The sequence below is a fragment of the Adiantum capillus-veneris genome, chromosome 20 (genome assembly GCF_014529385.1).
Source record: "Adiantum capillus-veneris isolate H3 chromosome 20, ASM1452938v2, whole genome shotgun sequence".
In the NCBI taxonomy this organism is placed as follows: Eukaryota; Viridiplantae; Streptophyta; class Polypodiopsida; order Polypodiales; family Pteridaceae; genus Adiantum; species Adiantum capillus-veneris.
In genome coordinates this window covers 142,073,548-142,361,905 of record NC_140950.1, presented here as the reverse complement: position 1 = coordinate 142,361,905, position 288,358 = coordinate 142,073,548, and the positions used below count along the sequence as shown (strand labels likewise).

The 288,358-nt window shown below is 45.0% G+C and overlaps 2 protein-coding genes and 1 pseudogene across 2 annotated transcripts; all 3 read right to left on the bottom strand.

Moving 5' to 3' along the window:
• Positions 1–70,662: 70,662 nt before the first annotated feature.
• LOC147433329 (tricalbin-1-like) lies at positions 70,663–265,435 on the bottom strand. The gene is made up of 14 exons (XM_086492930.1): positions 264,970–265,435; positions 212,827–212,901; positions 212,580–212,687; positions 212,399–212,431; positions 212,238–212,327; positions 211,965–212,090; positions 211,712–211,852; positions 211,206–211,619; positions 210,963–211,097; positions 130,969–131,172; positions 113,433–113,702; positions 113,184–113,315; positions 71,235–71,537; positions 70,663–71,154 (listed from the first exon to the last, which is right to left on the bottom strand). The coding sequence occupies exons 1-14, from the start codon at positions 265,156–265,158 to the stop codon at positions 70,963–70,965; spliced, it is 2,412 nt and encodes an 803-aa protein (XP_086349056.1). The 5' UTR covers positions 265,159–265,435; the 3' UTR covers positions 70,663–70,962.
• On the bottom strand, positions 84,695–85,599 carry LOC147433331 (uncharacterized; annotated as a pseudogene).
• Positions 188,756–196,136, bottom strand: LOC147433330 (uncharacterized). Its single transcript, XM_086491501.1, has 3 exons — positions 195,406–196,136; positions 189,013–189,326; positions 188,756–188,968 (listed from the first exon to the last, which is right to left on the bottom strand). Exons 1-3 carry the CDS (start codon positions 195,548–195,550, stop codon positions 188,756–188,758), a joined length of 672 nt encoding a protein of 223 aa, XP_086347627.1. The 5' UTR covers positions 195,551–196,136.
• Positions 265,436–288,358: the final 22,923 nt, after the last annotated feature.

Genomic DNA, 288,358 nt, shown 5'->3' with positions numbered 1-288,358 from the left:
TTTTTTTACACAATATGTTTTTCAAAACGGTATTTAAGTCTCTCAGTATATGATTCTAAATGATGGGATTTTGAATTCAAACATTGGGTTGAATGAAGCCTTGTTCAAGAAGTTGAGTAAGTTTCTCTTTGAGTTCCTTAGACTCAAGCACCAACATTTTGTATGGTCCATGAGCAACTAGTTGAGCTCCTAGAATAAGGTCTATTGCATGATCAAAGTCCATGCTTGGGTGGTAACTCCAAAAGTTCTTAGGAAATACATCATCAGATTTTGTTACACTTTAGTTCAAGTGTTTCTAACTTTTTCTCTGTAGGGTCAATCTTGACTGCATAAATTATGTCAGTCTTTCTATAGCTCTTCATTAGTTTGATGAAGTTGACTAGTTGAAGTTTAGGTTGTCCCTAATTCTCATTGACTATAACCTTAGAGTCATGCTCATTTACAAACGTCAATGAAGCATTTTTGCAATGTATGTGAGAAATATTGGCCTTAATCCAATTCATTCTTAGAATTCAAATCCATTCCTAGAATTCCGTTATAGACTCTTATGGATAAGACTCTAAAATGATTTGAAGTATTGTGGACATCCAAAACAAAATTCAATTTACCCACTGAAGTAGAAGATTTAACCTTCTTACTCGTAGCTAATTCCACTGTGAGGTCTGTATCCGGATGTTCAAGTAGAATGAGATTTCTAATGAATCTAGGAGAGATGAAAGAATGTATACTCCTAGAATAAACCAATAAGGTAAAATGATTACCATGATACTCTATTGGGGTCTGAATTACTAAAAATATTTCATTCCCTCCTCGATGTTCGATCGCGACATGAACATCTGCATTTTCTTGGTTCCCTTCCCACCTAGCACCTTGAGCCTTGCTGGCTTGATCTCTTCCTTGAGGTCGTTGATTTTCTCCTCCTCCTGGATGAGGTTGATGGTTGAAGTTACCTCCATCATTGTTATTATTATTTTTGTTGTTAGGTGGTCCATTCTGCATAAAGAATGGGTTTCTTGGTCTAAAGTTCCCTTGATTTTGAGGAGGTCTCTTATTTTGATTGAAGTTTTGTTGAGCTACAAGTGGTCTAGGTCAAAAATTTCAAAATTTTTGGTTTGGGTTCATATTTCTTGGTTCATAATTATCTACCAACCTTGTAAATCTTGAGTTATTGAATGGGAAATCTTTGGGCTGATGGCCAGGGTCAAGGAAAGTATAGCATAGATGATCTTGCATGGACTTCATGTGCAATAAATTATCCCCTCTTTGTTGCGAGTTTCTAGGCCTTTGCTCATCTTTAGATTGAGGTCTTTTGATTTCACGGATAGAAACAAGTTCTTGCTTCTTCTTCCCACTATAGGTAGCTAGTTCAATAGGTTTACCTGCATCAAGGACATCTGTAAAGTTTATAAGTTGAAGACTATGAAGTCTAGTCGTCATGGGATTATGCAAACCTGTCACAAATCATACCACTTTGACTTCCTTAGACATTCTCGCTGGACCATACTTGACAAGGGTCAAGGAATGTTGATAATATGACTCCAGTTCTCTGGTGCCTTGAGTACAATCAAGAAACTCATTCATGCGGTCCAAATGATATATCTTGTTTTAATTGAGTCTTTAGATAATCATAAGTTTTTGCATCAAGGTCGACATGATTCTCAGTAAAATGATCTCTCCACGATTGGCCGTCTTTCTCAATTTGAACTTAGCAACAATAGCCTTGTTCTCTATAGATGAATGAACCAAATCAAAGTAGTCATCCATACACTCAATCCAATCTTCAAGAAGTTTTCCCACATCTTTGCCTTCTCTGCTAAAGTTTCTAGGTCGAGACTTGCAGAGCATAGCATCGATGTTTCGATCAATGATTGTTGGTTGAGGCACAATTGGTACATTGGCATTTGCAGCCGCTATATTTTCTCTTGGAGGCATGGTAACCTACTACACCATATCAACCAAGATCGCTCTTAGTACAATACATTCTATCCGTCTTAAGTATCTCTTAGTAAAATAAAGCTGATAATTGAGAATACAACAAGAGAGAGAAAGAAAGAATAATGAATGAATTAAATAAACTCTACACATCAAAATTTTTCGTGGTTCAAAATTTATACTGCCTTTCAAAGGTCATAAATAATCTCTAATGGTCCTAACATAGTGTATGATAATCGTTATGACATCCTTCAACTACTGGATCATAGTGGTCCCATTCTGGAAGTATGTATGATAGGTCACTTCACTAGTCTCTCAAGATTTTAGGCGCAAACATTGCTTTGATTGTGTGCGAATTTTGGAAAACTCATCAAGTGTCTCCCTTCCATCAATACTTTGTATACTTGCACAATTTGCTAATCAGCGGGTTCTATTGTAGGAATTGTACAAGATCTTTATGTTGTGTGGGTTGTGGATCATGGAATTTTCAAAAAGGTCAAAAATCATGTTCGAGGATACTAGGGTAAAGGAATGTGTGTCATTGTGTAAACATTCCATATGTTAAACATAACAATGTCAAAGCATCCAAACGCCATTATTAAAGAAAGTATAGTCCTAGCTAGCCACATATCCTTCATTGGTCTTAGGATAACCTCATGAGCATTGATGTATAACATTCAATTAGTGGCAATGATATCCTTCCTTACCTTGGTTGTACCCATTTGATACTTCCCATAGGTGTAGCTTTGTGTCTTGGTGGTCTGAACTAGGTTTCTTGCAACGTAATGGTACCATGCTTGAAATGTATTCAATACAACACAATCTATAGATAATAATCTTTTCTTCTCCATCCCATCGCGTCTAGTCGTAACAAGCCATTGCACCTCCACTCCTAGCTGAAGATTCTCTTTGACTATCAATTGTGAGAGTATATTTATACATATTTCATGAGGTAAAATGTCAACTATCTACACACACACCCCATTGCTCAAGTTAGTTAAGAAGTGATAAAACATAGGTTACAACTCAAAGATTGCTACCTTAAAACAATTCAAATCAACTCAAAATTGAACTTTTCCAATTGTAAATGATACAAGATTACATGCTACTTTGGAGAAGGTGCATAAATGTGTAAAGGTCCAATAAACTAATTATTGGTCTTTATGATTGAGATTCTACCTTGTATTTACTCACATCTCAGGTTTCAAATTTCAAAACTTCTACTTGAGTCCTTAAATCTACATCTTCTTCCTTATACCACTCTTTCGAACGAGAGATATCTATCGGCATTAATGCATGAATACAATTTACATGAGCATGTCATTCATTGACATCCTGTCTATAGAAATATTTGCTTGGGTTTATTACCACAGGATGTTAAGTAAAGTCCCAAACACATCTTGGCCTAAAGCATGTATTGGTGGTCCAAAATGTGATGCCTTGGACACTACTTTGATAGAAAGCTAAGGATCCCAATTTCATGAGTCCCATACAAACATACCAACCATGCTGTATATCATTGAAATCTTGTGACAAAAAGGAGAATCCAAAATTGCAATGTCCACTAAACTTTGACAAGATTTGCAAAAATTATACCGTGTCCTACTTTTTGTTAAGCCAACCACAAAAAAGTGAAATAGTGGTACCACCAATGCATGCTTTTATGCTCTTGGCTTCTCATAGTCATCAAAAGTGATGGTGACATTGTGAGGATTGTATTTAATAATAGGGCCATGGACTTTAGTAAACCAATCTTGAGGTACATAATAGAACCGATTTCCGCTAGTTGACTTCTTCAAAACCCTAAATATGAAATTTTCACAGAATCCCTATCTTTAGTCGCCTTGTAAGAAACACCCCACTCGCTCCCAGAAAGGTAAGAAAATGTTTTGTTAGATTCCTAAAAGACTATCGAAAGCCCAAGGCTACTATGAAGGGAATGATCAAATCTGGGTGCCAAAACATAAATTGTGTTCTTACCTATCACATGACCCATGTGAGTCAAATCCTATGATGATAAAGCCGATTGAAGATTGTGGGAAAGGAAAGATCACAGAACACTATACACCTGATCTGGAGCTAGTTTGGTACCCAAGCAAGAAAGGCTTGTTTTTCTCAGCTCAACCATAGAAAAAACAAACGAACCTTCTTGCTCTTCATGTAGTTCATATACGAAAATAGAAGCTTTGACACAACCTCCACCTACCATTGTACATATCCATACAAACAAGAAAGAGTTTGCACCTCTCGTTGTAAGTTCACGACCTATAACAACCTTGCAAATAAAATCATGGGAGAGTACCTTACCACCCTTGCAACTAGATGAAATTCCTAAAGTGGTCAAAAACTAATGGTCAAAGTCTTCACCATAACAACTTGGAACAATTGGGTCAAAAGGTGACAACATCATTGCAAAAGGTATAATCTACCCAAGGAAGGGGAGAGTGTTTGCTGACATCCATCATTCACTTGCTCCCCTCTTAACCTTCCTCTCTGACCTCTCAATCTCCCAATCTTAGGGAATGTATATATAAAACCTTAAACTCACAAAAACAAAAATAAAAAAGTAAAAGAGTAAGAGACACTAATTTTTTTTTGGAAACCTACAAGTTCTATATATGACACAAAATCATAAAAACACATTATACACAAGGACACGACCTTTTGACACGATCCTTATAATATTTGCACTCTAACCATCATCTATATGTGTGTACAAATATGGCTAGTACGCTAGAGTCATCCACTCATACCTTGGGTGAGAGATACCCTCTTTACTTTTCACAAGTGTTTCACATAGTCTACCCGATGCTTGCATGTAAATGGGATTTGGTAGATACACTAGCGTGTGAGAGGAATTTTCAGGAGTTAGAATGGCTGATACGTCTCTTGACCACAACCGATCCATACTTAGTAGAGGATATTTCTCCGATTGCACAAGATTACCCGACCAAGATGACTATAGACGCATAGTGACGTTCTTAGTGAACATTTGTGTTTCTAATGATGAGAAAAAGTTACATGATTACACGGATGACACATATGGTCTCACGGATGATGAATTTGTTTTTCTCAACGATGACAAGGATAGAGGTTTAGCCTTAGGGTTACCTCCCCATCTCTATAATATCCTATTTCCTTGACTCTCTAGGAGGGGGTGCAAATAATTAGGTTAGGGTTCCTTACGTTGTTTGATTGTGTTTGATAAAGGTTGGTGCCTCTTCCTAGTGTGCCTCCTAGAGGTATTCCTTGTATTTTCTAATGTGTATAGGAACGCGTTTCCATTGTTAGGATTTTGAACTTCATGAAATCTTTCTCTTGTTCACTCTTCAAATCAAGCACATCATCAATACCAACAAGTGTTTCTTGCCCATTAGCATTGATCTTGTCTTCTTTTTAGCATCAATGTTTGTCTGGTTTAAATGTGATTGGTAGCACAATATTCATTACATTTTCTTAGATTTAACATTAGATTCTATATAGATTTCTCTCATAATCCCTTGTCTAGGTTTTAAAATCAAGCAGTCTGACTAAGCTAAGTTTGACCAAGTTAGTCGTTAGAGATCTTCTCTTAATACCATGGGAAATGCCTTCCTAATAATCAATGGTTACTTTAGGCTCTTAATCCAATTTAGGCATCATTTTGTGCAGTGTACTAGGGATTTCTAGTGGTCTTAGTCCCTATTGACCTTTAGCTTAAGTATTATAAAGGAAGTTTACTAGTGTGATGAGACTGAGGAGGGTAACAGTGTCATATAACCCCCCAAGGTTACAAAACTGAAATGCTAAAAACGAAAAAAAAAATCAAAAGTGCCACAATGTAAAATCTTAAGTTGGAAGAGAAATCCCAGCTTGATTTGGTACTTCACTCACATATATTTCCTATGGTACTAGAGCTGTTGAGGTTCCCAATGCGGGCACTTTTCCTTGAAAAGCAAATACCCAAGGCATACAAAATAAGCACACACATCAAAATTGAATCAATGTGAAAAGATTGTGGGGGGTCAAAGAAAAGGGAATATTCAGGCGATGATTTCATGAGAAATTCCTTTTATCATAGCTTAACTACAAGGTCTTCTAGGTATAGCCTCTAGTCAGCCCTCGGACATGAAATACTTGGCTCTTCCGATTAAATAGCTCAATTGACAAGAGAGAATTGAGAAGCTTGCCCATGGTATTAATAGTTGATCTCTAGTGTCTTTCGATTGTTAAATTAGCGACCCTGGACTTGTTTAGTTTTTGACATTTACAAATTTTTATGCGTTTGATTATATTACAGCTTAATGTTTTACTGCTGACAAATTGTTTAGTATTGTGTTACCAATCAATTTGTGTGCCTACAACTGCATATGCTTTTTAATCGTATATGAGAATGTAATTATTGTGCCAATTTGGGTTGATTTTGTAGTGATTGAAGAAGGATAAGGGCATTCAATCTTGGATGTTTCTTCCACCTCGACAAACGGGCTTCATCCCAATAGCTTCCGAGGATGGAATCTACATCAGGAAGGGGGACATGTTAACCCTCACGGGGACACCCTATCACCTTTGACGGATGCCACATTATTTATTTGATTAAGTCATGGATCGGGCTTGTCAGTCCAATAGGTGTGTAGGTGATCATCGATGAGAGGTGAACCACTTATCTTATTTTTACAATAGTTTTGAATGACCAGCCACAATGTGGGTGCCCATGTGTGAGTGGGTCAAAGTCTTATAAAAGGTCCATTTGACCTAAAAATCCTCGTTCTCTGAGGTGTAAGCTAAGAAGTGCTCTTGCTCCATCTCTATCTCCTTCTCCTTCGTGTGCTCACGTATGTGTGTGTGGGTGTGTGTGTGGGTGTATGCTTGAGAGAGAGAGAGAGAGAGAGAGAGAGAGAGAGAGAGAGAGAGAGAGAGAGAGAGAGAGGGTGTGTGTGATTGAGCATTGCAGTGGCATCGGCGGTGGCGAGGCGATTGAGCGCGGTGGCAACTGCAACTTCTTCTTCTTCTTAGCACATGATTCTTCACGACAGAAGCATTGAGTGGTGAGTGACACACCATTGTTTCTTTGAGCTTGCTAAGCCTGTCTAGTTGTGTGCTTGCATCCTTTGAGGCTCGGACACAGTGCACATGCAAGTTCCCATCCTTCGACATGTGCGGCAAAGTGCACACTCAAGCAACTAATACTTTTGAAATGCTTGATGCACAACAGAACCACTATGTGCCTATTGACCACCAATTGATGTTGCACTATATTCTTTTAAATGAGAAGTGGCAGGTGTGGAGATTGATCCACTAGACACTTGATTGTATGAAGTAGTAGTGGGGGAGCATTGTTCATCCCCTTGTGCACATGTGGGCTAGCTTACTTCATCTTCAAAAGTCATCTCTACATCCCTCTCAGTCAATGAACTATTTACTTTTAGACTGATCTTCTTTTTTTCTTTGGCAAGTATTCTCTTTGCCTTGAGCGCCCATTTAGGAAAAGAAATTGGAATACCTTTGGGAGGGTTTGTTGCAAGATATAAACTTTGAACACATGTTCTTTTATCTTCTGTGCATTCCCACTAAATTTATGGCCACAACCTCGATGAGGTCTCTCCTGCTATCAATTCATCTATGTAGCTCCACTCATATCCTTTCACTATATTGTAAAGGGGTGTGTGAAAATCAACAAAAGTATCTATCAACATTATATCACAAATTATTTTAAGTCTATACAAATTATTGCTACCTAATTTAAAAATCAAATTATCACCACCATTACTATCTTATTTAAAAATCAACAACCATTTACAATGTCCACAAACATAGGCATAAACATTTTGTAATATATTGTTATTTAAATCTTAAAAAATCATTTTTAGTGTGAGCTTTCACTCTACACATGACCATGGATCACCTAATTTATCTCTTTATAGCCTTCAAGTGTGTGTGAGCTCTACACATGGTAAGCAATCTCTTAAATCTACTTAATTGACCTTTAGTTGTAAGTCAATCTCTACATGGGATATGTAATTTCTATTTATCCTACCTAAATCACTTCCAAATGTGAGTCACAACCCTACACAAGGCAAGCAATTACTATTCTACTACTTAACTCACCTATAATGTGAGTCAAGCTCTACATGTGACATGTAGTTTGTACTTACTCTATATAAAACACTTCCAAATGTGAGTCAAACTCTACACAAAGCAAGCGATTAATATTCTACCTACCTAAATCACCTCCAATGCGAGCATTTCTCTACACTTGGTAGGCAACTACAAACTAGGTCTACCTTAGTTACTTTAAAGTGTGAGCATGGTTCTACACAAAAAAATAACTACTAATTTAAGTTAGACTAAATTTCTTCCAAGTGTGTATTTATTCTACACATAATAAGCAATCGCTAACTTTACTCTAATTAACTTTTGTAATTGCTACACTATTTCTAAATATCACACTTTAAATTGAATTTAACACTTCTAGTTTTTTTGTAAAATAGATTTTATTTCTAAATAATAGCTCAATGAATAAAAATATATACTTATTTGTGTTTTTGGGGTTTTAGATTTCAACTCAAGGCAAACCTTTCACTAGAGATGACCACAATGGTAAAAAGGCTTGCAGATGACTTAGATATAGAATATTTTTTTTAATGGATTTATTGTCGATTGAAACATAGTTTGATCAAACTATAGGTGATTTGGCTGATGTGGAACCAAATAATATGGCTGTTTAATTGGGAGGGTTTTATAATACGCCCAATTAAAGTGTGTAATACATACTCTGTATAACATTTAATGCAACTTAGGTTTTGTTTCTATAACAACTTCTTTTTATAAAATCTTGCTCATTGTAACAACCAAAGCAATGAAATTTTGTGTGGCCAATAACTGTGTGAGAGAGAGAGAGAGAGAGAGAGAGAGAGAGAGAGATTTTTGACACCAAAATAATTGCAATATTGAATATATGTTGTATTTCTGACCCACGTATGGCTCTACAATCATTACAAAAATAGAACGTGTCTCTGAACCATCAAACACAAAATTGTTAGTCATTACAAAAATGGAGTGCATCTTTGAACCATCACATACAAAAGTGTTATAGTAATTACAAAAGTGGAGTGTGTCTCTAAACCATCATATACAAAAGTGTCACATAAGTGTAGTTGAAAGCACATAATAATCGTTACAAAATTATAGTTCTTTGTCACAATATAAAATTTCTCATACATCATCTAGAGCGTCAATCATATCATCCACTTCCTCCACATTTGAACATTGTGGATCCACATCTTCCAAATCCAATTCAACTTCATCATTAGAGACGTCTTCACCTCCAATTGCTTTGTCGGTCTAAAAACATCCAAAGCTTTTCTTTGTAGCTCATGTGGCTATCCTTGCAAGCTTGTGCATTGGTTGCATATTGCAAAAGATGTACAATACGTATGCACCTCATTTGGGAATCAATTTATTTTCTTTGTGTGCACAAAAGAAAAAGACATCCAAGTTTTCTCATTACTTCCATTGGAGGCAGCCAATGACAAGACCTTGATAGCCACGTATTGTAGCTCCACTTTGTCCCTCCCATACTCCTTCCACCAAACACAATGTAGCACATGAAACCCATGTATTCTCATGATAGTTTCCTTTGATGCATGCCCTATAGCTTTATAGTTAGATGCATTGTCTATGACCGTAGTCGTGACATTTTTGGGCCCATCAAATTTTCCAATTACACGCTCATGTATGCCTGCTAAAAAACCACTTTCAAAAAACTCGGATCCTCTCAAAAAAATCAATCACATTTATCAAGGGTTTTTTTGAGCAATTTGTCCATCCATCAAGAGCAATTGTACATCCAAATTGTGGCATGTACTCAAGAATTTTATGTGGAATGAGTTGGTAGCTATATCTTGCTAGATACTTGGAGCTAGTTAGATCAAATCATACATTGATGGAGAATTAGACACCGTGCGCACACTCACACACCCAGACACCTCAACACAACACAAGGTACTCACTTAATTTCCTCACCTCACTCACTACCACTCAAGAGCTCAATGAACATTCTACCCACAAGCTCAATTCAATCTCCAAACCTGTAGACCTACAAGCCCTTGCCTACCTGTAGACACTACAAGATGAGCCAAGTTGATCAATGCTTGAAATCACACTTGATGGTGATCAAAATATACAAGGAAACCCACCAAAAACTCAAAAACCATAGGCACAAAAGACCCCTCTCAAACCATTGCAAAAGCTTCACCAAGCTCCACTCTGTTATACTCTTTGGAGTAGTCTCAACCCTAATGGCACCAATATAGGGTCACATAGTCTTGCAAAAAGATACACCTTCTCAAACCATTGCAAAAACTTCACCAAACTCCACTCTATTGGACTCTTTGGAGTAGTCTCAACCCTAAAAGAACCGATACAGGGTCACATAGTTTTGCAAAAAGCTGCACCTTCCTCCATTCCTCACACACACACATCCATGGAAACCTTAAAACTTTCATAGACTCTCCCAAGTGAAAAATTGAAGTGAAGAAACTCTCATTCACTCCTCCACACACTCGAAAATAGGACGCGAACAAGACGGAACTAGATAAGACCACCTGTGAAAACCCTGCTTCTTACCACATATAGAGATGAAAGTGCTAATGTTGGGCTTCAAAATTTATCCCTTAGTCTAAAAACTCACACCACCTGAGTGATGTGGAAATGTGAAGCCTTTTCACACCATTTTTTGACCTTTTTAAGCCCAGTTTTGGACAATTTTGACCCCTGACGGGCATTGTTTGTGGGAAAAATACCAAACGGACTCCAAAATCCACCAAAATTTTTTACTCTTGGTCCTTGATACACAAAATTAATTTCCACATGCCCACATTCCACTTTTGACTACTTCTAAGGCGGTTTGCACACCGTTACATATCAGGCGCTGCAAATAGATAGTTACCACATGTGTCAATCTCTCCGGATGGGATAAGAGTGCCCACACTTGTTGCTTGATTTATTTACATTCTAAAAAGCTCAAACATATTCACTAGAGACAAAAGAAACCACTTGGAACCACATACAAGCCTTTGATACCCTATCCAGGCATGTATGTGTGCTCGACTGCCGGCATGCAAGCATGATTATTTACAATGTGTACACGTCGCATCATTTTTGAAACTTGAAACCACTTTGCAAAGCTCCCAAATGCATGCATTTACATATTTTTACATATATACCCATGCATACACATGCTACTTTGTACAAGTCAAAAGCGGTCTATCATCATTGCCCACCCTCTAGGTTGAGCATTCATGCTCAACCAAGAGACTATTTGCATCTGGAACCACAACCCTTTCAAAGTATTTCTTCAATCTATAACATTTATTCTATAGCGCAAACATCCACCAAAGAGCCTTTCCAACTCGTATGTGCCATTCAAAAATACATACCATTTGTCCCTCAACTTCTTCTGAAAAGTGAAATCCAAGCGAGAATCGTATTTCATTACAAGGTCTCACTCTTTAATCTCTTTCTTTGGTAATCTCTTATTAAATTTCTCCATCCTTGTCTCTGCTTGTTGAAGATAATAATTACTAGCTTTCTCTCTACTCATTTACAACAAGTCCACAACAAGAATTCTTTCCTGTAGCTTGTCATTATGCTCACCTTGCATTCTACACAACAACTTCAATGCATCTTGTTGCACCTGTATGGATATGAGAGCTTCCTTTCTATAAACAAGCTCATATGGTGTAAGCTATGTAGACACCCTATATGAAGTTCTATAAGCCCACAAACACTATTCCAGGTCCAAGTCCCACTCTTTGGGACGCTCTCTAGCATACTTTGATAGCATCTTCACAATTTGACCATTGTGCAATTGTGGGTAGTAAGGAGAAGAATGCCTATGCTAAATTTTCAAATTCTCCATGAGAGCACCAACAACGTTTCCTCTAAACACTAGTCCATGATAAAAAATGATAACCATAGGATCTCCAGACCTACAACACACCTGTTCATACAAAAAAGAGGCCACTCTTCCTGCTGTTACATCTTTTACTGCACTTGCTTCCACCTATTTTGTCAAATATTCCACAACCACAAGGATATGATTTTTGCCATTATTGGTCCTTGGCATTGGGCCTACCACATCCACTCCCCATTTTGCAAAAGCATCAAAAGACATTATAGCTTTTTGAGGCTCAGCCAAAATCTTTTGATTTGCAAACATTTGGCATTCATGGCATGACTTGCACTAGGAATAAGCATCTCTCATCATAGAGGGCTAACATTAACCTTGTCTCAAAATAAAAAAGACAACCCGATCCTTACCTTGATGGAATGCTTCTTCATGGCAATACTTCAAAATCAAACCTAATTCTTCTGTGTGTGGCACTTTCCTTAAAATGCTATCTCTACCATAAAATATGAGATTTTTACTTACTAATGTGTAGTTTCTTGCTTTTGCAACTATTCTCTTACACTGAACCTGTGACATGCCCTTTGGACATTGCTAGTTACCAAGAAATACCTCTACATCTTGCAGTGATTCCCTTCCTACATACAAGGCTTCGTTGACCTTTAAAGGAGCTACCAAGGAATCCAACTTGTTGTGAGTGCGCGAATGCGGTGCGTGCACGGAGAGAGAGAGAGAGAGAGAGAGAGAGAGAGAGAGAGAGAGAGAGAGAGAGAGAGAGAGAGAGAGAGAGAGAGAGAGAGAGAGAGAACACAGGAAGGGGGGTGGAGCTATCAAATCTCACTGTATGAGCACAATGTGAGAATGAGTGAGAGGTCCTTATTCTTTGTATGTAGAAGAATAAGGAGATAAATATGGGCGATCGAACATTGGACAGTGGACACGGGCCAGTGGACACGGGCAAAGATGAAGAACACCACCTTTACCTAACATTCTCCCACTAAAGGTTGTGTGCCAATAAGTGGCGAGAAGACTATCCTACAACTACTATATACTAGCTTTGATACCAATTGTGAGAGCGCGAATGCAATGCGTGTTCGGAGAGAGAGAGAGAGAGAGAGAGAGAGAGAGAGAGAGAGAGAGAGAGAGAGAGAGAGAGAGAGAGAGAGAGAGAGAGAGAGAGAGAGAGAGAGTGTGTACACAGGATGTGGGGTGGAGCTCCCAAATATCATTGTATGAGCACAATGTGAGAATGAGTGAGAGCTCCTTATTCTTTGTATGTATAAAGAATAAGGAGATAAATATGGGTGGTCGAACCCTGGCCAACGGACACGGGCAAAGCACGGTGAGGCACACCGTCTTTACGTAACATTTGTCCCTAGCCAACTCATCGGCTTCTTTATTCTGTTCACAAGGAACATCCTTAAACCATATCTTCTCAAACTTGCAAAATATTCTTGATGCCAGAGAACTACTTCTTCAAATTGTCTTTCTTAATATTCCACAAACCAAGCAACTCTTTCATGACTAGCAACGCATCCCCTTTCACAATGATTCTCCTCAATCCAAACTCAACACACTGCTTCAATAGAAGGAAAAGCGTGAGATACTTGGCCTCATTGCTACTTTGAGCTTCATTAAGATCATAAGCTCTAGAAAAGATTGCATTGCCTTTTGGGTTCTTAATGATCACCCCACCACTTGCCTTTTGAAGAACTTTCTTGTATGCACCATCAAACATCATTGTATACGCATCTGTAAAATCCACTTCCTTTTCACGGTCATCTTTGTCAATTCTTGGGTAAGATGGAATCTCCCCTCCCTTGTGTACCACTATGTCTGCCAAGTGAGCTTTAATGGAATGATCCACATTAAACTCAAACACATACTCTTGAAGCTCCATAGTCCACTTTAAGATGCGCTTGCTAGGCTTCAAATGTTATACTACATTTGGAAAAAGGTATGATGTGGTGAGCACGTAGAACTTATGGGGCAACAAATATGTCATGAATCCGTGACAAGCAAGAACCAATGCAAATACCCACTTTTAAATTTCTATGTAGGAGAACTCACTTACATTCTTCATCTTGCCCTCAAAATATATGGTCTTGAAGTTTCTTCCCTGATTTTGTAAGAGCACCAACCCAAAAGCTAATACTGACCCCACACTAATAGATACATAGAAAATTGGTCGCAAGTCAGGAGGACTCACTATTGGGAAAGCACACAATACCTCCTTGATACCATCAAAATCTTGTTGCATGTCTTTGTTCCACTCAAACCCTTGAACTCTTTGACTCAATTTTGGGAGAAAATACACATAATGACATAGCATCCAAAAAAAAAGTGACAGCATTCTAAGCTTATGCACAAATGATGCCCAATCCTTTGTGTTGTTGGGTAGATCCATAAGAAAAAAATCCTTAACTTTCTTTGGGTCGGTTTATATTCCATTTTGGGAAACCACATGTCCTAGCAGATGGACTCTAACATGAGCAAACTTACACTTCTTTGGGTTGAGTTGCCCACCCTCTTGTTGAAGCCTTTCAAAACTCAACCTCATCTTCTCCAAATGTGTGACCCTGGAGCTGTAGCATCCAATGTCATCCATGAAAACTCGAATGAACTTACCCAAGTAGAGACCAAACACTTTATTCATCCACCCTTGGGAGATAACTTATGCATTAACTAGCCCAAAAGACATTCTTTTGTAAGAAAAACAACCCCAAGGAGTAATGAAGTCATGTTCAATCAATATTCACTCGCTATCAAGATCTGAAAGTAGCCAAGAAAATCCATCCATGATTTAGTAGCGTTCTCATGACCTACAACCTGATTGAGGATTTCATCCAGGAAGGGTAGTGGATAATGATTCCTTTTTGTGGCAACATTCAAGGGTTTGAAATCAGAACATATCCTTAACCTTCTAATCTTCTTGGGCACAATAATCACTGGAGAGAGCCCATTCAAAATCCTCCACTTGAAAGATAAATCTACTTCCAAAAGCTTTGTCACCTCTTCATGAAGTGCCCTCTCATGAATGACCCCCAACCTCCTAAGCTTTTGAACCTTTGGCTTGGCACCATAGTTTGGATGGATTTTATGCTTGACCCCTTTTGCTCCTTGCGACTCTGTATATTACATGATGAATAGCTTTGGAAACCATATTTTGGATGGATTTTAGGCTTGACCCCTTTTGCTCCTTGCAACTCTGTATATTACATGTCCTCATACTACTTCTTTTCTTTCTCCGTCAAGTCCTCTCGTAACATGCTCCTTATGTTCACTTGAAAGGATCTACAATTGGTTTTGAATTCTCTTTCTCCTCCTTGACCTTCACATCATGCATGGATGCTTCCTTTTTGACCCTTCTCCCAAATAGATAAGGACACAATTGCATCAAGCCTTGTTCCACACTCTCTTTCGATGACGTAGATGAAGCATCACTATCATATGAGGTAGTCTCCATTGAGAATTTGCATCTTGCATCTCCAATAGAGGCTGTGTATGGCTCTGGTGTGTTTTCATGTTGTAGACAATGGTCCTTTCTTTCTCTTGGTCGGGGATGGTGATCAAGCATGAGCCCCAATCCTGCTTAACACCAAGGGTTATAAGAATTGTATGTGGAATGAGTTGGTAGCTATTCCTTGCAAGATACTTGGAGCTAGTTAGATCAAATCATATATTGATGGAAAAGAAGATACTGTGTGCACACTCACACACCCAAACACCTCAACACAACATAAGGTATTCATTTAATTTCCTCACCTCACTCAATACCACTCAAGAGCTCAATGAATTTTCTTCCCACAAGCTCAATTCAATCTCCAAACCTCTCGACCTACAAGCCCTTGCCTGCCTGCAGACACTACAAGATGAGTCAATGTGCTCAATCTTGAAATCAAACTTGATGGGCGATCAAAATATACAAGAAAACCCACCAAAAACTCAAAAACCACATCCACAAAAGACCCCTCTCAAACCATTGCAAAAGCTTCAGCAAGCTCCACTCTATTAGACTCTTTGGAGTAGTCTCAATCCTAATGGCACCAATATAGGGTCACATAGTCTTGAAAAAAGTTGAACCTTCTCAAACCATTACAAAAGCTTCACCAAACTCCACTATGTTGGAAGCTTTGGAGTAGCCCCAACCCTAATGGCACCGATATAGGGTCACATAGTCTTGCAGAAAGCCAGTGTAGAAGGCAAAGATACTCCCAATAGGTGGGAACTGTCTCCTGGAAAGCCGACCAGTGGATCAGTCACACGTCAATAATTACCACAAAAATTACTACAGTAACTTCTAGAAGGCTATAAATAGGACCCATTACATTGTAATCACGCTTCTTGCTTCTTAGTGCTCTTGGCTTAGCTTTCAAGTATTTTCAAGCTACAATCTCTTTGCCTTTAACTTCACCTTGTAATCATTACTGCTATAATCATTTGAGCTTCAACCTGTTACACCTTGTACTGGTTGTCCCTGAACTATTAATCAAACACTTTTCCAGTTTCCCAGTATGTCTCCAATTTCGGTATGCTATTTCAGCTTAGCTAACTATTTCAGTCAGTCTCCATTCTCTATTCCAATTTTACTAACTGAATCGATGACTTACCAGTAGTCTTAAATTCTAACACTAAAATTAACTATCTGAAGAGATCAACACCAATTCCATTTTGGTGATCACGGTGGTTAGAGCTGATTGCTCATTGACCAGAAAACTCTTATCTCCCAGTTAGAATTTTCTGTTGTATTGATTGCACCAAAAACCAGTCGTGGTCGTAAACCGCTACACCATGTTGACCCTGTTCCTAAGGAGTCAGACAAAGACTCTGATTCTAAGAAGGACCTGGTGACTGAGATTGAGGCTCAGGAGGAGCATAGTCATGTTGATGAGGCCAAGGGCTCTCAGCACTCTAGTCAGTCCAGAAGGAGAAGGGCTGAGCGCGAAGAATGCAAGGCCATGAGTTCTTGGACCACACATAGGGATGTTGGGGACAAAGGCAGCAGGATAGTCGTCACAGCTCTAGTAGAAAATCCAGAGAAGAGACAGAACTTGATACTGCCAAAGAAATTGATTGGGATGCTGATACAGACCATTACAAGAAGTCTTCTAAACGGAGTTAGGTTCCTAAGGTCAGAAGAGGCATTGAAAATTTCTTTCCCAGTTTTCAAAGGTGGGAAGAAAGATGATCTAGATGTTCATATCCAAGCTTTTGAACCATATGCTAAGTTTACTAATATTGATGAAGATGACTGGGGGGAATACTTTCCTTAGACACTAAAGGATGCAGCAAGGAAATGGTACTACCATTACCTAGCTTGCCAACTCAGATCATACAATTAATTGTTGAAGGCTTTCAGACTAGAATATTTAGACAACAGAGGTCATGAGGACATCCCGTGAGAACTGGATAAGATAAAGCAAGGGAAGTTATCTGTCATAAGTTATGTTGAGAAAATCAAGGAGCTAACCAGATAGCTGCAGGAGACACCATCAAAAAAGAGGTTGCGAGCATGGTTTTTAAATGGGTTCCGCAGTAAAAAGCTTAGGGAACAGGAGGTGCCCGCACCAACAAAGAAATTCAATGATTTGGTGTAGCGAGCCCTGAAGCTTGAACAACAGGCAAAGAAGGAGAGGAGTCACAAGAAGAGGAGGTCCAGTAGTAGCAGTTCTTCCACTGAGAATTTTGATTCCAGTAAGACCTCCAATAGCTCTGAAAGCAGCTCAGATGAAAAGAGCAAAGACAAGGCCAAGAAAGGGTCTTAGTCGAGGAAGATTGATGAGATGGCCTAGCAGATTGCTGAAATCAACCAATTAGAAGAATGGAAACCTGGTGTTCAAAGTGTAAATCTAAAGATCAAGTTTCCAATGAATGTCCACAATGTACCTATTGCAAAGTATATGGTCATTTATGGAACAATTGTGGCATTCGCATTCATCACTTCAAGAAGGGGAAAGATTTGTCTATAGTGGCATTTACTAATGCTGAACCAGCCAGAGTGGAGACAATCAATGTATCCCAAGAGGAGAAATCAGGTACCGGTGGTACTGGTACTCGGCACGACAAATACCAGAGAGGTACTGGCTGGAGCCAGGGTCGTGGTAATTTCCAGAACCAAAGCCTAAACTGTTATACTTGTGGTAAGTATGGGCATTTTGCAGCTCAGTGTACGGAAACACCTACTACTGCAGCTACTGAGGCAAAGGCCCCAGAGCCAGTTCCTATACGAGCAGTTACATGCAACAAAGGGGTGGTCATTGAGGAGATTCCAGATGAGCCGTCAAAACCAGTCAGTCCTAAAAGTAGCAAATGGGCTCAGTGGAGAGTCTAGGTGTGGAAGGAAAAGGGTAAAGAATAGGTAGTTGATGAATGGCAGGAGCAGAGAGAACTGGAAGCTAAGATCACAGGAGATTTAGCCAAGAAGTTGCCAGAGCAACCAAGAAGCTCTGATGCCTGGGTCATTTAGAAGATACCAACCCAGTCTTTTGAGAAAGCACAACCAGATCAGTTAGGTTCTGGAATTCCTGAGACCATGTTGGCTGCAGTTCAGGGATTGATAGAAGAACTAGCAAATGTTAAATCAAATACAACTACAACAGGAAACACTGAAAGAGGCACAGGTGGTACCAAAATAGAGGAATGACATTGTGTAGATAGTCCTAATTCTTCAAGTTCTAATAATGAAGAGAGAGAATAAATTCATGTCAAGATTTGTGACAGAGTTCAGAAACTCACAGTAGCTGAACTAGATGACATTAGAAAAAATTTGCCCGAAGTAGCGAAATTTATCAAACAATGAAGGAAGGTTGAAGTGGAAGCCAGAGCACTTGGCTGCTGTCAGAGATGATGAAGTGTCAGTGATCCAGGTAGACTACAAGGTTAGAAAACAGTGGGAGCCACTATCTAGTGTCATAGTGGATGGAGGAGCAAGAGTAAATATCCTGGGGACACACCTTCAACAAAGAATGGGTATCACAAACCTGAAACCAACACCTTTCAAAGTTTGCATGGCGGATCATCGAGTTGTGCAGGCAATTGGAATGATAGAGAGTATGCAGATAAGGTGGGCAAAGAAAAGTTCAAGACCAGCTTCCTAGTATTAGATGTGCAAGGCGCATATGGGATGCTACTGGAGCGGCCATGGTTGCGAACAATGCAAGCTATTCAGGACTATGCCAAATTAGACTCCGACAATATAAGGTGCTAGTAGCAGAATTCAGATTCAGACAAATAACACGAGGAGCCGGAGAAAGAAGCTGCGATCAGAAGAGCTTTGCCAGAAGTATAGGGTGAAGAAAATTGAGAGGATGTTGGAGGCAATGAATATTTTTCCAATAGCTAAAATAGATCTAAACGCAGTATTATTGGACAAAGATCAAGATGAAAAGCAAAAGAAACAATTTCCAGATCAGTTCACTGAACTGAATTCTGGGGAACGACCAGTTTAGTTAACTAGAAGGCTAGAAGAACCAGTTGATTCCAGTACGCCAGAGGCCTCTAAACAAGCACAATTTGGGGAAGTTACTGAAAATCAGAATAGCAGTTCAGAGCTGAGAGGTCCGTCTTGGGATTATGCTGAGGATTCAACCAAAAGAAAGGGTGGTGGGCCTAACTGATTGCTTCTAGATGTTCAAGAAATAGGGGGAATTCCAAACTCCGAGCAAACCTTTCCGAGCAATCATAAAAACGAGCAAAACCCAACAAGATACATATAGAACTTAAATCATAAAAACTTGCCCAAGGTGATTGTCACATCATTCCATCCGCCAATACACTTAATCATTCCATCTGCCAATACACTTAATCATTAATGACCCAACTTGAAGAAATGGAAGAGTGCCACATTTGTTGTGAATGCCAAAGAAAGGCTTTGATATACTACAGAAGCGAAAAAAGAGGCCCTCCACCTGTAGCTACACAAGCACACATGCGCTGCCTGTGATTACTGAAGCACACATTGGATTCCTGAACCTTTACTTTATACTACAACCATCACAAACTCCTCTTTGAAGGGTCATTTTGAATCTGATGCCAACTCTCTCGTTGTGCTCCCATATGCAGCAGCACTATTAGCTATTATCTCACTAAGATCCCTAACTTCATCTTTTTGCAGATTCCACCTTTCCAGGATCTGCCAGCCTAAGGAACCTCCACTAGGATGTTGAAGATTGCGCAGCCGCTTCTCGAGCACAAGAAGATTTAGAAATTTTCTCATGTAGGAAAAGGGAACCGCTTTTGAGTGTTTTTCATACAATACCTAACATCATGAGCTTCTGCTCGGGAGGCACCGCATACCTAGCTAGGTACGATTGGGGGTAGGGGACCGCCCCCCCCCCCCCCCCCCCCCCCCCCCCCCCCCACTGGGCCGGCGATCCCCTATCCCCAATCGTACCTAGCTAGGTATGCTGTGCCTCCCTCACAAAAGTTCATGATGTTGAGGTAAGTCATAATGTGGGAATAATTGTGAGAATCTATCCAAAACTTCTTGTGGAGGTATGGCAGGATAGCTACACTTGTACAGAGCTTGGTGGCTATAGGTATGATTGAAATGTCTGATTTACATCGCGTCAGTTGCACTTCGGAAGAAACCAAAGAAGTAAATATGTCTGGAAATGGCAAAGGGACAGCAAGAGGGCAAAGGGAAGCAGACACTAGATAAAATGGGGTGCGCTTTCTAGTGTAAAAATTTAAAAAGTTCCTGTGGTAAGGGAGGAGCTGCTGGATCTGAATATACCACCTCATTGTTAGCCTATTATAGATAAAAAGAATGCTACACAATATTATGCAAGAGCATACATGGAGCTGAAAAGTAATAGCACTATTTACCTTGCGATGAGGAGCCCTGAACAACCATCACATATGAAGCTAGATGATCATCGATTTCAATCACACCAGGTAGTAGTGGCTGGAACCTTGAGAAATTGACAGCTTCATGCTTCTCTCGACCTACAGAAAAATGCTATCCATTCAGCACAGCCAGAGTACGGTAGCTCTAAGCTTTACACACCGCCTTTGTTGATGTGAACGTCTGCCTTTTTGCAAAACCCAATTAAAAACCCAACCCGAGAGAAAAGACCTGGTATATGCGGTGCTGGCATTGACAAATGCATGAGTGGCACCCGTCTCCCCATCCGGCCTAACAAGACCTCGACCAAGCTTTCCATCTCCATAGCTCCTGTACACAATGTATTTGATGGATCCCCAGAAGAAAGCTCTATCCGTAAAGGTTGAGTGATGCAGCTAACTATGCGAACTGCTAGACCAGCAAGATTCTGAATGCTCATCGTCGTTTTCACCTCTTGCATTGCCCTGCGTTGCAGATAAATACAAAAGATCTCGCGCTACGTCTCTCTTTCATGCACTCCTCTCTCTCTCTCTCTCTCTCTCTCTCTCTCTCTCTCTCTATATATATATATATATATATATATATATATATATATATATATATATATATATATATATATATATATATATATAAACTCTCTGTAGGAGTCCACGCCGGCGTGGACTCCTTCACAGAGTTTTTTTTCACCTCCCATGTCTCAGACAGAGGATTTCGGAGATCGCGTCTAGCATCCCAGAGAGCACTCCTCTCTCTCTATCTCTATAAAAAAAAAACTCTCTGAAGGACCCCACACCGGCGCGGGCTCGTTCAGAGAGTTTTTTTTAATAGAGATAGAGAGAGAAAGAGTGAATTCACATGCTTATAATCACCGTCTCAATGCATACATTGGCGCTCATTCTTGCATTAAACAAAAAATGTGTGTGTGTGTGTGTGTGTGTGTGTGTGTGTGTGTGTGTGTGTGTGAGAGAGAGAGAGAGAGAGAGAGAGAGAGAGAGAGAGAGAGAGAGAGAGAGAGAGAGAGAGAGAGAGAGAGAGAGAGAGAGAGAGAGAGAGAGAGAGAGAGAGCGAGTTCACATACTTCAGTGGTTGCCTATTTGTGCGCAACCGACAACCGACCATGTTATATTCTTGTGAAAACTACGAGCAGTTGTGTGATTAAGTAAATATAGTGTCTCAATTTGTGAGAACCTAAAAAAGTACATCACGAGTGTTAATTTACTTGTCGTGGTCTACGATTCCCAATGTGCTCCATCTCCGTGCCTAGGAGGCGTAGGGTAGCAATTGGTTGCACCCTTTTTTTTTCTCAATTTCTCATCTGATTGGCAACCAATTGGGAAATGAGCCTTCACCTGAACTGGCTCAGAGAACTCTGAAAACTCAAAGAGCTCTTTCTAAAAAGGAACTCTCTAAAAGAGTCCGTGCCAGCACTCAAAGAGCTCTTTCTAAAAAATACTCTTTGAAAGAGTCTGTGCCGGCACAGACTCTTTTAGAGAGTTTTTAGAGAGAGAGAGAGAGAGAGAGAGAGAGAGAGAGAGAGAGATCTAAGAATCTCCTCTCACTGGTGGATGGACATGGCATATCTTGGTTTGGCAGGTCCCTATGGTCTCCAAAACAATGCGTTGTCAATACAATGCAATTCTTTCCCTCATCCAGCTAGCAAAGATTTCCATACCACCTTATAGATCTTGAGTAGACACAAGCTCAAAAGAGATTGAATTTTGTTGCAACCAAATTAAGGCATTCTTGACATCTACTAGTTTTTTTCAAACGATGATCCAAAATGGAAAGGAGCCACATCTTTAATCTAATTTGTGAAAGAAGTTGTTCAATTGATACATGAAGCGGGATATACGTTGGGTTTAGAGAAATCTCTCTCTACAGAAGAAGTATACATATACTTGAGCAACTCACTTAATAACTTTGCTCGGTTTTGAGCTTGCTCAGATAAGTTCGCTCGATGTTTGGTAGAACTCAAGAAATAGAGGAATGGAATCTAGGTTCTGAGGAAAATCCTAGAATGATCAAAATCAACAAGCATCTAGATCCAGTAAGAAAGAGAAGGCCCGACACATGTTCCAGCAGTACAAGATGTGTTCGCATGGGAACATACTGATCTGAAGGGAGTGGATCCAGAGGTATGTCAACACCAAATACCATTAAAACCTGATGCCAGACCAAAGTGGTTACAACAATATAGAATGAATCCAAATTATGCTAAGAAGGTAAAGAAAGAGATCGATAACCTTCTGAAGGATGGGCTCATTACTGAAGTAGCCAGTAGTGACTGGTTATTTCCTATTGTGGTGGTACCCAAGAAGAATGGAAAGCTTACAGTCTGTGTGGATTATCAAAAGCTGAATGCTCATACCATCAAGGATCCCTTTCCATTACCCTTTACAGACATGCTGCTTGACGAAATTGCAGGTTATGAGATGTACAGCTTTATGGAACCAGTTGCAGATTGCTCCTAAGACCGGAGTAAAACTACTTTTATTAATGAGTGGGGAGCATTCATGTATCTGGTTATGCTGTTTGGTCTTTGTAATGCTCCCGTGACTTTCCAACAATGTATGATGGAAATATTCAGTGAATTTATCCACCGATTCCTTGCCATATTTATGGATTATTCACTGTATATTCAGCAGAAGATAAGCATTTACTTTTTTTTGGAAATGGTTTTCCACCGTTGTCATGAAAAGAGAATCTGTTTAAATCCATTCAAACCTGTTTTCTTGGTCTAGAAAGGACAACTATTGGGACATGTAGTATCCAGAAATGGTATAGAAATTACCAATGACAAGATTTAGTGTGTCCAACAGGCCAAGGCACCCCACAATGCATCAGAGCTAAGTTCTTTCTTGGGATATATCAATTTCTATAGAAGATTTGTGTACAAGTTTGCTTCCCAGGCATTACCTTTGTATGAGCTCACAAAGAAGAACAACATGTTCATTTGGACTGCTGAATGTGAGGAAAGTTTCTAGAGTTTGAAAAGTGCTATTATCAGTAAGCTAGTCCTTTGACAATCGAATTAGGATATCATTTTTCATGTACATGTAGACGCTTCAGGACTGGAAATGGGAGCAATATTAGCTCAATCAGAAGGGAGGACTAACTATCCAGTGTATTTTGCCAGCCGGAGATTCAGTCAGGCTGAACAAGGATATACAACTACTGAAAGAGAAGCCCTAGGAATGGTTTTCAGTGCTACTAAATTTCGACACTATTTGCTGAGCAAGCTATTTCATTTTTATGTGGATCATCAAGCATTATTATTTTTGATCAACAAAGTCATTATTCAAGGTAGACTGATAAGATGGATGATGTTCTTGATGGCATTTGCATTTCGCATTTTTTATAAGCCCGGAAAAACCCATTGTGGTGTTGATTTCCTGTCTAGGAGTACGGATGGCTACTCTGAGGCATCCTTGAGAGATGAGCCAGTGGATGTAGAATTGTTTCAGATGACAGCCGAGGAAACAACTGATCTAGAGTTGTTTGATGTATATCATTTCCTTTCTAGGGAGGATTCCCAGAAAACTGGACTCAGAGTCATAAGAAGGCTCTGATTATTAAGACTCTAAAGTTCACCATCATTGGCGGATCACTTTATAGACTGGGAGTTGATGGGGTTGTTCAAAGATGTGCGCCTATGGAAGGGAAAATGAAAGTTATTTCAGAGGCACATGATGTGGGTTCTAGAGGACATTTTTCCACTGATATTACTTACAAGAAGATTTTGCAGGCTGGATTGTGGTGTCAAACTTTAATTCTGATGTTAGAAGCTTTTGTAAAACATGTGATATATGTCAGAGGATGGGCAAACCCACAACAACAGATATGACTCCTCTAACTCCAGTGCAGTCACTGGTAGTATTTATGAAATGGGGTCTAGATTTCATGGGTCCATTCAAGAAAATTACTCCAAGGAAGAATCGGTATATATTGATGGCCACTTGTTATATCACCAAATGGGTGGAAGCTAAGGCTCTTCTTGACAACACTGTGAAATCCACTGCTATACTTATTTAAAAATATTATCTATCGATATGAATTTCTTGTGGAGATTGTGTCTGATCAAGGAGCACACTTTATGAATGATACTATGGACATTCTAATGGAAATGCTCTCAGTAAAGCATTGGAAATCAACACCATATTATCCTAGATGCAACGGGCAAGCAGAGAGCAGCAACAAAATTGTCAAGGCTATTCTCACTAAGATTGTGCAGAAGGAGCCACACTAGTGGGATTTGAAGCTCCAGACTGCTCTCTGGGCATATAGGACAGCTTATAAGGTCACCACTGGAATAACACCATTTAGAATGGTGTATGGCACTGAAGCTGTCGTGCATATGGAATTTGTAATTCCCAGTTTTAGGATGGTAGTAGAGTATGGGTTGGATTTTAATCACAATCTTAAACAGAGAGTGGAGGAGTTGACATAGTTGGATGAGTTAAGATAGAGGGCTATGCTAGAATAGGAAATTGTTCAGCAAAGAAGGAAACACTGGCATGATAGACGAATAAAAGTTAGGGAGTTTCAGAAAGGAGATTTGGTTTTGCTCTATCAATCTAAACTAGGTCCTAAGAAACCAAACTTAAAGATAGCTTGGTCTGGTCCATATGAAGTTGATTGGGTGTTTTCCAATGGCACAATAAGGTTGAAAGATTTATCTGGATTACTGCTGCCAGGTGTTTATAATGGGGCCAAAGTCAACCTATATTACTCGAATGACAAAGAGACTTCCAGGGATAATGATACTGGTATTCTGGGAACTGAAGGCCAAGAGGATTTATAATTAATTATTTTAAGCCTTTTTCATGTACAAACAATACTCGAGCCAATCAAAGGGACAGAAAAGGCTCAGCACGACAAAACCACATCAGTAGTAGAATCAGTAAAGTGTCAGAGCTAGTATTAGTTTTTATGGGGAAAAGGGTCAGTAGGACTTTCTGTGATAATCATTTCAAGGAAGATGGAGAGTATTAGCCAATCCATGTATGCCACGTCATTAGCGGTGCACAGAACTCTAGGAACGATAAGTAGTGGAGCTTTTATGGCACGAACACGTATAACAGTAAGGTGAGTATGCATTTTTCCTCATAAGTCTCTTGCACGACGTCTACCTGCTGTTGCACATTCGCAATCGCCAAGCTCTGAAGCTTCTTCACTACAACCACAAACTTCTTCATCCGACACATCTGTCGATTGTTGTCTGTCTTTATCGGACACACATGGATATGGATTTGAATATTCAAGTAAGTCTTCTTCTGCTACAGATTCATTGTCCTCACAGTGAATGGGTAGGAAGAAAATGTCAAAGAAGATGCAGGAAAGCTTAGATGAAACCTCCACGCTTTGTTGTTGCTGCTAAAGCTTCTCTACCACTAATTTCCCATAGCAAGATACAATGGTATATGTTTACTAAGCAAGCAGAAGTTTTTTTGCGACTGTGGGATTTGCATGTGGTTGTGCAAGCCACAAGAATCGAGTTTCACACGGCTATAATCAAGCAGGTTCTTGATTCCTTCAATGTTGATGAAGGCAGCGTTGTAATGTATGGTAGGAAAGTGTCAGCAACTTCGGACGACATTGCTTATGCTTTCAAAATGCCAAATGAGCCCAAGCTGACCATTGCAACTACAGAATAGATAAGTGTAGCTCTTAAGGAAGATGACGTAGCCAAGAAAAATGCAAGGCCAGTGCACAAGGGGTTCCAGTAGCAAGTCTGGACGTCCCAGTTGCTTACTGGTTTGTGGTTGAAGATGTGAGTCTGAAAACCAATCCCATATATGTCTCAAAAAAACTGTTTGCTATGTTGCTTGCAAAGAAACTAGATGCCACGGCTTTGATCAACTTATGTCATATTATGTCTCATAATGTGCTTCAGCAGACTACCAAGTTAGAAGCTTAGACTGTTTTTAAAGCCTGGTATGTCTGGCGGTTTCTTTATTGGAAAACTTCTCCTGATGCTCATGACCAGGTACGGATGGCTTGGAGTCAGAAACCCATCCCAAAAACTAGCAATGTTGACTTATCTTAGAGATGAAGAAGCCCCATATACTTAGATGGCTATCATTGGACAGAAGAGATAGGCAACACAGATGGAAGCTGGTGGTTCAAACAAACCAAAAACTCCATTGACCAAGAGCAGCGCTTTCTGGAAGCTATTAGAAAGCTAGGTTAAGCCTTTGCCTACTTCAGTAGCTAAGACTTCAGCAACATCTAAAGAGCAAGCTCCAGCATGGATTACTGTTGGGACCAATCAACAAGCATAGCAAAATCTAGCAAACACCATTGCTGAAAAAGACCAGCTAGAAAGAACCAGTGTGAAAAAATTGGCAGTTTATACTGATAAAGGAAAAGGTCCTGCCAGTCCAGCCAGTAAAGCTCCTGTCTCTTTCAGTGAATTGGCTTTAGCTTTAACTAAAAAGGATAGATTACAATAGCTACAGACTCACCCTCTCACATGACGATTAGTCCTGTAGAAACCTGACTTTACTACATTACCATATATGAACCCTGTTATAGTTTACGAGCCGGCTGTCTCTGACCTAGAACAATAATGGATGGTTGCTCAATGCTTATCCAGTCATCCTGGAATACGATTGTCAATGCTTTGGGACAAATGATGATGGACCTCGGCGTCCACTAATGAAATGAACAAGCTAAAAGAAGAATTGAGGATCAGTGATCAACAAGTTTAGAAGTTGAAACGGGATATAGGGGAACAATGCCTACGGCATAGTGTTCTTGAAAATCAGTCATCCATGAAAATTCAGACAATGGGAAGTAAGCTGTCAAAGCTTGAATTTGAGGATAGGCAGTTAATTGAAGACAAGGCAGAGGCTGAGAGAGTTGCTAACACATTTGAGACTATGTTGAGGATGAAGAGGGTCGATTTCAACAAGTTGATGGCTAGCCACACTGCATTAAAAGCCTCTTTAACAATAACTTGGCTAATATGTGAATCCAGAAGGCAACGCCATTTTCAATATGGATAATCTGAAGGCACTTATGGAAACTATGCAGAGTGATTTGTAGGATAAGATTTTTTAATATAACAGTGCTTTAACAAATCAAACTATTCTGGACTACCTTGATAAGCAGAATAACCACGATGAGGGTTTTGAAAACGCAAAAGAGAAGGATGAAGAGAGGGATGACAAACCAGTGGATAAACATGATGATGATAATGACTCTCCTCCATCTCCACCTTCAGGATCTGGTGTTGGTGGATCGGTTGCCATAGGGGACAGTCAGCCCAACACAGACCAAACAGATTAGCACAAGGATCAGCAGTCGAGAGACCAGGGAGTTGATGATTAGAGACCAGGTAACACTAAAGACTCCCCAGTACACCATTCATAACACAATTTAGATGTGAAAGAAAAAGCTAAGTTGTGACTAAGACTTTGAAGGGCGATGAGAAACATTCATTACAGCTCATCACACTGAACAAGAGGCTAAGACATCGGCAAGCTCTTATTACGAGGATGTATCTGGAGGATGATGTTCTCCTTTTTGATCTCGAACGTTTTCAAAGACTATATGTCGGTGCAAGAGAAATGATCCAACATTGGAAATCAGCTGCTCTCCATGATCAAGAGTTGTGCCAACTACCTGTGCATCCCAACAGCATCCAGCTGTTGGAAAGGGTACCTGAATGGGCACTAACCTGTGATGAGCTGGTTAACCCACACTGGCAGCGATAATCTACTGAAGACTGTCATTCCCTAGCCATTGAATTAGAGCTCCTGCTTGGGAACAAGCCTACATATAAATGTATGAAGGAGGTCAGGAATCAACTGAAAGAAGTTCTATTGCAAATGCGAATTGCCAGACGAGTCTTAGACCAGAGAGTGAAGGCTATCATTGAAGGTCATGCTTCTAGCAGCAAAGGACCTCGGGTTTGAATGACAGTCACGAGAATAGGCAACTACTCTCTGACAACTTTTTTAGCTGCTTCGAGTCACCAAGAAGATGATGCAGCAGGAGAACCAGACTATTCTCAACTTTCTAGAGTTTGTCCCTGATACCCCAATTCTCCTGTTTGAAGCTCGAGTGCTAGGCATAATGGTAATTGATTTGCAGTGGGAAAGTCAATCAGCATGTCAGACTCAGTGGATATACATAGGCCGTGTGCCAAGGAGAAGAAGGAGGTCAAGACCATGCCTGCAAGCTACGACCAACCCGCAACAACAAAATGGAGGAAGCTCTACATAATAGAGAGTCAACACTATTCTACTTCGAGAGTCACCGAGGTAATTATCACAGTCAGTTTCCAGGTCGCACCTGATGCTGCAGCACAAATAATGGAAGCACATGCTCATGCTCTTTGTAGAGAGACTAGGGATCTAATAAGCCCGTTTCAGGAAAGGACACCACCCTCTTCCACAAGCTTAGACAGTGACTAAGAACCTCTAAACTTCACATGAATCAACACAACCTACCTCAAGGTAGATCACACATTTCGATACAAGTATGCTCAATCAAGGTAATACTCGACTGGAAGGCTCACTCTCAGCATGTCATCAACACTATGCTGGGTGGGGAGCACTTCTTTAAGGTTCTGGCGTCAGATCAGCCATTTGTCCTACCTTTAGTACAAGGTAATGTACTGTTTGAGATTTTAATCTATGTTCTAGTATAAAGAGGATATACATGCCTCCATGTAAAGTAAAGAAAAAAACTTTTGATTGCAAGCTAAGCAGTGTGTCTTTCTAGCTCTCTCTCTCTCAATAGTCATGGCAAGTGTAGAATTTCCAACATTTAAAGGAAAGAAGGGGGAGGATTTGGTAACAGATTTCTTAGATGACTTTGAAGTAGCATGTGTAGTAAGCAGCAAAGATACATATGAATCCCAGGTTAAAATCTTTAAGCATCTCATGAAGCTAGAAGCTAGGTCATGGTACCACGCACTTCCACAAGCAACTAAGGATGATTGGGAGCCCTTAAAAACTGCTTTTAAGAGGCGCTTTGGGGGAGGTACCACTTCAAAGAAGCTGTAGGACAAGTTGAGAGAATTGAAGCAGGAGGGTCTTTTAGAGTATGCCACCTATGACTCCAAGTTTGTGGATTTATGGGAACGGTGGGTTGAGTCACTGGCAAGAGGGGAAGTTGCATCCAATTTTCTAAAAAAGGACCAGTTCATGCATGGCTTGTGGCTGCTGCTCAAAGAGAAGGTGAAGGGTAGATTCCAGACTATGTACGAGTTAGCCATGGAGATTGCTCGCCTTAAAGATAAGAAGTTGTGGATGAAGGCCAAAGAAACCAAGTCAACAAAAGCAGGAACATAGTGTCCACCAACAACCACAACAACCACCGTTCCTCCACCACCAACGTCTCCAGGGGTAAGTAATGACCAACAAGATATGTTGGCCCACATTATTGACCAACTGCAGAATTTGTTTTTCCACTTGATACAGCAAGGAAGGAATCAGGAGAGAGATCAAGACCCATGGAGAGCACGACAACAAAATAGGGAGTAGCACTGCTATAACTACAGAGAAGATGGTCACGATATGTAGTACTGTCCCAAACCGACAAAACTATAATAGGGGAGGTAGGAGAAACCAACTATCACCCCCTAGAGAGAGAACACCTCCACCCCGAGCACCAGCCCCACCAACACAAATTCTACGTCCACCCCAGGCACCACGAGAAGCACCCATTCCACCTCTTCCACCGGCACCACCACCTCGCCGCATTGTAAACATCATAAGGTTAGAGGATAAAGGAAAGGTTGTAGTAGTGGATCCACCAAGAGTAAAGGAGAAAGATAAGGGTAAGGAGAAGGTAACCTTTGAAGAACCATTTGAAGCCATGACTGTAAAGAGAGCTAGGATGGAGAAAAGTACACAATTTGATGATGAGAGAAGCATGAAAGGAGAGACAATCAAGAGGCCGTCAAGGCCATGACAGAAGATAGACATCACCGACATTTAGTTAAGGGAGAGTTCTGGGCCCTATGATGTAACATTGGATGTAGCAGAGCAAGGACCAAAGATTACATGAACACAACTGCTACATCTCGCACCAAAGGCAATGGTCCAAAATGGTAAGTACAAGGTGCTCCAAAACAAAGGTAGCCGGAGAAATTTCAGGTTGCAACATGGATGACATCCTTCCAATCGTCGATGTCAACATAAAGGGTAAGAGGGTTGGAAACACCTACATTGATGGTGGTGCACAAATTTGTGTGATGAGTGAAGCTATGATGCTTCGGCTAGGGCTTGAGGTTGACAGGCCTTCTCCATCCTATGAAAAGATGGAAAACAACGCAAAAGTAAAATGTGTAGGTGTGGTAAGTTCCATAAAGATAAAAGATTTAACACTAAGGTAGAAGTAGATGTTTTTGTGATGCCAACTAAGGGGAAGGGCTATCCATTGATCTTGAGAAGACCATGGTTGATGACCATGAAGGCAAAACAAGACTGGGGCACAGCCTTCTACGCATGACTGGTAAGAAAGGGGAAACAATCTACTACAACATAGACCGGCAAGCAAAAGCAAATGGACCTAGAGACAGCAGCAGATGAGACCACTAGTGAGTCTTCCACTTTTGAGGAGGAGAACACTTCCACCAATGAAAGTGACAGCTCCATCGATGTGATGGGTATCATCATGAAGGATCCACAAAGGGTAAGCACAACTGGCGACCCGTCACCAGAAGGGCAAAGCAACAAAGAGGAAAGCAAATCACCTGACCTAGGAGAAAGTAGGTTGAAGAGTATGATGCCTATGGAGTTAAAAATTGAAGAAAAAGATAAAATTTTGAAAATGTTGATGGGATTTCCTGACCTTTTCATTGACAATTATGAAATAATCATAGGTATTAGAGTAGTGGAACATCATAATAAGTTGAAGGAAGGGGTAAAACCAGTTGTGCAAAAGCTACGATGGCTGGGGGTTATACAAGAAAAGGCACTCCTTGCCAAGGTAAGGAAGCTACTGGAAGCAGAGTTCATATATCCTGTGGAAAACTCAGAGTGGGTGTCACCCGGAGTAGTGACGCCTAAGAAGAATGGTAAGTGGAGGGTCTGCGTCAACTACAAACCACTAGATTTAGCCACAAAGAGAGACCACTTTCCTCTCCCTTTCTTGGATGAAATTCTGAATGAAGTGGCTGGTTTTGAATGCTACACCGTGTGTGATGGTTATTCCATGTATTTTCAAATACGCATAGCCTTGGAAGATCAGCTAAAAACCACTTTCATTACACCATGGGGTTGTTTTGTGTATAGAGTTATGCCATTTGGTCTCACAAATGCACGTGCCACATTCCAAAGATATGTCACATATGTCTTTCAACCGTTCTTTGGAACATCTATAAGAGTGTTCACTGATGATCATTTGTATATATAGCTCTCGCATTTTGCACTTAGAAAAGGTAACCGAGGGTTTGGCAAGGCTGCAATGCCTAGGTGGGCAATTAAATGTAGAGAAGTGCCACATTGGGGAGAGTAAAGTCATTCTTTTAGGCCATGAAATTTCAGCTAAAGGTATCAATGCCGATCCAAGTAAGGTGTCAGCACTCATTGCACTACCTTCACCAACAACCACACGTCAACTAGTCTCTTTTCTACAAAAGGTGAGATACTTGAGTAGATTCATACATCTACTATCACAACTTGTCCTACCACTACAACAGCTCACATAAAAATCGACTTTCACATGGGACGAGGAGAGCAAACATCACTACAACAAGGTAAAGGAGGTCTTAGCCACCCTACTAACTATCTCACCACCTAAGTGGGACAAAAAGTTCTATGTCACCTCAAGCATGGGTAATGACTCCTTGGGGGTTGTACTACTCTAGAAGGATGCAACGACTTCTTTTATGAGGTCAATCTTCTTCTCCAGTCGAATGATGACAGTAGAAGAGAAAGGTTTCACCCATGTAAAACACCTAGTCCTAGCTCTTAGATTTGCAACTACAAAGTCTCGGTCATATTTTCTCCCTAGGCCATTTGTGATTTTAACCATGGATGAGATGTTTCCCTATGTTGTACAACACATGGATGTTTTTTCTAGAATTACTAAATGGCTAGTTCATCTGCAAGAGTACACAGTACAGGTGGAAAGCACGACAAGGGAAAGCTTGGGGGGACTCATGACTTGCCAAAACTTTGAGAATAAGGTAAAGAAATCTAAAGAGGAAGGAATTCAACCGCTTCTAGAGACACCAGTGGTAGAAAGAGCACACTCTCTCTACTTTGATGGAGCCTACAAGCGAGAATCCGCCAAAGCAACTGCAGGCATAGTGGTCTTTGATGACAAAGGTATCAAGGTACTTTCGCTTGGCCATTTGTTAGAATCACATTCTAGCAATGAAGCTGAGTATGTAGCACTGACCAAGGGGCTAGCAAGAAGTCCCATTACAATGTAATGGGTTCTATTTATAGCCTTCTAGAAGTTAATATAGTAATTGCTGTGGTAATTACTGATGTGTGACTGATCCACTGTTCGGCTTTCCTAGAGACAATTCCCGCCTTCTAGGACTATCTTTGCCTTCTACATCCGTCCCTTTGATAGCCGGAAATAACATTCCATATGGGGTGGCCTCTACACCACACATAGCGTAAACATCCCCAAGCATCATCTCGAGGTAGGGGTTATCCTATAACTATAGAGGGGGCTAGGACACAGTCATAGATGACCTAGGGTAGCAAAAGTGAGATACCATCCAGGTAACCAACATGAAATGATAATGTAGAAAATGTCCGGATATAGAAAATCCTAGTCAACATTCAAGAGTGTGTGTATAAGAGAGATATGTGACAATGTCGGAATGGAGCATATGACTGTGTCCTAGCTTAAGCGCGGCTAGGACACAGTCATAGATGACCTAGGGTAGCAAAAGTGAGATGCCATCCGGGTAACCAACATGAAATGATAATGTAGAAAATGTCCGGATATAGAAAATCCTAGTCAACATTCAAGAGTGTGTGTACGAGAGAGATATGTGACAATGTCGGAATGGAGCATGATTCAATGGTGATGGAGCACGTGATGAAGCACAAGCAGAGTGATATACAAAAATGGATCATCCCCACGGATATGGGAAAACAAAGCTAAAGAGAAGAGAGAATGGTGGACTCAGAGATCATGACCGCATTGCACACTTTTACTGATGATGATGATACTTACAAATGATGGTCTTGACTGTACCAACCTTTCTCTTGGCACTGGGGATGCATGATGGAATGCGAGCTCCATCTGGTGCATGGCGAACATTTTGGAGTTAACAGGGTTAGCACGTTAGCGGGAGGTTAGTTGAGGGAAACATCAAGACGATGCAGCAATCGATGAGGTCAATCACCAACAGCGAGAGTGGCCCAGGGTAGCATGGTGTCAATGCATTCAATCTTAGTATGCTCATGTTGCCTTGCGGGGTGATAGGGAGTGCCTTATGTGCATGGGGTGGTCATGACTAGTAACTCAACCATGGTATGGGTGGATATCGGTGATGGTGGTGATGTTGCTAATGCTAAAATTTGCATGCTTGCAACAAAGTATGATACCATGAACTCCTTAGCTTGGGAGATGCATTATGTGCTTAGTGGTGCATGGAATGTAGAGTGCATGGAGCTTAGGTGGTGCCTCGAGTGTGTTCTTCCTTCACTTGTCTCTCCCCCTTTTTGTGCTTAGCGGAGGTCTCTTTATATAGGCTTGAGAGGTGGTCTTTACCTAATGGTCCTTGCAAATATCCGTTTGTCATTGTAGAGAGTCTAGATGCCTCTCTAGTGAGAGAGATAGAAAGGGAGAGAAGGTAGAGATAGAGAGACGGGAAGTAAGAGTGGGGTGGGGAGTTTTTTACAATCCACTAGCCGCTGGCTAGGTTATTAGAGAAGAGTGGGGGTCGGGGAATTTAAAAGGGGGTTTGTTGATGGTTCGGGTGGTTGGTGTGAGGTTAATGCTGCTAGAATTGGTGTTTTGTTGTGTGATGCCGAGATGCTACACGTTTGTCCGTTTTGGGGCCGGTCGAATGCCTTCGGCATCATTTCTTAATCCGGTGTCGTCTTCTCGTGCTTTTGGTGTTTCTTCTTCGTTGATGTCGAGTAATTATTTCTTTTTTTTACTTCTTATGTGTGAGTATATGCGTGCAATGTACATTTTGAATGTGGGCGTGCACATAAGCATGTCATGTGAGTGTGTATAAACCATTTGTGTGTGTTAAGGTGTGTGCGATTGTGTATGTATATGGGAGTGTATGGGTGTGTAAGTGTGTGTGTGTGTGTGTGTGTGTGTGTGTGTGTGTGTGTGCACGACAAGAGTGTATGTGGGAACGTGAGCAATAAATAGATTTTATTTATTTATTTATTTATTGTTTATTTTTTGGTTCGCCTACATAAGGAACATGAGTGAGAATGAGAGACGGAGCGTGTGAGGGTGTGAGAGGGATTGGGGGGGTGTGGGGAGTGTGTGTGTATGTGATGGAGAGAGAGAGAGAGAGAGAGAGAGAGAGAGAGAGAGAGAGAGAGAGAGAGTGAGAGAGAGAGAGAGAGAGAGAGAGAGAGAGAGAGAGAGAGAGAGAGAGAGAGAGAGGTGATATTCCATGCATGGTGGTCCCCTTTCCGACAGGGTGATGGACGAGGAAGAGAGAGAGATATTATATTGTTTTCTTTGTTTTTTTTTCATGCACCCTTTTGGGTCTGCCTACAGAGAACGAAAGAGGGAGAGAGAGTGGCAAGAGGTAGAGGGGGAGTGAGGGGTGTGTTGGCAATAATGGAGGGGAGAGAGGGGACAACGGAGGAGAGGGAGGGAGTGGTGCTAAAGGGTGGTGCGGTGGCTTATTGTGCACATGCGCAAGCAAGTGGTGGTTTGGACTCCCCGAATGGGGTTGATTCCCGCGGTCGCAGCTTCAAAAGCCGGCCTCTTTAGTTTTCCCGGTCGGGCTAGAGGTTGGTGCCGCTAACCCGGTGTCATTAGTCCTCCCCTTAAGGTTAGGGGAATTTATGCCTCTAACTCATTTGTTTGGTCATCGTCATCAGAGGTGGAGGTTGATGGTGTATCCTCATCAGGGATGTCGATAGGTGGAGTTTGATCAAATCGTAGAAATAAGGTTTAAGCCGCCAGCCATTAACTCTGGCCTTATGAAGCTTACCATCAGCTTCCATAAGCTGGTAGCTCCCATTGGCATACTTCTTTCTAATGATGAAAGGACCTTCCCATCAGAGAAGGAGCTTCTTATCTTTGCGTGTGTCGAAGTGATTGTCATAGCGGAGCACCATCATGCCCTTCTTTAAATCTTTGCACCGAAGATGTTGATTGAAACTAAGCCGTCTGTGTTCTACCTGTGCTGCATAATAATCGTTTTCTTCTTCTTTGTCCAGTTGTAGTCGTTCCAAGTCGAGGATGTGATCTCTTAAATGCATGTTGGGTCGTTGAAACTGGCTTGCCATTACTCTGAGACTTGCTAGTTGCACCTCAATAGGTAAAATTTCTTCCTTACCAAATACCAAATGATATGGGGTGAACCCCAAAGATGTGTGGAATGAGATTCGGTAGGCCCATAAAGCTGGAAGTAGATAGTTTATTCAATGCCAAGGATGATTGTTAACCTGCTTGGTGATAATTTTACAAACCATTCTATTCACTTTTTCAACTAGGCCATTACATTGAGGGTACTATGGTGAGGAGTGCCTCCTTGTAATGACTAGTTTTTGCATTAACTCTCCTTCCAAATCTGCTCTGAAACCTGGCCCTCTATCAGAGATGTTTTCTAATTGTGTGCCAAACCTGCAACATATGTGCTCATACACAAAATTAGCTACTTCTGCAGCTCCGATCCTAGTTGTGGTTGTAACTTCCATCCATCTAGTCATATAGTCAACTCCCATGATGATGTAGAACTTCCCTAGTTGGCCCTAGGCAATGGTCCTATGGCATCTATACCCCATTTTTAAAATGGTCCATATGAAAGGATAGGTGTATGTGGTTCAGACATGAGTGAACTGGTGCCGGTCTTTTGACACAATTTACATGTCTTACACTAGTGGTGTACATCACGATTGAGGCTAGGCCATGCAAAACCAGTCTGCAAGATTTTCCTACTTGTTATATCTAGGGCAAAGTGACTGCCACAAACACCATCATGACAACTGGAAATTACCCCCATAATTTCATTACAGAGAGGGACTTTTTTGAGTATTTGGTCCTTACCCTTACAATACAAACCGTCATTGATAAGCCGATACCTTGTGGCCTTCATGGAAAGCCATTGTTTCTGCCCTTTTGTTAAATCCAGTAGACATTCCCCTATTTCCAAAAAATGCATGATGTCGGGTAAGGTGTCACTACCTTGAAATAGAGAAAGCTTTGGCTTTATAGCCACAAACACCACTTCCTGCAGCCTTTCGCTTGCTAATGCATCAGCTTCATGGTATTGAGCCCTTGGGATGTGGTGTAGTTGAATTGCTTCAAATTTACCCAACAAAGTCTTTACACAGCTTAAGTGGGTCCTCAAGCTAGGATTCTTACATGTCCATAGTTCTCTTGGCTTAGCTTTCAAGTATTTCCGAGCTACAATCTCTTCGCCTTTAGTTTCACCTAGTAATCATTACCATTGTAATCATTTGAGCTTCAACCTACTACACCTTGTACTGGTTGTCCTCAAACTATTAATCAAACACTTTTCCAATTGCCCAGTATGTCTCTCATTTCAGTATACTATTTCAATTTAGCTAACTATTTCAATCCAGTATTCGTTCTCTATTCCAGTTTCATTAACTGAACTGACGACTTACCAGTAGTCTTAAATTCTAACACTGGAATCAGCTATCTGAAGAGATCAGCTCCAATTCCAGCCGCACCTTCCTCCCTCAATATCTCTCTCACACACACATCCATGGAAAGCTTAAAACTTTCATAGACTCTCCCAAGTGCAAAATTGAAGTGAAGAAACTCTCATTCACTCCTCCACACACTCAAAAATAGGACGTGAACAAGATAGGACTACATAGGACCACCTGTGAAACCCCTGCTTCTTCCCACACAGAGAGGAGAAAGTGCTAATGTTGGGCTTCAAAATTTATCCCTCATCCTAAAAACTCATATCACATGAGTGATGTGGAAATTGAAGCCTTTTCACACCATTTTTTGACCTTTTTAAGCCCAGTTTTGGCCAATTTTGACCCTTGACGAGCATTGTTTATGGGAAAAATACCAAATGGACTCCAAAATCCACCAAAATTTTGTAGTCCTGGTCCTTAATACACAAACATAATTCCCACATGCCCACATTCCACTTCTGACCACTTCTAGGGCGGTTTGCACACCGTTATATATGAAGCACGTCAGATAGATAGTTGTCGCATGTGTCAATCTCTCCGAACGGGATAAGAGTGCCCACACTTGTTTCTTGCATTATTTATATTCTAAAAATCTCAAACACATTCACTAGAGCCAAAAGAAACCACTTGGAACCACAGACAAGCCTTCGATACCCTATCCAGACATGTATGTGTGCCCGATTGTCGGCAGGCCCAAGCATGACTATTTACAATGTGTACATGTCGCATCACTTTTGAAACTTGAAACCACTTTTGCAAAGCTCCCAAATGCATGCATTTACATAGTTTTATATATATACCCATGCATACACATGCTACTTTGTACACGCTAAAAGCGGTCTATCATCATTGCCCACCCTCTAGGTCGAGCATTTATGCTCAACCAAGAGACTATTTGCATCTAGAACCACATCCCTTGAAAAGATTTATTCAATCTATAACCATTTATTCTATAGCGCAAACATCCACCAGAGAGCCTTTCCAACTCATATGTGCCATTCAAAAATACATACCATTTGTCCCTCAACTTCTTTTGAAAAGTAAAATCCAAGCGAGAATCGTACTTCATTACAAGGTCTCACTCTTTAATCTCTTTCTTTGGTAGTCTCTTATTAATTTTCTCCATCCTTGTCTCTGATTGTTGAAGATAGTTATTACTAGCTTCTCTCTACTCATTTACAACAAGTCCACAATAAGAATTCTTTCCCGCAGCTTGTCATTATGCTCACCTTGCATTCTACACAACAACTTTAATGCATCTAGCTGCACCTGTATCGGTATGAGAGCTTCTTTTCCATAAACAAGATCAATGGCGTAAACTACGTAGACACTCTATATGCAGTTCTATAAGCCCACAAAAACTTTTCCAATTCCGAGTCCCACTCTTTGGGACGCTCTCTAACATACTTTGATAGCATCTTGACAATTTTACCATTGCAGTCTTCAACCAGCCCATTACATTGTGGGTAGTAAGGAGAAGAATGCCTATGCTAAATTTTCAACTTCTCCATGAGAGCATCAACAACTTTTCCTCTAAACCCTCGTCCACGATAGAAAATGATAACCATAGGAGCTCCAAACCTACGACACACTTGTTCATACAAAAAAGAGGCCACTCTTCCTGATGTTACATCTTTTACCGTGCTTGCTTCCATGTATTTTTTCAAATAGTCCACAACCACAAGGATATAATTTTTGCCATTATTGGTCCTTGGCATTGGACCTACCACACTCCCCATTTTGCAAAAGCATCAAAAGACATTATAGCTTTTCGAGGCTTAGCCAAAATATTTTGATTTGCAAACAATTAGCATTCATGGCATGACTTGCACTAGAAATAAGCATCTCTCATCATAGAGGGCCAACAATAACTCTGTCTCAAAATACAAAAGACAACCTGATCCTTACCTTGATGGCATGCTTCTTCATGGCAATGCTTCAAAATCAAACCTATTTCTTCTTTGTGTGGCACTTTCCTCAAAACGCTACTTCTACCATAAAACATGAGATCCTTACCTACTAATGTGTAGTTTCTTGCTTTTGCAACTATTCTGTTACACTGAACCTGTGACATGCCCTTTGGACATTGCCCTTTACCAAGAAATACCTCTACATTCCCTTCCTGCATACAAGGATTCTTTGACCTTTAAAGGAGCTACCAAGGCATCCAACTTGTTGTGAGTTCACGAATGTGGTGCGAGTGCAAAGAGTGAGAAGGAGGGAGAGAGAGAGAGAGAGAGAGAGAGAGAGAGAGTACACAGGATGTGAAGTGGAGCTCCCAAATCTCATTGTAAGAGCACAATGTGAGAATGAGTGGCAGCTCCTTATTCTTTGTATGTATAAAGATAAGGAGATAAATATGGGTGGTCGGACATTGGCTAGCGGACATGGACAAAGCACGGTGAGGCACACCACCTTTACCTCACATTCTCCCACTAAAGGATGTGTGCTGAGAATTGGCAAGAAGACTAGCCTACAACTAGTATATACTAGCTCTGATACCAATTGTGAGAGCACAAATGTGGTGCGTGTGCGAAGAGAGAGAGAGAGAGAGAGAGAGAGAGAGAGAGAGAGAGAGAGAGAGAGAGAGAGAGAGAGAGAGTTACCATGTACACATGATGTGGGGTGGAGCTCCCAAATCTCACTGTATGAGCACAATGTGAGAATGAGTGAGAGCTCCTTATTCTTTGTATGTATAAAGAATATGGAGATAAATATGGGCGATTGGACACTGGCCAGTAGACAACGGGCAAAGCACGTGAGGTACACCGCCTTTACCTAACATTTTTCCCTAGGCAACTCATCAGCTTCTTTATTTTGTTCACAAGGAACATGCTTAAACTGTATCTGTTGGAGATCAAGCCTAATGCCCTAGCCTAGGAGTACCTTAGTCCTAGTTTAAATCTTCATTTTAAACCTTTTAATAAGGCTAAAGGGTTTTTTGCTCTTTAGGGCCTTTTAACCTTTAGCACTCTCAATTCCCTCCTTAAATCACTATAAGTTTAGCCATAGTCTTCTAGCCTCTCTCTCTCTCTCTCTGTGTCTCTCTCTCTCTCTCTCTCTCTCTCTCTCTCTCTCTCTCTTATTGGACCCTTTTTCTATATCTCTACAATCACTCCCTAGATATAGGATCTACCCCCTTTTTGAGCTCCCTATATATAGAGACATTACGTTTTGTATTTGTGTGCCCTTTTTATCAGTTACAACACTTGCAAAGAGTTGTTCTTATGCTTTAACTCAGTATTTATTGATTCTATTTATCTAATATGGTATCAGAGCCAGATTAATTCATGTCTGTGAGTAGATTAATTCATATCTGCAAGCATTCATCATGAACTTTCAAGCCTCGCACAGAAGAGCTGAAAATTGCTCTGCAAATCCTTAAAATTTTAGAGCCTCAAGGTGTTTTTTTAATAATCCTTAGCCTCAGCGAAGCTCAATGCAAGTTTCATGTGAGGCGGCTTAACCTTGGTATCCATTTTCTTGCACTGTCGTCAATGGCAATTGGCTAGAGCAATACAATTGGCCAAAGCAAGAGTAGGGGATCTACAATCCGCACCCTCACGAGCTAAAAATCAACACCCATGTCTTAAACGAAGAAGCTAAAACTCTCAGAGATGGTTAGCGGCAACACTGGCTCTCCTTGGTATCTCTGCATACGAGTCCTCATTGCCATGACACACCATACTGATGTTTAATCAAGCCCATTGTGGTTTCCCACACACAGGTTTTATGCGCAGAGATTCAAGACAGCTACCTAATCCCGCCAACGGCTGCAAAGCAACCTCATGCAAACTCAGCTTGCGTAGTTTTTTTGACGGCTTTCACCGCATGGATCATTAAACTTAAAGTCCTTCCGAGGCAGAGTGCCCTCACATGGTTTTGATCTAAAGCTCGAAAGCTTCTCTCGATCTTCTCAAGGAAGATGCTAGCCGGATCCCCTTCACCTAGTACAAAGCCTTTGTCTCATAAGGCTTAGGTTCTATCAACCATTAACCTAAGGTTGTAAAAGCTCACGTTTAACGAATTATTGAATTCAAAAAACGGAGAAAATCCTCTTGTAAAAGAGAATAGACACTGCCTCTAAATAAAATCAAGAGGTAAGACCTTCTCTGGCAATGAGTAAAAACTCATCTTCGATTAGCACACTCACAACCGATACTAAAACACCAGTAAACCGTGACAAAGAAGAAGTAACTTCCAAAGCTACACACGTATGTGGTCCTAGAATTTACAGGACAGCTAGAAAAAAATTATGCCCATATTGCAAAACTTGGTATGTTGAACCACAAAAACCCAAACGAATCTCTGTTCAAGAAGCATTTGCCAATTAAGTAAATCATTCTCTTTGTACAAAGTTTTAGACACTGGTAGAGTAGTACTCTACTAAGACCACTCTTAAAATGGAAATCAGTGATAAATTCAATGGCACAAACTTGTTCACATGGCAAACTCGAATAAAATTCAGACTTATGAAAAAGGGATTATGGGATATTATAGGAAGAGAACCTGTAGGAACTTCAACTAGAGAAACTTCCACAACATTTGAGAAAAGAAACCTTAAAGCTCTAGGTATTATAGGGGAAGGCCTACAAGATGTCTTTATACATCACATTGGTTCTTGCACCACCGCATGAGAAGCTTGGGTTCTACTTGAAAAAGTATTTGGTACTACTTCCAAGACATCTAAAATCATGCTCTTCATAGAGTTTTTTTCATTGACAAAAGCCGCCGACACTACTATGTCAGCACACTTGAGCAAATTCAAGAGTTTACAGTCACAATTAGCAGGAATCAGCAAAGATGTGGAAGAAGATATCAAAATAGTTGTTCTCATCAAAAGCATTTCAACTCTTGATGAGTATTCTAGCCTTGTTACCACCCTAACAAATCTCCCCACACCTATCTTAGCTGAGGTGGAGGCATCTCTCTTAGAATAAGAAAGAAGAATCCATAAGAAACATGAACACTATGAAATACAAGGAGCATACCTTACTCAAAGTAAGGAGGGCAACAAAAGTCAACGACCATTCTACAAAGGAAACAACTCAAGGGAACCTTAAAGGAACATATCATTTAAAGACTCCAAAAAGGGCACCGTATGCACATTCTGTTGCAAAGGCAATCACACAGAGGAATCATGTTTTCTTTAAAAAAGGATAAAAGCAATGTACAATCGGAGAGTCAGATTCAAAAGATGCAGATGAAGAAAAGAATGCCTCAGATGAGGTCAACCTTGTGCATATAGATAAAAAATGGGCCTTCTAAGGGTCTATACAAGCTAGGCAAAAGTCTTTTTGTGTCTCAAAACACCTTCTTTTATTCTACCTAGTATCTTCCTAAGCTGGATGAACTCTCTTGTTGTATCCATCTAAGAAAACCACACAATTATAAGTGTGTTGTATCCTTAGAATGAACCTTGAGTAGGTGTATCACAAAGCTTTTTTTGTTGTGCTAGGTCATCAACTTGAAGGAGGGTTTGTTGGAGATCAAGCCTAATGCCCTAGCCTAAGAGTACCTTAGTCCTAGTTTAAATCTTCATTTTAAAGCTTTCAATAAGGCTAAAGGGTTTTTTTCTCTCCAGGGCCTTTTTACCTTTAGGACTCTCAATTCCCTCCTTAAATCACTCTAAGTTTAGCCGTAGTCTTCCAGCCTCTCTCTCTCTCTCTCTCTCTCTCTCTCTCTCTCTCTCTCTCTCTCTCTCTCTTATTGGACCCTTTTTCTATATCTCTACAATCACTCCCTAGATATAGGATCTACCCCCTTTTTGAGCTCCCTAAAATATAGGGACATTATGTTTTGTATATGTGTGCCCTTTTTATCAGTTACAACACTTGCAAAGAGTTGTTCTTCTGCTTTAATTCAGTATTTATTGATTCTATTTATCTAATAGTATCTTCTCAAACTCATGCAAACTATCCTTGATGCCATAGAACTACTTCTTCAAATTGTCTTTCTTAACATTCTACAAACCAAGGAACTGATTCATGACTAGCAACGCATCCCCTTTCACAATGACTCTCCTCAATCCAAACTCAACACACTGCTTCAATCCAAGGAAAAGCGTGAGATACTTGGCCTCATTGTTACGTTCAGCTTCATCAAGATCATAAGCTCTAGAAAAGATTGCATTGCCTTTTGGGTTCTTAATGATCACCCCACCACTTGTCTTTTGAACTTTCTTGTATGCACCATCAAACATCATTGTATATGCATCTGTAACATCCACTTCCTCTTCATGATCATCTTTGTCAATTGTTGGATAAGATGGAATCTCCCCTCCCTTGTGTACCACTATGTCTGCCAGATGATCTTTAACGGAATGATCCACTTTAAACTTAAATGCATACTCTTGAAGCTCCATAGTCCACTTTAAGATGCGCTTGCTAGGCTTCAAATGTTGTACTACATTTGGAAAAAGGTTTGATGTGGTGAGCACTTAGAACTTTTGGGGTAACAAATATGTCTTGAACCTGCAACAAGCAAGAACCAATGCAAATACCCACTATTACATTTCCATGTAGGAGAACTCACTTACATTCTTCATCTTGCCCTCAAAATATATGGGCTTGAAGTTCCTTCTCTGCTTTTGTAAGAGCACGAACCCAAAAGCTACTGTCCCCACACTAATAGATACATAGAATATTGATCGCAAGTCAGGAGGACTCACTATTGGTAAAGCACACAATACCTCCTTGATACCATCAAAAGCTTGTTGCATGTCTTCGTTCCACTCAAACCCTTGAACTCTGTTGACTCAATTTTGGGAGAGGATACACATACTGACATAGCATCCAAAAAAAAGTGACAGAATTCTAAGCTTATGCACAAATGATGCCAAATCCTTTGTGTTGTTGGGCGTATCCATAAGAAAAAAATCCTTAACTTTCTTTAGTATGGCTTATATTCCATTTTGGGAAACCACATGTCCTAGCAGATGGACTATAGCATGAGCAAACTTACACTTCTTTGGGTTGAGTTGTCCACCCTCTTGTTGAAGCCTTTCAAAACTCAACCTCATCTTCTTCAAATGTGTGACCCTGGAGCTATAATATTCAATGTCATCCATGAAAACTCGAATGAACTTACCCAAGTAGATACCAAACACTCTATTCATCCACCCTTGGAAGGTAACTTATGCATTAACTAACCCAAAAGACATTCTTTTGTAGGAAAAACAACCCCAAGGAGTAATGAAGATCGTCTTCAATCAATATTCACACCTTGTTTCCACCTTATTCTGATCTTCTTTCTCTTGGCCTCAATAATTTCCACAACTCTTTCAAATGAAGCAGGCTTCTCTAGATCGACCTTCTTCCTTACACTTGGATGAAATAAACTGACGCACTTTGAAGAAATTCCCGGGAGGTACTTGGGGTACTGCCTCTAATTGCACCCAAAGTCCTTTGAAGTGTTGCAAAAATGCTTAAAAGTTAGCATGAACATCTTGTTGCAAACCTCACAACTTCGTCGTCGCTTATGTCATTGTTAGTCTCTTTCCAAACTTGTCAAAAATTGCCTGCTTCACCTGCTCCCATGCTTGCTTTTTGTCTTCCTCCAAACCTTCAAACCACTCACAAGTTTCCCCTTTTATGCAATAGAAAATACATGAATCTTTGATTCATGATTCACAATGTGCATACCAAGTGTATGCCACTCAAAGTTAGCAATCCAGTCCTTTACATCCTCCTTCCCTATAAACATAGACCTACTACAAGCCATCCCTTCAAAGTTTCTTCTCCCTTGCGTGAGTAATTCCACAAAAGATGAATCCTTGTGACTCAACCCAACCACCACTTTTCTTCAAGGATTCTCAAACTTCACAAGAAAACCGCTTCACCTGGGTGCATTAAATTTATGCTCCCATCGGGATCGCCAAAGGATGATGGAGCAAAAGACATCCTGCGCACACTCACACATCTAAACACCTCAACGCAATACAAGGTATTCACTTAATTTCCTCACCTTACTCACCACCGCTCAAGAGCTCAATGAAAATTCTACCCAAAAACTCAATTCAATCTTTAAACCTCTCGACCTACAAGCCCTTGCCTGCCCGCAGACACTACAAGATGAGTAGAGTTTATCAATGCTTTAAATCACACTTGATGGCAATCAAAATATACAAGAAAAACCACCAAAAATGTAAAAAATTGAGCCACAAAATTCCCCTCTCAAACCATTGAAAAAATCTTCACCAAACTCCACTCTGTTGGACTCTTTGGAGTAGCCTCAACCCTAATGGCACCGATACAGGGTCACATAGTCTTGCAGAAAGCTGCACCTTATTCCCTCAATTTCTCACACACACACATCCATGGAAACCTCAGCACTTCCATAGACTCTCCCAAGTGAAAAATTGAAGAGAAGAAACTCTCATTCACTCCTCCACACACTCAAAAATAGGATGCGAACAAGACGAGATTGCATAGGACCACCTGTGGAAATCTTTCTTCTTCCCACACACAAAAAGGTGAAAGTGCTGCTATATGGATTCAAAATTTCTCTCTCAACCCAAAAAGTCACGGAACTGTGAGTGACATAAAAATTTGAAGCCTTTTCACACCATTTTATACCATTTTTTGACCTTTTTAAGCCCAGTTTTGCACTTTGCAGGCATTTTGCGGGAAAAATACCAAACTGACTCCAAAATCCACCAAATTTTGTAACCTTGGTCCTTGGTACCCAAAATTAATTTCAACATGTCCACATTCCACGTTTGACCACTTCTAGGAAGGTTTGCACACCGCTTCATATCAGGCGGCGCTACAAATAGACAGATACTGCATGTGTCAATCTTCTCGGACGAGATAAGAGTGCCCACACTTGTCTCTTGAATTATTTACATCCTAAAAATCTCAAAAACATTCTCTAGAGCCAAAAAAAGCCACTTGGGACCACATCCAAGGCTTTGATACCCTATCCACGCATGTACATGTGCCGAGTGCCGGCGTGCAAGAATGACTATTTACAATGTGTACACTTCGCATCAATTTTGAAACTTGAAACCACTTTGAAAATATCCCCAATGCATGTATTTAAATCTTTTTGTACGTATACCCATGCATATACACGCTACTTTGTACACATCAAAAGCGGTCTAGCAACGGGAAACTAGGTTCAAACTTTAGTTAGCACATGAAGCAGATAGAAAATGAAATGGAAATGTGAAGACAAGATTGGACATGAGACTAGAACTAATATACTCATATACTTGAAAGTATACAATGGCACCAAATTAAGCTACAAGAGAGCTTAATGATGCTAGAGAAAGTGGTTAGTGATTACAAGCCTAAGGTAGGACTGGGGTGGTTGTGCTAAAAAAAACCTAGGTTTAGTGCAATCCCACCTACAACTTTTGAGATTTACCTCTAAATTTTATATTTGAAGGTGAGAAAACATACAAAATTTTGAGAAAATTAGTGTAATTTGATGTAAAAACCTTCAAATTTTGTCAATTTACCTCTGTTGTTTCACATATGTAGGTTTGCCACAAAAATTTGGAGAAAAGTTTTTTTTGAGCACTGTGGGGTGGCAAGGCCCTAATCTATGCTTGTATGGTCAAGGGGTTCCTCAAAAAGGGACAAAGGTCTATATAGGGGCAAGGACGGGTAGAGAGAGCATGTGGTAGTCCTCTAATCCTTTTGTTGTTATCAAAGCTAATGGGGGGTGGTGGCCTTGGATGGACCCTCTCTCTCTCTCTCTCTCTCATGTGGTAGTCCTCTAATCCTTTTGTTGTTATCAAAGCTAATGGGGGCTGGTGGCCTTGGATGGAACCTCTCTCTCTCTCTCTCTCTCTCTCTCTCTCTCTCTCTCTCTCTCTCTCTCTCTCTCTCTCTCTCTCTCTCTCTCTCTCTCTCTCTCTCTCTCTCTCTCTCTCTCTCTCTCTCTCACCAAGCTTGCATGAAGGTGTTTTAGCTATGATGCCACAACATGGGCATGACCACTTGGACAGACACAGATCGAGGATGAGGCATACGAGGAGAGGAAAAATCCATGAGTAGGCACTTTAACATGGAAAATCCTTGCTCGAGTGCCGAGCGGCCTGCACCAAACTCCACAAGACATAGCTCCATAGCATTGCACCGGCTAGGGGGGACATTTTTCATCTCCGGAGCATGCAAATTTGGACACAACAACATGTCGTGCAACTCTTTCTTCTCTTTTCTTCGTCACTCATTTTCTACCATCACTAAGCTTGCCTTTATTTTCACAATATTTTGACTAATTTGGGCACCCAAGGTTGCCAAAGTGGCAAAGGACCCATCCCATCGGGTGGCTGCACAAAGGCAATCCAAAATTGGAGATGGTTGATAAAAAAGTGTAGGCATGGATTTGATTCATCAATATATATAGACACTATCAATTTGTAAAAAGCTATCTATGTTGGAGTCAGCAATGGCTGTGGGGAAATTTTCACAACCGTAAAAATTAACATCATTTTCAAGATGGTATTGATGATGGTTCGAGGACCATGGAAGCTCAAACATTTCACAGGCCATGCAGCCAGGAAGACATGCTAGCATGAGTAATTAATGAGGTATGCAGTAGATTTTGATTTTATTTAACAATTTCAAGAACATATTGAGTGGCTATGGCATGAAAAGGCCATGCACAATTCCGTGGAAGTTTTTTCCATGCTTGTGCATTTCAAGCCATCAAGGGCACAAGCAAGGCTTGTCAAAAATCACAATAAGCAACAAAGTTCATACAAATCACTCAGCAAGAGCACGATTTCTTACACCAATCAAGCAAGGCTTGTGCAAGAAATGTTGCAATCAAATTTTGGTACAAACATATCTATTTAAGGACATTAAAACGAAGCAAGATTGGGCCATGCCAAGATTTTTAACAAACTTTGGTCAAAATGTTCTTGCAACAACTTCAATAGTGGATTGTCAATCTACAAGATCATGGTTAAAAAAATACATTATTGAGGGTAATAGTGGGGATGAGTCGGTAGAACTTTTGAATGATGTTTGAATTCTTTAATCAATACCCATGCTTTTTACAATGATTCTTGATCACAATCAATGAGATGATATGTAATCACCAAATCGACTATGGCATAGTACTCTCCAATGTTTGAGATATGCTATCAGCATGCAAACTTGGGGGACTTTGAAATGTATCAAAATGGTCTCTCACTGGGTTCTGGCATGAACCAAACAAAGTGGGTTTACATGGTACATGCGACAACTCTAAATCAATCAAAATCCATGGTTATGAGCCAAATTCAAGCAAGGATAGAAAAATTAGATTGAAATTCACTCTCAATGAGCATGTGCTTTTGCATTTTGACCCAAATAGCAGTAGATGAGTGGCAAGGAGCTCCCCATAGATGTGATCTTCTACTCAATAGCAGTTGAGGCTAGTATCTTTGCTTATCTTTGTTGCATCTCAGTTCATCAATAATCACTATATATCATTGGCTACATGCACAAGGTGCATGCACTATAGGATGATTTCAAGAAACTAGTACATGTGATAACATGATTCTTTAAGAGATCCTCAAGGAAAACAACTCTTGTTTCAAAAACCAAGAATACGTAGTATGACTAAATGCCTTTTGATTTCAGGAATCTTTCTCTTCTTTCAATGGGAGATATGATTGTTTCAAAGATCTATTTGTGAATAAGATTCCAACTTGAGAGGATATCTTGCTTAGTCTATAGCATGGATTGTGTCTATAGGAGTGGTACTTTTAGGGGTATGACTCAACTAATGACAAATCACTCCATAATTGTTGATGGTCACTGATTGACCATTGATGACTCAAGGGTATTACTCAACTAATGAAAAATCACTCCATAAGTGTTGATGGTCATTGGTTGGCCTCTTCACAATTGTGCTTTCAAGAAAAGAAGTTCTCAACTACCAAGGGGTGGTATCTAAGTTCACTTTACCAACTACTTACATTCACTATTGATAGCACAATATCCTCTGCTTGTCTTAGCAACCTAATGGTTTAAGTAGTTTCCTTTCAAAATCTAACCAAGAGCTCAGATTGCCAAGGCAACACCAAGGGTTCTCAGTCAAATATTTGTTTATCTTCACTAATCTTTACTTTAGTGTTTAGTAGGTCAAAGAAATACTAGAATTTGGTAATGTACCTTTGAGGCTTGAAATTTTCCCTTGACCTCTGGGTAAGTATACGATACTTTTCACCTATTATGAATATGATTTGATTGAGTTTTACAAGTGGTATGCACATGCTACAATGCTTTCATCCACTTAGCACTTCAAATACATGTCAAGTTCATGTATGAGCGAAGGATTTTTGGAAATTAGTGTACCAGGTACCATTTCTGCAACCTATTACTTTCTCTCTTAATTGTTCATTGTGATAGAATCAAGGGGCCACTTTCTAGTGAAACCATTATAGGCCTACATGGTAGGATTTTTTTGGCACATGTTGTTAGTCACAAGGTGTGCAACATGGTCTAGGAACTCATGGAGCTTGGTTTATGAGTGTCGGAGCAAGGTTTATGAGGGTCCCTCTCACTCATGTCGTAAAGTGTTTTTAGTAATCTCCACACGCATGTACATCTGTTACTTGATGGATGTCATATTTCTATCTTTGGGACTAACAATGTCGTTTGTTTCTCCAGCTATGTGTCACGACAAAGTCCCTAGGTGCTGGTCAAATCCATTTATTAGACCATTTTGAGCATTAGTATCAAGAACAATTTCAATGACAAAAAATTATCTGATACCTCGTAAGATTTGTTAACGTTACAAGACTGTCAAACAACATTAAGGGATGGTTTTTTCAAGGTTTTTTAGGCTGCAATTTTGCATATCTATTATGCATACAGTCAAGCTATGTTCTATTAATGAAAATGTTTCATATTTATACCTAGATGTGATTCATTTTTGCATTCTATTATGGTCCATTTAGCAAGGCTTTCAAGTAATTATAGTGGGAATTATTTAGTTTATTTTTTAGATCGTTTACACATTTTATTCCCTCCTCTAATTCCATGTATGCTATGAGCATAACATCTGCCATAAGTATTAGGAACTATAGTCATGAAAATGCAAGTTCGATGAATTTTTTCTATATGCATGCACACTATGTGTCATGGGCCCTATTATTTAGAAAAAGTATATATGGACCGGTATGCAGATTCATGCATTTGATAGCCTATGAAGCTTTCTACACCACAAGTGGAGTACCTCTATGGGATTTATTGTGGGTCTACCAACCACCATACGAGGTGATGTCTTGATATGGGTGCTTGTAGATAGATTTTCTAAACTTTTAAGTTTATTCCAATCAAGTCCACTCTTTAACCAAGTTGGTTGTTCACAATCTGTATAGATCATATGGATTACCTAGAAATTTTGTGAGTAATAGTAAACCCACATTTACCAATCATTTTTGGAAGATTGTCTACAAAAAATTAGGGAACACAACTCAATTTTAGTATTGCCAATCATCTAGAGGGATGGATAGCTTACAAGTGCTAATCTAGTGCTAGAGTATATGATGAGCATACATTAGCGAGAAGTAATCCAATTGGACATAATACTCCTATACTTGGGAGTTTACTTATGATGATGCAAAGCATGTTGCGATTAGGTCTAGTCTCTTTATGTTTATGTCATGTTTTCAACCTTGATCACCAATTATGGTGGGGTTGGGGATTTTGATGAGGAATGACAATAAGTCAAGGACTTACATGTACTAATGAGATATGTCATCGTGTCACTTTCATGGAAATTTGAGAAGAGATATTTTAGATGTTTGAGTGCCTTCAAAAATTTTGAAAACTGGTCATTCCTTTAGGCACCTCTTAGCTGTTGGAAATAGGGTTGCAGGTAAACACACACAGCTTGGAGAAGATGAAGGAAGCTCAAGGCACACAACAAAGAGTGGTATTGCTTAGTGTGCAATGGAATAAAAGATAGCCCTAGAGCGATGGGCATATATATACAATGCACAAGGGAAAAACATAGGGAAAGTTTGAGGTCTCTTTTTTTAGGCACCTCTTAGCTGTTGGAAATAGGGTTGCAGGTAAACACACACAGCTTGGAGAAGATGAAGGAAGCTTAAGGCACACAACAGAGAGTGGTATTACTTAGTGTGCAATGAAAATATAAGATAGCCCTAGAGCGATGGGCATATATACAATGCACAGGGAAAAACATTAGGGAACGTTTAAAGAGAGAGTGCTCTGTGCCATTGCAAGGAGGGCTTCCTTTACGGAACCTTCACATTTAAAATATAATTTAGAAGAATACTCGTCTTTCATAAAGAGATATAGAAGATGGTGAATATTATCCAAGTTTATTTTCAGGGTAAAGATTGTTTTTAGCAAAGGGTATCTCTTATGCACAAAATAAGAGTACCCTAGAAATTCTATAAGTAAGGTACTAAAAGTAAGAAGAATGATTTAAAAAAAACTAACAATGTGACTCAAAATATGGTGATTTTCAACCCTCCAATGCATCTGAAAGGCCCAAAAACCCTAGGTTTGGCTCCTAAGTCACCTCTTTTGGATACCCAGAGGGAAAACGTCAAAAAAAGCCTCAAAAAATGTTGCATCCTCCATGTGTGAATTTAGGGCCTCCACATACACTAAATTTTCACAAGGAGGACACTAAATTTTTTGAGGCTTTTTCTGACATTTTTCCCTCTCTTGGGTGTCCAAAGAGGTGACTTAGGAGTCAATACTACGGTTTTTGGGCTTCCGGACACATTGGTGGGGTCAAATTCACCATTTTTTGAATTTTAAAATCAAAATTTTATTGATGGTGTAAAAAACTATGTATTTGGGTGGCTCTCCATTTTCACTTAAGGAGGACAATTTTTTTTTAATACAAAAGCCTTTGTGCCATCCCTATGTGAAAATAGTGTAGCTAGTGGGCATGCATCCGGATACACTATTTTTGCCCAAGGAGGAAACCATAAAAAAATTTTATACAAAAGCCTTTGTGTCGTCCCTACGCTATTGGCATCTGGCTACACTATTTTTTCTTTAGAAAGACACATCCATAAAACAATTACAAAAATATCTCAAATAAACTCTTGTGTCTTCCCCATGCAAAATTAGGGTTGTTGGATCCATGTCCCAAAACTTTATTTTCGCATAGACAAGGCACAATTGCAAAAAAATTCAAAAAAGCTATTATATCATTGCTACACAAAATCAATGTAGTCGGACATGCATTCAATTACACTATTTTTGCATAGCAACGACATGGGTTGGAAAAAAAATTATGTTGCAAAATTTACAAAGAAAGCATTAAGATTACAAAATTTCACCTAACAATGAGCATCCAAAGATTCGAGTACAAAAAATGAGTAGAAGGTCCGGTTGAAATCGACTTTGTGAAGCAATAGAAGAATGGAGTTGACAAGAAAAAATTGTGAAAAAATATTGTTTGGCTACGAACACCTCTATATATAGTAGTGCACAATTAGCTAGGTTAATTTTTAATTGACACAATTTACGATTCATGGATTTGATCGTTGTGCACTTGAATAGACCAAATTGAAAAGCTTCCACATTTCTTTACAAGAGTGTGATTGTAGATTTAATGCACAAAAAAAAATTTTAATTCTTTAGCAACTCATGCAAGTATTGAAGAAAATTAGAAGAATCAAAATTCATAAGTATTACCATGTAGTGTGTGAAGTGCTCTGAGCTCCAAGAACTTGTCATAGATTTCTTGCATTTGTTCAACTCTTTGTTAAAGTTGGAGGGTTCATTCTTTCCCTAATGACTTTTATCATAGTAAGGAAAGTGCATGCACTGCGCAGAGGTAGATATTTAAACGGAGAATATCTAAAACACCTTGAAAGTTTGGATCTTTAGGGTGTCTATATGGGCTTTGTTCCAGCTATGCGGATTCAATGACTTTGCTACACCCATGTAGTAGATATACGGGCTTGTGGAATTGGCACCCCTTGATACATTGTACATACACTCTAGTGTCTTTAGGTCCCCTCTCCATGTGCCATTCCACCTTGTGTCTACCAAAGCCCTCAACATCTAGCTCCTCCCTATCCTGTTGAGCTTTGATTATTGCAAGGATACTAGTGTGCTGGAATACTCAATTCAACACATTGTGAATTCTTCACTATCAACCTCAAAAGCACCCAACCACCAAATGTTCAAGTCTCTAGCTGCACACTAAAAATTTGAGCTTTTTTTCCCCTTTGTGGTATAAAGAGCTCTATTCATGAGGGTTATTGATACTCTCTCAAGCTTTCTACCCTTCACAATTTCACTCTCATCTAATTTGATGACAAAAATGGCTTGCCCATTCACATCGGTATGTTAAAGATCATAGAATTTTATCATTGCCCTTTGCAAAGTTCTCAATTCAAAGAACAGATTATTGAGAGAGTTAAACTTGAGGTCTTTCTTCTTACTAGGATATATTCCATTGATGTGGAAAGTCTCTCCAAGCATCTCCATGACCTTGGAATTAATTCTAAGCCTGAAATGTTGAACAATTGATGGCTTTGGAAGCAAGAACCCCTTCACTCTTTACTGCTTCAGGTTTCTATTGATGAGCTTGAATAGATTTTGGTAACCTGCTTTGCTGATTCTGACTTTGTCCAAAGTGCCTTGGATTTCATCTTTGTCCATAGTAAAACTATGGAAAAATCCATGGATGCATTTTTGTCTAGCAACGCTAAATCTTCTTTCATTCAATAGGTTGCCAGCAACAATAGGTGGAATCACTTCACAAAATGATTGTGATACACCTCTCATGTTTCCTTGTAAATCATTTGGTTGAGCTAAGGACCTGAGGTAAACAGAAAGAAAGAGTATAGTAACCAAAGATACCAACTTGCAAAACAAATATCATTTTGAGAAAGAGAAAAACAATTTTACCTCCCTGCTTTGATTCTTCTATTGCAACCTCCACCTCCTCGCTCAAGACTCTCTATATTCCTTAAATGTCTTTGTCTAAGCCTGAACTCTATCCTCTTTCTTCTCAAATTAATCAACAATTATTGGAGGTTCTTTACCTTCTCCTTGATTTCTTGAAGCTGATGATTAAGCGAATCCTTCAATTGTAGTAGCAAATGGTTTTCCAACTTAAGAATGTCTCTCTCTACTACAACGTTTTGTGCATAGTCTAATAGCTCTTTCATAGCATCTCCTACAAAATCTCATCAATGAAGAACAATTGTAGAATGGTTGGTTCATTTGGTGATGGGGTACATAGGATACAATCTACCATTTGTTCGTAGATCAATTTTCTTCTTTTGTTCTAATCTCAATGCTTCTATGGCAAAAGGAGGAGTTTCACATAGCCTATTTCTTTTTTGGAGAGGGGAATATTCATCTTCCATCTCGACATAGAGATGAGAGATATCTCTTTTAATAGGATTCATGGAGATGATGTCGGGAAGATGATGAGTTGGATATGGTGCAGAGAAAGGACAAAATGAGCAAACGAAATTTGAGTTTTTTACCAAAGAGAAAAACAGTGCATTGGGGAGAGAATTTTTGGGAAAGGGACACATTCCCAAGAGATTTGAAAAACAACACGACATGTGGAGTCCCCAAAAGTGACATCCCGTGCACCTAGCAAAAATATAAAGTTTTTCCTTCAATTTTGGATTTTAAAATTTCTTGTTCATCTTTTCAAAAAGGAAAAATATTTTATCTCTATCCCATTTCTTACATGGCAAACTCGAGACCTCAAACTTCCATTGATGACCTCCTAGTGAGGGAAAAAATGCCCCGGCGGTCCTAAGTGTGTTCACACACATCAGTACACATGTATATGGTAACAAATCCCCCTGGGAGTGATGCTGTGAACGAGAACTGGTACATAGACTATAGGGAAGTGCCATGATTTGAGGACATGATTTGTCCACAAAGGGGAGTAAGCCCAAATCATTATGGAAAGCTTCAAATTTCTCACGAGAAAATGCCTTCATGAAAAGATATGTGAGGTTGTGTTGTGTTGGCACATAAGCCAAGATGATATCTCATGCTGAGAGACTCTCCTTGACATAGTGGTGATGCACCTCAATGTGCTTTGTGCAATCATGAAAAAAAGGGTTCCTTGAAATTTCCAATGCACTCTGACTATCAATGTAGATGATGTTGGCAGTGTCCTATGCAACACCCAGATCGTCCATAAGTCATCTGAGCCATACACACTCAATTGTAGCTATGAAGAATGCCTTGTACTCAGCCTCACAAATCAAAGTGGCCACAATAGGTTGCTTCTTGCTCAACCATGATATGCATGAACTGCTAAGCATGAAACAAAAACCACTTATGGACACTCCCATGTCAAAACAACCAGCCCAATTTGAGTTTTAAAAAGCATGTAAATCTAGTGACAATGACGACCCCCCCCCCCCCCCCCCCCCCCCCCCGCGGGAAAAAACAACCCAAGATGTAAAGTTCCACTCAAGTAGTGAAAGATCCACTTGACAACGTGCCAATGCTTAGACCCTGAGCTATGCATAAATTTACTGACATGTGCGACTACAAACTAATTATCCGGCCTCGTATTGCATACATAAATAAGGCATCGAACATTAGTTTGGTAAAGAGTAACATTGACAGGATCACCCACATCATCCACACTCAATTTCAAACTTGTTTCCATGGGAGTGGCAATATGTTTGTAATTCTCAAGTCCAAACTTACATAGCAATGTCTCTATATAACTTGTTTGACACAAGGAAATACCCCACCCTCTATATTCCTCCTACCCTTTCTTTGAATTTTGGCGTACTCCAAAATTCCAAATATGCCTTTGAAAATGACTGATATCCACAAGGATTGGTACTCTAAATCCATCCACTTTCCTTCCAAATTTTGCAATCGATCCTAGGCTTCTCTGAAACTTATATTGTGTAACACCTTGGTTCTTGGGCTTCCCATACATGATCCCTTTTGCCATTGATCATTGCTTCCTCTTATCTAGGGCCTTCTTTTGTTTTGTCTTCTAAATTGTATGAGGTGGAACGTGAAGTGTCTCAAGTTGACTTGTTTTTTGAACACTAGTTCCAACATTGTCTTTCACAATGAGTTGATACATGGTTTCTTGCTCCAATTTCTCCCTAGTATCAATCATCATCTCAACTTTGTGTGGTTTCAAATTTCAAGTCCAGAAGTGTTGGAACATGGATCATGATCCATGTCCCCCATCTAAGAAACATGGATTACGATCCATGTCCCCCATATGAGAAATTTGTTAGAGACTACTCTAGTCTATAGTAGAGACCATTAAAAACAATCTCCCAAAGCAAGTTTGTAGAAATAATCCAAAAAGAAGTCTACAAGGGGCAAAAACACTTCAAGGGAAAAAACCGCAAGTTAGACCTAGGGTTTGAATTTCATCTAACCTAATTAAAAAAAGCATATATCTGGTGTAAGGGTACCAAGGGTAAGATGTGTACAAAGTCTTGTCACATTCTACCATTGATGTTCATGGATCATGATCCATGTCCCTCTGTTCACAGATTGAAACTAAAATTATATTATAGTTAGTGTTGGGATTTAGGCCAATTGGCCGGACATCCCACTTACTACTAACCATCTACTAACTTAACCATGTATACACTTATTCTTTAATACAACAGAATAAGGAGCTGCAACAACAGGATAACGTTGATGTGCGCTCCACCCAAAGTAGGTCTCTCTCTCTTTCTTCTCTCACACTTGCACTCGCACACGCTTCTCGCGGCACCTTCAACTGGTATCAGGGCGGGGTTTGTGCTTGCCGTTTTCGCGTCCGCGCGCGCGCACTTTTAAAAGTGCAAACATGTTTCCGATTTGGCATCGGTAAATTCAGCGTTCCGAGAGCATCTCCATCAGGTGTCCCAGAGTTTTACCCCCCTTTCGAAGCTGTTCCTGCAATCGAAAGCTTCATCCGAGCTACGCTTCAGGAGTTGTATTTTTTAACTCCACTTTTGCTATAGGTACAGGACACAGGTGCAGGTTGTTCAGAGACTATTTTGGGATGGTATATAGCCGCTTTATGGCTATTATGTGCTATTGAGATGGTGTTTATGGGATGATTAGGAGCACTTTTTGGCATCGACATTGTCTCGGGTTTTTCACGCATCCATCTTTTCACAGGTTCTTGCATATATACAGAACATCCAGGTTTCTTACAGGTTGCAGTGTTTAGCGTCAGCACAGATTTCAGTGGAAGTATTTGATGCATATATGCATTGTTTTGGCACTTTTGATAGTGCTTGAGCTCTTTTGAGAGCGGTTTTACTCCCCACAGGGATTTTTTTACTGCTTGCACATCTTGTTTTGGCACCTGTTTGAGCGTGTACACTGTACCTTGCAGTATTGTTGACAGTGGATGTACGTTGAGTTGCGGAAACTACCATGTGTACCTTTTGTGGAGCCGATTTGGCTTGTTTCTGGAAGTCCTGACCGTTTCTGAGACTTGGTTCGGAGGCCCTTTCTGAGACTGGGTTGGTTTCTTGTCTGCATAACCTTTTGTGAGGGTCGATAGCGTGAGGTTTTCTCGAGCTGGGGGATTCTTGAATGTTGAGATCCTTTTGGTGATACAGGTTGCTGGAGTACCCCTTTTTTGTGGCCTCGCCATAGGACATGTATAGAGAGGGCTAGGTGCATTTGATGCTGTGTTGGTAGTCTTGGGTCAGCTTTTGACTTTTTATGCACAGTTAGTGGTTGATGAGCCTGTCTTATGCTTTGAGAGCATTACTTTTGATGCGTTACTGATTTCTTTGTGATAGTTTTGGATTGAGATTCTGTCAGTGTTTTTGGAAAAACTCTGTTGAATTTTTCCCAGAATTACCAATGTTTATCGCCATATTATCTTTAGTATGCAGCCATGTCATTTAGTGGTGAAAAGGATATTTACAATATCCAAAAATTTGATGGGATGAATTTTGCTATCTGGAAAGAGAAGATTCAAGATGTTCTTATACAAAAAGGCCAGCTGGATCCTATCATGGAGCGCCCAGAGGACGAGTATACAGATGTTGAGTGGGAGAAACTTGATGCTAAGGCCAAATCTACCCTCCGTTTGCATTTGGGCGAATCTGTGTACTTTACTATAGTTGGAGAAAGAACTGCTAGAGATGTATGGGATAAGTTGTGTTCCAGTTATGAGAACAAAAGTGCCACTAATAAGGTTTTCTTGATGAAGAAGTTGTTTGACCTTCGTATGAAGGAAGAGGGCACTATTTCTATTCACATTAATGAGTTCAATATCATTTTCACTCAGTTGACCACTCAGGGTTTTGCCTTGAATGAGGAAATCAAATGTATCTTCTTGCTATGCAGTTTACCCTCGTCTTGGGATACGTTCTGTACTACGATTAGCAACTCAGCACCTGGTATCGATCTAGTGTACAATGACGTCCTTGGGAGTCTGTTTACCGAGGAGATTCGCAGGAAATCTCTCGAAGGCAAGAAGGATGGTGATGCGTATGTTGCTAGTGATAGACAAAGGGGTCGCACTCAAAGTCATGCCAAAAGCAAGGAACGTGGGGGCTCACGAAGTAAGTCTCGGAATTCTATGCGTAATGTCAAGTGCTATCACTGCCATAAAAAAGGGCATGTGAAGAAGGATTGCAGGAAATGGCAGCAAAGCAAGAAGGATAAACAATCCAGTGAAACTTCTTAGTCTGATGATTCAAACAAGGGCAAAGCAAAGTTAGAGGAGATCAATGTGCTAGAGTCTTCGAATGATCCTATTGTAGAGACTCTTCCAACGGTTGTTATGCCACTTACCTGTGATGTATTGGTCTTCACAGCAGATCTACCTGTCGAGGCTCTTGTTACAGAAGATGTGCAGTATGCACAGAATTGGACAGTAGATTTTGGTGCGAGTTTCCATGTGACACCACATAGAGAGTGGTTCTCTACTTATTCTCACTCTTGTGGCAAACCCGGGGGATTCACCATGGAAAACGTATCGCACCACGTAAGTGCAAGGGAGGGGGGCTTTTTTACAAGTTACATAAGCGTATAAGTTAGGGGCAGACCCCCACAATAATTTATCTCCTAAGCTTAAAAATAAGGGAGGGGGTATCATAGTTATTGGTTACGGGGGAGAGTGAGAAAAGGAAAAACTAAGAGGAAGTTTTTGTGTTTCAAAATCATTGCTTCCCAAAAGAGTCTGCCCTTGAACTTTTAAGTCAATAGCTACAAAGATCCATGCAAGAACTAACACTGCTTTGTATTAATTGATCGTTTTGTGATTATAGTTCATTTATTGAGGGATGAAACCTATAAAGAGTTATAAATGCAAATTTACACAAAGAACCTAGCACAACTATATGACCATGTTTTTTGAGTAATTTAGATGGAGCAGAATTGGATGAGTAGCTAGAGTGCAAGCTGAACGGGTACATAGTTTGAAAGTCAAACTAAAACACATTGAGAGTACATCTAGTTATCAGCGTGTAAGTTAGGGGCAGACCCCCACAATAATTTATCTCCTAAGCTTAAAAATAAGGGAGGGGGTATCATAGTTATTGGTTACGGGGGAGAGTGAGAAAAGGAAAAACTAAGAGGAAGTTTTTGTGTTTCAAAATCATTGCTTCCCAAAAGAGTCTGCCCTTGAACTTTTAAGTCAATAGCTACAAAGATCCATGCAAGAACTAACACTGCTTTGTATTAATTGATCGTTTTGTGATTATAGTTTATTTATTGAGGGATGAAACCTATAAAGAGTTATAAATGCAAATTTACACAAAGAACCTAGCACAACTATATGACCATGTTTTTTGAGTAATTTAGATGGAGCAGAATTGGATGAGTAGCTAGAGTGCAAGCTGAACGGGTACATAGTTTGAAAGTCAAACTAAGACACATTGAGAGTACATCTAGTTATCAACATAAGTGGTTCCTTAGTACGTTGCCAGTCACTATGCTACACACTCTTTGACTAGTTTTACTCAATTAGATCATGTGAGACCTAAATTTTATATGTAAGGTAGGGGTATGATAATTTTTTGCATTGATTTTCGTATAAGCGTAGAAGGGGGGTCATATTCCCTAATATGAGTCGTATATAGGGGTTTTATCAAAGTTGTCCGCTCGCACGTGGCGTCCCATTTTATATATGGAGTGAATCCCCCGGGGTGGCAAAGTGAGACTTGGTGATGCTTATGAACTAGACATTGAGGGTGTCGAAACGTCAAATTGCATTTAAGGAATGGCAGGCACTTTACATTATGTAATGTCAAACATGTGCCCAAGTTGACTAAAAAAAGATTGATTTCTATTGGTCAGCTTGATGATTTGGGCTACAACACCACATTTGGCAATGGTTCGTGGATAGTACACAAAGGTAATTTTGTTGTACTCAGAAGTCAGAAGCATGGTGCCTTGCATTCCATGCATGTGTCAGAGTTGGTCATGATTCCATATCTATAGCCGAGCTACCGTCTACTGAGTTGTGGCATTGCCGGCTAGGTCATATTAGCCAAAAAGGAATGAGAACTCTGACTTGCTTTGGCTACTTACCTGTCTTGTCTTATGTTGACTTTCCTGTTTGTGAGCACTATATCTATGGCAAACAGACTAGGTCTGTGCACTTACCATTGGGTCAAAAGCGAGTTGCACCTCTAGATTTAGTGCATAGTGATGTTTGTGGTCCTATGTCAACCAAATCTCTAGGGGGGGGGGGGGGGGGGGGGGAGGGGGGCAGCTATTTTGTGACATTCATAGATGACTCTACTTGAAAGGTGTGTTCATATCCTTTGAAACATAAGGATCAAGTTCTTCATGTGTTCCAAAATTTTTTAGCACTCATTGAGAATCAGTCTGGCAAGAAACTCAAGAGGTTGCGGACTGACAATGGTGGAGAGTATGTCTCCAAGGAGTTTGACAATTTCTGTGATAAAAGGGGGATTAAAAGGCAGTTTACTGCACCATACATAGTAGCTCAGAATGGAGTTGCTGAGCGCATGGATCCGTACGATTCAAGAAAGAGTCACAGCCATGCTTTCTAGAGCAAATCTCACACAAAGCTTTTGGGTAGAAGCCGTCTTGACTGCAGTGCACATTATAAATTGTTCGCCTAGTACGCCATTGAATTATGAGATTCCAGAAGAGTTATGGTCTAAACGTAAGTCCTACTATGACCATCTACGTGTTTCTCGTTTTGAAGCTTATGCTCATGTGCCTAAACAGAAGTTAGAGCCAAAGTCACACAAATGTATTTTCATTGGATATGTGCAGATGGAGAGATAGGATATCGTCTCTGGCACTCGAATCTCGTCGAGTCATCCGTAGTTTAGATGTGATCTTCAATGAGTCAAAGATGCATAAACAACCTATCAAGGAAATAGAGATTTTGAGAGTCACTTTTGAGGATGTTGCCTTGGAGACAGTGAAATCAACTCAGCGGGCTAGTGATGTACCTTCCACTATCAATGCTCCAGAGGGAGCGGATAGCAATGGTCAAGGAGTGAGACGGTCTACTAGAGTCTCTCGTCTACCTACGCGTTTCGAGCCAGGTCTTGATTACATCATGTTGATCGATTGCGGTGAGCCAAGCTGCTATCAAGAAGCCATGATGGCGGATGATGTGTGGTGAAGTGGGAGTCGGCTATGCAATCTGAGTATAACTCGATTCTGGCTAATGACACTTGGGACTTGGTAGAACTGCCAAATGATGTGAAAGATTTACCTTGCAAATGGGTTTACAAGAATAAATTTACCTCAGGTGATCCAAATCCAAAGTACAAGGCTAGACTTGTAGCCAAAGGGTTCAAACAGCAAAAGGGAGTCGATTTTGATGAAATCTTCTCGCCTGTGGTCAAGATGACAACGCTTAGAACCGTACTTGGTCTTGTAGCGATTGAGGACATGGAACTTGTCCAAATGGATGTGAAGATAGCATTTCTTCATGGGGATCTCGATGAGAATGTTTACATGCAGCAGCCTGAAGGGTTTATTCAAGAGAATGCATCTCGTGAGGAGCTAGTATGTAAGCTCAAAAAGGCACTTTATGGCTTAAAGCAGGGTTCAAGGCAGTGGTATCATAAATTTAATGCATGTATGAGGTCTCAAGGATATAAAAGGAGCGAAGAGGATCACTACTTGTACACACGAAAGCTAGATGATGGCTCGATGATCATTCTAGTTTTGTATGTTGATGACATGCTTATCGCTGGGAAATCTATTGCAAAAATTGCCAACTTGAAGAAAACACTTAGTAATAATTTTGCAATGAAAGATTTGGGGGATGCTACACACTTTCTTGGCATGCGAATCAGAAGAGATCACAAACGTCATATTCTTGAGTTATCTCAGGAAACATACATTGAGAAAGTTTTGCAGTGTTTCAATATGCAGGGGGGGAAAGCATTGAGTACCCCAATGCAGGCATTCTTGAAACTCAGCAAGGAAGATGCACCCAAATCTGATGCTGAGCGAGCTGAAATGGCTGAGGTACCATATTCTTCGGAAGTGGGCAGTCTCATGTATGCTATGGTGGCCACAAGACCAGACATTGCTTTTGCAGTGGGAGTAGTGAGCCGATATATGGCAAATCCTGGTAGCAAGCATTGGAAAGCAGTGAAGCACATTCTTAGGTACCTCAAAGGTACAGTCGGTAGGTGTTTACGCTTTGAGAATAGTGATGCATCCATCGTGGGTTATGCGAATGCAGGCTATGCGGATTGTATCGACAATAGGAGATCGATATCTGGCTATGTCTTCATATTTGTTGGAGCAGTAGTATCTTGGAGGTCATGTCTTCAAGATTGTACGTCGTCTTCCACTACGGAAGCAGAGTACGTTGCATTGTCGGATGCAAGTAAAGAGGCTGTATGGTTATCTCGCTTGGTCACAAATCTTGGCATTGATGAGACTCCATTGATATTTTGTGATAGTCAGAATGCTCTTGCATTGGCAAGAAATCCCGTGTTTCACTCCAAATCGAAACACATTGAAGTCAGGTATCATCTCTGAGAGATTTCTTGGCCAAAAAGCTCATTGATTTGGTCGAGGTACACACTGACGAAAGGCTTAGCTTTGGAGCGGTTTACACATTGCAGTGAGTTGATGGGTATAGGTTGAAGCTATTAGATTGCTTCATGGTTGTACATACCAAGTCATTTGGGTTGCGTTCCCTTCAAGTGGGAGTTTGTTGGGATTCAAGCCAACTGGCCGGACATCCCACTTACTACTAACCATCTACTAACTTAACCATGTATACATTTATTCTTTAATACAATAGAATAAGGAGCTGCAAAACAGGATAACATTGATGTGCGCTCCACCCAAAGCAGGTCTCTCTCTTTCTGCTCTCGCACTTGCACTCGCACACCCTTCCTGCGGCACCTTCAATTAGATCTAGTCATAAGGAGTATAGGGGTCTTTTCAAAAATGAATTTGGACATCATTTGAGGATTCTACAAGCTAAAATAGGATTTCTATTAAAAAAACAATTGTTTTGTTAATTCAAAAATCTTAATTAACATAGTGATTATAAAATCATAGCCATTGAGTGTTTGTTGTGCAGATTGCAAGGGATAGAGATGCAGCTTGTGGTGATCCCAAGTCAAAGTATTGGAAGCGAGGAAAGAGATAATAGGTTAGGGTTCTGCAAGAGTGGTTGTTTCTTGATGGATTGGGAATCAAGTAGATTTCACCTTAGTAGAAATCCTGTCGCAAGAGACCAAGTGAGAAATATTTCCTATTGAAGAGAGTGTGAATCTAGGATCATTGGCTCCCTTAGAGATGAAGTATGTTTGATACGTCATTAGAGAGGTCTTACACCTATATGGATGAGGGATTCAATAGAGTGAGTTTTAAAGAGGGACCAAACATGGGAGCGAGAGCATCTCAACGAACACCCAAAACGAAATTGTTTCATGTGAAATACCAATTTGAAAATGACCAAAGTGCAAAAATTTACAAAGATGGTATGGATTGCCACTGCATGAAGTTAGAGGAGAGGCCTAGTGAGTTCAAGGACCTAATGTCCGTGGACTATAGTGGTGATCGATACTTTGATAATGAGGGAGTAATATATCTAGCTGTGAAAAATCCCTATATTATGGAAAAATGGGGAATGACAAGCACAAAAGACAAAGTTGACATAGAGCCAGAAGATAAGCTCCTAAGTTGGACATTTTAAATGCAAAACAAAGGCGAGTAAACGAAACAACACGAGTCAACACGGATAACACCCATGTAGGGTTGTATCAATACGATAATTTGCTAAAGGCTAGGCCGGTTGACACTGCTACACAAAATGTGTCCACACCTACTCGTGGTGAACTTGGAAGCCACTCGGATTTCTTCTCGCTCTCAACCTCCATCAACAATCCTTGCAAGCTCGTTTTCGACTCATCTTTTTTATCGCTCTTAACCACCACCCTCACAAGCTCTTCTTGGTTGTTCTTTGCATACCTTCATCAAGCTTCTATCTTCATTGGCTCAGTTTGAAGCATGATTATTCATATACTAACGCTTCTTGTGAAGACTTGAAGCCTTCAGCTCTCTCATCATGCACTTGTGAAGAAGATTCGGAAGCTCACCGACCACCTGCAACCAATACTCGCTTTTGTCCAGCTGCATAGCCACCACTTGAATCTTCTTTGTCGAGTGGAAACCACTCGCACATTACATGCCTTAAAGATCTCCCACTTGCTTTGTAAAGTGTTTTCATCAATCAAGCTCTAAGAACTTGCTCGTCTGCACAACCAAGAACACCAATCGATTGCTTCATAATCAATTTGTTGTGTTTAGGCAAAACCCCATTTCCCACACTGAAGCTTAAAGGGCCCTGGTCTTAGAGCTCCTTTTTCACGTTGAAAATCCAAAAATCCCCCTTCCCAAAGCCAATTGCCTCGAGGACTCAAGCCATCCGCAGTCTTAAAGTGGGATTCCATTGCTTTGCATCAAGATTGCCCAAAACTATCATAAGGGGGGACTCTCATGTTGGGTAGCACCAAAGCACTCTAGCTTTAAAGAGAAGCTTGTAGGGAGAAATATTTCTATTATTTTTCTCCAAAATAAATGACATGTATGTGTGACTTAATCCCAAGATTACCAAAGCCCTAGTACCACAAGCCATGCATTTGCATGAAGTCTTTTCACATTTTTTTAATTGTTTGCATGCACTTTTGCATTGCTAAATCTTGTAATCTGGCATAGACACTATCACATTGGACAACTCTCTCCAGTAGTAAGACCCCCTAATTTGCATTGAGCATCTCCTTTAGATTTTCATACCATGCATCAAAATAACTATGAACATGATTCTATTTTGTACTCCGATAGGAAGGTGGTCCATCATGATCATTCACGCATTTGTACATGAACACGAAGGAAATGAAGAAGAAGAAGAGCTAGGGAGATATAATAAAGACCTAAACACAAGGAATGGAGTCAACCATGAAGTAAACGACAATGACACATGAAGAAGAACCATAATTTACACCCATTTAAGGATTTATGTAGTACTCTAGAATTGAACCTAGGCGTGACTAAATGGCCAACTTGAGAACCATAGAGAGATGTATCATGTTGAACCTCCTATGATGCATCAATGTGCCATCACAAACCCTATATGAATCACCTCAGAGTTTCTATGACTAGTTCAAGGGGAACTTTTTGAGATTGCACTAGCCATGATGGAGTGCTATGGGGGTATCCTCCCTCTCCCTCCCTCTCTCTCTCTCTCTTTCTCTCTCTCTCTCTCTCTCTCTCTCTCTCTCTCTGACATGATGACCAGACATATCCATGACACACACATGGTGCCATTACCACACAGCCATCACCCACGGGGCTCCATTATTCTAGAGCCCCATGATTATCTCTCCCTAGGCACATGAGCATTAAATGAAGGTCAAGATGCTTACACCTCACCCACTGCATCAGCAGATGCTTCAACTTAGCGCTATAAAGCACACACTCGTCTTTGTACAAATAATCTCATGCGATCTTGCATGCTAGTAATCCAGCACTCTATTTTTTTCCCAAACTCACAAAAAGTGAGTGATAATTGAATTAAAAGCCAAAAAAGATACATAGGAAGCCATGCTCCATCCGAACTATGACATCTACCAAAAATAACACCGTAACCACCCTATACTTCTGTCATCTACTGATAAAGGGCGTCACTTTGAGACCATTAGCACCAAAGATGAACTTAAGATGACTTGGGGTTGCCACCAAGAAGTTAGCTCTCCCATGGCACCCCCCTTGACCGCCAAGCAAGAGCATAGAAGACATAACGCCGAGAGAAAATAAAACAAATTGCCAAAATCATTCATTTCATCTTTTTTTTTTCTTTCGCTTGAGTAGATTTATAGTGTTGGTCATCGTGACTGAAATATGAAGAACATGGCTGATTAGATCAAGCTTCAGGTTCTGATTATTGTTGGAGATGTCGGCTATGGTGGGTGAAGGCAAGGAACCATGTGGTGCAGAGAAGCGTGCATGGCAGGAAATGAGAGAAAGAGAGAGGTCGACACAGTTGAAAACAACGCTATATTGTATTATGTGTGTTTTGTGAAAAGCATTACAATATAAAAGCAATTTGCCATGCAAACTACTAAAAGAAGACTAAAGTGTATGTGCATGCCTTATGAGAAGTTTCCCACGGGCTTGACAAAGTGGACCCAGGCTTGAGTACCCAACAATTATCATCGGCATTTGAGCCAGATTGACAAGAGTCGATCGTCGTCCCTTCATCGAGACGGACGAGATCTTTTGTCTTATCTCCCTTCTCTGCTGCCAAGTTTCCTGACTCTTTGCTAATCTCACAATCTGACGGTTTGATAGGCTCAACTAGTTCCTCTTGCATCTCCACCGAGGGGTAGTCCTTCTCTTTAGTCTTCTCTATGCAAGCTGGGTCTTGTTCTTTGGCCATATCTTCCGGCCTTGAATCATCTGCAGAAGGCTTGACTTCCCTATTGACACGCCTCTAAGTCGACTTGAATTTGGGTTGTGGGAAGCTTCTACCTCGTGACAATCCTTAGCATAATGACCAATTATGTGGCATTTGTAGCAGGCATTCAGAAACAAGAAGAACACAAGCTCTTGATGGAAGTTCCCAAAACTTCCTATGCTCAGATCCATATTTGGGGATTGGCTTACACAAACTCCATAGGATACAAACCTTTAAGTCCAAGCCTGATCTTACCCGCTACAGTTTCAGAGAGAAAAGCGCCCTGCTCATACTCACTTTAGCCAAAGTGGGACGCCCTTGAACGTAACCCACACTAGGAAAATTTCCATAAGCTCTTCATTAGGATAGAACACGGTCGTCCAAGGCATACCATAAGCAAAGTGGGACGTCCCACCAAATGCCAGCTCTCATTTGTTCGGACGTACATCTTGCCACATAGAATCCTTTTCCAATGCTGTAAAGTGGCAAAACCCATTTCTCTTATTCGTTGTCGCTGCTACCCACTCCCATGGGTTTTGAGCTGTCATTGGATGACCCACAAAATAAAGCACCACCAAGGAGCACAGCAAGCTTGTAGGCTTTGTAGCGTAGTCTCCGGGTTGAACTTTGTCTACTGCATGTATTGGCCATCTACTTTGTTCTAACTTAGGCCCCTGTCACACATGGCCGACGGCCATGACTGAGCTAGCAGCCTCTGGGCGGCAGTCCTTTCTCTTCCGTAGATGGGCAGCCCGGGATGCAAGTCACACACACGCGACATCCATAGCCTACACAGCCAATCAGCAAAGCGGTTCTAGCTTTGGGCGTGAGGAGGGCAATGTGGGGGGGTTGCCCATCATTCTTGAGCAACGGTCATGAGTTGGCAAGCCAGCTCAATGTTGCTGTGTGCATCCACCGGATGCATGTGACTGCAGTTCGACCATGGTGCCCATATTGATTGGTCCAACTCAGTTTTCGCTATGTCCATCCGCCTATGTCTGAGAGGGGCCTTAGTCTCATAGCCTTGCACAAGATTTCCTCAGCCACTGTGCGGAGCTCCAAAGTGAAACAACTTCTAAATCTTTTTGTGCGAGCTCCAAAGTGAAACAACTTCTAAATCTTTTTGTGCGAGCTCCAAAGTGAAACAACTTCTAAATCTTTTCGTGATTGACGGTGCTAGCATATGACTCAAAGGCCCTCTTCCTCCCTTCAACAGAAACACAAAGCCAAAGTCCCGCCAAGCGGGATCTGGCGGTCCCTTCTCTGTGCCAACTTGATTTTCTCCATCGAGGTGTATCTTTGGATCAACAAAGAGGCCCAAAGGGAGAGGCGGGAACCTCCGCTGCTAATTGTCCACTTTCTTTCTCTCTCTATTAATTAGTAGCCAGGACCTCTCGTAATAAGGTGGCAAGAAGCACCACCCTCGCGCAACGCGAAGCCGCCTCTGACACCCACCGCTCATGCGTAGTACCCTCACTGCCAATGATCTGCAGCTCCCACTGGATACAATTTGTTACCACCACCATACCCTCAGCGCATGCATCTTGAAGCTCACCCGCCTGTGTACTCGCTCATCGCTAAGCACTCTATTTATTGCATGAAGTCTTTTGTGCCTTGTGTAATTAGCGCTAGGATTAACTAACATGCATGCTACTAACTTCTATCCATCCCAGCTTAATCCCACTAACTTCTATCCACCCTAGCCTAATCCCAATATCAAGCTTGCTTCATCTACGATTGCGGGTCTTTCCTCTTCAAGAATCTCTAGAAGTGGATCTCCCTGAAACAACTTCAACCAAGAAACATGGAGACCAGCTATGGTCAGATGAAGTTTTCAGGGGGGCTAGTTATGTGCCCACAAGACCACATTGTAGGCGCGCCATTTGGGAGTTTTTGGGCCTTAATCAAGTTCTAGAGTGTAGTATGTACTATATGGAGTTGGTAAGAATCGATGGCACATCAAACGGAGTCCGGGTCGGCAAGATATTGAAGGTCAAATATGGCTTGGTCACTGGATCACCGAGCACCAACTTGCAACGAACTTAAGCTAGGGGAAACATTTTCAAGAAGTCAATGTTTTTTGGAAGCTTTTGATGAGATTTTTTAAGTTTGGGGGTGGAACTGCCCGTAGGTTGCCTCGTGGCAACCATTTGTCCCATATGCGAAATCAAGAGGCAGTGGCAAGGTGTATAAAGCCTAGAGCGTGAATTCCCTCTTGATATATAAGAGGTCTTGAGTTCAACACAGATCTTTGAGCGCTTGGAATTGTTCTATGATGTTTAAATTACTGCTTGTCCTTCACTTCCTCTTCTTCTTCTCCTCCTCCTCTCTCTCTCTCTCTCTCTCTCTCTCTCTCTCTCTCACACACACACACACACACACACACACACACACACACACACGTCCATGTGCATGTGCATGCATGTATCCACATGCACATGGACACACACACACATTTACATTTGGATGTGTGTTTTACATGTGTGTGTGTGTGTGCACGTGCACACGTACGCACACACGACCACTAACATGCATGCACATGCGTGAACATAGGTGCATGCAAACACCTCCATGCATGCACAACCACAAGAACACATGAACACACAAATTGACAACAACCATGTCCATTAATCCACATAGAGAAAAACTAGATAGGCAATGTGTCTTGTTTACAAAGGATTTCATGCTCGTGCACACACATGAACACGAGAAACTGGTGTTGGGACACACAATCATGCACACACTTGTACACATGCACATGGACACAACATGTGTGTGTGTGTGTGTGTGTGTGTGTGTGTGTGTGAGAGAGAGAGAGAGAGAGAGAGAGAGAGAGAGAGAGAGAGAGAGAGAGAGAGAGAGATAAATTAGGGCACAAAAATTGTCTCTTTTGTAACACGATTTTCTAACTATTGAAACTAACTAGTTTATATGGGATGTCTTGTTAGCTTTCATTTACTATGTCTTGGGAATTCATGAAAGATAAAATGGTTTCAAAAACCTTTTTAAAAGAAAGGATACTCAGAGTTGCATTTTGAGCTTTCACTCTGAAACATCACCACTGCAGGATGATATCATAATCATACATGAATATATTGTGCACATGCACCGTCTTTTAATTATTTTTTCAAGTCTTCAGTTTTATGCGAGTTAATAATCAAGTCTTGTCAAACCCGGTAAACTTAGGCAGTCTATCTCGCTCATGTGTGAATGTGTAGAAGGATGATAGGGTTAAAACTGAGCTAATATTAAAAAAATTCTCATAGTTTTTCTCAAAATCTAGGCAGAATTTTTCCTTTTGCTCTTCCTCTCAACAGGCATTTTCGAATCTTAAAGCGGCATGATTGCAATCTGAGACATACTTTTCCCAAACACTGATATTATCCGCTTAAACTTTATTCAGCGATGACATCTCTTCCTTTCTCTTGATCTGAGCCGGAAACAATTTCATGTTGGCACTAAATTTGAGCAGCAATCATCTTGCTGGCCTTCAAGAAGCTAGAATTAGCCTCACTCTGTCTATAATCATTACTTTTACACATGTTATTAATAATCAATGCACAAGGAACCGAATGCACAGGGATAAAGAGCCGAAAGGTCTCTTATAAATGTAAATAAAAAACTGTTCTCTGATATGCTTCTTCATCTTGCTCTGAATGAGTTCACTTCACACTTTCCATGACTCTTTCAAGTTCTGAGATTTTAGAAAGCAGCATTTCCTTCTCCCTCAAAACTTGCAATATGTGTGCCTCTTGATCGTTTTCTAGCGACTCAATCTCCACAATTTTTTCACGAAGTTGCCCTGATTCACCATCTTCCGCCAATTGAAAAGCCTCTTTCAAACAAGATGAGATCTATTTTGACAAAATGATCATTGTCAATAAACATTGCCACAAAAAGCTAGCAGAATTCCAGATCATGCAACACAAAGTACCTTCAAGGATGTATTTGCTAACAAAGATTTTGCATTGACCGGTTGCGTGCTGGGAGCTTTTTGAGGAGCATGCAACCGCCTTGTAACTTGTACATGCACCTCCCCTGTTTTTACTCCTCGCAAAGGTATCCATGTATCTAAAGTCTTATTAGGTAGCAAATCTTTATATTGCACGATGCACTGACCAATATTCGATGTTGGTAGTAGTACATTATGGTCCTTGACATGTAGTTCCAACACTTTTCCATCATCAAGAAACTCTAGGGTTTGATTCCATTGAGGATTAAGCTTCTTATAAACCACCTGCGACATGGCCGTATTAATCAGACTTAGTATCGGATCCACCACATTGTAACTTTCTGGCCTCATAGGTCACTTTGGTCTTTTGAAGACATTAATATAACATTTCGTTTCATTCATCTCTCTCTCTCTCTCTCTCTCTCTCTCTCTCTCTCTCTCTCTCTCTCTCTCTCTCTCTCTCTCTCTCTCTCTCTCTCTCTCTCTGCCTGCAGCCCTCCACCCTCGCGCTCGTGCTACCTGCAGCCCACCTCGTGCGCCACCTCACGCTCGCACTGCCTGCTGGCCGCCTCGCGCTACAGATACGCACATATATACACACACATCTACGCACCTGCACACACTTTTTTTTTTGTAATGTCAGATTGAATTACCAATGGGAAACCTCAAGACGAGGAAAACCCATGAAAAACATTACAAACAGGAAATCAGAAACAATCAAAGTAGAGCTCGTAATGGCTAACAGGAATCTCGTCCAAGTCATCGGCCAATCGGAGAGACTGTAGAAGAGATGTCTTAAGAAGAAAACACAGTCCACTCGCAGCTGCTGAAACATGAGGAAATTACGTGCTCTTCACACCGTCCAAAGCGCCCAGAATCTGACCCAGCTATAAAAGTATGCATACGGACGAATCAATGGCGGAAGTACTCCAAAGATCCAAAAATATCTACCGAAATGCATGCCAGGAAAACGGGTGCGAAGAGCCATAGAGATGCAGTCCACAAACTGTAGCGTATGAGAACAAGACCGCAGTAAACATGGAATGGTCTCAACTGCCGCACCGCATTGAACACATCACAAAGAGGCCAATTTTCTAGATCGCAGAAATTTGCCAATCGGGAGAACCCCAACGATGCATCTCCACATAAACAGTCTCTCCTTCAGAGGCAATTTCGCATGCCACACTTTCATGATTTTACTCCGCCACCATGTAACACTCTTGTTCATATTCCATACCTTATTATAGTTTTCGTAGATCCACGAGAACAACTGCAAATGGCAATACACTTTCTTTGCAGAAATCAAAGAGGCCGAAGAACCAGCGTAGCACCAATCACAAATTCGGTTTTCCATAAGCAGCAGTAGAACAGGAGATATGGAGTCAACCAGATTTTTAATGGTGTCCCACATGCACCTATAGTGCATCCCAAGCCCAAAGGTAAGAGCTGCCTCTCTGAATGAGAGCACATGTCCATCAGCATCCGTCACATCAGTTATGCTGTCAATACCATTCTGTGAGAGAAAAGAAGCCTGTCTAGGAGAGCGTTGAACAAGAGTTTGATCAAAAGCCCGACTTGAATGTAAACTTTCTAATCGAAGTGAGTTTCCACAGGCATCATCTCAGCCATGCCACAACAATTCCCATGTGACTAATTTCCAATCCGCTACAAGACTGGAAGTAAAGGAGCATCCAAGTATTGTGGCCACAAACTTACCAAAAACCACATCCCAATACGACGGCTGCCAATGGCCAAAAGCTGGCGTAGAAACGGCATGAGATCACAAAAACGCAAACATTTGCATCCAAGGCTGCTTTTGCTCAACCAACGCCAATAACAAAGTGGCCTTTCTTGCTGTAACATGAGAACCCAAATGCATAATATTTAGACTGTAACAATTTCAGACTTTGTAAATAATTAATTTATTTACGAGAAAATAATTATCTAATTAGTTGTGTGCACATCAGAATGGAACTAGCACTTCTAGGGCCTCAAGTGCGCCCAAATTTGGGCCAAAGCACCTCAGGGAGAGCCTAGCAAAAAAGATCTTGAAGCCCTAGTGATTGGGAAATCGGGTCTTCAATAAAGGGGTAGATAGTAGCCTCAGATTTCAGACTCGGAAAATTACGCACGTCAGCGCGAGCACAGGAATGAGATGGGGTCCTTAGAGTAGTAAGCCTAAGGCCTGAATTATTTTTAAGGCCTTAGGATAAGTCAGTTAAATTGTTTGTGCTGGACCAAATGACCGGACGAGTGCGAACAGGTAATGCCAGAGCAGTGCCGGTATGGCATTGTGCTGGGGAGCAGCTAACATTAGTTGCATCCATGTGTGCAGTTGTTAGGTGCAGCGGAATGAATGTTGTATTTTCCCAAGATTAGTGATCTTTATTGCTCAAGGTTCCTTTTAGTTCTTAGGGAAAGAGAGAGCTTTCCGTCTTGTAGAGTGTTGTGGTCACGAACAAAGTGAGTGGATTGTGCGTGCAAGTGAATGAGACTGAGAGAAGGAGAGAGAAGAGATACGACACGCGAGAGGTTGTAAAACCCTCCTCCGAAGGCCCCACTCTCGTCGGCGAGAGTGGTCTACTTTGATTGCACAAAGGTGTACAATGCGTATGCGATGGACTATGCAACTTGGTCTATGCCGATGACGACGACGACGACGACGATGGCTGAAATCTGAGATCTTCTAATCGCTGAATTTCACGACTGTTTCGGTGGCTGAAAATGACAGTTTTGTCTGCGTTTTCTTGGCTGAAAAATGAGGTTTCTTAGGGCTGAAAATTGATGGTCTTTACAGGCTGAATCTGCTACACTTTAGGTGAATAATGCCGGTCTTAATTTGCTGCTGAAATCCAAAAACGCCAAGGCTGAAATTGGTCCTTCTGTCACCGGGGTTCTGCAAATGCAAAAACGCTAGGCTGATCTGCTGTGTCGTGGTGACGCCGGGGCTGATCTGCTGTGCACAAATCGCCCAGGCTGATCTGATGCAAAAACGCTAGGTCTTCAGTGGAGAAAACGCCAGAGTAGTCGCGGGGGTTGGTCTTGCTGAGAAGTTGTCTGTTGAGCAAGGTGCTCTTGCTGCCTCTTCTGCCAGAAAGTGCTAACTTGGGTTTGCTTATATATTAACTTAGCAAAATTGCCCTACCTACTTTTGTTGAAAAGTCACTTAAAAATAATAAGTGAAAATACCAATAAATAGGAAAATAGGCTAAATGCACTGGAAAATTCCCCTAACTGATGCTAATGGATTCTGATGGGAATTCCGATGATCATGTTGTGTGCAACCGGAGGATATGCATCTATGCTAAGTGATTGGGCATGCATGGTCTACGAATAGACTCACAAAAGTGCCAGATCACTGCTAATCTAGACTTGACTGAACTGACTAAACCCTGCTGTGGTGTAGATTGTCCACGAACACATAGGGTTGGGATGTGTCACGTGACATCCCCTCCTTTTCAAAGTGAGGTACTGGTACCGAACTGTATGGCGTCGAGGGAGATTGCCAACAGCATCCGGAATCCTGGAAGGGACTCTTCGTCGGCCCACTCTCATGTGTGGATCGTGCGGTACTTGAACTTCATAAAGGTCTGCAACGCTTGCTTCTTTGGGCCGCGCCGAAAGCGACACAAAGTCTTCTGAATCTCCTTTCTTGCTTCAACTTCGTCTAGAGTCTTGCTTCTTCCATCTTCAAGAATCTCCATGGCTGAAAATTCCTGAAACCATCTCCAACACAAAACCATGAACATACCCATTCCCTGTAAAGTGAAGGAAAAAAATATTGTCTTCTCTAAAGATTGTGCATGCAATGTAGATGAACATAGAGACGGAGTGACAACCCGTTCATCAAACACATGCAAACAATGCGCTCGAGTCTTTTCTGTTTGATCAAAATCAATCAACTATGGCAAATCACAATGGAAATGCCCATGGATCTTCGTGATTGATCGAATCTACAACGAGGTTAGCTTCGCTAGAAAAAGCATCCACTAACACATCATCGTTGTGAACAATCACATCATCTTCTTGCAACTCATCATGCTTGTGAGAAATCACATGTTGATCATGCAAATCATCATGATCGTGAGAAATCGCATCTTGATCATGCAAATCATCATGCTTGTCAATATCATTCAAATCATCACGCTTATCTTTGTCATCCAAATCATCATGCTTATCATTGTGCTTCAAATCATCATGCAAATCATTATCATTCAATTCATCATGCTTCACACAATCATGCAAATCCTGTGTGTCATGCTGTGGAGAAGTAGAGACTGAGAGAGTCTCCTTTTCCTGCTCTTGTGCGAACTGCGCCTGCACAATAGAAAAGAGTCGCAAGAACTCTTTCATGTGTTGGTTGCTCTTTTCTTTTCGTGCTTTGATCTCGCGATCAAAATCTGCTTGTCTTGCTTTGCTCTCGCGCGCTATGGCTGCCATTCTTTCTTGGTACTTACGCTCAATGGCTACCATGTCTTCTTCGTAGGCTTTTCTGTCTGCTTCTCTTTCTTGTTCCAACTCCTCCATAGGAGTTAGTGCAATCTTTGTCGTAGATGGTGAAGGGGGAGGGTCGGAAAAACCTCCTCGTGTGGAAAATTCTTCTTCGCCTCTCTCATGCTCATCACCTCCAAGTGAAGTATCCATTCCGCTTCGAGTGATGACCATTCTGAAGTAGTGGGTTCTTGTGGGTTCTTGGGGGTCTTGGGTTCTTAAGTTCACGAGGAACTTGGGTTCTTCGGGGGTCTTGGGTTCTTAAGTTCACGAGGAACTTGGGATCTTGAGGTTCTTGAGGTCCTTGATTTGTGAGAATCTAGGGTTCTTGAGGTGTTCTTTTGCTTGCAAATCGCGTTGGAGAAGGATCTTCTCTTCACCCGAGTTCTACCCTTTTCTACGGGCGCACCCCTTGGCGGCCTTGCGCTCACACCAAGGTTGCTTTTTCCCACCTCACGTCGATTGGCCGGCCGCTAAGTGCACGGTCCGCTCTCAATGAGTGAAAAGAGACACAAGGGGAGGCTGGAGAAGCCCTTCTTTCTTGGGATTCCTGTCACTCTTCAACAAAACACGATTAGGAATCGCAACATCCAAGCGAACTTGGGTTCGTGCGATTGCAACAAGCAAAAAAATTCTTGTGGTTCTTGTGGTTCTTTCCTTGAGTAATGCAAAACACTTCCAAAGCTTTGATACCAATGTTAGGTGCAGCGGAATGAATGTTGTATTTTCTCAAGATTAGTGATCTTTATTGCTCAAGGTTCCTTTCAGTTCTTAGGGAAAGAGAGAGCTTTCCGTCTTGTAGAGTGTTGTGGTCACGAACAAAGTGAGTGGATTGTGTGTGCAAGTGAATGAGACTGAGAGAAGGAGCGAGAAGAGATACGACACCCGAGAGGTTGTAAAACCCTCCTCCGAAGGCCCCACTCTCGTCGGCGAGAGTGGTCTACTTTGATTGCACAAAGGTGTACAATGCGTATGCAATGGACTATGCAACTTGGTCTATGCCGATGATGACGACGGTGACGACGACGACGACGACGATGGCTGAAATCTGAGATCTTCTTATCGCTGAATTTCGGGACTGTTTCGGTGGCTGAAAATGACTGTTTTGGCTGCGTTTTCTTGGCTGAAAAATGAGGTTTCTTAGGGCTGAAAACTGATGGTCTTTACAGGCTGAATCTGCTACACTTTAGGTGAATAATGCCGGTCTTAATTTGCTGCTGAAATCCAAAAATGCCAGGACTGAAATTGGTCCTTCTGTCGCCGGGGTTCTGCAAATGCAAAAACGCTAGGCTGATCTGCTGTGTCGTGGTGACACCGGGGTTGATCTGCTGTGCACAAATCCCCAAGGCTGATCTGATGCAAAAACGCTAGTTGGTGCGATTCCATCGCGACAAAGGTCTCTATTTCGGCATTGGAACATGCACAGGTAACATTTTCAGGTTATGTGCAGAAAATTACAGCAAGCATGTGTGCGTGCATTTTGCGTGTTTCTCCCTTGTCTTTATTGCAAGAATGATTATGCATAAAGGGACACAGTTAGCGGAAGGTAGACTCTCATTTTCGAGAGCTTCCATTGAGTTTTGCGGAAGATAGACTCTCGCTTCCGAGAGCTTCCCAAAATCTCACAACAGAGGGAAAGTTCTCTCGGTACTCAGAGAGTAGTTTTCTCACTCTCTCAGTTAGAAGCAGAAAAGAAAGAATAGAGGACTGGATTTTGTCCCGTTCGTTTGCTTGTAAAGATTCTCCCTTAGTAATAAAGATAATCTCTTTATGGAGGGGGACCAGCCCATCTTCTAGTTCCCAATGAAGTGTCTCTCTCTCTCTCTCTCTCTCTCTCTCTCTCTCTCTCTCTCTCTCACAAGACGGGCACCACGTGCCAATAGAAAAGAACAGACTGAACAGACTTTTAGCACTTCAATAACAACTGAACTGAAAGAGAGAGAGACGACACGCGACACGGAGTGGCGGAATTCCAGCCCAGAGAGTATTGGCCCCAAACCTTGGCGCCCCTTTCAGTATTTCTTTATATTGTATCAACACAGTACAAGCCGGTACTCCAAACTCTGCACCTTCTCCAGGAAGCATGCCAGAGAATGAGCCCTAACCTCATATTTAAAGGCCCTTGGCCTAAAAAGCAATTACAGTGAAAAACCTTCAAAAATCAAAGCTCGTGGTCCAAAAAGCAATGCCAAAAGCTGCCAGCTTTTCGTAAATCGCACTAATGTCCGTACAACAGGCCACATGTTAGCCCGCCACGTCAGCAAATCAAGGTTAGAGTTAGGGTTTCTGATTCTAGGATTAGGGTTTTGGGTAGAATTAGGGTTTCACCAAAACTAGGGTTTCGGGCAAAATTAGGGATTCTGATTTTAGGGTTAGGGTTTCAGCAAAATTAGGGTATCGGATAGAATAGGATTTTAGGGTTAGGGTTTCAGCAAAACTAGGGTTTCACGCAGAATTAGGGTTTCTGATTTTAGGGTTAGGGTTTCATTAGAATTACGATTACATCAGTAGTTTGTTACACTCTCTCTCTCCAATTCTCTTGAGTATTTAAAGTATAATCAAAAATCAGTGTACGCTTCCATATTTTTGTGACAGTGGTATCATAGCAAGGTCATCTCTCTCTTTCTTAAGGAATTGACGACTCTTGGCAGACTGCAGAAATAGAAGGACGTGAGATAGAGTTCTCTATCCTTCAACAACAACTGGCAGAGTTGCAAAAAGCTCTCTCCCATCCAAAAGTCCAGAAGATTCTCCATACCCTTGAGAAAGGGAAGGAGAAAGTGTCGATGGGAACGGGAGAAATCCAGCAGAACCCAACAACACAAGAACCAAAGAAAGATCTTTTAATTGGAACCTCCCGCATGCACGAGAGATAGAGGAAACCTCTAGAACGTCATGTGCGGTTTTATCCAAAGGTTCAAGAGCAGGATCCTCCTGATTCTCCTCAATTTTCTTTCATGAAGGATCTGGATGACATAGTCGCTCCAGAAGAATGTTTCTTGACAATCCGTCGCAGCAGGAAGTACATTCAAGGGAAAGGACTCCTATCCACAAGGAGTCTAAGCATAGCAAGAAGGAGCACCATAAGAGGAAGCACAACAAGCAGAAAACATTCAACAGGTGACAAAGATGTAAAATTGGACACCTACAATGGACGACGTGATAATGACAGCTTTGGCTTTCATCCGCCAATTTGAAGTTGCATTTGCAGAAGGGAACTTTAAAGAAAGGTCCATGCTTCGCCATGTCAATATGTACCTAAAAAGCACTGCCAGCAGTTGGTGGTTAGCCCTAATCCTAGAAAAACGCAAACCCCAAGATTGGACTGCTTTCAAGAAGGAGCTCTATGCACAATTCCTTCCTCCAGACTATGAGGAAGAAGTAAAGAAGAAAGAGTGGGATCGACTCTCATAGTCAGAGAACGAAACTGTTCCATGCTATGTGGATAGGTTTTGGGACATTCTCTTGAAGGTCACCCCATTCAAAAAGATTGAAGATTCGGAGAAGATGCGCAAGTTTGAAGCACGATAGCATGAAGCCTTACAAAAGGCTATGAAGCTTTACCCTCGAGGTAACTTGCAGATACTTATGGAATCAGCCCGCATAGCTGATGAAACACATGACAAGGGTACTCCGAGGAAGATGGAGCAAAGCACCTATCATGCCAAGCAGAAGGCTCTCCATGAACAATCTACCTCTACTTCTTCTCAAAAGAAGAAAAGAACCGCCTCCGATGCAGAAGCAAAGCCAAATCAGCCCAAGAAAGGGCAATATCTCTCCTGCTGAATTGACAACCTACATCAGCGAAGGAAGATGCTTCAAGTGTGGATAAATTGGACATATGAAGGGTGATTGCCCTACCAAAACCCCGCAACCACCTTCTTCCAATGTAGTCCCAGATATACAGGGGAATACCACCAAGGATTGAAAAGAAAGAGCTCTTCTCAAAGCATGGGGGAGCATCAACAACCAACGGGCTCTTATTCTGTTTGATCCTGGCAGTACAGACAATTTCATCTCTACAAAGCTAGCTGATGACCTAAATTTACAGCCCACAACCGTTTCGGAGTTTCTATTCAAGCACAATCTGCTTTCAACGGACAGAACTCCAATTCTACTCCAATCATAGGGAAGCTGAATTTAAAGGTCGACAACTACAAAGATCAAGATTCTTTCTTACTAGCTTCACTTGAAGGGTGTGATGTCATCTTGAGAATGCCTTGGCACTACAAGATGCATCCCATTCCTGAATATGTTCAGAAAACTTTATCCTTTGATCATAAAGGAAAGCAATATCTTCTACTTACACATGCAGGCGATTGGCGTATCCCCATCGTCAATCACATTGCAATCAAGAAAGTAATGAAAAAGTGTGTTTCAGCCTACTTAATTTTTGCAAGAGAGAGAGATGTGTCTGCTTCACAACTTTCTTCCTCTTAAGAGCAAAAAAAAATCAAAGTTTTGAAGATTGTTTTGCGGATGAACTTCCAAATGAACTCCCACTTCTCGACTTGAGGATCATACAATTGATTTGATCCCAAGAAGTTCTCCTCCAAATCAGCCCCCTTATCGAGTTAGTCTAATGCAGCAAGAGGAAATCCTCAAGCAGGTTAACGAACTTTTGGAGAAGGGCTTAATAAGGCCTAGTACTTCTCCATATTGTTCACCTGTCTTGCTAGTACAGAAAAAGGATGGCACATTCCGCATGTGCATAGACTATAGATCTTTGAACAAGATCACAATCAAGAATCGATTCCCAATCCCTAGGATTGATAACATTCTTGATAAGTTACAAGGTCATATCGAAGAAGTTATGATTGCAAATATCCATGCTGAGATTTCTTTATGACGAGATGGTTGAGCGCGCACATCAAGTCAACTTGGTGTTCGCAAATATCCATGCTAGGATTTCTTTTTCAAGAGGTGGTCTAGCATGCACACCCTCGTGCGGGCGCACCACCACTATAACCCCCGGTATACAATGTTTGCATTTTCTACACTAAAGGCGCACGGTCCTACACGCAATCCCTCAGTGAGAGAAGCGTCCTTGGACGAAACGCTACAACACACATTTAAACACTACAAAGAAAAGAAAAAATTCAAAAATTAGCGGATAAGTGTAAAATCACAAAGCTCTAATACCAATGTCACGTGCAACGGAATTGAAAGAGTGAAGATCTAGACTTTACACTTCCATAAATCTTTACTTCTTTCCTTGTTTGAATGTGTGCTACTTAGCACGAGAGATGGTTTCTTTTATTTCCTTGCAAAGAGAGAATGAGATAGAGAGAGAGGTAGAGATGTGGAGAGAGAGAGAGAGAGAGAGAGAGAGAGAGAGAGAGAGAGAGAGAGAGAGAGAGAGAGAGAGAGAGAGAGAGAAATGAAATGAAATGATATGATATATTAACGTCTTTAAAAGGCCAAAATGACCTATGAGACCATCAGATACAAAGTGGTGAATCTAATACAATGTCTGAAGTACAAGTACAAAAAGTACTGAAAGTAAAAGTGAAAACTGAAATGAAGTGTGAAATGTGAGATGTGAAAATGTAGAATAGGCCGTCAATGACAATCTGGGTGTCGTGCTAGAATGCCTCTGATCCTCTGCTGGAGTCTCCGTCGATGTAGTGTGCTCCTATGTCTCGGTCGTGGTCGTCTCAATCTCCCGAGCTCAATCGCCCTGTCAATGAGGGTGCCTCTGGTATGAATGCGGGTACAACCCTGTGCTGGTGGTTGGTCTCTTGGCTCCCTCGATCCAAAGAAATCTGTGATCTGTCTATGCGACTGTCGTACTCCATGTCTCCCCAATAGACTGTCTCTATGTCGGTGTAGCTCAAGTAGATATAAGCCAAGGCATCTCTGGTCCTGATACCTCATGACTCTATCTAGGGGTCCAAAACCCTCCCTGAATAAGCAATGGAAGCGCCCTCGTATCTCATAATACACAGTGCAGTGGCATATGTAGTGTAGCTCTCTCTGGCTCTCTACAGAGAGAGAGAGAGAGAGAGAGAGAGAGAGAGAGAGAGAGAGAGAGAGAGAGAGAGAGAGAGAGAGAGAGAGAGAGAGAGATGAAATGATATATTAACGTCTTCAAAAGGCCAAAATGACCTATGAGACCAAGCCGTTACAACATAGTGAATCTGATACCATGTCCGGAATCAAAAAGAACTGAAACAAAATACAATGTGTAGTACAATGAAAGAAGGGGGGAAGATATGGTGGAGATCCATCCTCATCTGCACTCTGGACGTCGAGAGAGTATGGCTGGAATCCTCTGCTATAGTCTCCGTCGATGTTGTGTAGCTCCTCTCCTCAATCGCGGGCGTCTAGATCTCCCTAGCTCCAATGCTCGGTCTATGAGAATGCCAGTAGCCGTAGTATGAGTGCGGACAGAGCTCTGCAATGGTGTCTGCTCCTCTGGCTACTCCTCTAGGGGTCCAATATCTAGTGTAAAGAAATCTATAATCTATCTCTGGGACCGTCTCTCTCCAGCTCTCCTCAGTAAAGTGTCTTTGTGCCTATGTAGCTCAAGTAGATACAATCCAAGACATCTCTGATCCTCATAGCTCATGACCCTAGATAGAGGCCCAAAACCCTCTATGAATAGACAATGAAAACGGTCTCGTATCTCATAGTACGCGGTGCAATGACATATGTAATGTAACTCTGTCGCTATCTCTAGATGACATAAGCGGCATATCCTGCTATCTGTTGGTATCCCTTTTAATCTACCAGTCTCAATCTCGAGCTGATGTGAGTATATGCGTATCTGGCCAATGGCACAACGCAAGCCATGAGAAAGATGTGTGTCCATATAGCTAGGTCGAATCACAAACCCATCCCCTGTGAGGTGGAGAAGATGCTCTCAATAGAAAGCCATCTTCGTGCCCAACTCCTGTACCGGCTCTATCCATGTCCTCCTCGTGTCCGCTTGGATCAGATCCTGATGAATGACTCGTAATCTCCACCCGTGTCAGAGACATCAAGGGTGCTTGTAGAGAGTACTGAAAAGGAGGCAGCCTATCCATGGTGAAGCCATGTGTCTGAAACCATGATGTCATCTATGCATACCAGCATGATGTATCCCCCTGTAGAGCTAGCTGTCTGGAGGACTCTAGCGCCAGCCTGGCATGTCTGTCTCTGGTAGTATCCCATAGGCTGTGTACAAAGGAGATTGATCTGGTAAGCGCCTCAATCTCCATAGGGGGGGCAGCTAACTCCGCTCGATCGATATCATGTGGTACGGATGCCTTGGCTCTAATCAACCGAGAGATCATAGATACCAAGGGCCTCTCCATACGTCTCCAACCATCCTGGCCTACAGAAGGTCCCCAAACCTGCACCCCATATAGCATAGTAGATGCGACCAAAGTATCAAAAAGCCATAGCTTTGTCTCTGGTAGTATCCCATAGGCTGTGTACAAAGGAGATTGATTTGGTAAGCGCCTCAATCTCCATAGGGGGGGCAACTAACTCCGCTCGAATGATATCATGTGGTACGGACGCCTTGGCTCTAATCAGCCGAGAGATCATAGATACCAAGGGCCTCTCCATACGTCTCCAACCATCCTTGCCTACAGAAGGTCCCCAAACCTGCATCCCATATAGCATAGCAGATGCAACCAAAGTATCAAAGAGCCATAGCTTTGTCCTAGGTTCCTGAAACTGAACCTACAAACACATCCTCTCTAGTCCTCCCAAAGTTACATAAGCTCTAGTCAGTCTAGTCTCTGCTGCTCTTCTCGAAGAAAATCTCGGCCCAGTGAAGACTGCCCCGAGATAACTGTATGCATCTGTATACTCCACAATCTCCTGACCATATGTGAAAGTAGGTATTGATTTCCTGATCCACTGTGGTGTGGTGTTAAACACCATAACCTTGGTTTTACCAAGGTTTACACACAATCCACTATCCTCTGAAAAACTGTGTAGTGTCCCTCTGGTGAGTCAGATATCAACACAATATCATCAGTATATAACAAGTATGGGATCCACGTCCCTACCAGCTGGGCACCTCTGTCACCCTCTCTGTCAATGTAATCAGACACCTCATCAACATACATGCCAAATAGAGTAGGAGACAATGGGCAGCCCTGTTTCACCCCAATAGTAGAGTGAACTAGATCAGATACCCCTTCCGGAGTGCGTACATGTCCCATCACTGATCTGTACAAAGCCATAATCCCCTCGATCAACTCTATGGGCACCCCTATCTCCTGTAGGCTACGCATCAATCAAGCTCTCGGTACCATGTCAAATGCTTTGCGGAAATCCACAAAGCTACAATAAATCCGTCTCCCATGTGACCTGCCCTCCTCAATGATGGCTCTGAGTGTCAAAATATGATCGAGAGTGGAGAAACCCCTCCTGAAACCGGCCTGACCCTTTGCCCGTACCCCCTCATCCTCTACCGAAATACTTAAGCGCTGCTCAAGAATGGATGCATACAACCGTGCCAATGTGTGTCCAACCATAATAGTGCGGTAGTTCCCAAGCTCTGTAGGATCCCCTGCCTTGAAGATAGGCACAATAGTAGACAACCTCCAAGTCTCAGGTAACCCCTCACACATGGCACGATTGAACAACACTGCAAAAACCTCCATGAGCATATCCCTAGCATGTAAAAAGTGCTCCACTACTAGACCATCATGATCATATGCCCTCCCGGTCCTCACCCTGTCAATGGCACTCTGTACCATCCCAATGGTAAAGAAGGTGCTCGTAGCTGGGCATGGCTCTGTAGGGTCTGGAAGGGGTTCCTGTCCAAGAACCGTATATAATGATGTCGCATACTGGCCCCACACATCAGGTGAAGTAATCATTGGGGGGGGGGGGGGGGGGGGGGGGGGAGAGTGCTCAAGAAAGAGTCGCCATGCCTCTCCTGAATCCCTACTCAAGAACATCTGATATAATTCTCGTTCCATTTGAGCCAGGTAAGCTCGCTTCTTCCGTCACACAAGGCGCCGGGAAGCAATCCGAGATTGTCTGTAAGTGATGACTCCTAAAAGAAGATCCCTTTGAAGCTGGGCTCTCATCTCTCTGCACTCCTCATCGTACCAACTATTATGGGGCATGCTCCCAGAATGTGGTCTCCTGCCCCGCTGGGTGTGTGGGTATGCCGCTGATGCAGCACCATGTAGTGTCTCAATCAGTAAAGTGGTGCACTCCTCCACTGAGAGGCCTGTACCAGTTGTGCCAGCTGTGCCTTTCCATAGACGGTCCCAGATCTCCTCTATATAAACACAATCAGTCTCTGGTGTAAATATATAACGAGTGTGTGACCTGCCTCCTGATGTTTGGGCTGTACTATACTGGAATGAAACAGATAGTGTCAAGAGAGCATGATCTACTGTTACGCCCACTGGCCTTGCTCCCATTGTGAAATCTTGAATGCAAGGGATAAAGCTCGGCTATGTCATAACATAGTCCACTGTACTGGCCCCATGTCTGTGTGGAAAACATGTGAAGCCGGCTGCTCCAGGAAAACGCTGTAAGCCGTTAAGTATGGCTAACCCATGTGTAGTCGTCATCTCTGTGAGGTATCTCCCATACTCCGTCTGCTCTTTGTCATGTGAGCATCTGTCAAGCCCCAACTCCCCCACATCTAGCTCTCTACGCATCTCATCTGAAGTGTCATAGAAGACTGTCTGAGAGTTGCCCGTTCGGGCATTGAAGTCCCCTAGGAGGATGATATCACCATCCCTAGAAAACTCCCATATATCATCGTCCAGTATAGAGAAAGGAGACTACCCTTTGGATGCAGCATATACTGACGTATTGGGAGGGAAGTAACATATGGCAATGTATAGAAATCAACCTGTGTCAGCTCTCAACCTCACCCACATGTATCTAGCATGCTCATCTCTCCGTACAATATGTAGTAGTGGTTGTAGCTCCTCTCTAAATAGCATTGCTACTCCTCCTGAACCTCTACTCCCATGCTAAGATCTAGTGACTGTCCTGTGGGCTGTCTCCCATCTATATCCCAGGCGCCTGATGAGTCTCCGAGAAGAATACAATGTCCCTGTCTCTGAAACTGTCCTCAAAGGCCTCAACATCCAACCTCATAGACCCATTACAATTCCAAGTAGCCATCTTCAGTGTGGTCCCATAGGTCTCACACCGTCATGTAGGACGTCTCTCCAAAATGACCACTCTTCCTTCTCTGCTAAAAGTTGTCTTCCCTTTTTCTCTTGCGGCCCTAATCTCTGGCATGACTTCCTGCATGTGGGCAAGCTGTGGGAGGGTGAGATCGTCACCAAGGAAGATACCAGTCTTTTTAAGAGTGGACCTCCTTCTCAAAAAGTCCTCCTCCTCAATAGAGGCGAATCGCAATATGAGAGCTCTTCCTCTCGATGTTTCCCCCGTGCCTCCACTTTTCTTACCAACTCTCCATGCTCTTGTGTGTGTCGCTTTTTGCATCCCCATTAGTACCATGAGCTCCTATACTTCCTTATCAAATTTGTCCCGATTGTTGAGGCCGATAACCCTCACATGCAAAGCCCTCATATGTCTTCGTTGTTCCTCCTCAAGTGTCATGTCGATGATGGTGGGAGTGGGGATTGATACCTCCTTGCCTTTTCCCTCTTTGCGACCGAAATCCACTTCTCCGCTTCCTCCACTTTCTTATGGGTTTTGGTAATCATATATGTCCATGAAGACGTTTTTGCTTCCTGTTGTTTCTCCTCTTCCTTAATGGCTTGCATTTGCTCTTTAATTTCCTTAAGTTCTTCTATCGCTAAGGGTTGGATTTCTCCCTCTTCTAGTCCACCATTGGCTCTTGCCTCGGCTAGGTCTCTCTTGAGGGCTGAAATCTGATTCTTGAGGTCTTCAATTTCGGCCCGATGCTCCATTTTCTCCACATTTCGAAGCTCGGCCTTGCTGATTTTCCACTGAAGAAAGACCGCCTTCTCCATCTTCCACTCTTCCATCTCTGTCTTGTTACGCCTTCATCTCCTTTTCCACGTTTGCTAACCTCTTGCAAGTAGCCATAAAAGTTGATTTCTTCATTGCTCGTGATGCCATTGCATGCAAACCACTCAAGGGGGAGGGGCTAGAGCTCTCGGGAAGTGCTGGGTTTGCGCTCATGACCTCCATCACAAGACGGCCACACTAAACACATAGCTGTTTCCAGATTTTTGCCCACTTATGCATACATTTCGCATACAAATTCCTCCCCCCCCCCCCCGGTAGTTTCTGTGAATTTCTGAATTTTCTGCTCTGGATTTTTGAATTTTTGAATTTCTCTGCCCTGAATTGGGCACAGCATGTACCACTGTCGAAAGCAAAAGACGTAGCCCCAGCGGGGCCTCCTCCCAAATTGCACCCATAATGGCAGAGAATGTACGCAGCCCCCAATAGGGTCAGCTCGCTGCTGATGTAGGCCCCCTCAGGGCGCCGACTCAATCCTGCACGCGGCCCCCTCTGTGGGAGAAGCTCGGGGCTTGCACTACTCTGTCGAGCAACGATCCCCTGCTGTCCTCAACTCCCTCTGTGGGACTGGCCCGCTACCTGCTGTTGCGCACAACCTGTCACATAGAGGACGCTGCCCTGCTGGTTAAGACCTGCACCTGCTGCCCTATCTTAGCCTGCACCTGCTTCGCCTAACCCCACAAGGCTTAATTTTGCTTACGTAAATTAACCTTATTTGCTGACGTGGATTAATTAGCGAGCTGTTTCGATTTACCTGTACCGATTACCTACATCAAGTTTGCACGGGCGCTGCCGGTTGGAGAAAGAAAGAAAGAAAGAAAGAAAGACAGCTTTATTAACGTCTTCGAAAGGCCGAACTCGACCTATGAGACAATATCATATACATGTGTTGATGCTCTAGGCATCGGAAAATAAAAAAAGGGTACAAACTGAAATGAGCCTATACTATGCAAGAGGGTGTGGTAGGGTGGTGCATGTGGTGTACAATGTATAGTGTGGGTCCTCGTGTCGAGGTGTGCTCACGCATCATCAGGCTCAACTAGGGGCTGCAAGGTGATACCACCATGAGATGATAGGGAGGGTATCTAAAAACAAGTAATATATGTAGGGTAGAGAATGTGGTACATCGGTGGTGGCCTGCTCAGGTATCTCTGGAATGCTGGATCTCCTGGTGCTGGTACATGACTCTGCTCTAGATACTGATGGTGTAAGGTTAGTATCCTCGAGATCTCCCTCTGGTGACACCCATGTGTCCTGTATCCTGGGAGCCTCGGTCTCCGACGTGCCCTCTGAGACTCTGCCTGCAGAAGGGTAAGCCCTCTACTCTGTGTAGGTAGTGTGGGGGGGTCTGGTCCTGCTCGTCGGAAAAACTGTGTGATGGTAGTCTGTGTCCTGCTATCCTGACTCTGGCGTGGCTGTAACAACTGCTCTCGAACCTCTAAAGCCGCAACCAGGAACTGGCCAAACCTCCTCTGCTCTTGGCCTATCATATGCTGCTGTAATGAGTCTCCAATGCCATCTCTCTCTCTCAGCTCTGTATATGCTGGGCATCTCATGACAAAATGCTCCTCACTCTCCACCACCGTCTGGCAAATCCGGCATGTACGCTCCTCTCGTGGTATGCCTCCAGCTTTGCCACTCTCAATCTCTAGCTGATGTGATGACACTCGTAGCTGGCCAATGTTGACCCGAAGTCGGTGTGGCATGTACTCTTGCATGTATGATGGAATCTCAATGAATCCCTGCTCTGAGAACCTCAGAAAATGCTCATAGTAATATAGCATTTTAGAAGGTAGGGTGTCTCTGGGCCTGTGCCATGTCCTCTGAATATATGTATGCCATATCTCCTGTCTGAGTGAGAGAGAGAGAGAGAGAGAGAGAGAGAGAGAGAGAGAGAGAGAGAGAGAGAGAGAGACCTGCACGTGGAGAAACCTCCTACTCCTACCCCTGCCAGCTTGTTCACCGCCTCTTGCCCTTTGCAGTCGCATCAGCGTGTTCGCGCTACTGCTGGTCTTCAGTCCCGCCATCCAGGCCTTGAGAGAGAGAGAGAGAGAGAGAGAGAGAGAGAGAGAGAGAGAGAGAGAGAGAGAGAGAGAGAGAGGGAGAGAGAGAGAGAGAGAGAGAGAGTATGCGGCTAGCCAAAAACCCAAAGCCCCAAACCCAACATAGTCACCTTATATACTCCCAGGTACACCATCCTAGACTGATCAGCAATGTAGCCCCAGCTACAGGTGGCTACAATTGGCACTGCATCTCCATATTGGCTTGTGGCATTCACAGTTGCATGGGTGCTTTCAATTCTGGTTTGATAGATTTCTTCTTCAATTCCACCTTTTTTGCAAACTGGCCAAAAAGTAGGAAATTGATCTTTGATAGACAAAATACAAGGAAATATTCAAAAAAGTGTAGTGAGGCACTCTTGATGTGGGAGGAATGAAGGGCTGAAAGCGCAGATGATGATGGAGCCAATGATGGACAACAATGGGAGCACCCTGTAAGGGTGCAGGCCATACTGGCCGGGCGCCGCCCAGTTACTAACCTTATTCATTTCCATAACATAAAAGAATAAGGAGTTGTGGATAGTTATCCAGTGACAGCTCCACCACACCAGGTGTCCTGCTGAACTGCACTCGCACGCACACGCTCTGCATCCACTCACCTCACAACTGGTATCAGAGCGCCGGTTGCTTCCCGCTCCCCTCACTACATGTGCAACCCGTCCCCTTTGAAGCTAGCAAAAATGGAATCTTGAGCTTGTAGCGCAGATAGTGTGTCGTGCTCTCTACAGTGGGTGCTCCTCAGTGCAATGTGCGTGACAATCTCACTCAAAACAATGACAATCTCACTCAAAACAGATTGAAACAAGAAACAATAGACAACAACTGAGGTCACAGCGACACAACAGCAGCAGACCACAACAAATGACTCGACTATCTCATAGAACTGATACAGACTCTAGCGTGGCAGCACTCTCAGGTACAATGGGGTGTCGAGCTCAAATGTGCAGGGATGGTGAAGACGTGCTGTGTGTCTAGACTCTATGCCCCCGACGACGACGCTATACCAGATGTTAAAAAAGCAGATCGTCCATCACCAAACCGCTACTACTCATATGTACAACCATAAAGAGCCACCAACGGCTCATAAATGTCATCCATCTAAGTCTATCCCGAAACTGAGTGGTGGTGACCATAGTTGACACGTACGGTCACGTACGACGGGTACACGTACGAAGACGTGCGGTACTAATCGAACTAAAAAAAATTAGACGTACGGTGACGTAACGTACGATGCAAAAAAAAATCATGCGTCTTACACATGAAAGATCATATGAGTCATGACATCGACCTTAGTACTTAGTACCAAGGCTAGAAACAAACATTTTTCCTAACCGATCAAAATAAGGGAAAACTTGAGTTTTCAGGTCAAAATTTGAAGCTTTTGCCGGTAATTACACTAAAACTTGTGTAAATTTGCCGGTTTTCTTAGAGGCAAGCTCAAAATCTAACCGGGATTTTATAATTTCAACCGGTTAAAATACACTAGACCCCGGCTTTTTTCTAACACTGCTTAGTACTAAACACTTGTAACTTAAGTCTTAGAAGTTAGAACATGAAAGATCTGTCCATGGACATTGGAAACGGCAATGTTCGAAGAAAGAAGAATCATGATCTCCAAAGTGGTGGCGGCCATAGTAGATCTGCTACCCAAGCCTCGTCGCACATAGGTCATGGTGGTTTGAGCCAATGCAGCCATTGGGCTCTTGTTCAAATGCAGTCGAGATGCAAAACATTCCCACACCAAAAATCGCCCCCCCAACAAAAAAAGAAAAAAAGAAAAAAAAACGGACGACTCATGTACGGAACGTACGCGTCGTACGGTACGGTACGGAACGTCCCGTACGTCAAACGTGGACAACCCTGGTGGTGACCTGGCCACGATGTCCACTAGACCACCTTCCGTATCCTGCCACGTGTCACAGTCCAGCCCAGAGAGTCCGTCCAGTGTGAACCAGACCAGACCAACTATACTAACTGTATGTCCTGCGAAAGTGACACTATAGCCCTGCTTCACTGTCTCGGTGAGAGAACCACTGAAACTGCTAAAAGACTCAACTTTAATAAGAAATGACTACTGTATTGTCATGGTGGAAAGACCTTCAATCATCATCCCAGAGAAAAAGTAGTCGCTATAACTGCACTCGAAGGATCAGTCTCCGGAGGTGGATCCATCAAATCAATGGTGGAACTTCGTCGTAGGGACTGCTGCGCTGGTAGAGGCTGCTGGGCTCTGTTGTCCATAACCTGGCCGCCTGTGAAAGGAGCCGCCAGCTGCTGCACGGCACAGGGTAACACCTATCCGGAAGTGAACTGAGGACGACGAGTGACACAACCATGATGGTGTGCACCAGCAACACCGTCGCAGCAAGGAACACTTTGCATGTGGGATGATGGCGATGACTGAAACCCTTGAGGGTACTGTGGACTGCAGTACTGAATTGGAGGTTGAGGCTGAGTATATGGTCCCATAAAGTACTGAGAAGCACCTGCAATCTGCAATGGTGGCCCGGATCCAGTCCATCCATACCCCCCGCCAACCTGAGCCTGAGCCTGAGCATGAAAGCTGCACAAAACTGTTGTCTTAAGGCTGCCCAGGTTGCAAAATGGTTCTCTGCAAACTAGCTGTACCATTTGTCTGCTAAGCCATCCAAGGTGGATGGAAAGAGTACCAAATAAGCATCTTCCCTGTTAAGACCTCAATCCCTACAGAGAGATACAAACCTCCTTGCATGGTCATCAACATCTTCTGAAGAGAGTCCTTTGAAGGTAGGAAACTTGATGTTTACCTTCGCCAAAACACTACCCAACGCCTCCATGGCCCCTTGCTGAGCCTGTTGCTCAATAGCTTGCTGTAGCAGAATAGGAGAGAGCTTTAGTGGAGAAGGTGATCTCGAAGATGTGGAACCGGATGGAGGAACGGGTGATGTCGTATGTGGAGGTATGGGTGATGAGGTTGATGGACTTCTACTAGGTACCAAGGGTCATCTTCTGTTGTAGTACTTACGAGGGCTCAATAGTGCGCTTTGACGGTCGACTGACCGCCTTGTATGTGTCATGCATTGACCACCAATCCAACAAAGCTTTGGGCAAGAAAACTTGTAACTGGTTGAAGACAGGTCTAGACTCTACTAGACCCAGGCTGGACCGGGGACGAGGAGAGACTAGACCAGGGACGAGGACTGATTGGACCAGGCTAGAGAGACCAGACCAATTGGACCATGGCGAGAGAGGACCAGACCAATTGGACCAGGGCGAGAGAAGACCAGACCAACAGCCTACACAGTGCAAGGCAAATTAGGCGAAGCTAGATAAACCCAACTAGCTTCAAGATTTGTACCTCACAGAGAGTGAGATTTCAGTTGAGGTCCACCGTGATCGCCAAAATGAGAGCACCTGTTGCGCAGATAGTGTGTCGTGCTCTCTACAGTCGGTGCTCCTCAGTGCAATGGGCTTGACAATCTCACTCAAAACAATGACAATCTCACTCAAAACATACTGAAACAAGAAACAATAGACTACAACTGAGCTCACAGCGACACAACAGTAGCAGACCACAACAAATGACTCGACTATCTCAAAGAACTGATACAGACTCTGGCATGGCAGCACGCTCAGCTCCAACCCAGAACTCTCAAGTACAATGGCGTGTCGAGGCTCAAATGTGCAGGGATAGTGAAGACGTGCTGTGTCTAGACTCTATGCCCCCGACGACGACGCTGGACCAGATGTAAAAAAAGCAGATCATCCATCACCAAACCGCTACTACTCATATGTACAACCATAAAGAGCCACCAACGGCTCATAAATGTCAGCCAACTAAGTCTATCCTGAAACTGAGTGGTGGTGACCTGGCCACGACGTCCACTAGACCACCGTCCGTATCCTGCCAAGTGTTACTGTCAAGCCTAGAGAGTCCATCTAGTGTGAACCAAACTAGACCAACTGTACTAACTGTATGTCCTGTGAGAGTGACTCTATAGCCCTGCTTCACCGTTTCGATGAGAGAACCACCGAAACTGCTAAAAGACTGAACTGTAATAAAAAATGACTATTGTACTGTCATGGTGAAAAGACTGTCAATCATCATCCCAGAGAAAGAGTAGGCGCTATAACTGCACTCGAAGGATCAGTCTCCGGAGGTGGAGCCATCAAATCAATGGTAGAACTTTGCCGTAGGGACTGCTGAGCTGGTAGAGGCTGCTGGGCTCTGCTGTCCATAACCTGGCTACTTGTGAAAGGAGCCGCCAACTGCTGCACGGCACAGGGTAACACGTGTCCAGAAGTGCTGAGGACGACGAGTGACAGAGCCATGGCGGTGTGCACCAACAACACCGTCGCAGCAAGGAACATTATGCATGTGGGACGATGGCGATAACCGAAACCCTTGAGGGTACTGTGGACTGTAGTACTGAATTGGAGGCTAAGGCTGTGTGTATAGTTCCCATAAAGTGTTGAGAAGGATCTGCAGTTTGCAATGGTGGCCCGGGTCCAGTCCATCCAAACCCCCCGCCAACCTGAGCTCGAGCCTGAGCCTGAAAGCTGCACAGAACTGTTGTCTTAAGGTTGCCCAAGTTGCAAAATGGTTCTCTGCAAACTGGCTATACCATTTGTCTGCTAAGCCATCCAAGGTGGATGGAAAGAATATCCAAGAAGCATCTTCCTTGTTAAGACCTCGACCCCTACAGAGAGATACAAACCTCCTTGCATGGTCGTCAGCATCTCCTAAAGAGAGTCCTTTGAAGGTAGGGAACTTGATGTTTACCTTTGCCAAAACACTAGCGAACGCCTCCATGGCCCCTTGCTGAGCCTGTTGCTCAATAGCCTGCTGTAGTAGAATAGGAGAGAGCTTTAGTTGAGAAGGTGATCTGGAGAAGGTGAGCTGGAAGATGTCGAACCGGATGGAGGAATGGGTGATGTCGTATGTGGAGGTATGGGTGATGAGGTTGATGGACTTCTACTAGGTACCAAGGTTCGTCTTCTGTTGTAGTACTTCAGAGGGCTCAGTAGTGCGCTTTGACGGTCGACTGACCGCGTTGTATGTGTCATGCAGTAACCACCAATCCAACAAAGCTTTGGGCAAGAAAACTTGTAACTGGTTGAAGACAGGTCTAGACTCTACTAGACCAAGGCTGGACCGGGGACGAGGAGAGACTAGACCAGGGACGAGGACTGATTGGACCAGGCTAGATAGACCAGACCAATTGGACCATGGCGAGAGAGGACCAGACCAATTGGACCAGGGCGAGAGAAGACCAGACCAACAGCCTACACAGTGCAAGGCAAATTAGGCGAAGCTAGATAAACCCAACTAGCTTCAAGATTTGTACCTCAGAGAGTGAGACTTCAGTTGAGGTCCCACAGTGATCGCCAAAATGAGAGCACCTGTAGCGCACATAGTGTGTCGTCCTCTCTACAGTGGGTGCTCCTCAGTGCAATGTGCGTGACAATCTCACTCAAAACAATGACAATCTCACTCAAAACAGACTGAAACAAGAACAATAGACAACAACTGAGCTCACAGCGACACAACAACATCAGACCACAACAAATGACTCGACTATCTCAAAGAACTGACACAGACTCTGGCATGGCAGCACACTCAGCTCCAACCTAGAACTCTGAAGTACAATGGGGTGTCGAGGCTCAAATGTGCAGGGATAGTGAAGATGTGTTGTGTGTCTAGACTCTATGCCCCCGACGACCACGCTGGACCAAATGTAAAAAAAGCAGATCATCCATCACCAAACCGCTACTACTCATATGTACAACCATAAAGAGCCACCAACGGCTCATAAATGTCAGCCATCTAAGTCTATCCCGAAACTGAGTGGTGGTGACCTGGCCACGATGTCCACTAGACCACCGTCCGTATCCTACCACGTGTCACTGTCCAGCCCAGAGAGTCCGTCCAATGTGAACCAGACCAGACCAACTGTACTAACTGTATGTCCTGTGAAAGTGACACTGTAGCCCTGCTACAGAGCTCAAGCAAAAGATCTCTACAGTGTCGAGCAGAGCAAGGCCATCAAGCAGGGAATCAGGAGGCAGTAAGGAGCTTGGGATCCTGCAAGGGAATCGGCATTTGAAAGCATCGAGCTTGCAGGCAGTGAGAAACGAGCAAGGAATAGAAAATCACTAACTCAGAAAGCTAGCTCAAGCAATATGCAAGATAAGATCCACTTCGGAGTACAACGGAATTGAGCAGGAAGGAATCGAAGCAAATTTAGGAGGCAAGTGCATGGATCAAAGCATTGGGCATGCACGGCGGCACTTCCATGGCTTGCTTCCACCTCCAATACCAGACTTGGGAGCAATCACCTCATTCCACCATGTCCATGTGACGTTGGAGAAGGAAGGGAGTTGGAAAGCCGCGGCGGGGCCGGAGGAAGGAGAAGCAGGAGGGCTTAGAGAAGCTTTGGATCCATCTTGAGATGCCATTGATGATAGATATTAGAGAAATCTCGAAGAGAAGGAAAGAGGGGTAGGCTTCAAGGCTCAAGCCTTCAAGGAATCAAGCCTTCGACTTGGAGAGGAGGGGAGTTGGGGGGGGGGGGGGGGGGGGGGGGGAGACAGAGAGAGAGAGAGAAAGAAGAAAGAAGAAAGAAAGATTTTTAACGTCTATGTCAGGCCGAAATCGGCCTATGAGACAAATCAAATGTACATTGTGTGTATGTCATCCGTCTATCGGAAAGACAAATGAAACAAAATTGATACAAAACTGAGCTGAAAGTAGGTAGTGGAGTATCTGAGGAGGGATGGAGCTCTATCTCTAGGGGTATATGCATGTCTGTATGCTCAAGGTAGTACAATCATGAGAATGCATCAAGCTATCTAGCTCCATCCTGTACTAATGGGGGGGTGTAAGATGTGGTACATGGGTGGGTCTGGTGCCAAGGCTACCCGGATGAAAGCTGTCGGGTCAGCCCTCATCTGAGCCACTCGCTCCTCAGTGGCACGGCGCTCCCGGGCTCGGATCTCCTCGATCTGTCGGTGGTGGGAGCTCGCGCCCCTGTAGCCTGTGACTCGTGGTCGTCGTCTAGCTCGGTTCACCTCCGCCTGTGGGAGTGTCACTCCCCTCTGAGTGTCTGGTGAGGGGGGGGCGGAAATCCTCTGAAAGAAGTCTGTGAGCTGCGACTGTCTCCCCTCTGTCTGTGTAGCTGTGTGTGGCTGTAGTAGTGTGTCCCGATGGCTCTGTATCTCTAGTAAGAAACGTCCGAGCTGTCTCTGATCTCGAGATTCCATGATCTCTCGGAGAGTGGGCTGTCCTCTAAATAGGGCCTCATACCTGCCTCTGATCTCAGTGTATGCTCTGCATCTACATACAAAGTGCTCCTCACTCTCCACCTCCTCTGTGCAGGCTCTGCAGATTCGCTCCCCCCTCGGAACACCAGTATGTCTCCCAATCTCAATCTCTAACCTGTGTGAAGCCACTCTCAGCTGACCAATCGCCACCCGTGAGCTATGTGGCATATATGTGTCCATGTAGCGTGGTCTCTGTATGAACCCCCCAGACAATATGGTGAGAAACTGGTCTCTGTAATCTGACATCCTCGTCCCCAAGCTAGGTGCCGCCCAGACTCTCCTAGTGTATAGCTGCCACAGATCCTGTCTCAATACCAAGTTCCTCTCACTGCGAGAGAGGTGAACATATGGTGAGTGGGGGTCGTACTGGAATGGTGGTAGGCTCTCCATGTCAAGACCGTGTCCCTCAAACCATGCTCTGACCTGTGAGTACCATGCTCTCTCATGTCCACTCTCTGATAGCTGTATAGCTGCCTCAAATGCTCTACGGGTAAGTCTGTCAGGAGGTAGCTCTCTCATCCTCTGGATGAAGCAAACTGTCTGGAATAGTGCCTCTACAACCATAGGTGGTGTGGCGAGCTCGGCTCTAATAATGTCGTGTGGCACTGTCTTCTTGCTGCGGAGCAAGCGTGAGATCATATATACCTGTGGTCTATCAAGTTGTGTCCACTGGTCAGCTGTCAATCCTGGTGCCCATACTGCCGCCGAGTACATCAAGGCCGGGGTGACTAAGGTGTCGAAAAGCCACCCCTTCGTGCGGGGCTCCTGAAAGTGTGCCTGGTGGCACCTCCGCTCTAGCATGGCCAGAGCTGCATATCCTCGGGTGAGCCTGTCAACAGCAGCCTGCCTCATAGTGAAGGGTCCTGGTAGGCTGGTGAATGTGATGCCAAGGTAGACATAGGAGGTGACTACATCAACCTGTCCTCCTGCTGCTGTGAAGGTGGCGGCGCTCCTCACTGCACTAGATGTGTGAAAGATCATAACCTTGGTTTTGCCAAGGTTCACAGTCAACCCCCTGTGTGTGCTGAATTCGTCCAAGGCCTCAAGATGGCGTTGCAAGCCCTCGGGTGACTCTGAAATCAACACAATATCATCAGCATATAACATGATGTGGACCGGAGTACCTGCCAAGTCGCTCCCCTCTCCCCCTGCTCGCAGTATGTAGTCGGAGATCTCGTCGATGTATAGCCCAAAGAGTGTCGGGGAGAGTGGGCATCCTTGCTTAACACCAATGGTGCTAGCAATGGTCTCTGAAAAACCGCCTGGGCAACGAACCCGACCCGTCACCCTCTCATATAGAGCATATATGGCCCAAATCATCTCTGTTGGTACCCCAATGCTGTGAAGGCGCTGGAAGAGTCTCTCGCGTGGGACTGTGTCAAAGGCCTTGCGGAAGTCCACAAAGCAGCAGTAAAGCCTCTTCTTCCGCGCCTTTGCCCCATCAATGAGGCAGCGCAGAACGAAGATGTGGTCAATGGTGGAGAAAGCTCGTCTGAAACCTGCTTGGCCTGGAGCTCGTAAACCCTCTATCTCTGCGTAGCAGCTGAGCTGTGCCTCAAGTACTGCTCCATATAGCTTGGCCATCGTGTGGCCAATCATGATAGTCCTGTAGTTCCCTGGGTCCAGGGTGTCGCCAGATTTGTGGATAGGCACTATGGTGTGCTGTGTCCACTCCTCTGGGAAGCCCTCCCCTATAGCCCGGTTGAAGACATGTGCAATCAACGGGGCTATAGTGGAGGCCGCATAAATGATGTGCTCACTCTGTAATCCAGTATGGTCAGCTGATCGTCTGTGCTGCATGCGGCGTATGGCCCTCTCTACCATCTCTGCTGTAAAGAAGGAGGAGCACGTGGGGCGAGGCTCGTGTGGTTGTGGAATAGGAGGCTGCCCTGGCACTTCATAAAGTCGCTCTGCATAATCATGCCATATCTGTGGATCCTCAATAGCTGTAGTCGGAAGTGGCTCGCGCAGGGTGCGCCATGCCGTCGCGCTATCCATGCTCATGAATAGGCGGTATAGCTCAAGCTCCTGTGCCTCTTCGAATGCTCGCCGCTTTTGGCGTGTCAGCGTCTTCATATGCCGTCTGGCCTCTCTCTCTGTGATCTCTCCTAAGGCTCGCCGTGCATGGAGGCGTTGGTATAGCTCTCTGCACTCATCATCATACCAGCGGTTCTGAGGCATAGCCCGGGGGGGGGGGGAGTGCGTCCTGTGTGAGTGGTGTGTGGAAAAGAGCTAATAGCTGAAGTGTGGAGAACGGAAGAGATATGTGATGTGAGAACTGAGAGTGGTGTGGATGGGTGGAGGAGACATAGGCCATGTTCGACCTTGGCCGAGTAAATAGAGGCTAACTCATGTGTGAAATGGATGGTGGTGTGTGGAGTGCGTGTTGTGGAGCTGTGTGTGATGGTATCTCCGGTGATGGAGAAAGAGAGGTATGTGTGGTCGGCTCCGATGGGTATGGGTGGAATGGTGAAGGATGTGATAAGGTGTGTAGCCTCCCTGGGTCCCAGAATATAGTCGACTGTACTCCCCCCTCCTTCTGCAACTCCATGTGGCATACAAGTCAGGCCCCCTGAGGTGGGCCACTGGACCATCCCGTTATAAATAACGAGACGGTGCTGGGAGCCAAGTCGAAGTAGATGTCGTCCGTAAGCTGTGACTGGAGCTCTGTCTGCTGTGTCTCTCATAGTAGCCTCCTCATCTAGAGTGTGTAGTGTCTCTGGGTCCTCATGGTCATATGTCTCACACTGCTCACTGCGTGTACGAGCATTGAAGTCTCCCATAAGGAAGACTTCACCCAGTGTGGAGTACTCCATAATCTCCTCCGTGAGGCATGCGTACGGTGACTCCTGCTCAATAGGGGCGAATCTGGAGCCTGTGGGAGCAAAATAGCAAAGGGCAATGTAGACGATCCTGTCTCGTGAGAGCTCGAGGCGAATCCACATGTAGCGGGCCTGTGGGTCCCGGGCAACAATCTGTAGTCTGCTGTGAAGCCCCTGTCTAAAGAGTATGGCCACTCCTCCTGAGCCGCGAGTGGTGTGCTGGCGCATACATCCTCGATGTAGAGACTCCCACTGAAATCCATGTATCCGTGGTAACCCTCTCTCCGGGCTCTCGTGTGTCTCTGTAAGTAGAATGATGTCTCGACCTCTCATCACCTCCTCAAGTCTCTCTGGGTGTGTCCATAAGTCTCCATTGCAATTCCAAACCGTGACATGAATCTCCTCGTGTGTCCCACAGGCCGCGAGTCCCTATGCGATGGTCTTGCCATCAATGATAACCCTACCATCCCGATATACTGCCTTCTTCCCTTCTTTGCGGGCTTGGTGGACTCGAGGCATGCACGCGCGACGGTGATCTTGTTGCATCTTTGTGAGGTCATCATCTAGATAAATCGGTGGGCCGTCGATCCCTCTCAAGATGACCCGCTTTCGGAGGAAGGAAGTTCGAGACTCCTCGGAGGCGAATTGGAGGATGAGAGCTCTTTTCTTTGGATCTTTGCCGGCTCTCCAAACTTTGGAGAAAGGGATCTCTTCTTCCTTGTATCCCACTTTCTTGCATAAAGCTTTCCCATCGCTTTCGGGTGTAGACCCTTCTTCTTCTTTGATGCCGGTCACTCGCACATTGAGACGGCGAGCTTGTCGCATCTTCTCCTCTTCGATGGTTGTGTGTACGATGAGTACTTCATCTTTTTGGGCTTCCTCTCTTGCTACCTTCTTGATGTTCTTTTTGACTACTTCGACCCATCCTTCTTTGGTGGCCTCTAATTTGTCCTCAATGCTTGCGGTGAGGGCTTTGGTGATCTCCTCCTTGAGGGCTTCCTTAGCCTCCCCTTTAATCTCTCCTTCCTCGGGGGTGAGGGATGTGAGGGAAGCATGAAGGAGATCGATTTGTGCCTTCATCTCTTCTTGCTCTTTCCTCCATCTCTCCCTCTCCTTCTCGTTCTCCCGTTCCCTTCTCTCCTTCTCCTCTTTGAGATTTTGGATTTCCGCTCTCATGTCCTCCTTCTCTTCGTTCCATAGCTTGATGAAGTTGGCTTTCTCCTCCTTCCATATTTCTCTCTCCATCCGCCATTCCTTCATGTCCTCCAATTGTGCAAGCCTCTTATTCGTGAGCATGAAGGACGTTGTCTTCTTTGTCGGTGTCGGCGTCTTGATCATGGGGGAAGACATGGTTGGCTTCGTAGCTACCCTCTCTTCATATTGTGAAGAAGAGGGGAAGAGAACACTCAGCTTGTGTGTATGCAGGGGGCAGCGGGCAGGGGATGGGGATGGGGTGTGTGTTTTCACTTGACGTGCAGGGAGCAGCGCAGCGCGCAGGAGGGAGCAGCACACAGGGGTAGCGTGCAGGGGTGGGGCAGCGCGCAGAGGAGGCAGCGCGCAGGAGGGAGCCACGCGCAGGGAGCAGCGCGCAGAGAGAGAGAGAGAGAGAGAGAGAGAGAGAGAGAGAGAGAGAGAGGAGGAGGAGGAGACTCGAGAGACTCAAGGGGGGAGGACAACTTGGCTCTTGCGAAGTTGCAAGGCTTGGGCAATGGGAAGTTGCCTTGAGGCTTGGGTAAGAGCCTTGAGGTGGGTATGAGCCACTTGAGCCTTGGGTGCTCTTAAATAGAACCCCCCCCCCCCCCCCCCCCCCCCCCCCAAAAAAAGGAAACGCCTTATGAGCGTTTGAAATTTGAATTTCAAATTTTAAAACTCCTACCGTTGCCCACGCGTCCCCTGCCTGCGTCCCATCCGGATGTGTCACTGGGGAAGTGCGTCCCAGGACGCATCCAGCCCCCTGTCATGGACGTCCCCCCGTCCCGAAATTGCGTCCCGTCCCCCATCCCGGTGTCCCCCGCCTCGTCTCCGAAGATAAGAACTGCGTCCCCCCGTCCCTTGTTTCTATGCTTTTGGCGGCTATTCGACTGGTGCATTTCTGTCCGGCGGCGGAAATCGGCATCCACCTCCTAGTCTACACCGATACGTAGTTTTACAAGAGGGCTTTTGAGCCCACATATACCCAATTTCTTCAGGTTTTTAGACAAGCACATGTACAACACCTTTATAGACACTGTTGGCAGTCATTTCGGCACCAGTTTCTCTGTCGATGGTCATGCGTTGACAGATGAATGCTTTCTTGAGCACACACACTGCTATTGAGCTCTTTTGAGAGCAGATATCCCCGCAAGGATTTGTTTACTGCATGCAGCAATTTTTTGGTGCTTGTTTGTGCGCGATTTTTGTGTGGAGCCATTTTTTGGCAGTTTTCCAGGTCGTTTCTCAGACTCGGAGCGGAAGAGCCCTTGTGAGACTGTGGCTACTCTTGAGTTTGCTTAGCCTTTGGAGGGTAGTTTGCATGAGGTTTTCTTGAGCTGGGGTGTTCTCAAATGTTTAGACACTTTCGGTGATACAAGTTGTTGAAGTATCCCTCTTTCAGTATTCTCGCCACCATAGGCTATGTATCTGAACGGACACTTTAGCTTTTGACACCGAGTTGGCAGTCACATGACAGTTTGTTTGAGCATTTTACGTAATTCTTATGCCCATTGGTTGCTTTTGTCAATTAATGTGTTGATTTTGTCCTGTCGGGTTTCAAATTTTTCTCCCCGTACAGAGGTGATTCTGCCGGATTTTTCCTGCGAGTCGACCATATGCGTTCTTGGCACATTTGACTGCTTACAACCAGTGATGTTAGGTGCAGTGGAATGAATATTTGCGCTTTGCTCAAGATGAGTGCTCCGAATTGTGCTCAAGGTTCCTTTTGTTCTTATGGAAGGTAGAGCCTTCCATTCTTAATGAGAGAGTGCTATGATCACAAACAAAGTGAATGGACACTGTGCGTGCAAGTCTATGAGACTGAGAGATAGACATAGAAGAGAGATACGACACCAGAGACGTTGTAAAACCCTCCTCCAAAGGCCCCACTCTCGTCGGCGAGAGTGGTCTACTATTGATTGCACAAACTGGTACAATGCTGATGCAAGTGACTGATGCAAGTTTATGCTATGTCGACGATGACGACGGGTATGGCGACACCGACCTAAGGGCTGAAATCTGCAATCTTTTATCTGCTGTCAAAAACGCTATGGGCTGAAATCTGTTGTTGCCAAAAACGCTGATTCTGCTCGTCTTTAGGGCTGAAAATCTGCACTTCCTTAGGGCTGAAACTATAGGTTCTTAAGGGCTGAATGGTCCTTTCGGGCTAAATCTGCAGTTGCTTCATGGCTGAAAAACGCCAGCTACAGTGGAGGGCGATCTGGGTCGAATAACGCTAGGGCCTCAAATCCAAAACGCTAGGTATCTGTGAGTTTGTGGGCGATAATCCTCCTGATGGAAAACCCTAGGCTGATGCTGATCTAGGGCGCTGATGCTTGATGATGCAAAACACTAGGTGCTGAGTCTTGCTTGGAGGGGAGAACCGCCAAGGTCTTGCTTGAGAAGTTGCCTGCTGAGCTTGGCTCATGTTGCCTCTTCTGCCATTTAGTGCTAGTCTAGGTTTGCTTATATACAAACTTACTCAATTTGCCCTACCTACTTTATAACAAAAGTCATTTAAAAATAATAAGTGAAAAATGTCAAAAATAGGTAAAATAGACTAAATGCACTAGAAAATTTCCCTGAAGGATTCTGATGGATTCTGATGGGAATGCTTATGATCATGTTGTGTGCAACTAGAGGATATGCATCTACACTAAGTGACTGGGCATACACGGTCTACGAATAGACTCACAAAAGTACCAGATCACTTCTAATCTAGACTAACTGGACTGACTAAACCCTGGTCGTGTTGTAGCTTGTCTACGGACACATAGGGTTGGATGTGTCACGTGACATCCCGGTACTGGTATAGAACTGTATGGCGTTAAGGAAGATCACCAATAGCATCCGGAATTCTCGAAGGGACTCTTCGCCGGCCCACTCTGATGTGTGGGTCGTGCGGTAGTTGAACTTCATAAAGGTCTACAACGCTTGCTTCTTTGGGCCGTGCCGAAAGCGACACAAAGTCTTCTGAGGCTCCTTCGATGCTTCAACTTTGTTGAGTGTCATGCTTCTTTCTTCTTCAAGAATCTCCATGGCTGAAAATTCTTGAAACCATTTCCAACTCAAAATCTTGAACATACCCATTCCATGTAAAGTGAATGGAAAAAATCTTGTTTCCTCTAAAGACTGTGTATGCAATGTAGATGAACATAGAGACAGAGTGACAAACCGTTCATCAAATAGATGCAAACAATGAGATCGAATCTTTTTCTTTTGATCTAGAGCAATCAACTGTGGCAAGTCACAACGGAAATGCGCATGCTTGGTGCTTATACTTTCACGTGCTCGTTCTACGAATGTGTCATGCCAAGGAAGAGACATGGAATGTGACTTCCTTGAATGCATACTTTTCAGCTTTTCCTGAAAAATCTCCATACATTCGTGCTCATTCATGAGTGAAACGTGCTCAACGTACAATATGTCATGCCTAGGAAAAGGGATCACATAAAGACGCTGACTAAAATACAGGAAACGATCACGAATGAAACACTCGAACAATGCCTGTGTATCAAACATGAGAACACATAATACTTCCTGTGAGGGTTCTTTGGACCTAGGCTCGAAAGCCAAGATCGATTCTTCCTGAAGGGGTGCTTTGGACCTAGGCTCGAGAGCCAAGATCAAATCTTTGTGATTGATCGATGATGAGGGAGTTCCAGAAGAGGCATGGACAGGTAAACCGGTGAATTATGCATTTCTCAAAGTGTTTGGGTGTGAGGCTTTCATGCACATAGATAGAAGCCTAAGATCAAAGCTAGATGCAAAGTCCAAAAAGTGTTTCTTCATTGGCTATGGAGAAGGAGACTTTGGATATCGCCTATGTAATCCTGAAGATGGTAAAATCTTAAGGAGTAGGGATGTAATTTTTAACGAACAAAATATGTACAAAGATTACTTGGAAAGAAAACAAACAAAAGAAACAGGTGATGAGTACATGGAGCTTGAGGACGGTGAAGACTCAAGGACTGCAAACGGTGACAATGTGCAACAACGTCAACCAAATGAGGAGCCTCAACCTATTCCCCGAAGATCTACAAGAGCAAGTAGACCTCCATAAAGGTTTGTTCCTTCCTTCAACCATCTCTTGATCTCAGATTCTGGAGAGCCGGAATCGTACGATCTGCAACGAGGTTAGCTTCGCTAGAAAAAGAATCATATAACTTATCATCCTTGTGAACAATCACGTCATCTTCATACAAATCATAATGCTTGTCATTGTCATCCAAATCATCATGCTCATCATTATCATTCAAATCATCATGCTTATGATTGTCATTCAAATCATCATGCTCATAATTATCATTCAAATCATCAAGCTTCTCATCATGCAAATCATGTGTGTCTTGCTTTGGAGAAGAAGAGACTCAGAGAGTCTCCTGTTCCCGAATCTCTTGCACCTGTGCCTGAACTTGAGAAAAGAGTCACAAGAACTCTTTCATGTGTTGGTCGCTCTTGTCTTTGACGGCGGCTGCCATTCTTTCTTGGTGTTTGCGCTCCATTTCTGCTTTTCTTTCTGCGTGTCTGCGTTCCATTTCTGCATGTCTTGCTTCGCGTTCTAGCTTCCTTTCCATAAACATCTGGTCTAAAGGAGTTAGTGCAATCCTTGACGTAGATGAGGAAGGGTCAGAAAAACCTCCTGGTGGGGAAAATCCTTCTTCGCCTCTCTCATGCTCATCACCTCCAAGCGAAGTTTCCATTCTGCTTCGAGTGATGACCATTCTGAAGTCGTGGGTTCTTGTGAGTTCTTAAGTTCACGAGGAACTTGGGTTCTTGAGGGTCTTGGGGTCTTGGGTTCTTGAGGGTCTTGAGGTTCTTGAGGTTCTTGAGGCTTTCTTTCGCTTGCAAACCGTGTTTGAGAAGGATCTTCTCTTCACCCGAGTTCTACTCCTTTCCGCGGGCGCACCCTTGGCGGCCTTGCGCTCACACCAAGGTTTCTTTTTCCCACCTCACGTCGAATGGCCGGCCGCTAAGTGCACGGTCCGCTCTCAATGCGTGAAAAGAGACACAAGGGGAGGCTGGACAAGCCCTTCTTTCTTGGGATTCCTGTCACTCTTCAAAAACACGATTAGGAATCGACACGCCCAAGCGAACTTGGGTTCGTGCAACCGCAACAAGCAAAAAAAAAAATCTTGTGGTTCTTTCCTTGAGTGATACAGAACACTGCCAAAGCTCTGATACCAATGTTAGGTGCAGTGGAATGAATGTTTGCGCTTTGCTTAAGATGAGTGCTCTGAACTGTGCTCAAGGTTCCTTTTGTTCTTATGGAAGGTAGAGCCTTCCGTTCTTAATGAGAGAGTGCTATGATCACAAACAAAGTGAATGGACACTGTGCGTGCTAGTGTATGAGACTGAGAGATAGAGAGAGAAGAGAGATACGACACCAGAGACGTTGTAAAACCCTCCTCCAAAGGCCCCACTCTCGTCGGCGAGAGTGGTCTACTATTGATTGCACAAACTGGTACAATGATGATGCAAGTGACTGATGCAAGTTTATGCTACGTCGACGATGACGACGGGGATGGCGACACCAACCTAAGGGCTGAAATCTGCAATCTTTTATCTGCTGTCAAAAACGCTATGGGCTGAAATCTGTTGTTGCCGAAAACGCTATGGAAAATGCTGATTCTGCTGGTCTTTAGGGCTGAAAATCTGCACTTCCTTAGGGCTGAAACTGCAGGTTCTTAAGGGCTGAAACTGATAGTCCTTTCGGGCTAAATCTGTGGTTGCTTCATGGCTGAAAAACACCAGCTACAGTGGAGGGCGATCTAGGTTGAAAACGCTACGACTGCAAATCCAAAACGCTAGGTATCTATGAGTTTGTGGGCGATAATCCTCCTGATGGAAAACACCAAGTTGATGCTGATCTAGGGCGTTGATGCTTGATGATGGAAAACGCTAGGTGCTGAGTCTTGCTTGGAGGGGAGAACCGCCAAGGTCTTGCTTGAGAAGTTGCCTGCTAAGCTTGGCTCCTGTTGCCTCTTCTGCCATTTAGTGCTAGTTTAGGTTTACTTAAATACAAACTTCCTCAATTTGCCCTACCTACTTTCCAACAAAAGTCAGTTAAAAATAATAAGTGAAAAATGTCAAAAATAGGTAAAATAGGCTAAATGCACTAGAAAATTCCCATGAAGGATTCTGATGGATTCTGGTGGGAATGCTTATGATCATGCTATGTGCAACCAGAGGATATGCATCTACCCTAAGTGACTGGGCATGCACGGTCTACGAATAGACTCACAAAAGTGCCTGATCGCTTCTAATCTAGACTGACTGGACTGACTGAACCCTGGTCGTGTTGTAGCTTGTCCACGGACACAAAGGGTTGGATGTGTCACGTGCCAAGTGATTTTGCCGCAATTCTGCCGCATTTTGTCTTGAGTTTCTACTGTTTTAGGGGAAACTTTGTCGAAATTCTCCGAGCAATTTCGCCATAAATCTTTGGTCACATCATTCTCTTGAGTTATGGCTGCTAGTAGTGCTTCGGAAAGGGAAGACTACTACATAAAGAAGGTTCATGGCACAAGCTTTACGATTTGGAGCAACGTATGCTTGATGTCTTGGTCAAGAAGGACTTGGCAGTGCCATTGAAAAAGCAGAGAGAATGCTTACACAAATGATTAGTGGGAGAGTTGGATACTCGTATTGTTGCAACGATTAGATTACATCTAGGCAAAACCATATTCTTCACAATTATGGACAAGACTACAGTATGAGAGCTTTGGACACGCTATGTGCAGTTTGAGGTGGAAATAGTGCTTCCAACAAAGTTTTCTTGATGAAGAAACTTATGCATTTGAATATGAAAGAAGGTAGCAATGTTAGTGCACACTTGAACGAGTTCAATAGCACATTTTCTCAGCTGACATCAAAAGGACTAAATTTTGATGATGAAATGAAGGCCATTTTCTTGTTGTGCTCTTTGCCTTCTTCTTGGGATACATTCAATACTGCGATTAGTAAGTGTGCACCAAGCGGTAAACTGAAGTTCAGTGATGTACTAGTGCATTGCTCACTGAGGAGATTAGACGTCTATCTCCCGATAGTGGTGGGCATGGAGATACATATATGGCAAGTGGCCATAATCCCCATAGGCAAAGAGGTAGACATAGTCATAGCCGCGGTCGTTCACAAGATCGTAAGGATCACCAGAATCGTAGCAAGGGTCGAAGCCATGACTTGAGAACTGTAGAATGCTATCATTGCGGTAAGAAAGGCCATTTAAAGAAATATTTCCGTGTTTTACAGCGTGAAAAGGGCATAGCTATTGTGAGGTTTGACGCTCCAAAGAGCAATCTAAAGATAGAGGAGATCAATGTGGTTGAATCTCCACCTCCAGAAGTTGTTCTTGACGTGTAGCAGCTGTCAGATGTGCTTGTTTTTATTTCTGATTTGAGTCCAGATGCGTTATTGGCTCTTGATGAGTGTTATGCAAAAAAGTGGATCATTGATTCAGGTGCATTTGAGACATCATACCTGTATGATGTCTTTTGTGGCAAAATGAAGTGGCTTTTATCCCAAAGACTCTTTATCACTCAAGCAACTCACAACAACTTTCAAAACTCAATTTCAACACTTTTTGTGCAAGTTATGGTCAATTCAAGGACAACCTTGCCCATTTTATGTCTTTTGGCACGTTTTAGCCCAAATGTGCTCCAAATGCAATGAAATTCTGGCTAGGGACTTCTTTTATGCTTTAGGACACTAAGGAGGTTTCACTTATGTTTCTTTCCAAGGTGCTGCTTAATGTGTACAACAAGAATATGTGCTCACAAAAAAAAAATGGATGTAAAAAATGCACAAAATCACTACTTTTTCACCTTTACCTTCTTGGATTTGCAAGAATCTTCTTAAATTCAAAGATATATGTCCAAATGAGATGAAATTACGCAAACAGCATTAAATCATTTTTTCCAAACCTCTTGTGTGGTCAGAAGTGCAATGGATGCGGAGCGTGTGTGTGCGAGTGCAAGTGCAGAGTGTAGTGCAGTAGGACTCAAGGTCTAGTGGAGCTCTCAGTCGATAACTATCCACAGCTCCTTATTCTTTTATGTTATGTAAATGAATAAGGTTAGTAAATGGGCGGCGCCTAGCCAATATGGCCTGCAACCTTACAATCTCTCACTTGAAGGCCATAGTAGCCAAAGTGGCCTATGTTAGTACAAACCTGTACAAATGTGAAGCATCATAAGGCTTCACCCTACGCCCATCATCTCAATACAATGTGCGAACTGCTCTATGGCTAAGCTCTTCGTAAGAGCATCTGTTGGGTTGTCATCTGTGTGAACTTTGGCTAACTCAATGTGTTTGCTAGCCAAAATATCCCGTATCACATGATACATGACCTCGATGTGTTCCGACTTGGAATGAAACACGAGGTTCTTTGCTAACACAATCGCACTCTAGCTGTCACAAAGTAACACTGGAGTCTGGTATATACCAACCACTAGACGAGATAACCATACAGCTTCCTTGCTAGCACTTGAAACTGCAACATACTCGGTCTTAGTGGTGACAGATGAAGTGTAATCTTGAAGACATGATCTCAAAGAGACTGCTACTCCAGCAAACAAGAAAACGTAGCCAGATGTGGATCTCCTAGTGTCCACACAACCCGCATAATCCTAATCAGTGTATCCAACTATGGATGCATCCCTGATCCCAAAGCGTAAGCACTTGCTGACTGAACCCTTGATGTATCTCAAGATATGTTTCACTGCTTCCCACTGCTTTTTGCCCGGATCTTCCATATACCTGTTGACCACTCCCATTGCAAATGCAGTCGCATGTTCGCGTGCTAACCATGGAGAGTATGGTTAGCACGTGAACTGTCGAAGAATATGGCACCTTTTCCATCTCTGCCTTTTCAGCATCCAATTTGGGGCAATCATTCTTGCTAAGTTTTACATATGTAGCCATTGGGGTACTCAATGTTTTCCCCCCTTGCATGTTAAAACATTGCAAGACCTTGTGAATATACTCTTCCTGTGATAGTTCACATATTCCACTTTGACGATCTCCCTTGATACGTATACCAAGAAAATGATGTGCATCACCCAAATCCTTCATGGCAAACTGCTTGCTTAAGGCATCCCTGAGAAGTGCAATCTCATCTTTTGGACTTCTCGGCTATAAGCAAAGCATCCACGTACAAGATGAGAATGATGAGGGAATCAACTTAACATCTCCCATATCGCATATGTCAACCTGATAGGAATTGATTGAACCATGCATAGCATTATATGTGGAGAACCATTTCCTATGGGGAGTAACATGAAAGTAGGTTAGTGCTTACGAGCCACCGCATTCCAACAAGGAAAAGGGCTGAAAACTGAAAATGCTGGGCTGATTTGCTGATCTAAACAGTTGCTCACCGTGAAGGACCAAAACACCAAGGCTGATCTGCAGATGCAAAACGCTAGGGCTGAATTTTAGCGCTCGCTAAATATGACACAAAACACTGGCTGATCTGCTCCCTTTATAGGGCAAAATACTGCTTATGAACTTTTTAGGGCTCAGGTAGGGCAAACTTGGAACACAAAGTTTTAAAGATAAATCATTTGAGATGATTTATTAATAAACTTGTCCAAGCAAAGTTTTTGGGTGAAACTGACACACATCTGCTCACCCGGGAATCTGATTGATGCGGGGAATGGCTCGTTGGGTTTTTCTAGCCTAAAACTACATGTACATCATGCCAGATGCCCGCCGTAGTGTAACAACATCTATCAAAACCCTTGTACAAACCATTTATGCAAGAGGGCTCCAAAACTGGAAAACCTAACCTAATGGCCTCGTTAGCATATGCAAGTCTTGTGAACATGCACACAAAATTGTCAATACTAATCCTCCTAGGATTCTAGACACTCCTATCTAGAGATAGGCACAGAATTGGCTCTGGAGGTCGATGAAGCATGTCCATGTGGCACACAGAGCCATGTGCACGTAACATACCGCCTCCTTTCATACCAAAAAAAAAAAATAGAGAGAGAGAGAGAGAGAGAGAGAGAGAGAGAGAGAGAGAGAGAGTCTCTCCATGTTGATAACAAAATGCTCATACAAGTGACCAAGGGTGGGGGCCGGCATGGAACTCACATGCCTAGGTGGATAGACCTTGCTCTTGTTATCTGCTCCAACACACTAGACCGCTGTCTCGGTCTCAACATGGCCTACTACCCTAGCCAGCTTTGAATCTAGGCTCTAGTAAACCTTTTCTTGGCAAGAGACCTGATCTGGAGGGAGAACATGGATCAGAGCAACACATGGTGTGGGTGCCGTCTGGAGATCATGGATCTCCTCCTCTCCACTTTCTTCACCAAGTGTGTGGTATGGCCGGTCAAAAATGCTAGGGAGGCTGCTCCAAAAGCGCCAGGAGCTTGCCTCCTCTATCCACTAGCCACCCTAGGGCTGCCCACTAGGGGCGCCCTACATAGAATCAAGGGGAACCCGGAGCCGCAGGCTAGGGCTGGGGAATGGCCGTTCCCGGAAGGAGACAGGACGGAATGCTAGTGGACGGACGGAGAGATGTCTGACTGGGTAACAGGGGACAACATTCAGAACGGAGGGCTATTTGGAATGATGGCAGTACGGTCGAAATGAAAGCGGTTGTTGGCAGGACGGCCAACAACCGCTTTCATTTTGAAAAAACGGCTATTTTTTTGTGACAATTCAAGCACCTTTTGGGGCTATTTTCACCATCGCTTTGGGCAAATGTTAGGGCCACTTTTAGAGGCCCCCATAGCCTACAAAGGAAGGCTTCAAGCTTGGCCTTCTCAAACTTCAAGTTCCCTCTCTACTCTCATTCCCTGCGAGTTCCTGACCTGAACCCTGTTCTCCGTTCCCGTTCCCCATACCATGTTTCTATGGCGCCCTACATAATAAATCATGTGCACTCACTCTCTCCCCAAGTGACCCCTGTCCACTCATAAATACCTTGAGGGTGCTGGTCGGCCAGATATCAGCATGTCCCCCCAATCTCATAATAAGGAAAATGGTGGGAAAAGTACACCAAGAGCCCATAGGGCTCTCATGAAAACACATGCAAGGTTAGGAAAAATACTCCCAGCCTGCAAGCACCTAATGGCCATGGACAAAGCCAAAAACCCCAAGCTAACATGGCTAAACATATCCCGACATGAGAAAACTACCTCACTCAGGCCGAGCAAAGCCACAAAACAACCCTCACTCTCTACTCCATGTCCCTGGGAGATACTCAGATCGATTGAACGCATCCAGAGAGATGCCATAACTCTAACAAGAGCATTCTTGAAGAGGAGCAATCGGAGATAGTTGATGAAGCCAATGTTATGGAGCCAGAGCAGATCCTCTTGCATCAAATCTAGCACGGTGCAAAGAAACAAGCAAAACAATACTTCTGAAATTCAAGGATCGAGGATCACATGAAACTGCTTGGGTGCATGAGAAATAATTTGTTGACAATTCAAATTTGTTAGCATCATACAAGGAGGCCATGTAGCTCGGTATCCGTACCTCACCTTAAGCAAGAGGGGATGCTATGTACACATGGCTGTGTGCCACATGGACATGCTACATCAACTTCCAGAGAGATTCATGTACATAGCAGTGTCTTACAGCCTAGGGGATTCAGTACTGGCAATTTTGTAAGCTTGTTCACAAGACCTGCATACGCAGACGAGTCCATTAGATTAGGTTTACCAATTTTGGAACCCTCCTGCATAAATCGTTTCTACACACATTTTGATGGATGTTATTACACTTGGTTGGCATCTAGCAAGACCACCATCTAGATTAGTTCTAGGGGAACGCTTTGGTTTAAATCCCAGGTCAAATGCATCACCAATTTGTGAGATACATTAAGAACAGTGCCAAAAACCCTATGTGTGCATATTGCACTTACTAGATGGCAGATGGCCACCAGATCTCGACACCACTAATCCCCTATAAATAGACCAACTACCCTCTCTCATATTTATGGCACCCTGCATTCCCAACTCTCCCTGGAGTTTGTGACAACGATTGTTCTTCTCCTCTATCGTTTTCTTGGCTGGTCACTCCCTCTCCAGTAGCATTTTTGGCCAGCTTTTAGAAACCTGATCTGCAGCCTATCGGAGGTTCCCGGCAGCCCTTCCCCTCTTATCCCTTACAGCCCCATTTCTCCTTGGAGAGAAGCTCCTGCTGCCCATCATCAGCTCCATCCTCCGCTTTTTGGATGAAGATAAAGTCACTGATCCATGCAAAAAAGCTTGCTCAATAGCCTCGAGTACATAGATGCATTTTCAGCCCTGCATCAACAACGGATTTGCTGCATTTTTTGCGCTGCAGGTCCGCGTTTTTGCAGCCAGCATTCAGCCCTTGAATCCTTTCACGTCAAGTGTGCAAGTCAGCCCCAGATCAAGCCAAATTCCATTGATGCATCAAAAGTAAATTCATCAAATCCACAACACTTTGTTCAATAAGTCAGTAGTCAAAGAAAAGGAAAGGGTGGGGAGCAAAAAGATATATGTGGGGTTTCCATGGGCTGGGACGGAGAAGACATTGCCCCTGAATTGAATGACGATTTTATAGTACATAGTTGACTAAGGTAGTTCCCTTGGTGAAATTGGGAGACCCCACTTATATTCATGTTGAAGGCACATAGGCAAGTGTTATATACATGGCCAAGTATGACAAAATTGCATTATACGAAGCAGTCGAGGTCTCTTCAAGGGACAAAGGTAACGATAGCTGATGAGGTGACCCTGCTACAGCTCTAGAATAGACCAAAACAGTTGGCTAAAGTCAAAGAAGCAAGGAAGAATGGCAAGTGGGCAGTTCATAAAGGAGGAAAAGAAATTATTGGAGAGTCTAGCTCCCTGAGAAGTGAATTCATTTCCTACTTACATTCACAGCTATTTTGATTCAATATAATGAACCCCCTTGTAATTCTAACTCTTACGAGTCCTCAAGAGTTCCTAGAAGCATAGTTGTCTTTTATTTTTGATGTGTGCCTTCATGGCAGTAGACCTACTACCTGAAGTGGACTGTTATAAAAATGTAATTAATTTTTCATGTGGGTCAATTTTTGGCCTCCATAGGACTTTAATATAATCCTTCTTCTTCCTCTCTCTTATATGCATAAGAATCATACGCACATATCACACAAAATATACCTTTGTCCTCTTTTTTTGTTTTCCATAGTGGACACTAACAAATGGATCGCTTGTTCCAGAAAAATCAGCTGCTACCAAATCTCTTGCCTCAAGAACCACAAGCTCAAGTACACCATTCGCTGGAGTTGCATTCTGCATTTCATGTACCATTGCCTTTCTCTTGAACATACAAGTCGTGTAGAAACATTGATGGAAATCACAAAAATTGAAGATGGACATGTCTTATGCACCAAAAACATTTATGCAAACCTTGGAATAAGATTGAGCTCGGACAGCCTTGATTGTCACTCTTACTTCTCCAGTATTCATACCCTCTAAAGGCACCCAGAAACTCCTACATTCATCATCTTCTAGCCCTTCTAGATTCACTCGTGCAGTTCCAAGAGTCTCATCTGTCACCCAATCAGCATCAAAGCACTTGACCTTCAAATACTCTCCACCACTGATTTCTGCAAATTCAAAAGTTTGATTCCAAGATGGATTTATGCTCCTTCGTATTGTTTTAGTCTTTCGCACTGTCTGCAAATACAATTACTAAAATAAGGCTCATCATACTTCAAAAAAAAAAAAAACAGAACATCAACATTGAACAACATGAAAGGAAACAGTATGGTTCAAGTCAGCTTTTGCTGTAAACAAAAGTGATTTGCATGCTAAAATAACTAATATGCGCAGATGCACGAAGCGAGAGCACATGCCCCCCCGCGCACGCACGCGCACACACTTTTTTTGGTAAATCAATTTGATTTATCTATCTGTGGGAAACCTCAAAGAGAGGAAAACCCACCCAAAAAGAAGTACAAGAAAAGGAACACAAGAGTGTTCGGCTGTACAAAGTGGCTAAAAGCATTCATAAGAAAGCTGATGTATCTCTGCCGTGATATCATCAACTTCCAAGGCAGAGACCTCAAAGACTGCCTAAGGGAAAGCTTGAAGAAAGGCAGGGGACCTGTATGAATGTGATGGAACATATTGCCATTACGCTATCGCCACAGGCTCCACTACGCCCAAAACCTGACCCACATGAAGAAGACTGCAAAGACTGCAACGCCGGTGAGAAGATCCCAAAAACCCAAAACCGCTTATGGAAGACCGTCGTGGGAAAACGTAGCCACATACACGCAGATACCCGACGAAGGAAATCTCGAGTAACACAGCAATCCCACAAGAGGTGACAAACATCCTCCTCGGCAGATAGGCAACGGACACAGGATGAAGGGCGCATATGACGCATCCGAAGAAAGGAGCACACCAAGTAAACACCGCAAAAGAAACAAACGCTCCTTCAACGGCAAATGGCTTTTCCATAATGCAGATATAAGCCTTTCACCAAATATCTGATTTATGCATGTGCCAAATAGCGTTGCAATGATCAACAAGCCACGGATGAGGCAGAAGAAGAGCATATACCCGGCTGGCAGAAATATCTTGAAAAGGCATTTCCCCAAGTTTCCAGTCAGACATGCGATTACCATCAGCCAAAGGCGAAACGGGCAAAAAATCAATTAACATTTGCTGTAAATCTCTCCAAAACTGGCGATAATGCATGCCCAATCCAAATCGGCGAGCGGCAAATGGAAACTCGAAAGTGAAACCAGCTGCATCCACCACATCCTCAACCACTCGAATGCCACGACAGGAGAGAAAATACGCTTGGCGAGGCGAGCGGTCGACCAAAGTAAGAGAAAATGCCCGGCTCCAATGAAGGCTCTCCGCGCGAAGTGAATTTCCTTCCCTCTGAGCATTCCACAATAGATGAATCGTAACCTGTTTCCATGCAGAAAGCAAGGAGGAGGAAAGAGGACAGCTAGGAATATGACCATCCATCTTACCAAATACTGCTTCCCAAATGGATGATTGCCAATGACCAAATGAGGATGTAACCACATGCTGACTCAAGTGTGCAAACATAAGAGTCCAAGGCTGCGATTGTTGTGTAAGTGTAGGCAAAAGCATAGCCTTCCTAGCAAGGACATGCCTACGCAAGTCCAAAATATTCAGGCCACCAAAGCGCTTTGGTGTACAAAGTTTCGTCATTAACATCAAACGCAGACCTTTTTTGTGAGCATGCGTTCGCCACAAATGAGACAAAATGGCCAACATGAGGGAATCAAGACAATGGCTCGGCCAATGCAACAATGGCAAAAAGAACTGAACATATGCCATGAGGATACTTTGAACAATCCGCAGGCGAACATGTAGTGGCCAAGTAGAAAGCTTCCAGTAATGCAATTTAACATTCAAGCGATTCATAACCCAATCCACTTTCTACGTGTGAGTAACGTTCCATCCAATTGGATAACCCAAATGCCTGGTGATTACATTCGGAAGAACAATCTCTCCTGGCCACAATAGAGCATGCCAATCACAAGAACGAAGCGGCAAAAGCTTTGATTTACGAAAATTGACTTTAAGACCAGCCGCACTCGCAAACAATTCTAAAGCTTCCATAATCACTTGAACATCGCTCTGCTAATTGCGGGGCATAAACAACGAGTCATCTGCATAAGCCTGCCCAACAAAGGTATGACCCGATGGTAGCTGCAAACCATGAAGACACTGAGCAGAGGTCAAGTAATCAAGATACATCAACAAAGGATGAGAGGCAATTGCATACAGCAAAGCACTAATGGGGCAACCTTGCCTAACCGAGCAACCAAGCGGCCATGATTCAATCAATTCGCCTTCCAGGAACCCCGAAGACGTACTACCATCATACAAGAAATGAACGACATTTGCCAACTTAGGACCAAATCCTAGACATCTCATTGTGGCAACAATGAAGTCCCATTGCACAGTGTCAAAGGCCTTTTCAATATCAACTTGCATGACCAACACATCTTGTTGCGTATACTTAGCATACTCCATGCCAATCATAACATTGGCCAAATTGTCCATGATTTGACGACGAGGAATGAAACCATACTCGGCCTGATGAAGTCCTGTAAACAAATGGTCCTTGATGCGGTGGACCAACATTTTAGCCAAAATCTTGTAAACCACCGGCATCAGAGTTATGGGCCGCCAATGAGAGAACTACTCACAAAGCGCTTGCTTGGGCAACAATTTAAGTAAACCCTCTTTCCATGAAACTAGGAGATCCTGTTTCTCCCATGCCACATTTAACATAAACAGCAGTGGCTGTTTAAGATCATCCCAAAAGGTGAGGAAAAATTCCACAATAAGTCTGTCCCAACCGGGAGAACTCCACCGGCCCAATGCAAGCAACGCACCATGCAATTCCGAAACAGAGAAAGGATCCTCAAGGCAGTGTGCCTCCTGCGAAGACATGATCGGACAAACATGAGAAAGCAACAAATCGCGCGCTCGACAAACTGCTGAAGAAGGCTGCGATGGAGCAGCAAACACCTTACGATAATGTGAAACCGTAACCTTAGCAAGTTCTCGCTTCGAAGAAGTCCAAGCACCCGAGGGAAGCATAACCCGCTTAATTGACTGTGAGACCCTTGAATGATGCAGATGCTTAAAAAATTTCTTCAAAGCACAACCTTTATCCATAAAAGCCTGTTGACGTGCACGCGTCTGCCATTTAGCAATTTTCCTCTTATCATTTTGCTAAATACACACTTTAGCTTCACATAACTCCAGCATTTCAGAGTCAGACAAGGGTCGGAAATCGGCCAACTGCTGTAATCGTTGACTAACCCGTTTCGCATCAACGACATTCCCCCGAATAAACTGCATATGCTGCATACCATAGTCAAAAATCACACTTTGTACTCTCATGACAAAGCGATACCAGGCAGCGTCCAAATCAATATGCATTTGGGCTAGCAGCGGGGGAATAATATCAGCAATCATGTGACGAAAAACTTCATGAGTAAGATAGGCATTATTAACATGCAACAAACGCTTCATGTGAAGAGGCCGATCACAAAGAGACTGTCCAAAGTACAAAGACAGCAAAACAGGATAATGATCCGATAGTTGTAGAGCATAATCTATCCTCATGTCACATACAAATTCTTCATACTGTTGCCCATTAAGCAAATACCAACAATCCAATCGTGCTCTATAAGAAGAATGAGCAGCATGCTCAAAGGTAAAACCAAAGGCATCAGGATGCAAACAACGCCATATATCAATCATTTGTGCAGAGGCAACAAGAAGATCCCATTTGTGTTTCTCCGCAAGCAACATATGCGAGTTTCCCGTGGTGCTATCAAGAAAATCAGGGGTATTATCGAAATCTCCACAAAGAAATGTGTGCCTTGAGCTTCCTTCGTCTTCTCCAAGCTGTGTGGTTTTCTCTGCAACCCTAATTCCAACAATTGGTATCAGAGCAGGTCACGTCCTCCCGGGCTTAGTCGCCAGCTGCTCCAGCACACGCCTGCTCACTTTCTCCGATTTCAGTGAGCTTTGGCGAGTGTTCGCAGGTCGACAAAAATTTTGGGAACACTCGAAGAGCTCGGTCTGCTCAGTTAGATGATTTGAGCTCATTTTGGCCTCCGTTTCCACTACAGGCAGTACTGCACAGGCTATTTCATCATTTTGTGCAGAATTTCTGTCAGTGCCATTTTCTGCATAACAGGTGCCTTACAATCTTCTACGGGGTGAGACGAGATTTCGCGCCATAAAGCAGCTCTTTGTCCAGAGGCTGTGTATGCATAAGTACCTCTAAATTCATGTACTCGATCATTCAGCAAACACTGTACAACCATCCATCGGCCATGCGGATCATTGTATAGCAGAACAGGCTGAAGCTCATGGCGAATCAACATCAATAAACCCGAGAAATCTTGCAAGCCAGCGTACGCAATCCAATATCCAGCAAAATAGGAACATTGACCAACAAACTTGTGCTGATTATGCTCTTGCAATACAACTATGTCTGCCCTACATGTATGTACATAGTGCCAGGTCAGACGCCATTTGTCTAATGTTGCACACATTGTATGAGATGCATTTAATAGGACTTTGCATTGGAAACATATGTACAAAAAGCAACAAACATCATAATCAAGTGGAGGTGCCCATAGACACGTCTCCATCCACCACATCCGTACGAGGACCCAACCTCTGAGTCAAAGCAGGAAACGTGTCCACGGTGTTCACAGGCGATGTGGAAGTCTCACCAAGGAGTACATCTTTATAAGAGTGCATCGCTTTGTCCCATGCATCAATCAACGTGCGATTGTCATTACACGGAAGTTGCTTAAACGATGCATTCTTGTTGGCATTAACAGAAGGAACGTAATTACGAGAAGAAATTGGTGTGTGAATCCTCAAAGCTTTTTTTGGCACCACCCATGTATTGACATCAGTAGGTCCAGCATTTTTGCTTTTAGCAACAGTCCCATTCCCAGTATCGTTGGATTGTTGTACCTTGCCTTTCCCTTTTTCCACAGTCGAAGCCACCTTAGCAGTAGAGACTTCACTCTGTTTGACTTCACTTGTGGGTTTTCCAGTAGGGATAGAGGTGGACGAAGGAGCAACAGAGGGAGGGGGTTGCAAGACCGGCTTTGGACATTCGGATTGCATGTGACCATATTTACCACATCGAAAACATGAATTTGCAAATTTTTCCCATTTAAGTTTAAAGGGGCGCTTGCCCACCCATGGATCTCCTGAGTCTACCATAATACCATCAGGGGTAACCTTGTCAGTGTCCCAGAGAATGCAAAACCTGTTGGTATTCGCATCCAATTTTGGGGGACAAATAACCTTTCCAAGCTGCGCAACCAACAACGGCAGGAAATGTCTCCACGTGCGGGGGAAATCAACAATTTCACCCACACCGGGCATTTGTGACGAATAAGACTCTGGTAGTCTTTAGTGAGAGCCCACGGGAGAACATGAGTCATCTGCATATTAAAAAGAGGGGAGACATCTCAAGCAAAAGGTTTCGTGCTTCCATATCTGCAAGCAGAACTCCATAAAATCCACGCGTCCCAAAGTAAACCCCACGGACAGCTTGTCGCTTGAGGAGAAAATCTACCCATTGCCCCACATCTTGCGCAATAGGCATTTTCCTTGGGAAAACAGGATAACTGCATTCATAGCGTACTGCGCAACTAGGTCCATGAGGTCCTGTACCGGAATGCGCACCTCAAGAGCAGGCGCCTGACCATTCCATGCCTATCGAGCCTCCTCAAAGTCCTCATACAAGCATGCTTTGATCTCCGAAGCGGCCTCCGACGTGGGTTCCATTGCTTTCCGACGCTTAAAGACACACACAGAGTCGAACATAAATTAACAAAGCCTCGCCAAACAAAAGCAAATGTCTAGGAAACTCCGCAAATAACCGAGGAACCAACGCTCTGTACAGACTTCGCACAGTAATGCATCCAAAAACCACAACAGAGGTACATCAATTCAGCATTGCCTTATACACTTTGAGGGAGACACCATACCAAACCTCTGATCAACCTGAAAGCATTCCCTGCCACATGAACACAACCTCGGAAGACCTGCACAGGAGTTGAAAGTGGCTGCGCAGGGCAGAACCACAGCACTGAAGACTGACTGCTACCAGGAAGATGCGCAAATTCCAAGCCAGTCAAGGCGCTCAGTTAGCACAGGTAGGAGATTTCATGCAGGTAGGGCAGGTCGCGAAAATCTGCAGGTCCAAGCCGCGCAGGCAGAGGAGAAGACCCCAACGTGCAGGCAGTCCACCTCTGACAGAAAGGGGTGCGCATAGGCTGGAAGACGCCCACAGCGCGGCGCTGATTTCACTCACGCACACATGCGCGCGCACAGCCTTGCTGGTGCAGGCACAATGAACGCAGCAGGTCACAGGAGAAGCTCACGACAGTCTTTTCTCACACACACACACTCTCTCTCTCTCTCTCACACACACGCGCGCGCGCGCACACAGACACACACAATCACACAAACACATACACATGTGTTCTTTTAGATATACCATTTCAAAAGGAAGAAATTCAAAGGATAATCTGTTGCAGGAGCGAGAACTGCAAAATCGAGATGCGTGCTCGCTGCTTCTATTCGCCATCACCCACCCTCCCCATCGTGCTGCTCCTTCGCCTCGCCCACCAACCCCAGCGTTGCTTTATACCCCCGCTTCTCTTGAAGGTCTTGTCGGGTCGCCTTCTTCATATCCGATTCACCTTCTTCGTCGTCGACCCGTCCTCCTCCACAACAGCAGATGCGGATGGAGGCTCCTGTTCCGCCCCAGAGGGACTCAAAAAAAGTCCCCCTCACCCGACCCTGCAAAGCCCACCATAAACTTGCTTTATCGACCCGTCCTCCTCCTCCACAACAGCAGACACGGATGGAGGCTCCTGCTCCGCCCTAGAGGGACTCAAAAAAAGCCCCCTCGCCCAACCCTGCAAAGCCCACCATCCGACTTGCTTTATCGCCTATGGACCAAGCGAGCCTTGCAACAAAGGCGGAACGCCTTCACGCCACCTTTGTCAACTGCAAAATTACCGGAAGCCACCCCAGTACAAAGGCGAGGTGAGCTACCTCCCGCCTTCTTGCAGAGGTGGGAAAGATCATCAACATGCAGCTCCTCGTACCAGATCAAGTTCGAGACTCCCGAGAAGGCCTTTAAGGTCATTTTGATGAGCACGCTGGTTATTCAGCTGATGGCTGGCAGCAACTACATGGCAGTCGCCATCCGGGAACGTCTCGCCATACCGACCCTCCCGGTGGCCGACCTACGACAGGCCAACAGCATTGGGTTCCTCCAGGGAACTGTTTTGACCCTTTACAGTAGGATATTCTGTAGGAGTCTCCTTCCACCTCAACCTCGTCGCCACCTGCCAACTCCTCTGCTCCATCCCCACCTCCCCCCCTCCCCCACACCCTCCTCCCATCCCTTCCACTCGCCCCTCAGCTTCAGCTTCTAGCCATGTAGTAGCAGGCTACAGTGTCACTTTCAGAGGACACAGTTAGGACAGTTGGTCTAGGCTGGTTCACACTAGACGGACCCTCTGGCCTAGGAGTGACACGTGGCACGTACCGACGGTGGTCTAGTGGACCTCGTGGCCAGGTCACCACATGGCTGACATTTATGAGCCGTTGGTGGCTCTTGATGGTGGTACATATCAATAGTAGCGGTTGGTGATGTGATCATCTTCTTGACCTCTGGTCCTGCGACGCAGTTGTCTAGAGTGAGTCTTTACACAGAGCACATCTTCACCATCCCTGCACATCTGAGCCTCGACAACCCCATTGTACCTGTGAGTCCTGGGATGGAGCTGACTATGCTGCCACACTAGAGTCTGTATCAGTCTTTGAGATAGTCGAGTCATATGTTCTGGTCTGCTGTTGTGTCTTCGCGAGCTCTGTTGACGTCTATTGTTTCCTTTCTGTTCAGTCTGTTTGAGGGAGATTCAATTTGTTTGAGTGAGATTGTCACGCACATTGCACTGAGGACTACCCAATGTAGAGAGCACAACACATTATCCGCGCTACAAGCCCTTCTCGCACTCCACCATCAGCTCAGGAAACAAGACACTCATCAACAGCTCGGCGAACTCTTGGCAGTTCTTTTGCTACGAGCTACTTGGCTCAAGAGGAACAGCCCTACCTGAGGACGCACCTTCGGGTGCAAGCTTCTCCTTTTGCGTCAGTCCCTCGCGTGCTACCAGTTTTGACATGTGCCGTCGATGGGATTTCCTCAACTACGACTTCACACGGTTTCTTGGTGACTCATCTCCTCACCTCAAGGCAGCTTATTTCAGAGTGCATGTTCTCTTTCTGGCTGCCAGAGGTGCAGAGGCTTTGGATACATCGGTTTGTTTCTCCTTTCCGCTATGTGGCAGGGATCACACACAGTGGACTCTACATACAGTACTAGATTGGCTCAGGGTCCGCGCTCAAGTTCTCACACCACACGGTGGACTTGGGAGTGGCAAACCTGATTCAGACATTGTTCAATGTGACGCCACCTGATGTAGTTGGTTGTAGACACATTGTGGTAAACTTTTTTGCAGGCACTTATAGTGCTCCTTGTTATGTATTTGTACATGAGGATTCTTGAGCAAAAGATGTAGCCCTACGGAGTGCATGCTCTTCTTGGGCAGGGTTGGATAGTCACTTAAGGCACGCCACTCTTGAGGTCGCTCAGATGCAAGTTACTCCCCATCCACAAACCGGCCTCAAAGATTGAGAGGTTGGCTGCCGCAACAGCATCGGTTTTCTCTCACTGATCCCATGAGGATTGTCTTATGGAATGTGCAGGGTTTAGGTGGACCCCAATTTCTACGCCATAGGGGTCGATTGCAACAAGAGCTTTAGGGATGCCTTATGGGTGGCACGATAGATAGTTATGCTTCACGAGCACCACCTTTCTGAGAACCGTATTCAGCATTGTGGATAGATCTTGCCACTATGAGACTTTCTGGTCAACTGCTTTTGAGCTTGGCGGCATTCAGATAGGTGTATGTATGACTATTGCGGACTCATGGTAGCAGGCCATTGTGGGTAGAGGTATTATTGTGCCAGGCAAGGCCCACTGAGTCACCATGCTATTTCACGGTAGCCTTGTGGACTTCTTGAACATGTATGCGCCCAACCATGCATGTGCACGGGTTGAGTTTTTGGTCACATATTGTGGAGTCCTTGCCTCATGCAGAGCAGTGATGCATTGGGGGTACTTCAACATGCTTGAGGATCCCTCATATAGGATTGGAGGCAGCCATGCTACTGTTCACAGGGCTTTGGCTATTTGAGAGCCTATGTATGGCAGTATGTAGGCTTTCTAAGGCCCTCAGATAGCCTCTCTTTCTCTCATCTGACCACACAGAGTAGGGGGCGTGAATCTATCCAAAATAGATCATTTTTACGCAAGTGACTACATTTGTGGTATGCATTTTGGCAGGGACTACTTTTTTTATCATGTGTCAATGATTCTTACTTTGTCAGATAGGCACAGGAGTGGCACTGTCATGCTGCATATTCCAGAGAGGATTTTGCTGGATACAGAGCTCAAAGAGCAGGTTGTGGCGCTTTGAACAGCGACGAGTATGGACACACAGGGCGATCCTGCTACTAGAGCGGCCACTGGCCTTATGGAGCTTAGTCGTTTTTTCCTCTAGGAGTCTGCCGCTTGCTTGGCTGCGACCAGGGAGGAGGAGAGGCAGTTTTGACAAGGCTTAGCCTCCTTACAACGGATGCAAGAACGTCACCCAGGTAGCCCTTGGATGGAGGAGCAGATGTAGCAGGCTTGGTAGGCGTTGATTCCCATTGAGGAGCAGTGCCACAAGTTTGCCTTCCATCATCAGGAATCTCACTGGACTCAGGTGGGCGATAGAGTTACGGATGAGTTTTTTAAGATTGTGGGTCCTCGCCATGCACACACCAGTGCTTGCCAATTGAGCAGGGCCGATGGGTCTGTTGCTACAGAGCCCGAGGATATGCGCGCAGTTGTTACTGACTTTTACCGTGAGTTGCTTTTAGCCGAGCTACAGTCAAATCGTCGAGATGCATGCAGAGAGCAAGTGTGCCTTGTTTAGTCATTGAGGAGATGCGCCAAAGGCTTGAAAGCCTTCTCCAACCAGAGGAGCTCCAAGAGGCCCTTAGGACACTTCCTCGAGGTAGCTTCCCAGGGGAGGCTGGTTTGACTCCCAGCTTCTTCTTGGAGTATTGGGAGTTACTTGGTCGAGAACTTTGTAGTGCTTACCACCACATTTTGCACACTGGGGAGATGCCAGATAGCATGAGTGAGGGTTTAATCTATCTTATCTCCAAGGAGGGAGGCTCCTTGGACGAGATTCTACAATGGCGATCCATCACCATTCTCAACTCATCCTACAAAACCTTAGCAAAGACTGTGAGTATGAGAATTCAGCTGCTACTTTGAGAGAATTGCACATGAGACACAAACGGGCTTTGTCAAGGAGCGCAGCATCCTTTACAACATTTTCACGTTTTTGGAGGCAACTGCCCTCACTCGTCACCAAGGAGGGGAACTTGTGGTACTACTACTCAATTTTAATTAGGCATATGACAAAGTTGACTCGAGCTTCCTTGAGGGCACTATGCACCGGATGGGGTTTTCAAATGCATGGATTAGGGGAGTGAGCTCTCTATAGGTGTGCGCACAGTCAGATGTTGTTGGTAGGGGGAAGAGGGGAACGCTTCATGCTCACACTATTGGTTCGAGAGGGCTGCCCTCTTGCCTCCTTCCTATTCCTCTTCTATGTGGAGGTGATGAGCATATTTTTGACCTCACAGAAGGTTGGTTTGAGTTACGTCCCATGACATCAGGATGGGCACCTACAGTATGTCCGGCCAATGTAAACCTAGCCTTTTGGTTATGAAGTCCTAGAAATAGGACTTGGGTCTTATTTGTGAGAGATCTTGTGTGATCACCGGTTGGCCTCTTAGCCCTTAACAGCTCTACCCACACACCCGCATCTTTGAGTGCTATAGTTTTCGTTTTGAGTGCTATAGTCTCTGAGGGCTAGCCCGATGTTGATCCAAACAAGCTCTTTGTGGTGGAAACGGATGTCAACGAGTATGCAATAGGCGCTCTTCTATATCGGGCGGCCTGTCACATTTTAAAGTCGTAAGTTCACAAATGTACAAAAGCGTTATTCCACACACGAGAAGGAATTTTTGGCCGTCATTTATGCTTTGAAGGTTTGGTGCCATTATCTCTATGGTGGCCTTCTTAGTATGGACAGACCACCACTCTTTGAATTATCTCTACCATCAACCCGACCTTTGAGGTCAAAAGGCAAGGTGGGCAAAACTCATGCACGAGTTAGATTTCGAGAAACGCTACTGTAAGGGTGCTACCAATATGGTAGCCAATGCCCTTAGTAGGATCTCTAAGGTAAATACCCTTTCATTTGCTGAAATTTTGATTGACTTCTATCGTTCTCTCAAAGGGCGATCATAACTTTGGTGAAATCTTGCAACGAGTCCAAGAGGGAATGCGTAGCCCAGAAAGCTATGGCGGTCCGGATGCTCGTGGGCTGGCTATGGAGAGAAAGGTAGCGAACAACTACTTGATTCGGAATGGACTACTTTTCAAGTACGTCATAGTGTGTGTGCCCATTGATAAGGATATCTGCAAGCAAATTTTGTTCGAGTGTCATGATGCACCAAGTGCAAGACACCTTGGCATACATCGTACTTTGGCCTTGGTCGGCTGGTATTTCTATTGGCCGCATGTAAAAGCTTTCTTTGAAACATATGTGCGGGAGTGCACCCAATGTTAGCTCAACAAAGCTGACGCCAAAAGCGTGCCGGGGTGTTACATCCTTTGCAAATTCCCAATAGTAGATGGACAAGCATTTCTATGGATTTTGTAATTGGATTGCGCCCCGAACCAACCGTGGTCATGATGCCATTTGGGTCGTTGTCGATCGACTAATGAAGATGGCATGGTTTATCCCTACACATTCCAACGTAAAGAACCACGAGTTAGCTCACCTCTTTGTGGAACATTTATACAAATTGTATGGTTTGCCCGAGGAAATTGTGAGTGATCGGGATTCGAAATTCACTGGCTGTTGGGAGAAGAGATGGGGAGACCGATTGCTTACATTATTCAACACATGCTCACAAACATCACCATCAACCTGTCCACCTCTTTTCCCAATTTCCAAGCACACACACACACACCTAGACTATGACACACACACACAGAGAACATAAAATTGACATAGACATGCTTGTAAGAGAGTGTAAGAGATGTGTAAGAGATGGAGACTAGATTAGAGAGTACACAGCAAATAGAACATAGCATAAGAGAGTAGAGAAGAGAATCTGCAAGAGAGGCCTAAATCTAGCCCCAAACTCCACGGCACCTCTCTTGTGGAGTTGATATTTAATATATTATTTTTGAGTTAAGGTGCCAAAAATTGAGGCCCCTCTTTTTACAACCACTTCACTTTTGTAAATGTGAAGCTCATTAGTTCTTGCATGACCCATAAGGGGAGTTCTCACTACAATTATTTACAGAGCCATAGTGGCTTATTGAAATGAGATTCTAAAATACTGTGCAAATATAAAATGGCCAAGAGTAATTGCCGACGCCTCGTCATCAACTCCCCGCATTCCACTCTACAAAATCATCATCAACTCAATTAGAAAATAAATAGACAGCACATAATTAACCATTACGCCAGCTATCCCAATTGCAGCTAACCACTACAACAGGAGGGTGCCCAGGCTCGTAACATCCCTCCCACCAGGGATAGCAACTGTCCTCAGTTGCTCAATAGAGAAATCAACTGTACCGTGAGTGATGAAAACTGTGGAGAAGGTCAGGGAAGTTGTGAAAAAACTTTTCAGGCATCCATTTGGCATCCTCTCTAGGATGGCCCTTGAAAGTCAAAAGGTAACCGTTATAAACCATGCGAGTGCGTGTAGTGGTGATCTTGTGGTCAACTATTTTGTCAGGGATGAGTTGCTCTTCTTGGTCTACAAGTGAAGGTGGGTCTTCATAAATGTGGTGTGTAGATAGGGGTCCTCGGAATGGGCGTAGAAGACTAATGTGAAAGGCATTGTGAATGTGCCAATGTACAGGTAGTTCTAAACGGAAAGAAACATCATTAATGACAGCTGAAATTTTAAAAGGTCCATAAAAACGAGGAGCAAGTTTAACAAAGACATTGGTATCAACACTTTTGATCCTTCGTTTTTCGATGCGAAGTAAAACATGATCACCTTCTTTGAAGCTCATTAGTTCTTGCATGACCCATAAGGGGAGTTCCCACTACAATTATTTACAGAGCCATAGTGGCTTATTGAAATCAGATTCTAAAATACTGTGCAAATATAAAATGGCCAAGAGTAATTGCCGACGCCTCGTCATCAACTCCCCGCATTCCACTCTACAAAATCATCATCAACTCAATTAGAAAATAAATAGACAGCACATAATTAACCATTACGCCAGCTATCCCAATTGCAGCTAACCACTACAACAGGAGGGTGCCCAGTCTCGTAACACTGGCAATTTCTAGCAAACGGTCTTACTGATCTCCAACCTCTTCAATTCCAGGGAAGACTCCCTTTGAGGCTTACTTTGATAGCAAGCCTGATGTCTCTCATTTTCGGATATTTGGGAGCGATGCATATGTCCATGTATTGAAGAAGCAAAGGGGAAAGTTTGATCCCAAGTCCAACGGAATGTTCTTTGTCGGACAATAGTCTTTCCAATGATATCAAGACTATGATCCTGTGAAGGACGTTGAACTGAGCCGCAATGTGGTCTTAAACGAGCATAGTTCTTCAAAGGTGTCTTCCGCTCCCAAGTCTTCCACCACAATCCCAGATTTGCCGATACTTGGAGATCTCGACAAGGATGTTCCTCTTGAGGTCGATGAACCTTCTTCTCCTTTTCCCGTCCCTCTAGGTCCAAAGCAGATTGCACCCATTCAAGATGATGCAGATGACAGTGGTTCTCACCATAGTGCATAGGTAGAGCCAGATATACCAATAGCTCCCTCCATGGGAGGCAACTTGCAAGTCGAACAATTTACCAAAGTGGCTATTTGAGACCTTGTGAGATGCAGCTACTTCAAATTTTCCACCAGATTGGCATGATGTTGTACGATGCAACGTTCTCAGGGACTTCGGATTTCTAAGGCAAATGGGACTTCATTACACGTGAACTATGCTTTGATGTCTACAATGATCAAGGGCACAGACCCCCTGACAGGTGAGGAGGCACTTTGACAGCCAAAGTAGAAGTTGGCCATGCAGAAAGAGTTTGATGCCATCAGGAAGACCTGTTGAGCACATCCGCAATACTATGGAGACCTTGGCTAAGGAGTTTCAGATGACAAACCTCGGCTTGCTTTACAACTTTCTTGGATTCGAGATATGGCAAACAGAGGGGGGCATCTTTCTCTCTCAGCAACGCTATGTCCAAGAGTTGTTGGAAGCATTTGGTATGACTAAGTGAAAACCTATCTCACTTCATATGGATCCCAATGACAAGTGTGACACCTCAAATGTAGCAGATGCTACAAAGTAACAGAAGCAAGTCGGTTCTTTTATTTGGGTACTCACCGCGCGGTTTGATGTCAGTTTCTACGTGAGACTTCTCAGCTCTTTCCTACAAAGACTCGCCAAGTCACATGTGGAGCAAGCTCCTCAGACTCTACGGTATTTGAAGCAATCAAAATCGTTGCGACTAGAGGTACGGAGTCGAAGATCATTCTTCGAGAATGAAGTGATTTAGATTGGGGAGGAGATCCAAATGGACAACAATTGACTACAGGTTACACCATTTCTTTTGGCTCAGAAGCACTTTCATGGAGCAGTAAGAAACAACCTACATTTGCCTTATCTTCTACAGAGGTGGAGTATAGGGCTGGTTGCATTACTACATGTGAGTCATTGTCGTTATACGGAGTACTTTCGGAGAGACGAAGGGTACTTTCGGAGATTGGCTTGCCGTAGAAAATGACCACGATCTACTCTGACAACCTGAGTCATATAACCATTGTGAGGAACCTAGTGTTTCATGCCCAAACCAAGGATATAGAGATGCAGTACCATTATGTTTGTGAGAAGACCAAGGATAGCTCTATTTAACTAGAGTATGCTCCAACGTCACATAACCCTACTAATATCGTCACCAAACCACTTCCATAGACAACATTATCCTCTCATAACAACTCCCTTGGACTTGTTCCCAATCCAAGAGCTGAGAGGGGGTGTTCAGATTCCTATCTGGTCGTGGCTCCAATATCTCCCAAGAGCAGATTAGGGAGTGAGGGCTATTTTGTAGTTTTGCCCGGCCGTGCCTGAGGTAGACGTACTTTCTCGGCGGTGCATTCCACGGTGTTGCCCGGTTGGCATGACGCGGGACCCCTGTTCTTAGGGTTTCCCAGGGTCACAGTCTCAGTGTTTTACATTCTTTACTTACTAAAAATGTGGGCAGTATGTCACATTGGTGACTTCACACACTTATTAGAATCGAGTCTTGTTTTTCTCTGTCATGGAGTTTTGGGCCTATAGGTAGGGCACTTTTTTCTTTCACCTATATAGGCAACGCACCTCCCCCCCCCCCCCCAAGAATTTGGACAAATCAATGTATGCAAAGCTTCTCTCTCTAACATTTTTGTGAGCAGTTGCACCTGTGTTTTCTCTCTCTCTTGCAGATATCTCAACGATCTTTCTTCTCCTTGCTTCTACGCGTTGACACCCTACACTGCAAGCCTTGTTGCAAATTGTGTTCCCGCGTCCATTCGGTAGGCTGTTCGCGATAAGAGGTTGATTCCGAGGAGATCTATTGCAATAGATCCAAGATCAGTTGGCTGCCTAGTCCTGAGAGGAGGTTTGCTTGCGGTTGCAGACGAGTTCACCACCCGATTCACCGTTTTCCACTGCACCTTTGACAATGGTGTATCCTGCTGTCTCGTAGGCCACAACTCTCTATGCGATCGGTCTTCTGAGGACCGGCCCATCTCTATATAAGGCCTTTTTGCCCTCTTTTCAGGCTTGCATCACTTGGGGTATGCAAGTGTTTCTATGTTCCACTTAAAGCTTTGTGAGGTCATCATCCATATAGATGGAGCTCCTAAGGAGGCTTCATACTATCACCATCTTCATCATGAATGTCACCTTCTCTTCGTTACTCCCAAATTGAAGCATGAGAGAAGGTTTGTTGGACTCTTTCCAATCCGCCATGCTTTGGAAAATGGCTTGTTCTCTTCAGAATTGCCCAACTTCTTTCACATTTCCATTGCATTTGTTCGGGTGTAACACCATTTGCCTCCAAAATTCCACCACCCACCGCACATTGAGCTTTTAGGCTCTCCCCATCCTTTCCTCCTCAATAGTTGCATTCACCCACGTGGTTTCTTCTTGGTGGTTCTCCTCTTTCACCTGTTGCTTCACTTTCTTCCTAACAACATCCACCACCCATCCTTGTGTTCCTCTATTTTGACCTCAATGTTTTTGGTCAATTCCTTTGTGATTTCTTCTTTGATGGCCTCTCAGTCTACCTCCTTGTCTCCCCTTCTTCCTTCTTGGCAGTTCTGATGATGGCCACCTCCTCTCTCAACTTTCCTACCTTCTCCTTCAGGTCTTTGTCCTCATCTTCAAGTTCGGTAATGAGAGCCTCCTTGTTCAGTTTTATAAGAGCTCTCATTGCCGCCTAGAGCGTGCCGAGCTTCTCTTGGACGGACGGCTCTATCCTCCTTGATGGCTTTGCGTGCGCGGGGGGGGGGGGGGGGGGGGGGGGGGGGGGGGGGGGGGGGGGGAACAACCCATTAATTCAGCCAGCAGTTCAAACAGAGCAGAAAATTCTGATGTAATCAGTTTGTGATACTGTCACAAATTATACAAACAGTCAAGTTCCTTGCAGCATAGTTACAAGGGGATGACTATTTTTGGGTCCCGGTTTGAATTTTCAGTTCCAGTCCGCCTTCCATGCTAAAACTGTCAGTATGTACTAGGTACTCATGGGCCAATCTACATATAGCAGTCCTTCCACACTATGTTGTTTTAATGTCTAGGGCAACAGGTTAGATGAATACAGGAAAGGACCTTGTTGAAAAAAGTGCAAGGTGGTCATCTGCAAGGCAATATAAGCATCATTCATATGGTAGTGAAAACTCTGACACCTTCACTAGCGTCATCATTTCCCTTTGACAGTGGGAATAGAACTAAGTTTCAGTTCCATGGAGCTACAATTGTCAAACCATCTGCCAGTTATATACACCACATGAAATCTTCTTCCAGATATCCAACTACTTCTTCATACAGGCCAAGCAGAAGGACTCCCCGCGCAATCAAGGAGTAGAATGCAGACCATCCAAAACCTCAAAGACAGAATTTGCAAAACTCAGAGAAAAAATTGCATAAATCTGAAAAATATACATACCTTCCCATATTGCAACAAGACATAAGGATCATTACTTCCATCTTTATCCTGTGCAGCAATGTTTCTTCCTTCTTCCACTACGACCTTTAGAGTTCTCCCAGTTGTGTCTTTGAAGCTGGAAAGAGAACCGAGTATCCCATGGGAGAGGTCATATTTATCCTCAGCAGAAAAATTCCATTGCTTCACTACAAGCTTGATGTCAATCTGAAAAGAAACATGTAAGAGACTCCCTTACATCAATCAAAAACGAAAGAAACAGTTCCTCCCTCTATCTTATACTGTCTACTCCTTAAGGGGCTCACTACCCATTTCAATTCGCATGACTCTTTACAAACACTGTTATGAATTTACCGCTACTCTAGGACTTCTGAAGTCCTCAACACCTCATTACTACCATTCTAGCTGGCACAACAATATGGAACTGGTGTCTTTGTTGTTGGCATGAAGTGAAAGCCCCCTTATATCTCCCTCCCTTTGAAAGCAAGACTTTGTTGCCTTTTCTGATCCGAAAGATCACTAATTGCTAGTCACTTCCAGCTGACACAACAAGCAAAGCAAGGAAAACTCAGTGCCCTTCTTTGAAATTCCAGCCAATCACCTCCACACAACTAGGGAGTCAATAGCACCTTAGTCCCTTCTTTGAGAGGAAGAAGTGCTGTAAATGTCTGGTCCCAAAGATTAACATTGCCACTCTACTTGTCCCACATGGCCTTAGATGGTACAACCAGGACATTGCTTTTTCTATCTAGTATTCATAGGAATAGTCACAGCAACAGTCAACCAGACCTTGCTGTAACTTGCAGTGTGATTTCCTTTTGGTCTTTTAAAGTCATCTAAATACAAGTCCCTTTCTTTTAAAACAAAGAAAAGAAAAGCTCTTCATTCCTGAAAATATAGCCAGTGAAAGAGATAAGATAGAAGCACATGGATATGGTGAGAAACACGAGAGCAAGGGGAGAGAGAAAGAAAGAAAGACTTTATCACCGTCTTCTATGGGCCAAGCTTGACCTATGAGACAACTCAATGTACAATTGTGATATCTCCTCTGGTATTTTTTTTTCAAAGGGTAAATTGAGCAGAACCAAGACTAAACTGAGAGTGAAACTAAAAGCTAAAGCTAGGGGAGAAGACACACTAGATTGAGAGAGAGAGAGAGAGAGAGAGAGAGAGAGAGAGAGAGAGATGAAATGAAATGAATGTTATATTAACGTCTTGAAATGGCCAAAATGACCTATGAGACCAATCTGTTACAAAATGGTGAATCTACTACCATGTCTGGGTACAAAAGAACTAGAACAAAATGGTGAATCTAATACCATGTCTGGGTACAAAAGAACTAGAACAAAGATACTACTACTAGAATCCATCCTCATCTGCACTTTGGATGTTGAGAGAGTATGGCTCGAATCCTCTGATGTAGTCTCCGTCAATGCTGTGTCGCCCCTCTCCTCAATTGTGGCCGTCTGGATCTCCGTAGCTCTAGTGCTCGGTCGATGAGAGTGCCGGTAGTGGTCGAATGAGTGTGGGCCGAGCTCTGCAGTGAAGGCTGCTCCTCTGGCTGTCCCATATCGAAATCTGTAATCTGTCTCTGGGACTGTCTCTCTCTATCTCTCCCCAGTAAAGTGTCTCTATATCTGTGTAACTCAAGTAGATATAGCCCAAGACATCTCTGATCCTCATAACTCATGACCCTAGAGAAAGGACCGAAACCCTCTCTGAACAAGCAGTGGAAACAGCCCCGTATCTCATAGTACACTGTGCAATGACGTATGTAATGTAGCTGAGTCTCTGGCTCTAGCTGGCATAAGCGGCATATCCTGCTATCTGTTGGTATTCCTCTGAATCTACCAGTTTCAATCTCCAACTGATGTGAGGATGTGCGTATCTGACCAATGGCACACCGCAAACCATGAGACATATGTGTGTCCATGTAGCTGGGTCGACTCACAAACCCATCTTCTGTAAGGTGGAGAAGATGCTCTCTATAGAAATCCATCTTCATACCCAACTCCTGTGGTGGCTCTATCCATGTCCTCCTGGTATCCAACTGGATCACGTCCTAACGAATGAGTCTAGTAATCTCCACCCGTGTAAGAGACATCGAGGGTGCCTGAAGAGAGTACTGGAAAGGGGGCAGCCTGTCCACGGTGAAGCCATGGGTCTGAAACCATGATGTCATTTGTGCATACCAGCATGAAGTGTCCCCCTGAAGAGCTAACTGTTTGGAAGACTCAAGGGCCAGTCTAGCATATCTGTCTCTAGTAGTATCCCACAAGCTGTGCACAAAGGAGACTGATCTGGCAAGCGCCTCAATCTCCATAAGAGGGGCAGCTAGCTCTGCTCGAATGATAGTGTGGGGCATGGAGGCCTTGGCTTTGATCAATCGAGAGATCATAGATACCAAGGGCCTCTCCATACGTCTCCAACCATCCTGGCCTACTCAAGGTCCCCATATTTGCACCCCATACAACATAGCTGAGGCTACTAAAGTATCAAAGAGCCATAACTTTGTCCGAGGTTCCCGGACCTAAACCTGCAAACACATCCTCTCCAAACATCCCAAGGCCGCAAAAGCTCTAGTCAGTCTTGTCTCTGCTGCTCTCCCCAAAGAAAACCTCGGCCCAGTGAAGACAACCCCAAGGTAAGTGTACATGTGTATTCTCTATAATCTCCTGACCATATGTGAAAGTCGGTGTTGATCTCCTCATCCACTGTGGTGTGGTGTTAAACACCATAACCTTGGTTTTACCAAGGTGTACAGACAATCCACTATCCTATGCAAAACTGTGTAATGCATCCAATTCTCGCTACATACCCTCTGGTGAGTTAGAGATCAACACAATATCATCAGCATATAACAAAATGGGATCCACATCCTTGCCAGCTGGGCACCTCTATCACCCTCTCTGTCAATGTAATCAAACACCTCATCAACATACATACCAAATAGAGTAGGAGACAATGGGCAACCCTGTTTCATCCCAATGGTGGAGTGAACTAAATCAGATATCCCCTCTGGAGTGCGTACATGTCCCATCATTGATCTGTATAGAGTCATAATCCCCCAAATTAACACTATGGGCACCCCCATCTCTTGCAGTCTACACATCAATCGAGCTCTCAGTACCATGTCAAATGCTTTGCGGAAATCCATAAAGCTACAATAAATTCGTCTCCCATGTGACCTGCCCTCCTCAATGATGGCTCTGATTGTCAGAATATGATCAAGAGTGGAGAAACCCCTCCTAAAACCGGCCTGGCCCTTTGCTCATACACCCTCACCCTCTGCCCAATTACTCAACTGCTGCTCAAGAAAGGATGCATACAACCGTACCAATGTGTGCCCAACCATAATAGTGCGGTAATTCCCACGCTCTGTAGGATCACCTGCTTTGAAGATAGGCACAATAGTAGACAACCTCCAAGTCTCAAGTAGCCCCTCACACATGGCACGATTGAACAACACTCCAAGAACTTCTACTAGCATATCTCTAGCATGTGTAAAGTGCTCTACTACTAGACCACCATGATCATATGCCCTCATGGTTCTCATCCTGTCAATGGCTCTTTACCATCTCAGTGGTAAAGAAGGTGTTGGTACGTGCGCATGGCTCTTAGGGTCCTGTCCAGGAACCGTATATAACAAAGAGGCATATTGGCCCCACACATCAAGAGAAGTAATCACTGGGGGAGGGGAGTGCTCATGAAAGAATCACCATGCCTCTCCTAAGTCTCTACTCAAGAATAGCTGATACAAGTCTCGCTCCATCTGGGCCAAGTAAGCCCATTTCTTCCGTCGCACAGGCGCCGGGAAGCAATTGAAGATTGTCTGTAAGTGATGACTCCTAAAAGAAGATCCCTCTAAAGCTAGGCTCTCATCTCTCTGCACTCCTCATCATACCAACTATTTTGGGGCATGCTCCCAGTATATCGCCTCCGACCCAGTTGAGTGTGTGGGTATGCCTCTAATGCTACACCATGCAATATCTCAGTCAGTAAAGTGGTGTACTCCTCAACTAAGAGGCCATGACCAGCTGTGCATAGACGGCTATAGATCTCCTCTGTATAAACCAAGTCAGTCTCTGGTGTAAATGTATAACGGGTATGTGACCTGCCTCCTGATGTCTGGGCTGTACTATGTTGAAATGAAACAGACAGTGTCAAAAGTGCATGATCCACTGTTGTGTCCACTAGTCTGGCTCCCACTATGAAACCCTGATTACAAGGAATAAAGCTCGGCTATGCCACAACATAGTCCACTGTACTGGCCCCGTGAATGTGTGAAAAGCATGTGAAACTGGCTGCTCCAGGAAATCGTTGTACGCCATTGAGTATGGCTAACCCATGTGTACTTGTCATCTCCGTGAGGTATCTCCCATACTTCGTCTTCTCTTTGTCATGTGAGCATCTGTTAAGCCCCAATTGACCCACATCCAACTCTCTAAGCATCTCATCTGAAGTGTCGTAGAAGACTGTCTGAGAGTTGCCCGTTTGGCCATTGAAGTCTCCTAGGAGGATGATATCACCATCCCTAGAAAACTCCCATATATCACCATCTAGTATAGAGAAAGGTGACTGTCCTCTGGATGCAGCATATACTGACGTACTGGGGGGAAGTAGTAACATATGGCAATGTATAGAAATCGGCTTGTGTCAGCTCTCAGCCTTACCCACATGTACCTAGCATGATCATCGCTCCCTACAATATGTAGTAGTGGTTGTAACCCCTCCCTAAATAGCACTGCTACTCCTCCTGAACCTCTACTCTCATGCTCAAATCTCGGGACTGTCTTGTGGGCTATCTCCCATCTGTATCCCACCACATGTGGCATAAGCTGTCTAGGGGCCTGATGAGTCTCTGAGAAGAAAACAATGTCCCTGTCTCTGAAACTGCCCTCAAAGGCACCAATGTCCAACCTCATAGATCCATTATAATTCCAAGTAGCCATCTTCAGTGTGGTCCCATAGGTCTCACACCGTCATGTAGAGCGCCGCTCTACAACCACCACCCGACCATCTCTATAAAAGGCCATCTTTCCCTTCTCCCTTGCTACCATAATCTCTGGCATTACCTCTCTCATATGCGCAAGCTGTGAAAGAGTGAGATCATCACTGAGAAAAATACCTGTCTTCTTGAGAGTAGGCCTCTTACCAGGCCTCTTGCATAGTGTGCTTACGTGTGTCGGTGGTGCAGTGCGTGTGGGTGTGTGCACGCGCGTGGTGTGAGGGGTGTGTATATGTGTGTGTGGAAAAAACAACATTTACAACAAAAAAAAGTGTGGAAAAACCCCTGCACGACCTCTGTTGCTGTGCGATTACACCCTTCGCCTCTACGGGTCCTTCTGTCGCCGTGCAACCTGCTTCCCAGTGCAGCCTCTACCCCTGTGGGTTCATTGCCCTCTGCGTAGCAGGTTGTCCTCAGCCGCACAATCCTGTACAGCTCTCGCCTCTGTTTCTGTGCTGCGTTGGATAGTGTGTGTGTGTGTGTGTGTGTGTGTGTGTGTGTGTGTGTGTGTGAGAGAAGTAGGTGTGTGTGAGCGTGTGTGTGTGTGTGGGAAGTGTTGTTGTGCAAGCTGCGTATCTGTTTCTGTGTTGCGTTGGAGAGAGTGTGTGTGTGAAGTAGGTACGTGTGAGCGTGTGTGTGTGTGGGAAGTGCTTCGTATTTCGCTTGGGATGGTCGACAATCCTCTGGGAGTAACTCTCTTCGCTTGGAGAGTCTACATTGGAGCAGGGTTTTTGCTTCGACTTTGGTTCAACGGTCTCCTCGCCAAGCGTATTTTCTTCCCAAAAAGGAATCTGTCAGGTGCATCAGGTGGTTGATGACTCGGGTTATGTTCTTTCTTTTACTGATGCCGTCTCCCACTTTCGGTTGGGCCTTCACTATTCTCCTCTCTGGCGGGAGATTCAAAGGATGCTTGCTGCTCAATTCACCCATTCCTCCTCTGGATGTGGACTCTCGCTTCTCTGATTGGAATCTGGCTACTACTAGATTGGACTCCATCTCAGCTGCCAGTGTCTATGCCATCCTACAGTCTGATGTACGGATCGTGCATCAGGGTAATCAGCTGTGGTCGCTTTCCGAGTCATCCTTGTGGTGGCAACACACATTGTCTCGCATTTGGCAAAGTCGTCTGCCTTTGAAGGAACGTCTTTTTTTGTGGCGGTGCTTGGTGGAAGCTCTACCTGTTGGCAGTGTGTTGCATGCTCGGCATATTGCGCCTTCCCGCTACCCCAGATGCCTTGAAGCTGAGGAGACTATGCCACACTTGCTGTGGTGTTGTCGTCACTCCAGAGCCTTCATTCGGCAAGTGTCGACTACTCTTCGGCTGCGTTTTCCTTCCGGCTCTTTTCACAGACGATTTTGGCTTTTTGGGGTGCTTCGGTCACCGCAATCTCAGTTTGCGTTGTTCTTCACCTAGGTCAGATTTTGGACTATGTGGGCCATCTGGCATCATAGGAACTCCGTAATGTTTCAAGGCACTTTTGTTGACCCCTTTCTCTATTCAAATTATCTCTTGGTCAAGCGCTGCATTTTGCCTATGACGCTGGAAACATCACTCTTGATACTTACAGGATTTACTTTATGACTGTTTCTAGCCTTCGGAGCCTCATAGTGCTCCGTGTTTTGTATCCCTTTCTTTTCGTGGGTTTTCCTGGCTTTGAGGTTTCCCATTTGTAAATGAATCAAAGCAGATTTACAAAAAAGTGTGTGGGAAGTGCTGCTATGCAAGCTGCGTATCTTCTACCTTCACTCTGAAGACCTGCATCAAAGCTTTCTGGCAGCCGGATACGTTCATGTAAATTAAGCTGCTAAAGTCTTCAAGTTAGTCCGCTAAAGTCTTGAAGTTAGTGACAATTTTTTGCTCTTGATGTGCTAACAATTGTACAGAAGGGAGGTTTCTTGTAGAGAACTGTGGGCAAGTGTGCAGAGCTTGGTTCGCTTGAATTCTTAGGGTGAATTTTGCACACAACTTTGAGAGAGTATATAAACGCAAGGTTCTCAGTGTATGTCAGATTTCGGTATGCCTTTTATTAGCTCCTTCAAACGCAAGAAACAGATGGCACCTCAGTCTTTGGAAATGGGTGAAATCCGAGCCCGTTTATTAGAGGATTTTGAAGGTGCACGAAATGCTTGGGAGGGGCACGAACCCACTACTGAAGTGCTCATTCGTGTTCAAGCTCTCGTGGACCCAATGGCGCAGTATGCTCTAAATGCAATTATTATGTTCTTTTTGGGCAAGATGCCTACTGCGCAAGACGTGGGTCAGTGGGTGGACTTCCTTCTTAAACACCAGGCAGTTCGAGGTGTTTACTTTGACGCCAGAGGATTCTATGAAATTTTGTTGGCACACTGATGCCTGTAATATGTTGCTTGAGTTACCCCCTTTATTTTTTGGTACTCAGATGACACGTGTATTGCCATGGGCTCTTATCAAGGACTATCAAAGCCTCATCTGTCACAAGTGCCCTGTATGGGTGAAAATAGTTGACTTTCAATGCACTTGGTGACACTTTCTTCCTATGCTCGCTTCTCGCTTGGGAAAAGTGATTTGTCCTCCCAAACTTGATGCCAATACAAATCGCTTCTGTGTGCTTTGGGATACGGATGTTCCCACCCCTGAAGGTATTAGTGTCAACTCGGGGGACCCTCTCATTAGAAAATGCCCTTTCAAGCTCAGATGGGGGAAATTTGCAAATTCATGTTTTCGCTCTGGGAAATTTGGCATACGTAATCTGAATGTCATGAGCCAATTTTGCAACCTCCTCCTTTACTTGTCCCTCCACTTGTGGTTTCTTATGAGAAAGAATCCCCTAATTATAGATCCACCATTATTGCAGCTTCTGCGTTGTCTGATGCTCTACCTTTGGGCAAAGGCAAGGTCAAACCTACTGCTTCCCCAAATCCTTCGAGTAAAGGAAAGTCTATATCTGCCCATGAGACCAGGAATAAGGGGAAAAATGTGGATTCAAGGGAAGGATCTCCTTGGGTGACCCCCAAGAAAACTGTTAAAATACGCCCACAGCTCTCTTCTCGCAATTATGTACCTCTTGAAGTGAAATCTCCGGGCAAAAACCTCTTCCTTGTAATGATATTCGCACTCTTGCAGATGCATGGAATAAGGTGGTGCACTCTTACAGATCTTACAGAGATGCAGTGGTTCATGGGACTTCTTCATCACTTGCAGGCTTTGCTTTTCTGAGACATGCATGCAGGATACTGTAGTTGAGTTGCGGTCTGCTGATGTTGATGTGCTTATGGGCACGTCAACTTAGTCCCTTCCTTCCTTTGCAGTTGGATGCATTAAATGCATTTCACATAATGTGTGCAAGTTTTGTAACCATGATAAGTGGAGATTAACCTGGCATTATGTACATACATGTAAGGCAGACATTGTGGTTTTGCAAGAGCATAATCAGCATGAATATGATGGGCAATGCTTGTATTTTGCGGTTCTTGGATAGCATATGTTGGTTTATCGGGATTTTCAGGTGTTTTGATTATGGTTAGGCATAAGTTGTAACCAACTCTGGCATACAATGATCTAGCGGGTCGTTGGATAGTGGTTCAATGTACGATCAATGGCTAGATTTATGAATTTGGTAGTGTTTATGCGCATACCGCCTGGGGGCAACGCGCTGTTTTATGGTGTGAGATGTCTTCTTAACCATGGCTTTCCAATGCGCTATTTTGTGGTGATTTTAACAATGCACCCACTTTATCAGATAACACCATAGGACATTCTCACATGCTGAGTATGGTATTGTAGGCTTGGGCAGATCTCATTACATGTACGGGGATGTTAAGACTTGTGGACCCTTTTGCATCCCAATGTTTCATGGTACATGTTTCAGCATAATGCTCATTCTGCATATCGTGCAATACTAGATCGGTGGTATGTCCTCAACATGCAAGAATTTGATGAGTGTGTATGCAAAATGAGCATAGACCATACCTTGCTGTTATTTGATCATGCTCCCGTTGTGACGTTGTTGCGCTTTGGGCGACTACACTATGATCAGCCTCTTTCTAGGAACTGTCTATTGCACATCAACAATGCATATCTTTCACATGAAGCATTTCGTGAGATGATTTATGATGTTATTCCCCCTCTGGTGGCCCAAATGCATCTTCATCTTGATATTGCTTGGGTTCGCTTTGTTTCGCATGTGCAGAGTGTAATTCAGGATTATGGCAAGCATAATATGTTTCAATTACGTGGTGATGTTGAGGATGCCAAGTATGTGTATCAATAGTTCCAACTCTTAGCTGACACACATTTATTGTCTAAAAGTGAATCGACAGCTCTTTGTCAGGCCCGGGTGTGTCTGCAGCACAATGATAAACAAAAATTGGACAAATGGCAGACCCGTAATCACCATCAAGCGATTGTGGATAAGGGATGTGCCTTCAAAACAATTTTTTAAGCACTTGCATCATTCAAGGGCTTCTCAAACCATTAAGAGAGTTATGCTCCGATCAAGCGCTTACACAGCCTCAAAACATGAGCTTGCAGATGCCTTGGTTTCCCATTTTGAGAATTTTTTTACCACTACTCCTTCGACGTCCGCTGAAGTTCTTCATGCACGCCAACTTTTGTTATCTATGGTGCATTCGATTATCTCACTTCAAGATGCTTTAGCAATGGAGGCGGATTTTACAGAAAATGAATTGCACTCGACATTTCTTGCTCTCGGACGATGGCGTTCGCCTAGATGGGATGGGCTCACTATGAAATTTTTGATCTTCTTGTGGGAGTCTTTGAAAGTTCCTTTACCCTACATGATGAAAGATGTGTGGGCTAAACAGAATTTGCCGATATCTTGGAAAGAGGAACTGTTGAAGTTGTTGCCTAAACAAGCGCTTTGTGAGCAGTTCTCACATTAACGGACGATTACTCTTATGCCGGTTATAAATAAAACCTTGCCAAAATGATTGTAAACCACATCAAGGAACCTCTTATCACGGGTATCCATTCAGTGCAGTATGGCTTCATACCTCGTCGCCAAATTTTGGCTAATTTGGCTAATACAATGGAATGAAATATGCCAAGTATACCTAGCAAGATGTACTCATAATGCAAGTAGACATTGAAAAGGCTTTTGATACGGTACAATGGGATTTCATTGCCACTACAATGCGGGCCCTTGGATTTGGTCCAAAGTTAGCCAATGTTGTATATTTTTTGTATGCTCACAATACGTCTTCAGGCCTTCTTGATGGTGAGCTGACTAAACTTTGGCCTCTTGGATGCTCTGTCAGACAAGGTTGCCCCGCTTGGTCGTCTTCATGGTTTGAGATTACCCTATAGGAATGACTTTATTGGGAAGGCCTATGCTGATGAATCGTTGTTCATGCCCAGCAATAACCAAGATGATGTGCAGGAGATTATGCAACATTAGATACATTTGGTTTGGCAGCACGCCTTGGGATAAATTTTCGGAAATCCAAACTCTTCCCTCGTGGTGTTCATGGACTGGCATCATCTTTTGTAGCCTGGTGAAATTCTTGATCCGCATGTGGTGGTCAGACACTTAGGATATCCTATTGGTTGGTAGGTAACTACTACCCCACAAGTGGATTGGGTCATGCAACAATTAGATGTCAAATTGCACTATTGGGGATTGTCTATATGGCCGTTACATGTTCGACTTCGTATTCTCCAAAGTATCATGATGGCATCTCTTCAGTTTTACTTGCCGTTGTTGCATTGGCCCCACTCTCGCCTCTCAGTGCTGATGTCTGTTATTGTATCTCACTTGCCGCGCATTAGTTCTCATAAGAAAGGCCTCTGTTTATTATCAATGGAGAAACTTTGCACTCTGAAGCGTTTTGGGGGACTAAATATTTTGGACCTTCCCCGCCACGCATTGGCAAGGAAGGCTATGTTATTGCCCACTCTTGGGACCTTCGCCGCCACCCAGCAAGGAAGGCTATGTTATTGCCTACTCTTGCACAGCAATCTCAGCCATAAACAGTTATGGTTGCTGCTCTATGTCAACATGTTACCACTCCCGCCTTTGGTCATTGGCAGACTTCCCTTTGGGAGAATGTGTTCGGCAAGATGCTTGTTCATATTCCTGGTTGCTTAATCACCTCTAGTTTGCTTTCTCCTTGAAAAGTTGTTACGGATCATCTCTCTTGGCATGGCGCACAGTAAACAGATGGAAGTTCCTTCTATTTGGAAAGCATTCATTGAAGTAGGGCATTCTCTCTTACTCTCGTTCATCGGTCGCCTCGTCAAGCTTACTTCCTCTCAAGCCGAGGAATACACACGGTGGATGATGATGTGGATTCAGCGGGAATATGCTTCCTTTTTCTCAAGCAGTAGCATGCTTTGGGTTGGGCTTGCATTATCGTCAAATTTGGAGAGTGCTTGAGCATATGCAAGCTATTTTCCTCCCCATTCTAACGCTGCCAATGGATGCCATATGCAGAATTGGAATTTATGGGACACTCCTCTTGATGCAATTTCTGCCTGCAATAATTATGCTTCTCTTATGCAGGATTCTTGGCTGGCCTCTTAAGGAGCGTCTATTTCTTTGGCGGTGTTTGCTGGGAGTTCTTCCTCTTGGAAATCTCCTTGTGGCGCGTCACAACTCCTCTCGTTGTGTCAGTTGCTCCATTGGTGATGAGACTGTAAGCCGTCTACTTTGGGATTGTCGCTTCACGAGGGCTTTCCTTGACCACGTTTCTGTTTGTATGCACCTTCGATTTCCCCAACAGTTTTCCACAAACGATTTTGGGTTTTTGTCATTTTCCCAACTTCCCTCAACAATTTGTGGTCTTCTTCACATGGGTCAGATTTTGGTCGCTATGGTCTTTGTGGCGGCAACACAATTTTCATATGTTCCATCGGCATGAGGTGGATCCTTTTCCCTCATTCAAGATTTTGCTGTGGCAATCTTTACATTTTGCCTTTGACATTGGAAACATATCCCTGGAAATCTTGCAACTCTTCTATGTTTGCTTTTAGCGCTTTCACATCACAAAACACTTCTGTGTTCCTCCCTTTGTATCTGATCTTTTTGGAGGAAAACCTCAAAACGTAAGATTAATCCCAAACATTTACAAAAAAAAGTGTGTGTGTCCACTTGCCTGTTTGTTTGTGCATGTTTTTGTTGTTTCTTCCGTAGTGTGGCACATTCCGAGGATTGTTGGTTGGTTTGGTGGGGTGGGGTCTCTTCCCATTGCCCCATACTGCTCCTTTGAAGATATTCACGAAAGTTGGTGATCTCTCTTTTGGTGTGACTTGTACTACGCTGTTGAAGATGTTTAAGCACACCTACTTTCTCCCAAAATCTTTCTGTACAAGCTACTCTTTATGGTATGTATGGAGGATTCAACTTTATGTTATCCCGGTGGTTTGGCCACTAGTCAGTAATAAATTCGGCAGGTCATGGTCTTCTCAATGTGCTGCATCACTTGGGCAGATCCATGTGGCTCCCCTGTAGATCTTCGACTCCCTGCATTCCAATTCAGCCTCCACATATATCCTTTTCTTGATAGGATCCTTGGATTTTTCCCCTCAGCTCTAATTCCAAGAAGATCTTGAGAAGGGGGAAGGGGGGTGATCTCTGTTTTGGTGTGACTTGTCCTGTGTTGTTGAAGATGTTTAAGCACGGCTACTTTCTCCAGTATTTTCCCAAAATCTTTCTGCACAAGCTACTCTTTATGGTGAAAATGGAGGATTCAACCTTATGTTGTCCTGGTGGTTTGGCCACTGGCCAGTCATAAATTCGGCGTCTTCTCAGTGTGCTGCATCACTTGGGCAGATCCATGTGGCTCCCCTATGGATCTTCGACTCCCTCGATTCCTATTCAGTCCCCCACATGTATCCTTCTCTTGACGGGATCCTTAAAGTTTTCCCCTCAACTCTTTTTCCAAGAAGATCTTGAGGGGTTGTTTCGCCCACATTTGTATCTTGTCATCTGGCTTCAGCCGTATTTATCAACTGGTAAATTTTGCCTTTTATATGATAAAAAGGGTACAACACCAATGTTTGTTATTTTTAAGATAGAGAGATGAAATGAAATAAAATGTTTATATATGTCTACAAAAGGCCCAAAGGACCTTCAAGACTTGAAATTACAACTTTCTTATCTGATCCAAATGTCCTGTATAGAAAATACAAAAGATTAAAGGGAAGAAATGTGAACATATAAGTGAACCAATAGATCCAACTAGTGGCCTATTCCCAAACTCCTCATTTGGCTGCCATGTAAGTACCATCACACAAAGTCTCTCATGGACTGCTACATCATGGCATCAATCTCCTCCTTTGTACAGAACCTCGTCGGAGCTGCTCTATGCCTCTCAGTGATGGCCCGCAAGTCATTCACAAGGCACTGAACCAGACAAACACATCACAAACTGAACTCTGTATTACAACTTAAAAGAGAACTGAAAACTAGAGGCAAGACACAATGGGGCAGCCTCACTCAGATGCAGTTGCGGTTACTTCTATTGGCCTAAGCTCAAGAAGGATAAGGATGAGTTTGTGTGTACTTGTCTGGTATGTCAGAAAGTGCAGCATGATAGGCACAAAGAAAGGACTCCTACAGCCTTCATCTATTCTAGATTGACCATGGGAGAGTATTGCAATGGACTCAACCTCCCAAAAACTAAGGTGGGCATGATGGTATTTGGACTATCGTGGACACCTTCAACAAGCACGTTCACTTTGTACCAATGAAGAAGACAGTGAAAGCCGATTATCTGGCCAAGCTGTTTGTCTACAACATCCTTCGGATTAATGGGATGCCTACATCTTTTGTATCAAATAGAGACCCCACATCCAAAAGTTTGTTTTGGGGAGCAGTGTGCGAGAATGTGGATACTACACTCAAATTCTTTTCATTGTTTCATTCCAAGACTGTTTGGCAGCAAGAGATTACCACTTTTGTGGTTTTGAATTTGTTAAAGTGCTATATCTTTAAAAATAAGTCTCGGTGAGAGAAATATTGCAATTGGTGGGGTTTGCCTACTATTCAAACATCAACGGGAAGGCATCATATGAGATTGTTAAGAGTGGCTACAAGGTTCTACCTATCTTGTGCACCAAGGACAAGATTTTTCAAGCTGATCATTTTGTAGAGGATCTAACCATCCCTTTTGCCAAGGTTAAGGAGTCACAACAATGTTTCTTTATGACTTTGATGATATGAGGGAGCATGTTTCCGATCCAAACGTTGATGTTATATTAGACAAGAATACAAAGTGGAGAGACAATTTAGCTGATGCGGAAAGCCAAGCTGTTTGTGACTAGGGCTTGAGCCAAAAAGTGTTGATGGAGTGTCACAATCCTCCTTTTGTTGGGCATAGAGGGATAGATGCCACGCTCAAAGCAATTCAAGGCTTTGTGAGGTCTCAAAAAAGCAACTTTGCCTTATGAATGCTATATAATATGTACATAGATTGTTTACCATGATGTGTGAAGTTATGGCTGGAATTCCAAGAATGTGTGATTTAAGTGTTCGAAAAACGTTATGTACTCTTGCAAATGTGTGTTTGTTTGAGTAGGTGAAGTAAATTGTCTGCAACATTTTGTCTCTATTCACTGGTAGGGATGATACTAACGATTGAGCTTAGATGTACTATTTGATTCTTTGCGGATACTACGGTGGCGAATGATGCGAGGATTTTTCATCTCTCTTGCTCCTCTTGTTGCCACTTCCCATCTTATGCTGCATACTTTGGCCAACTCAGGGTTGTAGATGAAGCAATTAAAACTTGTGACCGTCATAACAACAGCCTGATGGAGCTCATGTGACCTTTGAGTTAGGCTTTTGATGAATATGCCACATAAGCCACTCAAGATTAGTAGCACAAAGTGGTTAAACGATTTGTTTTTGATGGCTTAAATAGAGCTATCTAAACAACTCGCATTGCTTGGGATAGCCCTTTCCATTCTCCAAATTGAGATCTTTCAATGCCTTAGGTCAAACTAAATCCTAGGACCTTTTTTTATGAAAGCTGAAATAAGGCTGGCTAAAACCTTAGCAGTGAATGTAGGGGAATGTCTCCTAGAGGCTGCCTAAAACCTTAGTGGTGAATGTGGGGGAATGTCTCCTAGAGGAGGGGGAAGTAGGAAAATGTGTTTCCCCTTGGGAAACATTTCCCCATGAGGGGAATGGGCCACGTGGCATTTCTCCCTCAATGAGAGACGCAATTCCCCACCAGCTTCACTTAAGGTGATGGAAAGGGGACTACTACCTTTGGGCACCTAATAAGATGAGAACAATTCACAAACATGAGAATAATCAAGGCTCATTGAAGGAAATGGATGACATAGAAGATGAGGGTAATGAATAGCAACAAGTAAGTGATGTGGACAATGGAGATGAGACTCAGCACAAAGATAGCTAGCTGCCAGAGTGATATGTCTAAGTATCTAGTAAACTAAGGCTCGTACAATTTATTTGTTTTTATCTGCAAGTGTCCCTTCCACTTTCCGCCTGGCTACTCATGATGACCACGGCAGCCATGTACAGGACGGTGAGTCAAACATGACAGTGTTTAATATGTCTATCATACGTAATACAAAAGGGGGTTGACGTATAATACACAAGTTTACAACATACAGTTTTCTAGGAAGGGGGTATGTGTGAAGACTCTATTGGAATCAAAAGCTGAGGTGCTTTTCAAACTTGATTGTGAACATTCATGCTAAAGGTTTGAGCATGCCCACAACATGCATCTTACTCAAACAAAACTTGATATGCCACGTTCTTTCTTCCAATGCTAGGTATGGTGTGTCATAAGAAGTGGTGTACTATACTTTACCAAAAGTATGCATATTTGTGGTGTATCCTTTCCCCCTTCCTTGAAATTTGTTGTATCCAGATTCAAGTCCAATTTGAATCGGTATCTCTATTGGAGTTTCCCATAACTATGGCATAAATAATAATCTATATAATAGGGGCCGTTTTGGCGACCTAGGGGGCATTATTAGAGTAGCATTTACGATGAGAGAATAGAGATAGCAATTTCACAATACACGAAGTGTAAAACCAATCGAAATAACTTGATGATGAAATGAACTAGCAACCCTAGAAAAGTGTATACAAGATGTTGCTACTTATATAGAACTAGCATGGCTAGTGCAATTGGTAGTACAATGGATAACTGCAGCTCTCAAGGGCCAAGAGGTATCTCCTCAAAGGGCAAAGAAAAACCTCCCAATGTAGCCTCCAAAAGGCACTCCTTTGGCTCCTTGTGCAACTCACCTAAGCCCACATGTTCACATGTTGACTGAATGCTGGCTAAACTGGAGATGGTACACAGCAATGCGTTGTGGAATAGGCCAAAGGCCACATACTCAACAACCCTCCCCTTGGACTTTGGACTACTAAAAAACTACATAGAGACTCACTGCCACACAGGCTAATGGAAGTCACACATTGGTAGTCACACAGACTAATGCCACGCAGGCTACAATAGGTGATCTCATCATGATATGGTGTCACACAGATTGAAGTATCCTCCCCCCAACCAAAAAATCATTACAGGCTCAATGAGTAAGTTGAAGACCATCCATATCCTCTACAACACATCAATGTAATCACTGTAAGGGTCAAATGTGGTACAAACACGGAGACAGCTCTCCTCGTCCTTGTCTTTGTCTTCATCCTCGTCCTTTACATGGTTGACTATTACCTTTGTCCTTGTTACTTCTACCGCTATTGTGACACTTTGATGGTGGATAACCTTTGATGCCGCAATTGCTTCTATACTTGTTCTTGTAGCAGTCTTTCGAAAAGTGTCAAGGCTTGCCACACTTGTAAAACTTCTTATTGTTATTTAACCTAGATGATGATGATGCAAGATATGCTCCTCCATTGTATTCATGAACTGTACTTAATGACTTGTTGCAATGAAGGTGTGCGCTCTTTTGCTTTAAAACGGTGACTATGTTGTCATAGGTGTCGGGTAGAGCTCTCAAAAGCACAGCTGCTTTGTCTTTTGTTGGAATCTTGCACTCAACGTAAGTGAGTTGCGTGATTATGCTCGTTAAACTATTCACTAACCTCAAGATGTCCTCCCTTTGAAGCATAGTTAGCTTGAAACCGACCCGTAGACTCGCTAGAAGGTGGTAGACTTTAGCTTTCACCCAAATCTTCACTTTAACTTTACAACACAAAGCAACTTCACAGATGAACCTGTGTTTGGAATCTAACACTTCAAACAAAAACACAGCTTGGCAGCTAGAGTGCTTCCAAGCAGACATCGACACCCGATAGGCCCCAAAGACCGGCGCCCCTTTCAGTATTTCTTTATTCTTATTACAAATAGACGATCTGAACGTTTTCACCTAATTCTCACCAGGCTGTCCAAGCCCGTCCATGGTTGTAATTGCAGGTTTTTGACCCAATTTTGCCAACATAACGATGCAAAAAGTTAAAACCCCTGTTGGTCAAAAGTACACATCAAGGACACTTTCCCTTGCATTTTGGAAGCTTCCCGGTGAGCTATAGGTCAATTTCAGCATGATGTGGTTCCCTATTTTGTCACTGTCAGGTGCCCAAAACCCTGTCATCCCAAGGCCTTCCCGAGGCTCCCCTGATGATCTCTTGCAGTTTAGGTACGAAACCCTAAACCTGGAAAAAAACACAACAGGCTGTAATTTTCTGTTTTGGATCATTTTGAGCAGAGCGAACACGTCTACGTGTGTCTCAGGTGCTCCCGCACACAATGGGACACTTCCCCTTTGAATCGGACGAGTTTTCACAAGAGAAAATTTTTCGTTTTCACAATCCTTCGCAATGAAATTGTGCCTACCTTTGGGGGATTAGCAATTAGCTAATCCGATACCTCTTCAGAAGGCTTTTGCCTTGGCAAACGCGCATAAAACCCCCAGAACTGTACATGGTCATCCAAGAAGCCCAACTAATGGGTCATTACCATATGTGCAAAGGGGGGAGAGATATGCGCGAGAGCAAATCATTGCGCTACATGAGACAACAGAGAAGGCAAGCTTTCCATGAAAGCTGTGATCACTTGCACCCACTACTCACACACACGTAGTTCACAAATGAATGAAAATTTTGAGCGCCCCCTCATGGATGAGGCTTCTGGGGTGAGTGTGTGGGCTGCAGGTTGCTCTCCTACTACCATTTAATTTAATTTACTAGTACCCACCGACTTAAAAGTGTTGCATAAGACCTAAATGACTTTGAGCTGAGCCTAACCGCCCTTTTACTACTCGGATTTCAGTGTCCATCGGCCGTTTCACATTGGCCACACAATGAACGGCCACTTGTGACTCCAAAAAGAGGATGCCAAAAATCAAATGAAAATCAAGGGAAAGAAATCGACAACTAAGGTTAGTGGTTGTCACAGCCTCATGAGATTCTCCCCTTTTGGAATCACAAACATCCTCGATTGCATACCATACATACATGCCATAGATGATTTAGTGTGGTTAGCACCTTTTTATCATCTCATGTATCCGCAAGAAAGGTCATGGAACATAGATACAAATGACTTAATGAGACCTTCATACTTTTTTCATTTTCATCTATCATAGAAGTGAGCATTGTACCTTTAACACTTCTAGAGTGATGTACACTTCTATTGTACCGAATCTGTATGTACATTTGATGTGCTAGCTTCATCATCATCCCGCTTTCGAACACGTCGAGTTGGGACATACGTAGGTTGTAACCCAAAGGTCTCAAGGTAAAGTTGCAATAGATTCATTGATCTAGCAGTTCAAACTCTTCTATCCACTTTGCATCCATAGGTGGATGGTTCGTGAACTTCACCAAATACCGTCATGCAACTTTTCCCTTAAACTTTTCTTTACTTATGTGCAATCTTCTCAGGAACCAAGATCTCATCAAGTTCCTCAACTTTTGGTTGATCCTCATCTAGCATATCTTCTGGCACGTCTCCCACGAAGGGTCTAGAAGACTCACATGAAATGCATTATGAATCTTCCGAGTGTCATGTAATTTCAACCTATAAGCAACATTGTTGATCTTGTCAAGTACTTGAAAAGGCCCATAGTAACGCATTTTGAGCTTGGGAAATAATCTTTCCTTGGTGCAACGGAAGTGATGTTGAACTTTGCTTAAGATGAGTGCTCCGAACTGTGCTCAAGGTTCCTTTTACTTACAGAAGGGAGAGCCTTCCGTTCCTTTAGTGAGAGTGCAAGTGATCACAAACAAAGTGGATAAACACTGTGAATGAAGGTGTTGAGACTGAGAGATAGAGAGAGAAGAGAATACGACACCAGAAGAGTTGTCAAACCCTCCTCCCAGGGCCCTTCTTTGGATGGCGAGAGAAGTCTATGCTATTGATTGCACAAATCCGACACAAGGTGTTGATGCTGCGAGTCTAAGTGATGCTATGTCGAAGTCGACGGTGCGGACGACGATGACGATGCTAGGGCTGAAAACTGAATGAAGCGAGACGGGAATTGTTGCACCAAGTTGAGGCTGATCTGCTAACTTGATGGCTGAGGAAAACGCTGCTCCTTAGGGCTGGAAAAACGCTGGTACAGCAATCGAAAAATGCTGATGTAGACCTCTAACAACACTGCTTCTCTTGGCTGAAAATCGCTGGTTCTACCGGTGTATGTAAAGGCTGAAAACGCCAGCGAACCACGGCTGAAAATGCCCTCAAACCAGGGCTGAAAACGATGTCAAACGAGGCTGAAAAACGCTGTCAAACCAGGCTGAAAAACGCTAGGTAGATCAGGCTGAAAACGCTAGGGTTGTGGAGGGGTTCTTGCTTGAGAAGGTTTCTAGAGGGCCTGCTGCAATTAGATGCCTGTGCTCTCCTTTCCTCTTCTGCCAGAATCCACTAGCGCTAGGTTTTCTTTTATGCAAGCTTGGCTAAATTGCCCTACCCAGTTCTCAACAAAAGTCACTTAAAAATAATAAGTGAAAAATGGCTTAAATAGGGAAAATAGGTTTCCTGCACTGTAAAATGCTCCTGATGGAATCTGATGGTAATGTTGGTGATCATGCTGTGTGCAACCAGAGGATATGCATCTACTGTAAGTGCCTGAACATGCACGGTCTGCGAACAGACTCACAAAAGTGCCGAACACTTCCTAAGCTAGGCTAATTGAACCCTTGTCATGAAGTAGCTTGCCCACATGCACATAGGGTTAGATGTGCACGTGACATCCCCTCCTTTTAAAATGAGATACTGGTACCGATTTGCATGCCTTCCTTGTAGGCTGCCAACATCTCGGGATAGTCTTTGAAAAACTCTTCATCAACCCACAGTACTTCGTGCGTTCCTCGATCCTTGAACTTCAAAAAGTATTGTCTTACTTGCTTCTTTGAACCATGGCAAAACCTATGCAACAACACTTGCTCCGGCTCCATTACTTCAACTTCATCGATGATCTCAGGCTATTCTTCTTCGGAAATGTCCTTCGGAAGTGTGCCCTGAAACACTTTTAACCAAGAAACATGGAAAACGTTGTGCATTGACCATGAATTAGGCAATTGCAATTTCATTGAAACCTCATTTATCTTTTTAATGACAGGAAATGAACCGTACATTCGAAAAGACAACTTAGGACACTTTTTTCCAACTTGCTTAAGACGTTGCTTCATGATTCTTAAATACACCCAATCCCCTTCCTTAATCGAAACATCCTGACAATGCTTATTAACCTGCCGTGAATAAGATTCCTGAGCCTTGCTTAATCGACGCTTTACACTCTCAGAAATCTCATCCAATGACTGACTTTCAGCATTGACATCAGGCATTTGACTTACCGAGCGAGTCAAAAACTGACTGGAACAGATGGCCAAAACCTGCCTCATACGGAGTTAAACCAATGGCAGAGGAAAAAGAGTCACTCAAAATAGCTTGAACCAATGGGAGATAGAGCTCCCAATGAGACTACTGATCATGCACATATGACTTTAAAACATCAAAAGCCAATTGATAGTAAATTTCTATCTGACCATGTGACTGTGGATGAAAAGCCGATGAGAAATTCAACTTAGTGCCAAAATTTTCATAGAGTGCGCACCAAAATTAGACATGAACTTAACATCCCTATCTGAAACAATCATTTTCGGCAAACCACAGAGGGGGTACCAATGCTTTATAAACAACCATGCCACATCTTATGCGGTTATTGTGGCCTTACAAGGAGTCAACATGCAAAACTTGTTGAAACGATCAACAATTGTCAAACAATGAGTGTTCCTTGAATGCAAACTGGCTGGAAGGTTAGTCACAACATCCATGGAAATATCCTAAAAAAGTCCACCGGGAATGGGCAGCGGAAGCAATAGACCTTGCTCCTTACCGCGAGGAGCATTTACCTTTTGACAAATGTTGCAGTGTGGCATAACGAAACACATCCTTTCACATATTAGGCCAATAAAAGAATGTTTCTATTTTTTCCAGAGTGGTGTTCATTCTCCTGTGCCCACCCGTGAGTGTCATGAGCATCGTGCAATATGGTTGTCCTACGAGAGGGCAACAAACATAGACGGTGACGAAAATACAACAAACCTTCACGAATGAGATGGTTTCTAGGCCCTTGTGAAGCAAGAGCCTGCGACCATTGCTTACCAAACTCGAAATCTGCATATTGGTTCTTCATGCTATCGAAAGACACACCCTGAAGAGAAACTGTGGATCTTGACTCTAGAGCCAAATCCGTCCTTTGCGACTCAACACATCTGCAACAAGATAGCTTTTCCAGGCACATACTCAATCAAACCTCCAAATTGCTCAAAAAATTGTGACCACCGTGCTTGGCGATCACTCCAATGTGCACTAGGCATAGACTCGAGCCACTTGAGGGCTTGGTGATCTGTGCGAACTGTAAACTCTCTACCATAAAGAAAATGCTTCCAATGCTTGAGAGTGTGAATGACAGACAAAAGTTCTTTATCATAAACTGAATAGTTCTTTTCTGCACTATTGAGCTTCCGACGAAGGAAAGCTACGGGACAATCAAGCTGCTGAAGCACAACGCCTATGGCGACATTGCTCGCATCCGTCCATATCTCAAAGGGGTCATCCCAAGAGGCAAGGATAAGACACGGTTCTTCTGTCACCGGAACCTTGAGAGCTGCGAAAGCGTCAATGGCTGCTTCGGGCAAGTCTATGCACTGACGGCGAGTCTTTACCCCTTTCAAAACATCAGTCGTATGTGCGGCAATGCGTGCAAAATTCTCTATGTGCGAACTATACGCTTGACATAAACAAAGAAAAGAATGCACATCATATGCAGTTTTGAGCAAATCCCAATTACGTTCCTGTTCCACCTTCGCGAGATCTAGCTTGACGCCTTCTGAGAGATAATATAACCCAAATAAGGAGTGGAAGATCATCCTGTAAAAAGAGATGCTTAAACTTGGTAAACAAAGATGAATACCTGTCTGGAGCCTGAATGCTCTAGGTAACTGGAGAGGCATAGATGAATGTCGCTTGCGCTCCTCGTCGTAATTTATGCTTTGCATGTACACGAGAAATAAGAGACAAAGAATGCACACCCTCCTCAGCCCGCATGATCATAGGAGAGTCGCTTTTGGCATTTAATGTGAGAGTGTTGTCCTCCCAATCAATGAGAGGGTTATGCTCACGAAACCATCTAATGCCCAAAATCATATCACATCCTGAGAGAGGAGACACGACAGATTTCCTACGGAAGGTAGCTTGTTGAACTGAAAACAATACATCACGACACTCTTGCGTGACGAGAGAGTCCATACCAGGAGCAAAGCCAGACACCTCGAGAAGAGATCTCGGACTAACCTCTAAGCGGGCTCGCTCTACAAGAGATACACTAATCACATTATGCATACTACCTGGATCAAATAATATAACAAAACATTGACCCTTCACATGATCATAACACTTTATGAGAGACTCATCAATGTGTGTGTCAAAAACATGTGAGGACGCAGAACGATTCATTAAAGTGCTTCTGGTAGCTGTGGATTCTTTAAGTTCTTTACGTAGGGCTGTCTTAGGACAAGCCTTCTTAATGTGACCCTTGACGTGACATTGATAACATCTACCTTTCTTAGTATAAATCACTTATTCTTCAGCCGTTATATATCCTCCTATAATTCCTTGTGCGTCTTTTTCATGCGGGGTTAGCTTAGGTTTTGCAGGTGCTTTAGCTTTACCCTTAGATTCATTTAGAGAGTTATTTTCCGAACGATTAGAGGAAGATGGGCTAGAAGAGTTACTATCCGTACCATTTTTACCGTTCTTACCATTCTGAGGGTTCTGAGAGGTACTTTGAGAAGTCTTGTTTTCCTTGGGCTTTCCCTTATTATGCTTCATCTCTTGTGTGGGAGCAATCGCTACCGCCTTGTTGAGGTCGATTGGATCGAGCACCTCGACATCATACTTGATATACTCGTCCAATCCATAAAGGAAGGCCTCCTTGCGTTTAGCATTCGAATTGCGTAATTGGGTGTCGAGCTGCAAAACAGGATTAGAGAAAGACATAACGGGCATACCATTTTGCTTGAGACTGCGCCAATCGTCTTTCAACCGTGCTAGGTACTGTGGGGGCATAAACCGCGCCTTGAGCTTGTCTTGGCAGTCGGCCCAATTGAAGGAAAGGGGCGTGCCTTCCTCGACTTCCTCTAGGTGTGCGGTCAACTGTGCCTCTTGCCATGCGTGGTACCAATTAATGGCATCACCGGCAAGGTATATAACTGTCATCAAAACCTTGCTATTTCCTGTCTTCTTAGTTGTCGCAAAGTAAGCATTAAATCGATGCAACTAAGAATGAATAATAGTAGCATCCATCTTACCGTCATACTTACTAAATGTTAGCTTCTCTCTGATGGGGTTGTTGGAGTCGGAATCTCTGCTTGTGCTACTTGAAGAACTACCAACTTCTTTGACCGGCTCAGACTTCGAGGTGAGTACCTGTCTGACCAACTCTTGCATGCGTTGGTCTCTCAGCACGTCACGCTCTAACTCCAAGGCCGCTCTTTCTTCTTCGCGCTCGAGATCCAAGGTTGCCTTTCTTTCTTTGCGCGCTTCGCGCTCGCGCTCCAAGGCAACGCGATTCGCTTCTTGCTGTGACATCATGTCCATCATCAACTTGACCAAAACCTCCATCGGATTTGGTACAATCCTTGGCGTAGATGGGGAAGGGGGAGGGTCGGAAAACCCTCCTGGTGGGGAAAAATCTTCTTCGCCACTTTCATGCTCATCACCTTCATGCAAAGTATCCATTCCGCTTCGGGTGATGACCATACACTGAAGTTTTGGGTTCTTAAGTTCACAAGGAACTTGGGTTCTTGTGGGTCTTGGCTCTTGAGGTTCTTGAGGTTCTTGAGGGTCTTCTTTAGCTTGCAATCTGTGTTAGAGAAGGATCTTCTCTTACCCGAGCTCTTCTCTTTCCCGCGGGCGCACCCCTTGGCGGTCTTGTGCTCACACCAAGGTTGCTTTTTCCCACCTCACGTTGATTGGACGGCCGCTAAGTGCACAATCCGCTCTCAATGAGTGAAAAGAGAAACAAGGGGAGGCTGGAGAATCCCTTCTTTCTTGGGTTTCCTGTCACTCTTCAAAAACACGATTAGGAATCGACACGCCCAAGAGGACTCGGGTCACGTGCGACCGCAACAAGCAAAAAAGAATTATGTGGTTCTTTCCTTGAGTGATACAGAACACTGCCAAAGCTCTGATACCAATGTGAGGTACAGCAGAAGTGAATGTTGAACTTTGCTCAAGATGAGTGCTTCGAATTGTGCTCAAGGGTTCCTTTTACTTACGGAAGGGAGAGCCTTCCGTTCCTTTAGTGAGAGAGTGAGAGAGTGCAAGTGGTCACAAACAAAGTGGATAAACACTGTGAATGAAGGTGTTGAGACTGAGAGATAGAGAGAGAAGAGAATACGACACCAAAAGAGTTGTCAAACCCTCCTCCAAGGGCCCTTCTCTCGATGGCCAAAGAAGTCTATGCTATTGATTGCACAAATCTGATACAAGGTGCTGATGCTGTGAGTCTAAGTGATGCTATGTCGAAGTCGATAGTGCAGACGACAATGACGATGACGATGCTAGGGCTGAAAACTGAATGTTGCGAGACGGTAACTGTTGCACCAAGTCGGGGCTGATCTGCTAACTTCATGGCTGAGGAGAAATGCTGCTTCTTAGGGCTGGAAAAACGCTGGTACAATGGAAAAACGCTGATGTAGACCTCTGAAAACGCTGCTACTCTTGGCTGAAAATCGCTGGTTCTATTGGTGTATGTCAAGGCCGAAAATGCCAGCAAACCAGGGCTGAAAACGCTGTCAAACCAGGCTGAAAAACGCTAGGTAGATCGAGCTGACAACGTTAGGGTGATCAGGCTGAAAACGCTAGGGTTGTGGAGGGGTTTTTGCTTGAGAAGGTTTCTAGAGGGCTTGCTGCAATTAGATGCCTATGCTCTCCTTTCCTCTTCTGCCAAAATCCACTAGCGCTAGGTTTTCTTTTATACAAGCTTGGCAAAATTGCCCTAACAAGAAGGGAGCGAAGGCTCGCTGCTGCTGTCCTCTCCCTCGCCATCGCGTTCCAGCTTCCACACCCCGCCACCCGCGGCCCTGCTGTGCACAGCACCACTGCCTGCCCACACCTTTTGCCCTACGCGCGCTGCCCCGTCCTGAGCTATGCGCAGCCTGCCCTCCTGCCCCCCCACCTGCCCAGCGTGTCCCACGCGCTGCCCGCCAGCCTTCCCCTACCCCACCCCCTCCTCCTGCTGCCGCCAGCCTTGCCCCGACCCCCCCCCCGCCCCGGTTTCTCCTCATCATACGCTGCAATTCGGCCTCCTCGGCATTGCTTCGTTTTCGGGGCAGTGTCTCCTGCGCCTGATTGCAGTGTCCGCCCGTCGACCTCTTCTTACGACACAACAGTAGACACAGATGGAGGCTCCAGCTTTGCCACAGAGGGACTCGCCAGAAGCCCCCTCGCCCGACCCCGCTGAGCCCACCATTCGACTTGCTCTATCGCTGACACAGCAAGCGAGCCTAGCCGTTGAGGTAGATCATTTGCAGGCGACTTCGATCATCTGCAAAATTCTCGGCACCCATCCTAGCAGAGGAGAGCTGCGAGACCTTCTCCAGGCCCACCTTCTCGCAGAGGTGGGCAAGATCTTGGATGTCCAGATTCTCAGACGGCGGTACTACCAGATCGAGTTCGAGACCTCCGAGATGGCTTCCAAGGCCATAACTATGAGTCCACTGGCCATCCGAGCATCACACGCCCACATTCGACAGTGGCGACATGGTTTTGACCTGACTTCGGATGTGCTAGTAGAGGAGACAGACATCCCCATCTTAGTCTGCTTTCCGGGTTTACGGAGGGAGTACCTACCACTTCTTTCCAGGATTGGCTCCGCCATCGGGACTGTGATGGAGACACCTCGTACGGCAGCATCAGTAGCTGCCAAGGCGGCTGGCATCCCCTCAGTTCAAGTTTTGGTCAGAGATGCCCACACGCTCCCGAAGGTCATCCTTCTGCCTCGGGTGAGTGGGGGTTGGCTTAGACAGAGTGTGGAGTACTCGGGCCTCCCGAACCAGTGCTTCATTTGTAGACAGATAGGCCACCTAGCGAAGGCCTGTCCACGGAGGAGGCCACGACCTGCACGTCAGACTCAGCCCCAACCTGCCAAGGCTGGGCCGCAGCCACAGCTAGCGGCACAGCGCACAAATTTAGAGCCACCCTCCAAGCCTGGGGCTCCATCGGAGGAGAGATGGCAGCAAGCCCGTGGCCGTCGACGCCAGGGGCCACAGCGACAGGCTGGCACTCAGAGTGGCCCTCAGGTGCCTTCTCAACAGCAGTGGGTTGCCACGGGGAACCGCTTTGGTCCTCTTGAGCAGGAGGAGCCCCCTACGCCAGCCTCCACCTCCGCTTCACCCTCGCCAGCCGCCCCCCCTTCAGAGTTCTCCTCCTCCTCATCCTCCCCCCCGCCCTCTATTCCCGTCCACTCCCCCCCTCGCCCCTCTTACCTCTGTCGCCCCACCCCGCTCCTCTTCCCCTCCGTCCACACCCCCCCCCCCCCCCCCCTAGCTCCTTCTCCCCCTCGTCCTACTCTAGTTCCACAATCGACTCAGGAGACTGGTCCCTCGCCGGCGGCTAGGAGATCTCTTGGCAGTGCCTTTGCCATGAGTCGCCTAGCGAGAGAGGGTCAGCCCTTCTTGCGGCCCCCTCTGCAAATTCAGACATCTTCCATTGCAGCTATCCCTCGTGGTCTGACGAGCATTGACCTCCGACGCCGCTGGGATTTCTTCGACTACGGGTTCACTCGCTTTCTCGACAATTCCGCAGCAGACCACGAGGCAGCCTGCTTCAGGGTCCATGCTTTGTTCCTCGACGTTAGGAAGACAGAGGCCTTGGACTCAACAGTTGGTTTCTCCTTCCCCCTCTGTGGTAGGGCCGAGACAGAGTGGTCCCTAGACTCAGTGGTGGGATGGTTGCATACACAGGTTCTCGAGTTCTCTCACCACATGGGAGAACTTGGAGTTACAGATTTGCTGCAGACTTTGTGGCTACTGGCCAAGTTTGAGGTGACACCCCTAGACTTAGCAGGATGTAGGCACATTGTGGTGTACTTTTTTGCTGATACGCAGTGTTTGCCTTGCTCTGTATACATTCATGAGGACTCCTGGACAGAGGAGGTTGCTTTACGCACGGCTCGCTCTGCTTGGGCTTGGGCTAGGCACTCACTGCAATCTCGCCTATCTAGAGGACGCTCGGATGCGGATTACTCCCCATCCAAGCGAGCCTCGAAGATAGCACGTCTTGCTGCTGCGGCAGCATCTGTTCTCTCTCGCTCCCCATGAGGATCATCTCGTGGAACGTGCAGGGACTAAGTGGGCCCCAGTTTCATCGACAGCGGGGCCGATTGCGTCAGGAGCTTTAGCGTTGCCTTGTGGGAGGAGAGATTGCTTCAGGAGCACCATCTGTTTAAGAGCCGCATTTGGCGATGTGGTCAGATTTTGCGTGGATGATATGATAGCTTTTGGTCAGCTGCTTTTGGACCTGGAGGCATCCAGGGTGGGGTATGTATGACTATTGCGGACTCATTGCAGCACGCCATTGTGGACAGAGGGATTATTGTGTCAGGCAAGGCTCAGTGGATTACTATGCAGGTTCAGGGTGGCCTTGTGGGCTTCCTGAACATCTATGCGCCCAATGTGGCGAGTGCTCGTGTAGAGTTTTGGTCACAGATTGTTGAGTCTTTGCCATAGGCTGACCATTGGTGTGTAGGAGGGGACTTCAACATGTTGGAGGACCCTTCTGACAGGATGGGAGACAGCCATGCTACTGTGCATGGAGTCGAGTTAGCAGCTTGGGAGAGGTTGTGTATGACTTCGAGGGTCTCGGATACATGGCAGCACTCTGGCTTTGTGAGGCCTCCAGCGAGTCTTGCCTTCTCTAGATCGGACCGCAGAGTGGGAGGAGTAAATCTATCGCGGATAGATCGCTTCTACACTAGTGACCACTTCAGTGACTTGGGCATCCTTGCAGGGACATCCTTCTCGGACCATGCAGCATTGATCCTCACAGTGGCAGACAGGCAAAGGAGTGGGAGCACGATGCTTCGCATGCCAGAGCAGGTCTTGTTGGACTCAGCACTCAGAGAGAGGGTAGAGGCTCTCTGGACAGAGGGCATGCACAGCCAGGCTCTACCTGCAGACAGAGTGGCCTTAGGCCTAGCTCAGCTTAGCCACTTTTTTCTCCAGGAGTCTCTGGCTAGACGGGCTGCAGCGAGAGAGGAGGACTAGCGTCTCAGACGAGGCATTGCTTCACTACAGAGGATGCAGGAGCAACATCCAGACAGTCCATGGTTGGAGGAGCAGTTACAGCAGGCTCGACGGGAGCTTGCTTGCACAGAGGAGACGCGTCATGAGTTTGCCTTTCACCGGCAGGCATCTCAGTGGACTCAGGTGGGTGACAGAGTGACAGGTGTTTTTTTTGGGACAGTGGGACCTCGGCACTCGCATGCCAAGGTCAATCAGTTGAGGAGACCCGATGGGTCAGTTGTCTGTGAGATCGTGGATATGCATGCAGTTCCTACTGACTTTTACCGTAAGTTATTGTCGGCTGAGCCCCAGTCAGAGCGGCAGGATGCATGCAGGGAGCAAGTTTGGGCACAGATGCCTTGTCTTGTGACTGAGGAGATGCGCCAGAGGCTAGAGATGCCTCTTCAGCTTGAGGAGCTGCACACGGCTCTTAGCGCCCTCCCTCGTGGTAGCTGTCCAAGTGAGGATGGGCAGACTCCCAGCTTCTTCTTGGAGAACTGGGACTTGCTTGGCCCAGATCTTTGTAGTGCGTTTTAGTACATTCTGCACACAGGAGTGATGCCGGATAGCATGAGTGAGGGCCTGATTTACCTCATTCCAAAGGAGGGTGGCTCCTTGGATGAGATTCGACAGTGGCGCCCCATCACCATCCTCAACTCAGCCTACAAAATTCTTGCCAAGGCTCTGAGTTTGAGGATTCAGCCACTTTTGGAGAGCCTTATACATGGGACTCAGACAGGTTTTGTCAAGGAACGCAGTATCCTTGACAACATCTTCACTTTCTGGGAGGCTTCTGCCCTAGCACGGCTCCGTGGGGAGGACCTTGTGATTCTTCTTCTCGATGTTGAGAACTTATACGACAGAGTTGACTGAGACTTTCTAGAGGGCACTCTACGCAGGATGGGCTTCTCAAATGCTTGGATCAGAGGGGTGTCAGCTTTGTACAGACAGGCTCACAGTCAGATGCTTTTGGCAGGAGGTAGAGGTGAGCGCTTCATGCTCACACGATCGGTCAGACAGGGTTGTCCTCTTGCCCCCTTTCTCTTTATGTTCTATGCGGAGGCGATGAGCAGGATTTTGGTGTCAGAGCAGGTTGGTCTGAGGGGCTTAGCACTCCCTATTTGGGGAGATGAGCTTCTGGACGCTGAGTTTGCCGACGACTCAGCCTTGTACTTAGAGGGCCAGGAGGCCAATCTACACAGATGTGAGCAGGCTTTGGAGACCTTCTGTTGTGCATCCAGCTCACTGATCAACTGGAGAAAGACAGTGGCTTTCTCGGTTGGCAGTGCTCCTGTGCCAGATTGGATGCCAGGAGAGGGTTTGAGGTGGATTCCCCCAGGGACTACAGTTCGGTACTTGGGTTGTCATGTTGGTTTGGACTTGTCCCCCGAGGAGCAGATTGCTCCTCTTCTCCTGTCCATCAGGAGAAAGTTGTTACATTGGAGCTCAGCACGACTTTCGTTGGCTGGTAGAGTAGTAGTTGCCAACCAGGTGTTGTTGGCGACTATGTGGTACATCACTTCTTGCTGGATCTTCTCGAGTTCTTGTATCAGCCAGGTAGAGAGGCTGATCAGGAACTTCCTTTGGTCAGGTCGTGACACTCAGATTGCTCGAGCCAAGGTGGCTTGGTCGGTCATCACACTTCCTTGTTCTCAGGGAGGGCTTGGGATCATTGATCCAGCACAGCAGAGCAGAGCCGTTCTTGGGAAGTTCGTCGTCAGAGGACTTCTTCCAGGCGAGGAGCCCTTGAAGGAGTTCTTGCTACAGAGGCTTCGTGCCAGGGTGCCTCTGTAAGGAGGCCCTTGGCAACCTTCGACCAGATGGATCTTTACAGAGTTGCGCCGAGTTGGTTTGAGCAGGAGACTGGAGGACCGCTTCGTTGTGAGTTTGCTTCGATCTTGGGAGCTCTTACGGCGTGGCCTAGAGCAGAGACAGCCGACGTGCACGGAGGAGCGCCTACGGCAGCCCCTCCTCTGGAACCCCATGGTTAGCACTCAGAGAGGCCACTTGGTTGGGAGTCGGCCTCATGTTTCTTGGGGTCCCATGGCAGCACGTCCAACGCGCTCTCTAGGTGACTGGCTAGAGTTCACAGGTTTGTCAGAGGAGGTGCAGGGTTTCCAGCTACAGGGCATGAGAGGGGTGCAGAGCATGTGTCAGGACATCTCAGAGTCAGTTCCAGCTGAGTGGCTCACGCCTCTCGAGCCAGTAGCACCCCGGTGGATGGGAGCCTTCACACGAGTGGAGGTTCTCATTTCAGTCAGGGCCTGCTCAGAGACTGTCCCAGCCCTGTTCTTCGAGCTTCAGGGTGGGGGACGACTACAACGAGTTGCAGTAGAGGCCCTGCACGTAGCACAGTGCTGTTTCCAGACGATCCGAGTTGTGGGCATCTGTGGGAGGACTTGCGCCATAGACCCTGACCCAGCCGCTCTTGAGACTGGACACTGGAGGCTATGGGCTTGGGAGTGTTGTCCACTGGCACGAGTACAGTGGGATCCTGGTGAGTGGCTATGGAGGAACCCCTTCTCTTCTGCAGACCGCCCAGGAGTCCCCTTCTTTCAGTACAGTGTTCGGCTTGGACGTCATATACTTGCAGCACAGAGAGAGGCCCGCCCCCCTGCAGCACGTCATTGGCAGGAGGAGGGCCTCACAGTCGAGTTCTTGGCAGCCTTTTGGCAGAGGCTGTGGGACTCCAGACAATCGAGGCGCGTCACTCTGTTTCAGTGGCTGGTTGCACACAGAGCCACAACAGCAGGGAGTTGGCTTGTGCATAGTGGTCTCTCGGCCGCATGTGCAGCCTGTGACCAGTTGGTGGAGAGTCGCGTCATTGTCTTTGGGACTGTCCCTCGGCCCAGCAGGTGTGGCTACGAGTTCTTCGGCTGGTGCTTGCTCTCTCCACGGCTTGACAGTACACTTGGGGGGCAACGGCGTGGTCCACACTCACGGGCCCGGCACTTCAGTTTGAGCTATCTTCCACCAGAAGGATGATAGTGATGCAGGGGGGGCGACCTACACTTCAGCCTGCTACAGAGCTTACTCCACAGGAGTGGTGCAGTGAGAGAGAGGAGTATTGGGAGCTCATCAGTGGCCTGACACTTTGGTTCATCTAGTGAGCCTGCTGTTTCCGCATCTTTGAGGCTCGCCCTGTGCCACCAACAGAGACTGTTCGTGACTTTTGGCTAGAGCTGATCCATACTCTCAGAGGACAGCTTGAGGGACTACAGGGTAGCTCCGACCGCATGCGGGAGCGTCGCGAGGCTTTCCTTCGACTCTGGCGCCCTGGGCCGTTCTACACCATAGTCCAGTGGGTGCTCAGATGGCACTACTGTCCACCTGTGTGGCTCTTCCCTCCTTCCATCTCTTGATTTAGCCTCATTGTATGTATGTTGTTTTTTCATTGGGAGAGTCTCCCCATCATGCTTGTTGTAGCCCTCTCTTGCAGAGGTGGATGTAGCCCTATGGGCAGTTTTCATTAACTAATAGAAGGATCTTTTTCTCGGGAAAAAAGTAATTGCCCTAACAGTTCCCAACAAAGTCACTTAAAAATAATAAGTGAAAAATGGCTAAAATAGGGAAAATAGGTTTCTTGCACTGTAAAATGCTCCTGATGGAATCTGATGGTAATGTTGATGATCATGTTGTGGGCAACCAGAGGATATGCAGCTACTCTTAAGTGCCTGACATGCACGGTCTGCGAAAAGACTCACAAAAGTGCCAGAACACTTCCTAAGCTAGGCTAACTGAACCCTTGTCATAGAGTAGCTTGCCCACATGCACATAGGGTTAGATGTGCACGTGACAACAATTCATGTCGGTGATGATCAGCAGCCTTTTTTTCTGCTTTGCCTGAGTCTTCTCCAAGGAAAGCTTGATTTTCTTATGCATTCCATCCATGTTCTCTACATATCGCTCTGCTTCAAAGATCTTGTCTTTTGTGTGCAAAATGGGAGGAACTTTTTGCCACCCTCGGCAATCTCAAAAGGTGCCTTGCCTGTTGACGAATGCACCGTATTGTTGTACGCATAATCAAGCATGGGTAAATATTGTTCCCACTTGCCCTTATTATCTAACACATAGCATTTCAAAACATCTAAGACAGTAAAGTTAGCCTTTTCTGACTGTCCACCATCAATTTGTGGATGCAAGGATATGTAGGAGGTTACTAAGAGCAACGCTTTACAAAACCTCCGATTGTACTCCTCTAGGCTCTTGCAAGTAGCCGATAAGTTGGTGCTAATCTGTCATCACATCGGCCTAAAATTCATTTGATAACCATGCAGATGCAAACATTTTCTTGAAGTAAACCCCTGTGGCGGGTTTGTCCTTACATCAACAGTGTCGTCCATCATGTACGCGCATTACCTTTCAAGAAAGTGGTAGCTTCCGTGACCTTGGAGGCTTCTATAAAATTCCCCCTTGTATAGGCACTGTCACACTGTTGGAGAAAAGTGAGAGCCTTCGTCTTATCCTCGTATGAAAGTAACAAACTTCACAACTGCACCACTTCTTTGTATGGTTTTGGCTTTTCAAGTGCTCCCAAATTATCATAGGAAAGTGTTTGTAATATGGGCCATCGGTGCCCCTTGGCCATTGACATTCTGAATCACAGGTGCCATAATTGCCTGTTGGTTGGAAAAACCAGCCATGCCAAAATTGCTTAGTGGCATCCCAAATTGGCCCTGATTACACTGAAACCCTTGCTGCATGCCAATATTACCATACATGGGGTTTGGCATCATGCCTTGCATACCCCCAAAGAGTGTTCCTGGCATATATTGCTGGTTTCCAGGCGCATAACCAAACCTGCTCTGAAACACAGATCCACCTCCGAAATACCCAGGATATCCCGTCGGTGGTGGAAGAACATATTGCATACCCTGGAAACTAGTTCCCTGTCCATTTAATTCAACATTTGGACTCTGAAAGGTGGCTGGAGGAACTGGCAAAGCCTGTGGAATCGGCGTCCTAACCACCTATTTGTGGACAAAGGGGATTTGTCTTGGAGCCCCAAGTTCCAACTGACTCCGCAACATGCTAGTGCTCCCTGCCTTGCTGAGACGCATAAGGGACCTGGGCTTGAGCCTTGACGGGCTCTACTGGCTATGTAAGTTGCCTTGTCTACTTTGACATTGGTGGAGCTTGCAAAAATTCCATAAACCTAGGATTCTGCACCAACCAAGAAAACCCATTCACACCAGGAACCAATTGTGTCATGAACGCATCCTCGTCTAGTTGCCCAATCATAAACCCTTGACCTTGTGGGGCATGCACATCAACAAAAGGTATAGACAGGGGTGGCCGAGAACTCTCGCCAAACTCGAACATTAAAGGAGGAACAGCCTGTCTGCCCTGTGAAGAGGTACCCTCTTCCTTGGTGTCATTCACTATGTCATAGTGTCATTCCAAATATCTGTGCTCTGTGTCTTCCCAAAAACCAACCAAGGCTCACTCTTTAAGGAAAAAGTGATTCTGTCGCGACAACAAAACCATGAGACCAGCCCATAGACTCGCTAGAGGGCGGTAGACATTAGCTTTCACCCAAATCTTTACTTTAACTTTACGACACAGCAACTTCACAAATGAACCTGTGTTTGGAATCTAACACTTCAAACAAAACCACGGCTTGGTAGCTAGAGTGCTTCCAACCAAACCGCGACACCCTGTAGGCCCCAAAGACTAGCGCCCCTTTCGGTATTTCTTTATTCTTATTGCAAATAGACAATCCAAACGCTTTCACCTACCTCTCACCCAGCTGTCCAAACATGTCCATGGTTGTAATTGCATGCTTTGACCCAATATCGCTAGCATAACAACACAAAACCCTTGTTGGTCAAAAGTACACGTCAAGGACATTTTCCCTTGCATTTTGGGAGTTTTCCGGTGAGCTGCAGGTCAATTTCAGCATGTTTCCCTGTTTTGTCACTGTCAGGTGCCCAAAGCCCTGTCTAAGCATCCCAAGGCTCCCCTGGTGATCTCTTGCAGTTTAGGTACAATACCCTAAACCTGCAAAAAAAACACAACAGGCTGTAATTTCTGTTTTGGTTCGTTTTGAGAGGAGTGAACACATCTACATGTGTCTCAAGTGCTCCCGCACGCAATGGGGCAATTCCCCTTTGAATCGAACGAGTTTTCACACGAGAAAACTCTACATTTTTGCAATCCTTCGCGACGGAACTGTGCATACCTGTGGGGAATTAGCAATTAGCTATTCCCGGTACTTGTTCAGAAGGCTCTTGCCTTGGCGAACGCGCATAAAACCCCAGAATTGTGCATGGTCATCCGAGAAGCCCAATTAGTGGGGCATTACCATATGTGCAAAGGAGAGAGAGATGCGCAAGAGCAAATCATCGCGCTACATGAGACAAGGGAGAAGGCAAGCTTTCTAGTAAAGCTATGATCACGTGCACCCACTACTCACACACACAATGTGGTTCACAAATGAATGAAAATTCAGCCTCCACTCTCAATTTTGGGCGTCCCCTCTTGAATGAGGCTTCTAGACTGTGTGTGTCGCCTGCAGCTCTCCTTCTGCCATGTGTCCACTTTACTCCTTTTGGTTTAATTTCTAGTACCCACCAACTTATAAGTGTCGTGTGGGGCCTAAATGACTCAGAACTGAGCCTAGCCACCCATTTTAGTGCCGATCCGCCTGACCATCTCGTGGTGACATGCCCTTCCGGCCATTTGTGATTTCAAAAAGAGGGTCCTAAAAATCAAATAAAAATCAAGGGACAAAAACTAACAACTAAGGTTAGTGGTTGTCACAGCCTCGTGACATAGCTGGGAAAGTGTCACGTGCACATGGATTTGTGTGCCACGTGGACATGTTTCATCGACTTCCAGAGCCAATTTTCCACCTATCCCTACAAAGGAGTGTCAAGAATCCTAGGAGGATTAGTACCAGCATATTTGTGAGCCTATTCAGAGGACTTGCATGTCGGAGGAGCCCATTAGATTAGGTTTTTCAGTCCTGGAACCCTTTTGCATAATAGATTTTACAAGCGTTTGTCAAATGTTGTTACACTACGGTGGGCATCTGGCATGATGTGCGTGTAGAATAAAGTTAGAGAAATCCAAAGAGCCATTTCCCACGTTAATCAGATTTTCGGGTGGACAGATGTACGACAGTTTCACCTCGAAACTTCATCTTGGCCAAGATTATTAATAAGTCATTTTTATGATTTTACTTTAAAATTTGGCAGAGGTTTTACACTACCTAAGTCCTGAAATTCTCTTGACCAATAAATTCTTCTATAAAGGGAGCAGCCCTGCTAGCATTTTTCTTCAAATGCAACTAGCGCTACCATCAGCTCCAGCATTTTTGCAAGGATCAGCCCTAGCATTTTTCGTGTAGATTCTTGGAATTAGGGTTGCAGAAAAACACACACAGTTTAGAAAAGACGAAGGAAGCTCAAGGCACACAACAAAGAGTATTACTTAAGGTGCAAGGAAAAGATAAGATAGCCCTAGAGTGATGGGCGTATACACAATGGTCGGGGAAAAAAACCTCCTAGTGAGAGAAAAAATGCCCCGGCGATCTTAAGTGTGTTCACACACATCACTACCATATGTATATGGTAACAAATTCCCCTTGGGAGTGATGCAATGAACAAGAGCTATCACATAGAGTATAGGGAAGTGCTATGCCCTGAGGACATGATCAATCCACAAAGGGGAGTAAGCCCAAAGCTTTGCAAAAAGCTTCGAATTCTCACGAGACAATGCCTTTGTGAAAAGATCTGCAAGGTTGTCCTGTGTTGGCACATAAGCCAAGCTGATCTCTCCTGCTGAGAGCCTCTCCCTGACATAGTGGTAATGCACCTCAATGTGCTTTGTGCGAGCATGAAAAGTTGGGTTCCTCACAACTGCCAATGCGCTTTGACTATCAGTGTAGATATGGCAGTGTCCTATCCAACACTAAAATCATCCATAAGGCGTCTGAGCCATACACGCTCAACCGTAGCTATACTCAGCCTCACAACTGGAAGTGGCCACAGTAGGTTGCTTCTTGCTCAACCATGGTATGCATGAACTGCCGAGCATGAAATAAAAACCACTTGTGGACACTCGCATGTTACCAGCCCAATCTAAGTCCGAAAAAGCATATAAATCTGGTGGCAATGACCCCCCCTTGAGATAAAACAAGCCAAGATGTAAAGTGCTACTCAAGTAGCGAAAAATCCTCATGAAAGCTTGCCAATGCTTAGACCCTAGGCTATGCATAAATCTGTTGACCTGTGAAACTGCAAACTCAATATCCAGCCTCGTGTGGCATACATACATAAGGCAGCAAACATTAGTTTGATAAAGAGTGACATCGGCAGGATCACCAGCATCAAGAAGACTCAACTTCAAAGCTGTTTCCATGGGAGTGGCAATAGGTTTGCAGTCCTCAAGTCCAAACTTACATAGCAATGTCTCCATGTAACTTGTCTGACACAAGGCAATACCACCATCACATTGCTTAAACTGTATACCCAAGTAATGATGCAACAGTCCCAAATCTTTCATCTTGAAAGTAGCATTCAAGTCGGTCTTACATTTCAGCAATATGTCTCTCATTTGGTCCAGTGATCAGCAAATCATCCACATAGAGAACAGCATTGAGAAGTTATCACCCTCACACTTTACATACAATGTGCTTTCTGTTGTGCATGCCTGGAGTAATCATCAATGAAAGTCACAAAGTAAAGATAATTGCCCAAGGACAGAGTTTGCATGGGCCCACAAACATCACTATGCACAAGTTGCAACCTGCATGTAGCCCTAACTGAACCATCCTTTTGGAAACTTCGAACGCTGCACCTTACCCAAAATACAGCCTTCACAAACATGTTTGACAGGTGCTTCAAGAGGCGGCAAAGAAGCAACCATACCAGATTTCTGCAAACGCAACAAACTGGCAAAATTCAGATGCCCAAAACGTACATGCCAAAGTTTTGCATCTCAAATAGCCTTAGAATCCACAACTGTATTTGCAAAATTCTACCCACACTTCTCATACAAAGTGAGCTTATACAGCCCACGACATAAAATGCATGATGCAACAATCTCATCACCAAAACTGAGATCATGACTGTACATTGTCATCCACAAATTTCACAAGAAGACCAAGTCTAGCAAGTGCAGACAAAAGATTCTTCTTGATCCCAGGTATATACAATGCATCAACAGGTGTGAAAAAACTACCATTTGCAATAGTTAACACAATCTTTCCAACTCCCCTGACCGGATAAGAGGCATTGTTGGCACAAGTGACTGAATTTGTCACAAGACGGGCACCACGTGCCAATAGAAAAGAACAGGCTGAACAGACTTTTAGCACTTCAATAACAATTGAACTAAAAGAGAGAGACGACACGAGACACGGAGTGGCGGAATTCCACCCGAGAGAGTATTGGCCCCAAACCTTGGTGCCCCTTTCGGTATTTCTTTATATTACTTGGACTTTGTACAACACCGGTACTCCAGACTCTAGACCTTCTCCAGGAAGCATGCCAGAGAATGAGCCCATGGCCTCATATTTAAAGGCCCTAGGCCCAAGGGCAGTTTACATGGGCCTACGCCCGCGGCCCTGCCCACTACCATATGCTTGGTTGGTCTCGCCAGCATCTTCGACATGCTCGGTCAAGCAGAAGGCCTTCGTTCACCGACGTCACTTCGCCCCCTCTTCCACAGCAACCGACACTGATGGAGGCTCATGCTCCACCTCAGAGGGACTCTCAAGAAGCCCCCTCGCCCGACCCTACAGAGCCCACCATCCGACTTGCTCTTTCGTCGACAGAGCAAGCGAGCCTCACAGCAAAGGTGGAACGCCTTCAGGCGACTTCCGTCATCTGCAAGATTCTCAGCACCAAACCCAGCAGAGGAGAGGTGCGTGATCTTCTCCAGGCCCGCCTTCTAGCAGAGGTGGGCAAGATCTTGGATATTCAGTTCCTCGGGCGCCGCTACTATCAGATAGAGTTTGAGACTTCCGAGATGGCGTCCAAGGTCATCGCGATGAGCCCCTTGGCCATCCAAGCAGTTCAAGCCCACTTTCGACAGTGGAGGCATGGTTTTGATCCAGCTACAGATATTCTAGTAGAGGAGACAGACCTTCCTATCTCCGTTTGCTTCCTAAGTTTGAGAAGGGAGTACCTGTCACTCTTGTCGAGATAGACTCAGAGATTGGGACTGTCCTGGAGACACCTCGCACTGCAGACTCTGTAGCTGCCAAGGCAGCCGGCATCCCCTCAGTACGTGCTCTAGTTCGGGACATCCACTCTCTCCAGAAGGTCGGTCTACTACCTCGGGTGAGTGGAGGTTGGTTCCGTCAAAGCGTGGACTATTCGGGCCTCTAGAATCAGTGTTTCATTTGCAAACAGATGGCCCATTTGGCAAAGGCCTGCCCTCGCAGGAGACCTCGACCCATAGCGCATGCGCAGCCTCCCAAGGCTGAGCAAGCCCAACAGCCAGACACACAAGATGCACAGGCTGGTGCCTCGACTGAGACCAGTGATCAGACAGTTGACGGCTGGCGGTTGACGGTTGACGGTTGGCAACAGGTGCCTAGCGGCTGCCGATAGGGGCGAGCTCGCCCCACAGCTCCCCCGGTGGCCGACCTTCTGCAGCTCAACAACATTGGGTTCAGATTGGAAACCGTTTTGACCCCCTTCAGCAGGACCCGCCTGAGGAGGCCCTGTCCACTTCACTTCCTCCACCTTCACCCCCTCCTCCCTCAGACGCTGCCGCTCCGTCTCCCCCGCCTCCTGCCCCTCCCCCTCCACCTTCGCCTCCCGTCCCTCCTCTCTCCCCGGTGGGGCCCTCAGCCTCATCTCCCGACCCCTCCACCACCCGCCTCAGACACAAGGAACTAGTCACGTGTCTGCTACGAGGGGATCTCTTGGTAGTGCTTTCGCTACGAGCTGTGTGGCTCGAGAGGGTCAGCCCAACTTGAGGCCGCCTTTTCTGGTGCAGACCTCTCCTTTTGCAGCAGTCCCTAGAGGTTTGACTAGCTTTGACATTTGCAGACGCTGGGACTTCTTCGACTACAATGTCACACGGTTTTTGGGTGACTCTTCTCCTGACCTGGAGGAGGCTTGCTTCCGAGTCCACGTCCTCTTTCTTGTAGCTAGAGGCATTGAGGCTTTGGACACAACGGTGGGTTTCTCCTTTCCGTTGTGCGGTAGGGATCTCACTGAGTGGACCCAGCACACAGTTCTTGACTGGCTCCAGACTCACGCTACTGAGTTCTCACACCACACAAGGGACTCATGGGTGACAGATCTGGTGCAGACACTCTGGCCTCTTGCCAAGTTCAACGTGACGCCTCCGAATGCAACGGGTTACAAGCACATTGTGGTGCATTTGTTTGCTGACACTCAGAGTCCTCCTTGTTATGTATTTGTACATGAGGATTCTTGGACAAAGGATGTAGCCCTCGGGTTGCACGCTCGGCTTGGGCCTGGGCGGGAAAGTCACTTCTTTCACGCTTGTCTAGAGGTCGTTCGGATGCAGATTACTCCCCATCCAACCAACCTCAAAGATAGCGAGGTTGGCTGATGTGGCAACAGTTGTTTTCTCCCAATGACTCCATGAGGATCATCTCATGGAATGTGCAGGAATTAGGAGGGCCCCAGTTTCAGTGTCAAGAGGGACCAGCTACGTCAGGAGCTTCAGAGATGCCTTGTGGGTGGTGAGATTGACATTCTTATGCTACAGGAGCATCATCTTTGTGAGAGTTGCTTGGAAGGTGTGGTCAGATTTTGCGTGGTCGCTATGAGACATTTTGGTCCGCTACATTTGGACCTGGAGGCATCCAGGGTGGGTTATGTATGACTATTGTGGATTCTTTGCAGCAGGCCATTCTGGACAGAGGGATTACTGTGCCAAGCAGGGCTCTTTGGATTACTATGCAGGTTCAGGGTTGCCTCATGGGCTTCCTGAACATCTACGCGCCCAATGTGGCAAGTGCACGTGCAAAGTTTTGGTCTCACATTGTAGAGTCTCTGCCGCAGACAGAGCAATGGTGCATTGGGGGTGACTTCAACATGCTGGACAACCCCTTTGACACGATTGGATGTAAGGTGCAGCGGAAGTGAATGTTGAACTTTGCTCAAGATGAGTGCTCCGAACTGTGCTCAAGGGTTCCTTTTACTTACGAAAGGGAGAGCCTTCCGTTCCTTTAGTGAGACAGTGCAAATGATCACAAACAAAGTGAATGACACTCTGAATGAAGGTGTTGAGACTGAGAGAGAGAGAGAGAGAGAGACAGAGAGAGAAAGAAGAATACGACACCAGACTATTGTCAGGACCCTCCTCCAAGGGCCCCCCTCTCTATGGCGAGAGAGGTCTATGCTATTGATTGCACAAATCTCGTACAATGGTCTAGATGCAATGGACTTGCAGAGGATGTCGACGACAATGATGACGATGACAAGACGGCTGAAATCTGAGAACGCTAGGGGCTGAAATCTGCAAATCTGCTAACTGCTGAATTCTGACACTGTGTCGGCGAAGACGGTGATGGCAACGACGCGACGACAATGCGCTGAAAACGCAGATGCTGAAATCTGCGGACAGCGGGCTCAAACTGAAAACGGAGGATCTGTTGTGGGTAGGTGAGATATGCGAGGTTTGGGGCTGATCTTGCGGAGTCTAAGTGCTGAGCTTGATCTGACGTAGGGATTCTGCAAAACACTAGGGAAGTCTGCAAAATGCAAAAACGCTAGGCTGAATCTGGGATCTACAAAAACGCCAAGGATGATATGAGGATCTGCAAAATGCCAGGGCTGAAACCGTTGTAGAAAACGCTAGGCTGATTTGCAACCAAAACGCTATCTGATGTGCTGTTGGCTGGAAACGCTAGGCCTCCTGCCGGTCTTGCTAAGAAGGTGCACTATAAGTTGGTGAACTTCTGCTGCCTCTTCTACCAGAAAGTGCTAGCGCTCGTTTTCTTATTTAGTGTCTTCGCAAAATTCCCCTACCCAGTTTCCCAACAAACTCGCTTATTAGTAATAAGTGAAAAATCGATAAAATAGGGAAAATGGGTTCTGTGCACTGTAAAATGCTCATGATGGGTACTGACTATAATGTTGATGATCATGCTGTGTGCAACTAGAGGATATGCAACTACTATGCATGTACATGCACGGCCTGCCCACAGGCTCCCAAAGGTGCCAGAACACTTTCTCAGCTCTCTTGAACCCTGGACCTGAAGTAGCTTGTCCACATGCACATAGGGTGTAAGGTGCAGCGGAATGAATGAATGCACTTTGCTCAAGATGAGTGCTCCGAACTGTGTTCAAGGTTCCTTTTGTTCTTATGGAAGGTAGAGCCTTCCATTCTTAATGAGAGAGTGCTATGATCACAAACAAGTCAATGGACACTGTGCGTGCAAGTGTATGAGACAGAGAGATTAGAGAGAGAAGAGAGATATGACACCAGAGACGTAAAACCCTCCTCCGAAGGTGCCACTCTCGTCGGTGAGAGTGGTCTACTTATGATTTCACAATCTGGTACAAATTGAATGCATGTGATTGATGCAAGTCTAGGCTATGTCGGCGATGACGACGGTGATGACGAGACCGACCTAAGGGCTGAAATTTGCAATCTTTCTACTGCTGTCCAAAAACTCTATGGGCTGAAATCTGCGGCTAGACGTAAAACGCTGATTCTGGGGCTGTTTCTGTGGGTCTTTGACGCTGAAAATCTGCAGGTTTAGGGCTGAAAACTAATGGTCTTTCCGGGCTGAATCTGCTGGTCTTTCCGGGCTGAATATGCTACTCTTCTAGGGCTGAACTTGCAGGTGCTTCAATGCTGAAAAACGCTGCAGGCTGAGGTTATAAAGGCTGAAAACGCTAGGCTGATGCAGGTCAAAAATGCTAGGTTGCCGGTTTCCCAAAAACGCTAGCTTGCTGGCTAATTCTGGCGATAGTTGCTGATGCAAAACGCTATGCACTAGCTTTTCAAAAACGCTATCTGATGGGGGTCTTGCGATGGTATCTGGATGCAAAAACGCCAGGCTTGGGAAAGTCCTTGCGGAGATGCTGAATGTGAAAACGCTAGGGGAGGAAATCCACCAAGGGGTCTTGTTGAAAAGTTGCCTGCTGAGCTTGGCTTCTGTTGCCTCTTCTCCCATTTAGTGCTAGTCTAGGTTTGCTTATATACAAACTTACTCAATTTGCCCTACCTACTTTCCAACAAAAGTCACTTAAAAGTAATAAGTGAAAAATGTCAAAAATAGGTAAAATAGGCTAAATGCACTGGAAAATTTCCCTAAAGGATTCTGATGGGAATGCTTATGATCATGCTGTGTGCAACCAGAGGATATGCATCTACACTAAGTGACTGGGCATGCACGGCCTACGAATTGACTCACAAAAGTGCCAGATCACTTCTAAATCTAGACTGACTGGACTAACTGAACACTGATCATGTTGTAGCTTGTCCACGGACACATAGGGTTGAATGTGTCACGTGACGTAGGGTTAGATGTGCACGTGACATCGGAGGTAGCCATACTATTGTGCATGGAGTTGAGTTGGCATCTTGGGAGAGGTGATGTATGACTACGGGTTTCAGATGTGTGGCAGCAATCTAGCTTTGTGGGGCCCCCAGACAGCTTGGCCTTCACTCGTTCGGACCGCACAATGGGAGGAGTGAATCTATTTCGGATAGATCGCTTCTACACTAGTGACCACTTCTGTGCCTTGGGTGGGTCAGTTTGCATTCTGGCTGGGACTTCTTTTCAAACCATCACCAGTGATCCTCACACTGGCTGATAGACAGAGGAGGGGGAGCACAATGCTTCGCATGCCTGAGAGGGTCTTGCTGCACTCTGCACTCAGAGAGCGAGTGGTGGCTCTTTGGACAAAGGGCTTAGACATGCAGGACTCTCCTGCTGACAGAGTGGCCTCTGGACTTGCTCAGCTTAGTCGGCTATTTCTTCAGGATTCTACGGCCCGCTTGGCTGCAGTGAGAGAGGAGGAGCAGCGTCTCCAACCGGGCGTTGCTTCCTTGCAGAGGATGCAAGAGCAGCATCCAGACAGTCCTTGGTTGGAGGAGCAGTTGCAACGGGCTCGCCAAGAGCTTGCCAGCACAGAGGAGAGGCGCCAGGAGTTTCCTTTTCATCGACAGGCATCTCAGTGGACCCAGGTGGGTGACAGAGTGACGGGGACTTTCTTTGAGACAGTGGGGCCCCGACATGTGCATTCCAGGGTCAGCCAGTTGAGGAGGCTTGACGGGTCAGTTGCTTAAGAGCTAGAGGACATACGTGCAGTTGCCACTCACTTTTATTGTGACCAACTTTCAGCCGAGCCTCAGTCAAAGCATCAGGATGCATGCAGAGAGCAGGTGTGGGCACAAATGCCTTGTCATGTGACTAAGGAGATGCGCCAGAGGCTTGAGCTGCCTCTTCACTAAGAGGAGCTCCACATGGCCCTTAGAGCACTTCCCGTGGTAGCTGTCTAGATGAGGATGGTTTTGACTCCCAACTTTTTCTTAGAGTACTGGGACTTGCTTGGCTCAGATCTCTGCAGCACTTTTCAATACATCCTACACACAGGAGAGATGCCTGACACCATGAGTGAGCACCTGATTTACCTCGTTCCCAAGGAGGTTGGCTCCTTGGATGAGATTCAACAATGGCGCCCCATCACCATCCTCAACTCAGCCTACAAAATTCTTGCCAAGGCTCTGAGTTTGAGGATCCAGCCACTTCTAGAGAGCATTATACATGGGACTCAGAAAGGTTTTGTCGAGCGTAGTATCCTTGACAACATCTTTACTTTTTGGGATTCTTCTACCCTCGCACAGCTCCGTGGTGAGGATCTGGTGATTCTTCTTCTCAATTTTGAGAAGGCCTACGACAGAGTTGACTGGGACTTTTTGGAGGGCACTCTACGTAGGATGGGCTTCTCAGATGCTTGGATCAGAGGGGTGTGAGCTTTGTACAGTCAGGTACTTCTGTCAGGAGGTAGAGGTGATCGATTCATGCTCACACGTTTGGTCAGACAGGGCTGCCCTCTTGCCCCCTTCCTCTTTCTGTTCTATGCTGAGGCGATGAGCAGGTTTTTGGTGTCACAACAGGTTGGTTTACGTGGCTTAGCGCTCCCTACTTGGGGAGATGAACTACGGGACGCTGAGTTGCACACGATCGAGCCTTGGATGGCCAGGAGGCCAACCTTCACAAGTGTGAGCAGGCTCTTGAGACTTTCTGTTGTGCATCTGGCGCACTGATCAACTAGAGAAAGACACTGGCTTTCTCGGTTGGTGGTGCTCCTACGCCTAATTGGATGCCAGGTGAGGGTTTCAGATGGATTCCCCCAAGGACTGCAATTCGGTACTTGGGCTGTCAGGTTGGTTTGGACTTGTCTTCCGAGCAGCAGATTGCTCCCCTCCTCCTGTCTATCAGGAGGAAGTTGTTACATTGGAGCTCCGCACGACTTTCTCTGGCTGGCAGAGTTGTAGTGGCCAACCAAGTGTTGTTGGCTACTATGTGGTACATCACTTCTTGTTGGATCTTCTCGAGTTCTTGTATCAGCCAAGTAGAGAGGCTGATCGGGAACTTCCTTTGGTCAGGGCATGACACTCAGATAGCCCGGGCCAAAGTGGCGTGGCAGGTCATCACTCTTCCTTGTTCTCAGGGAGGGTTGGGGATCATAGACCCAGCACAACATAGCAGAGCCCTTCTTGGGAAGTTTATCGTCAGAGGACTTCTTCCAGATGAGGAACCCTGGAAGGAGTTCAGCAGCTTAGTGCTAGGGTGCCTCAAGCTGGAGGCCCCTAGCGACCCTCGACTAGATGGATTTTCACAGAGATGCGCAGAGTTGGCTTGAGCAGGAGACTGGAGGACCGCTTTGCTGTGAGTCTGCTCCGATCTTGGAAGCAACCGCGGAGAGGCCTAAAGCAGCATCAGCCTACTTGCATGGAGGAGTGTCTGTGACAGCCCCTTGTTTGGAACCCCATGGTTAGCACTGAGAGAGGCCACTTGGTTGGTAGTCGGCCTCATGTTTCCTGGGGTCCCATGGCAGAGGGTCTAGGACATCTCAGAGGCAGTACCAGCTAAGTGGCTCACACCTCTCGAGTCGGCAGCGCCCAGATGGATGGGGACCTTCACGCAATTGGAGGTTCTCATCGCAGTTCGGGCTTGTTCAAAGACTATACCCTCCCTATTTTTGGAGCTATAGGGTGAGGGTCGCTTACACCGAGTTTCAGTAGAGGCCCCACACGTGGCAGATTGTTGTTTTCAGAGGATCCAAGTTGTGGGCATCTGTGGGAGAACTTGTGTCATAGATCCTGACCCAGCAACTCTTGAGACTGGCTGCTGGAGGCTGGAGGCTGTGGGCTTAGGAGTGTTGTCCACTGGCACGAGTGCAGTGGGATCTTGGAGAGTGGTTTTGGAGGGACCCTTTCTCCTCAGCCAACCATCCAGGTGTCCCTTTCTTTCAGTACATTGGCCAGACAACCGCAGCGGGTCACTTTGTTCTAGTGGTTGGTTGCACATTGAGCTACAACAGTTGGGAGCTGGCTTGTACACAGTGGTCTCTCAGCAGCATGCGCAGCTTGTGACCATCCTGTGGAGAGTCAGCGCCATTGTCTTTGGTATTGTCCTTTGGCACAGCAGGTTTGGCTTCGTGTCCTTCGGCTGATGCCAGCTCTTTCTACAGCACGGCAGTACACTTGGGGGGCAGCTGCTTGATCCACTCTCACGGGCCCAGCACTACAGTTTGAGTTATCCTTCACCAGCAGAATGATAGAAATACAGGGGGGTCGACCTATACTCCAGCCTGCTAAAGAGCTTACTCCACAAGAGTGTTGGGAGGAGTGTTGGGAGCTCGTCTGCGGCCTGACACTCTGGTTCATTTGGCATGCCCGCTGCTTCCGCATCTCTGAGGCTCGCCCTGTACCACCAACAAAGACTATTCGTGATCTTTGGCTAGAGCTGATCCATACTCTCAGAGGAGAGTTCGAGAGACTCCAGGGCAACTCCGATCGCATGTTGGGAGCATAGAAAGGCTTTCCTCCTACTCTGGCGCCCTGGGCCTTTCTTCACCATGGTCCAGTGTGTGATGAGATGGCACTACCATCCACCTGTGTGGCTTTTGCCTCCTCCCATCTCTTGATATAGCCTCATCGTACATATGTTGTTTTTGATTGGCCTTGGCGTTTTCAACCAACAGAACAAAGACAGTGTTTTTGGGGGATTCTCTCCCTAGCATTTTCAACAGCAGATTCAGCCTGGCATTTTTCAGTTTGCAGAACTAGCCTAGCGTTTGTAGATTCTGTACCGCTAGATCAGCCAGGTACATCAGCATTTTCAGTTTTCAGCATTCGGCCATTGCAAATTTAGCCCCTAGCCTCGCAGATCTCACCTTCCCGCAGAAGATCCTCGCCGAACCGTCGAGTCAGCCAGCGTTTTCAGATTCAGCCCGCTGTCCGCAGATTTCAGCATTTGCGTTTTCAATGCATCGTCCTCGCGTCGTCGCCATTGCCATCCTCGCCGACACAGTGTCAATATTCAGCAGAAAGTCAGAAGTTCACAGATTTCAGCCTTTCAGCCCTAGCATTTTCAGCCCGTTCTCGTCGTCGTCGACATCGTCGGCAAGTCCATTGCATCTAGACCATTGTACCACATTTGTGCAATCTATAGCATAGACCTCTCGCCATAAAGAAGGGGGCTCTTGGAGGAGGGTTTGAGAACCGTCTGGTGCCGTATTCTTCTCTCTCTCTCTCAGTCTTAGCACCTTCATCCACAATAGCATTCACTTTGTTTGTGATCATTGCACTCTCTCACTAAAGATACGGAAGGCTCTCCCTTCCATAAGTAAAAGGAACCCTTGAGCACACTTCGGAGCACTCATCTTGCGCAATATCAACATTCAGTTCCGTTGCACCTTACATTGGTAACAAAGATTTGGTAGTGTTCTGTATCACTCAAGGAAAGAACCACAAGAATTTGTTTTGCTTGTTGCGGTCACATGTAACCCAAGTCCACTTGGGCGTGTCGAGTTCTAATCGTGTTTATGAAGAGTGACAGGTAAACCAAGAAAGAAGGGCTTGTCCAGCCTCCCCTTGTTCCTCTTTTCACTCATTGAGAGCGGACCGTGCACTTAGCCGCTGGCCAATCGACGTGAGGTGGGAAAAAGCAACTTTGGTGCGAGCGCAAGGCCGCCAAGGGTGCGCCCACAGGGAAGAATAGAGCTCGGGTAAGAGAAAAGCCTTCTCTAACACCGATTGCAAGCTAAAGAACTCAAGAACCTTAAGAACCCAAGAACCTCAAGACCCCAAGTTCCTCGAGAACTTAAGTACCCAAGATCTCAGTGTATGGTCATCACCGGAAGCGAAATGGATACTTTGCGTGAAGGTGATGAGCATGGAGGTGGTGAGGAAGAAGAATTTTTCGCACCAGGAGGAATTTTTTCCGACCCTCCTCCTTCCCTATCTACGCCACGGGTTGTACCAAATCCTATGGAGGCTTTGGTCAAGTCGATGATGGACATGATGCTACAACAAGAGACGCAACATGCCACCTTGGATTGCGCGCATGATCAAGCGTACTTGGAGGCCAAAGAAAGAAAGGCAATCTTGGATCGCAAGCACAAAGAAAGAAGGGCAGCTATGGAGCTAGAGCGTGAGCAAGCGCACGAAGCTCAACGCATAGCGGCCAAAGAAAGGAGAGCGGCCTTGAAGGTAGAGCGTAAGGCGGAGAGAGACCAACGCATGCAAGAGTTGGTCCTACAGTTACTCACCTTGAAGTCCGAGCCGGTCAAAGATGTGGGCAGTTCATCAGGTAGCACAAGCAGAGATTCGGACTCCAACAATCCGGTCACTGAGAAGTTGACGTTCAGTAAGTAGGACGGTAAGATGGATGCTAATGTGATTCATTCTTGGTTGCATCAATTTAATGCTTACTTTGCGACAACTAAGAAAACAGGAAATAGTAAAGACGGCAGCCATGTATCTTGCAAGTGATGCCATTAATTGGTATCACGCATGGCAAGAGGCACAGTTGGCCGCGCACCTAGAGGAAGCCAAAGAAGACCTGCCCGTTTCCTTCAATATGGCCAACTTCCAAGACAAGCTCAAGGAGCGGTTTATATCACCTCAGTACCGCAGTCTCAAGCAAAATGGTATGCCAGTTATGTCTTTCTCAAATTGTGTTTTACAGCTCAGCACCCAATTCCGCAAATCGGATAATGAGCGCAAAGAGGCATTCTTTTACAGGTTGGACCAGTACATCAAGTTTGATGTCGAAGTACTCAACCCAATGGATCTCAACAAGGCGGTAGCGATTACTCTCGCACAGGAGATGAAGCACAACAAAGAAAAGCCTAAGGAGAATAAGTCTTCTCACAGTATCTCTCAGACTCCTCAAAACACACGAACGGTAAGAGCGGTAAGAATGGTAAGAACAGTAACTTTTCTAGCCCATCTTCATCTAATCCTTCGGAAGAACTCTCAAAATGAATCTAAGGGTAAGCTAACACACCTGCTAAACCTTAGCTCACCCAGATGAAAAAGCTGCACAAGGAATTATAGGAGGATACATAACACCGGAAGAACAAGTCATTTATGCTAAGGAAGGTCGATGTTATCAATGTTACGTCAAGGGTGACATTAAGAAGGCTTGTCCTAAGACAGCACCACCTAAAGAACCCGAAGCACCGACAGCTACCACAAGCACTTTAGTGAACCAATCTGAGTGTCCAAATGTTTCTGACACACACATTGATGAGTCTCTCTTTAAATGTTATGGTCATGTGAAGGGTCAGCGTTTTGTCATATTGTTTGATTCAAGCAATATACATGATGTGATTGGTGCCTCTTGTAGAGAGAGCCCGCCTAGAGGTTAGCCAGACAACTCCTCTCAAGGTGTCGAGCTTCGCTCCCGGTATAGACTCTCTCATTACGCAAGAGTGCCTTGATGTGTTATTCACTGTTCAACAGGCTTCCTTCCCCAAAAAATTTGGCGTGTTTCCTCTCTCAGGATATGATATGATTTTGGGCATTAGATAGTTTCGTGAGCATAACCCTCTCATTGATTGGGCGGACACTACTCTCACTCTAAATGCCAAATGTGACTCTCCCATGATCATTCGTGGTGAGGAGGGTCTGCATTCTTTACGTCTCATTTCTCATGTGCAGGCGAAGCGTGAATTAAGAAGAGGAGCACAAGCGGCATTCATCTATGCCTCTCCAGTTACCCAGAGCATTAAAGCTCCAGACAGGTAATCAGCTTTTTTTACCAAGTATGAGCACCTCTTTTTGCAAGATGATCTTCCACCCCCTCTCCCTCTCGAACGGCCGAAGGACCATCGCAACGAACTCACAGAGGAGACACGGCCAGCCAGTAAGGCTCCCAACCATTTGAACAAGACGCAGGAAGAAGAGTTAGAGTGGCAACTCACGGAGTTGGTGGCCAAAGGATTCATACATCCTAGTGTAAGTCCTTTTGTTGCTCCTATTTTATTTGTCCGCAAGAAGGATGGTTCGTCTCATTTGTGTGTTGATTACAAGGCATTGAACAAGATGACCATCATGAACAAGTTTTCGATACCTCGCATTGAGTATATCCTCGATAGGCTCAATGAGGCAAAGGTTTTCAGTAAAGTTGATCTCAAAAGTTGATACCATCAGGTAAGGGTATTCAAGGCAACATCTACAAGACCACTTTTCGCACAGAGCGAGGGCAATGGGAGTATGTGGTCATGCCTTTTGGATTGACAGGTGCCGTGGGTACATTTAACCGTTTCATGGTAGGCCGTTTTGGCAATATAGTTGGTGTGTGTATGTTCATCTCTCTTGTGAAAAGCCGATGAAAAATTCAACTTAGTGCCAAAATTTACAAAGAGTGCGCGCCATAAATTGGACGTGAACTTAACATCCCTATATGAAACAATTGACTTTGGCAAACCACAGAGGGGATACCAATGCTTTATAAACAACCGTGCTACATGTTGTGCGGTGACTGTGGCCTTACAAGGAATCGACATACAAAACTTGTTGAAACGGTCAACAATTGTCAAACATTTAGTGTTCCTTGAATGCAAACTAGGTGGAAGGTTAGTCACAAAATCCATAGAAATATCCTGAAAAGGTCCATCGAAAATGGGCAACGGAAGCAAGAGGCCTTGCCGCTTACCCCGAGGAGCATTTACCTTATGACAAATGGTGCACTGTGTGACATAACGAAACACATCCTTTCACATTTTAAGCCAATAAAAGAATCTTCCTATTTTTTCCAGAGTGGTGTTCATTTCCTTGTCCCCACCCGTGAGAGAGTCATGAGCATCGTGCAATATGGTTGTCCTGAGAGAGGGCAACACACATAGGCGGTGACGAAAAGACAACAAACCTTCACGAATGAGATAGTTGCTAGGCCCTTGTGAAGCAAGAGCCTACAACCATTGCTTACCAAACTCGGAATCTGCATACTGGTTCTTCATGCTGTCGATAGACACCCTGAGAGAAACTGTGGATCTTGACTCAAGAGCTAGGATTTGTCCCTTGCGACTTAACACATCTGCAACAGGGTTAGCTTTACCACGCACATTATCAAACCTCGAAATTGTTCAAAAATTTGTGACCACCCTGCTTGGCGATCACTCCAATGTGCACTAGGCATAGACTGGAGCCAGTTGAGGACTTGGTGATCTGTGCAAACTGTGAACTCTCTACCGTACAAAAAATGCTTCAAATGCTTGAGAGAGTGAATGACAAACAGAAGTTCTTTGTCATCAACTAAATTGTTCTTTTCTAAACTATTTAACTTCCGACTAAGGTATGCAGCTCGACGGCCATGCTGCTGAAGCACAGCACCTATGGCGACATTGCTCGCATCCGTCCATACCTCAAAGGGGTCATCCCAAGAGGCAAGGACAAGACACGGTGCTTCTATCACCACAACCTTGAGAGCTACGAAAGCTTCAATGGCTGCCTCGAGCAAATCCACGCGCTGTCGGCGAGTCTTTACTCCTTTCAAAACATCTGTCATAAGTGCGGCAATGCGTGCAAAATTCTCTATGTGTGAACTATATACTTGACATAAGCCAAGAAAAGAACGCACATCATATGCAGTTTTGGGCAAATATCAATTACATACCTGTTCCACCTTTGCAGGATCTAGCTTGACGCCTTCTGCAGAAATGATATAACCTAGATAAGTAACTTTAGTGAGAACAAACTCAAATTTCTTAGCTGGTATGTACAATTGGCACTCATCCAAACGGGTCAAAACCCTTTCTACATCCTTTCATGTTGTTCCCACGATGCAGAAAAAATGAGAATATCATTTCACAGTCAGATGTCAAACAGAAATTTACAATCAGTTAGCTTTTGATGTTTTGAAGTCATATCTGCATAAACAGCAGTCTCATTGAGAGCTCTATCTTCCATTGGTTCAAGCTATTTTGAATGACTCTTATTCCTCTGCCTTTGGTAGAACTCCGTATGAGGCAGCTTTTGGCCGTCCGTTCTAGACACTTTTGACTCACTCACTCAGTCAAATGCCTGATGCCAAAGCTGAAAGTCAGTCGTTGAATGAGATTTCTGAGAGTATGAAGCTTCGGTTAAGCAAGGCTCAGGAGTCTTACTCACGACACGCTAACAAGCACTCATCAGGATGTTTCTATCAAGGAAGGGGATTGGGTTTATTTACGAATCATGAACGTCTTAAGCAAGTCGGAAAGAAGTGTCCTAAGTTGTCTTTCAGAATTATCCTGTCATTAAAAAGATGAATGAGGTTTTTATGAAATTGCAATTGCCTAACTCATGGTCAATGCACAACGGTTTCCATGTTTCTTGGTTGAAAGTGTTTCAAGGTACGCCTCCAAAGGACATTTCCGAAGAAGAAGAGCCCGAAATCATCGATGAAGCTGAAGTCATGGAGCCGGAGCAAGTGTTATTGCATCGGTTTCATCATGGCTCAAAGAAGCAAGTTAGACAGTACATTTTGAAGTTCAAGGATCGAGGAACCCACGAGGCACTGTGGGTCGATGAAGAGTTTTTCAGAGATTACCTGGAGTTGTTGGCGGACTACAAGGAAGCCATGCAGCTCGATCCCAGTACCTCACTTTGAAAAGGAGGGGATGTCACGTGCACATCCAACCCTATGTGCATGTGGACAAGCTATCTCAGGTCTAGGGTTAAGGTCAGCTTAGGAAGTGTACTGGCACCTTTGTGAGCCTGTGCGCAGGCTGTGCATGTCCAGCCACTTAAGAGTAGTTGCATATCCTCTGGATGCACACAGCATGATCATCAGCATGACATTCAATACCCATCGTGAGCATTTTACAGTGCATAGAACCCATTTTCCCAATTTACTCATTTTTCACTTATTATTTAATAAATGACTTTTGTTGAAAAAGTGAGTAGGGCAAATTTGCTAAGGCAGTATAAAAGAAACCTAGCACTAGCACTTTCTGGCAAAAGAGACAGAAGAAGTTCTAGCAACTTGTAGTGCATCCTCTAAGCAAGACCGGCAAGAGGCCATAGCGTTTTTAGTCAACAGAACACAGACAGCGTTTTTGGGGGATTCTCTCCCTAGCGTCTTCAACAGTAGATTCAGCCTGGCATTCTTCAGTTTGCAGACCTAGCCTAGTGTTTGCAGATTCCATACCGCCAGATCAGCCAAGTACATCAGCGTTTTCAGTTTTCAGCATTCAGCCATTGCAGGTTTAGTCCCTAGCCTCGTAGATCTCACCTTCCCGCTGCAAATCCTAGCCATACCGTCGAGTCAGCCAATGTTTTCAGATTCAGCCTGTTGTCCGCAGATTTCAGCATCTGCATTTTCAACGCATCGTCGTTGCCTCATCGCCTTCGCCATCCTCGCGGACAGTGTCAGTATTCAGCAGAAACTCAGAAGTTTGAAGATTTCAGCTTTTCAGCCCTAGCATTTTCAGATTTCAGCCCGGCCTCGTTGTCGTCATCATTGTCGTTGACATTGTCGGCAAGTCCATTGCATCTAGACTATTGTACTAGATTTGTGCAATCTATAGCATAGACCTCTCTCGCCATAGAGGCCCTTGGAGGAGGGTTTGAGAACCGTATGGTGTCGTATTTTTCTCTCTCTCTCTATAAATCTCAGCACCTTCATTCACAGTAGCATTCACTTTGTTTGTGATCATTGCACTCTCCCACTAAAGGAACAGAAGGCTCTCCCTTCCGTAAGTAAAAAGAGCCATTGAGCCCAGTTCGGAGCACTCATCTTGAGCAATATCAACATTCACTTCCACTGCACCTTACAATACCATCCATTTCAAACAAATTCCAAACAGGATCACCTAACAAGTTCTCAAACAGATTTCAAACTTAAAAAGCAATGTCAACATAAGCCCAGCTCAAAAAGTCGACTGACTTTCCATCCTGAAACCTGCACCAAAAATTAGGGTTAGATTCCTTCCATAAGGTCGTAGCTGACCGCACCAGGGTCCATAAGCTCTTGGACAGACAGTGTTCCTATGGCGGTGATGGTAGTCCCAAGACATAGCAGTCACACCGGACCTCCGAGGTTATCAACAAGAGACACTTGCTGAGAGATGTCTAGAAATTTCAAGTTATAATCTGCTAGGGTTTCCATGGCAAGCATTTCAAGATATCCCGCTCTACCAGAAGTTGCACTCCGAAGGAAGATGTCAAAAACATATAACTTCCGGCAAAAATTTTCTTGAAAGCTTGCCAAGTCCTTGGAGTGTGCGGCTTGGTAGCCATAGACTTCCACCACTACATGGCACCATCTCTGAGAAAAACAGCAGCTCGAAACAAATCTTGGATCCTTCTCTTGCAAGTGATCTTTATGGCTTATGCCCTGTAAGACATGAACGGTGAAGATGACAGCACGCCCGATGCGCGATGAAGTAAGGGTGGGAGTGGAGTGGCTAATAATTCCGAGATCAAGACCCTAAGATACTTCAAGTAAAATTCCAGTAGCTCAGACTTCTCTTTTGTAGGACAAGTATGCTTTCAGAAAAGCACATGCTTGATGCTCTGTTACCACTGTCACAAGACGAGCACCACGTGCCAATAGAAAAGAACAAACTGAACAGACTTTGAGCACTTTAATAACAACTGAACTGAAAGAGAGAGACGACACGCGACACAGAGTGGCGGAATTCCACCCAGAAAGTATTGGACCCAAACCTTGGCGCCCCTTTCGGTATTTCTTTATATTACTCAGACTTTGTACAACGCCGATACTCCAAACTCTGCACCTTCTCCAAGAAGCATGCCAGATAATGAGCCCTTTAAAGGCCCTAGGCCCAAAAGCAATTTACATGACAAGCCTTCAAACTCAAAAGAATTGGACCCAAACCTTGGGGCCCCTTTCGGTATTTCTTTATATTATTCAGACTCTGTACAACGCCGATACTCCAAACTCTGCACCTTCTCCAAGAAGCATGCCAGATAATGAGCCCTTTAAAGGCCCTAGGCCCAAAAGCAATTTACATGACAAGCCTTCAAACTCAAAAGCATCTGGTCCAAAAGCAATGCCCAAAGCTGTCAGCGTAAATCACAAAAATCCATTCACTTGCCACGTCAACAGTCTGCGCAAAACGCGAAAATTCGTACAATCTGCCACATCATCATGTCAGTGCAAAATCCAAGTTTTCCGTACAGTTGCCACATCATCATACCACACAATGCTCTGTGTGTGTGTGGGTCTTGCTTTATTTATATGCCTTTATGTCACTTGGGCCCCATCGGACGAGGTCCCATAAGTTGGTAGGACTTCTTCTTCTGTTGTTGCTTATTCTTCTTAGGGTTTAGGCCCCTCGGCCATGATCTGAAGGTTGGCTCTACTCTTCAGTGAGTTGACACGTCCAGTAGTTTGTGACAGAATTCCCATGGGGGACATACTCGAGAGAGGTAAACAAGTCACGATGAGAGGTAATGTGCTTTGTAGCACCACTATCAAAGTACCACATGAGCATCTGCAACAACAAACATACATGCATCATGGACAGAAGGATCATAAGTGCACTTTGCACTAAAATCCCATTCTGAATTAACATCAGCATCACAATCTCCTTTCACAAAGAACTCAACAATAGTTGCATTTGCAGTGAAACCACCCACTTTCTTCTTAGCCTCTTTGCCTTCAACTTAGGACACTGCTTGATCAAGTGATCATGAGCTTTTCAATAATGACAACGCATCTTCTTTTTGCCCTTTTCACCAGAATTCACAGACGAATTGCTGCTAGCAAAAGCCTTGAGAACAAGTGATTTACCACTCGCAGAACATGAGAAGCAATAAAGGTTTGTTCAACTGCACGCTGTTTAGCCCTATTTTTTCAGGAAAGTGACTCTTGCAATAGCAATGTGCATAATGCATCAAACTTGACAACTTCTGGATTTCCTTGGGTCATAAGTTTACAGGTACTAGCAAAAGTCTGGTAAGAATCTGCAAAGCATCAAGAGCAGTCTGCACAAGGGAACTGTCAAAAATGACTTCGCCTGCAGAAATAAGTTGCTCATTGATATCCTTGACACCAGCAAGGAAAGTGTCCATCTCATCCTCCTTATGCATAATCTTAGAGTCCAACTCTTTACGTACCAATACAATTTTAGCCTCATTGCGACTTGTATAAAGACCAGCCAGAATATCCCAAGCCAGTTTTGCAAATTTTGCTAAACGAATATGAGGAGTAACAGTGCGCTTCACTGACAACGCAATTGATGCGTGAGCGCATATCTTTTACATCCCAATGAGCTTGCTCAGCTGCAAGCAAAACAACTCTGGCAACAGTAATCTTGCCACCAAAACCTGCAACATCCTCAACATCCCCTACATCCTCAGAACCAGGACGTAATCAATGCACTGCACAATATTCCTAACGCCCTTTCACACAAGGACATGTTGCAGCATATAAGCCCACATAGGGTAATTGTCTCCATCCAATCTATCCTCAGCAGCAAACATCTTGAACACGTCTGTGTTGTTGTCAACCATGGCTAATGTTGCACCTGATATGAAAACTGCCCGAAAAGAGGAGAAACGAAGTGGGAACAACACGTTCTATACAGCACAAACCATAGAAGATTGTAAGGGACCTGTTATGCATAAAATGGCACTGACAGAAATTTTGCACAAAACGACGAAATAACCTATGCAGTACTACATGTAGTGGAAACGAAGGCCGAAATGAGCCCAACTGAAAATTCTAAGCACACCAAGCTCTACGAGCTGTCCCAAAGTATTTGTCGACCTACTGACGCTCGCCAAAGCTCACAGAAATTGGAGACAGTGAGCAAGCGTGTGCTGGAGTTGCTGGCAACTAAGCCCGGAAGGACGCAACCTGCTTTGATACCAAATTGTTGGAATTAGGGTTGCAGGAAAACACACACGGCTTGGAGAAGACGAAGGAAGCTCAAGGCACACAACAGAGAGTGTATTACTTAGTGTACAATGGAAAGATAAGATAGCCCTAGAGTGATGGGCGTATATAAAATGCACCGGGGAAAAAACCTCCTAGTGAGGGAAAAAATGCCCCAGCGGTCCTAAGTGTGTTCACACATCACTATCACATGTATATGGTAACACAGATCAGCTTGGCATTTTGCATTGGCAGCAGATAGCCAGCAATTCGAGTTTTCAGTAGATCAGCCCAGCGTTTTCCGTTTTCAGCCCTCTCCATCGACGGAGATCGCAAGGATCTGCAAAGCGCTCTCTTCCCTGTTGCAGTCCAGTACTTTGGTAGCCCATTGAGCCTCTTATCGGCCATTCCCTCGCCGCATCAAGTGCTCCCTTTGCTGCCATCCTCCGCATCATCGAGATCTGAGTTGTCAGCCCTGCTTTACGCGACCGATCCACTGCGTTTTTGTAGCCAGATCTGTGTTTTTTCAGCCAGCTTTCAGCCCTTGTTTCCTCTCACATGAGGAGCGCAAATCAGCCCCAGATCTATCCCTTGGTGGCCATCAGCCACCCCTCATCGAGAGGATCCAAAGGTGCATCAAATCAGCCCCTGAGGTGCTTCATCTTGAAGAGTTACTGCGGCGACATTCCCCATTCGAGTCAGAAGAATGCACTTGAAGTATTGCATGTGTGTACATTCTATTTACGGAATCAAAAATAAATACTAAATTGGCAACGATGTGGGGGGGCGTTGAGAGGGTTGGTTGGAATCTCTCTCTCTCTCTCTCTCTCTCTCTCTCTCTCTCTCTCTCTCTCTCTCTTCTTCTTCTTCTTCTTCTTCTTCTTCTTCTTCTTCTTCTTCTTCTTCTCTCTCTCTCTCTCTCTCTCTCTCTCTCTCTCTCTCTCTCTCTCTCTCTCTCTCTCTCTCTCTCTCTCTCTCTCTCCCCCCCCCCCCCCCCCCCCTGCTCGCTGCTGCCCTGCCCTGCTCGCAAGCTCTGCTCTGCACCCCCCTGCTCGTGTCCTCTCTCTCTCTCTCTCTCTCTCTCTCTCTCTCTCTCTCTCTCTCTCTCTCTCTCTCTCTCTCTCTCTCTCTCTCTCTGCCTCCCCTGCGCGCTGCCTCCCCTGCGTGGCTCCCTCCTGCGCGCTGCCTCCCCTGCGCGCTGCCCCACCCCTGCACGCTGCCCCACCCCCGTGTGCTGCTCCCTCCTGCGCGCTGCGCTGCTCCCTGCACGTCAAGACGACCAGCCCATCCACTGAAAACACACACCCCATCCCCATCCCCTGCCCGCTGCCCCCTGCATACACACAAGCTGAGTGTTCTCTTCCCCTCTTCTTCACAATATGAAGAGAGGGTAGCTACGAAGCCAACCATGTCTTCCCCCATCATCAAGACGCCGACACCGACAAAGAAGACAACGTCCTTCATGCTCACGAATAAGAGGCTTGCACAATTGGAGAAGGACATGAAGGAATGGCGGATGGAGAGAGAAATATGGAAGGAGGAGAAAGCCAACTTCATCAAGCTATGGAACGTAGAGAAGGAGGACATGAGAGCGGAAATCCAAAATCTCAAAGAGGAGAAGGAGAGAAGGGAACGGGAGAACGAGAAGGAGAAGGAGAGATGGAGGAAAGAGCAAGAAGAGATGAAGGCACAAATCGATCTCCTTCATGCTTCCCTCACATCCCTCACCCCCGAGGAAGGAGAGATTAAAGGGGAGGCTAAGGAAGCCCTCAAGGAGGAGATCACCAAAGCCCTCACCGCAAGCATTGAGGACAAATTAGAGGCCACCAAAGAAGGATGGGTCGAAGTAGTCAAAAAGAACATCAAGAAGGTAGCAAGAGAGGAAGCCCAAAAAGATGAGGTACTCATCGTACACACAACCATCGAAGAGGAGAAGATGCGACAAGCTCGCCGTCTCAATGTGCGAGTGACCGGCATCAAAGAAGAAGAAGGGTCTACACCCGAAAGCGATGGGAAAGCTTTATGCAAGAAAGTGGGATACAAGGAAGAAGAGATCCCTTTCTCCAAAGTTTGGAGAGCCGGCAAAGATCCAAAGAAAAGAGCTCTCATCCTCCAATTCGCCTCCGAGGAGTCTCGAACTTCCTTCCTCCGAAAGAGGGTCATCTTGAGAGGGATAGACGGCCCCCCGATTTATCTTGATGATGACCTCACAAAGATGCAACAAGATCACCGTCGCGCGTGCATGCCTCGAGTCCACCAAGCCCGCAAAGAAGGAAAGAAGGCAGTATATCGGGATGGTAGGGTTATCATTGATGGCAAGACCATCGCATAGGGACTCGCGGCCTGTGGGACACACGAGGAGATTCATGTCACGGTTTGGAATTGCAATGGAGACCTATGGACACACCCAGAGAGACTTGAGGAGGTGATGAGAGGTCGAGACATCATTCTACTTACAGAGACACACGAGAGCCCGGAGAGAGGGTTACCACGGATACATGGATTTCAGTGGGAGTCTCTACATCGAGGATGTATGCGCCAGCACACCACTCGCGGCTCAGGAGGAGTGGCCATACTCTTTAGACAGGGGCTTCACAGCAGACTACAGATTGTTGCCCGGGACCCACAGGCCCGCTACATGTGGATTCGCCTCGAGCTCTCACGAGACAGGATCGTCTACATTGCCCTTTGCTATTTTGCTCCCACAGGCTCCAGATTCGCCCCTATTGAGCAGGAGTCACCGTACGCATGCCTCACGGAGGAGATTATGGAGTACTCCACACTGGGTGAAGTCTTCCTTATGGGAGACTTCAATGCTCGTACACGCAGTGAGCAGTGTGAGACATATGACCATGAGGACCCAGAGACACTACACACTCTAGATGAGGAGGCTACTATGAGAGACACAGCAGACAGAGCTCCAGTCACAGCTTACGGACGACATCTACTTCGACTTGGCTCCCAGCACCGTCTCGTTATTTATAACGGGATGGTCCAGTGGCCCACCTCAGGGGGCCTGACTTGTATGCCACATGGAGTTGCAGAAGGAGGGGGGAGTACAGTCGACTATATTCTGGGACCCAGGGAGGCTACACACCTTATCACATCCTTCACCATTCCACCCATACCCATCGGAGCCGACCACACATACCTCTCTTTCTCCATCACCGGAGATACCATCACACACAGCTCCACAACACGCACTCCACACACCACCATCCATTTCACACATGAGTTAGCCTCTATTTACTCGGCCAAGGTCGAACATGGCCTATGTCTCCTCCACCCATCCACACCACTCTCAGTTCTCACATCACATATCTCTTCCGTTCTCCACACTTCAGCTATTAGCTCTTTTCCACACACCACTCACACAGGACGCACTCTCCCCCCCCCGGGCTATGCCTCAGAACCGCTGGTATGATGATGAGTGCAGAGAGCTATACCAACGCCTCCATGCACGGCGAGCCTTAGGAGAGATCACAGAGAGAGAGGCCAGACGGCATATGAAGACGCTGACACGCCAAAAGCGGCGAGCATTCGAAGAGGCACAGGAGCTTGAGCTATACCGCCTATTCATGAGCATGGATAGCGCGACGGCATGGCGCACCCTGCGCGAGCCACTTCCGACTACAGCTATTGAGGATCCACAGATATGGCATGATTATGCAGAGCGACTTTATGAAGTGCCAGGGCAGCCTCCTATTCCACAACCACACGAGCCTCGCCCCACGTGCTCCTCCTTCTTTACAGCAGAGATGGTAGAGAGGGCCATACGCCGCATGCAGCACAGACGATCAGCTGACCATACTGGATTACAGAGTGAGCACATCATTTATGCGGCCTCCACTATAGCCCCGTTGATTGCACATGTCTTCAACCGGGCTATAGGGGAGGGCTTCCCAGAGGAGTGGACACAGCACACCATAGTGCCTATCCACAAATCTGGCGACACCCTGGACCCAGGGAACTACAGGACTATCATGATTGGCCACACGATGGCCAAGCTATATGGAGTAGTACTTGAGGCACAGCTCAGCTGCTACGCAGAGATCGAGGGTTTACGAGCTCCAGGCCAAGCAGGTTTCAGACGAGCTTTCTCCACCATTGACCACATCTTCGTTCTGCGCTGCCTCATTGATGGGGCAAAGGCGCGGAAGAAGAGGCTTTACTGCTGCTTTGTGGACTTCCGCAAGGCCTTTGACACAGTCCCACGCGAGAGACTCTTCCAGCGCCTTCACAGCATTGGGGTACCAACAGAGATGATTTGGGCCATATATGCTCTATATGAGAGGGTGACGGGTCGGGTTCGTTGCCCAGGCGGTTTTTCAGAGACCATTGCTAGCACCATTGGTGTTAAGCAAGGATGCCCACTCTCCCCGACACTCTTTGGGCTATACATCGACGAGATCTCCGACTACATACTGCGAGCAGGGGGAGAGGGGAGCGACTTAGCAGGTACTCCGGTCCACATCATGTTATATGCTGATGATATTGTGTTGATTTCAGAGTCACCCGAGGGCTTGCAACGCCATCTTGAAGCCTTGGACGAATTCAGCACACACAGGGGGTTGACTGTGAACCTTGGCAAAACCAAGGTTATGATCTTTCACACATCCAGTGCAGTGAGGAGCGCCGCCACCTTCACAGCAACAGGAGGACAGGTTGATGTAGTCACCTCCTATGTCTACCTTGGCATCACATTCACCAGCCTACCAGGACCCTTCACTATGAGGCAGGCTGCTGTTGACAGGCTCACCCGAGGATATGCAGCTCTGGCCATGCTAGAGCGGAGGTGCCACAAGGCACACTTTCAGGAGCCCCGCACGAAGGGGTGGCTTTTCGACACCTTAGTCACCCCGGCCTTGATGTACTCGGCGGCAGTATGGGCACCAGGATTGACAGCTGACCAGTGGACACAACTTGAGAGACCACAGGTATATATGATCTCACGCTTGCTCCGCAGCAAGAAGACAGTGCCACACGACATTATTAGAGCCGAGCTCGCCACACCACCTATGGTTGTAGAGGCACTATTCCAGACAGTTTGCTTCATCCAGAGGATGAGAGAGCTACCTCCTGATAGACTTACCCATAGAGCATTTGAGGCAGCTATACAGCTATCAGAGAGTGGGCATGAGAGAGCATGGTACTCACAGGTCAGAGCATGGTTTGAGGGACACGGTCTTGACATGGAGAGCCTACCACCATTCCAGTACGACCCCCACTCACCATATGTTCACCTCTCTCGCAGTGAGAGGAACTTGGTATTGAGACAGGATCTGTGGCAGCTATACACTAGGAGAGTCTGGGCGGCACCTAGCTTGGGGACGAGGATGTCAGATTACAGAGACCAGTTTCTCACCATATTGTCTGGGGGGTTCATACAGAGACCACGCTACATGGACACATATATGCCACATAGCTCACGGGTGGCGATTGGTCAGCTGAGAGTGGCTTCACACAGGCTAGAGATTGAGATCGGGAGACATACTGGTGTTCCCAGGGGGGAGCGAATCTGCAGAGCCTGCACAGAGGAGGTGGAGAGTGAGGAGCACTTTGTATGTAGATGCAGAGCATACACTGAGATCAGAGGCAGGTATGAGGCCCTATTTAGAGGACAGCCCACTCTCCGAGAGATCATGGAATCTCGAGATCAGAGACAGCTCGGACGTTTCTTACTAGAGATACAGAGCAATCGGGACACACTACTACAGCCACACACAGCTACACAGACAGAGGGGAGACAGTCGCAGCTCACAGACTTCTTTCAGAGGATTTCCGCCCCCCCCTCACCAGACACTCAGAGGGGAGTGACACTCCCACAGGCGGAGGTGAACCGAGCTAGACGACGACCACGAGTCACAGGCTACAGGGGCGCGAGCTCCCACCACCGACAGATCGAGGAGATCCGAGCCCGGGAGCGCCGTGCCACTGAGGAGCGAGTGGCTCAGATGAGGGCTGACCCGACAGCTTTCATCCGGGTAGCCTTGGAAGGGGCGCGAGCTCCCACCACCGACAGATCGAGGAGATCCGAGCCCGGGAGCGCCGTGCCACTGAGGAGCGAGTGGCTCAGATGAGGGCTGACCCGACAGCTTTCATCCGGGTAGCCTTGGCACCAGACCCACCCATGTACCACATCTTACACCCCCCCATTAGTACAGGATGGAGCTAGATAGCTTGATGCATTCTCATGATTGTACTACCTTGAGCATACAGACATGCATATACCCCTAGAGATAGAGCTCCATCCCTCCTCAGATACTCCACTACCTACATTCAGCTCAGTTTTGTATCAATTTTGTTTCATTTGTCTTTCCGATAGACGGATGATATACACACAATGTACATTTGATTTGTCTCATAGGCCGATTTCGGCTTGACATAGACGTTAAAAATCTTTCTTTCTTTCTTTCTTTCTTTCTCTCTCTCTCTCTCTCAGACATGGATCACACCCAGAGAGCCTCTTCCTACGAAGAGGCAATACTACAAAGACCACTTCCTGACCATCCTAGCAAATGGTTTCATCCAGAGACCGAGATACATGGATGTCCACATGCCACATAGAGCACGGGTCGCCATTGGACAGCTCAGAGTATCATCACACCAGCTAGAGATTGAGGCAGGGAGAGCTGCACATGTCCCCAGGGCAGAGAGGATATGCAGACTTTGCACAGCAGTGTGCAGATGTAGAGCATATGAGGGGATCAGAGGCAGATATCCGACTTTGTTTGCAAATCAGCCCACCTTACACCAGATTCTTCAGTCCAGAGACCACCGACTTTTCGGCCGCTTCCTCATAGAGGCACGGCAGCACCGGGACTCTCTCCTTCAGACATCATCAGTCATGAGAGACGAGCGCCAGACACAGCTTACAAATTTCTTTTAGAGGGGCACAGTAGTACCACCATCCCAGACTACTCAGAGAGGAGTGACTGTACAGCAGGCTGAGGAGGACCGAGCTCGCAGACGTCCACGTCCCCATGGGCGTAGGGCACCCCGACTTCACCAAAGAGAGATCCAAGAGATCCAGGAGTGCTACTACATATCTCTAGAGGAGAGACGCATCCGGGCTTTTGCAAATCCAGCCGCCATCCTACGGGGATTGTTCACACCTCACCCACCCATGCATCATGTCTTACACCCTAATTACGGGACTGGATGGAGCTAGAGATATGATGGCATTTCTTTCATGATTGTATATACCCCAGCATATAGGATTGCATCTCTCCCCTGTTTTTAGAACCCCACCCTAGTACCACCTCCCTCCTCCCTCAATCCTTACACACGATAGCTATTTTTGCTTTGTACCTTTCCATCCTTCACAAGATATCCAAAGGACACCCACCCCATGTACTTTGATTTGTCTCATAGGCCGATTTCGGCCTCCTATGGACGTTAAAAAATCTCTCTCTCTCTCTCTCTCTCTCTCTCTCTCTCTCTCTCTCTCTCTCTCTCTCTCTCTCTCTCTCTCTCTCTCTCTCTCTCTCTCTCTCTACATGGATGTATATCTACCACATGGCATGAGGGTAGCCATCGGACAGCTCGGAGTATCATCCCACCAGCTTGAGATTGAGAGCGGCAAAGCAGCACGGGTCCCACGCAAGGCCAGGATATGCAGATTATGCAGGCAGGAGGTAGAGTGTGAGAGCCACTTCTTATGCAGATGCCCTCACTATGAGGAGATCAGATCACGGTGCCCCACTTTATTTGACAGGCCAGAGGTCTCATTACAGACAGTGATGACATCATTAGATCAGAGACTACTTGGGAGACTCTCGGTGGAGATGCACCAAGAGTCTCTCTCTCTCTATGCACCAGCATAGAGAGAGAGCCCTCCAGACGGGGGAAGGTGGAGGATCGGCCAGGCAGACACACCCCACAGACTACTTCCAGGCTAGAGTACCCATGCAGCCACAGCCATCCACACATCAGGGAATGACTTTGGTACGAGCTGAGGAGGCCAGAGCTAGGCGGAGACCACGACTACCAGGATATCGCTCCAGGGCCTCTCAGAGACACAGACAAGAGGTCCAGGCCATCAGGGATCGACATACAGTATATATTCAGAGGAGAGCAGAGCAAACACTAGACATGGCGAGCATAGCCAGAGTCCTCACATCATGTACCAGATACTACACCCTGCCATCATTATTGGATGGAGCTGATGTACCACACCACCCCCCCTCCCTCCTCCCCTCACTCTCACTACACACATACATGCCTCTCTATGTACACCAGATGTTTTGTTGTTACCCGGTCACCCCCACATCTGCACACCGGATGCTTTGTTATTACCACACTACACTTTGTACACCGGATGCCATTATTACCCGGTCATTTTGCACATACCAAATATCCAGAGGATATTCACATTTTTGTACATGGATTTGTCTCATAGGCCAGTTTTCTTTGGCCTTTTGAAGACGTAAATAAAATCTTTCTTTCTTTCTCTCTCTGCGACAGCTGCATTGCAGGGAGATAGATCATGTTGGTATGCAGAGATGGCATCTTGGTTTCAGTTACATGGCTTTAGTATGGATCGGCTAACCCCCATTTCAGTACTCTCTGGATGCACCCTCCATCTCCCTCACTAGGGCAAAGATTACAAGGCTCATCAGACAAGACTTGATTCAGTTGGATACGAAGAGGACATGGATACAACCTACACATGAGCTAGGTACGAAGATGACTTTCTATAGAGAGCATCTTCTCGAACTCACGGAGGATGGTTTTGTGATCAGACCAGGATACATGGATACTCATCTATCCCACGGGATACGATGTGCTATTGGTCAGATACCCACATCCTCACGTCAGCTAGAGATGGAGACAGGCAGATTTAGAGGAGTACCTGCTGAGTCCACAATTTGTCAGGTGTGCCAGATAGAGCCAAAGACAAAGCTACACTACATATGTCACTGCCCAGTATACTATGAGATACGAGACCGCTTTCATTGTCTATTCAGAGAGGGTTTTGGGCCACTTTCTAGAGTCATGAGATACCAGGATCAGAGATGCCTCGGATTATACTTACTGGAGATTCGCAAACACAGAGAGGACCTCTTGAAGAGGGGCATAATGAGAGAGATCCAGCGATAGCGGAAGATTACAGATTTCTTTCAATCACAGACAGAGGAGTTTGAGCAGCCCCCACAACATAACAACACCAGAGGCACTAGAGGCATATTGCTTGATGGGGCGATAGAGTTGGGGCACTCCCGTCGCCCACGGATGAGGGGTCCCTCTCGACATTGACGCACATTGCGACAGAGGATCCATACCATACTGGCGCGACATAGGAGCCGTCCCGACGGAGTGCCTACCTTGGAGGACATTGAATCTCTATAGCCTTTTGGATACTGATGTATATGTATATGATGCCTCGACTATCAGAGACCTCCATTGTATCAGCTCACCCTTTGTATTCCCTTTGTATCAGCTTTCACCCCACCCCTATCCACTATTTTCTTTTCAATTCTTTGTACTTTTTGTACCAGACCTGGTATAAGATTCACCACATGTAAGCTTTTGGTCTCATGAGTCATTTTGGCCTTTTGAAGACATTAGTATTACATTTCATTTCATTTTCATTTCTCTCTCTAGGGCGATAAAAGGAACCATCTCTCATGCTAAGTAGCAATCATTAATTCACTTAAAGAAGTAAAGACTTATGGAAGTGTAAAGTCTAGATCTTTACCATTTTAATTCCGTTGCACTTGACATCGGTATGAGAGCTTTGAAGATTTTGCAGTAATCCGCTAATCCCCAAAAAGTATTTTGTGTTTTTGGTTGTGTTTGCAACCCTTCGGTAATACTATTAGAGTTCAGACATCTCTTTGGATTCATATAGTCGGTCCCAGTTTCTCCCAAGGATTTCTCCCAGGGACAGGTGTTAGGGAGTGAGGGTTGTTTTGTGGCTATGCCCGACCAGTGTGAGGTAGGTTTCTCATGTCGGGTTGTGTCTGGCCGTGTTTACCTCGGGTTTTGGCTATGGAGGCTCGATTCCATAGCCATGTACGCTCCTTGTGCCATAGGGTAAATTTCCCCTTGCAGTATAGTGACTTCCCAAGGCCCTAATGGCCAGCCACTTCTTCCTATTTATTTCTCATTTATGGAATTTATCACAGGTCGTGGGCAATGAGGGTTGGGTTGGGCAATCCTGTTGCTCCCCTATATAGGGGGGGAGGGGGGGGGGGGGGGGGGGGGGGGGGGGTTCACCTCGTATGGCTCCAGAGGGCAGTAGGAGGAGACCGTCGACATGCAGCCCCAAAGTTTTTACCAGCAGCCCTGACGTTTTTGCCTGGCAGCCCCCAACGTTATTGGTGAGCAGCCAGGGCAGGATTTACAGGTGATGACGGGAGGCGATTCCTTGCTAGGAGAGATAAGCAGCAGATCTTCCACTTCATGTCATCCCCTCAAAGCATTCCATCCCGTGGGCATCTCAGTCAGAGGCATAGCACCATCTTTGTGTGCCAGCCTAGGAGAGCAGGGATCCAGTTTTGTGTCTCTCTCCAGTTCTTGCTTGACACCAAGAGGTGGATCAGTGTTGGGGTTGTCGCCCATGTTGTCTTCATGTCAGTGGTCTCATGTGCCGGAGCATTTGACAGTGTCAGTAACAATCGCAGTTGTGTGCACCTCGGGTATCTAGTTGACATGTCAGTTCTATGCCGGACCACCCTTGGTCACTTGTATGAGCAGCTTGTTATCAGCATGGAGAGCCTTTCTCAAATTTCTCTCTCTCTCATTCTCAAATGTCCTGTCTCTTTCTACCAATAATCTCTCTTCTCCACAAGTGTAGAGAGAAGAAGCTTGCTATTGTTTTCCTAATTTTCTCCAAGTTTGGGGCAGATTTGGGTATGTGGAGGCCTTGGATCCTTGTCTGCAACTTCTCCGTCTTTACCCTTGTTTATCCCTACCTCTCTTCACCAAGTGGAACCCGATGGAGGCTTCAAGATGTGTAGTAGTGCTGGATTCCTTTGGTTTTCCCATATGGACTCATGTTACCATTTCTTCCCGCAAGCATGTAGTCGTTGGATCCAGAGGGAGAGCTATTTGTTTCCAACTTCTTCTTCAGAGAACAGTGTTTGGACAGCAATAGGATCTTCTCCATCACTTCTGGAGGAGGTTTCTACGGCTGTGTTTTCTTCAAGGAGATGGATCGGCAGATTTGTTGTGCCTTTTGCAAATGCATGTCTTTCTTGGAATTGGCGACGGAGCTACCTATTTGATGGATAGGAGGTTGATGATTCGGTTGCACTTTTGTACCAGATTGTGGACTATGGATGACAAATTGGGATCTCTTCCCTTCTTGAAGGATGTTCTTTGATTTTCTCTTGTCTATCTAAAGATGGAAGTTCTAGTTCCGGCTTTACGTGAGTCTTGCTCATCCGCTGTGCAGTAGTTCAGGTGCATGCTACAGTGCATACGTCGAAGTTGGCTTTGACAGGCATCCGACCTTCCTGGATGAGGTCTAGAGGTGGAGCATGTGGTGCCAGACCCTTAGCCAACAATCACAACAGTTGAAGGAGTATTTTTTATGGAGTGTGGACTTCTCCTTTCTCCATGATCTCTCCTTCCCCAATGGTAGTGTGGTTCCTTTGCCCTTTTGTGAGCTTGTCAGTATCAAATGTGGGACAGTTTACAATCTCTTGTGAACCAGCACCAGTTTTGGGACAAGTTTGCAACCTTCTACGGGCGGTAGCCTTGATGTTCAACAACAGAATTGTCCAGATCCTTTGGAGCACAAGTTTGCACGTAGTGTCAACAATTGGTCAGGACATCTGGGTCCTACTCCCACAGTAAGAAACATTTCGATGCTTCTTCCATACATCCCTTTGGAGAGCTCCAACCTTGGGGGAGTCCTTCTTGCCCAGCTTTTTGGCATGTTACACATTAGCCCCAATGTTCTTCACTGGCTTGTTCCCTGAGCCGGTTCCTTTCCTCTCCCTTTGAGTAATGACGTCATGTTGTGTATTGGATATTGATTGCACAATTCAATTGTAGGTATATACCTCTACTATATGTGCTCTTCTAAGTCTGTATGCAGTTTGGTATATTGTATTGGAGTATACCTACACGTTTGATCTCGCAGATGCAAAGAGGTGGTGGACATTTGGCTTGATCTCAAGGAGTTTGCTTTAGTAGCTAGGTCTTGTTGGACCCCGACTGCTTCTTTGGCAAACATGATCCTCAAGTGATGACCTTTCAAGTCTTCCTATTCTTAGATGTCCAAAGTTTACTGATGGTGTGATTCTCTTTGAGTTTGGAGTTCCATGAGATTTAGGTTTTGCTATTCAGTTACAGAGGAAGCAGTTTTACTTCAGGTTGTCTCAAATTTCGGTGGTACTCGTTCTCTTTTCCCAAGATTGAGTAGGAGGGGGGCTTCCTATCTTGGGGGTAGTTCTCAACTTTAGCTTTGAAGCTTTCACTGACAATGTTTGCTCTATTGAGGATACTTCTCTTTCAAAGGGGGGTTCCAGGTTATCATCTTCAATCGACCATCAGTGCTCCATACAACGGAGTACCATGCACAATGTCCTCTAGTCCTTGGTTTCCTTGCCCATTTCTTGCAGCTTTGGATGGGTTTAGCCCACAGTGCAGTTAGTATCTTGGCGGATGAAACCGGCCTGTTCAATCCAAAAAGGGCGGTAGACTTTACTTTAAACCTTGATTTAGCTTTCACCCATTATTAGTCGTCTATTTTACCTGTACTTTCAAGACACAGGAGAGGGGAATGGGATACAGATGGTAGAATGCACCTGTATGAGAAGACATACACCAGATTGGCCCCTAACTTAGGCGCCCCTTTCGGTATTTCTTTATTGTTCAAAAGAGGGAATATACGTTGTGGTTCTTTCCAAGCTGCCCCGCACAAACTCGGCTGAATTTCGATTGTTCCAGCTTGATTTCGGCAACATAACTGTACTAGAACCCTTCACGGTCAGTATTCCCACGCATTGGCCGACCTTCCTGACGCATACGGGCGCTTTGCAAAACCTGGCGAGAATCTGCAGCACGCTGAATTCTCTGTTTTCAGCCCTGAAAATGCGCCAGATCACCTGTACAGCGGTCCCCTTGCGTCCCCGAACCTCCTAGGGGTATTAGGGTCCGTTTAGGGCCAAAACCCTAAACCTGCAAAAATACACAGCAGGCTGTAATTTACTGTTTCGGGCTCCGTTTCGCGTGCCGGTCGCATCCGTAGCAAGTCCTCGAGCTCCCGCACCTATAGGGCTACTTGCCCTTTGAATCGGACGAGATTTCTGGCGTGAAACCTCTCCGAATTCACCTGTACCTGCAGGGGGATTAGCCGCTAGCTAATCCAGTACCTGTGCAAGAGGCTCTTGCCTCGGCAATCGCGCATGAACCCACACAATTGTACATTGGTCAAATGAAGAGCCCACTAGAGGGGCATAACATACTGCCAAAGGGGAGAGAGAGGGCAGTGCGTAGCGTGCAGGGCATCACTCCTGGCACCGCACTGTGCATAAGAGGGAAAGCAAGCACTCCATAGCTCTTAACCTGTGACAGAGACTTGCAAAATGAGCCTCCCAGCTATAAATCACGTTTTTGCCTTCTCTATAAGTAGTAAACTCGCCTCAGAGTGCCAAGTGTCACTCATTTGTGCATTTTCCCGCTTTAGACCCTCGGGTCTAAAAATATCTCACCTGCAGCCTCTGTTGACTTGGCCACAGAGTAACAAAATGATCCCCATGTCAAACTGCACGTAATGACGCGAAGACATTTTCAGGTCCCAAAATAGCAGTTCCCTAAATTTTAGGAGATGCTGTCATTGTATCTTTCTAGGTCATCCGACCCTCTTTGTACACTGTGGCCACACCCAGAATTGAAATGTAGCCTCTGTAGCAAAGGATTCCACTTTGGCTAGTCAATGACCCCACTTGGCTAACCATAGTCCTTGTCCAACCTTAGTGCTCTCTTGCCCTCAGGCCCGGACTCCCTCTGGACAGTTCCACACTAGCTATGCAATGCAGGGCAGTTAGATTTCCCGAGGGGTGTCTCCAAAAAGTGAAAGTAAATAGATAATAAGAAAGAAATCAACAAAAAGGATAGATAGTAGTCACACGCTGGTGACATACCCCCCTCTTGAAATCTCAAACGTCCTCGTTTGCATCTATGTCGTATATGCTCGTTGTCAACACTGATGTATTCAACACCTGTCGACACATATACGACACATACATGCTTACTGTCAACCCTAGTGTATTCAACACCTCGTCGACTCATGTATTGTCTGCGTGGGAACCCTGTCGCAATGACATAGTGGTAGCTTCGCACTCTGCCATTGCTTTGAGTCACTAACTTTCCAATGACAAAATGGTACCTGCACATTTTGCCACTGTCTTATAGTACACGTTGGATCCTGTAACACTTTCGAGCATACCCAAACCGACAGTTTAAGAATGCAGTTACACATGTACTGTTCAATAGAAGCAATCACTGTATCCTTGACAAACTGACAAGAAATACTCACTTCTATAGCACTAACCAAACTTTTGGACATTCCATAAGAGCAATTGCCAAACTGACAATCTGTACAGCTCTAACATTCATGTAACAGGTATTTGATTTGAGCTCACTTTAAATACCATGTACATCATTTGTTTCAGAAGCCATTGTCACACTGACAATCCATGTAGCTTTGAAACTCAAGGGGTCAAGGTAGGTTGCAAATCGAAGGCTTCAAGGTAAAGGGATAACACAGTTGGTGACTCTGCAAGTTCACCTTCTTCCATCCACTTAGCATCCATTGGTGGATAGTTTCTGAACTTTACCAAGTAACGCCTAGAAACCTTGCCTTTCACTTTCCTTTCTTTGTGTGCCCAAATCTGTTCCGGAACCAAGATCTCGTCAAGTTCCTCGACTTCCGGCTGATCTTCAGCTGGCATATCTTTTGGCACATCACCCACATAGGGTCTGAGAAGACTCACATGAAACGCATTGTGAATCTTCCAACTGTCAAGCAATTTCAGCCTATATGCAACATCACTGATTATGTCGCATACTTGAAAAGGCCCATAGTAACGCATGCTGAGCTTTGGAAACAGTCTTTCCTTGCCCTTCATCTTCTTTAACCGTGCCTTTTCAAAGCGTAAAAGCACCCAATCACCAAGTGAATATACCACTTCACGACGGTGACGATCAGCTGCTTTCTTTTGCTTTGCCTGAGTCCTTTCTAAGGCCACTTTGACCTTCTTGTACATTTCATCCATGTCCTGAACATACTTATCTGCTTCAAATATCTTGTCCTTTGTATGCAGTATGGGAGGAACTTTCTTGCCACCTTCAACTATCTCAAAAGGTGCCTTGCCAGTTGATGAATGCACTGTATTATTGTATGCATACTCCACCAATGGCAAATATTGCTCCCATTTTCCTTTATGCTCTGACACATAGCACTTCAGCAGATCTAGGACAGTAGAATTTGCCTCTTCTGACTGCCCATCTGTTTGAGGATGAAATGACGAAGAGAATTTGAGCGTGGTGCCCATATTCTCAAACAAGCCTCTCCAGAACAAACTTGTCATGCGTGGATCACGGTCGCTAACAATCGACTGTGGCATGCCATGATACTTGAAAATATTGCTCATAAACAAGCGTGCCATCTGATCTGGCTTTATCTTCTTCCTGACAGGAATAAAATGAGCCTGTTTGCTGAATCTGCAAATAATGGTCCAAATACCATCGTTTCCTGTCTGTGTTCTCGGAAGATCAAAGATAAAATCCATAGCAATACTTTCCCATGGTTTATCTGGAATAGGTAGTGGTTGCAATAATTCTGGTGCCTTTTGCCTGTCAAACTTGACCTTTTGGCATATTAGGCATTCTCGCACAAAGGCATCCACATCCCTTCTCAATGTAGGCCAGTAGAAGAATGTCTCAACCGCTTTAACTGTAGCATCGATACCACGATGCCCTGCATACGGTGGGACATGACTCTCTTCCATAACTTTGCGTCGCAATGGCTTTGTGACACACAATCTGCCATGCATCATCATGAACCCATCTTTGAGAAGATAGTGTTCATGACGTTGTCCATCCATTAGCTGCTCGAAGACCCTTGCAAAATCTTCATCATTTGCATATTGTTCCCTCATATCATCAAGTTCATGATGATAAGGAATGACACAGCTGAAATTTGTGGCTTCCTTGACAAGGCATCAGCCACAACGTTCTTCTTGCCTTCCACATGCACAATCTGAAAGTGGAACATGGACAAGATATTTGCCCATCGCATATGCTTCTCAGATAACTTTGTTTGTGTCAAGAAGTATCGCAAGGTCTGATGATCCGTTTGGACAACGAAATCTGCACCTAGCAGGTAGTGTTTCCAACTTAAGAGCGCATGAATCACAGCCAGTAACTCTTTCTCATAGACCTGCATGGTCATCTCTGGCCCTTGCAATATTCTGCTCTCATAGGCTACTACCCTGCCATCTTGCATTAGCACTGCACCAATGCTACTACCGCAGGCATCACACTGGACCACAAATGACTTCCTAAGATCTGGCAACACAATGACTGGATCCGAAGTCATCTTTTCCTTTAAGAGATTAAAAGCTGAAATCTCTTTCTGTGTCCATCTAAAGGTGACTGCCTTGTTTTGAAGAGCATGTAAAGGTGAAGCAATCTCAGCGAAATTTCGGATAAACCTTCTGTAATAGGAGCATAGTCCCAAAAAGCTTCGAACATCATGCACCGTCTTCAAATTTGGCCATGACTTGATCGCTTCAACTTTTGCAGGATCCATTCTGACACCATCCTTTGAGACAATGTGTCCCAGAAAGTGAATCTCTTCCAGAAAAAACTCACTTTTCTTTGCATTGATGAGCAACCTATGACCGCGTAGCTCTTTGAACACAATGGCCAAGTGATGCCTATGCTCCTCTTCATTCTTTGAGTAGACTATCATGTCATCAAAGAATGTACCAACAAACTGCTGGTGTGGACGGAAAATTCTGTCCATCATCCTATTGAACGTAGCAGGAGCATTTGTGAGACCAAAGGGCATCACTAAAAATTCGTAAAGGCCAAACGTCGTTCTAAAAGCATTCTTGTGCACATCCTCTGATCTAATGCGGATCTGATGGTACCCACTCTTTAGATCTATCCTGCTAAACATAGCTGCTCCTTCTAATTTGTCCATAATATCATCAATTCTAGGTATAGGAAACCTATTCTTGATGGTATTCTTGTTCAGTGCACGGTAGTCGATGCACATACGCCATGAGCCATCCTTTTTCTGCACCAACAACACTGGAGAACAGAATGGAGATGAACTGGGCTGAATCAGCCCTTTTTCTAACAACTCCTGTACTTGGCCCATTATCTCTTTCTGCTGAGCCGCACTAACCCTGTACGGAGGCTTATTTGGTGGGCTACTGCCTGGCACCAAATCTATCGCATGGTCCTCGGGTCTCTCTGGCGGTAATTGAGACGGTAATGAATCGGAAAAACAGTCACTGTACTGTTGTAAAAACATTGACCTTTCTTTATCTAGCACAGATAAATTTGATTCATCACAATCTGACACTTCACGTGCAAAAACCAAGTACGCAGAAAGATGCTTTTTCATTACAGAAGTAATAGCAGAAGCTGATACAGTAGGAATAGACTCTCCTTTAAGCTTTACATCCAGAATGTGAGTCTTTCCCCTGCTCTGTACAGTGATCTTTTTGTTGTAGGCATCCATGACTCCCTGTACACGAAACAACCAAGGAATACCTAACAACACATCACATCCGTCCAGTGGCATGATGTAAAATTCTTCAGCATCTACATAGGACTGGATATGTAGACGCAACTTTCCAATGATGGGCGTCACAGCCTCTGTATGGCCAGGACATGCCAAGCCTGCCTCTGTTGTATACCCCATCTCTTCAGGCCTGATTCCCAACTTTGAAGCCAATTCTGGGGAAATAAAGTTGGCTTTTGCACCTGGATCAAAGAAGATAAGCACTGTTTGATCCCTGACCTTTCCCCATGCTCTGCAAAGCTCACTTGCATCCGAATTTGGCTTATCGCCCACCATATCTGGCACTAGACCAGCCATGGGCTTCTTTCCTTTCCTGTCCTCCTTGTCTTCAGAATCAGCTGGCCTTTTCTTTGTAGGACAGTTGTAAGCAATGTGGCCAGGCTGCTCACATATAAAGCATTTGTTCTCTGTCCTCATGACCTTCTTTTGCTCTTCTGACTTGCGAGGAAAACGTCTTTTCCATTTCTTTGCTGGTCCTTTTTCTGATTCAGCCGTAGCTTTATCTTTCCCTGCGTTGGCTGACTCCTGAGTCCCTTTAGGAGCCTCATTGGGAACGTGCTTCTTGGCTGAATTTTTCTTGCCTGATCCTGCCTTGACGCCAGTGTTAAATTCACAATCTTCTCCCTTGAGCAAACCATTGCCAGTGTTTGCTACCTCGATGAGCTGCGTCAAAGTAGTGACTTTTGTCTTCGTGCAGTACTTTCTCAATCCTTTAGGTAGGCCACAACAATATTTTTCAATCTGTTCTGTCAATGGCACAAACCTATAGGAAGTTACTGGAAGTAGAGCTTTCCAAAACTTCCGATTGTAATCATCCAGATTTCTGCAAGTGACAGCATTTAGCTGGTGCCATTCTGTTATGACATCTGCTTCAAAGTCATCAGATAACCATGCTGCTGCAAAAATCTGCTTCAAGTAAATCCATGTGGACGGAGCTTGCCCTTGAAGCAATAAAGTTGTCCACCATTGTCCCGCATTCCCTGTCAAGAAAGTGACTGCCTTGCGGACCTTTGAAGCCTCTGTAAAGTTTCCCCCTGCATAGGCCTTGTCAAACTGCTGGAGGAATGAAAGAGCCTTCTTCCTGTCATCAAACCCTGTAAAGGTCGTGAATGTCACACCTTTGCCACCTTCTTTGTATGGAGTTGGCCTCTCCAACGGCGTTAAATTGTCATATGGAAGTGACTGAAACATGGGAACACTATTAGGGTTCATCTGTGTTCCTTGGCCGCTATTAACTTGACCTGGAAATGCAACATTTGGCTGCTGATTTGTAATTCCAGCCATACCAAAATTTGCCTGTGGCATCCCAAATTGGCCCTGAGTGCTTTGAAACCCTGGTTGCATACCCATGACACTGTACATGGGGTTAAGCATCATCGTTTGAGCACCCCCAAACACTGTTCCTGGCGTGTAAAACTGATTTCCAGGTGCATGACCAGCCATGCTCTGGAATACCGATCCACCTCCAAAATAGCCAGGGTGTACTGAAGGTGGTGGGAAGACCTGTTGCATAGCCTGTAGGTTGCTTCCCTGCCCATTAGAACCAGCTATAGGCTGCTGAAAGGTGGCGGGCTGAACTGGTACAGCCTGAAAGACTGGCATCTCAGCCACCTGTTCTTGCACCTTAGGCATAGGTTGTGGAGACTGCATGTTCTCCGTCAAGTGTACAGGTGTTTCCATTGACTGTGCGGTATGAATCACCTGTGCTCGAGCCTTAACAGGCTTTTCAATATGATCCAGTGACCCAACTTGCTGAGACGGAACAGGAGGTTGCAGAAAGGCTAAAAACCTCCGGTTCTGCATTACTTGTGTGAGCATAGCCACAGCACTAACCAACTGGGTCCTGAATATATCGTCATCTGTCTGTGGTGGTCTCGACGACTCACCCACTTCATATGTCTGTTGACCCTGTGAAGAGGAAACCTCTTCAGTCACATCATCTGGTCTGTCAGCCATAATTGCAATTCCCTGTGTCTGGTTTATGATCCCCTGTGTCTTCAAGTCCAAAACTGACCAAGGCTCACTTCTATGGGAAAAAGTGATTTAATCCCGTCGATGGAACCATGAAACCGGCATGTTCAATCCAAAAAGGGCGGTAGACTTTACTTTAAACCTTGATTTAGCTTTCACCCATTATTAGTCGTCTATTTTACCTGTACTTTCAAGAAACAAGAGAGGGGAATGGGATACAAATGCTAGAATGCACCTGTATGAGAAGACATACACCAGATTGGCCCCTAACTTAGGCGCCCCTTTCGGTATTTCTTTATTGTTCAAAAGAGGGAATATACGCTGTGGTTCTTTCCAAGCTGCCCCGCACAAACTCGGCTGAATTTCCACTGTTCCAGCTTGATTTCGGCAACATAACTGTACTAGAACCCTTCACGGTCAGTATTCCCACGCATTGGCCGACCTTCCCGACGCATACGGGCGCTTTGCAAATCTGGCGAGAATCTGCAGCACGCTGAATTCTCTGTTTTCAGCCCTGAAAATGCGCCAGATCACCTGTACAGCGGTCCCCTTGCGTCCCCGAACCTCCTAGGGGTATTAGGGTCCGTTTAGGGCCAAAACCCTAAACCTGCAAAAATACACAGCAGGCTGTAATTTACTGTTTCGGGCTCCGTTTCGCGTGCCGGTCGCATCCGTAGCAAGTCCTCGAGCTCCCGCACCTATAGGGCTACTTGCCCTTTGAATTGGACGAGATTTCTGGCGTGAAACCTCTCCGAATTCACCTGTACCTGCGGGGGGATTAGCCGCTAGCTAATCCAGTACCTGTGCAAGAGGCTCTTGCCTCGGCAATCGCGCATGAACCCACACAATTGTACATTGGTCAAATGAAGAGCCCACTAGAGGGGCATAACATACTGCCAAAGGGGAGAGAGAGGGCAGTGCGTAGCGTGCAGGGCATCACTCCTGGCACCGCACTGTGCATAAGAGGGAAAGCAAGCACTCCATAGCTCTTAACCTGTGACAGAGACTTGCAAAATGAGCCTCCCAGCTATAAATCGCGTTTTTGCCTTCTCTATAAGTAGTAAACTCGCCTCAGAGTGCCAAGTGTCACTCATTTGTGCATTTTCCCGCTTTAGACCCTCGGGTCTAAAAATATCTCACCTGCAGCCTCTGTTGACTTGGCCACAGAGTAACAAAATGATCCCCATGTCAAACTGCACGTAATGACGCGAAGACATTTTCAGGTCCCAAAATAGCAGTTCCCTAAATTTTAGGAGATGCTGCCATTGTATCTTTCTAGGTCATCCGACCCTCTTTGTACACTGTGGCCACACCCAGAATTGAAATGTAGCCTCTGTAGCAAAGGATTCCATTTTGGCTAGTCAATGACCCCACTTGGCTAACCATAGTCCTTGTCCAACCTTAGTGCTCTCTTGCCCTCAGGCCCGGACTCCCTCTGGACAGTTCCACACTAGCTATGCAATGCAGGGCAGTTAGTTTTCCCGAGGGGTGTTTCCAAAAAGTGAAAGTAAATAGATAATAAGAAAGAAATCAACAAAAAGGATAGATAGTAGTCACACGCTGGTGACAGCGGATGTTTTCCTTAGCCATTTTGGTGGTTCCCTCGTCTTTCGGATTTGTGGTGTGATGATTGGTCTTCCCAACGCATCCGAGCCGTAGTTCCTATGCCTCATCTTCTAGATTGATCCCTGGAGACTGTACCATTCAGGACATACCTACTTCCCTTATCCTTAGACTGGCATGTTATTTTGTACAGGTGGATAGTGGTCCTTCCAGGTGGCAAGCAGATCCAATAAGTCGAGTTTCCAAGTGGCAAGCAGATCCAAGAAGCATGCTCATTTCGAAAATGACTCAGATTTTTCTTCGTCTTCAGAGAGTTCCGACAATTCGTCGCTCTCTAGTTCCAAAGAGGATGAGAAAAGGCGGAAGAAGCGGAGAAAAATCAAGAAAAGCAGATTTGTGAGAAATTATTGAAGGCATAAAAGGCGATCAGAGGAGGAGAGCTCGTCCTCTGATGACAGTGACCAGATGAGCAAGAAGACCAAGGAGTTCAAGGAAGGGGGTCAAGCCGTCACGTTTGAGACATTTTCACGCTACCAGGACACCCGTCGAGCCCTTGAGTTGGTACAGCAGTTTGACGTCGCCTTCTCTAGAGGTCGGTTCACAGAACACTCCAAGGTGCGAAGGGCGGCATCTTACTTGAAAGGAACTGCACAGACATGGTGGTCTACTATATTGTTACGCAGAGAAGCACCTGCGACGTGGGTAAAATTCAAGAAAATTTTCACGTCAACTTGGATATCATATGAATATAAAAGAGATGTCATCACGGCTTGGCATCACTTGAGAATGACTAAGAAAGATACATTGGATGACTACTGCCAGAGGTTTTGGGATACTTATGCCAATGTCTTCGTTTTGGAAGATTACTTTGAGAACCCAAATTGAGCGGTTTTGTTGTGGATTACCAAAAGAGATTTATGGGACATGCTAAGCAACGATTTGGAATGCATGCTGGCTCATTCAATTATCCTACGGACAGAATAGTATCCACCTCAACAAGGCAAGAGTCTGCCAATGAAGAAAATGAATCAGGGGAACCGGATGATAGTTCATCACAGTATTCTGGAGAATTAGATGGTAGCACATCCAAAGGTTCCGATTAACTAAGGGAACGAGATGCAAGTTCATCAGAGGATTCCGGAGAAGAAAGGGGATTAGATGATAATGCGTCTCAGAGTTCCGATGATTGAGACTGATGTGCCAATGGACAGGGGAAGCTAGCGAAGCTACCCTCAGGCCCCAGGGCACAAGGAAAGAAAGAAAATAGGGAATCAGCTGGTAATCAGAAAATTCCCCAGACTCGGGATAAGATTTTTGAAGCAGATCAATATGATCTAGATCTGGATATTGCTTCTACCAAGGTGCACAAGGCTCTTGAGAAGTCTCAAGCAAGGCATAAGAAGGCAGCGGACAAGTATCGGTGCGACTACAAATCAAGCCAACGAAAGGCTAAAAGCATCAACAGCATTTCACTAACTCGCTCTTTTCACTCAGTTTTTCTATAAGGCTTCATAAACGATGAAATGAAAAGTTTGACAGTTATGAAGAGGTTTCACTCGGCTATTCCGTAGGCTTATGAGTTTGGAAGTGTTGATACTTCGTAGAGCCTGCAAGCACAACTTCATACACACTTACTCCCAAATATGAACAATAAAATACCTCTGCATGGCTGTTTCCTTCCAGTGGAACAGTCATCTCAGCAATCTCGCCCAGATGCTTGGAATTTACTGCAATCGAGCTGTTATTTCTGCCAATGGTCCAAAATACGGCAGAGTCATCTTGCACATACTTGACCTGCAAGTAGACATACATATACAAAAAAATCAGCCATGAAACTCTTGAAATTGATATAAGCAAGTATACCAATATCGAGAGCATTACACAAATCACCAGTATCTTTACCTTTACTTTACACTGACCAAGAGATTGCAGCTCTGAACGTTTTGAGCTCTGTCCAAGAACATTGAAATGAATGCTACCCGTACTTCCATCAAGTATCATGTCAAATGTTTCATCCCAATTTGGTGATAGATCACCTTCCATACAGCATTGAGTTCTTCTAACAACTTTCTCCAGCTTTACTTCAATAAGCCTCTTTTTATCATCTGCTTCCCTATTATTCTCTTCTTTATTACTGGTGATGCTTGAGCTGTGATCTAAACTGCAATTTTTCACGCATAAATTTTTTCCAGAAACAATAGTGACTGATAAGACTGCACCTAATACATGCTTCTTGAGGTCAACTGGAGGAAAGGAAAGACAGACTCTCTGAGGCTCAACCATATTCTTTACCAAAGTTGAAAGCAAGATTCTCTCCTATTGGGCCAACAAATCGTACAAAAATGTTATAAACCAAAGAATGCTTGTTAAACATAATAAAGGGAAGTGACTTCCGACCGAAAACACACCAGCAAAAAGGAAATGCCTGGTATTTCCATCATACGACAGGAATCTGAATCACCTCCAAAAGCAACGCCAACTCGAATTTTAGGGGCAGAGTCAAAGGAATAAAGTACACAATGTCCATCCAAAATGGGAACAACACGCAGCTGTATATGAGAAACACAAGTAACAGGTCAGTTATTGTCCACCTGATAAAAAAGTGTCATAAAAGTTTGAATCCCATAAACCACATCACAACTTCATTTTGGAAAAGCATACATCACCCTTTATATGAAGATTGTTTACTGCAATGAGCACACGCTTTTTTAAGGGCCCCACGAGAGTTACAGCTATCACAATGCTCATCTCATTGGTGTCCCAATGAAATCCAGTATGAAGCACTTGCTGCAATATTGTTCAAATTAGTTAGACCCAAGGCATGTCCGGTCCAAGTTTTAACTTTGACTTCAGAAGCAGAACAAACTTTAAGCATGATCTCTTTGGGACATTCAAAACCTCAACCTAGAAATAGGCTCATGTCAAAACACTGACCTCATTCTCGTCTCTTGTCCAGTATGTGCATTCAAGTCCTATAGCTGGTGGTGCTAACCCTAGAGAGAATTCCTGAAGCTCTGCATTTTCCTGAAAATACACAAAAAGCCATGTTTTGCGCTTGATGTGGACAAGAAATATTGCAATGCCTTGATACTCACAATGAGATTCGGTTTGCTTGCTTTGAACTTTTTCTGGCAAAAACAAAAGATCAAATATTCAATATTTTTTGAAATAATACACTGTCACTCATTTGATGATTAAAACAAAAATAATCAATGTTTTATAAAATACTAAGCTAACACCTGTAAAGCATATGAAGACAACCAATTTGAACCTTACCATCATCATGGCAGCAAACTTATGAGAGAGTTTTGGCTCCAGATAATTGGGCCACACACTCATGAGCAGCTTGTTTAACCATTCACATGGCTCCAAAGGTGTTATGGGCTAGAACAAAAGGGTAGAAATAAGTATTTCAGCAAATGCACTTTTGTCATGAGGATAGAGAGAAACCGTATCTAAATTATCACCTTAATAAATAATAGATAGCAGGAAAATAAGAAAGCAACCAGTTCATGATAATTACCTGAGTGTTTTCCATGCGCCATCTTCCCTTCTTGTTCATCTCCTCGATAACCACTCTGCGTCTATGCCGCCCATACTACATTGCAAACAAGCTAGCTCAAGAGCTCAGAATCTCATTACATAAGAAAGTCAAAGCTTTAAAAGCTGTGATGCAATACAATTAGAGTGTCAATGAACTTTAATACAGCTCTAGCAAGAAACCAAAGATTCCAGCTCTGGTCAGGACAGCTCACCAAACACCCACAGCCAAAATGGGAATCCGATTGACACGGGGAATGGCTTGTTGGATTCCTCTAACCTAAAACTACATGTACGTCATGCTTGATGCCCACCGTAGTGCAATCTAATGTGTAGTGGAAGTGAATGATGGTATATGGCTCAGGATGAGTGATCAGTGAGTGCTCAAGGTTCCTTTTACTTAGCGGAAAGGAGAGCCTTCCTTACTTAGAGAGATATTGTGCAATGACCAAAACAAGAGAGTGGAAATCTGTGAGTGCAAATTGCATGAGTGCTAGAAAGAGAGAGAGAGAGAGAGAGAGAGAGAGAGAGAGAGAGAACACTAGATGGGGTCACAAACCCCGTCCAAGGGCCCCCCTCTCTATTGCTAGAGAGGTATTTGATTTAGATTGCACAGATGTCTACTACAATGCTTCTAGATGTTGTGGTACTTGATAACGATGACGACGACGACGAAGACTAAGGGTTGAAAATGAAAAACGCTCGGCTGAAGGCTGGCTGAAAACTGAGCGCTGTCCTAGGGCTGAATTCTGAAACCGTGCCGGCAACAACTGTGACGATGGCAACGACGAGTCTATGCAAAAACCGCTGGTGCCTGAAATCTGAAAACACCGCTGAAATCTGAAAATGCTGGCTGTTCTTGGGCTGAAAACTAAGCGCTGGCTGATCTGCTGCGATAGGTGGAAAACCGCGAGGATCTACTACCGGATGGGTGATGTACGACAAGGTTCTGCAAAGCTATCCTTGCCAACAGCAAACGCTGATGGCTGAGATCTGCAAACGCTGGGTCATGTTGAGAAAAATGCTAGGGAGGCTGGTCTGCTGCCGGAGCTGCTGGTCCTCTGTCTTCTAGCTCTTTTGCTCTCTACTAGCGCCCCTGGCCTCCTTATATAGCTGCATTATGTTGGGTCGAGCAGCCTTCATTTCAGCCCCATGATTGGAAAATGATAAGTCATTTAATAATAAAATGGCCTATAAGAAGTGTTTCACATACAGTTGCAAAACTGGGTTCATGCGGGGGGAAATGCTCATGTTGGGTATTGGATCATGATGCTAATGCTATGGGTTGTGCAATCAGAGGGTATGCTAGTGCCTAGACATGCACGGCCCGCGTACAGGCTCACAAGGTTGCCAAAACACTTCCTAGGCTACTTAAAACCTAGAAGTAGGTCAGCTTGTCCACATGCACATAGGGTTAGATGTGCACGTGACATGCAATAACATATGTCAAAACGCGTGTACAAACCATTTATGCAAGAGGGTTCCAAAATTGAAAAACCTAATCTAATGGACTCGTCCGGACATGCAAGTCCTGCAAACAAGCTCACAAAATTGCCAATACTAATCCTCCTAGGATTCTAGACACTCCTATCTAGGGATAGATGGAAAACTGGCTCTGGAAGCCGATAAAGCATGTCCACGTGGCACACAGAGCCATGTGCACGTGACACCCCCTCATGCTTAAGGTGAAATACGGGTACAGAGCTACATGGCCTCCTTGTATGAGGCTAGCAAATCTGGATAGTCAATGAAAAATTTATCGTCCACCCAAGCAGCTTCATGTGTCCCTCGATCCTTGAATTTGAGGAAATATTGCTTTGCTTCCTTTTTATTGCCAAACTGGAATTGAAGCATTCGAAGACGCTTTGGCTTGATAACTTTGACGGGAACAATGATCTCCGGTGGTTCTTCTTTTGGATTGCTCCTTGGACGTCCACCCTTGTTGCGGTAACTCATCAAGTCCACTTTGGAAACTCGCTATTGTTAGATTTACACCACTTTGCTGCTTCACAGGTCTAGGGCATACTTGTACAGCTAGTATGTCTCCACGATGGCCACCCATAGTCTAGGTTGTACCTGGTCCACCGGCCGCCCGAGTTTGGGGCCGCCAGCCCACCTTGTCCACGCACCCTCATATATTTCCATATATCATTTTCTGTTGGGTCGTGGAAATTTTTATCAAGCCTTGCCCTACCTCCCCTTGGGCACCTATTTATGGGGTCAGGGGGGTATCCACTTCCATCGTCTGGTTATTGTGTATTGGATCTTCTGCTCATGGTAGTCATGGGGGGTTGATCGGCCCTTCTTCACCATATCTTACGTTTGTCGGATACTGTCTCTCTCTCTCTCTCCTCTCTCACGCTCTCTCTCTCCTCTCATGCTTCTCCACACGCGCATTCTCACATGGTATCAGAGCTTCAGGCTCTCCACGGTCCGGGCGTTACTTCAGCATCAGGTACTCCTCCCAAGAAGAATCAGCCATCGTTTTTTACCGATCTGCCAGCGTTTTTGCATGAGCCAGGCACGCAATGGCAATTGGAGCGTTTTGATCGAGAAGAACCCCCCCCTCCACCTGCATATTCTGCATCAACTGCTTCCGTTTTGGCTTCTGCCTGCAAGTGCTAGCCTTCTCAGGCTGTTTTGTCGCTGGAAATGCCTCCTCTTCTACCTGCGGTTTCAACATTCACCTACGTTTTTTTTGGGTGGATCCGTCCAACAAGAAACCACCAGCGTTTTCAGCAAGTGCAGGGCAAGAACATCAGCGTTTTTGCAGCACATGTGCAGAAAGACCTTTGTGTTTTTGTTGGAGGGCACCAGATCTGCGTTTTGGACAGCGGGGCAGCGTTTTTGCAAGAGGGGGCAGCGCGGGGCCTTGCACACTTGGATCTTGCCTTCCACACGGCTTCGCATCCGGTGCGTTGCCGCCAATAAGCCTCTTCATCTGCCACAGATTTCAGCCAGCATTCCCTGCTGTTTTCTCTGTTTTCAGCCCACGTGGGGTTGTGACATTGATTCACCCACCTCCGCAGACCCTCTCGACCGCTCCAGACCATGCCAAGAGCACACGAGCACACTGAAAATCGCTGGATAGCAGCGTTTTCATCACCTCACAAACGCATTTTTGGTTGGGTGGACAACAGCCACATGGTTCGAGTTTTTTCACAGAGGATGAAGTTACCTCCCGCCAAGACACCATCCGGTGGTGGCCATGCGGTCTCTCAGTGACTACTGCAATACACGGTATCTTCGACATCGGCTTGATCATCTACGGGCGTACGATACTTGGGAGATCCATTCATTCCAGCCATCATTCCACGGTTGGGCACTCCAGAGGGGGTGGTAACTTGTGGTTTGCTATGGACACACCTATGCACTCCTCAGAGGAGTTCACACGAGATATGGCCATGCTCATGGCATATGGGATTCCGACATTCCCAGAGAGGACGCCACCATCTTGGGTGGATAGACACTTACCACTTGACCTCGACACCTTAGATCACTTGCTTACACAGGAGCATCTACATGGACTTAGGGAGAGGATCTTGGATCTCTTCTTGGACTGATTCATTGCTTGGATCTAAAGACAAGTGTGACTTCAGTGCTTTAGAATCTCTTGGAGAGTTTACCCGCGAGATGCAGGAGATCAGGCATCAGTACGCGACTACATCCAGAGTCACCCAGAGCTTGGCTTGGATGGTAGTGCAATTGCTCTTCTACACTCCTAATCATTTGGATTGCTACCTTCAGAGTTGCTTACACTCACCCTCGTTAACCTTACAACAGACTTATCCCCCGACCTAGGCAATAGGCCACTCCCAGCTCATTTACATTGAAAGCCACACCGAGTTACAGTTTGGTGGCGTTGTTGGTGCGGATTCTGTTTTGGTTGACACCGGAGGATTGGAGGCAGGAGATACAGGCAAGACGGCAAAGACTGCTCAGTCTGGCTTCCCTTCTCCTACAAGATGCAGACAGCTTGGTCGGACCACACCTCTTCTCAGAGGCCCTTTATAGCGCAGACTGTTGAGTCTGGCTTCCCCCTCATCTTGGATTACCCTACCTACTGACAGGACACCATCCGGTGGTGGTCTGTGCGGTCTCTGAGTGACTGCTTCAGCTTACGATAGCTTCTACAGCGCAGATTTTTTAGTCTGGCTTTCCTTGTTTCGGAGGACATTTACGGTGCAAATTTCTACATCTAGCCTTCCTGGAGTTTTACAAAGCTTAGCCACCTGGCCACACTCGGTTGCAGGTTCATGCATTGACAGGCTTCCGATCATTCTCATGACGGTTCCTAGGCTTTCCCATTTTCTCCAGACGGTTTGACTATTAGGCAGGACAATTGCAGGTCTATTGGCACTTCTTTTACGACAAGGAGTTGTTTTCCCACTCAGTTCAAGACCTTCACACAGTATCTTCACCCTGTATCGGCGGAGTATAGCAGTTTGCTACATCGCTCGTGACGGCACTTCACCACGGAGATTACTTGGCGGTTTGGACACCCCAAACTACTGCTACACTCATGGATGATTAATATGACATTATCACATTCTTGAAAGATCATAGCATCCATGCCTTCAAAGTTCAGAGAACCCTTGCACCGGGAGGATGGGGATAAGAGGTCTGAAGACGTGCACGTTTCACAAGAGATCCACTTATGACATCATCAGAACTTCCAGAATCAAACAACATAATGACCCTTTGACCATTAACATGTGCGTAGCATTTTATGAGTTCATCCTCTTCGAAAGTCCCCTCCTTAGCTTCTTGCTCTACCAAACTCACAGCATTCACTTGAGAGTTAGACTCAGAAGTTAATGCAGTCGTTAGTTCCTTTTTAGATTCTTTCTTAGGACAATCCTTTTCATGTGACCTACTATGTGACAATGGAAGCACCTATGTTCCTTTGCATACAAAGCCTGTGCTTCTCTGCTTAATTGACCACCTACGATTCCTTGAGCAATTTTTTCATCAGGTGTGAGTTGGGGTTTATCAGATTTTCTTTACCCTTATTCTTAGATTTTTCGCCCTTAGATTGAGATGTAGATGGAGAAATAGATTAAGAAGGACTCGAAGGGTTCTTTTTATTGTTACCATTCCCATTAGAATTTTTGTCCCTGTCTTTAGCAAAGTCACGAGAGAAAAAGTTACCATTACCATTGGCCCTCTTGAGCTTCCCCTTGTGCTTCATCTCTTCAAGTTGAGCCAAGCATATCGCCTCTTGTAATGTCTTTGGATCACCAGCTTCCACATCAAACTTGATTGAGTGGTCCAATCCAAAGAGAAAGGCCTCCAACCGTTCCTCATCCGATTTCCTCAATTGTCTCCCTGATTGAGACACACCGTTAGCATATGACATCACAAGTTTACCTTGTTGAGACAAAGCCCGAAAATCCTCCTTCAATCGCTTCAGGTATTGTGGAGGCAGGCAACACGTCTCTAAATCCTCCTCGAACTCCTCCCTAGCGTTATTTCTTGGCAATGCTAGATAAGCACTAGCGCTTGCAAATACTGCACATGAGCCTCAGTGTTTTCAAATTTCAGCCCTTTTCATTACCGGAAAACGGCTTGGATATACGTTCACGGCTTTCCCGTTGTGTCCGGTACTTTGGCAGCCCATTGAGCCTCTCCTCAGCCATGCTCTCGCCGACATCCAATGCTTGTAGCGCAGATAGTGTGTCGTGCTCTCTACAATGGGTGCTCCTCAGTGCAATGTGCGTGACAATCTCACTCAAAACAGACTGAAAACAGGAAACAATAGACAACCACGCTCACAGACACAACAGCAACAGCAACAGTAGACCACACAAATGACTCGACTATCTCAAAGCACTGATACAGACTCTGGCGTGGCAGCACACTCAGCTCCAGCCCAAGACTCTCAGGTACAATCGGGGTGTCGAGGCTCAGATGTGCAGGGAGAGTGAAGAAGTGGTGTGTCTAGACTCTATACTCCAGACGACGACGCTGGACCATATATCCAGAAGACGGCGACGCTGGACCATATATCCAGAAGATGATCCACCAACGGCCCATAAATGTTAGCCACCTAAGCCAATCTCCAAAGTGAGTGGTGGTGGTGACCTAGCCACGATGTCCACTAGACCACCGTCCGTATCCTGCCACGTGTCACTGCCCAGCCCAGAGAGTCCGTCCAGTGTGAACCAGACTGAACCAACTGTACTAATTGAGTGTCCTGTGAAAGTGACACTGTAGCCTGCTACAGGTTGCCCGCCACAAGACCGCTCACCGTCTCGGTGAGAGGAAATAGTCTCGGTGAGAGGAAATACTGAAAAACTAGGAAATAAAACCAGTAGGTACCGCATAGTACATCTTTTTTGAAGCAGGTGCTAGGCCCAACCATGCAAGAAATGATTGCTACTGGCAAGAGAATTCAACACTTGGAGGAGGAGGTTTCTCAGCTCAAACACAGGATGGCGGATTCTTATGCAAAGATGATGACAGTTCAGGGCTGAATTGGGAGGGAAAGAGGGGGACGAATTGGGAGGGGGCTGAATTGGGAAGGGACTAATTGGGAAGAGGGCCAATTGGGGTTGGGAAGGGAGAATTTGAGAGAGGGCTGAATTGGGAAGTGACTAATTGGGCAGAGGGCCAATTGGGGTTGGGAGGGGCAAATTTGGGAGAGGGCTAAATTGGGAAGGGACTAATTGGGCAGAGGGCCAATTGGGGTTGGGAGGGGCGAATTTGGGAGCGGGCTGAATTGGGAGAGAAAGAGGGGAATGAATTGGGAGGGTGGGTCGAATTTGGGAGGGGGTTGAATTGGGAAGGGACTAATTGGGCAGAGGGCCAATTGGGGTTGGGAGGGGCGAATTTGGGAGAGGGCTGGATTGGGAGGGAAAGAGGGGGACGAATTGGGAGGGGGCTGAATTAGGAAGGGACTAATTGGACAGAGGGCCAATTGGGATTGGGAGGGGCGCATTTGGGAGAGGGCTGAATTGGGAAGGGACTAATTGGGAAGGGACTAATTGGGAGGGGCTGAATTGGGAAGGGACTAATTGGGAGGGGGCTGAATTGGAAAGGGACTAATTGGGCAGAGGGCCGAATTGGGAAGGGACTAATTGGGAGGGGGCTGAATTGGGAAGGGGCTAATTGGGCAGAGGGCCAATTGGGATTGGGAGGGGCGCATTTGGGAGAGGGCTGAATTGGGAGGGGACTAATTGGGAGGGGGCTGAATTGCGAAGGGACTAATTGGGCACAGGGCCGAATTGGGAAGGGACTAATTGGGAGGGGCTGAATTGGGAAGGGACTAATTGGGCAGAGGGCCGAATTGGGAAGGGACTAATTGGGAGGGGGCTGAATTGGAAAGGGACTAATTGGGCAGAGGGCTGAATTGGGAAGGGACTAATTGGGAGGGGGCTGAATTGGGAAGGGACTAATTGGGCAGAGGGCCAATGGGGATTGGGAGGGGCGCATTTGGGAGAGGGCTGAATTGGGAAGGGACTAATTGGGCAGAGGGCCAATTGGGATTGGGAGGGGCGCATTTGGGAGAGGGCTGAATTGGGAGGGGGCTGAATTGGGAAGGGACTAATTGGGAGGGTCTGATTTGGTGAAAAGGCCGCATAGGAAGAGGGAGTAGGTGGACGAATTGGGAGGGGGGGCGAGTTGGGGAGGGGAAAAGGGGGACGAATTGGGGAGGGGGAGGGACTAGTTTGGGAGGGGAAGGGGCGAGTTTGGAAGTGTTGGGCGAGTTGGGGAGGGGAAGGGGGACGAGTTGGGGAGGGGTAGGGTAGGGTAGGGTTGAGGGGAGGGAAAGGGGAAGGGGGTGGACTAGGACGAGGGGGAGGATAGGGCGAGGGCGAGGGGGTGATGGGGAGGGTACGGCGAGGGCAAGGGGAAGAGGGGGAAGATAGGGCGAGGGCGAGGGGGTGAACTAGGGCGAGTGCGAGGGGGAGGGTAGGGCGAGGGTGAGGGGAGGGTAGGTCGAGGGCTAGGGGGAGAGGGGAAGGGTAGATAGGGGCAAATAAAGAGCGCTCAGCTATAGCTATAATGAGCATCACATGCAAGACAGCTATCATGATCTTGGAATTCATCCCGCAGGACGGGCTCTCTGAAGGAAGTTTGCTAGACGACGCAGAGGAGAGCTTTGTTCTGGTCGGGGAAGCAGACACCACAGAGGTTGGGGTTGAAGTTTGAGGGGTGGTGAACTCCTGTAGTGGAGATTTCTTCTCGCTTATATACTTTTTCATATGCTTTTCAAATTCAACGGCTTTCATCAAGAGGGCTTTCATGATTCATCATGAGGGCTTTCATCGAGAGCGCATCATGAGTATCTTGTGTGACCTTCAACACTTTAGCTGGCACATTAGGTTTAGTGACTGTGGAAACATTTGAAGAGGGTGTATCTTCAGGCCAAGAGTGAATAGAGACTCCATAACAAGGCATAGATTTGGTAGCCTCCAACCACTCGAGCAGATCATCATCTGACCCTTCAGGTGTAGTAGGTGTTCTTGTTCAAGTTTGGTTTCCATTGACAAAGAAACTTGCTGCACCACGGGATCCATACCACCTTCTAAGAGAATGGGTTGCATCGAGGAGCCAGAAGTATGTATCCACATTGCGTCGTTCCCCCAATCATGAAGTGCTTTAGTGTGTCGCAGCCATGGTCTTCCAATGAGCAAAGGAAATCCTCCCTCAACCTGGGGAAGACGAACCACAACAAAATCCAAGTTAAAAGTAAAGTCTTGTACCTGCAAAGGCACATTGTCCACTATGCCCACTGGGTAGACTGTCCGCTGGTCGGCCAACGTAACTGTGAAGGGAGCAGGGCGAGTAGGCTGTAGACCTAGAGCTAACATAGTGAGCTCGGGCATCAGGTTGATGCCAGATCCACCATCCACTATCACTCCTCAGAATTGCCGACCTAAAACGGACACTGTAAGGCGAGGGCTTCTATAATCAGTGAGTGGAGCAGCGGGGTTAGATATCATATAGGACTCTGATGGTCGCACTGGGAGGTGCTCGCCACTAGGACCTGCTCCAGGATAAAGTGACTGAATAACAGCAAGGGTGTCACTTCTAAAATTTGCATCTAGCCGCAACATGTCATAAAGGGACACTTGTTGGAAAGTGTTCTTCAAGACTGTCTCTGCTGTAAGCTTCTCTTTTTCTACCTGTTGTTCCTTTGGTATCTTGATCTTCTGCAGATCGGAAACTGCTTCCAAGAAAGCTTCATCAATATCGGAGAGCAAAGATTTGGATTCTTTCATGGCACTGGGGGATTGCTTGTTAACAGCTGCATGCAGGGTATTCATTGGTGTGAGAATGTGTGGGGGAGTTGAACTTGATGGAATGCTAAGACCGAGAGCGGCTCTCTGGGCCCGGGTGAGGACACCCGATGGCTCCTCTGCCGACTGCGGCGGCTTATTTTGAGGGATAACCACGTGGGTAGAAGGGGGCGGCTGAGGAACAGTGCTAACTGCTATCAAATTGAGCTTGGGAAAGGCAAACTCAGTCTCGCTTTGACTTGGGTTCGAAGCCATAGATGCAGGAATTTTAGGGCAATCCTTACTGTAGTGATCCTTCATATCAAGGCAATGACGGCAGGGAGGAGACCCTTCGGGCAGAGGGCATTTGCTTTGGTAATGACCATATTCCCCACATCTGTAGCACAAAATGGGCCGATTCACTGGACGAGTCGAAGGACGAGGTGGTCCTTGCTCCATGGAGTTGGAGGTGGAGGCATAGAAGCTATGAGGTGGTGAGGGAGCATGGGTATGATAAAAGCTCTGAGAGGGAAAAGTGCTCTACATACCTTGAAAAGGAGGGGCTGTCAGCAAAGGTGGCATATGGTGTGGATGGCCATAGGGAGAAACCATGTTGGACGCAGGTGCTGGCCCTTGCTGAAGAGAAGGACCAAGACTTTGTTGTATTTGTCGCAATCCTTTGAGGTAGTAACAATCCTTGTCCTCATGTCCAGATTTTTCACAGAAGTGGCAGTAAACCCGAAGGGGGCATTCTTGTGGAGGGTGCCCTGGAGAGCGGCATGAGCTACACCAAACCGTAGCCTTAGTCTCTTGCTGACTCTTGAGCTCTTCTAGCTGGCGTTTAATTTGTTCCAATGCCTCATGATGTGGAGGCTTCTCTTGACTAAGAGAGAAGGACCTCTCCTCTTGAAGAGCTCGCTGTAACTTTAGGGCTTCCAGTTCCCTCCGTAAAGAAGTTAAAGGATCAGAAGGACTTTCCAAAAACACAGAGGGGGTCTCTATGTGAGGGGGGTTGGTGAACAGCTTCCTAGCCCCCTCTATCCTCGTAGAAGCTACGCTGAACTCCTCCAGAGTGGCGTCGGGTCGGAGACTCTCTCATAGTTTTTGCTGAGAACTTTTGGGAAGCGCCTTCTCTACCCACTTCTTAACCATAAATTCACCTGGTTGCTGGGGAAGCTTGGCAACCAGAGACTTGGTTTTCGTCATAAGTTCTGCAAAAGTCTCCTCTGGCTGGAGCACCATGTTGGCTAACTCATCCAACACCTTCTCCTGGTAGTCACCGGGCCTGAAAGCTGCACAGAATTGTTGCCTTAAGACTGCCCAGGTTGCAAAATGGTTCTCTGCAAACTGGCTGTACCATTTGTCTGCTAAGCCATCCAAGGTGGATGGAAAGAGTACCAAATAAGCATCTTTCCTGTTAAGACCACAACCCCTACAAAGAGATACAAACCTCCTTGCATGGTCGTCAGCATCTTCTGAAGAGAGACCTTTGAATGTAGGGAACTTGATGTTTACCTTAGCCAAAACGCTAGCCAATGGCTCCATGGCCCCTTGCTGAGCCTGTTGCTCGGTAGCCTGCTGTAGCAGAATAGGAGAGAGCTTCACTGGAGAAGGTGATCTGGAAGATGTGGAACCGGAGGGAGGAATGGGTGATGCCATATGTGGAGGTATGGGTGATGAGGTTGATGGACTCTAACAGGTTCCAAGGGTCGTCTTCTGTTGTAGTACTTCAGAGGACTCAAGAGTGCGCTTTGACGCTCGACTGACCGCCTTGTATGGGTCATGCAGCGACCACCAAACCAACCAAGCTTTGGGCAAGAAACCTTGAACTGGCTGAAGACTGGTCTAGACTCTACTAGACCAGGCAAGTGACTAGACCAAGCTGGACCAGGGACGAGGAGGACTAGACCAGGGTCTAGTCCAGGCAAGTGACTAGACTAGGCTGGACCAGGGACGAGGAGGACTAGACCAGGGTCGAGGAGGTCTAGACCAGAGACGAGGACAGGTTGGACCAGGGACGAGGAGGGCAGGTTGGACCAAGGTGAGGGATGACTAGGGCCAGAGAGTGTAACAAACTTGGACACTCCAAGTCAAGAATCAACCGCGACAGCACCAAATAACCACTTCAAAACAATTCACAGATCACAATAGATTTGCACTGGCCCGGCGGAGTTCCGTGCCTAGAGATATTGGCCCCAAAGACTGGCGCCCCTTTCGGTATTTCTTTTTGTATTAATCAATCATCAAAGTACAAGAGAGCGGTTAGGGTTTCACTCTCAGACTCTGCGTCCAGATGCTCTGAGAAGTGAGGCCCTCACCACTAATTTAAAGGTTACAAGGGATGCCCAAAAGCAGAGCCCCAAAAGCTTTTAAAATCAAAAGCATCAGTTCTCTCTCTCTCTTAGAGAGTCTTTTCTCTTCTTTTTTTTAATAAAAAAAAAGCAAAAGCAAAATTCGCGTCGCTCGTCATTTTCCAAAAAAAAAAAAAAAAAAATCCGCCTCCGCGATTTCCGGAATTTAGGGTTTTTGGCAAAAATTAGGGTTTGCAGGAATTTTAGGGTTTCTGGCAGAAATTAGGGTTTTTGTTGTCCGCCACGTCATCACTTTGTGACATACCCCCCTCTTGAAAGCATTGTAATCGACCGCGATTACGCCTGCAAAACCGACAAAAGCCATAAACCGTCTTAGCAGACACTGACTGTTAGTACCTACATACTAGGAACACACATCTAGCACATGTACAAAATCGACAGTCACATCACACGACATCACAGGACATCACATGACATTCAACATTCATTCGGATCTTAGACCATGATTTATCGGCAATGTAGCTAGCAATCACATCTAGGTCCAATCGGGACCTCAACGATGTCCGATTGACTAACCCCTATTGCAACCATGTCTATTCGAGATCAATCAGACCAAAATGCTGCAGTCATTTCGGCTATCAGTTCCTGCACTCACAAGAAGTCAAGAACAAATCAGTATCATAATCAGGAATTCCATTTCATAAAGTCATCCAGCAAAATACTGTCAGCTCTCAGTATCCCTGAAGCTCAAAGAGACATCAGTGACTTTAGTATCAAAATCGAGGCATCTGTTGACAAAGGAGTGGAGTGACTCCCCTCTTGTGCATCCCACTGCACCAGATCTCCGGCCAAGCTGAATTCTGGGTTCCGTTTGGAGTAGACTATGCTAAACCAAAACATCGAGGTAAAGTTTCACAATCCGAGGAGTATCTGCTAGGTCCTCCTCCTCCATCCACTTCGCATCAAATACAGGAAAGTTCTTGAACTTAACCAAGAACCGCCTTCGGACTTTACCCTTTTTCTTCGTATCCTTATGTGCCAAAATCTGTTCAGGAACAAGGATCTCCTCGTTTTCTTCCACTTCGGGTTGCTCATCAGGCTCCCCATCATCAGGCACATCACCCTTAACAGGTTTCAAGAGACTCACATGCAATGCATTATGAATCCTCCAAGTATCTGGCAGTTCCAATCGGAAGGAGACATCATTTATCTTGTCAGTAATCTGGAAAGGTCCGTAGTATCACATACTAAGCTTTGGAAAAAGCCTCTCCTTTCCCTTCTTCTTTCTTAGGCGTGCCTTCTCAAAAGTAAGAGCACCCAATCATCCTCCTTCAGTTTCAAGTCGCGACGATGGCGATCCGCTGCCTTTTTCTGTTGTTCTTGAGACTTCTGTAAAGTCTCGCGAACCTTGGCAAAAGTCGTATCCAAATCTCGCGAATATTCATCCGCTTCAAATTTCTAATCTTTCGTGCTCAGGAAGGATGGAACCTTCGTAGCAGTTTCAACAATCTCTCATGGCGTCTTCCCCGTCGAAAAGTGTATCGTGTTATTGTAGGCAAATTCCACCAAAGGTAAGTTCTTTTCCCATTGAGTCTTCTGATGCGAGATACAAGACTTCAATAAATCTAAAATCACTGAATTGGCAATCTCAAATTGCCCGTCAGTCTGCAAGTGGAACGATGACGAGAACTGCAACCGCGTCCCAATGTTCTCCCAAATTGCCTTCCAAAACAAACTCATAAATCTGGGGTCTCTGTCGGAGACAATCGTCTCAGGCGTGCCATGTAATCGGAAAATCATCGTGATCATTCTGTATTCTCGGGAGATTAAAAAAAATGAAATCCATTTCAATATTTTCCCAGGGGCGGGTGGGTGGGTATGGGTAAAGGCTGTAACAATCCCTGTGCCTTATGCCTGTCAAACTTGACCTTCTAGCATACCAAGCAACTGCGCACAAACTCTTCCACATCCTTCTTCAGTCTCCGCCAAAAGAAATCTCTCTCTACCCCTTTCATGGTGGTAGCAATGCTGCGGTGACCCGTAAAAGGTGGACAGTGGCAATCAGTCATAACCTTTTCCCTCAACGGCTGTGTAACGCACAACATAGTCTTTTTCATCAAGTAGCCTTCCCGAAGGGAGTATCCAGCTACTGTCTCCCCATCCCGTATCCGTGTGAAAATATCTGCAAAATCTGTATCTGTGGCACACTGATCGACCATATCCTCGAAGCTCCTATGATGTATCGCGGAAATAGCCAGAACCAACGGTTTCCGAGACAAAGCATCTGCCACCACATTCTTCTGTCCCTGCACATGGACAATCTGGAAGTGAAACTGTGACAAGATGTTCGCCCACCGCATCTGCTTTTCCGAAAGCTGCTTCTGTGACAAGAAGTAGCGCAAACTCTGATGGTCTGTAAAGACAATAAAATCCGCTCCGAGTAGGTAATGCCGCCACTGAGTAAGAGCATGGATAACCGCCAAAAGCTCTTTCTCATAAATCTGTGCTGTCATCTCCGGCCTAGAGAACAAACGGCTCTCGTAAGCTATGACATGGCCTTCTTGCATCAAGACTGCACCCAGACTACGACCACAAGCATCACAATATACTTCGAATGACTTCTGCAAGTCCGGCAAAGTCAAAATAGGTCCCGTAGTCAATTTCTCTTTCAATGTCTGAAAGGCAGTCACCTCTGTGGATCCCCACGAAAAAGGTACTCCTTTCTGTGTCAAGATATGCAAAGGGGAAGCAACCTCTGCAAACTTTCGTATGAACCGCCTGTAGTACGAACACAGTCCCAAGAAGCTTCTAACTTCATGGACATTCCTCAAATCGGGCCAATCACGGATAGTCTCTATCTTGGCCGGGTCCATTTGCACTCCTGTTGTGCTGCTGACACAATGTGTCCCAAAAAGTGTATCCATGGTAGGAAAAAATTCACTTTTCTTTGCATTAATCACTAGCGTGTGATCTCGTAATGCCTAAAAGACTTGAAGCAGATGATCTCTGTGTTCTGCCTCATTCTTCGAGAAAACAATGATGTCGTCAAAGAAAGTGCCAACAAATAGCCTGTACTCTCGAAAAATCCTGTCCATCATCCGGTTAAATGTCGCAGGAGCATTGGTTAAGCCAAAAGGCATCACCAAAAACTCAAATAACCCAAAAGTCGTCCGAAAAGCTGTCTTGTAGACATCTCCTGGCGCTATCCTGATCTGATGATATCCACTCTTCAAGTCAATCCTGCTAAAGCACGAGGATCCCTGTAACCTGTCGAGTATATCATCGATCCTAGGAATCGGAAATCTGTTCTTGATGGTGATTTCGTTGAGAGTGCTATAATCGATGCACATTCTCCAAGATCTGTCTTTCTTCAAAATTAACAACACTGGAGAGCAATACGGTGAAGTACTAAGCTGGACAAGACCCTTTTCCAAGAGGTCTTTCACTGAGTTCATAATCTTTTCATTCTGTACTCGGCTCACACAATAAGGTGGCCGATTCGGTGGCGTGCTTCCAGATATCAGATCAATGGTATGATCTTCAAGCCCTCTCAAAAGCAATCGGCATGAGCGTGGAGAAAAAAATAAAATAAAATCTTGGCGTTCTTTTCTTCAGGTCAAAACATATTCAACCTTTTATCCATCGTTCAGTTCTCCCAAAAGAATGAGTAAGAAAACTGAAGTTCATCAAGTACAATCTCTAAGCCCTTCATTTATCAAAGTCGCTTTCTCGGCCCGGTAGTCAACCACGGCGTAGTTCTTGTGGTACCAAGGGATCCCGAGTAGAACGTCACTCGCGTGCCCTGAACACCCCTGTCATTGCAAACAAAGTTTGCCAATGCTCGGTGTAATGGCAACATCCCATCCGGGTGCCAGTCGAACTACTTCCGCCTGTGGCGTCAGTCTGTCGGGCGTAGTTCCAAATCGAGCCGCCAATTCCAAGTGAAAAGAAGCTGGCCTTGGCTCCTTCAAAAGAGCTTCCTGATCCTTCACTTTGCCCCAAAAAAAAAAAACGGCAAAGTTTGTACTTTCATTCATTTGATTCGGTGCAAGTCCCACGCCATGTGGTACCAGTTCTGCTTTTCTATCTGCCTTTTCTGCCACATTCCTCAGCTGCTCTCGAACTCTCAGACCTGTCGTCGTCTTTATCATTCTGTTCTTTCTGTGCCTTATCACGGCACTTTGCGGAAATATGTCCATGTTTCCCGCATCCAAAGCACTTCCCCTCTATGATGAAGCGAGCTCTCTCCTCAGGAGTAAGCTTGGGTCGTGCATCCTTTTTTTTTCTCTAGGTTGCTCTTTTTCATTCTACTTTCATTCCCATAAGTCTGTTCGGCTCGTTGTGTCATGGCCTCATCTGTGGGGTAGGTCAGACTGCCAGAGTGAATGGCAAAGCCCCGCTTCGCATGACTCATCAACTCCTGAATAGAAGCTGACTTCTGTTCCAAGCAGTGATCTCGGATCTCTGTAGGTAGACCCAAGGTAAACCGCTCAATCTGTTCTCTGAACGAGATCTTCTTGAATGAAGAGGCGGGTAGAAAAGAGCTCCAGAATCTTTCACAATAAGAATTCACTGTATCGCTCTTGGTCATCCGGAGATGGTTCCAAGCAGCTCGTATATCTCGCTCAAACTCTTGAGTCAACCAAGAAGAAATAAAAAGCCTCTTGAATTTCAGCCATGTAACTGGCACAGTCTTGCTTAATAGAAGCGTGGACCACCAAGTACGAGCATTCCCCTTAAAGTAAGAGGCAGCTCTCCGAATCTTGGAGTGCTCTGAATAGCGTCCTCCCGCGAAAGCGATGTCAAACTGCTGTATAAAAGACAAAGCCTTCGAAGCATCTGAGTATCCTCAAAAGTATCAAACTTGATCGAGTGGCCACCTTCCTTAAACTCTCGGACTTTCTTGCTTTTATCTTCGAGAAAGTCATACTGGTTGGCTTTGTAAAAAAAAATTCTTCTTGTTCGCATAAAACTTTCCGTCATCGGAGTCTGAGCTGTAAGTAGACGAGTCCTCAGTAGAACTGTCAATCTCTGGGCGAGATGTAGCCTTCTTTGCCTTTTTCTTGCCCTTTCCGAAGCTTTGTGTCTTGCTTCACTTTTTGCTTTTTTCTGTCTTCTTCACTCGAATCCGAGGAGCTAGAAGAACTGTCAGAAGAAGAAGAAGAAGAACTGGGTAGGTCTTCAAACTTGACGCGCTTCTTCAATTTCTTTGCCTTGTCAAATGTCGACCGACGACCTAAATATCCCGGGAAGTCAGTGCCTTTCTTCTGCTTTTTGCCGTGCTTTTTGGCTTTCTTTTGCGTGTCAAAAAGCTGAGCAATCCGTGCATCAACCACGTTCTCCAGTTCCTTCTCCGTATATTTCTTGGAGGCAGAAGGTTTCTTGAGAGCGGGTTTCGGGAGTGGTGTTGTGGTTCTCTGCCACTCCATCTGTACCTCTTCCAAAGAGGTCTGGTTCATATATTTTGCCATCTTCGGGTCCTTGGCAAAATTGAGCATCATCTTTGTTGCATCGCTGATCAACTGGCGACGCTCTATCTCTCGCCGCTCCGCCTAAGTAGGCCAAGGCGGGCCATACTCTCTGCCTGAATCTTCGTTGTGATCCCAGCCCGCATCTCCAGATGCAGAGGGAGTCAACTGATCATTGCCTGAAGCCATAGGTGCCGCGAAAAAAAATTCGGAGATCGGATTTCCAGTAGAAGAGAAATCGGCCGTGCTCTGATACCACTGTAACAAACTTGGACACTCCAAGTCAAGAATCAACCGCGACAGCACCAAATAACCACTTCAAAACAATTCACAGATCACAATAGATTTGCACTGGCCCGGCGGAGTTCCGTGCCTAGAGATATTGGCCCCAAAGACTGGCGCCCCTTTCGGTATTTCTTTTTGTATTAATCAATCATCAAAGTACAAGAGAGCGGTTAGGGTTTCACTCTCAGACTCTGCGTCCAGATGCCCTGAGAAGTGAGGCCCTCACCACTAATTTAAAGGTTACAAGGGATGCCCAAAAGCAGAGCCCCAAAAGCTTTTAAAATCAAAAGCATCAGTTCTCTCTCTCTCTTAGAGAGTCTTTTCTCTTTTTTTTTTAATAAAAAAAAGCAAAAGCAAAATTCGCGTCGCTCATCATTTTTCAACCAAAAAAAAAAAAAAAATTAATAATCCGCCTCCGCGATTTCCGGAATTTAGGGTTTTTGGCAAAAATTAGGGTTTGCAGGAATTTTAGGGTTTCTGGCAGAAATTAGGGTTTTTGTTGTCCGCCACGTCATCACTTTGTGACAGAGAGGACTAGACCAGTTGGACCAGGCGAGAGGAGAACAGTGCAAGGCAAGGTCGGTGAAGCTAGGCAAAGTAGGCGAAGCTGGATAGACCCAACTAGCTTCAAGATTTGCACCTCACAGAGTGAGATTTCAGTTGAGATCCCATCGTGGTCGCCAAAATGAGAGCACCTGTAGCGCAGATAGTGTGTCGTGCTCTCTACAGTGGGTGCTCCTCAGTGCAATGTGTGTGACAATCTCACTCAAAACAGACTGGAAACAGGAAACAATAGACAACCACGCTCACAGACACAACAGCAATAGCAACAGTAGACCACACAAATGACTCGACTATCTCAAAGCACTGATACAGACTCTGGCGTGGCGGCACACTCAGCTCCAGCCCAAGACTCTCAGGTACAATCGGGGTGTCGAGGCTCAGATGTGCAGGGAGAGTGAAGAAGTGCTGTGTGTCTAGACTCTATACTCCAGACGACGACGCTGGACCATATATCCAGAAGATGATCCACCAACGGCCCATAAATGTTAGCCACCTAAGCCAATCTCCAAAGTGAGTGGTGGTGGTGACCTAGCCACGATGTCCACTAGACCACCGTCCGTATCCTGCCACGTGTCACTGCCCAGCCCAGAGAGTCCGTCCAGTGTAAACCAGACTGAACCAACTGTACTAACTGAGTGTCCTGTGAAAGTGACACTGTAGCCTGCTACAGTGCTCCCATTGTTGCCCATCATCGGCATCATCATTCCTCTCACATCAAGATCATAAATCAGTCTCGATCTACCCCTTGGTGGCCATCCGCAATCCCACATCGAGACGGATCCAAAGGTGGATCAAACCAGCCCCGGAGGCGCTTCATCTTGAAGAGTTACCGAGGCGACATTCTCCTTTCGAGTCAATAGAGTCTGCACTTGAAGTATTGCATGTGTGTACATTCCATTTACGCAATCTAAAGCAAATACCACATCCGCAATGGTGTGGGGGAGATACACTTTGTGGCGTAGATGGCGAAGGGGGAAGGTCGGAAAAATCTCTTAGTGGGGAAAACTCTTGGTCGCCTCTCTCATTCTCACCACCTATACGCGAAGTATCCATTCCGCTTCGGGTGATGAGCATGTACTATGATCTTTGGTTCTTAAGTTCACAAGGAACTTGTGTTCTTGAGGGTCTTGGGTTCGTGGGTTCTTGAGGGTCTTGAGGTTCTTGAAGGTCTTGAGGTTCTTGAGGTTCTTGAGGTTTTCTTTCGCTTGCAATCTGTGTTTGAGAAGGATCTTCTCTTCACCCAAGTTCTACTCCTTTCCGCGGGCGCACCCCTTGGCGGCCTGGCGCTCACAGCAAGGTTGCTTTTTCCCACCTCATGTCGATTGGCCGGCCACTAAGTGCACGGTCCGCTCTCAATGAGTGAAAAGAGGCACAAGTGATGAGCGCGCGGCGGTGTGTGCAAGTGATATAGCACGCGAGGAAGTGCAGTGTGTGCAGGGAGAGGTGGCGAAAGCCAGCAGCAAGCAAGGCGCTAGCAGAAGGATGGAGCAGAGAGAGAGAGAGAGAGAGAGAGAGAGAGAGAGAGAGCTCGTTAGTTTCAAGGGGATAAGTGAGTGAGTTGTAAAAAACTCACTATCCCTTTTAAATTTGTATAAGGACCAATTTAATAAGTTAGTGGCCAAGTTCAATGTGAACTTGGCCAAAGGTTAGTACCTTTAAAATATACATTTTAAGGGAGCCATTTGGGCCTTTAACCCAACAACCTCCCACTTAAAGGCATAAATGGCGCCTTTAAGCTACGTGACTCCCACCATCTCTATGCATAGATGATGTTGTGCTTTGGGTAAGCACTTAGTGAGAGCATCGGCTGGATTTTGTGATGTATGGACCTTAACCAATGTAATAAGGCCATCCTCAAGCACTTCTCGTATGAAGTGATACCGTACATCAATATGCTTTGTGCGTGCATGAAACATGGCATTCTTTGCCAGACATATAGCACTCTGGCTATCACAACCAAGCATAGGTGCCTTGGCAGGCAAACCAAACTCACTGCATAGGCGTGCTAACCAAATAGCTTCTTTGGAAGCCTCAATAGCTGAAATATATTCAGCTTCTGTCGTAGACAATGCAACAATCTTTTGCAATCTAGAACACCATGAAACAGCACCTCCCGCAAGAGTAAATACATAGCCACTTGTGGATTTCCATGTATCCACATCACCAGCCATGTCAGAGTCACAAAATCCCTTCAATTCCATTGGTCCTTTACCATAGCAGAGGCATTTGTTTAGAGTCCCTTTCAAGTACCTCATAATGGACTTCACTGCATCCCAATGCAACTTGCCTGGATTGGCCATAAATCGGCTCACAACTCCCACTGCATGGGCTATGTCAGGCCTAGTAGCAACCATAGCATACATAAGTGAACCACAAGCTGAAGCATAAGGCACACTTTGCATGTCATTGGCTTCTTCCTTTGACTTGGGACAATCATCCTTGGAGATTTTGACATATGGTTGTAATGGAACACCAAGAGGCTTTGCTTCAGCCATGTTAAATCTGTCCAGCACCTTTTCAATGTACTTTTCTTGCGACAAATACAATAGGCGCTTGTCTCTTTGCCGTGTAACACACACTCCAAGTATATGTTCAGCTGCCCCAAGGTCGTTCCTTGAAAACGCAGATTTCAGCTGCCCTTTAAGAGCATCAACAGTGCTTCTTTTCTTTGCAGCTATCAACATATCGTCTACATAGAGCACAAGAATGATAGGGCTGCCATCCTCATCACGTTTGGTATACAAACAATGGTCTGCATGGCTTCTTTTGTAACCATGTTTAAGCATGAAGCGATCAAACTTCTTGTACCACTGTCTACATGATTGTTTCAGCCCATACAAGCTTCTATTGAGCATACATACCAAATGTTCCTTGCCAGGGATAACAAAACCCTCAGGTTGCTTCATGTAAAGCTCTTCTTCCACATCACCATGCAAGAAAGCGGTATGTACATCCATTTGGTCTATTTCCAAATCAAGAGCAGCCACTATGGCAAACAATACACGCAAAGTGGTCATCTTCACAACAGGAGAGAACACTTCCTGAAAGTCTATGCCCTTGGTTTGAACATATCCCTTTGCAACAAACCTTGCCTTATACTTGGGTTTTGCATCAACAGTCTTGATTTTATACACCCATTTGTTAGGAATAGCCTTCCTTCCTTTGGGCAATTCAACCAAATCCCAAGTATGATTAGCATGTAAAGCTTTAATCTCTTCCTGCATAGCAAGCTCCCACTTGTCGCTGTGCTCACATGTCTTTGCCTCTTTATACGTAAGAGGCTCTCCCTCATTTGTCAACATAATGTAATGCAAAGAGGGGTCATATCGACTCACAGACCGTCTTTGACGAGTAGACCGCCTCACCCAATGATCCACATCATTTTCAGCACCATTTTCAGCATTGTTTCTTGGCTGCAAATTCCCTTCAGGAGCCTCAATTTGCTGTCCAACATCATCTGGCTCAAACACCACTAGATCATGTACATTTTCAGCCATTTGTGGTGCATCCTGAGGGTCAAAAATAGGCCTAACAGGTGGCTGGTCATGCTGAAATTTCACCCTCTTATGGTCATGCTTTGAGGCACAATTGTTTTGAAGCAGCCTTGCCTCATTAAAAACAACATCCCGGCTGCATACAACCCTTTTGAGCTGAGGTAACCAAATCCTGTAACCCATTTCGCCTTCTTCACCATATCCCATGAAGAGGCCTTTAATGGACTTCGCATCTAGTTTACTCCTCAACTCAGGTCTAACATGCACAAAAGCTTCGCAACCGAAAATGCGTAAGTGATCATATGAAGCAGGCTTGCCATACCAAACCTCTTTAGGGATGTCACCTTTCAAAGACATGTGAGGGGATCAATTGCATATATGCACTACAGTTTTAAAAGCTTCTCCCCAAAATCCATGAGAGAGATTAGCTGTGGACAACATGCATCTCACCCTCTCACAAAGTGTCCTATTGAATCTTTCAACCACACCATTAGAAGAGGGGTTGTATGGCACAGTAAGCTCCCTCTTAATGCCCAAATTTTCACAAAATTTGTTAAATTCAGCACTTGTGTACTCCCCCCATTGTCTGTACATTTTAGCTTTCTACCTGTTTGGGTGGTCACAAATGCATGAAATCTCTTAAACGCAGCAAAGGCTTCATCCTTAGACTTAAGCAAATAAACCCAAATTTTCCTAGAATGATCATCAACAAAGGAGACAAAATAACATGCATCTTAGTAGGCATGCTACATACATCAGAATGTACAAGATCAAGCACACAAGATTTACGAGAGACACCAGAGTAATAAGAATCCTTTACTTGCTTGCCATATTGACATTCGTTACAAAAGTCAAGCTTTGTGCCTTTAGCATCAAGCTTGTTCAAAGTACAAAGCTTAGAAAGACCCTTTTGGCTCATATGGCCAAGCCTCTTGTGCCATAACTCCATGTGAGAGTTAATTCCAGCCAATGCAATAAACTTGCCCAACACAGCCTTTCCATGCATGCAGTAAAGTGTCCCTTTCTTTGTGCCCTTTACAATCAGCCTTGAGCCTTTGGTCATTTTCCATGATCCTCTCCCAAACAAGATGCTGTAACCATGCATATCCATCTGACCAACAGAAAGCAGACTCTTCTTGATTCCCGGCACATATCTAACATCATGCAAGACAAGCTCATTTGTGCCATCTATGGAGAGATGCACAGTGCCAATACCCTCAATGAAACATGCATGATTGTTTCCAAGGTATACATGGCCACGCTTGCCTACATCAAAAGTAGAGAAACACTCCTTGATAGGAGTCACATGAAATGAAGCACCGGAATCAACAATCCAAGTCTGGGACAATGCATCATTGACAGTCAACAAAGCATCAATAAGATCACTCTTGGTGATCTGCATCCTGTGAATAAACATTTAGAGAGGCATCAAAGTCATAAGCATCATCATCTGACAAAGTAGCACACAAGATGTCCTCTATATTTGACAACTCCTCAATTACGACACTAGAAGCCACATTGGCCTTCTCTTTGTCCTTTGAGCTATCCTGTGTATCTGCCTTGACTTCCTTCTTCTCTTTCTTTTTGTCTCCGCCATTCTTTTTCCTTTCTAACTCAGCTTTATAGTACCTGCAAACAGGTTTATTGTGACCTTTCCTACCACATTGATAGCAAGTCACATCGCCCTTGCCTTTGCTTGCATTTCCCCTTTCTTTACTCTTACTCTTACTCCTTTGTGCATAAGCATTCTTCTTTTCTGTCCTGCCTCTAACCATGTTGGCAGAGCTGCCTCCCTCTCCACTTGCTTTCCTCCTGATTTCTTCATTCAAGATAGAACCCCTAACACCATCGAAGGTCAAATTGGGGTTATTGGACAACGAAACCACCAAAGTTTCCCATGACTCAGGTAAGGTCATAAGCAAGAAGATAGCTTTCAGCTTATCATCAAAAGGGGGCAAGCCAGAATCCTGTAACTGCGACAAAGTACCTGCGAATTATGACAAGTGCTCTGTCGCGCTCTTGGACTCGTTTAGTTGCATGCCAACAAGTTTTCGCATCAAGTGCACCTAGTTGACAGGCGTTGTATTTTCATACATTCCCTTTAACTTCTCCCACACATCAAAAGCTGTTGTGAGACCTTTCACATCAATGACGGTCTCATCGGTCATGGCCATTTTAATGTATGTAACTGCCTTCTTGTTCATGCTAACCCATGCTTCATCCGTCATATTCTTTGGCTTCACCTGTTCAAGTGCCCCTTCGCAATCCTTAAGAAATAGGATTCCCTGAATCCTGTCTTTCCAAAGATCAAAACCTGTTCCATCGAACCTCCTAATCTCGAAGAGGTTCTTCACATCTGAAGAAGATGAGGCCACAGTTGCACGAAATAAGAGGGATAATACGCTGAATTTTTGGGCAAAATGCGCAAAAATTGGAGTATAGCCTCACAGAGATGTGCACTACAGCTCCAAATGGTCACAAGAGCAATTTGGGGCAAAATAGTTCGATTTGGGCACAAAATTCAATTTCTGAAATTTATGCGCAAGAAATTTCAGCGAGCAAATTTGTGCTCGAAAACAACAAGTTTTTAGTTGTTTTTAGCCTCAGAGGACATACATAAGGCTAATACACAGCCTTTAGAAGCATGTAAGCGCAAAAGCCCCGATTTGTAGCATCAAAATTGCATGAAATTGAGCCACAAATGGTCATACATTGCCAAAATTTGTCAAATGTGCGTGGATTGCATCTATTTGCACTTTCCCCAATGTAATCGCACCATAAAAACACTTGCAAAAACCTGAGTAAATCTGAAATTTGCTTAAAACACTTGTTTTAGGACTTGTTTTTCGGCAATTTCAGTGTTTTCGGGTAGAGGGGACTTAGCAAAAGTATTCCCACACCTTAATACATCATTTGCAAAACCTGTATTTTTCTATCATAACTTGTAATTTGCTGTTTTTGACCTAATTTCAACCTGTTTCGGGTCAATTTGGGTTGTCGGGAGCTCTCTAGTGTCCGGGGACGAGTCCTTTGGCGACGAAATTGCAAAATCTCGCGTGAAAGTTGACCTTCTTGGCTGAAATTCAGCGTTTGCAGGTTTGGAAGCAAACCCTAATTGGGCTCTCATACCAGTTGATGAGCGCGCGGCGGTGTGTGCAAGTGATAGAGCACGCGAGGAAGTGCAGTGTGTGTGCAGGGAGAGGTGGCGAAAGCCAGCAGCAGCAAACAAGGCGCTAGCAGAACGATGGAGCAGAGAGAGAGAGAGAGCTCGTTAGTTTCAAGGGGATAAGTGAGTGAGTTGTAAAAAACTCACTATCCCTTTATTATTTGTATAAGGACCAATTTAATAAGTTAGTGGCCAAGTTCAATGTGAACTTGGCCAAAGGTTAGTACCTTTAAAATATACATTAGAAGGGGGCCATTTGGGCCTTTAACCCAACAACAAGGGGAGACTGGACAACGCCTTCTTTCCTGGGATTCCTGTCACTCTTCAAAAACACGATTAGGAATCGACACGCCCAAGCAAAGTTGGGTTCGTGCGACCGCAACAAGCAAAAAAAATTCTTGTGATTCTTTCCTTGAGTGATACAGAACACTGCCAAAGCTCTGATACCAATGTTACGTGCAACGGAATGAATGTTTGCGCTTTGCTCAAGATGAGTGCTGCGAACTATGCTCAAGGTTCCTTTTGTCCTTATGGAAGGGAGAGCCTTCCGTTCTTAATGAGAGAATGCTATGATCACAAACAAAGTGAATGGACACTGTGCGTGCAAGTGAATGAGACTGAGAGATAAAGAGAAGAGAGATACGACACCAGAGACGACGTAAAACCCTCCTCCAAATTCCCCACTCTCGTCGGCGAGAGTGGTCTACTTATGATTGCAGAAACTGGTACAATGGGAATGCATGTGACTGATGCAAGTCTAGGCTCTGTCGGCGATGACGACAATGATGACGAGACCGACCTAAGGGCTGAAATCTGCAATCTTTCTATTGCGTCCAAAAAACGCTACGGGCTGAAATCTGCTACAATCCAAAAACGCTGATTTGGGGGGATGTTTTTGTGGGTCTTTGTCGCTGAAAATCTGCAGGTTTAGGGCTGAAAACTGAGGTTCCTTAAGGCTGAAAACCGAGGTTCTTAAAGGGATGAATTTGCTACTCTTTAGGGCTGAATCTGCAAGTACTTTATTGCTGAAAAACGTTGCAAGCTAAGGTGGTATCTACTGAAAACGCTAGGTCAGACTCTGCCAAAAACGCTACGCTGCTGGGATCAAAAACACTAGGTATTGGGCTTCTGTGGCGATGATGCTCATGCAAAAACGCTATGCATGGGGCTTGCTGGCGATGGCTACCTGATGCAAAACGCCAAGTGCTGGGAGGTATGGCAATGACCACCTTGATGGAAACGCCAAGGTGCTGAGTCCTTTGCTTGGAGAGGAGACCACCAAGTTCTTGTTGAGAAGTTGCCTGCTGAGCTTGGCTCCTGTTGCCTCTTCTGCCAAATAGTGCTAACTCTAGTTTGCTTATATACAAACTTAGCAAAATTGCCCTACCTACTTTCCAACAAAAGTCACTTAAAAATAATAAGTGAAAAATGTCAAAAATAGGTAAAATAGGCTAAATGCACTGGAAAAGTCCCCTGATAGATTCTGATGGGAATGCTTATGATCATGATGTGTGCAACCAGAGGATATGCATCTACACTAAGTGTCTGAGCATGCACGGTTTGCGAACACTCACAAAAGTGTCAGATCACTTCCTATTCTAGACTGACTTGACTGAACTGAACCCTGATCATGCTGTAGCTTGTCCACGGACACATAGGGTTGGATGTGTCACGTGACAGTAGGTCCACCTTCTTCAAGAATCTCTAAGGCTGAAAATTCCTGAAACCACTTCCAACACAAAAACATGAACATACCTATTCCATGTAAAGTGACTGGAAAAACTCTCGTCTTTTCTAAAGACTGTGCATGCAATGTAGATGAACAAATAGACAGAGTGCCAAACAGTTCACCATACACACGCAAACAATGAGATCGAATCTTGTCTTGCTGATCTAAATCAATCAACTGTGGCAATTCACAACGGAAATGTCCATGCTTGGTGCTCATACTTTCTTGTGCTCTTTCTACGAATGTGTCATGCCAAGGAAGAGACATGGAATGTGACTTCCTTGAATGCATACTTTTCAGCTTGTCATGAATAATCCGCATACATCCGTGCTCATTAATGAGTGAAACGTGCTCAACGTACAATATGTCATGCCTAGAAAAAGGGATCACATAAAGACACTGACTAAAATACAGGAAACGATCACGAATGAAACACTCGAACAATGTGTGCGTATCAATCATGCGAACACAAAATACTTCCTGTGAGGTTTCTTTGGACCTAGGCTCGAGAGCCAAGATCGATCCTTCGTTATTGATCGAATCTGCAACGATGTTAGCCTCGCTAGAAAAAGCATCAACTAACACATCATCCTTGTGAACAATCACGTCATCATTCGAATCATTCAAACACATAGTACTTCCTGTAAGGGTTCTTTGGACCTAGGCTCAAGAGCCAAGATCGGTTCGTCGTGTTTGATCGAATCTGCCTGAGGGTTTGCTGTGGACCTCGACTCGAAAGCCAAGATCAATTCTTTGTGATTGATTGAATCTACAACGAGGTTAGCTTCGCTAGAAAAAGCATCAACTAAACCATCATCCTGGTGAACAATCACGTCTTGATCATACAAATCATCATGCTTGTGAGAAATCACATCGTGATCATCATGCAAATCATCATGCTTGTCATTGTCATGCAAATCATCATGCTTAGCATCCTCATTCAAATCATCATGCTTATCTTGTGTGTCATGCTTTGGAGAAGAAGAGACTGAGAGTCTCCTTTTCCCGAATCTCTTGCATCTATGCTTGCACTTGAGAAAAGAGTCGCAACAGCTCTTTCATGTGTCGGGCGCTCTCTTTGGTCGCCAAGCGCGCTTGCTCACACTCACGCTCCAAGTCGGCCTTTCTTTCTACTTCTCTTTCTGCTTTTCTTACTTTGGCTTCCAAGCGGTACTTACGCTCTATGGCTGCCACTGTTTCTTCGTAGTCACGATCTATGGCTTCCCTTCTTTCGTCGTGTTCTAACTTCCTGTTCATAAACATATGCGGCAACTCCTCCATAGGAGTTAGTGCAATCCTTGTTGTAGATGGGGAAGGGGGAGGTTTGGAAACACCTCCTAGCAGGGAAAATTCTTCTTCACCACCCTCATGCGAAGTATCCATGCCGCTTCGGGTGATGACCATTCACTGAAGTCGTGGGTTCTTGTGGGTTCTTGTGGTCTTGGGTTCTTAAGTTCACGAGGAACTTGGGTTCTTGGGGGTCTTGGTTCTTGGGGTTCTTGAGTTCTTGAGGTTCTTGAGGTTCTTCTTTAGCTTGCAATCTGTGTTAGAGAAGGATCTTCTCTTCATCCGAGTTCTGCTCTTTTCCGCGGGCGCACCCCTTGGCGGCATTGCGCTCACACCAAGGTTGCTTTTTCCCACCTCACGTCGAGTGGCCGGCCGCTAAGTGCACGGTCCGCTCTCAATGAGTAAAAAGAGGCACAAGGGGAGGTTGGACAAGCCCTTCTTTCTTGGGTTTCCCGTCACTGAAAACACGACGAATCGACATGCCCAAGAGGGCTTGGGTTACGTGCGACCGCAACAAGCAAAAACAATTATGTGGTTCTTGTGGTTCTTTCCTTGAGTGATACATAACACTGCCAAAGCTCTAATACCAACATAAGGTGCAGTGGAATGAATGTTGAACTTTGCTCAAGATGAGTGCTCCGAACTGTGCTCAAGGTTCCTTTTACTTAGGGAAGGAAGAGCCTTCCATTCTTTAATGAGAGTGCAATGGACACAAACAAAGTGAATGGACACTGTGAATCTTGAGCATTTCGCTCCTTGGATTCTCTAGGTTCTTGAGCATCATGCTCTTGTCGCCTTCTCAGAGAATCCCAAGTCTTGTGTCGACTTCTACAGAGAGAAAAATTTCCCCAACTCTGCGAGCTTTTCCTATAGGGCTTAGGGTTCCGCATGCTTACTTCTCTCTTGGCTTGTCATGGCTTCTTCCCGTATCTTCCCAGAGTCGTCCTCCTTTACAGAGAAAGAGAAGAGACCATGCTCTGATACCACTGTCACAAACGGGAGTCGGAAAAATAGGATTTATCACTTATTACTGAAGCCAGAGGGTATATAGAGAGAAATAGAGAGAGAGAGAGAGAGAGAGAGAAGATCGACACAATATTGGGGACCAGAAGACGTGTTGGTCTCCCCCCCCGCCCCCGTAATAGTATCTTTAATACTGAGGAGAAGTCTATACCAGCACTTGAACCGAACGTATTACCACATTCGTTCTAGAATAAGACATGATGGTTCCCAAAAGCCTCGTCTTCCTATTCCTAGGCAAAACCCTATTCCAAGGAACTTCCATTCCTTATTCCAAATCCTCAAGAACCAAGGTTCTCGCCTCGAGATCTCACCTTCCAGACTCAGGGCATGGCATCCCTACAACTCTTTTCCGACTTAGTTTCTAGTGTAAGGTGCAGCGGAATGAATGTTTAAACTTTGCTCGAGATGAGTGCTCCAAACTGTGCTCTCAAGGTTCCTTTTGTTCTTATGGAAGGAAGAGCCTTCCGTTCTTAATGAGAGAGTGCAATGGACACAAACAAAGTGAATGGACACTGTGAGTGCAAGTGTATGAGACTGAGAGATAGAGAGAGAAGAGACTACGACACCAGAGACGTTGTAAAACCCTCCTCCAAAGGCCCCACTCTCTATGGCGAGAGAAGTCTACTTATGATTGCACAAATCTCTACAATGCTTGTACTTGCTGACGATGTCGACGACGATAAGGACGACGACGAGACGGGCTGAAATCTGAAAACGCTAAGGGCTGAAATCTGCAAATCTTCTATCTACTGAATTCTGACTCTATGTTGATGACGATGTCGATGGCGACGATGCAATGACAACGCGCTAAAAATGCAGATGCTGAAATCTGCGTTTTCTGGGCTGAAATTGTAACCTTGCGGAAACTGAACGTGCGGCGAGGAACTGCTGTGGGAAGGTGAGATCTGCGAGGTTCGAGACTCAATCTGCGGTGTCTAAGGGCTGAAAACTGAAAACGCTGAGTTTTCTTGACGTTCCGTCCCGGTGAATCTGCAAAATGTTGGGGCTGATCTGCAAATCAAAAACGCTAGGGCTGAAAATGGTTCTGCTGTTGCCGGATGTCCTGCAAATGCAAACACTAGGCTGATCTGCTGTGTCCTGATGACGCCGGGCTGATCTGCTGTGCACAAATTGCCAAGGCTGGTCTTGTAAATGAATAACGCTAGGGTTGTCCTGCTGATGCAGAAAACGCTAGGCCTCTTGGGTTCTGCTGAGAAGTTGTCTGTTGAGCGAGTGCTCTTGCTGCCTCTTCTACAAATTAGTGCTAGCTCTGGTTTGCTTATATACAAACTTAGCGAAATTGCCCTACCTACTTTCCAACAAAAGTCGCTTAAAAATAATAAGTGAAAAATGTCAAAAATAGGGAAAATAGGCTAAATGCATTGGAAAATTCCCTTGAAGGATTCTGATGGATTCAGATGGGAATGCTTATGATCATGCTGTGTGCAACCAGAGGATATGCATCTACACTAAGTGACTGGGCATGCACGGTCTGCGAACAGACTGACAAAAGTGCCAGATCACTTCCTGTTCTAGACTGACTTGAATGAACTGAACCCTGATCAAGCTGTAGCTTGTCCACGGACACATAGGGTTGGATGTGTCACGTGACATCCCCTCCTTTTCAAAGCGAAGTACTGGTACCAAACTGTATGGCGTCGAGGGAGATCGCCAATAGCATCCGGAATCCTGGAAGGGACTCTTCGCCGGCCCACTCTGATGTGTGGGTTGTGCGGTACTTGAACTTCATAAAGGTCTACAACGCTTGCTTCTTTGGGCCGCGCCGAAAGCGACACAAAGTCTTTTGTGGCTCCTTCAATGCTTCTACTTCGTCGATAGTCATGTGTCTACCTTCTTCAAAAATCTCCGAGGCTGAAAATTCATGAAACCACTTCCAACACAAAAACATGAACATACCCATTCAATGTAAAGTGACTGGAAAATTTCTCGTCTTCGCTGAAGACTGTGCATGCAATGTAGATGAACAAATAGACGAAGTGCCAAACCATTCACCGCACACACTCAAACTTTGAGATCGAATCTTGTCTTTCTGATCTAAATCAATAAACTGTGGCAAAACACAATGGAAATGCCTATGCTGATGCTCAATCTTTCTTGGGCTCTTTTTGAAACTGTGTCGTGCCAAGGGAGAGACATGGAATGTGCCTTCCTTGAATGCATACTTTTCAGCTTTTCATGAATAATCCGCATACATCCTTGCTCATTCATGAGTGAAACGTGCTCAATATACAAGATGTCATGCCTAGGAAAAGTGATCACATAAAGACACTGAATAAAATACAGGAAACGATCACGAAAGAAACACTCGAACAATGCGTGCTGACTAATCATTCGAACACATAGTACTTCCTGTGAGAGTTCTCTGGACCTAGGCTCAAGAGCCAAGATCGGTTCTTCTAGAAGGGGTGCTTTGGACCTAGGCTCGAGAGCCAAGATCGATTCTTCGTGATTGATCGAATCTGCAATGAGGTTAGCTTCACTAGAGAAGTATCAACTAACACATCATCCTTGTGAAAAATCACCTCAGCTTCATGCAAATTATCATGCTTGTGAGAAATCACATCTTGATCATCATGCTTGTGAGAAATCACATCTTGATCATGCAAATCATCATGCTTCTCATTGTCATCCAAATCATCATGCTCATCATTCTCATTCAAGTCATCATGCTTATCATCATGCAAATCTTGTGTGTCATGCTTTGGAGAAGAAGAGACTGAGAAAGTATCCTTTTTCCGAATCTCTTGCATTTGTGCTTGCACTTGGGAAAAGAGTCGCAACAACTCTTGCATGTGTCGCGCTTGCTCATGTTCGCTCTCTATGGCTTCCTTTCTTTCTGCTTTTCATTCTACGTGTCTACGATTCATTTCTGCTTTTCTTTCTTTGCATTCACGATCAAATTTTGCCATTCTTTCTGCTTTTCTTGCTTCGCGTTCTAACTTCCTGTCCATAAACATTTGCTCCAACTCCTCCATAGGAGTTAGTGCCATCCTTGGCGTAGATGGGGAAGGGGGAGGGTCGGAAAACCTCTTGGTGGGGAAAATTCTTCTTCGCCTCTCTCATGCTCATCACCTCCAAGCGAAGTATCCATTCCTCTTCGAGTGATGACCATCCACTGAAGTCTTGGGTTCTTGTGGGTTCTTGTGGTCTTGGGTTCTTAAGTTCACCAGGAACTTGGGTTCTTGGGGGTTCTTGGGTTCTTGGGGGTCTTCAGGTTCTTGAGGTTCTTCTTTCGCTTGCGTGTTCGAGAAGGATCTTCTCTTCACCCGAGTTCTGCTCTTTTCCGCGGGCGCAACCCTTGGCGGCCTTGCGCTCACACCAAGGTTGCTTTCTCCCACCTCACGTCGATTGGCCGGCCACTAAGTGCACGGTCCGCTCTCAATGAGTGAGAAGAGGCACAAGGGGAGGCTGGACAAGCCCTTCTTTCCTGGGATTCCTGTCACTCTTCAAAGACACGATTAGGAATCGACACGCCCAAGCGAACTTGGGTTCGTACGACCGCAACAAGCAAAAAAAATTATGTGGTTCTTGTGGTTCTTTCCTTGAGTGATACAAAACACTGCCAAAGCTCTGATACCAATGTTAGGTGCAACGGAATGAATGTTTGAACTTTGCTCAAGATGAGTGCTCCGAACTGTGCTCAAGGTGCCTTTTGTTCTTATGGAAGGGAGAGCCTTCCGTTCTTAATGAGAGAGTGCAATGGACACAAACAAAGTGAATGGACACTGTGCGTGCAAGTGTATGAGACTGAGAGATAGAGAGAGAAGAGAATACGAGACCAGAGACGTTGTAAAACCCTCCTCTGAAGGCCCCACTCTCTATGGCGAGGGCAGTCTACTTATGATTGCACAAATCTCTACAATGCTTGGACTTGCAACAATGTCGACGACGATGAGGACGACAACGAGACGGGCTGAAATCTGAAAACGCTAAGGGCTGAAATCTGCAAATCTTATATCTGCTGAATTCTGACTCTATGTCAATGACGATGTCGATGGCGACAATGCAAAATGACGTGCTGAAAACGCAGACGCTGAAATCTGCGTTTTCCGGGCTGAAACTGTAAACCTTGCGGAAACTGGCCGTGCGGCGAGGAACTACTGCGGGAAGGTGAAATCTGCGAGGTTCGAGACTCGATCTACGGTGTCTAAGGGCTGAAAACTGAAAACGCTGAGTTTTCTTGATGTTCCGTCGCGGTGAATCTGCAAAAGACTGGGGCTGATCTGCAAATCAAAACGCTAGGGCTGAAAATGGTTCTGCTATCGCCGGATGTCCTCCAAATGCAAAACGCTAGGCTGATCTACTTTGTCGTGATGACGCCGGGCTGATCTGCTGTGCACAAATCGCCAAGGCTGGTCTTGTAGATGAATAACGCTAAGGTTGTCCTGTTGATGCAGAAAACGCTAGGCCTCTTGGGTTCTGCTGAGAAGTTGCCTGTTGAGCGAGTGCTCGTGCTGCCTCTTCTGCAAATTAGTGCTAGCTCTGGTTTGCTTATATACAAACTTAGCAAAATTGCCCTACCTACTTTCCAACAAAAGTCGCTTAAAAATAATAAGTGAAAAATGTCAAAAATAGGGAAAATAGGCTAAATGCATTGGAAAATTCCCCTGAAGGATTCTAATGGCTTCTGATGGGAATGCTTATGATCATGCTGTGTGCAACCAAAGGATATGCATCTACACTAAGTGACTGGGCATGCACGGTCTGCGAACAGACTCACAAAAGTGCCAGATCACTTCCTGTTCTAGACTGACTTGACTGAATTGAACCCTGATCATGCTGTAGCTTGTCCATGGACACAAAGGGTTGGATGTGTCACGTGACATCTAGAGTCCTCTTCCTACAGAATAACTATGCTTTCCTGGACACGGAGTCCTTACTTGGGAATCCCCATTTCCGGATCACAACTCGAGAGACTACCTCTCTTCGATCCGTGGATCTACTTCCCAAACTTGGATATGAAACCCTTGGGCTGATCTGGCTCTAATTCCTCATAGTGCTTTTCTCCTGCAGAGGCTCATGCCTTCCTCTGCTCCTACTCCCTCACTAAGAGGAAGTACACCTGCAAACACATACTCAGAGTTCATAACATGACAATCGCTACCTTCAAAGTCTCGACACTCGAAACGCAACTTGATTCTCAAAAAGCAATTCCCCAGAAGAGATCTCTACATAGAAAATCCTCTCTTCCTATCCTACACACAAAGAGGTGTGTTCTCGGGTTCCTTCTCGTAAATCAGCCCTATCTACGACGTTTATGGGCTGAAAACAGACAAAAAAAGCGGCGTGTCAAGATAAGAACACGCTCTGTAGGCACTTCTTCGTAAGGAAACTCGCGCATTGGGTCCTGGCAACATCTGGTACACTTGGGACAGCCATGGGCATCATCGGTAACGTCTTCTTTGCGGCTGAAATCTGCAGCAACATCTTCTCCTTGCAAAAACTTGTCTCCCCTCTGGGAGAGGGCGTGTGATGCTTTTATAGCTCCCTGGTAACGACAAGAATAGCTGAGCGTTGGCTGCCCGCGCGGAGATCGCGGCTGGGGGGCGGGGGGGGGGGTTTTGGGTCTTCTCCCAAAAAAAGAGAGAAAAATCGTTGGCTAGTTTTTACTGCTTTATTTAATCACATACTTCCCACTTATGAAGTGGGCAGCTGGTCACCTTTTAAATGGTCTGAATCTGCCCAAAAACTCAATAAAACCTTATAAGTTTAAACAACGCTTTGACAGCACTTCCCAGGCATCCGTGGATGCAATCACATGCACAGTTGCAATGCAGACATAAACTTCCTCACGGGAAAGCATCTGCTTTCTCAGAAAGCAACTGTATTTCCTCAAATTTTCCTCTGAACCCATCTTCATTCAAGTGCTTGCTTTTCCTTATGCACAATTCTAACACAATTCGAAATTTCTTCCTAACTATGGATAATCCCTTACCGATGCACCCGTCGGCCACCTTGTGACGCATCAAGCTTTCCTACCAAACTTACGGTACAATCTCCTTCACGATGCTCTATGTCACCCATACTATGACGCATCAGCAACACCTTGCAAGGCCAATGTTACTACACAAGATGTTGTACGATTGTTCATAAAGCATTGGCATCCATTGTGTGGTCTACCTAAGTCAATTGTGTTGGATCGTGATACCAAGTTCACATCCTATTTTTGGCGTGCTTTCTTTGAAAATTATGGCACTAAGTTAAACTTTTCGTTTGCATTTCATCCACAATCTAATGAGAAACCTAAAATTTACAAGTTGGCATTTGATCTTCTCAAAGCGTATATTCATGATAAACAATCTAAGTGGGAATAATATTTGCCGTTAGTTCAGGCTGTCCTCAAGGATTCGTACTCTAGTGCAATTGGTCGTACTCCATATGAGGCTGCTTTTGGCTAACCTTTTCAATCTTTGTTGACTAGGTCTATTTCCAAATTTAATGATGCTAATTGTGTTAGTCAAACCTATACGGAGGTACTCAAGAGTGTTAAGCTTCGGCTTAGCAAGGCTCAAGAGTTCTATTCTATTCATGTCGATAAGCATCGACAAAATGTCTCATTCAATATCACGTGACACATCCAACCCTATGTGTCCGTGGGCAAGCTACAGCACGACAAGGGTTCAGTCAGTCCAGCCAATCTAGATTTAGAAGTGTTCTGGCAGTTTTGTGAGTCTCTTCGCAGACCGTGCATGTCCAGGCACTTAGTGTAGATGCATATCCTCTAGTTGCACACAGCATGATCATAAGCATTCCCATCAGAATCCTTCAGGGGAATTTTATAGTGCATTTAACCTATTTTCCCTATTTTTTGACATTTTTCACTTATTAATTTAAGTGACTTTTGTTGGAAAGTAGGTAGGGCAAATTGAGTAAGTTTGTATATAAGCAAACCTAGGCTAGCACTAATTGGCAGAAGAGGCAGCAGGAACACCATTGCTCAACAGGCAAATTCCCAACAAGAACCCTTGGTGGCGTTTTCCCTCCAAGCAAAGACTCCCCCTTCCCTAGCGTTTTTCATCAGCATCGCATAGCCTTCCCATTGGCTGGCGTTTTCCATCAGAGGCTCATCGCCGTCATCATCCTCAGCCTAGCGTTTTCCAGAACCCCCAAGTCGCCCCATTTGCATGGCGTTTTTCAGAAGATAAGGAACCAGCAGATTTCAGCTTTGACAAGCCTAAAGACCAACAGATTTCAGCCATTAAGAACCAGCCATATCAGCGTTTTTAGAAGCAGAATGTTCAGCGATTTCAGCCAGCAGAATTCAGCCTATTAGCGTTTTTGGACAGCACATAAGGAACATCAAATTTCAGCCATAGCGTCGGTCTCGTCATCCCCGTCGTCGACATCGACCTAGCCTATACTTGCATCAGTCACATGCATCCACTTTGTACCAGTTTGTGCAATCAATAATAGACCACTCTCGCCAACGAGAGTGGGGCCTTCGGAGGAGGGTTTTACAACATCTCTCGTGTCGTATTCTCTTCTCTCTCTATCTCTTAGTCTCATACACTTGCACGCACAGTGTCCATTCACTTTGTTCGAGATCATTGCACTCTCTCATTAAGGACGGAAGGTTTTCCCTTCCATAAGAACAAAAAGGAACATTGAGCACCTTACGAAGCACTCATCTTGAGCAAAGTTCAAACATTCATTCCATTGCACCTTACATTGGTATCAGAGCTGCATGGCTTCCTTGTAGTTTGCCAACAACTCTGGATAGTCTTTGAAAAACTCGTCGTCGACCCACACCGCTTCGTGGGTCCCTCGATCCTTGAGATCATCCGATTTGCGTAATTGACAGAGCGACAACTCATGGAGTTGGTTGCCTGATGCCCTTTCTCCTCCTCTGTCAGATAGTGCTAGTGCTAGGTTGTTAGGTGCAACAGAACTGTGCTCAAGATGAGTGCTCTGAACTATGCTCAAGGTTCCTTTTGTTCTTATGGAAGGTAGAGCCTTCCGTTCTTAATGAGAGAATGCTATGATCACAAACAAAGAGAATGGACACTGTGCGTGCAAGTGTATGAGACTGAGAGATAGAGAAAGAAGAGAGATACGACACCACAGACGTTGTAAAACCCTCCTCCGAAGGCCCCACTCTCGTCGGCAAGAGTGGTCTACTTATGATTGCACAAAGTGGTACAAATGGTATGCATGAGACTGATGCAAGTCTAGGCTATGTCGACGATGACGACGGGGATGACGAAGTCGACCTAAGGGCTGAAATCTGCAATCTTTCTACTGTTGTCCAAAAACGCTATGGGCTGAAATCTGCAAATGTTCTATCTGCTGAATTCTGACTCTATGTCGATGACGACGGTGCGACGACGACGCGCTGAAAACGCAGATGCTGAAATCTGCATTTTCCGGGCTGAAACTGTGAACCTTGCAGAAACTGACCGTGCGGCGAGGAACTGCTGCGGGAAGGTAAGATCTGCGAGGTTCAGGACTTGATCTGCGATGTCTGACTGCTGAAAACTGAAAATGCTGGTCCTAGGGCTGATTCTGTCGCGATAGATCTGTAAAACGCTGAGGTTGCTGGCAGATGCAAAAACGCTAGGCTGATCTGCTGTGGTCTTGTCGCCGTGGCTCTGCAAATGCAAAATGCTGGCTGATCTGCAGTGTCTTGTCCAAAAACGCTAGCCAAGATGCTGTGGAGCAAAAACGCTAGAAGCCTTTGGGGTCTTGCTGAGAAGGTGCCTGTTGAGCGGTGCTCCTGCTGCCTCTTCTACCATTTAGTGCTAACTTGGGTTTGCTTATATATTAACTTAGCAAAATTTCCCTACCTACTTTTGTTGGAAAGTCACTTAAAAATAATAAGTGAAAAATACCAAAAATAGGGAAATAGGCTAAATGCACTGGAAAATTCCCTTGACTGAATCTGATGGATTCTGAAGGGAATACTGATGATCATGCTGTGTGCAACCAAAGGATATACATCTACACTCAGTGACTGGGCATGCACGGTCTACGAATAGACTCACAAAAGTGCCAGATCACTTCTAATCTAGACTGACTGGACTAACTGAACCCTGATCATCCTGTAGCTTGTCCACGGACACATAGGGTTGGATGTGTCACGTGACATAGGTTGCTTATATATTTCATTAGCAAAATTGCCCTACCTAGTTCCCAACAAAAGTCACTTAATAAATAAGTGAAAAATGTCAAAAATAGGGAGAATAGGTTTAATAAACTCGAAAATTCCCTTGATGGATTCTGATGGATTCTGATGGTAATGCTGATGATCATGTTGTGAACAACCAGAGGATATGCATCTACTCTAAGTGTCTCAGCATGCACGGTCTACGAACGGACTCACAAAAGTGCCAGATCACTTCCTATTCTAGACTGACTTGACTGACTAAACCCTTGTCATGATGTAGCTTGTCCACGGACACATAGGGTTGGATGTGTCACGTGACAGAAGCACAACAAGGGAAAGCCTAAGGAAAACAAGACTTCCACAAGTACCTCTCAGACTTCGCAGAACCCTCAGAACGGCAAGAACGGCAAGAACGGTAAGAATGGTAACTCTTGTAACCAATCTTCCAATAGTCACTCGGAAAAGAAATTTCCAAATGAACCTAAGGGTAAGGCTAACACAATTGCTAAACCTAAGCTCACTCCAAATGAAAAGGTAAAACGAGGAATTTTAGGAGGATATATCACGTCGGAAGAGCAAAGCACTTATTCTAAGGAAAGTCGTTGTTTTCATTGTCACATGAAGGGTCACATAAAAAGAACATGTCCTAAGCTTGAATCTAAAGACATTAAAGAACCCACAGAATGTCACGTGACACATCCAACCCTATGTGTCCGTGGACAAGCTACAGCATGACCAGGGTTCAGTCAGTCTAGATTTAGAAGTGATCTGACACTTTTGTGAGTCTATTCGTAGACCGTGCATGCCCAGTCACTTAGTGTAGATGTATATCCTCTGGTTGCACACAGCATGATCATAAGCATTCCCATCAGAATCCTTCAAGGGAATTTTCCAGTGCATTTAGCCTATTTTCCCTATTTTTGACATTTTTCACTTATTATTTTTAAGTGACTTTTGTTGGAAAGTAGAAAGGGCAAATTGAGTAAGTTTGTATATAAGCAAACCTAGACTAGCACTAATTGGAAGAAGAGGCAACAGGAGCCAAGCTCAACAGGCAACTTCTCAAGCAAGACCTTGGCGGTTTTCCCCTCCAAGCAAAGACATCATCGCCTAGCTTCATCCCTAGCATTTTCAACATTTGCATCATCGCCGGCAAGTCCCAGTCCTTGGCGTTTTTGCATCAGTAGATCTTCACCACAAGAAAGCCCAACACCTAGCGTTTCCAGATGGCAGCCCTAGCGTTTTGCAAACCAGATCGCCTCCTTTCCTGGCTGGCGTTTTTCAGCAGTAAAGCCTCGTCGACATAGCGTTTTTTATCCTAGCAAGATTCAGCCCTAAAGAGTAGCATATTCAGCCCGGAAAGACCATCAGATTCAGCCCCAAGAAACCTCAGTTTTCAGCCTAAGACCTGCAGATTTTCAGCGACAAAGATCATCGGAAAACGGCCCCAAAACCAGCGTTTTTGGATTGTAGCAGATTTCAGCCCATAGCGTTTTTGGACAGCAGATAAAAGATTGCAGATTTCAGCCCTTAGGTCGGTTTCGTCATCCCTGTAACATAGCCTAGACTTGCATCAGTCACATGCATTCAGTTTGTACCAATTTGTGCAATCATATGTAGACCACTCTCGCCGACGAGAGTGGGGCCTTCGGAGGAGGGTTTTACAACGTCTCTGGTGTCGTATCTCTCTTCTCTCTCTATTCTCAGTTTCATACACTTGCACGCACAGTGTACATTCACTTTGTTTATGATCATAGCACTCTCTCATTAAGAACGAAAGGCTCTCCCTTCCATAAGAACAAAAGGAACCTTGAGCACAGTTCGGAGCACTCATCTTGAGCAAAGTTCAAACATTCATTCCGCTGCACCTAACATTGGTATCAGAGCTTTGGCAGTGTTCTGTATAACTCAAGGAAAGAACCACAAGAACCACTGAATTTTTTTGCTTGTTGAGGTCGCACGAACCCAAGTTCGCTTGGGCGTGTCAATTCCTAATCGTGTTTTTGAAGAGTGACAGGAATCCCAGGAAAGAAGGGCTTGTCCAACCTCCCCTTATGCCTCTTTTCACTCATTAAGAGCGGACCCTGCACTTAGCGGCCGGCCAATCGACGTGAGATGGGAAAAAGCAACCTTGGTGTGAGCGCAAGGCCGCCAAGGGGTGCGCCGCGGAAAAGAGCGGAACTCGGGTGAAGAGAAGATCCTTCTCTAACACAGATTGCAAGCTAAAGAAGAACTCAAGAACCGCAAGAACCTCAAGACCCTCAAGAACCTCAAGAACACAAGAACCCAAGTTCCTCGTGAACTTAAGAACCCAAGACCACAAGAACCCAAGACTTTAGTGGATGGTCATCACTCGAAGCGGAATGGATACTTTGCTTGGAGGTGATGAGCATGAGAGAGGCGAAGAAGAATTTTCCCCACCAGGAGGTTTTTCCGACCCTCCCCCTTCCCCATCTACACCAAGGATTGCACTAACTCCTATGGAGGCTTTGAAGCACTTGTCTGGAAAGAAAGTTAGAATGCGAAGAAAGAGAAGCAGAAAGAAAGGCCTACGAAGAAGAAATGGCAGCCATAGAGCATAAGTACGACTTGGAAGAAAAAGAAAGTCAAGCAGAATTTGATCGTGAGAACAAAGCCATAAAAGAAAAGAGCGACCAACACATGAAAGAGTTCTTGCGACTCTTTTCTCAAGTGCAGGCACAGATGCAAGAGATTCGGGAAAAAGAGACTCTTTCAGTCTCTTCTTCTCCCAAGCATGACACACAGGATTTGCATGATGATAAGCATGATGATTTGTGATAATGATGAACATGATGATTTGGATGACAATGATAAGCATGATGATTTGCATGATCAAGATGTGATTTCTCACGAGCATGATGATTTGCATGATCAAGATGTGATTTCTCACAAGCACGATGATTTGCACGAAGATGACGTGATTATTCACAAGGATGATGTGTTAGTTGATGCTTTTTCTAGCGAAGCTAACATCGTTGCAGATTCGATCAATCACGAAGGATCGATCTTGGCTCTCGAGCCTAGGTCCAAAGAAACCTCACAGGAAGTATTTTGTGTTCGCATGATTGATATGCACGCATTGTTCGAGTGTTTCATTCGTGATCGTTTCCTATATTTTAGTCAGCGTCTTTATGTGATCCCTTTTCCTAGGCATGACATATTGTACGTTGAGCACGTTTCACTCATGAATGAGCACGGATGTATGCGAATTTCTGATGAAAAGCTGAAAAGTATGCATTCAAGGAAGTCACATTCCATGTCTCTTCCTTGGCACGACACAGTTGTAGAAAGAGCACATGACAGTATGAGCACCAAGCATGGGCATTTCCGTTGTGAATTGCCACAGTTGATTGAGTTAGATCAGAAGAGAAAGATTCGATCTCATTGTTTGCGTGTGTGTGGTGAACGGTTTGGCACTCCGTCTCTTTGTTCATCTACATCACACGCATAGTCTTTAGAAAAGACGAGATTTTTTCCAGTCGCTTTACATGGAATATGTATGTTCATGTTTTTGTGTTGGAAGTGGTTTCACGAATTTTCAGCCATGGAGATTCTTGAAGAAGAAAGAAGCATGCCTAGAGACGAAGTTAAAGCATCGAAGGAGCCACAGAAGACTTTCGCTTTCGGCACGGCCCAAAGAAGCAAGCGTTGCAGACCTTTATGAAGTTCAAGTACCGCACGACCCACACATCAGAGTGGGCCGGCGAAGAGTCCCTTCCAGGATTCCGCATGCTATTGGCAATCTCCCTCGACGCCATACAGTTCGGTCCATACAGTTCGGTACCAGTACCTCACTTTGAAAAGGAGGGGATGTCACGTGACACATCCAACCCTATGTGTCCGTGGACAAGCTACAGCATGACCAGGGTTCAGTCAATCCAGCCAATCTAGATTTGGAAGTGATCTGGCACTTTTGTGAGTCTATTCGTAGACCGTGCATGCCCAGTCACTTAGTGTAGATGCATATCCTCTGGTTGCACACAGCATGATCATAAGCATTCCCATCAGAATCCTTCAGGGGAATTTTCCAGTGCATTTAGCCTATTTTCCCTATTTTGACATTTTTCACTTATTATTTTTAAGTGACTTTTGTTGGAAAGTAGGTAGGGCAAATTGAATAAGTTTGTATATAAGCAAACCTAGACTAGCACTAATTGGCAGAAGAGGCAACAGGAGCCAAGCTCAACAGGCAACTTCTCAAGCAAGACCTTGGCGGTTTTCCCCTCCAAACAAAGACATCATCGCCTAGCTTCATCCCTAGCGTTTTCAACATTTGCATCATCGCCAGCAAGTCCCAGTCCTTGGCGTTTTTGCATCAGCAGATCTTCACCGCAAGAAATCCCAACACCTAGCGTTTCCAGATGGCAGCCCTAGCGTTTTGCAAACCAGATCGCCTCCTTTCCTGGCTGGCATTTTTCAGCAGTAAAGCCTCGTCGACATAGCGTTTTTTATCCTAGCAAGATTCAGCCCTAAAGAGTAGCAGATTCAACCTAGAAAGACCATCAGATTCAGCCCCAAGAAACCTCAGTTTTCAGCCTAAGACCTGCAGATTTTCAGCGACAAAGATCATCAGAAAACAGCCCCAAAACCAGCTTTTTTAAATTGTAGCAGATTTCAGCCCATAGTGTTTTTGGACAACAGATAAAAGATTGCAGATTTTAGCCCTTAGGTCGGTTTCGTCATCCCCATCGTCATCACCGACATAGCTTAGACTTGCATCAGTCACATGCATTCAGTTTGTACCAGTTTGTACAATCATAAGTAGACCACTCTCGCCGACGAGAGTGGGGCCTTCGGAGGAGGGTTTTACGTCGTCTCTGGTGTCGTATCTCTCTTCTCTCTCTATCTCTCAATCTCATACACTTGCATGCAAAGTTTCCGTTCACTTTGTTTATGATCATAGCACTCTCTCATTAAGAACGGAAGGCTCTCCCTTCCATAAGAACAAAAGGAACCTTGAGCACAGTTCGGAGCACTCATCTTGAGCAAAGTTCAAACATTCATTCCGCTGCACCCTACACAGAACCCATTTCCTCTGTCAATGCAATAAATGAGAACACGAGTGTGACCCAAGTCTCTCATGATCCTCCCATTGATGAGTCTCTCATTAAGTGTTATGGTCATGTGAATGGTCAGCGTTTTGTCATATTGTTTGACCATGGTAGTATGCAAGATGTGATTAGTGACTCTTTTGTCGAAAGAGCCCGCTTGGAGGTTAGCAAGACATCTCCTTTTGAGGTGTCGGGCTTCGCTCCCGATATGGACTCTCTCATCACAAAAGAGTGCCTTGATGTTTTGTTCACTCTTCAACAAGCGTCCTTCCGCAGAAAAATTGTAGTCTCTCCTCTCTCAGGATGTGATATGCTTTTAGGCATTCGATGGTTTCATGAGCATAAGCCTCTCATTGATTGGGCAGCTAGTATGTTCACTTTCAATGCTAAAAGTGACTCTCCGGCAGGCATCTCTCACTCTCTCTCAAGCAAGAACCACCCCCTTGAAGACCTGGCATTTTCAGCAATGACTACACAGCGTTTTTCAGCCCTATAGATCAGCAATTTCAGCCCCATAAATCAGCGTTTTCAACAGTAGCACTTGAGCGTTTTACAATAGCATGAACCAGCGTTTTTACATACAGTAGAGATAGCGTTTTTGCAGCAACAATTTCAGCGTTTTTGCAGCAATGAATTCAGTGTGTAGACTCAACGAATTCAGCGAAGAAGGAACGGTACGAAGGGAGCATTTTCAGCCATACGACGTCACCGCTCTCGTGTTGCCATCGTCTCCAAACCTAGATCCACATTGCATCATAGCCGCACGATTTGCATCAGCATCTTATACCAGATTTGTGCAATCAATAGCATAGACCGCTCTCGCCATCAAGAGTGGGGCCTTCGGAGGAGGGTTTGACAACTTGTCTGGTGTCGTATTCTTCTCTCTCTCTCTCTCTCTCAATCTCAGCACCTTCACTCACAGTGTTTATCCACTTTATTTGTGATCACTTGCACTCTCTCATTAAAGAACGGAAGGCTCTCCCTTCCCTAAGTAAAAGGAACCTTGAGCACAGTTCGGAGCACTCATCTTGAGCAAAGTTCAACATTCACTTCCGCTGCACCTTACACCCGCCTCCTCAAAGGAACCAAGCTTTGGATTACTGAGGAGCTGACCATGAATCAACTTAAAATGAAAAAGGACGAGCTTAAGAAGATGTCTGAAGCCCGCAAACAAGGTAAATGGGCAGTGTATCGAGGCGGTAAAACTATCATCCACGAGTTTCGAACTTCAATAGGGGCTCTTCCCCCAACTGCTCCCCCTTAGGTTTTTGTTTCTTTCTTTTATCCTCCCAATGGACCCTCATTCCTTAACTGATATATATGTCATGTCTTCACGTATAAGCATGATGCTGTAAAGTTTTGTATCCGGTCCCATGGGTCATATTTGACCTCCGTGGACGATAATACAATCTATCTATCTATCTATCTCTCTACCGCTCTCTCATTCCCTCTCTTCAAGAAAGTAAAGGAACCATCATTCAAGCTAAAAGCAATCACCAACACAAGGAAAGAAGTAAAATATTTGTGGAAGTGTAAAACCTAGATCTTCATCATTTCAATTCCATTGCACCTGACAAGTGATGGCATCACCCATGACATGCGTGGAAGCCAAGAGAACTTTGTTATTATCATACTTTTTAACAACCGCAAAATAGGATGTAAATTGATGCAACCAAGAATAAGTGGCAATAGCATCCATCTTGCCGTCATACTTACTAAACGTGATCTTCTTGGAAATGGGTTCATTGGATGCATTTATCGGCTCCGCAATGGTCTTGGCAAGCTTTTTTGTCACGTGCACATCTAACCCTATGTGCGTGTGGACAAGCTAACTCCTATTTCTAGCATCATTTTAAAAAGTCGTGGGGTTCAGTCTAACACTGCTCGACCAAGCTTTAATAAGCGACCCTAGGGGTCACTTCTCCACCATAAGTCAATACCCTCAGTACCAACCCAGTACCAGGGAAATGTGCCTCTACAAATGTTGTTTTGGTGTTATTTTATCAAGCTCTCAACTGAAATGGACACTTTCCAAGTTTATTAACGAGAAGGAAAGAGGAGCAATACCATTAACTTATTTTCAGCATGGGGTTTCCCATCTACAGTAGGTTTGTTGATTCCTTGCAATTTAACTACTCTAGTGTCCAAGGCCAAGAGCAATAGAGATGCACAACCACCCGTCCTAATACCCTTGAGCAGACATGAACACGACTACTAGTTATGAAGTACATAATTATACCATTAGATAAAGTCGTTGAGACCTGTTGAGCTACTCATGTATGAGCACGTTGAGACATTTTATTTTATTTTTCGAGAAAAAGATCCTTCTATTAGTTAATGAAAACTGCCCATAGGGCTACATCCACTTCTGTAAGAGAGGGCTACAACAAGCATGATGGGGAGACTCTCCCAATGAAAAAACAGCATATATACAATGAGGCTAAATCAAGAGATGGGAGGAGGGAAGAGCCACACAGGTGGACAGTAGTGCCATCTGAACACCCCCTGGACTATGGTGTAGAAAGGCCCAGGGCGCCAGAGTCGAAGGAAAGCCTCGCGACGCTCCCACATGCGGTCGGAGCTGCCCTGTAGTCCCTCAAGCTGTCCTCTGAGAGTATGGATCAGCTCTAGCCAAAAGTCACGAACAGTCTTTGCTGGTGGCACAGGGCGAGCCTCAAAGATGCGGAAACAGCGGGCCCGCCAGATGAACCAGAGAGCTAGGCCGCTGATGAGCTCCCAACACTCCTCTCTCTCACTGCACCACTCCTGTGGAGTAAGCTCTGTAGTAGGCTGGAGTGTAGGTCGCCCCCCCTGCATCACTATCATCCTGCTGGTGGAAGAAAGCTCAAACTGAAGTGCCGAGCCCGTGAGGGTGGACCAAGCCGCTGCCCCCCAAGTGTATTGTCGAGCCATGGAGAGGGCAGGCATCAACCGAAGAACTCGTAGCCACACCTGTTGGGCCGAGGGACGGTCCCAAAGACAGTGACGCGACTCTCCACCAACTGGTCACAGGCTGCACATGCGGCCAAGAGACCACTATGCACAAGCCAGCTCCCTACTGTTGTGCCTCTGTGTGCAACCAGCCACTGGAACAAAGTGACGCGCCTCGGCTGTCTGGAGTCCCACAGCCTCTGCCAAAAGGCTGCCAAGAACTCGACTGTGAGGCCCTCCTCCTGCCAATGACGTGTTGCAGCGGGGCGGGCCTCTCTATGTGCTGCAAGTATATGACGTCCAAGCCGAAGAGTGTACTGAAAAAAGGGGACTCCTGGGCGGTCTGCAGACGAGAAGGGGTCCCTCCATTGCCACTCACCAGGATCCCACTGTACTCGTGCCAGTGGACAACACTCCCAAGCCCAGAGCCTCCAGTGTCCAGTCTCAAGAGCTGCTGGGTCAGGCTCTATGACGCAAGTCCTCCCACAGATGCCCACAACTCGAATCCTCTGGAAACAGCACTCTGCTACCTGCGGGGCCTCTACTGCAACTCGTTGTAGTCGTCCCCCACCCTGAAGCTCGAAGAACAGGGCTGGGACAGTCTCTGAGCAGGCCCTGACTGAAATGAGAACCTCAAGTCGTGTGAAGGCTCCCATCCATCAGGGTGCTACTGGCTCGAGAGGTGTGAGCCACTCAGCTGGAACTGACTCTGAGATGTCCTGACACATGCTCTGCACCCCTCTCATGCCTTGAAGCTGGACAGCTTGTACCTCCTCTGACAAACCTGTGAACTCTAGCCAGTCACCTAGAGAGCGCGCTGGACCTGCTACCATGGGACCCCAAGAAACATGAGGCCGACTCCCAACCAAGTGGCCTCTCTGAGTGCTAACCATGGGGTTCCAGACGAGGGGCTGCCGTAGGCGCTCCTCCGTGCACGTCGGCTGTCTCTGCTCTAGGCCACGCCGTAAGAGCTCCCAAGATCTAAGCAAACTCACAGCGAATCGGTCCTCCAGTCTCCTGCTCAAACCAACTCGGCACAACTCTGTAAAGATCCATCTGGTCGAAGGTTGCCAAGGGCCTCCTGACTGAGGCACCCTGGCACGAAGCCGCTGCAGCAAGAACTCCTTCCAGGGCTCCTCGCCTGGAAGAAGTCCTCTGACGACGAACTTCCCAAGAAGGGCTCTGCTCTACTGTGCTGGATCAATGATCCCAAGCCCTCCCTGAGAACAAGGAAGTGTGATGACCGACCAAGCCACCTTGGCTCGGGCAATCTGAGTGTCACGACCTGACCAAAGGAAGTTCCTGATCAGCCTCTCTACCTGGCTGATACAAGAACTCGAGAAGATCCAGCAAGAAGTGATGTACCACATAGTCGCCAACAACACCTGGTTGGCAACTACTACTCTACCAGCCAACGAAAGTCGTGTTGAGCTCCAATGTAACAGCTTTCTCCTGATGGACAGGAGAAGAGGAGCAATCTGCTGCTCGGGGGACAAGTCCAAACCAACCTGACATCCCAAGTACCGAACTGCAGTCCCTTGAGGAATCCACCTGAAACCCTCTCCTGGCATCCAATCTGGCACAGGAGCACTGCCAACCGAGAAAGCCATTGTCTTTCTCCAGTTGATCAGTGCGCCCGATGCACAGCAGAAGGTCTCCAAAGCCTGCTCACATCTGTGTAGATTGGCCTCCTGGCCCTCTAAGTACAAGGCTGAGTCGTCGGCAAACACAGCGTCCAGAAGCTCATCTCCCCGTATAGGGAGTGCTAGGCCCCTCAGACCAACCTGCTGTGATACCAAAAATCTGCTCATCGCCTCCGCATAGAATAGAAAGAGAAAGGGGGCAAGAGGACAACCCTGTCTGACCGATCGTGTGAGCATGAAGCGCTCACCTCTACCTCCTGCCAAAAGCACCTGACTGTGAGCCTGTCTGTACAAAGCTGACACCCCTCTGATCCAAGCATCTGAGAAGCCCATCCTGCATAGAGTGCCCTCTAGAAAGTCCCAGTCAACTCTGTCGTATGCCTTCTCAAAATCGAGAAGAAGAATCACAAGGTCCTCCCCACGGAGCCGTGCCAAGGCAGAAGCCTCCCAGAAAGTGAAGATGTTGTCCAGGATACTGCGTTCCTTGACAAAACCTGTCTGAGTCCCATGTATAAGGCTCTCCAAAAGTGGCTGAATCCTCAAACTCAGAGCCTTGGCAAGAATTTTGTAGGCTGAGTTGAGGATGGTGATGGGGCGCCACTATCGAATCTCATCCAAGGAGCTACCCTCCTTTGGAATGAGGTAAATCAGGCCCTTACTCATGCTATCTGGCATCACTTCTGTGTGCAGAATGTATTGAAAGGCACTACAAAGATTTGGGCCAAGCAGGTCCCAGTACTCCAGGAAGAAGCTGGGAGTCTGCCCATCCTCACCTGGACAGCTACCACGAGGGAGGGCCCTAAGAGCCGTGTGCAGCTCCTCAAGCTGAAGAGGCATCTCTAGCCTCTGGCGCATCTCCTCAGTCACAAGACAACGCATCTGAGCCCAGACCTGCTCCCTGCATGCATCCTGTCGCTCTGACTGGGGCTCAGCCAACAGTAACTCACGGTAAAAGTCAGTAGCAACTGCACGCATATCCTCGGGCTCACAAACAACTGACCCATCGGGTCTCCTCAACTGATTGACCTTGGCATGTGAGTGCCGAGGTCCCACTGTCTCAAAAAAAGCACCTGTCACTCTGTCACCCACCTGAGTCCACTGAGATGCCTGTCGGTGAAAGGCAAACTCATGACGCGTCTCCTCCGTGCAAGCAAGCTCCTGTCGAGCCTGCTGTAACTGCTCCTCCAACCATGGACTGTCTGGATGCTGCTCCTGCATCCTCTGTAGTGAAGCAATGCCTCGTCTGAGACGCTACTCCTCCTCTCTCGCTGCAGCCCGTCGAGCCAGAGACTCCTGGAGAAAGAAGTGGCTAAGCTGAGCCAGGCCTAGGGCCACTCTGTCTGCAGGTAGAGCCTGGCTGTCCATGCCCTCTGTCTAGAGAGCCTCTACCCTCTCTCTAAGTGCTGAGTCCAACAAGACCCGCTCTGGGATGCGAAGCATCGTGCTCCCACTCCTCTGCCTGTCTCCCACTGTGAGGATCACTGGTGCATGGTCCGAGAAGGATGTCCCTGCCAGGATGCCCACTGATCCCCCCAAGTCACTGAAGTGGTCACTAGTGTAGAAGCGATCTATCCGCGATAGATTCACTCCTCCCACTCTGCAGTCCGACCTAGAGAAGGCAAGACTCTCTGGAGGCCTCACAAAGCCAGAATGCTGCCATGTATCCGAGACCCTCACAACCTCTCCCAAGCTGCTAACTGGACTCCATGCACAGTAGCATGGCTACCTCCGATCCTGTCAGAAGGGTCCTCCAACATGTTGAAGTCCCCTCCTACACACCAATGGTCAACCTGTGGCAAAGACTCAACAATCTGTGACCAAAACTCTGCACGAGCACTCGCCACATTGGGCGCATAGATGTTCAGGAAGCCCACAAGGCCACCCTGAACCTGCATAGTAATCCACTGAGCCCTGCCTGGCACAATAATCCCTCTGCCCACAATGGCCTGCTGCAATGAGTCCGCAATAGTCATACATACCCCACCCTGGATGCCTCCAGGTCCAAAAGCAGCTGACCAAAAGGTATCATATCGTCCACACAAAATCTGACCACATCGCCGAATGCGGCTCTCAGACAAATGGTGCTCCTGAAGCATAAGGAGATCAATCTCTCCTCCCACAAGGCAACGTTGAAGCTCCTGACGCAATCGGCCCCGCTATCGCTGAAACTGGGGCCCACCTAGTTCCTGCACGTTCCACGAGACGATCCTCATAGGGAGCGAGAGAGAACAGATGCTGCCGCAGCAGCAAGACGGGCTATCTTCGAGGCTGGCTTGAATGGGGAGTAATCCGCATCCGAGCGTCCTCTAGATAGGCGAGACTGCAGTGAGTGCCTAGCCCAAGCCCAAGCAGAGCGAGCCGTGCGTAAAGCAACCTCCTCTGTCCAGGAGTCCTCATGAATGTATACATAGCAAGGCAAACACTGCGTATCAGCAAAAAAGTACACCACAATGTGTCTACATCCTGCTGAGTCTGGGGGTGTCACCGCAAACTTGGCCAGTGGCCACAAAGTCTGCAGCAAATCTGTAACTCCAAGTTCTCCCATGTGGTGAGAGACTCGAGAACCTGTGTATACAACCATCCCACCACTGAGTCGAGGGACCACTCTGTCTCTGTCCTACAACAGAGGGGGAAGGAGAAACCAACTGCCGAGTCCAAGGCCTCTGTCCCCCTAGCGGCGAGGAACAAAGCATGGACCCTGAAGCAGACTGCCTCGTGGTCTGCTGCGGAATCGCCGAGAAAGCGAGTGAACCCATAATCGAAGAAATCCCAGCGGCGTCGGAGGTCAACGCTCGTCAGACCACGAGGGATAGCTGCAAGGGAAGAAGTCTGAATCTGCAGAGGGGGCCGCAAGGAGGGCTGACCCTCTCTCGCTAGGCGACTCGTGGCAAAGGCACTGCCAAGAGATCTCCTAGCCGCCGGCGAGGGACCAGTCTCCTGAGTCGACTGTGGTACTAAAGCAGGAGGAGAGGGAGAAGGAGCTGGGGGGGGGGGGGGGCGGAGGGGAAGAGAAGCGGGGTGGGGCGATAGAGGCAGGTGGGCGAGGTGGGGAGGATGAGGAGGAGGAGAACTTTGAAGGTGGGGCGGCTAGCGAGGGTGCAGCGGAGGTGGAGGCTGGTGTAGGGGGCTCCTCCTGCTCAAGAGGACCAAAGCAGTTCCCCGTGGGAACCCAATGCTGCTAAGTAGGCACCTGAGGGCCACTCTGAGTGCCAGGCTGTCGCTGTGGCCCCTGGCGTCGACGGCCACGGGCCTGCTGCCACCCCTCCTCCGCTGGAGCCCCAGGCTCGGAGGGTGGCTCTAAATCTGTGCGCTGTGCCACTGGCTGTGGCTGCGGCCCTCTTAGGTGCAGGTCGTGGCCTCCTCCGTGGACAGGCCTTCGCTAGGTGGCCCATTTGTCTGCAAATGAAGCACTGGTCCGGGAGACCCGAGTACTCCACACTCTGTCTAAACCAACCCCCACTCACCCGAGGCAGAAGGATGACCTTCCGGAGCGTGTGGGTATCTCTGACCAAAACTCGAACTGAAAGGATGTCAGCCGCCTTGGCAGCTACTGATGCTGCCGTACGAGGTGTCTCCAGGACAGTCCCAATGGCGGAGCCAATCCTGGAGAGAAGTGGAAGGTACTCCCTCTGTAAACCCCAAAAGCAGACTGAAATGGGGATGTCTGCCTCCTCTACTAGCACATCCGAAGTCGGGTCAAAACCATGTCACCACTGTCGAAAGTGGACGCGTGATGCTCGGATGGCCAGTGGACTCATAGCTATGACCTTGGAAGCCATCTCGGAGGTCTCGAACTCGATCTGGTAGTACCCCCGTCTGAGAATCTGGACATCCAAGATCTTGCCCACCTCTGCGAGAAGGCGGGCCTTGAGAAGGTCTCGCAGCTCTCCTCTGCTAGGACGGGTGCCGAGAATTTTGCAGATGACCGAAGTCGCCTACAAACGCTCAACCTCAGCGGCTAGGCTCGCTTGCTCTGTCGGCGATAGAGCAAGTCGAATGGCGGGCTCAACGGGGTCGAGCGAGGGGGCTTCGGATGAGTCCCTCTGTGGTGGAGCTGGAGCCTCCATCTATGTCTACTGCTGTGACGAAGAAGCGGACGGTGAAGAGACATTGCAATCGAGCACGCCGAGCACTGTCCGAAGAAACAATGTTGCAGAGCCAAGTGCAGGAACCTTCGGGAATGAAGAAGACAGGGGCGTTGGTGTCGAGGCGTATACCAGCAAGCTGAAAAAACAGCCTACAGGTAGGCGGAAGGCGTAAAGAGAACAGGAGCCCGGGGGGGGGGGGGGGGTGAGTCGGAGGGCTGGGGCCAAGGGGCAGGCAGGTGCAGCGATGGCAAAAGGAGCGCGAGGGCAGGCAAATGAGGGGGGTGGCGGGCAAGGGCAGCGAGCGCAAGCAAGGGGGGTGTGGGCGGGCTGGGGCAGCACGGGTGTGCGGGAGCAAGAAACGGGGGCAGTGGGCAGCGCGCGGGGGGTGGAGCAGGGCCTCGCGAGCTACGAGGGGGGAGAGGATGCGATGGCGGGGGGGTGAGCGCTAGCAGCAGCGAGCCTCCGACTGTTTTCTTCACTGGAATGAAATAAGTTGAGACATTTTTTAGGAAAGGTCTGCATGGATATATACAGTTGGAAGTTATCCATGACATTTCACTTTTAATTCCAGAATCCTCCTTTTGTGCTAATCATCCACTAACCCCGTGAGGAAAACTTTTTTTCGAACAAATGTGCATGGCCGTATTAGTAATCATACATAGAATTCCACTGTCACTTTAACAATCCTAATATAAATAAGTCGAAGCAGAACATACCTTGATCGTAGCCCAGATAGTGAAAAAAAGAGGAACCCAATTGGATGAGGGGGAGAAGCATCGCTCAAAACACCAGAGGATGAAGAAGACAGGAGCAAGGAATAGGATAAAGGGAGCGGAAGCAGCAAGCCTGTAACATAACTGAAAAAGCGAGCGTCCCAAGTTGGAAATGAGGGGCGCACTTCCCATTTCGAGGCGAAAAATGCATCGATCTTTCCGGTTATGGCGAATACTGTAATGGGTTTAACACCTCCAAAAAAATGTTGACTCCTGGGAGGAGGGCTGATCAGCAATGAAAATGGTGGGAATAATAGTTGGCCGGCAAATGCTACAGTTGAGAAGCAGAAATGGCGAGCTTTCTCTTCATGGTGGAGCTTCGTCGCCTTTCCTCGCTACTCCAATAAGTACTAAGAGTACGATACTGACCGTCATGTATGTGTGATGCCGTCGAAGAACAACGCTCGCTCAGTCAATGACAGTATTAAGGCCCCTGTCACACTGAGAGGGGCCAGGCTCCAGGGCTAGAAAAATACATTTTCCCAATCCGGTCAAAATGAGGGGAAACTTGAATTTCTCCCGGTTTTTAGGTCAAAATTTGAAGCTTTTGTCTGTAATTACACTAAAACATGTCTAAATTTGCTGGTTTTCTTAAAGGCAAGCTTAACATCTATCCGGGATTTTACAATTTCAACCGGTTAAAATACACTAGACCTCGGTTTTTTTCTAACACTGGGCCAGCTGCTGGCCAAGTCGAGGTGGCAAATACTCAAGTCCCATTCATCCAACAAAAACGGAAAGATGGCCTCACGCCGTGTCATGAGGGCGGCCATCCCCCCTATACTAACCTTTCCAGAGGGAGTTCGAATGCCAAATGGTGGCAGGAGAAAGCATGAAAGTTTTAAACATTAACCAATAGCGTGAAACACGAGAGCGATACCACTTGCCTAGCATGATGGGGTTCTCAAGGCGTCCATCATTTTTATCTAAAAGCCTGTTTGATAGCGTTTGGGTGGCCACAAACAAAATGTGAGGTGGGTAGGTGCCCCAATGTGACACGGGCCTAAGTGGTGTCAAGAGAGATTCTCTTTTTCTCTATCTTTATCTCTATCTTTCTTTGAGGTAGAAATAAAGGTCGGCACCAGCTTATGTTAGAGTTGAAGTCTTAAGTGTGAACTTGTTCCCTTTGATTGCTTTAAAAATTAATAACCTCATGGCATAACTTGTTCTTAAGGCTCTCTAGTATCTAGGGAGATGCATTTTGTGCATTAAGATGCTTGTGCCCATGAAAAAAAAGAAAATACCATACATATACACATGCTTGTAGTGTCCATGGAGTTGGCACCGTTCTCTCCACCTTTATAATAAAATTGTAGGACATGTGCCCTTCCCCTTTCACTTTTATCCCCTCAAGAGTTGAAAGGGGGAACTATGCTTCTCCTCTAGCGTTGAAGGGACTTTCTTATAAAAATCTAGCAGTTTCACAAGGAAGAATTCGTTACCGTTGTTTTATCACAGCTTTTGATATTTTAGATTGCAATGTCGTGGTGTACTCTTCATGTATCCCTTTGCTGGATATTGCAAAAGTTCTTTAATCTTTTTCACCTTCATCTGTAATCTCTTCAATGAAGATAAAGTAAATTCATTGCTTTAATGTGTACATAATGGAATCTAATCTAAGTACTTTTGAGATCACTAAGAGGAAATTGAAATATGGAGTTTAAGTATACCTTTGATAGTGGTCGTATGCATCGAAGCATAGCCTTAAATGGATCGGGTCAATACAAACTTGGATCGATTGACTCCTAAACCATATTCACTATTGCACCACCTAGCCACTAGTTTCTTTTCATACCACTTCTCCTAATGTATGAAGCTAATTGGAGGATAACAAAGAATTTCATCCTTACTCAAGCTTAATTATTTATCAACTTTAAGTGATGTTGTTACGAGATTGGACGCCCTCCTGTTGTATGTGGTTAGCATGACAATTAGGATAGCTAGCATGTAATAATCACTTACGTTGGTGCGTTTTATTTTTAACTAATAGTTTGTTGATGGTGTGTAGATTCAAACTCTAAGAACTGAGAAGAAAGCACCAAATAATATCTCTCAGCTACATTTGCACAGTGTTGTAGTTGTTTTTTCCAATAAACCAATATGGTGTGTATATATCTATTGAAAACTCACCTTATAAAGGGTCGCGCAATAAGTGATAGTAACCACCCCTCATGGACTAAAGTGTAAAGAGGGGCCTCAAATACTTGGCACCTAAACTATATTAATAATAAAATTAAATACTCAACTCCACAAGATATGCCTCGGAGTTTTGGGGGTACAATATCAAGCCATTCTTGTGCAAGATTCTCCTCTCTCAACTCTTATGCTTAGTTGTATGTACAAAAATTGTGTCTACATATCCTTCTCTTATAGGCTTTCAACTATCAAGTGTCATAAAATCTAATATCTAACCAACCCAAATGATTTTCTCATATTAAATTGATCATTTAATGTAGAATAATAAACGAGAACAAGGGTTAGAATATAGACATGTGCTTACGGGTCTATCTCAACACTGGGCCAATGGTAAAGGGGTCCAAATGAGAGATGATCTGTCAAAGAGCAAGGTTGGCTAATGGAGCTTAAAGACCTTACGGTTAGCTTCATTAAAGACCTCCAATGGTTAGTGTTAAAAGTCCTTTGACCTTAGGCAAGCTAGGGTTGTGCTTGAGGTGGGAACCCGGCCCAAGCTTAAGGTGTTTGTCGTGCTTGATGATTGAGATGCTTGAGGTGCTTGATGACTAAGATACTTGAGGTGCTTATCATGCTGAAGATGCTAGGGCTGTACTTGAGGTGGGAACTCGGCCCAAGCTTGAGGGGCTTAAGGGCCGAGCTTGTGGTGGAAACCGGGCCCAAGGTTAAGGGGCTTGAGGTGTCACAAAAGTCAACAAGATCCCTAGAAGGAGGGGCAAGCCATGCAAGTAGGGGGGGTGGTTGGGTGACCTCTCTCTCTCTTTCTCTCTCTCTCTCTCTCTCTCTCTCTCTCTCTCTCTCTCTCCCAAAGGGCACCCCTTGCTCAAGAGGCAAGTAGGACACATGTCAAGACCCTAGCTAGGTTGCCCTCAAGGAGTGTCCAAAGCCTATTGGTTGATCCCTAGAGAGGTCCAATGAGGAATTAGCTAATTAAATTAATCGTTTTGAGCTTTTACCAAGCCCTCTCTCTCTCTCTCTCTCTCTCTCTCTCTCTCTCTCTCTCTCTCTCTCTCTCTCTCTCTCTCTCTGAGGAAAGGAGGACACTTCTCCAAGGACTACCTCTATTGCTAAGTAATGAACTAGCTTGTGATTGGTTGGGCTTGGAAAGGCCAATGAGCTTTCACCTTGAGCTAGAAGTGGGGGTCGACCCAAGCAAGGAGGGGGCCTGCTTGCAAGATATACTCCCCCCCCCCCCCAAACACACACACACACCCTCTCATTGTGTGAAGTGCAAAGTGCAAGAGCTCCATCTCCTTCTCCAAGCTAGTGAAGAAGTTGAGAGCCTACACCAGCACTCTTGACTACGGAATGCAAATCCAACCAAGAGCCATGCTTCAATGCTTAAACTTTCCATCATCTCCATCTCCTTTACTATGCTAGCAAGAAGAGTGATGATAAGTGAGGAACTATTTCTTTCTCCTATGAATGTTTCTTCTTCCTCTTCCCTACCCTCATTCCCACTAGCTCTCTCTACGTTTTAAGGTGTTTGAGGCCTTGGGACTGAGGCTAGGGATAGTTAATGCTTTTTACAAAGTCCATGTTATGATCGTGATGCATGAAGCTTTACATCTTCATTGCATCACCTAAGTCACAAGGAACACAAAGATTGTATTGTACCAAGTCTCCCTTGATGGGAGAACCTATAATACAAAAGCCTATTGGAGGGGGGACCGGCTCCAGATAAATCCGGTCCTCAACTATTGTCAATCTCTCTAAACTCTCTCTCTTGCAAAAGTATTGTTCATGCCAAGTTAATTAAGTACTATGGTTATGTTGCTATCATCAATTAACTTTACCCTCTATGTTCTCTAAGCAGTCTCATAAAAATGTTCTCTCTAATTCTCTTCATTCCGCTATTCTCAAAGTACATAGGCCATTTTCATTACATCAAGTCTATTCTATGTGTGTGTGTGTATGGTGTCCTTGTCTAATTGTGTGTACTTGGGTTTTGGGAGAGACGGTAAGAGGTTGATGGCTGTGTGAGAGGAAAATAGATAGATTAAGCATCTATTCCCCCAATCTCCCAACAGTGGTATAAAAGCCTCAGGTTCAAGTAATCCGCACTTGGTTTCCAATTTCTAAGGAGGAAATTTGATCGGCAACACCAAATTTGCATATTGAAGCTCCATCGGCAATTTATCGATAAATCGACCAACAACCGTGTAACATTTAATGGTCTAGTAACTTGTGTGTAACAAAAAATAACATAGACATAGTGAGCATTTCATTAAGAATACATTCCTAATGAGCATAGCAAGAATGCTTGGATGGAGAGAGCAATGAAAGCATAACACCGGAGTGGATGACTCTAGCGTACTAGCTATATCTGTACACACAGATAGATGATGATTAGAGTGCAAATATTATAAGGGTCGTTTCAAAAGGTCGTGTCCTTGTGCATAATGTGTTTTTATGCTTTTGTGTTATGTATAGAACTTGTATTCTAGATTATTGTTTGGTGGCTCTTGCTCTTTTACTTTTTTATCTTGTTTTGTTGAGTATAAGGCTTTATATATACATTCTCTAAGATTGGAAGAATGAGAGGTCAGAGAGGAAGGTTGAGAGGGAAGCAAGTGAATGATGGATGTCAGCAAACACTCCCCCCTTCTTTGGGTAAATCATACCTTTTGGAATGATTTCGTCACCTTTTGAAACCAATTGTTCCAAGCTCTTATGGGGTGAAGGCTTTAACCAATAGTTTTTGTCTATCCTAGGCATTTCATCTAGTTGCAAGGGTGGTAAGGTACTCTCCCATGATTCTATTTGCAATGTTGTTGTCGGTGGTGAACTTACAACGGGAGGTGCAAATTCTTCCTTCTTTGTATGGATATGTACAATGGTAGGTGGAGGTTGTTTCGAAGCTTCTATTTTCGTATAGGAACTACATGAAGAGCAAGAAGCTTCATTTGACTTCCTTGTTCGTGAGTTAAGTGGAACAAATCGTTCTTTCTTTGGTACCCAAACTAGCTCTGGAGCGGGTGTGTAGCATTTCGTGATTTTCTCCTTTCCACGATTTTCAATTCGTTTTGGAGCTACAGGATTGGGCTCACATGGTTCAGGTGACAGGTAAGTGCACAATTTACGTTTTGGCACCCAAATTTAATCATTTTCTTCAGAGTAGCCTTGGGCTTCCAATAGTTTTTTTTGGAATCCAACGCAACGTTTCTTTACATTTCTTGGGGCGAGTGGGACGTCTCTTACCAGGCTCTTGTCTTTGAGCACTAGCTATGGTTGCTAAAGAAGCTTTAGGGACCCACTTGTATGTTCTCTTTGTTATATTAGGATGGGTCTTGTGTGTCTCAAGCTTTATTTCAACTACAACAGTTGAAGCTCTAGAGTGTTGGGCTATGGGGACATATGGTTCAACCTCTTGGACATGCAATGTTTTGGGTTTTATTTCCTTAAGAGGCAATATCTTAGAGACTATGGCTTGAGTGGCAGGGCTAAGAGTTGGTTTCTGCGTTGTGACACCCCCAATCCCCCAATCAATAGTGCATTTGGTGGGTATCATCCACGTGCATTCTTGGTTTATATTACCCTCCATAGTTCTAGCAGGCATGACCAAAAAGTCTTGAGCTACAACCCCATTGTCATAATTGACAGAAGTGTGCTAGATTCCAAAAACCGCAATTTTTGTCTTTTTGACACTCTTGACTTGGATAATACTCTCAGATAAAGGTGGCTTCCCTAACTGACACCACACCCCATATGATAGTAGATTATACTTAGCACCAGTGTCCAATAAGGCGTTATATAGCACTTTTCTATAGGTGCTATTTAGCTCAATAGGGTATCGTAGAGGTGTGTCAGAGTCCAACCAATCATCTTCTGTTGCAACGTGGAATGCATGTGTAACTCCAAGGTTGGCCTCTCGTTGGCATCTTATGTGTTGTTGTCTCTCTTTAGCCTCAGCTTGAGCTTGCATCTTCTTCAATTCTGTTTGTGCCTTGGATGCCTTTTTTTTAATGATGGCATGTAGCTCCTCTTGGCTTAAAGGATCATATTATCTTTTAAATTTGCTACCATTGAAGAATCCGATGGTTTCAACTCCATCAAGAGTCTCCACATGAATGGTTCCTTGTGGGGTGATTTTACACTCTATATGGTCCTTTTCCCACATATTTCAACTTTTTCTTTTTGTTACGCACTCCATACATAAGGACTTTATCACCAACATTGATATCTTTGTCAAACCATTTCTTCCTCCTATCTTTCTCCACAAGTGTGTTTTGCACAGACAATTGTCTTTCTTCATCTAACCTCTCAAGGATGTATAAGCGCTCAACTAAAGGGTTACCATCCCAACCTTCTTGTGAAGCTACGCGCAAACTAGGAATTACAAACTCCCATGGCATAACTGCTTCTTGGCCATATACCATTTTGAATGGTGTACAATTAATAGCCACTTTGTAAGAAGTACGATAAGCCCATAGAGCTGAAGTCAGCTTCAAATCCCAATCTGTGCAATGAGATTCCATCGTTTTGGTCAAGATAGAGATTAAGGTCTTGTTGGTACTCTCAGCTTGGCCATTTGCTTGTGGATAATAAGGTGTGGACTTATGGTTAGCTATCATGATGTTGGTAGTGAGTTCTTTTATCACTCCATTCATAAAATGAGTGCCATTGTCACTCATATCTCAAAGGGACAACCAAATCTTGTAATAATGTTCTCAAAGAGAAACTTGGCAGTTGACCTTGCATCAGCCTTACATGTTGCCGTGGCTTCCACCCACTTTGTTACATAGTCAGTGGCAATGATAATATATCGATATTGAGTGCTACGAGCTGCCGAACTAATTGGGCCTACAAAGTCTAAACCCCATTTTTCAAATGGTTGAGTCACTTTAACAGGATGTAAGGGCATCTTATCCTTTCATTGTGTGATCTTGTAACATTGGCATCCATCACATTCTTTTGCAAAAGTGATGCATCCTTGAATAAGGTAGGCACCAATAGCCTGATTGCAACACCTTTCTAGTTGTTAGTTCCCTTGAGAAATGTCCTCCGGCTATACACATGTGGGCTTCTTGTAGTATGTATAAATACTCACGGGCACAACGTTTAAGAATATCATCCTTCCCTAGCGTGTAGAGAGTTCCTGCAATGAGAGAATAAGGTTCACATTCCTGTAACAGTTTTTGAGCTATGTCCTTACGAAGCTCTTTGGGTGGAAAACCGTCAACTAAAAAGTTCACAATCTTCTCACTCCATTCAGGTATTGTCTCTCGACTAGGTATAGAGAAGTATCATGTAATTCATTGTTGGCTCCAGTAGTAGGGGCTTCACCATTAGGTATGTGAGACAAGTGATCCGCCATGACATGTATTTTACCAGGTCTTACCACAACAGTAAAATCAAACTCAAGGAGAATTAACAACCATCGTGTAATTCTTCCCGTGGGACAAGGTTTATTTACTAGATACAACAAGGCTTGATGATCCACATAGGAAACAAACTTGTTGGCAAGAAGGTAGTAGCGGAATTTCTTTAATGCATAAATCATAGCTAAACCTTCCCGCTCTGTAGTGGTGTAGTTTCTCTTGGCATCATTCAATTGATGACTTGCAAATCTAATGGGGTAGTCCAGTTTATGTTCTCCTGGTTGAGCTAAAATGCACCCAATAGTAAAGTTCGATGCATCAATATGCACATGGAAAATTACATTCCAATCGGGCACTCGTAGAATAGGAGCACTAATCAAGGTCTTTTTCAATGACTCATAAGCATGGTCACACTCCGCGGTCCAGTGAAATTGTAATGGAATTGATATTTTTATAAATTATTGCAACTGACAGGTGGAAAAGGCTTGGGCGAGTTAGGCCTACGCATCCGAAACTATACTTCATGTACATTTTATTATTTAAATGCTCTTTACGAGCTTCGGCCATTTATGTCCGGCCGGCCAGTTTGTACTCACTTTGAGCATTCAAGAAATCTATAAATTAAATACGTGCAAGAGGGAAATGCTCACTCTTGCACGGGGGGAGATTGCACCCAGTGTCTGCGTTCCTCTTCTCATCTCTCTCTCTTCTCTCTCGCCGTGCCGGCGTAGCACTCCGCTCTAGGAGGTGCGCTTGCACGTGCTCTCTCAATCTCTCTCGCTCTCTGTCTCTCTTTGTTCGTGTATCTTGCGATCATGCGACCACGTAATTGTGCCAGGTATGCTGATTAGTCTGTTTTATGTTGTTTATTGTGCAGGGCAGCCACGTCCTCCCGCTTGCAGTAGTGGTATCAGAGCCATTGATATGCTCCTGGGCACACAACAATCATAGCTGTGGAGATGACTGATATCAAAGATGAGTCACGCTTATCATAAAATTAATTATCTTTCTCCTATTTGAACTTATATGTAGGTGATTATTTTTTTTAATTTCAAAGTTCACAACATGCTTGGATTGTTTAATAATTCTTTCATTATCATAGTTTCATTACCACCTAGCAAGTACAATGGATTTTATGACTAGTATGATTAGGAGCCTAATTATGAGCCTAATTATGGTGACTTTTAGTATAATAATCAAGCAAAGAGATTCATGCAATTAATCTCATGCTAGAAAAGAAATATTTAGACTACCGTATTTGCCTGTGTCAATGGGATTTAGAATTTAGATAGAAGAATAAGGAGAAGCAAGGATAATGGTCGTATATGGTGAGGGTAGATTGGTACTTTGCACGAATCCATGGCATGTCTTTCTGCCTCACACGAAAGCAAATTTTATCCTTATAAGCCCACATTGTGGGTCACGGAGTGGAGCCTCGCTCAGACACACAAGAGAGTCTTGGCCATCCACGTTGGTAGGCTACCACTCACTTTGCCTCACCGACACATGAGCTGGCACGCCTTAATCAACTGCGTCGGACCCAGCAACCCAATTAGACAATGTGCAAGGGGTGGATACTTGTTTTTCCCCGTAGCCTGAGGAGTGGTAGGCAGATATGGAGCTAGCTATACGCAAAGCACGTAGAGCGGACTATTCTCGCAAAGGAAATTGGCGAGCAGAGAAAGCGAGGCGAAGGGTTAGGGCCGGACCACAACTCCAATGATAAAAACAGTCGATATTGTCCAATACAAACCAGAAAACACCGTCTTACAAGGCTATGAATAGCTTAATATCATCCCTAGGTAATTGATGGACGTGCATGGAACTCTAGCCAAGTTCCTACTGTGAGAAGTACTTGTTCGAGTTCCAATTACTCTCTCTTTCACTTTCTCTCTCAGCCGTCCACCACCACCTTTGCGTCTGCACGAAGTGGTTGACGATGACATGCAAACAATCCCTACCCATAACCTCTCATGCGACACTGTGGGTAAAGTCAAGGTCCGTCAACTGTGTTGATAGACGAAGTTATCCACCGCAAGACGTCAAATCACCAGCCAGGGGGCGCATATTGTTGTCTACCACACACTGTCAATCCACCAGCTAGGGGATGCGGAGAGCCAATTCTCCCACCATTTGTGCATGGCTTTTACCTCATATCTCTTTTACTCTCTCTCTCTCTCTCTCTCTCTCTCTCTCTCTCTCTCTCTCTCTCTCTCTCTCTCTCTCTCTCTCTTTCCCCACCCCTTATGCGGCCGTGGTTTGCCAACCACACACACACACACTATGCTTTCCCTCTCGCATGGCGGCCCCCAACCGCTACAACCAACTCCGATTCCCTCTCCCTACTTTTCCGGTCTGCATAAACATGTGCACTGCAGCCGCTCTTTCTCTCATCCTCTACAATGCCGCCACCAATTTGGCTGCGCAGTAAACCACCACCTGCGCGATCTCTAGCAGCACCATCTGCTCACTTGAGCGCCCTCCCTGTCGCTCCCAGGAGTCCCTGCTTTCTGCTGTGCGCTAGGGTTCTTGCCTGCGACCTACATCTCTTGTTGTTGCAGCCAGCAAAGTCGGCACTCATCAGACTATTATTCTTTCCAAAATCTTTTCTTCTTGGCATACTGGAGAATAACTCTCTGGATGGAACTTTTTCTGCGATCCTTTTGACCCACAATGCTTTCCTAGCAACACAATCAATTCTGCTATTGTAAGACAGTGGCATCATTAACTAGTCTATCAACTGTACAAAAATTCACTAAGGCTTCTGATGGCATGATGGATTCTAAACCATTTGAGTCAAGCCTTCCTTTCTTCCCGATGTATTGAGCATCAATAAAACCCCACTCCCACGATGCAATGGATGGCCGCTTACGTGTTGTGAAGGCGCCCGCGCTGCACGTGACAAGAAGGGACCTGTCTCTTCTTCTCCCTCTCTCCCCCAACTCTCACCAGCAACCAATCTTCGGCGACTCTCGGACACAATTGCTGACGACCATGATGTTTTGATATCCTCGGACGAACTGAGGCGGTTCTTTGTCGAGCTTGTCCTCGTGATTCCAAACACTCAAGTGAAGTATGATGATTCTTTTTTTGCTACACCCTAAGCACCTTAAGCACTAATACCCTTGTTAATGTTGTAGCTTACATCGATAGCGCCCGTCTGCAGTAGTAGCCATTGCCAAAGCTCTTCCGTGCCAACCATTGACGACACTCTTGCAGCAACCGTCATTGATGAAGCTCTTTGGTACCATACTTTGTGGACCGAGTATCCTCCGACCTTATGACACGACCCTTCATTTGGTGGCAACCCATGGATTCTCAACCTTCCGCCACCCCCTCCGACCTTGCTTCATCTCACAATGACCCTCTCATCATTGACACTACTCTGTCTCTATAGGAACAACTCACTCTACTCCGATGCGACCACGACCGCTTGGAACACCGCTTTCGCCGGCTATGTCTTCGATTTCTGGATGTGAAAAATTCTGTTCGCACACTCCAAGCCATTTTAACCAACCTCACCAAACACCTCCTCGACCGCCCATCCACCAACGAAACCACCACACCCCGTGTGGACACTCTCTAGCTCAAACCTAAATTTTTTTATTGATGTAAGAAGTTTACCCTGGCGGCACTCACACCTTCGTTTTTCATAGCTCTTCACTGTAGAAATTTATTAATTTTGTGTGCGTGTCTCTCGCATGTGTCAATGCAAGGAACTTGTCGATACACTGTGTGCGAGCCACAAATGGTTCCAAGCACGCAACTAGCCTAAACTAGTAAGCTCAAAGATGGCGATGGTGTGTCACTCACCGCTCTACGCTTGCTGTCGTGGAGGATTCCTCGCCACGAAGAAGAAGGAGATGCCGCTACGCCACGCTCAACTGCCTCGCTGCCGTCGTGCCGCCGCAATGCTCGATCGCACACACTCTCTCTCTCTCTCTCTCACGCATACACACACACACACACACAAGGAGATGAAGAAGAAGAAGATGAAGATGGAGCAAGAGCACTCTTCAATTGCACAAATGAGAGAATGAGTGAGTTTTAGGTTTAGTTGACTTTTATATGAGCTCGCCCCATTCACACTTGGGCGCCCATGCTTAGCCAACTAATCCCTTGAATGTTCCAGTTAGAGTGCACCTCTCATCGGCGATCGCTCTTACCCTTTTTCTGTTGGACCGACAAGTCCGGTACCCGACTCTACCAAATAAATAATACAGCGTCCGTCGTATGTGATAGGAATGTGCGTGAAGGTTAACATGCCCCCCTTCCTGATGTAGATTCCGTCCTCAAAAGCTATTGAGTTGAAGCTTGTTCATTTAGGTGGAAGAGCATTTGAGATGAATGTCCTTAGCCTTCTTCAGTCACTGCAAAATCAAACAACATTGGCACAGTAATTGCATTCTCATATACAATTAAAAAGCATATGCAGTTTTAGGCAGACAAATTGATTGGTAGCATAATTCTAAACCATTTGTCAGCAATAAACATTAAATTGCAATATAGTCAAACACATAAACAGTTGGGAAGGTAAAAAACTAAACAAGTTCGGGGTCGCTAATTCAACGGTCGAAAGGCACTAAAGATTGACTATTAATACCATGGGTAAGCTTCTTAATTTTCTCTAGTCAATTAAGTTGTTTAATCGCGAGAGCCAAGTATTTCATGTTCAAGGGCTGACTAGAGGCTATACCTAGAAGACCTTGTAGTTAAGCTACGATAAAAGGAATTTCTCAAGAAATCATCGCCTGACTGATTACCTTTTCTTTGACCCCCCAAAGTCTTTTCACATTGATTCAATTTTGATGTGTGTGCTTATTTTGTATGCCTTGGGTTTTTTGCTTTTCAAGGAAAAGCGCTCACACTGGGAACCTCTAGGGCTCTAGTACCATAGGCGATACATGTGAGTGGAGTAGCAAATCAAGTTGAGGTTTCTCTTTCAGCTTAAGATTTTAAATTGTGGCACTTTGATTTTTTGTTTGTTTGTTTTCAGCATTTTAATTTTGTAACTTTGGGGGGTCTTATAACGTTGTTACCCTCCCCAAACTCATCACACTAGTAAACTCCCTTTATAATACTTAAGTTAAAGGTCAATAGGGACTAAGCCCACTAGAAAGCCCTAGTACATTTCACACAATGCTGCCTAAATCGAATTAAGTGCCTAAGTAACCATTAATTATTAGGAAGGCATTCCCCATGGTATTAAGAGAAGATCTCTAACACCTAGCTTGGTCAAACTAGCTTAGTCGGACTGCTTGATTTTAAACCTAGACAAGTGATTATAAAAAAAAATTACATTGAATTTAATGTTTGGTACTAAGCAAATGTACTGAATATTATGCTACCAATCCCCTACCAATCACAATTACAGCAGACAAACATGGATGCAAAAAGATAGGGTGCAATGTTAATGGACAAGAAACACCTGTTTGCGTTGATGGTCGCGCTTGATTGGAAGTGTGAATGAGAGAAAGATTCCATGAAGGTCCAAAACCTAACCACAGCAACACGTTCCTGTACACAATAGGAAACACAAAGAATACCTCTAGGAGGCACATCAGTGGGAAAAGGTACCAACATTTATTGAACACATTTAAAAAACATAAGGAACCCTAACCTAATTATTTGCACTTCCCCAAGAGAGTCAAGGGAATAGGATATTGTAGAGATTGGGGGGAACCCTAAGGCTAAACCCCTATCCTCGTCGTCGAGAAAAACAAAGTCATCATCCGTGAGACCGTATGGTGCCATCCATATAATCATGTAAATCTTCTTCATCATCAGATACACCAATGTTTACTAAGAAGGTCACTAGACGCCTATAGTCATCTTGGTCAAAAAGATAGGCTTGTGCAATGGGAGATACACTTTCTACTAAGTATGGATCAGTCGTGGTCAAGAGACGTATCGGCCATTCTAACTCCTCAAAATTTCTCTCACATGCTAGCGTACCTACCAAATCCCATTCCCATGCAAGCACCAAAAAGACCATGTGAAACATTTGCAAAAAGTAACGAGGATACCTCTCACTCAAGGCAGGAGTGGATGACTCTAGCGTACTAGCCATATCTGTACACGCAAATAGATGATGGTTAGAGTGCAAATATTACAAGGGTCGTGTTCCTGTGTATAATGTGTTTTTATGATTTTGTGTTATGGCTCTTGCTCTTTTACTCTTTTATCTTGTTTTTGTGAGTATAAGGCTTTATATATACATTCCCTAAGATTGGAGATTGAGAGGTCAGGGAGGAAGGTTGAGAGGGAAGCAAGTGAATGATGGATCTCAACAAACACTCCCCCCTTCCTTAGGTAGATCATACCTTTTGGAATGATGTCATCACCTTTTGAAACCAATGTTCCAAGTTGTTATGGGTGAAGGCTTTTACCAATAGTTTTCGACCGCCCTATGCGTTTCATATAGTTGCAAGGGTGGTAAGGTACTCTCCCATGATTTTATTTGCAACATTATTTTAGGTGGTGAACTTACAACGGGAGGTGCAAACTCTTTCTTGCTTGTATGGATATGAACAATGCTAGGTGGAGGTTGTGTCGAAGCTTCTATTTCCATATATAGGAACTACACGAAGAGCAAGAAGCTTCATTTGATTTTCCTGTTCCTGAGCTAGGTGGAACAAATCGTTCTTTCTTTGGCACCCAAACTAGCTCTAGAGCAGGTGTGTAGCATTCCGTGATTTTTTCCTTTCCGCGATCTTCAATTTGTTTTGGAGCCACAGGATTGAGCTCACATAGGCTCGGTGACAAGTAAGAGCACAATTTACTTTTTGTGCACCCAGATTTGTTCATTTCTTTCATAGTAGCCTTGGGCTTCCAATAGTTTTTTAGGAATCCAACGCAACGTTTCTTTACATGTCTTGGGGTGAATGGGACGTCTCTTACCAGACTCCTGTCTTTTGGCATTGGCTATGGTTGCTAAAGAAGCTTTAGGGACCCACTTGTATATTTTCTTTGTTATATTGGGACGGGTCGTGTGTGCCTCAAGCTTTATTTCAACTACATCAGTTGAAGCTCTAGAGAGTTGGGCTATGGGGACATATGGTTCAACCTCTTGGTCATGCAATGTTTTGGGTTTTATTTCCTTAAGAGGCAATATCTCAAGGACTATGGCTTGAGTGGCAGGGCTAAGAGTTGGTTTCTGTGTTGTGACACCCCCAGTCCCCCAATCAATAGTGCATTTGTTCGCTATCATCTACGTGCGTCCTAGGTTTATATTACCCTCCATAGTTCCAACAGGCATGACCAAAAAGTCTTGAGCTACAACCCCATTGTCATAACTGACAGAAGTGTGCTAGATTTCAAAAACCAAATTTTTTTTCTTGTTGACACCCTTGACTTGGATAATACTCTCAGATAGAGGTGGCTTCCCTAACTGACACCACACCCCATATGATAGCAGATTATATTTAGCACCCGTATCCAATAAGGCGTTATATAGCACTTTTTTATAGGTGTTGTTTAACTCAATAGGGTATCGTAGAGGTGTGTCAGAGTCCAAACAATCCTCGGCGGTTTCAACGTGGAATGCATGTGTGACTCCAAGGTTCGCCTCTCGTTTTCATCTTACGCATTGTTGTCGCTCAGCTTGAGCTTGTATCTTCTTCAATTTTGTTTGTGCCTTGGATGCTTTTTTTGTATGGATGGCACGTAGCTCTTCTTGGCTTAAAGAATCATAGTATCTTTTAAATTTTCTCCCATTGAGGAATCCAATGGTTTCAACTCCATCAAGAGTCTCCACACAAATGGTTCCTTGTGGGGTGATCTCACATACTCTATATGGTCCTTTTCCGCATATTTCAACTTTTTCTTTTCGTTACACACTCCATACATAAGGACTTTATCACCAACATTGATATCTTTGTTCTTTAAATAACGGTCAAACCATTTCTTCCTCCTATCTTTCTCCACAAGTGCATTTTGCACAGCTAATTGCCTCTCATTATCCAGCCTTTCAAGGATATATAATCGCTCAACTAAGGGGTTACCATCCCAACCTTCTTGAGAAGCTACTCGAAGACTAGGAACGACAAACTCCCATGGCATAACAGCTTCTTAGCCATACACCATATTAAACGGCGTGCAGTTAATGGCAACTTTGTATGCAATACGATAAGCCCAAAGAGCTGATGTAAGCTTAAAATCCCAATCTGTGTGATGAGCTTCCACCGTTTTGGTCAAGGTAGAGATTAAGGTCTTGTTGGTGCTCTCAGCTTGGCCATTTGCTTGTGGATAATAAGGTGTGGACTTATGGTGAGCTATCATAAATTTGGTAGTGAGTTCTTTTATTACTCCATTTATAAAATGATTACCATTGTCACTCACAATCTCAAAGAAACAACCAAATCTCGTAATAATGTTCTCAAAGAGAAACGTGGCAGTTGATTTCGCATCGGCCTTACACGTCGCCCTGGTTTCCGCCCACTTTGTCACATAGTCAGTGGCAACGATAATATATCGAGATTGAGTGCTACGAGCTGCCGGACTAATTGGGCCTACAAAGTCCAAACCCCATTTTTCAAATGGTTGAGTCACTTTAATAGGATGTAAGGGCATCCTATCCTTTCGTTGTGTGATCTTGTAACGTTGGCATTCATCACATGCATCCTTGAATAAGGTAGGCCACCAATAGCTTGATTGCAATACCTTTCTAGATGTTAGTTCCCTTGAGAAATGTCCTCTGGCTATACCCATGTGGGCTTCTTGCAATATGTATAAATACTCATCCTCACGGGCACAACGTCTAAGAATATCATCTTTCCCTAACCTGTAGAGAGTTCCTGCAATGAGAGAGTAAGGTTCACATTCTTTTCACAGTTTTCAAGCTATGTCTTTACGAAGCTCTTTGTGTGGAAAACCATTAACTAGAAAGTTCACATTCTTCTCACTCCATTTAGGTATGGTCTCGACTAGGAATAGAGAAGTATCGGGAAACTCATCGTCGACTCCAGTAGGGGCTTCACCATTGGGTATGCGAGACAAATGATCCGCCATGACATGTCTTTTACCATGTCTCACCACAATGGTAAAATCAAACTCAAGGAGAATTAACAACAATCGTGTAATTCTTCCCATGGAACAAGGTTTATTTACTAGATACAACAAGGCTTGATGATCAACATAGAACACAAACTTGTTGGCCAGAAGGTAGTAGCGAAATTTCTTCACTGCATAAATTATACCTAAACCTTCTCGCTCTATAGTGGTGTAGTTTCTCTTGGTATCATTCAATTGATGACTTGCAAAGCTAATAGGATAGTCCAGTTTATGTTCTCCTGGTTGAGCTAGAACACACCCAATAGCTAAGTTCGATGCATCAATATGCACATGGAAAATAACATTCCAATCGGGCACTTGTAGAATAGGAGCGCTAGTCAAGGTCTTTTTCAATGACTCATAAGCATAGTCACACTCCGCGGTCCATTGGAACTCAATAAGAAGCTTGTACAAAGGACGAGCTATCTCGGCAAAGTTTAAAATAAACCGTCGGTAATAACCAACATGGTCCATGAACCTTTGAACTCCTTTATAGTTTGTAGGTGGTGGCAATTCAGCAATGGCTTTAATTTTGCTCTCATCTGTGGAAATCCCATTTTTGGACACTATATGCCCTAAAATGAGTCCATGTTTAACCCAAAATTGGCATTTGAAAAGGTTTAAGGAGATGCGATACAATCTACACTTCTCAAACACTTTTCGTAAACATGATAGATGTTCTTTCCAAGAGGAATAAACACAAAGGTCATCTAAGAAATCTTCACTAAACTCCCTCAAATATTCTCTAAAAGCAGTGTTTATTAATCTTTGAAAGGTAGCAGGGGCATTGGTTAAGCCAAAAGCCATAACACGAAATGCGAACACTCCAAATTCGGTTATAAAGGCTCTTTTAGCTTGGTACTCCAACGCAATTGTGATTTGATTGTAGCTAGAGTACCCATCTAAAAAGCTATAAGCTTCCTTCCCTGCAACTCTTTCAAGCACATGTTCTGAATATGGCAAGGGGTAATGGTCCCTCCTAGTGGCGGCATTGACCTTCTTGAGATCCACACACACTCTGAGTTTCCCATTCTTTTTTTGGCACAATCACTATTGGAGACACCCATTCTGAGTTTTCAATAGGGTATATGAATCCACATTCCACAAGCTTTTCAATCTCTTCTTGAACGATTTTTGCATATTTGGATTCATTGGGTAGGGTCGTTGCTGAACTGGTTTAGCCATGCTATTCATGGGGATTGTGTGTTGCACCACATAAGGAGGAACACCTTTCATATCATGATATGTCTATGCAAATATATCCCTGAATTCCTTGAGAAATTCTTTAAGTACACACTCCTCGGTCTCTGTCAGATCTCGGGCAATGAAAACAGGTTTAGACTCTTCTCCTCGGTCTGCTAACTCTATTTCCTTAACTATCGCTGGACTGTCATAGACTCCATTGCTCCCATCGATAGGTTTTCTTTGAGCCTTTGTATACACAACCTTACGTTCCTCTGTGGTATAGGATTTGAAATGTTCAGGTGCAGGGTGTAAGTTTGTGGAGTCCTGTGGTTCTGTGGACTGTAATTTCACTTCCGATTCCTTTTGTTGTTGAGCTAACTCTCGATTTTGTCGTCTGCTTATGGTACGGCCCAACTTTGGCTTCTCTGTAGCCTCTAGTTGTGCGATGTCAATGGGTTGTGGACTACACCATATAACGCTTTGAAGGTATTCACCCCAGTTATCTACCAACTTTTGATTAGCATCACATGCCCCTATATAATTAAGCCATTCTGTGGTAGATTTCTTTTCATTTATTCTAGCACGCACATTTGCTCGATATCTTTGCCTCTTATATCTCTTACTCTTCTTGTCTAATTTTCGATTACAACAGATCTCTAGTGAAGAGTCACTAGATGAATCGCTTCTTGTGTCTTCTGCTCCCTTGGATAGATTGTCATCTAGGTTACTACTGGGCCCTGAATGGTTTGTCCCCACATTTGTACTAAGATTTAACTCAGATTCTTTGTCCACAGAGTCAATTTCAATTGATGATTCTGACCCCAAATCGTGTGGGCTATAGTCTTGTGAGGTGCTACTGGTTCCAATGCCAGTCAAACTTTCAGGAGCAGAAGACAACAGATCTCTAGTGAAGAGTCACTAGATGAATCGCTTCTTGTGTCTTCTGCTCCCTTGGATAGATTGTCATCTAGGTTACTACTGGGCCCTGAATGGTTTGTCCCCACATTTGTACTAAGATTTAACTCAGATTCTTTGTCCACAGAGTCAATTTCAATTGATGATTCTGACCCCAAATCGTGTGGGCTATAGTCTTGTGAGGTGCTACTGGTTCCAATGCCAGTCAAACTTTCATCTTGTAGGTCATCAGAAGCTATATGCATTGCTTCTAGCATATTTAAGGGTACGAGTGGTGGCATTTCATCCCCCTCAGGTGTTACCCAGGTCGTCCCCCTATTTCCTCAATTGTCTATGGTTATTGCTAGGTGTACCCAATCTACATTGTCCGATTCAGTCATCGCAGGTAGTACATCCATATAAGGAGAATCTTCCCCAACATCAGTGTCCGCTTTACACGTGTAACAATACTGCAATGGGGCCAAGTGAACTGTGGTGTCAGATCTATGATCAATTATAAACCTATTTCCTAGAGGATGTGCTCGACCAGTTACAAGATCCACTCTAATGACATAATCTTGGAATTGCAGGTAGACATGGTTTTTAGACCAGTCATGCACCATTTTTGCTTCCCTCATGAAAGGACGTCCTAAGATCATCTCCGATGCCATAGTGTGTTTGGAAAAATCCATAACAATGAAGGTAATTCTTATTTTATGTCCAAAGACCTTGATCTTGAGATCTTCTAGCATCCCAATAGGTTTAACAATAGACCCATTGGCCATCTTCACTACTATGGTTGTGGTCGCAAGGTGAGGTCTTCCCATAGTTTCCCAGGAATTTTTAGTCACAATGCTAACCCCAACGCCACCATCAAGGATTCCCTTCACAGTTAATCCCTTAGTAGTGATTGGTATGGTTGCATTGAATTCATCGCCCCCAAAGTATTGTTCCAACTTGTTAACATGTATTTCTACAACATGGTTCTCATCTAGGTTGGGTTGTGGATCTCAGTGTTCCTCCTCTATTGGCATCTCCCTAGCTCCATCCATTCGTGTAAATTGTGGTAGCCTAACCTTCAGTTCTTCATTGAGGAAAGCTCAAAGAGCTAAGAACAACTCAGGGTCTCCATATAGTTTGGACATGATGGTGGTTCTAAATTCTGAAGACATGAAATCCATTAATTTGGCAATGTTTAATGGCACCTTTTGGGATTTAGTCCCTTGACGTGGGGAAGATGGGATCTCAATTTCTTCAATAGGGTCAAGTAGTCCCTCTGTAAACATTGTTTCCATCAAGACGTGAGTATGCCCACTTTCCCATGACTTTAAGTCACTTTCTTCTTGGATGACACTAGGTATGGCTAAGGGCTGTGGACTTGGTGAGGTTGTTGTTGCGAAGGGAACACGGTGTCTGTAATCTGGATCTGCCTAGATGCTGGTTCTATATCCCTTTGGGTATATTCTACCAAACTCCTTAATTGCTTGACTCTCTCAATCTCCTCTGTAGGGTTTGGATAAGTTCTTATCTTCTTCTTGGATCCTGGCCATTGTGGCCCATGAAGATCTTCCTTGTTGGTTTCTATCTTAGTGGTCGTTTTGGTCTCCATGGTTTCACCTAAATCAGAATCCTCTTCAGCATCGTTCATATATACGGGGTCGTCACCAGTCCCTATGTTGGCCTTTGAACTGGGGTCTGACTTCGCTGCTTTTTGCGATCTCTTCCTTCGTGTTTTCTTCTTTTTCTGAGATTGGGCAATTGATGCCGTGTCTCTTTTGTCAAGAATATAATTTTGTTTTTGGAGAATCGATTGTGTGAGTACGTTTACTGGTACCACATGTGTACTTTGTGATGGCTCCTCGGTAACCTCAATCAAGTTTAATGGCATGATCTTCGCTGCATTTGAATTATTTGGACATTGGGCAATCAAATGATCTATGCCACATGGATTACCCATGAGTATCGGCATTGTAGACGTGCTCGCTTGATTGGTTTGCATTAGTGTGGCGTTCTTTTGTAGCCTAATAGGACACTCGGCTACACGATGTGGACCTCCACACTCATAGCATTGAAGAGGTGGTCTCTTAGCAGTGTAATTGATATTTTGGCCTCTTGCCGCAAGAGCATCTACTTGATAGACAGGTTTGACTTGTCCCCAATAGTCCTCCATGTAGTATTGTGGACTTTCTTCAAGCACATCCATCCCATAGGCAATATTAGGGTCCATATCTTCCTCACAGCCTTCCAAACAAGCAATAGAGGACTCACAACCCACTTGATTCACAGAAGTGATTCTCGGATGTGGTGGTTGCGGTCCTAGCACTAGAGGTGGTAAGTGTGTTGTTTGAACAACACTTTGGGCCCTAGGGACCATGTGTTGTGTTGTTTGTTCAAGAGGTGGGGCCGGCATCAATGCAGGCACTCGAGGTGTGTCAATCCATGCTAAGGTTGGTCTATTGGCCATCGCACACTTAAATACTATGCAATCCTTAGCTTGATGACTATACCTTCCACAGGCATTGCAATTCCCATTGAATTTTACTATAAAAGTACGGCATTCACTGGTACTATGCGGTCCATAGCATACTGAGCACCATTGTTGCTCCCTTCTTGAATACATATGATTGTTTTGCGGAGCATGATTGTCTCTAAGACTCTCTTGAATAGCCTTGGTGAGATCTGCCAAAGTCATCTCAAATATCTTTGGCTCCTTAGCAATAGGCTTTAGGGTCATTGACTGATGCCCTGATGCTTGTGAGCTAATAGATTTAGGCTCAACAGACACTCTTTCTCTTTGAATCATTAAATTATCCTCCAATTGGATCGCATTGGTGGTGACTGCTTCCCAAGTGGTGATACCTCTAATGACTAGGCAATTGTAGATATCTACATGTCGTAATACCCTAATGAATCTATCAAGCAATTGATTATTATTGAAGCACTCATTTGGATTACAACGAGAATTCAAATGCTTCAAGAGACTAATAAAGTCTCTCACCGACTCTCCTTCCTCTCGTTGGGCTTTCTGGAGCTGAGAGGCTACACCCCAAATCACTCCCTCTCGTATGTATTCTTTCAAGAACAGTCTCGTAAGAGTATGGTAAATCATTTTTTCTTCCACCCTTAGGGTTTTATACCAATCCCCTGCCTTCCCACTTAAGGTTAGGCTTAAAGCATTACTCTTATGCAGGTCATTGTGTTCTCTTAGAGAATCACATATTTGTTCAAACACTTCGATATGCTTTCTCACATCCCCGTCTCCACTAAATTTTTGTGTGAGCTTGGCTATTTGTACTGCCTTAATTCTAGGCTCTCTATCAGGCTGTTACGCATATTCTCAGCAATAGATCGACCAATAGCTTGAGCAAATGTTGCCAAGTCACCTAAGTGAGCAGGCACCGTGGGTGAAGGCACTCCAGAGACTACATATGAAGTAGGTATTGGCATTGGGCTTGGCGCACAGGAAGCCCTTGGGTTTCAAGTTTGGTACGGTGTTGTGCCATGTGGTGGCCCAAGGTTCATATGTGTGGCCCTAGGCATAGCAGATGTCGGATGTGACATGCTAATGCTAGCCGGTATGGTCTCATTGAAATAAGAGCTTGGATATTGTGGTTGTGGAGCATAGGTTGTTGAAACAATGGGAGGGGTAGGAACTACATGAGTACAAGGACCCATAGGTGTAGACAATTGGTACACAATTGTAGGTACTATTGCAGGCATTGAGCTACCATGTAGTGGTGCTTTACTAACAAATGAGGTCCATGGCGTGTTTCTTGGCATGCCCATCATTGGGGTAGGCATGGTAGTCGTGGTGTCATCATGGGAAAGATGAGCTAGACTTGGAAAGGTAAAGCTATCACTTGTGGGCTCATATTGCACTGAGACCCCTTGCGAAACAACATATGGAGGATCCATCGAACTTATCGAGTGAGTCTCCATTTGTGATAAGGTCGGTTGTTTAGCCTTCCCTGTATCCAAGAATCTCATGAGACCCGTTGAAGGCATGTGGATCCCCTTGTTCTGTCTCTCTAACTCAATCACCCTATGGATGACCTCACAAACTCTTTGTTGTTGATCCTCCACACTAGTAGCACCCATTGTGGATTGTAGGACATCTAACCGATAGGTATGACTTGTGTATAGGTCGGTCAGAGTTTTCGTTTGTAGTTCGTACTTCCACTTCTCATTTAAGAACCCTCCATCTAGAAGTGAGGTGCTAGGGGTGTCCTTTGAGCTAGATGCAATGTTGCTTTCTAGGGGTTGGCCCTTAGCGATTGCTAAGCCAGGAGCACTCAATTGCTCTCCTAGCAAAGATATTGACATAGGAGCTTTCGATTTTAACTCTCTTTGTTGCTCCACCTTGCGTAAGCTCTCAATTTTCTTTTCCCTCGTTGCAAGGATATACCGCTCAACCTCTTGCACTTCGACAAGGCTTCCACCACCAGGTAATATAACCTCGGAGGGGAATAGCTCTCAAGAGTCAGGAGGTGCAGTGAATGAAGTATTCACATGCACATTCTGTAAGGGCATAGGGTCTACGTTGGACATGAATGGAGAATTTACTTCCGCACCCCCTTCATTTACATCATTAGCTCCATGTTCGGAGCGAGTGGCTCTACTAAAGGTTTCCTTCAAGTGGCTAAGCACGCTCGGCCCGGACCGCGGGCCCATGGCATGCATGTCTTGGC

Coding starts and splice junctions, on each gene's coding strand:
- LOC147433330 (XM_086491501.1), bottom strand. CDS start 195,550: ATGATACTCCGAGCTGTCCGATGGCTACCCTCATGCCATGTGGTAGAT. Junction 189,327..195,405: donor GAGAGAGAGAGAGAGAGAGA/GAGAGATTTTTT, acceptor GTGTGTATGCAG/GGGGCAGCGGGCAGGGGATG. Junction 188,969..189,012: donor GAGCAGAGCTTGCGAGCAGG/GCAGGGCAGCAG, acceptor GGGGGGAGAGAG/AGAGAGAGAGAGAGAGAGAG.
- LOC147433329 (XM_086492930.1), bottom strand. CDS start 265,158: ATGGGAAGTGCGCCCCTCATTTCCAACTTGGGACGCTCGCTTTTTCAG. Junction 212,091..212,237: donor GGACAAGAGACGAGAATGAG/GTCAGTGTTTTG, acceptor ACAATATTGCAG/CAAGTGCTTCATACTGGATT. Junction 71,155..71,234: donor TAGCAAATACATCCTTGAAG/GTACTTTGTGTT, acceptor TTGTCAAAATAG/ATCTCATCTTGTTTGAAAGA.